At 40.8% G+C, this 221,426-nt stretch overlaps 8 protein-coding genes across 12 annotated transcripts; 2 read left to right on the top strand and 6 right to left on the bottom strand.

Annotated features, from left to right (window-relative positions):
- Nucleotides 1–12,684: 12,684 nt before the first annotated feature.
- Nucleotides 12,685–14,090, bottom strand: mid1ip1l (MID1 interacting protein 1, like). The gene is made up of 2 exons (XM_054792730.1): nt 13,926–14,090; nt 12,685–13,778 (listed from the first exon to the last, which is right to left on the bottom strand). The coding sequence occupies exon 2, from the start codon at nt 13,693–13,695 to the stop codon at nt 13,201–13,203; it is 495 nt and encodes a 164-aa protein (XP_054648705.1). The 5' UTR covers nt 13,696–13,778; nt 13,926–14,090; the 3' UTR covers nt 12,685–13,200.
- A 1,876-nt stretch (nt 14,091–15,966) lies between these two features.
- tspan7 (tetraspanin 7) lies at nt 15,967–28,829 on the bottom strand. 2 transcript variants are annotated; one of them, XM_054792728.1, is made up of 8 exons: nt 28,604–28,829; nt 25,699–25,887; nt 25,554–25,628; nt 25,365–25,460; nt 20,391–20,546; nt 19,145–19,228; nt 16,572–16,658; nt 15,967–16,502 (listed from the first exon to the last, which is right to left on the bottom strand). In XM_054792728.1, exons 1-7 carry the CDS (start codon nt 28,688–28,690, stop codon nt 16,590–16,592), a joined length of 756 nt encoding a protein of 251 aa, XP_054648703.1. In that variant the 5' UTR covers nt 28,691–28,829; the 3' UTR covers nt 15,967–16,502; nt 16,572–16,589. The 2 variants fall into 2 exon arrangements, with proteins under 2 accessions (XP_054648703.1, XP_054648704.1); XM_054792729.1 differs by having other exon boundaries at nt 15,967–16,476.
- A 502-nt stretch (nt 28,830–29,331) lies between these two features.
- On the top strand, nt 29,332–39,343 carry srpx2 (sushi-repeat containing protein X-linked 2). Of its 2 annotated transcripts, none has more exons than XM_054791292.1 (10): nt 29,332–29,719; nt 31,890–31,964; nt 32,685–32,876; nt 32,942–33,118; nt 33,317–33,440; nt 33,516–33,637; nt 34,820–34,999; nt 36,635–36,768; nt 36,844–36,965; nt 37,292–39,343. In XM_054791292.1, exons 1-10 carry the CDS (start codon nt 29,668–29,670, stop codon nt 37,470–37,472), a joined length of 1,359 nt encoding a protein of 452 aa, XP_054647267.1. In that variant the 5' UTR covers nt 29,332–29,667; the 3' UTR covers nt 37,473–39,343. The 2 variants fall into 2 exon arrangements, with proteins under 2 accessions (XP_054647267.1, XP_054647266.1); XM_054791291.1 differs by having other exon boundaries at nt 29,333–29,719; nt 31,887–31,964.
- Nucleotides 37,079–56,568, bottom strand: sytl4 (synaptotagmin-like 4). The gene is made up of 19 exons (XM_054791290.1): nt 56,437–56,568; nt 55,194–55,365; nt 54,117–54,332; nt 51,136–51,245; nt 50,596–50,977; nt 50,344–50,517; nt 50,115–50,229; nt 49,950–50,040; nt 49,740–49,849; nt 47,629–47,719; nt 47,462–47,556; nt 47,313–47,390; nt 46,964–47,142; nt 42,328–42,430; nt 41,770–41,931; nt 40,776–40,881; nt 40,595–40,706; nt 40,312–40,520; nt 37,079–38,442 (listed from the first exon to the last, which is right to left on the bottom strand). Exons 2-19 carry the CDS (start codon nt 55,310–55,312, stop codon nt 38,294–38,296), a joined length of 2,601 nt encoding a protein of 866 aa, XP_054647265.1. The 5' UTR covers nt 55,313–55,365; nt 56,437–56,568; the 3' UTR covers nt 37,079–38,293.
- A 143-nt stretch (nt 56,569–56,711) lies between these two features.
- On the bottom strand, nt 56,712–60,882 carry trmt12 (tRNA methyltransferase 12 homolog). The gene is made up of 7 exons (XM_054791295.1): nt 60,695–60,882; nt 60,410–60,560; nt 60,137–60,335; nt 59,909–60,059; nt 59,358–59,467; nt 58,641–58,798; nt 56,712–58,541 (listed from the first exon to the last, which is right to left on the bottom strand). Exons 1-7 carry the CDS (start codon nt 60,745–60,747, stop codon nt 58,176–58,178), a joined length of 1,188 nt encoding a protein of 395 aa, XP_054647270.1. The 5' UTR covers nt 60,748–60,882; the 3' UTR covers nt 56,712–58,175.
- A 9,200-nt stretch (nt 60,883–70,082) lies between these two features.
- Nucleotides 70,083–112,284, top strand: zdhhc9 (zinc finger DHHC-type palmitoyltransferase 9). 2 transcript variants are annotated; one of them, XM_054791297.1, is made up of 9 exons: nt 70,083–70,791; nt 88,902–89,062; nt 91,467–91,625; nt 93,650–93,787; nt 94,073–94,121; nt 95,062–95,164; nt 99,620–99,723; nt 99,800–99,920; nt 104,245–112,284. In XM_054791297.1, exons 1-9 carry the CDS (start codon nt 70,628–70,630, stop codon nt 104,428–104,430), a joined length of 1,185 nt encoding a protein of 394 aa, XP_054647272.1. In that variant the 5' UTR covers nt 70,083–70,627; the 3' UTR covers nt 104,431–112,284. The 2 variants fall into 2 exon arrangements, with proteins under 2 accessions (XP_054647272.1, XP_054647273.1); XM_054791298.1 differs by having other exon boundaries at nt 104,167–104,314.
- Nucleotides 108,497–118,230, bottom strand: sash3 (SAM and SH3 domain containing 3). Of its 2 annotated transcripts, none has more exons than XM_054791293.1 (8): nt 118,103–118,230; nt 114,995–115,090; nt 113,849–113,977; nt 113,354–113,501; nt 113,127–113,278; nt 112,749–112,961; nt 112,520–112,664; nt 108,497–111,402 (listed from the first exon to the last, which is right to left on the bottom strand). In XM_054791293.1, the coding sequence occupies exons 1-8, from the start codon at nt 118,157–118,159 to the stop codon at nt 111,095–111,097; spliced, it is 1,248 nt and encodes a 415-aa protein (XP_054647268.1). In that variant the 5' UTR covers nt 118,160–118,230; the 3' UTR covers nt 108,497–111,094. The 2 variants fall into 2 exon arrangements, with proteins under 2 accessions (XP_054647268.1, XP_054647269.1); XM_054791294.1 differs by lacking the exon at nt 118,103–118,230 and adding an exon at nt 114,070–114,726 and having other exon boundaries at nt 114,995–115,092.
- Nucleotides 118,231–123,343: 5,113 nt separating this feature from the next.
- xpnpep2 (X-prolyl aminopeptidase (aminopeptidase P) 2, membrane-bound) lies at nt 123,344–143,892 on the bottom strand. The gene is made up of 21 exons (XM_054792797.1): nt 143,759–143,892; nt 143,467–143,528; nt 142,493–142,603; nt 142,356–142,419; nt 141,949–142,053; nt 140,357–140,443; nt 140,049–140,195; nt 137,958–138,059; nt 137,783–137,864; nt 137,500–137,701; nt 137,042–137,131; nt 136,841–136,950; nt 136,673–136,750; nt 127,030–127,101; nt 126,892–126,952; nt 126,745–126,814; nt 124,620–124,724; nt 124,424–124,483; nt 124,252–124,328; nt 124,090–124,179; nt 123,344–123,750 (listed from the first exon to the last, which is right to left on the bottom strand). The coding sequence occupies exons 1-21, from the start codon at nt 143,808–143,810 to the stop codon at nt 123,553–123,555; spliced, it is 2,025 nt and encodes a 674-aa protein (XP_054648772.1). The 5' UTR covers nt 143,811–143,892; the 3' UTR covers nt 123,344–123,552.
- Nucleotides 143,893–221,426: the final 77,534 nt, after the last annotated feature.

Here is a 221,426-nt window from a genome sequence, read left to right as displayed (position 1 = left end):
TATTTTTTTTAAAAATCATGATAACAATGACTAGATAAAATAGATACTGAGATATTCATTTATTTTATTTATTTATTTATTCATTTTATATAAATATATATATACTGCTCAAAACAATTAAAGGAACACTTCAAAAACACATCAGATCTAAACTGGGGGGAAAATGATCTTGAATATCTTTCCTGATAATAAGTGGGTGATGTATTAGTAACAAAATGATGCCACATAATTTGATAGAAATGAAAATGATCACCCTATAGAGGGGGGAAATCAAAGAAAAATGAAAATGAAAAAATTATGCGGCAGACTGGTCCATTTTGCCAAAATGTCATTGTAGCAACTCAAAATGATTCTCAGTAGTTTGTGTGGCCCCCACGTGCTTGTACGCATGCCTGACAACGTCGGGGCATGCTCCTAATGAGACTACGGATGGTGTCCTGGGGGATCTCCTCTCCAGATCTGGACCAGGGCATCAATGAGCTCCTGGACAGTCTGAGGAGCAACCTGGCGGCGCCGGATGGACCTAAACATAATGTCCCAGAGGTGTTCTATTGGGTTTAGGTCAGGTGAACGTGGGGGCCAGTCAATGGTATCAATTCCTTCATCCTCCAGGAACTACCTGCATACACTAGCCACATGAGGTCGGGCATTGTCGTGGACCAGGAGGAACCCAGGTCCCACTGCACCAGCGTAGGTTCTGACAATGGGTCCAAGGATTTCATCCCGATACCTAATAGCAGTCAGGGTGCCGTTATCTAACCTGTAGAGGTCTGTATGTCCTTCCAGGGATATGCCTCCCCAGACCATCACTGACCCACCACCAAACCGGTCATGCTGAATGATGTTGCAGGCAGCATAACGTTCTCCACGGCATCTCCAGACCCTTTCACGTCTGTCGCATGTGCTCAGGTTGAACTTGCTCTCATCAGTGAAGAGCACAGAGCACCAGTGGTGTAGTTTCCAATTCTGGTGGTCTATGGCAAATGCCAATCGAGCTCTACGGTGCTGGGCAGTGAGCACAGGGGCCCACTACAGGACGTCGGGCCCTAAGGCCACCCTCATGGAGCCTGTTTCTGATTGTTTGGTCAGAAACATTCACACCAGTGGCCTGCTGGAGGTCATTTTGTAGGGCTCTGGCAGTGCTCATCCTGTTCCTCCTTGCACAAAGGAGCAGATACCGATCCTGCTGAGGGTTGACGGACCTTCTACGGCCCTGTCCAGCTCTCCTGGAGTAACTACCTGTCTCCTGGAATCTCTTCCATGTGCCCAGGTACCGCAGTGATGCCCTGGTCCAGATCTAGGAGGAGATCCCCCAGGACACCATCCGTAGTCTCATTAGGAGCATGCCCCGACGTTGTCAGGCATGCGTACAAGCACGTGGGGGCCACACAAACTACTGAGAATCATTTTGAGTTGCTACAATGACATTTTAGCAAAATGGACCAGTGTGCTGCATCATTTTTTCACTTTCATTTTTGGGGTGTCTTTGATTTCCCCCCTCTATAGGGTGATCGTTTTCATTTCTATCAAATTATGTGGCATCATTTTGTTACTAATACATCACCCACTTATTATCAGGAAAGATATTCAAGATCATTTTTCCCCCAGTTTAGATCTGATCAGATATGATGAAAATAAATGCGTTTTTTTCTTTATTTTTCTCAAGGTGCTGCACCTCCCCCTGAACACATCACACGTAGAAGAGTGCTGCGTGGTTCGTTTACAAAATTCTGCAGTTAAATCCCTGCTCTCCATTAAATATAAACCAACAAATTAAATATCATAATAATTGATTGTCACTGATTGTCATCAATGACTAAATAACTAAATGGTGTATTTTTATCATACATCTTTTAATTACCATTGAAGAAAAATCATCTTAATATTAACACTTTTACATGTCACAGGGCGACCAGTCCAGGGTCTACCCCGCCTGTTGCCCGAAGTCAGCTGGGATAGGCTCCAGCATGCCCCCGCCACCCTAATGAGGAGAAGCGCTATAGAAAATGGATGGATGGATTTATTTGAAGTAACAATTTTGTGTAAAACTCCTACAAAAAATTCAATGCCTTTAGACATCTTAGTATGTCGGAAATAAATATTTTTTCTTTATTTTTCTCAAGCTGGGCGTCGTCCCATCGCCCCCTTGGACACCCTCCACAAGGTACGTTTGTTAAGCATTTATTAAATGTCATCCAATAAGACTGCATGAGCCACTGAGGAACATACTGTTGTTACGAGATGTCGTTTTATCAACAAAACCATCTGGTCGTGTTTTCTATGAAAAATGGACTAAATGTCTGAGCGTGTCTTGAAGACGGTCTTCATTTGCAGTGAAAATGCGCGCGTCTTGCAGAGCGCCGAGTTCACAGAGGACATGTGTCAAGCGACTCGCTTATGTAACAGTCCGCTCTGGAGTGAAAAAAAGGAAAAAAGAAAAAAGAAAAAGAAGGGGAAGTCCTGTTTTCTTCAAGCTTGTCTTTCTGGCATCACAAAGCACCCTGCTGACCAGAATGTTAACGCAGCGAGAGCAAACGCTTCATCAATGAAATGAAAAGAGCCTTGAAAGCTTTCAAAGACGGCAAAGAGCTTCTTTGTTTGCTTTGACTTAACTCGCTTTGATGAATCCAACACGTCAGCCTCGTCACGATCGACCTCTTTTGGTCGTTTATGCAATGTCGGCATATCTAATGGTGTGGAATCTGACGTGCTTTTTGACACCTGACGCAAATCAAGCAGCGTCCGCGCTGAGAGCTACAAGGCGCGTTGACCTCGTCCAAGCAACCGCCCGCATACACACTGATTGACTCACTTGTTCGATGCAGTAAAACAAGGGTGTCAAAAGCGCCGCCTGGGGGCCATTTTCCTCCTCCAGCCTCTGTTGAAATAGCTGAGCATATATTGACCTACACCCCCCTGGTAAAACCTCAACGGTTATGAAAAAATAACAAATGATGGAAATTTGACCCATTTATGTTGTTCTCGCTTTTGTCGTCCAAATGAGTCACCGTCTTCTTATTACTAAAAAGCGCCCGCTTTGCGCTATTGTTAACGTCCTCGTTATTGCTAAGCAGCATGTTTGTGCAACCGCTTATGTCGACGTCAAACAGCCACTGATTAAGTGTCACACAGCTTAACCCAGGGGTGCCCAAACTCTTTCCAGCGAGGGCCACATAGTGAAAGTGAAAGGATGCAAGGGCCACGTGGATATAAACCAACACAGAGATATGCTTAGAGGCTGTATGACGCTCAAGAAAAAACTGCATTTCACCTTCGTAATGTTGGTGAAATGCGACTAAAAATGACGTGTAATACGAGTTTATTCTTGTAAAAAATTGCGGCTTTTGTTCTTCATTCGTTTATGACTTTTTTCTTAATATTTTGACTTGGTTGTCGTAACATTACAGCTGTTTTATTTCCATTTCAACAAGAATGTATTTTTTTCTGTATTTCAACAGTGTGACCAAAATGATATTTTTCCACATTTTACAAGTTTATTCTCATGAGAATTTTTTTTTTTTTCCTCTTTAATATTTTGATATTTCTGCTGTGGATTTTTTGCAAATATTTCAACTTTCTTTCTAATATTTGGACTTTATTCCCATGTTATACATTTTCCCCCCACCTAAGTTTCCAAAAATTACAGCAAATTAGAATCACCATTACAACTCTTCTCTTAATATTTGGACTTTTGATTGATTTTCTCATTTTTGCTGCTGTTGTTTTTTTTTTAGTTTCCTTGTTAAATTCCATTTTTAGACTGTGCTGCAATCTTCCTCTTTAATGACAGAGCACAGCGCTGTCACCAAACATTTTGCTCTTATTTTTCAATATAATTTCAAAACCGTTTAAATTGTAATAACAAAGCAGCCCAAAAATAGATAAGAGTATAAAATATCATATGAAAACAGAAGAATTTAAATTAAAAAAAATACACAAATGGAAGAAAACCACAACAACAACAAACTGCTGTAGGTCCAAAAATCCTTCATTATCACCCCTTCGTCCTTATTGTTTCCATTTCGGTTATGTCGACATCCCAAAGACATGATGTACCACCTTCCTGTTTTGCCATGAGTTATTTCTTAAATTCAAATTGTGTTTCTCACCTCAGTAGCCCAAAATGAAGCCAAAGAAGGTTAAAGAAGGTGAGAAACACTATTGAAATCAAGAAGTCATTCATGGCAAAACTTCCTGTTTTGATGACGTTGAAGAGGAAGGCGTTGATATCGCTGCCACTTGGCGTCCTTGGCAACAGTCACTTCTTCAGTGAAGGTAAAAGTGACCTTCAATGTTCATTTGAGAATTGTTTTATTCCTGAAACGACAAAAACTGTTTTGTTTGAACATTTTTGGCGAGTCAACCGCTGATGACATCATAGACGGGCGACATAGCTGACTTCCGGTTCCGGTTGCCATTCTGTCGGCAAGCTAAGAATGCTAACAGGACTTTTGTGATAAAAATACATGAAGAACAGAGTTGGACGCACGCAGTACATGACATATTGTACGCTAACAGGAAAATGTATGCAAACCGAGGCACAATTTTCGACGCTAACCAGGGCGGACGCTAACCGAGCTTGCATTGTATATAATAAACATCTGAGGGTCCATCAGTATAACATTATATAACATGAGCATGCCATTCATTCCCATGATGAGTGCATGTTACTATAATGTACTCATATCTAACGCACAACTAAAGCTGCCACACCTGTAACTTAGCCAACGTTATAGAATTTAGAGGGGACAAGAGGCTAAAATTATGTGAGCTGTGGGTGGCAACTCATTTTTTTCTTCTTTGATGATGAAGGCGGCACATAGACTACATGTGAGAAAAAGATGTAGCTGGGAACCCCCCCCCACCCCCAGATTAAAAGACAACCGTGAGCCAGCAAACTAATGTCTACATGTTGGGGTGGATTGTAAACGCTTGGTAACAGCTCCTTGGACAAACAGGCCTTGGCATTCATACACATACACACACACACACACACACACACACACACACACACACACACACACACACACACACACACAGCCATTCTATTGTTTGCCGCTGGTGCTGCAGATTAGATTATAAAGAGTGTGCAGCTGCGATGGAGGCGGCCATTGTACTATGGTGAACTTTGTGATCTTGCACACTTTTGTCAACGTGCGTGCGTACATGCGTGTGCGTGTGTGTGTGAGTGAAGAGTGCACGCTGCAGCAAAGTGTGTGCTTCCATGACCGTCTCTTTGTCAGGCTGGACTCCACGCCCATACTTCAGCTCTTGCATAAGCACATGCATTCTTTCCTCATGTGGCATCCAGAGGAGATCCACGGAGGGTCGGGTGACATGCTCTGGGACCTCATGCTAACAACACATCACAACAACACAAAAAGACCTCCTGCTACAACCCATCCTTGAGTCATTCTTTTTTTTTTGTATTTTATTAATCATAGCTCGATAATAACACTCATGCATATAAACATACCATAACGGAAAAATACGAAAGCTAATTTACAAATACATGCTAGTAGAGCATTTGTAACCCAAACAAAAGCAGAAATGCTCAAGAGTGAGCAGGGTGGTGCCTCCTTCGACTCAAGTGTGGTTGGGGAACTCCTTCACAGACGAGGACACAATGTTCCAGCACGCACAGCTGCTGGGAGCTACGAGTTTAGCATCGCTGTATGTGAGGGAACATCCTAAATAACCACGGGATGGACACGCGCCGCATCTGATGGTGTTCATTTCTACACAAACACAACCAGTAGAGTATCATTAGCAATGTTGCTGCAAAAATCACACATTCTGCCTTCAAATTTGGATTGATCGTAAGAACATCGTTGCAAGTTATGATCGTAAATCCATCGGTGAAAATAAAGTAGGAATTGGAAAAACCGCTAGAAATGTCAAAGAAATGAATGGATCGGACTGCTCGAAACGTGACAGCTTAGCATCGTCACTAAGCAAATTATCAAAGGATGTCGAGAGCGATTTGGATGTTTTTTGTTAAAAAAAATCAGTTTTATACATTTACAGACAACACTTTGTGTCAGCTTTGTGAAATAGGTGACACATATTATAATTAGTGTTATTACTACCAACATTGCTGCTTTTTCTCTTTACATTTCACATTTTTGCAAATTTTTTTTTGCTGTTTAAGTTAAAAATGAACAGCTTGGACACCGCTGGTGTACATGTGCATCTAGCGGCTGTAACAAAGGATGGCAATGATGCTTTGATGTGATCTCACGCCGTCATTTACACACCGTGCTATTGTTTTGTACCAAAAAACACCAACCAAGGAAGGAAAATGTTTGTTTTTTTAATAAAAGATCTCTGACTGTCAGTGCACATGAAAAGTGCTTTTGTCTGTAAAATGGTTTTAATATGTTCCATGTTTTACGTTGTGCTGCTGCCACTTGGCCCAGGTTGCCATCAAAGCAAAGCATCTTCCAAGGGCATGAGCGGGACTGTGATGAATTGTCCATACGTCACTGACCATTTGTCTCATGATTATAAAACTTTTGAGTATATCTGCATCAACCTTTTGGTGTCTGCTTGCAGTGGAGTCAGCGGTGGATACAGCAGGTGAAGCCGCACATCAGCCTTGGAAGAGGTCTACCTTGGTTATCTTTGTGCAGACAGAAATTACAACTCTTTACTACCCCCGGTGTGCCAAATCGTGAGAACCGAGTCGTGGTTGATTGAGGTCACGGAGGACGCACACAACTTTAATGACATCAGCACAGCTTGTCATTACGTCCGCCGCACAAGGCGGTGTATTGTGTGGCGAGGAGTGCACAATGATGCGTTCTTCCTCACCGTGCGATGAGACCATTTCAGAGCGCGTCGTACGGCACACTGCTGCACAAGGGAGCTGCTGCAGCTACCTATGGACTAGCTTCAAAGTCATCTCGACTGCTCTCCATGTGTTTGGATATTAAAAAACACACAGGGTGTGTTTACTGAAGGCGCAGATAAGAGCACTGAAGGTGTGCCAGCACTGCACAAAACACCAAGATATCACGCTGCATGTGCAATACCATTACCATGCTCACTCCTGCAGCAGCTTGGCCTGGCTTGACTCCTCAAGCCTTCACGCCCGATAGGACTCTGCCCGTCACGTAGCCGCAGCAGTGTAGTTAGCAGCTCTGCATGAGGCTCGAGGGGCGCAGTGTCCCACCAGCACCAACAGTTGGTGGAGGTGACGGTTTCCAAATGACTCTAAGGATATTGCTAACTCTGCGTTATGGCCAAGGGCTCGCATTCTTTCTGATGCATATCTTACATGAACTGTAGAACAACAGCATGGGTTAGTGTGGATAAACAAACTCTGTATTTCCATGTTATGCGTCTATCGGACTTCCTGTTCCTGTCAACTCTCCTTGTCCTTTCTCTGCTGTGTGGGGCGGAGTTGTTTTTTAAAAAACTGGCCCCAGGGGCAGTCCTGAACTCTGCTTAGCAGGAATTGGCCGGGAAAACACAACCAGGAAAAACAAGCCATGCTGTTGATCGATTGGAAAATGCTTGGCAGGCAGACGGTTAAAGCTAAACTGAGCTGTGAAATTGTAAATAATAATTAGAGCCCAAACACTGCGCGACAGCGGTGTGAAGGCCCTCTTGAAACTGCTGTGTTCATCGTTATCGTTTTTGTACAAAAACGGTCTAAAATATTTCATATTCAAAACCCACTCAGTCGCGCCACGTTTTAATTAGCCCCAGCCACCAGTTTCACGGATCATCCCGAAATTTGGTGAATAAGTCCATCATGAAGGGACACACAAGTACCCGAGTTCCAAAACAAACATCTCTGAATATCTGAAGCAGCCATTTCAGGCGAAAACCAGAGGTCGTACTTTGACAAACTCATCTTAGGGACTTCGACCAAATGAAAATCACAGATACTCGACAGTTGGGCGATGATACATTGCGAACCAATTTATCATGGCAACAAACTTTGATGGCCAATCGGAGGATTCACCTCAAGGTCAGATATTCATCAGAATTCATTCGTTATTTCCATCGATATGATGAAGAAGACATCTTGAAGCTACAGTATGTGTAAGGTCGCTTCATAGATTTGTCATAGATTTGCCACAAAATGGCATCAGGAAATGACCATTTTAAGCGAATAAATACATTTCCTGCAAACTGGGGACACTGGCTAGCGTGCCCACCGGCTCATGTGAACCCCGAGTTTGTGTGGGGGGTGCGAGGGCCTGTTCCACGCTGTTTGCAGCAAATCCTCTTTCTTTGAAATGAATACATTTTTACTTGAAAACGCAAATCAGGCAGTGAGAGAGACGACTGTAATTATCCTCGTATGTGGCCTAGCTAAGTTGCTTGCACTATTTTTAATATTCAGTCTTCTTCTACTTCAGTTGGCAACAGTTTCAAATGCACACTACTGCCATCTACAGGAATTAAGAGGAACAGCAGAGGCCCAACAGTACAGCGTGAACACTTCAGCCCTTATCTTTGGCTTTTCATTGCAGGCAATTAACTTGAGCAGTTAACAACAACACTTATCAAATAGTATTTTTTTAATGACTACTGATAGCCCTCGTCAGAAAGAAGCGGGTATCTACCAGACGGGTGACATTTCTGCCAAGTGTGCAATCATGCGGTGCCATGCGGACCACTGGTCACATTGCACTCGGCCCGAAAGACATTGCAACACTGCAGTCCACCAAGAGCGTGCTGCTGCAGAGGAGACATGAGGAAACACATCCCTCCGCTCTGCCTCGCAAATGTTTGCTCTCAGGTTTCCCAAAGACGTGGGCACAGCAGCCTCGTGCACGGAACACCGGCGTCGCTGTACTTCAACTAGGAGGCTTGTCTGTCATGTTCGGGCATGCAAACTGCAAAAAATGGAAACGTCAATGGCGTTTCTACATGGAAAACATCGCTAACGCAACTACAACAACACTCGCTAACAACAACACTGCAGTACAGTGGAGTCACCAATTTGGAACGCCTCAAAAGTGGTACAATTTGGAGTTCAAAATCAAATTTCGGGGAAAGAAAATCATGGAATTCAAACCATAATCATGCTTTCCGTTGATTATTATGTGTTTTTTTACACAAAAGAATGGTACCAGTGAGAAACCAGAAATGGATGTAGCATGTTGGCCACAGAGTCAGGAGATCTGGAAGATCTGAGTTTGCGTCTCTATTTGGGCATCTCTGTGTGGAGTTAGCATGTCCTCCCCGTGCGTGTGTGGGTTTTCTCCGGGTACTCCAGCTTCCTCCCACATTCCAAAACATGCATGTTAGGTTAATAAGCGACTCTAAATTGTCCATTGGTATGAATTTGGCTGTGTACTGTATGGTTGTTTGTCTGCAGTGATGTGGAAAAGTGTTTGCCCCCTTCCTGATTTCTTATTTTTTTGCATGTTTGTCACATTTAAATGTTGCAGATCATCAAACAAATGTAAATATTAGTCAATGACAACACAACTGAACACAAAATGCAGTTTTTAAATGACACATTTTATTATTAAAGGAGAAAAAAAATCCAAACCTACATGGTCCTGTGTGAAAAAGTGATTGTCCCCCCTGTTAAAACATAACTTAACTGAGATTAATTGAGATCTACAGTATCAGTTTGGAAATGGTTACAAAGCCATTTCTAAAGCTTTGGGACTCCAGCAAACCACAGTGAGAGCCATTATCCACAAATGGCAAAAACACGGAACAGGAGTGGCCGGCCAACCAAAATGACCCAAGAGCGCAGCGACAACTCATCCAAGAACATTAATGCTCGTCTCAGTTTTGCCAGAAAACATATTGATGATCTCCAAGACATTTGGGAAAATACTCTGTGGTCTGACAAGACAAAAGTTTAACTTTTTGGAAGTTGCGTGTTCCATTATATCTGGCATAAAAGTAACGCTGCATTTCAAAAAAGAACATCATACCAACAGTGAAATATGGTGGTGGTAGTGTGATGGTCTAGGGCTGTTTTGCTGCTTCGGGAACTGGAAGACTTGCTGTGATAAATGAAACCATGAATTCTGCTGTCTACCAAAAATCCCAAAGGAGAATGTCTGGCCATCTGTTTGTGACCTTAAGCTGAAATCAACTTGGGTTCTGCAGCAGGACAATGATCCAAAACACACCAGCAAGTCCACCTCTGAATGACTGAAGAAAAACAAAATGAAGACTTTGGAGTGGCCTCGTCAAAGTCCTGACCTGAATCCTATTGAGATGCTGTGTAAAAAGTGCTTCATGCTGGAAAACCATCCAATGTGACTGAATTACAACAATTCTGCAAAGATGAGCGGGCCAAAATTCCTCCACAGCGCTTTAAGAGACTCATTGCAAGTTATCGCAAACGCTTGATTGCAGTTGTTGCTGCAAAAGGGTGGCCCAACCAGTTATTAGGTTCAGGGGGCTTTTTCACTTTTTCACACAGTGCCATGTAGGTTTGGATTTTTTTCTCCCTTAATAATAAAAACTTTCATTTAAAAACTGCATTTTGTGTTCAGCTGTGTTGTCATTGACTAATATTTAAATTTGTTTGATGATCTGACACATTTAAATGTGACAAACATGCACAAAATAAGACATCGGGAAGGTGGCAAACACTTTTTCACACCGCTGTATATGTGCCCTGCGATTGGCTGGCAACCAGTCCAGGGTGTACCCTGCCTCTTGCCCAAAGTCAGTTGGGATAGGCTCCAGCATACCCCCGCGACCCTAGTGAGGACACAGCATAGAAAATGAATGAATGAAAAAAAATGAAGGGTTAACTTATGAAGAATGTTCAAATGTTGCTTGCATTGCCTGCACAGTTAATGAAGCTGTTATGATGGCCACAGCTTGAGCCTGGAACTTTATTATTTCGTGTTTCTATGCAAACATTGGTTTTGGAACTTGGAAGTCAACCAGCATCATGGAATGGATTTTGTTTGACTTTGGAGGCGCCACTGTCACCATGAAGTCAGTGAACAGAATTGCTAGGATTATTTTTTCCTGATAATATCCACTTATTGCGAGGCAGAATTTGTAAGGGCGGCCCCGAAAGCCAATGAAAAAATCTGCCACTTATGTCCACTCGGCTGCTTGAATGACAAACTGTGGTTTATCAATTTTGTTTATACAGTTACTTCACTGCTCTGTATTAAATATAAAATACATACATGCCCTTAATATAGGCTGGGGAATATAGCATTTGTTTGCTATGCCTGTTATCGCAACCATACAGTATATTGTAGTCATAAATATGGAATTAACCATCAAATATTGTTGTATTTGTGTTAACCTACTTAATTTATTATGCAAAAGACTACAAAAGCCTGCGTCTGTGCATGTTCTCCGCCTGGGCCAGCTGTCACTAGTATGCTTGACCCAGTTTACCCCAAAAAGGGGGCTTGGCTGAACGACAGCCATTTGGCCAATTGTGTGCTCCAGAAAAGAGAAATAACGCAGTTTGCCTTTGATTAGGGGGTCAGCGAGGACGCAGACTGTTTGTCCCCACTTCTTGGATGCCCTTCATGGGACTACCATCACATTGGGCCAGCGTGAGCCAATTGGTTACTCTCTGTGAAGCTGTTGCTAAGGGCAGGGGTCGTGAATGATGGCGAGAAGAAGCATCGCGTCCCTTTAATGTCTCATCTTTTCATTACGCAGCACGTAGGCACATTGTGACCGGGTGATTGACAGCCTTCCAAAAGTGTCTTTTGGCGGTTTTAAAGGTCGCCTCCACATTGACGCTATTTATAATCCTGTTTGATTGCCGATCCGAATTAAAGGCACTATCTTAACATGTGATGTCAGGGCACTTGACTCTTTATGACCAACTGTTGGATGAAGGCAGGGAAATAGTTTATTTATTAATGTTTGACTTGGCACTTAAAGTACATACAGTATTCCACACAGCCAAAAGAGCACTTTTGCATAAACAAATATAGACAATGGTTTTGAAGGTGATGCAAGACTTTTGAAAGGGGAATGAACATTAGCCAAGAGTCAACTTAAATGGTGTTACGTTTGTAGTTTGCAGCAACTAAGCAGCGTTTAACTTAAAATGAAGTCTGCCTAGCAACAAGTGGCAGTGGTAACATGACCTGAAAATAATCTGAGCCGCTCTTTGATCTACTGCAAGTTCTTGAGAATCATTTTTGTCTTTGCAATTAATGTTAACCATTAACAGATTTTGCATTGATCTGGTTTGCGCTGGTCTACCTAATGCAGAGGCCGCAAGGCAACCAGCCATAGCAGTGCGTAGCTTAAATGTGCTTAATGAAAACCAAGTCGCAACAAGTGGCCATAAAAAAATATTAAAAAAAAAAAAAGTCCCTCAAAGAATAAATCAAAATTCAAAACTTTTAAAAAGCAAAGTCACCCAGTATGACTGCAAGGATCCTTATTTAGCAGAGTAGCATTGCCAAGTAGATATTTTAACTTTATACATCTTGCCGTGAGCTGGTTTGTACTGGTGTACCTAATGAAAAGGCTGCAAGTGCCCATTTCAAGGCAACCATCCAGAGCAATGTTTAACTTAAGTGTGCTAAATTAGGAGACACTTTTCTCCTGTCAGTAAATCCCCAGTAAATCCCCGATCAGCCTCCTCCCAAAGCAGCTATACCTGCCCCACATAACGTAACCCCATAAGGACTTTACACAACTACATTATAGCGCATGCAGAGCAGTTTGCGCTACTCAGTAAAGAAAAGTCAAAAGCCCAAGTAGAGTTTCTTCATTTATTTGCACAATATAAAATTAACATTTTAGGACAAACAAAATGAGCCCTAAGACCTTGATGAAGCAGTTAGACAATGGGATGCAAATGAACAGGAAAATGAGTCAAGGCACGCCATGTTAACAGTAATGGTACGTCAAGAGAGCCCTTTAAGCTCAGCATTAAAACAGCCTTTTAAGTTAAACCACAAGAAAGGAGGGACAGAATAACCAGCATTCAAATTCTCCTACAGTCAAACCTTTTATTCACGCTCAACAAACCCATGGTGAAATTTGCAATGGACAAAGCAGAGAGCTGTGCTTTATCTGGACAGTTAAACCTCAACCAAGCACTGAAGTGTCCTGCTCAGCCAGGGCGCTGTGCTGCAGGTGTCACTGGTTACGGAGGACAGGGAGGCTGAAGTGTTAGGAAAACACAAGGGGGGGGGTCGTTCCCATGACATCCCATAAAGTCCCAGGGGAGTTAGAGAGGAGGGAAAAAAATATATGTATATATAGTGGTTTCTATCTCATGAAGTTTCCCCCTCCAATTTCTCGCTTGTATCTATTGGTGAGGTGGTCCGCTTGCATGGTGAGCTTGGACAAAACCCCAAAGAGTCCTCGAAGGTGGAAGTGAAACTGGTGCTCCAGGTCCACATTGTCATCCAGGGGCAACTCCCTGGTGACAGGCTGCTGCTCTTCCTGCTTCACCGCCATCTCCAGGAAGCTGGTGCCACTGCTCATCTCCCGCTTGAGCAGACCCCACTCCATGTCGTTCTTGATGGACTTGAGGAGGAGGTAATGCTCGTACATGTCCCTCTGCTGCTTGTTACACGGTGGGTCTTCCTCATTGTTGTTGGTCTCTACCTGGCTGGCTGCCTGCTCCTCCAGGGGCATGTCTCGCAGCAGGCTGGGCACCATGATGGTCTCGTCCATGTTGTTTGCAGCCGCGATGAAGCGGTGCATGACGTTGATGAGGGAGTGCTTGTTGGTGGCTGAGTCGCTGCTGATCTGCATCATGGCTGAAGGCTTTCGGTTTGGCTTGGGTTACAGTGTGGCTGGCTGGCGGGCGGGTGGCGTTTAGGCTTGAGAGGCTTTGAGATCTGCAAAAACGGATGTACATGATATGGATAAAAAAAAAAAAAGGTCCACAGAAGCATGGCCTACTCATAAGCACCAAACTGCGTTTCATCGTGCATGACCTTGACTTCCTACATCAAAGAATAATGTGCTTCCAAAAACAAACTTACCTGATTTTACTTGGTAATATGGTGGAATGTTTCCGGATGTTTCGGTGGATTAAATCCAAGTGGGTTTTAAAATAAATAGGGGATCCGTTAACCACCGCCGCCGTGAAGGAAAGTAAGAATTTCCTCGCCTGGCAGGCAGCCTGGATCCGGCTTTTATATCACACAGCCGGCAGGGTTTGCAGTGCGGAAACCCCCAAAACCCCGCCCATCCACCCGTTTACGGTGAGTCAATTGGCCAGTGAGGGGGATGAGGGCGAGTCTTGAGAGCGTCTGATCCAGTTTGAGCCAATCACGATTCACTTGCCTATCAAAGCGCAATTAGCCGTTGGATTCTTTACTCTTGTCAATGCCTTTTTAACAAAAGCACATCAGGCAACATCACAGTGAACATACAATTTGTAATACTACTAAGACAATGCGGCTTTTTTGTCAAGTCTGCATACAGAGCATCGTTGTGTCTTTTGAACCTGACGACTCACGTCGATTTGTTAGACATTAGCGCCACCCGGCGTTTGCTTGGTCAAACAAACAACATAATGTTTAAAGCGTAGTCTCTTTAACGTAAGTATCCATTTGTTACGGTCGCTCAAGTTACTCTTGAATTAAAAAACACTCACCAGGAAATGCTCGTCAAATTGTTTGTCTTGCTTCAGTGTTGCGTTCATTGGCCAGCCGGCAATGCTGCGTTCAAGGCAAGCACAGGTGACTTTAACAACGTCAATGAAACGTGAGGTGGAGCCACAACACCATCAACGTCATTTGTTTCACCTGGTAATAACATTGCCTCCTTTGCACTAGCACTTTCATACACTGTATACCTGTATTGAAAAGAGTTTCATCTTTAAAAAACAATGGTAATGGTTTAGTTTAATTTGGAGAAAGCAGAGGTTATTCAATACGACCACTTCTCCAACTCAGTCATTACTTCCTGTGTTGAACCATTTTCCAAGGAGGAAAGAATAAATACGTGTAATAAACAACTTAATCAGTAATGAAAGAAAAATGAATACAGGAGTGATAACGACACATTGTCTCAGTTTTTGTCATTGTAATCCCGTAGACGTTTCATACTCCTGGAAACATTTTCATTGTAAACATTGTTTTTGTCCTCTCAGATCATTTTTAAGAGTATTGATACTTTTACTGGCCTTAATAAAAACGCATGTTTTGACGTCACTATTTCCACCTACTTTGATTGCAAAGTTGGCAGCCTGTTTTTCTATTGAGGTAACATCCATTTAATTGATTTCACGCATCTGTTCTCAACCCATTTGGTTTAATAAGGACCCCAGTCCGGATCACATCATTCAAGGGCTTTGCTCAAACTCAAACAGCCACTCTACCCTTCATTCCAGACATTTTTCTTCTAACCTGGCACTTGACGTAGCACTGTTTTCTCCTTCTTGAGTAAAAGTATTGAGTGTGGTGATGTCCTCCTTCAGCTGTTTGACGATATTCTGGCGATTTTTTTATTCTACGGTTTCTTCGTTTGTCTTTGTTATTCAGATATCGCCTTCCTGATCTGATATCTCCTTTTTTGCCCCCCTACTTTACTCTGAATTCTCTCTCCGTTGGTCTGTGATATTTCATAAACTTCCTGCGTTGTTGTAACCATCTCCTGCTGTGATCCCCATGCTCCCTCATCCATCATCTGGAACATCTTTTGTTTCCTGGGACTCGTCTGTGTCCCATGACTCTGTTGCTAGGTAACTGCTTTGATTTGCTCGGTAGTGTCAGTTGGCTTGGCTCGCTAGCCTCAAACACTTTCCCCCCCTCAACAAATAAGTACCTCATGCCGGACGATATTCAAGCAGAGGTTATCAGCAAAGAATCCCGTAATTGTAGTCAGGAAAAGCAACAATGTAGTCCAAAACTCCGATAACAATGCAGCGCTCGCACTTCAACAGGAAGTGACGGAATGCTCTTTCTTTTGGCTAGTTGCAGTAATTCGGTGCCGCTTGTACATGACTTATGTCACAAATAAATTGTTAATACATTTGGTGTATTTTTTTAAACTGCATTAAATAATATCAGTTGAATATTTGAGTGAATTCACATTTATTTTCCTCCATTATTTCACAAAGGCAAAGCAATTAAACACGGATGACTTTGATATGATGTCGTGGGTTATTGCCATTGGCACTTTATGTACGCTGGCAGCTTAATATCCCTCACAAATGACCACACACATTCCCTTGTCAGCTCATCGTATTCTTACTTAGGCACATTTTATCAACATTACAAAACAAGGCAACTGCATTATTCAAAGACAATAAATGTCAACACAGTGAGAGGTACTTTAGCAAGATCTACATAATGAACGTTAGATGTGATATTCATTCTTATCTAAGTAAACAAGAAACAAAATGAAATGCTTGGGGTCCCTTATTGACGGGGAAAACTACCTTTTCCTCTTTATACTCCCTTTACAAAATTCCCTTCTGCTCCTCAGCTGTGATCCTCAGCCGTGGGCCGTGTGAGTGGGTAAAAAGGCAGCATGTTTGGTGTGTCACTCTAAAAAGGTTTAAAATCCCAGGAGGGTCAGTCGTGTCTGTTGGGAGCAGCACGGCAAGTCACCTTTGAAAGACAAAGCTTTATTTTTTTTTAATCGCTCGCTAACACGATGCATTGAAGCACCTTACTTACAGGCGGCCGCGTCCGCACTTAGACCATCTCGTACTGGTTGTTTGTGATGTATCGAGACAAGCAGCAGGCCAGGAATATTCCAATGAGCTGAGTGGAGAAATAAACATAATGATATTGATCGTTATTCATCGTAAATGTGCCTCATTGATTTCTCATACAAAAAAATTGATTCTTTAATTTTGCCTTGTTCACAGTTCAGTAGTTGAGTGACTATGTAACCGAACTTTTTTTTTTTTTCTGTTGCTCCCTTCCTGTGCGTCTCTTCTTACCCCTTTTCCACCCTGACTGGTTCGGAGCTGGTCCAGAGTAGGTTTGGTTTTCCATTACCATGGTTCCTTCCACAGGGGTGCTGAACTGGTGCCGTATTTTTTGGTTCATTTTTTGGTTTGAATAAGGAAGTGGAGAAGGTGTTACCGCAAGTAGTTACCCGTCTGTTACCTCCTTTTCAACTTAACTGACTTATTTTTTGTAAATATGAGATCCAGAGTAGACTTTAATTTAGTCAGCAAGTGCTGGAATTTTACCGTCCTACTACACAAATGTCTGAAAATATTTTTCTACCACCGACCACAACGGCAATCAAACAATGCAGTGAATGATGTGGAGGATTATTAAAATTGAAATTCGTTTGCACATTAATTCATATAAGGGATGTCCGATATTGGCTTTTTTGGCGAATGAACATATGAACTCTCAATGTCAGATTGCGATATCAACCGATACCGATATGTGTAACAGGACTGGACTTAATGTATTATTATTACTATATATTGTTATTTATTATGTATTATTGCACAACAAATTTGATGTGATTTGTATTTATTGATTTATTCTATCTATCCATCTATCTATCTATCTATCTATCTATCCATCCATCCATCCATCCATCCATCCATCCATCTATCCGATATAGTCCAACTCTCAATTTTACTTGCCATGAAGGGACATCCGGCATCAGTGTGATTCCCTGTCTACCCATTGATATCGAGGCGGCAGAGCCAGGGCCAAGATGAAAGTCAAGCGGCTAGCAAGAAAGTAGAGATTCAAGCCTTCGGTACCTTCTATCATCATGGGAAACGTGAATTCTCTACCGAGCAAGATTGATGAGCTGGCAAGAACGTCTAGACCTTCAGGGAGTGCAGGTTATTTGTGCTTCACTGAATGGCTAACAGCTAGCATCCCAGATTAACGTGGAGCTAGCCGACTTCAGGGCAGTCAGACCGGGCGCCTGTGGAAAGCGCAAAGGATGTGTGCTTGCTTTATGTGAACAAACTGGTGTCATCCTGGCCATGTGAACATTAAAAATGTCCATCTATACAGCATTATTTTTAAATTGGTTTTCATTTTCGGGAAAAGACCCAATACCACATTTTATGCCAATATTGAGCCGATAGTATCGGTGGGCTGATATTATCGGACATCCCTACTTAATATTAAATTACTGTTTATTATGAAGGAGTGTATTTCCACCGCCTACACACTATAAATATAAACATAAGTCACCGTCTAGGTTTGTTCCTTTAATCCACACACATTTTACATTTAGATTGTTTTTTATGGTTATTTCTAGCATACAATCGTGTATTGTATTTTATTTTGGAGAGCAGGAATTGTTTCATCTCCGTGACAAAGCTTTGTTTAGTCAGTGCTTTATGGTAACGTTCAAGAACAAAAACAGCAGTCTTATATAACAGTTATTCTTTACTTGAATATTAGATAATAGTAATAGTAGAGACCAACATCTTTTAAATGATTGATTCCCTGGTTTCAATCTGACGGAAAATGAATAATCTTCAAAATAAAAGCTCCAGGCAAGTCATTGCTTTTTATCTGGACATTTAACAAAATAAACATTTAAATTGCGTGACTCATGCTGATCTTCCTTTTGTTATTTCCTGATCGGAGGCGTAACCCTTGTGACGTAATGACACGGCTCCTCAGGACAGTGGAAGATGAATCTGGTGTAGAGCTTGTCGTCCAAGGCCAACACAGATTCAACTCCAGTTCTGAACTAAATCTGCATCAGAACCAAAGTAGGCAGCAGAGGAAAAGGGGTATCTGGGCCCATCAAGGAGAACATTCTATTTTTTTTTCCACGCAATTAGAGATCATACTACAGTGTTCTAACGTGCCTGCTAATTTAAAACTCAAATGTCAGGGTTTTTGTACAAAAAAATCATTGTTTTCTATATTGACACGGCAATGTGTGTTTTGAAGATTTGAATTTATTCTGTATAAGGATGTATATTTAATTTTGCTTGTAAAAATACGTCTTTTTAATTCTCCTTTTTTAGGAAAATCAAATGTGAATTTTTTTCATAAAGGATTTTCATTCTAGTTGTGTGTTTTCAATTCCACTGTTACAATAAATAACCCTAAATTGTTTATCTGTGCATATTCATTTCACATGTTTCAAAATTATACAAACATTTACAGAATAAATAGTTGAGAGTGGGCTAATCGTACATGATCCCAAATACAGGTTGGAGGTTCAAATAATTGTGATTTTTATTTCTGCCAAAATAGCCCCGCCTTGCTAAAACCTGTAATCCATGCAAATTATGGAAACATACCTGGAAGAATGCGATTCCAAAGGAGATGCCAGCAATGATCCCCAGGTTGGCCTCCATCACGTTAGTCACTAGCGCAAAGCAGCCCTGCGGGGCACAAAAAATCATCACTGACTGAAAGTTCTTTGCATGTTTTTTCTTAGAATACTAACAAGGTAGACTGTCAATCATATGGAATTTGATCAAATGTTTGCAAAAGCAAGGTAATGTTGTGTTGTCTGTTCTTCTTGAAGTAATGGACACATAATGGAGTTGACTACATGGCAGAGGGCGTACACAAGTCAGGCCCAACGACTGTTGTTTGCTGCCTAAATGAACAACGGAAGAAATCAAAACAGGAAGTACACTTTCTGTTGTGTTTACAATAATGCTAATGCTAAAAAGTATGTAAAAGTAAGTTATAGTAAATCAAAGTTTGGAGCAGGACCATTTTAAACTAGACAATAACAGTGTGTTATAAGTGTTATAACACACTGAAAGTGAAATTATGAAATTAGCCTATACATGTTTGTACGCTGTCGCAATTTGGTGCTTAAACAAGGTGTTTTCATTTTCCAAGTAATTTCTCTGTATTCATCTGAAATGAACGTTAAAAATGTTATTAAAGGAACTTTCTGCAATGAGTTCCCCAGCTGCCTAGAGGGCGCCAACATTCCAATGGGCTGCAAGCATTGCATCCTTCACTTTTCCTGCTTTGACAATGTGCTCTTCCTACTTTGAGTACGTAAGGTACAGGCCGTGTAACACACACGTTGGTTGCAAGTTAATGATAGCGATTTGGCACAGTTCTGCTACTCATGTCCTTGAATGTGCTGCATAGCTTATAACAACATGAATGTACTGTAAATTGTTGGTCACCTTTCTGAGACTGCTTTTGTGTGTGTGTGTGTGTGTGTGTGTGTGTGTGTGTGTGCGTGTGTGTATGCACTACAACATGTATGTGAATACCAGACAGACGTGAGTGACAGCCATGAACGGCAGTTATTTTATTTGGGCCGAAACAATTTTTATGCAGTTTAACTGTTTAACTAATCATGAAAATGTTGACTTTTTTTGTACAATCTGTTCTTTTAAAACACTATTAACAGATTCTAGCCAGTGGTGGTGGTGGTGTTATACTTTTTGGTTGGAAAAAAATGCAATCCTGAGCCAGTTGCATACAGTCCCTTTAAGAAATTCTATAATTGTATCAATATAATCAAAGAAATGTGTACCCCATGTCAAACTAACGACAAAATTCTGAACTCACGGTCGTGTACACTTCATTCTGGGCTTTCTCCAGGTCTTTCAGGGTTTCCGGGGAACAGTTGGTGTTGACTTTGCAGCAGCTGGCAGGGATTCCATTGTCTTTAAAGTAGTCTGTGTCAGCCCAGTCTGTGTAATTTTTCACCCCGCAGCAATGTAACTGAAAAAGACAACACATGCGCGAGAAAAGTCTGTCAAATATAATGGAATTTAATTGAAATGGAAACAATAAAAGGGTTATTAACGAGATCGTAGAACCGCTGACGTACATCAGTAACTTATCATTCCAGACTGGTAAATTTCCTAATAAAATTAAAACAGCTAAAGTAGTACCAATCTTCAGAAACGGAGACATTTACAAACTACCGACCAGTTTCCTTATTACCACAATTTTCTAAAATTATCGAGAAGCTATTCAATAACAGGTTGGAAAAATGGTTTTGGTTTGATTTGGTTTAGTTTATTTGAACATGAAGGTTACAATGGAATACATCTCATGAATCATTCTTTGACAGTTCCACATGTCCAAAAGGAGTAGGAAGAAGCAAAGCTTATTTAATCCTACCCCCCATCCATTCTACATCTAGTACAGTACATGTAGTTCACTTCCTGCATTCCATGTCATGTTTTCTGTGATAGTCAGGATAATACATAATAGATAACGGTAAGACAGCCCCCCCCCCCCCCAAAAAAAATTAAATATATATATACATATACATTAATAATAATAATAACAACAACAACAATAATAATAATAATAACAATAACAATAATTAATAAATAAATAAAGAACTTTTTTATAAACAAAAAAAACAAAAACATAACAAACCTGACAGAACAATCAAGACTCAATACAATACAAGCCTTGTATTTAGCAAACATCAACTGCTTGTATTGTTTTTTGAATTTGCTCATCTCTGTACATTGTTTTAGTTCCTTACTCAATCCGTTCCATAATTTAATTCCACACACGGAAATGCTGTGGGTTTTCAGCGTAGTTCTCGCATATAAATGTTTTAAGTTTAATTTTCCTCTAAGATCATATTTCTCCTCTCTGATTGAGAAATACTGTATGAGGTTTTTGGGTAAGGAGTTGTTATTAACTTTGAACATTATTCTAGCGATTTGAAAGTGTACTAAATCTGCAAATTTTAATATCTGCGATTTTAAAAATAGAGGGTTTGTATGTTCTCTATACTTGGCATTGTGAATGATCCTTACAGATCTTTTTTGCAGTACAGTGAGTGAGTGAAGATTGCTTTTGTAATTATTTCCCCATATCTCCACACAATACATTAGATATGGTAATACTAAGGAACAGTACAGAGTGTGGAGTGATTTTTGGTCAAGAACATATTTTGCTTTATTCAATATAGAGATATTTCTCACCACCTTTTGTTGTATATATTTAATATGAGATTTCCAACTCATTTTTTCATCTATTACAACCCCAAGGAATTTATATTCTTCCACTTTTTCAATATCCACTCCATTAATTTGTATTTGGTCGTACGTATCCTTTCTGCTATTACCGAATAGCATTATTTTAGTTTTACTTAAATTCAGGGATAATCTGTTCCTATCAAACCATGATTTTAATATGACCATTTCATCCTTGACCTTTTTAATGAGTTCTTGTGTGCTTTCACCAAAACAGAAAGCGGTGGTATCATCCGCGAATAATACCAATTTTAAGTCCTTTGTTACTTTCCAAATGTCGTTGATGTACAAATTAAACAGTTTTGGTCCCAGTATGGACCCCTGGGGTACTCCACACGTGGTGTATAAACTCCCAGATGTGTATTCTCCTAGCTTTACAAATTGTTTCCTCTTTGCTAGGTAGCTTTTAACCCAATTCAAAACTAATCCTCTAATTCCGTACCTTTCTAATTTTGAAATTAAGATATTGTGATTAATTGTATCGAAGGCTTTTGTCAGATCCATGAATACAGCTGCTGCGCATCTTCTGTTGTCTATGGCAGTAGTGATTTCCTCCGTGATTTCGATCAGTGCCATAGAAGTTGAAATGTTGGCTCTGTATCCATATTGACTGCTAGCAAATAATTCATTCTTATTAATAAATTTGTCCAACCTATTATTAAATAGCTTCTCCACAATTTTAGAGAATTGTGGTAACAAGGAAACTGGCCGATAATTTGTAAATTGGGGTTTGTCTCCTTTTTTGAAAATTGGAACCACCTTGGCTGTCCTCATTTTGCTAGGAAATATTCCAGTCTGAAATGATAAATTACTGATATATGTTAACGGGTCTGCGATCTCATTGATGACCCTTTTAACTGTTTCCATTTCGATTCCATGACAATCAGTTGATGTTTTTGCCTTAAAATGTTTAACAATGTCAGTGATCTTCTTCTTGGTTACAGCAGTGAGAAACATAGAATTAAGATTCCTATCAATAATATCATTCCCTTCATCAATTGTGTCTTGTTTTGGAATTTCTTCTTCCAGTTTTGGTCCAATATTTACAAAATAATCATTAAACATTTCAACTACCGCGTTCATGTCATTCCTGTAAGTGTTTCCAACCATGAAATAGTGGGGGTAGTCTGCTTTCTTAATCTTATTCTTTATAATACTATTTAAGATGCCCCAAGTTGCTCTCATGTTATTTTTGTTCTTATCAAGTACATGACAATAATATTCCCTCTTACACGCTCTCAAGATAGTTGTCAACTTGTTTTTGTAAGTCTTATACTTTTGTTCTGCTTCTTTAGTCTGTTGAATGATGAATGTCCTGTATAATGTGTTCTTCTTCTTACAGGCGTTTTTTAGTCCTTTTGTCATCCATGGCTGCTGTTTTTTCTTTTGCTTCTTGGACTTTTCTTGCCAGGGACAGTTCTTATCGTAGAGCTCCATATAAGTACCAAGGAAGCTGTCATATGCTTCATCCACATCTGTTGCACTGTAGACACTCTCCCAAATTTGTTCTTCTGGATCTTTCCTGAAGGCCCGGATGCTGTCCTCTGTACGCAATCTTTGAAAAGTCTTTTTTGCCTCCACCTGTCTTTTCTTATAATGTTCATTGTAAATAGTGAACACTGGAAGATGATCACTGATATCACTAATTAGCAGGCCACTGATGGTGTTGTTATCAAAGCCATTGGTGAATATACAGTATTATCGATGAGGGTGGCACAGTGGTCTGTTATTCTGCTTGGTCTAATAATTTTAGGATATAAACTCAAACTATACATTGTATCTATGAAGTCGTCTATTTCCTTGCACTTGTGTGAGTTCAAAAGGTCAATATTGAAGTCTCCACATATAAAAATAGTTTTTTGACCTATGTCTGTAAACGTTGTCTTAATCCAATCCTCAAATATTGCAATCTTTGACTTTGGAGTTCTATACACACAACTTATTAACACATTTTTGCTTTTTTCTTTACAGATTTCAATTGTTATGTGTCAATAAGAACGAATTACTTACGGACAGCCAATGCGGATACAGAGGTAACATTTCAACCTCCATGGCAATGATCAAAACAACACTATAGACCACAGAAAGTGTGTAGCTGCAGTATTTATGGATCTGACAATTAATCACAACATCCTAATTACAAAATTGGAAAGGTACGGAATCAGAGGGTTGGTTTTGAATTGGGTCAAAAGCTACCTAGCTAACAGGAAGCAATATGTGAAGCTAGGAGAATACACATCTGCAAGTTTAAATATTATGTGCGGAGTACCCCAGGGGTCAATACTGGGACCAAAACTGTTCGACTTATAAATTAATGACATCTGTAAAGTGACAAAAGACTTAAAGTTAGTATTATTTGTGGATGATACGACTGCTTTTTGTTCTGGGGAAAGCACACAAGAGTTAATTAAAAACGTCACAGATGAAATGGTCATATTAAAAAGCTGGTTTGATAAAAATAGATTATCGTTGAACCTAAGTCAAACTAAAATAATGTTATTTGGTAATAGCAGAAAGGACTGCACACACAAATACAAGTTGACGGTGTGGACATTGAAAGGATGAATGAAAATAAATTTTTAGGGATCATAATAGATGAAAAGATGAGCTGTAAATTTCACATTAAAAATATACAACATAAAGTGGCGAGAAATACTTCAATATTGAATAAAGTAAAATTTGTCCTTGACCAAAAATCACTCCATACTCTTTACTGTTCTCTGGTATTACCATATCTAACTTACTGTATGGAGATATGGAGTAATAACTAAAAAAAGCAATCTTCACTCGCTAAATGTACTACAAAAAAGATCAGTGAGGATAATCCATAATGCCGCGTATAGAGAACATACAAATCCTTTATTTCTAAAATCACAAATATTAAAATTTGCTGATTTAGTCAATTTTCACACAGCTAAAATAATGTGTAAAGCAAACAATAACCTGTTACCCAAAAATGTCATACAATACTTTCTACAAGAGAGCAAATATGATCTAAGGAAAAAACTCAACTTAAAACATTTATATGCGAGAACAACGCTAAAAACCCACAGCGGAACGGATTGAGTAAGGAATTCAACAACTGCACTAAGATGAGCGATTTCAAGAAACAATACAAGCAGCTGATGTTTGCAAAATACAAGGAAGAAGAGTCTTGAACTTGTTATGTTATATTTATTTGAATTTATTATTATATTGATTATTATATATGATTACTATTTATTATGATTGTCGAAAAACCTTGACAATTATATTACCACTTTGTCACTTGTGCTAAAAAAATCACATATGAAATACAGGAAGTGAATAAATGTACAGCAACAGATGTGAAACGGAATGGGGGATAGGATAAAATAAGCTTTGCTTCTTCCTACTCCTTTTGGACATGTAGAACTGTGAATTGTGAATGTGATGCATTCCATTGTAACTTGTATGCATATTCAAATAAAATTAAACCATTACCATTACGGTATGCTTCATGCAACAATCACATTGTATACTATCCATGCACAAACACATAAGCAAACTTCCCACTTACAGTCCTCTGGATGATGTCCACTGCGGTTCTGCTGCTTTCGGTGCCGTTGTAGGACTTCACTGCATTTTTGTACGCGCTGCCTAATTTAGCTTTTATCTGCAAAAGTTAAAACCACACTGATGATGACCTAGTAATCCGCTTCATTTCAATTTAAAAGACACACATCATGTTCTGGTACCAATAAGTCACCTCGTGCCTGAAGATGAAGCCTGATATACCGGCCACAAGCTCTGCCAAGAACACCACGGTCAGGAACATGGCATACTGTTGGAGGGAAGAAAAAAAACATTCATACAGAATTCAGCATAAAAGTATTGGCTGGACTTTCACTGACCAGTTTGAGCATCCACGGGCTGCCGCGGCATGTAGCAAAGCAACCAAACAGGCCGAAAATGATGATGGCCGCACCGGTGCCGATGAGGACGTATGGCGCGTTGGTGGTCTCGTCGGTAGCCAGCGAGATGTACGCCTCCAAATTGACCTTCCCCCACACACCCACTGCCAGCAGGATCATGCCCGTGAACTGAGGAAGAGCAACCAAGGTGATGATGACATACATACTTAAATTAATACACATTATGTGGACAAAGGTATAGACACACACCTACAAATTAATCAATAGGGTTTGTGCTGAAGACATTTTGGACAACGCTATGCTTCAACAAACCTGTCATACACCAAGCATCATCTTTCCCTCTAACAGCCCACACAAGTGACTTCCCTAATGGGTTTTTTACACTAATGGCTCCAGAAGCCATAAAAAAGTACAGATAAAAGCACTGAACTGTCAGCTGCAGATTGCATGGTACCAAAATAAACAACAGCAACAACAACAACTTGGGGGTATACAGCAAAGCGAGTTTAGTGGGTTAGCGAGGTGTGTTGAGGGTAAAGGCGGGCTTGCCTGCACAACAAAAGTGTATTTTGAAGCGGCCATATCACCATGGTAACATAGGCTACACTTATAACCTGGTCAGCCGAGGGAATACGCTACTTTTACTCACTTTTTGAGATGTGCATCAGGAATAAAATGCGATATTTAACATTAACTCGGCCAATGTTAGCAAACGTGTATGTCACAGCAGTTCTTGCATGAGAACTCAGCCCGTTAGTCTTCTTATATTACAATATTTGTTGGAGGAATAAGCACTCTTGAGGCATCAATCAACAGCATTCTAAAAACAACAAAGTCACAAAGGAGGGGCCACATGGTGGCCGAGAGGTTGTGTTGTCCACACAGTCAGGAGATTGGGAAGATCTGGGTTCAAATCTCCGCTTGGGCGACTCTAAATTGTCCATAGGTAGGAATGTGAGTATGAGTGGCTGTTTGACTATATGTGCCCTGCATATATATACACCGTATGTGCAGAGACATACCACCTCTGGTATGCTGGGACAGGAATACCCTCCTTGCATACCCTCGCGACCCTAATGAGGATAAGCCATGGCAAGTTATAAAGGAAAAAGGTCTCCACAAAACACGTCAACACTGCCACCTAGTGGTCCCAACGAGGCACAGCATTTTATCATTTAGAGCAGTAAAACATGAAAACAATTTCGACACATTTCAAAGACTCCAATTTATTTATTTTTTTAAATGGATGAGTGATGAGTTAATATGTCAAAGTTGTGCAATGTTGAGTGTTGATAAATGAAAAGACTAGTAGGGTATCGGTAGTATAATAATCAGTGTTAAATTGTGCATTTACACGCTCAGCATTATTCTGCCTTGCTGAGCGTGACAGTGTTGCTTTTGGCAGTAATAATTACTTGCTCATCTTGTGTAAAATACACGGGATGAGACCGCTTCGCTTTTGAGTGAAAGTACAGTAGAATAATATGACGTCAACGCCCGTTTCTATAGGAACACGCACTGAGCACAAAGCCAAGAACCGGACTCGATAAATCAAGTTGATAACCACCGTTGCAGTACCATTTAACTTTGTTTGGGGAACTCAGGTTTTGTTGAGCAGCATCTCGAGCACAAATCCCGGGTTTGTTGAGCCACTTTCACAGCGTACCGCCCACATCTTTTGTGGTGCTGCTTTCAAAGAAGTACCCAAATATTATTATCAAGATCCATTGTTAACAGTTGTATTGTTATTTAATTACAAGTAAAACAGTCAAGATTATTACCTGAAGCCATCAACTTTGTTTTCTTGTGCTTAACCAGCAGTTACAGCTATCAGCATACAGATACTACAATGACCAGTGGTTTTCAAAGTGCAGCACGTGAACCGTCTTTCAGAGAGTACAACTGATTAACAATCAATCAAGTTAATAATCAATCAAGTCATAAGTTAGCCTAGCAGGTTAGGAGTAAAAAAATCATGATTTTTCCCAAGCTAATGCGCCTTGCAGCCATTTTCCTTGTTATTCTTTATTTCTTCATTTTGAAATATTCTAACTTAACTGCTTCTGATGACATTAGAAATCTTAAATAATTTTACTGTTGGACTAATTTGAGAAAGTATACATTTTTAATTTGAGAAAAAAGAAAATATTTCTTAAATACAAGAAAAAAAATAGGTCTGGTATTTTTACATGATTTGTTCTTAAAAGGCGGCGGCACCCATGAGCCTCAGTCTGGAGATCGGGGTTCAAATCTCGTGTGCGGTTTGCATGTTCTCCCCAGGCATGTGTGTTTCCGCCCACATTCTAAAAACATGCATGTTATGTTAAATGGTGACTCTAAATGGGCCTTCAGTGTGAATGGCTGTACGTTATATGTGCCCTGTGTTTCTACCGACATCTCCTGCCCGAAGTCGGCTGGGATAGATTCCAGCTCACCCGTGACCCAAATGAGGTTAGATGTTTACTGAATTTGTGTATTGGGTTATTCTTCTGTGACAAAAGTGAAAAATTAACTTGAGAGAAGTGTATAGATAAAGGACTATACCATGATCATAAAATTATCATACCTGATACGGTATACTCAAGTGTTTATTCCCCTCTACCTAAATAAAACAAAAAGTAAACAAATGTTTTTCCACACTTGGTGACATCATCAAGTGCTTGCTTTTAAGGACTCTTTCTTGATCAACAAACCTCGGCAGCAAAGTTTTGAAACGTCACTAAAGTTTGTTTAAAAAGACCAATATTTTACCACAAATGTTTCCTTGTTTAGTTTATTGGTTGTTAGCAGTATTGTTAGCCGCTTTGTAGCCCATTGTTGCCGCTAGCTAGCTTCTTGAGCCCCCCCCCCTTCTCTCCACATCATCGACATGGCCGCAGCTCACCCAGAAAATGAGGCTGTAGGAGATGAGGAAAGTCTTCAGGCAGGTGATCACTGGCTTCGTCTGAAGCCGTCGAGAAGGAGGCGACATTGTTGGTCGGTTACCGTTTAGGCTGGGAAAAAAGTCCAGAACAGTCTCACTAAAAGAGGCGAAGAAAAAGTTCCGAGAGGAAATAATAAATCCCGCAGAAAGCTCAGAGTGGGGGAAGTGACGTAACTGGCCCAGATTCACTTTTTTCCCGAGGGAATCAACTGCTCTGACATCAGCGTCAAGTTACCCGCCATGTTTAAAGAGTTCGTTGTCTGGTATTGTTTTCAAAATAAAGCACTACACTTACGACAAATTGAGCTTAAAAAGAATACCTTCATTTCTGTATAAACAGATTCACTTTGAAATCTAAAATTATTGAAAGAAGTCAACAATTTATCTCAACTAACACATTTTCCCATTAATTTTGAAGTTAAGCGATGTTGAAGACAGTCCAATTTCCTGTTAGGTGCTAGCTATCTGTGAACTTTGAAACGTGATGCTACTTGTTTGTTTTTCTCCCAATTTTATTGTAAAATACGTCTATAATAACCAACCTTGCTATGATATGATATTACATTTTGCTGTAGCCCGTCAGATAAACAACAGTTGACACGCTATCAAAACAACATATAGCTCATCTCTACAAGTTAAGTTCCTCAGCAAATTACTGTACTAAATTGACAATTTACTTAAACATTAAACAACAAAATAACAGTTTATCGACTTACCGCTCTATTGGCAAAGGTTCAAGAGGTGTAGCGTCATAAAAAAAATCCCCCATGAGAGCGCCCTCCAGCGGTCATACGCTCGCCCCACATCTCCGAGACACCTCGGCGCGGAGCTGCAGAGACAAGACCAAAAGCTCCCCTTTCCCATGAGAGACAAGGGATTGGGACTTTTTAAAAGTACTTGAAGTGGCATTTGGAAAAGTTTTCTGGACTGTGTGTTCTTTTTAGAGTTTGACGTGGGAAGTCAACGCGAACCTGCGCAGAACTTTCTCTTCCTCGCAGCAGCAGCGCCATCCTTTGTGGACTATTATGAGCCGTAGGAGCCTGGTGGTCTTTTTGTCCATGTGGTTATACCTCACAGGTGAGTAAGTGAACCTCTCTGGATGATAAAATGAGGGGGATTGCCCATGTACACTACCAGTCAAAAGTTTGCACACACTTTCTCATTCAATGGCATGAGGAAGTGTGTCCAAACTTTTGACTGGTAGTGTATGCAGATAACAGCCAGATGTATATTCACTTATTAGAAAGGGATCATGGTCCATTTATGCAACACAAACATGAATCATTCTTGTGGCTGCAATTGTTAGGCACCTTCATAACATCTGCATCAGATACAAATGTGGTCAATGTTTAAAGAGACAACACTCAACTGCAAAGGATTGTGCTGACCAAGCGTTTTGATTCCAGTTAATTACACTGAGGAAGTGTCCCTTTGTGTCCAGTGTGCTAAGCCTTCATTTAGGCCCCCAGATCTCAGACTGACCCTGCTTTGTTGTCTTGTGAATGTTTTTACATTTTCCATTTCAAACAAAACCTTGGTATTCAAGTGCTAAAGTGCAAATATCTACAGTATCTCACAAAGGCGAGTACACCTGTCACATCTCAGCAGGCATTTTATTATCTACTCAAGGGATAATACTATAGAAAGTACATTTGGATGTACTTTAGTTAGTGTACAGCAGTATAGATAACACTATCCATGCTTAATATGAGTCCACAAACAGCCATTATTGTATAAATAGCTGGCAACACAAGTGAGTCGCAAGACAAATATGTGGTGGCGGCGTCGTCATCGTCTGGAGCTGCACGTGAGCTCCCATCACTGGGGAGCTGCGGTTCAGAGGAGACATGAATTCCAACGTGTTCTGTGACATTGTGAAGCAAAGCATGGTTCCAGTGTTGCTTTCTAACATGATAAGGAGCCCAAACACACCTCCAAGTGCCTTGCTGACGAGGCCAAGAATGTATCCTCTAGACCGCAACCCAATTGAGCCACTGTGGGAGATCCTCAAGGAGAGTGGAGGAGTGCAAGGTATCTAACATCCACCAGCTCCACCTGTGATTTGCTCATGGAGAAGAGGAAGAGGATCCCAGTAACAACCTGTGCAGGTCTGGTGAATGCCCAAGAGGAGTAAGGCAGTACCAAATCACAATGCTGCTCACACTGAATATTGACACCAAGGACACAATTTGGACATGTTCACTGTGAGATCTATCCACTTGTGTTGCCAGTTATTTAGACAATAATAGCTGTGTGTTGTGGTAGTAAACCTATCCTGCCATGCAAGCTGTACACTGACTACTTTCTATAGTATTGTCCCTAAGTAGATGTAATAAAAATGCTGTACAGTAAAAACGCTGGAACCTACAGTGTGCAGTGTTTTCTTATGCCATCATTACTCCTACAGGAAGTGCAAATGGATACAAATTCTTAGTTGTGCCGCCCCTTTGTAGTTTTAACACAACTTTTTCTACAAAATGTTGGGAGTGTGTCTGGAAAAGTTGGTCTATTTTATCCAGAAAGATGTATTTGTGCTTAGGGATTCTGATATTTGCCTCAGCTGTAAACATGATGTTGTTGTTAGCGTTAAAACAAGGGAAAGGTAATGAAAATGGTAATGGTTTAACTTATTTCTAGTATGCATACAGTTTACATTGAATGCTTCATGTTACAATTCACAATTCCACATGTCCGAAAAGGAGTAGGAAGAAGCAGAGCTTATTTAATCCTCCCCGCTCCCTGTATCACATCAATAGTTTATACATACAGTATGTTCACTTCTGTGATCAACATGTTCTAATTCACTACTTACATTATTCCTCCATTCCATCAAAGCAGTTACTATAATTATTACTGTTATTATGTTTTAAACAAAAGCAAACAGACAAAAAAGTTCTTTCTTTTTCCTCTGCTGTTGTCGGGATACACTTCCAGGTCTTCCTGTGCTGCCGTCTCCCTGCTGAGAATGTCTCTGGTACTATAAAACAAATCTGCTTGCATCCACATGTGTCCGCATGGGAAAACGTTTTTCTTTGCTGCTCTTGTTTTTAAAAGCTGTTCCTTTCGAGCGCATCTCTGATTGCAAATACACGTGTGTGTGGAGGCTGGAATGTTGTTGTTGTGTGGCCAAGCATCGTATCGACCAGCAGCTCCATAAAATGACACTTGAACATATACCACACTGGCTCTTCTAGGTTTTATCATTGGTGGCTCTTTCCATGTTTTTTTTTTTTTATTGTTCCAGCAGTGAGTGGGACCACAGACTATGACGGCTACAGCGACTTAGCAGAGGAGGAGGACACTACTCACCTAGACTACGACAGTATGTATGGAAAATGATGCATACGCACTCACGCCTTTATGGGTCCGTGTTCTGTCTCGTCTTTGTGTTCACATGAAAGATATACTGTAGATGAGACTTACAGATTATTTCACTATCCTCGTAAATCACAATAAACCGGAAAACAATACAATACAGTAATACAATATAGAACCACACAGTATAACATTTTGTAATAAATATTATTAACATGATGTACAGTATTTGTGAAACATAAAAAACTATGCAGGATTGATATAGTCATGTGTTTTCCAAAACAACTGCCTCCTTTCTAATAATTGCTTCATAATCTCTGCAACTGAGTAGACATTTTGTGTGGGCCATGCAATTAGTTAGATATGAAGCACCAGGAAATAACAGTTTCATGTCTAGAAATGCCATTAAATAAATCATGTCATCAAATATAGATGGTAAAATAAATGTAATGATTTCAAGTCGTTTTTCACAATTTAATCAATTCATGTGAAATTTAAATTGTAAGTATTTAATGTCATATTTGATTTTTGGCACAAAATACCCTGTAGCTGTAACATAATACATGTTTTATACACACTTTGTTAAATGTACTTGGCAAAACAGATGACCACACACACACACACACACACACACACACACACACACACACACACACACACACACACACCAACGTGTCTTCTTAGTGTTGAGTAGTATCACATATGGCTGCTTTTTATTTACCACCAGACCTACACTGGTGTCACTCTCCTCGTCTGACCAATGGGGAGGCGACCTGCCACTCCCCCCGAGGCCGAGCTTACCGGACCACTCAAGGCACCCGCTGCAACATGCGCTGCGACCGAGGGTACCGACTGATAGGCAGCAGCTCCATCCAATGCATGGCCAACCGTCGCTGGTCTGGGACGTCCTTCTGTCGCAGTGAGTGGTAGATAATGGTTGAGCATCACAGCATCAGGATCATCACCAGCTTGGTGTTTTGGCAGAGATGCGTTGCCACGTGTTGCCCCTCATCCCGCATGGCAGGTACACCTGCACTCAAGGCTTTGTGGTGGACTCCAGATGCGACTTCACCTGCTACCCCGGTCACCGCATAGAGGGGGAGCACTCGCGCACCTGTCAGCATGGGGGGACTTGGAGCGGGGCGCAGCCGGTTTGTTCAGGTGCTGTCCAAAAGAGACATTAAAATCTCAGAGTGGCTGTGAGTGATCACATTGAATTGAATGTGTTAACTTCAAGCTGACCTTCACTCTGTCCATCTGCTTTGCATTTTGTGTTTTTTTTTCTCTCTCAAAAGGCTTCAGTTTCACAAAAGTAAACATATTTTCTTTTCCTGCTGCGGGGCCGCAAACTGATTTCAGACACGGAACCTCCAAAAATCAAGTGTCCGCGATCCAGAATCAAGTTTGCAGATCCTGGAAAACTGACTGCCAAGGTGAGCTGGGACGCCCCGGTGGCCACGGACACAGCTGATAAAGTACTCGAGTATGTCTCCATTTTACTTTACACCCCTTTTTATGTAGTAAAAATGGATCGTTGACATGGTGTGTCTCCTTGTAGTGTGATTTTAGTGGGGCAGCAGCCAGGCACTGACTTCAACGAGGGAGCAAACGTCATCCGCTACAAAGTGTATGACCAAGCCAGAAACAGAGCTGCCTGCAAGTTTATTATCCGGGTTGAGGGTGAGGATGAAAGACACTTTAAGCACCTTAAATTTAAAGGCGACATATGAATTTTTTGGGCAGATTAAAACAGCTCCTCGGTGTCTTAATAATGTGTTTGTGCTTCTCTTTGGTCAAAATACCCCAAGGATAAAGAATTACGGCACACTTAAAACCCCCCTCCAAACAGTCCTGTTCAGAGCAGCTGGTTTTGGGAGGCATTGCTCACTTGACCAAAGCCTGAAGCCCAAACAGGAAGAGCTAACAATCTTTGCTCTAATGTCCTCTGTGACTGAAAGGTGCAGTAATGATGTGTGACAATCTGTGCATCCAACAAAACTGCAGCCCTGCTTGGCGTTTGGCTTTGAAATGATTGTGGGTCCGCATAGTGGCTTGCGAGAAAAAAAAGTCAATTCCTGGGCGAGTGTGGACACATTTTCTGAAATAGGCATGTCCCCTTTTATAACAAATATACACTAAGTCCCCAACTATCGAACACAATTGGTTCCAGACGACCGTTCTTATGTTGAATCGTTCTTAAGTAGGGGAAAAGGTAATATTATCTATGATATAGGTACTACATGTACGTGTATACATATACAGTATATGCGTATGTATGTAAATATGAGTTTGGATGCAGTAGTAATATTAAACGAGGATAATTAATGAAAAAAACAATAATAAAAATGATATAATAATACGTAATGATAAATGTTATTTACTTTTGAAAAGGAGTCGCCGAGCATACGTTGTTGTGGTGGAGGAGGAGTTATTGAAAAAAAGGACAAGTCGTCGTCATCGTTAGACTCTTCTAAAAGAGGTAGTGTTCTGTGGGTGGTGTAGAATTAAGCAGGCCTATTAACTCTTCATAAACTTTAATCACACGCTCTGTCCAGGTTGTACAATTTAGCTTTCCATTTAGCTTTACACTGTATCTCCCCAGCGTCTAACTCTTCCTGTGTTGGTCTCATTAGCTCTAAGGCTGCATTAGCAGTGTCACAGTGCCCTCTACTGGTCAAGCATGTACAGTAGCAGTATAAATACTGATTGAGCGACTGACTACAAGGCAAAATAAAATCAAATATAGACCAGTCGGCTTGTGTTTGTATCCACGAGTGTTCGCTAGTCGGGTGTTCGTAAGTTGGGGACCGAGTGTACATGTCGTTCCATAGTTAAAAGCACCACCATGTTCCTTTCTTCCAGTGAGGAGATGCCCCACCCTGCTCCCGCCTTTGCATGGCTCCCTGGCCTGCTCCTCCGACATTACTAACTATGGAGCCACATGCGAGTACCACTGCGATGCCGGTTACGAGCGGAGGGGCGTGTCCAGTCGAGTGTGCCAGTTTGACCGCAGCTGGAGTGACGACGCCGCGGAGTGTATTCGTGAGTATAAAGTCCAAACCTTGTTTCAATGAGATTGTCCGCTTGAACAATTCATCACCATCCCTATTTTCACCCGGGTGAGTGTTGGCGTTGCACGGGTGTGTGGACGGCTGCAACTAACAATTATTTTCATAGATTCATTGCAGCTTGATGTTTCAATTTATCAAGTAATCAGTTACGCCTTAGACCAGGGGTGTCCAAGGTGTCTTGGACTGTCCTTGTTCTCCTTTTTTGTTGGCCCGCGCCACATTCTAAAACTATAATTTAACGAAAGGACGAAAAAAAAAATGGAAAAATCAGTAATTTTAGAAGAATAAAGTAAAAATACTAAGAGAAAAAGGTTGTAATTGAATGAGAATTGTAATTTTATGTGAATAATGTCATATTATGAGGAAAAATTATGTCATTTTAGTAGCATAAGGTGGAAATATTGAGAAAAATTTCATTTTGTTTTTTTTCTTTAAGCACAAACAAGTTGTTGCTGCTAAGGGTGGCCCAACCAGTTATTAGGTTTTTGGGGACAATCACTTTTTCACACAGGGCCATGTCGGTTTGGATATTTTTCTCCCTTTAATAATACAAAGTTTCATTTAAAAACTGGATTTTGTGTTCAGTTGTGTTGTCATTGACTAATATTTACATTTGTTTTGACGATCTGAAACATTGAATTGTGACAAACATGCAAAAAAATAAAAAATCAGGAAGGCGGCCAACACTTTTTCACACCACTCTGTAACGTCTAAGCATATGTAACATGGGTTGGTTTACAAAATATCAAAGTGGCCCTTCCGTTCTTGGATTTATCACTATGTGGCCCTCGGTGGAAAAAGTATGGGTACCCCTGCCCTAGATGGACCAAATCAGTATAAGTCAAACACAGTCAGAGGTTCGGTCCGCAACATATCATAAAAGACGCAATAATGTTGATCACTGTTTTCCAGCGTAAAAGGTGATGTGTGTGAATGTCTTTGTTTTGCCTAAAATGCAAAGATAATAGGTCTATTGTCATGGATAATTAAGGAATTTAAAAAATATTTGCAAAGCTGAAATCAGTCATTTTTATCTGTCTTCGTAATGAAATAAAGATTAATCTGATACCAAACTAGTTGTGTCATTAATTGGAGAATCGAATAATCATCGATTCACCGTTGCAGCTCTCGTATGTTGCAAGTATGTGCACAACGTCTGTAAATAGAGCGACATCACAGAAGCAGGACAGCGTGCAATCCGATCAGATTGCAGATTTTAAACATTTGCAGATTGCAGAAATTAAACAAACAACAGGAGTTAGAAATGTCTTTCAAATACATCCCTCCTTTGCTGGAAGCCACAGCAACTGTAACTACATTTATATAACATACAGTCCATCCAAAAAAATGTATGCATATAACACATATGCATGGTCTTACAGCTATGCAGCAAGTGCGAATTTGACAAATTGCACTGCATTATTGAGAAGAACTAAAAATAAAATGACATGAATAAAAACTTCATTCTGGAGATTCATTCTAACTAACTTAAGTAAAAGGTCTCATTTAACCAATCACCAAAGAGCAGCATGTCTTCTCTCAAAGAGACGCCTTGCATTGAAATGATGGCGAGGCTTGATTTGATCCTTGTGGTTTTCGAGTGTAGCCATGGAGATCAAGTCCGACGTGAAAACGGCGTCAGCTCTACTGGCTCAGTTCTTCCAAAAGAGGCGGCTTCTCATCTTGTCGGCGCCCAACGCGACCGACCCGGACTACGAGCTGCAGAATGCCATGATACAAGTGAGGAGAACACAAATATTTTATGATGATATTGTTGAAAATGTAACAGGGGACCATAAAATGTGTCCTTAACAGAAAACAGACTGTGGATTGGAACTGCGACACGTGACGCTCATCGAGCTGCTGGGCTCGCCGCCTCATGAGACGGGCCGCATCAAGGAAAACAATCTGACCTCGCAAGTTGTGGATGAGTTGAGGTAGAGTTGGGGATTCTTCCATTTTATTGTTGGATTGTAGAAAAAAGGTTCACATGGACTATTTTCTGTTAAAGAGGCATTAGGGTTTTACTTTATAAGCAAATAAAATCCACATGAATGTTCAGAGTACAAACACACAGAAATACAAGACACTTATTCATCTCTGTGAAAGAAAATATATAGGATTTTCCACCACATAGTGCAATTTGTGTGAGGGGCCCAGCTCACTTTTCCACACTGGAAAATGTCTCCACTCCCGTTTTCCCAGAGCTGAGTCAGTGCAAGAATGATTTCATTAGATTTTTTATGATTTTCTCCCCCTGCAGGCAAACATTCAGAATCTCCAGGTCTTACTTCAGCATGGTGCTGGTGGACAAGCTGGGGCTAGATCGAGAGCGCTTCATTATCCCGATGGCGTCGGAGGAGCTCTTCTCCTACATTGACAGCTTTGAGCTGGATGAGGAAGAGCGAGAGAGTCTGGAGCGCCACAGAGACCTCTGTGACTAATTAAAAGGACAGTGATGATCTCATCAGGTCATATGAGGAGGAAAAGGTGGGCAGAACAAGCCAGGATGGACGCAGGTCAGGAGGAACATGACAGGAACTTGTGTAGTTTATGCTAGTAAAGTGCTTTCTGTATCATCAGTTGAGAGGCCGCAATACAAAGTAGAGAACCATCTTATCAGTAATACACTTGTTTTTTTTTTTCTTTTATTCAAATGAAAAATAAAAAGTAAAACTGCCAAATGTAGAGTGGTCAGATGACTTAAGGGCTCTCAAGCTGCTGAAATAATCAATAATGTTCTGTGTTTTGTCAATATTTATTGGCTGAACAGGATCACCAAGGCAACTTTGAGACACACAAGTTAAAATGTAATCTGAATCAGCAAAACATGTTTATAAACAAATTCTGTGTAATATTGGCAAAAATCAGCGATGGCTATATAAAAGATGGAAATAAACACAATTTACTTTGTGTATTATGACATAGCAAATTGAACTCAGCTGTACATGATTAGAGCTATTTCTGTGCTGTGGGCTTGTGAACTGCAGAAATTAAAAACAAAATAAGTGTCAGTGTTCCGAAAATCCAGAGTTGAGTATTTCTTTGGTACATTTTCATCAGAAACGTGACAACATGTGACGTTTGACAACCCCAGTGTCTCCTTACAGCCAATCAGCTGTGTGTACTGTCATGTCACGGGAAAGTCACATTTCTGGTCCCATCATGTTGCAAAAAATAAATGTATAAAACACAATAAAATTGTTTCAGATGCGAATACTTGACCCCCTTGAAAGATCCAGATGGATGTTCAAGAGGGGCGTCCTCATTTTGTCTTCTTTTTCCTCATAGTGGCACGCAAGGGGAGACTGCCCTCTGCCCAGGAGTCGGGGTACTGCATCATCTTCTGCCACAGACTAACTTCTTCTCCAACTGAATCCATCTCCACTTCATCGTTTCCCATTTTTATAGTGCCTGAAGTTCAGACAAGGGCACAGATGGTTAAATTGGGAAGCAAAATAAATTTTACTGCCACACAAAAGGTTGTAAATGACTGTTTGAGCTCTTCCTTCGAGGAAGATTGATTCTCACATTTGGTGCTCATAACAGGCTCTAGAAGCACATATTGCTCTTATATCATCATCTTTAAAAAGTAGTTTTGCATAATAGGTTACCTTTAATGAGTGGCCGCGAGGCCTTCTCTGCTGACCCAAACACTACCAGAAGCACTGACTTACATTTACAACATAAATTCTAGTATTTGTGCGATGACTGTTCATTTTATTCCCAACAGTCTACTATTTTCATTTAGTAGCGTGTCTCTTGGCTGCCCTGCTTCCAGTGCGTGTGTGTATGTCATGTGTTGCCATGTCTAATACGCCCAGGGCCTTCAGAATCTGTACTGCTGGCACAAGTCACAACACTATTAGCATAGGGGCTGTTCCTTAACCAATCAGATTTCAGATTTGCCTCACAGCAGACGTACAGTAAAGTCACCTTTTTTGTCCTCTGTCTGAAAGTCACACTCTGTGTTATGCAGTGCGCTTCAATGCTTCATCACATGAACAATGCAATGCTTAATTGATCCTGTTCTGACAGACAGTATGAACCAATACGTGAGTTTCGAGACGATAAAGGGTTATCTGTGTTTATTACTTTAGTAATCATGGTATTAACCCCCAATTCTGGAATGCCACACACTGTTGTATTGCATTTTTGTATATTATTGATGGTTTGTGTAATTGTGACGTGATAGTGGTGGGTACTAGTAGGTGGATTATGTTGCTTTCAATCCCCACTGAAGTCTCAGGGACAAAATTCACCACCCGCCACTGCCTTTAATATATTTGTCCATCATGAAGTGCCGCCCTGAAGTCAAGTGACAAAATCCTCTAATGCAGGGGAGTCCAATCTTTTTACACTGAGGGCCACATAGTGAAAAATGAAAGGATGCAAGGACTACTTTAATATTTGGTAATAAATATGCTAATAGGTTAGATATATTTCAAGAAAAAAACTATATCTTAGCTTTGTGTTATAGATGAAAAGGCCCATTATTAGTATAAACGTCACTTTTTTCTCTTTTTTGGTGTTATTTTATTTTGCAAATATTTCAACTTTCTTCATAAAGAATCTTCATAAATGTTCTTCTCGTAATACGGACTTTATTCCCATAATATTAGAATAAAGGGTGTAACGATTCATTTGAATAACAATTCGATTCATATGACGATTCATGGTTGCCGATACGATTCAAGGACGATATTGGTTCATTTCGAATGATATGTTCCGAAACGATTCAGTAACTTTAAATCGACTGAGTAACTTTTTAGGCAAAAGTTAAACCAGTCTGACTGTGAAATAAATACCTGGATACTGGACAGTGCAGGCGAGGTTTCCTAGATTCCTGTTGTTTTTTGTAAGGGAATCTGATATAAATGAATAAATTTGATACCTCATTCACTTCTCTACCCCGAGTATTAAAGAAGTTAGAGCAAATTTCGTACCGGGAAATAGTGCCTGTGGCTCCCATTCCTTTAAGACTGAGTCAAGACAAAACTGTGATCGACTCACTGACCTTGGCAAGTAGTTTGAAAGTTTGAAAGGCTTAAAGTTGGACTTAACTTTCGAAGCACTCCTATGATCTGATGTGGTGTAACGCTCACATAAAATTACTGCTGATTTTTAAGTTGTTTTTTTTTTTTTCCAGTTTTCTTGATAATTATATTTGTAGAATGTGCTGAGGGCCAATAAAAAAAACAGCCGCGGGCCAAATGGCACTTTGGACACACCTGCTCCAATGGGTATATATTTAAACATTATTTCAACGACTCTGTGTTTCACCTTTGCCAGAGCTGAGGCGTACTCCTCCAAGGAATTCATTGCTAAACATGGGCTCTCTGTCCCACACGGTCAGTTCCAGACACATGTTCTTCAGCTGCCCCAGCGCTAGCTCCTTGTATACAAATGTGTGGCCATAGTGAGGATTCAGGTTCTTCTTCACCACTGGCGTCTTTCTCTTGGTGGTCTTTGACTTGGAAGGGAACAAGTACCTGTAGCAGCACCGTAAAAAAAAAAAAAAGTGAAACATGGAAGCTCTCACAGGAGTCTTAAGCTTCTGGCTCACCCTTTTACAAAGCTATCGGATGTGCCGCCTCCTCCTTTCATGGCCATCAAGTTCCTTGCCTCTTTAATTAGGATATGCAGCTCTCCATCTTCCACAGCCACTGGCTTTTTGCCTAAAGGGGAGACAGAAATGTATCAACGCAAACATTGCCAAGCATTCAAATCAGTCTTCATAGCCTTACCTTTGCTTTTTTGTGTTACTGGGGCTTTAGGTGTGAAGTACTTCAAGGAGACCACTAACTCTCCTTTGAATTCAGTGAAGGCTGAGGCTGGTACACAGCAAGGAGCCTTCAAGTGAAAGAAAGCATTACCTGTATATTAGAAAATCTAATTATTGCAGTAATTTTCTATACCATAAAAGCTGAGTTCAATATTCATCCAAGTATCGATAACCATAGAACCGGTGGTGGAACTTGCGAAGTAGTGGTGCATAATAACCCTCCATCTGCAAGTTTAACCCACCTTTTACTAAAGTGGTTGAATTATTTTTGCACTTGTATGACAGTTAGGAATGTTTTTTTTTTTTTTTTTTTTTAAGTGCACGGCAGCCTTCAGCAAGCCTATCATTCCACTTCTTTATACACCACCCCCCTTCACACATAATCAAAAAACTGAATAGTTTTATCGTACAGCGGTTAACTTCTTGTTAGACTTGTAAAATTCTAAGATGCTACTTAAACTATTGTATGTATGCTGAATAAAGGTTTTACATTTGACTCTGGAATCAATTATCCATCCATCCATTTTCTATGCTGGAGCCTATCCCAGCTGACTTCGGGCGAGAGGCGGGGTACACCTTGGACTGGTCGCCAGCCAATCGCAGGGCACATATAGACAACAACCATTTACACTCACATTAATACCTATGGACAATTTAGAGTCTCCAGTTGTCAATTACCTGTATATTAACCCAAATGTCTGATGATGCAGAATATAAGACAACGACTCTGTTGTGGACGACCACGTGTCGGTTTGCATGTATAAATGTCTGGACCCCCAAATATAAGAAGACCTGTCTTTTTTAGACTTTCTCTTGGGGAAAAAATATTGTCTTATATTCTAATAATAATTACATTTCTGCTGTTTTCCATGTCATCGCTCTCACAATTCGTCATATATAAGCCAAACTATTAAAATAATGAGGATGACTTTAAGTCCCCATTCCTTAATGTGTACCCTAGTCATGAGCGCCATGCATTCCTCATGCGAGGACTCCAGGTCGAAGCAGTCCAGAGCGATCTCCACCTCTCCCAGGAAAGGGTTGCGGCTGAAGCGGCCGTGATGCCACACAGATATCAGCATGGACCGAGTGAGCAGCTGAGAACGGCGAATCGAGTACTAGTCAAGAAGATGGAGAGGAGAAAATTATAAGATTGAATGTATTTATACTGAACTTGACAGATGTTTATAACTTTAAGGATGTGGTGCTCAGTGGCAATCAATAACACGAGTCAACATTATCCATCATGAGAACTGTCGAGTGATACAGTATATCCGGCCAATGTCCTTCTCAGCAGTTTTGTTAAGTTGCCTCATTTAACCCGACTCTCCACTGGAAGCCGGGACCAGAGTCAACATTGACAAGAGCTACTGTAATCAGTAAAGTCAACAGCAATCCTAAAAAGCTCTCTGTAGGTGTGGTGATTGCTTGCAGCAGGCAAGCGGCCATGTTGCCAGACAGCTAGAAGTGTCATTAGCAGAAAACAGCAGGAAGTATTGGTCTTAAAGAGTTACTTTGAATGTTTCTTTGTAGACGGGGTCGCAGGTATGTCTCTTGATGGTAGTCTTCCTTTTGCTCATGCGAGATTTGTCGGGGAGGAGGTAACATTTGACGTAGCTGAATAACAACAAATAAAACACTATGAGAAATTTGTCGACATTCAATTTCCTGTGCGGCACAATCATTCATCTTTAGGACTTTGTTGTGAATACACAGAAAGTACAGGGGCAGCTTATCTGCACACTATGCTATGCTAACATAGCTAGAGAATGTTTGCATAGAGCAGGTGTGTCCAAAGTGTGGCCCAAGGGTAATTGCAGTCCATTGCTAGCTATTTTTTATTGGCCATCTGCAGATTCTAAGCATAAAAAGATTTAGGGTCATACATTTCTCGATTAAGATTAAGTTAGATATCAGTTATCAAGGCCAAAGGAGGCTATAACAACTTTTTTTGGTTATTATATGTAAAAAGGACTATTTAGTTGTTTTTAGTTCTCTATTGCTCTCTTGTATTACCAGATATAAATTATTGTGTGGAGATATGGGGAAATAACTATAAAAGTACACTTCACTCGCTAAATGTACTTCAAAAAAGGTTAGTTAGGATAATCCATAATGCCGCTTTAGAGAAAATACAAACCCTTTATTCCTAAAATCACAATTATTTAAATTTGCTGATCTGGTAAACTTTCAAAACAGCTAAAATTATGCATAAAACAAACAATAACCTGCTATTCAAAAATGTTCTCAACAAGAGAAGAGAAATATGACCTCAGGGAAAAATGTAACTTAGAATATTTCTATGCACGAACAACAATAAAAACATTCACCATATTAGTATGTGTAATCAAATTATGGAATGGATTGAGTAAAGAACTCAAACAATGCACTAAAATGAGCAATTTCAAGGAACAGTACAAGCAGTTGATGTTTACCAAATCCAAGGAAGAAGAGTCCTGAACCACTGTCTACATGTAATGCTATGTCTTACCACTACTACACTTAATAACTCTTACTCTTCTGAAGATTTCTTGAAGTATTACATTGTTGGTAGAAGTATATATATATATATATATATATATATATATATATATATATATATATATATATATATATATATATATATATATATATATATATATATACACACATATACACACACATATACACACACACATACCTGTATATACACACACACACACACATACATATATATATATATATATATATATACATACACACACACACACACACACACACACACACATTTTTCACATATACATATACAGTCAAACTTGTCTATAGCGGCCACTAGAGGGAGTCTGCGAAAGTGGCCGCTATAGACAGGTGGCCTCTATGGACAGGTTGGCGTCCAGTTTGAATGTTGACCAGTAGAGGAATAAAAGAAAAAAAAAAAGGGGGGGAGGGGAAATAATAATAATGTTGACCAGTAGAGGGCACTGCGGACTGCGGATAAAAGTTGTACAGCACTACTAGGCTTGTTATTATCATGGTTCATGGTTTTAATCCTGAACATGCATGAGTAGCACAACAGTAGCACATCACATAGTACAGCACAATTCACAATTTTGCATGTCCAAAAAGGAGTAGGAAGAAGCAAAGCTTATTTAATCCTACCCCTCATCAGTTTCACATCAGTTGCAATACATTTATTCACCTCTTATTCTTCCAAGTGTACTTTGTAGGTCTACATGACAGTGTAGTGCAATCATAGCCAAGGTTTTTACTTACTAAAAGGAAGCTAGAGGCTTAATAATAACTGATAGAATATATCCACGACCCACAGAACAAAGCTGTGCTAGTAATGTCTTACGCTTGTTTTTAATATTTTACATTTTATACGGCAGAGTGTCATTACAGCTTTAGTTCATCAGGAAGTGACGGGAAGTGACGGTGGGCGTCCCGAGCAGGAGAGCTAGGCTCAGTGCTAGCTGTGAGTTTCGAGAGAGTTGGGAAGTGTGTTTATGTTGGCGTGGATGTAAAGTCCTGCAGTGTTCTCCGCTGTTAATAAAGCCATTAAAGTGCATCGGCGACGTGAGTCTCTCCTTCCCCACAACAAGCGGCATTACAGTATTGACCAGCGCACACCAGGAAATGAACGGTGTCATTTCTTACAGGCATTGGCTGGACAGCTATGTAGTGGGGCTTGTTTAATCTTTGCCTTGTGAGCAAGCAGAAAGGAGAGACGATGCTGAGAGATGTGTGTGTGTTCTGAGCTGCTGTCTGGTTGCCACGTTCAATAAATAAAGTTGGCAGAAGCAACAGGAGAAGTTTCCTTCTTTGCTTCGGAGCTGAATAACACTGACAAGTTAACAGACTAGTAGCGAACGGAAAAGAAGACGGCTTTTTTTGTGTCGAATACAGAAGATGAGGACTTTGATGGATTTGTGGATGAGGATTGATCAAAAATAACGTGAGTACATTCTAAAATACTTCAATTAAGTACAACCGAACTCATTTTTGCTCCCGCTGCCGCATGCATGCTAGCGTATGTTTTTTTTTTTTTATTGTAGCGTCGCTGGGAGCACGACCTGTTCCCAGCCTACTTTGCGGTAATGTTTTGGTGCAAATGCTTTTTTATGAGGAACAACTGACAGTTTGTGTGGATCTTGTGAATGATTGTGACTGAGCTAGCACACACGACGGCTTCATTGATTGAAAAACGAAACTTTTTCGTGCATGAAGCTTCTACTTGAGTTGGTAATTTCGCCGCTATATGCAGTCAGATATTGACTAAGGGAGGTTGGACAGGTGACTACTATACACAGGGTCTATAACATGTAAATTTGCTGTGGGGGATTTTTCAGTGGCCGCTATAGGCAGGTGGCCGTTCTATAAAGGTGACCGCTAAGACAGGTTTGACTGTTCATATATACACATACATACATACATACATACATACATACACACACACACACACACACATATATATACATATACATACATACATATATACACTGCTCAAAAAAATTAGAGAAACACTTCGAAAACACATCAGATCTAAACTGGGGGAAAAATGATCTTGAATATCTTTCCTGATAATAAGTGGGTGATGTATTCGAAACAAAATGATGCCACATAATTTGACAGAAATGAAAATGATCACCCTATAGAGGGGGGAAATCAAAGACACCCCAAAAATGAAAGTGAAAAAATGATGCAACACACTGGTCCATTTTGCTAAAATGTCATTGTAGGAACTCAAAATGATTCTCAGTAGTTTGTGTGGCCCCCACGTGCTTGTACGCATGCCTGACAACGTCGGGGCATGCTCCTAATGAGACTACGGATGGTGTCCTGGGGGATTTCCTCCCAGATCTGGACCAGGGCATCACTGCGGTACCTGGACGCATGGAGGAGATTCCAGGAGACAGGTAGTTACTCCAGGAGAGCTGGACAGGGCTGTGGAAGGTCCTTCAATCCTCAGCAGGATCGGTATCTGCTCCTTTGCACAAGGAGGAACAGGATGAGCACTGCCAGAGCCCTACAAAATGACCTCCAGCAGGCCACTGGTGTGAATGTTTCTGACCAAACAATCAGAAACAGGCTCCATGAGGGTGGCCTGAGGGCCCGACGTCCTGTAGTGGGCCCTGTGGTCACTGCCCAGCACTGTAGAGCTCGACTGGCATTTGCCATAGACCACCAGAATTGGCAACTACACCACTGGTGCCCTGTGCTCTTCACTGATGAGAGCAAGTTCAACCTGAGCACATGCGACAGACGTGAAAGGGTCTGGAGATGCCGTGGAGAACGTTATGCCACCTGCAACATCATTCAGCATGACCGGTTTGGTGGTGGGTCAGTGATGGTCTGGGGAGGCATATCCCTGGAAGGACGTACAAACCTCTACAGGTTAGATAACGGCACCCTGACTGCTATTAGGTATCGGGATAAAATCCTTGGACCCATTGTCAGAACCTATGCTGGTGCAGTGGGACCTGGATTCCTGCTGGTCCACGACAATGCCCAACCTCATGTGGCTAGTGTATGCAGGTAGTTCCTGGAGGATGAAGGAACTGATACCATTGACTGGCCCCCACGTTCACCTGACCTAAACCCAATAGAACACCTCTGGGACATTATGTTTAGGTCCATCCGGCGCCTCCAGGTTGCTCCTCAGACTGTCCAGGAGCTCATTGATGCTCTGGTCCAGATCTGGGAAGAGATCCCTCAGGACACAATCCGTAGTCTCATTAGGAGCATGCCCCGACGTTGTCAGGCATGCGTACAAGCACGTGGGGGCCACACAAACTACTGAGAATCATTTTGAGTTGCTACAATGACATTTTGGCAAAATGGACCAGTGTGCTGCATCATTTTTTCACTTTCATTTTTGGGGTGTCTTTGATTTCCCACTCTATAGGGTGATCGTTTTCATTTCTATCAAATTATGTGGCATCATTTTGTTACTAATACATCACCCACTTATTATCAGGAAAAATATTCAAGATCATTTTTACCCCAGTTTAGATCTGATGTGTTTTCGAAGTGTTCCTTTAATTTTTTTGAGCAGTATCTATATATACATATACATACATTTTGAGCAATATACACACACACACACACGCACACACACACACACACACACACATTGATCATTGCACTTGTACAAGAACATGTAATATTTACGGGTTGGAAAGCTGCCGCAGGGTATCTCCATAGGCCAGCCCATGGCATTCCTTAATGAAGACCTGGAGGCTATGGCTGGATTCGTTATAGATTATAGAGAAGACCACCTCCCCTCTCACCTCAACGCTGTCATGGTCTCCCGACTCACTGTAAATGCTCATCAGGCTCCCGTGTGTGCTCTGCAAAACATGTTTAAGTTTTGTAAGGAAATTCCTGTTCTCGCTCTAAGTTAGACACCAAATATTGACTGGCAAGTCGGATTTGGACAGACATGCCCTCGAGACATCAGCTCCCACAAAATCAATCATCAAAAATGAAAATAGATCATAACGTAAATCAAAAAATTTACCTGTGAGCTTGCAGAACTGGAAGCCATTGTCCTCCTGTGGAAGTTAACCAAGCTGTCAATATCCTCCTCTTCATCTTCCTGTCAAATTACAATAATTACTGACAGGACACAAATGTAGCGACAATAAGGAGTTCAATGTTTCAACTCACATGCATATCTAAAGCTGGTACAGAATGGCTCCTGTTTCCAATTGGTACCTCCAATGTGTCCTGTGTGTCACGAAGATCCAGCGTGGATAGGTGTTCTGTCATAAACATATTGAGCATCAGGCATATCTTTTCTTAGATAGAAATGTTCCGAATAATTAGATACTTACCAGGAGGATTTTGAACGCGTCTGACACTCCTTTTGAAGATTTGCTCAACATCCAACACAGGGCTTGGAGAGACCTGCTTTATGTCTGGCATCTATAGTCATATAAGTTATAATGGTGAAAGAGGAGTTGGAGAGAGCCAATACAGAGATATAACCCTGTCTACTTGACAACACCTTACAGTGTTTAGCTTCTCAGTGACATAAAAGTCAAGACAGTCACTTTTCATTTCGTACTTAATGCGGACCTGTTATGCTTTTCCTCTTTTCTGAATCAAAATGTTGTTACAATGTTGGATTCTTGTGTTAAACGTGTCAGATAATGAGGTTTGCGCATTTGGAAGTGAGAGCTGAAAGCAGTTTTGGATGGCTCTGCACGCTGTGTTTTACAGTGTTTTTTTTTTTTGTTTGTTTTTTTTAAACACAGACTTCCACTGACATCAAAGCAACACGGACTTCCTTATATGGGCATGCCCAGGCACAAGCTATAGGCCTCATGAGATTAAAAGGTGACAAGATTTGTCGTTCAGAAAAAAAAATTCTTGTGGGGTCTGGGACAATAAGTTAATTAATCACACAATAAATTAATTTTGAATGATAATTTTGCCGGCCTTAATATATTGCCATGTCCATGCATGTCTGCTTTCCTCGTCTCTCGCCTCCAAACAGGCAGGAAGAGGGTTTAGTCTGGGCCCTATTCTTCTATGTGCTTAAACGAGAAAAGACTGAAGCAATTTTGCCCCTGTGTGCTTCTGAGGCTGCAACAAGTCCAGCGCCCAGGGAATGTGAAACATTATACTGCACTTGAGGTATGGGCTGTACTAATCTACCGTATATCCATTCAAACTGCAAATGTCACCAAGTGTTTTTCCATTTTCTTTTCTTCTTTCCATCTTTCTGGATAATATTATAAACGCACAACATTTTTTTTGTGTTTGCATTCCATTCATCTGAAATGTATACCTCATTATCTATATTTGATCAGTAATGATTATCAATTAGCCAGTTATCCAATTGCTTCAAATGCTAGGGACAGTGAATGTGCATCCGCAGAGCCTTCCTTCCTCAGGCCCAAAAGGAAAGGAGGTGGTCGAAGTGATCACTCAACATGCTTTGACAACCCACACATCACCATGACGACACACACGAGCAAATGCATAGGTAAGAAGGCTACGCAGCAGAGTACAATGGAGCCAAATATTCTTCTTGGTGAAATGCACATATATATTGAACCTGTTACATTCTCCTTCAATGGATAAGGCCTTTTCAAATTAAAAGTGTGCTCTATCGTTTTCACGGATTTCAATGACATACACAAGTGTTAGGAAAACTCCATGTTCCATGGTTTTCAGACAGCCCCCCAAAAACGACATCATGGCAAAGTCCACCTCCTTAGTCAATGAATCACATTAAGCCCGCCTTCATTCACAACTTGCGAGCACAGGTCTGCTTTACGCGTGGTGGGCGTGTCAGGAGTCTGGAGGGGACAATACTAATAAGGGAAACGTGCATAACTCCATAGGTTACAATGCAATGGTTTCAGCACCTGTTCAGCATATGTTTGTTCCATAGAGTAACGGCATGAATGGAGTGAGCCCTTTAGTCAGTCATACAGTCTTTGTCTCAGTGGGTAGAGGTGGCGCTGCTAGCATACAGAGTGCAGAATAATGTAACGTAGTAGAAATTAAATTAGTAGATTGCAATATATTGCCATATTTTTTATTGTACTTTTCTTAAAAGTAACGTTAAAATGTTGTGTATCAACTTGTCTTGTGAACTGAGAGTCTCAAGACAACCCTACTTATTTATTTGGTAGGTTAATACAAATGTTGAACAAATCGCTAGTTTCTTTAGTTTTTAGCACAAATGCATGGGTCTCTGTTTTGGTCATTTCTTGCCGTGTTGCTGAAATGTTACTATGTCGCAACCAATTAGCGACTAGCAGGGTTTCTTATCACCCATGTACTATTGGCTTGGCATTCTTAAAAACCCAGCTGATCTGGTTTTGCCAGTGAAAAGCATCAACAGTGTAAAGCTGTGTGAAATAGAGTTGGTGTCCTGCAGTGAAAAAGGGGTAAAAGTTGCCACATGAGAATACGTTACTCTTCTACTTACTTGTGTCTCTTCAACTTGTACAGAATGACTATTGATGTCCTCTTGGACCTCACATGAGTCAGGTTGGTCACAATCATCATCCAGCCCCGAAATGAGACGTTCTGTAATGACTATTCACAACATTCAAGGTTGTCATTAGTATTACAACCAAAGTTTCTTTGTTTTGTTTTTGTTTGTGGGAAAACATTAACAGGACAATAAGAGGCTTACTGGGAGGAGTTTGAACACATCTGACGCTCTTCTTAAAGAGTTTTCCAACATCCAACTCTGGTCCTGGACAGATTCCCCTTATTTCTGGGACCTATAAGAACACCTACAGGTAAATGATGATCAAAAATTATTATACAGCGAGATAGAAACTATTTGACAACGTACGGTGCTAGCTTCCGAGCTTGAGCTATGAATGCTGACAGCATCTGGGATGACTTGGCGTGTGAGACTGGAATCACTGGATCCTGCTGGGCTGGACAGATGGGGGGTAGTTTCTCTCCTGACAAAATAAGTAGAGCAGTGTGAAGTACATTCAAATATATGGCATAATCTAGTCCTTCCAGTCATTTTTCAAGTTAATATTCCAACATCAGCATATCGCCAGTAAGTTTACCTGGACAGTTCAGGGGTGACATGTCTAGACTCCGTGCCTGTTTTGCTGCTGCTCAGGCTGGTGTTTTCTGCAGACTCTGTGTCACTGTGCGACGACAGCTTTAACGTGTCTTCATATGCTTTTATTTCTAAAGATGTCACTGAAGTAGCTGACTCAGAATTTGCACTAGGAGTACTATGAGACAAAAAAAAATAAATCTTTAGAAAATAGAAATATAATAAACAAAAAAACATGACAAAAATAATGTTGCACCGTTGCACCGATGTTGCACTGCTAGTGGTTTGGACTCTCTGTCTGGGGATGGGGACTGGCACTGGGACTGGGACTGGGACTGAGACTGGGACTGGGACTGGGACTGCGTCTGTGACTGGGTCTGTGACTGGGTCTAGGACTGGGTTCAGGACTGGGTCGGGGACCGGGTCTGGGACTCGGTCAGGAACCGGGTAAGGGAATGGGTCTAGGTCCGGGTCAGGGACCAGGTCTAGGACCGGGTCGGGGAGTGGGATGAAGGCAGGGGTGGGAGTGGTGGCGCGGGAGGCGGGTGTGGGGCTGTGGACGGGAACAGGAACCGATGGAGCTTGGCTCAACTCTTCACTTTTCAGCAGAACGTCTCCCATTGTCACATACTTCTTTGCTTTTAAGAAAAAAAAAAAACAGTCAAGAACATAATGTGGTGAGGTATTTTCTCCTTTTATTGTGTAACTACGACAATATTCCAGTCACTCTTGGCATGCTGTGCTGTTTACATTCCTTGTCAAACAGGCGATACCCACTTCCTCCTCCCATACTCACACACAGGCCTCTTTCTCAGGGTGCGTCTCACGAGCTCGTGTCCGGGCGAAGTAGAGAATCGGTTTACCCTCAGATTGTAAAACCAGTCTCCTGTACTCTTCCTTAGGTCCCTAAGAAGACATTGCAGAGGCCTACATCATCTATATACATGTACACTTATTGCAAGAATAATTTGTACAAGGGTCATCAGTCTATCAAATCTTCTGCCAGCTTTAAATCATGGAATTGCTAGGGAGGTTTATTTCAAATGTGGCAATTATAGTAAATGCTCAAATTAACGACACTATTCCATTAACTGCAGTCTCTCCTATAGTCTCTAATTAGCGCTAGGTGAAAAAACATTAACAGTTTTTTATTACTGCCACGAGCATCATTAAGGATAAGGATCATACTGTAATGTCTACACGAACGTTGTAAAAATGACGAGAAGGTGGTCGACCAACAATTTGTTTTTTGCAAATACAGGCTACTGTCGGCCAAACCAAGCCAAAACAACATCAGCAAACTCAACTGTCCTGCCTCAGCGCGCAGCCAATCTCCTCCCGCACCAACACACACAGGGTCAGGACTCAGCCTGTCACGTTCACAGACAATCAGAACTCACAAGACTCTTTAACACGACACATCACTGCCAGGCCTGGTTGTTCAAAACCATTATTTTAACCACTGGTTAACCCCTAACTACCGGTTAAATTCTTAACCCACCGTTAGCTAACTGACCGTTAAATAGGCATTGTTCAAAACACGGTTAGTCACTTTGTTAGTTAAAGGCACCGTCAAAGTTAACCGTGTGGTCGACATCACTCGTCAGCGCCAATGTATCCCACAATTCCTCATTTTGTTGACTTCTTCTTTAGCAAAAAAAATGGATAGCAAAACGATTTCACAAATAAAAAAAAATAAATTAAACAAAAAGATTTGAGTTAAATATATTATTAATTAAAGTAAGCAATATTTAAGCAATATTTTACAGCTTTATAGCAAAATGAACCTCGGGCCCAACGCCAGATACCGGAACTACTTAACCAGCCTTCAAAGTAAGAGCCCAGACGCGCTTAACTTAAAAATGTTCAAATGGTATTCTGCAACAAATGAAGCTCAACGTTTTACAAATTAAAAAAAGTGACCAATTTATGAACGACACAATTAAATAAAAATGTTGGTTAAAATATTTTGCTCAGCACAAGCTGTTATAGTGTGGAAAAATAAGGAAGGTCGGCTCGCCTTGAAAGTAAGAGTCTTAGGGTTCAAAGTAATATTGGTGCCGAGATGATAATACGTATAATAGCTATTCATGTCAAGTTAAAGTTAAAGTTAAAGTTAAAGTTAAAGATAAAGTTAAAGATAAAGGTCAGTTAAGGTAAACGTTTGGTTCAACAGGGCCAGGTTGTTTAAAACTTGGTTGTTGTTTTAACCACTCGTTAAGTAGACTTAACCAACCGTTAACTTTAACGGCACAGTTATCTCGTTGTCCAAAACTCGGTTAACTTGAACCGGCTGTTAACTTAACATTAAAGTTAACCGACTTAAGGACCACGGTTAACATTTTAACAGTGTGGTAACTGTCAAGATAGAGTTTGCGGCTAACACTGCCTTCATGATGCCATACTGGCATGTCTCCTTACGTGCATTGCTGATGTCTGGGTCATGCATTACTTCACACTTTACTGTACATTGCAGCTTTTCAGCACAGGACAAAATATTTATATTTGCAAGACAGAAAAACAGGCTTTTAACTGCCTTGATTTTAAAAAGGAAACTATTTTATTGAACCGTGTTGAGCTTGCAAATTCTATCTTTGTCATGTTTAAGAACAACTATTTTGATGGAATAATTGTACATAGAGCTATTTGAGGCTTTATCGGCGTCACAAGATTGTCTTTTTATGAACTTGCAATTTGAGGCGATAGTTATATTATTTTTAAAGCTTTCCAGAGGAATTGTAAGTATAGCGTGTCTGATACTGAACAGTCTTGCCTTTGCAATGTATTGAAAGCTGTGTTCTGTACACTTGTGTAACAATAACAAATAAAACATACATTTGATAAATATCGCTCGTGTTGTTTATACGTGAATATCTATTATACGTATTATCATCTTTGCATCAATATTAGGTTGAACCCTAAGACTCTTACTTTGAAGGCGAGCTGACTTTCTGTATTTTTCCAAACAGCTTGTGCTGAGCAAAATATTTTTAACCAAAAACATTTTTATTTAATTGTGTCGTTCAAAAATTGCTAGTTTGTTTTAATTTGTAAACCGTTTAGTTTCATTTGTTGCAGAATACAATTTGAAATTTTTTAGGTTAAGTGTGTCTGGGCTCTTACTTTGAAGGCTGGTTAAGTAGTTCCAGTATCCGGCGTAGGGCCCGAGGTTCATTTTGGTGTAAACCTGGAAACTATGTTAAATATTGCTTACTTTAATTAATAATATATTTAGCTAAAAATATTTTTGTTGAATTTCTTTTTTTAATTTGTTAAATCGTTTCGCTATAAATTTTCCCGCTAAACCAGAAGTCAACAAAATGAGGACTTGTGGGATATATTGGCACTGACCAGTGACGTCAACCGGTTAACTTTGACGGTGCTGTTAACTAACGGCGAGACTAACCATGTTTTGAACAACAGCCCGTTAGCTAACGGCGGGTTAACCAGTGGTTAAAATAACCAAATTTTGAACGGGCCCAGGTCGTTACAGTATCCTTGAGCATGTTAAAAGATCTGCTCCTATGAAAGCAACAGTAATAACTAAGCAAAGAAGTGTTTTTTTTGTTCTCTCTTCTTTTAATTACTTTCATTTAATAATTGTATTTATTGTTTGTATTACTGTATTGTGTGTACTTCATGTGAACAGTGTAAGTGACACTAAAACTCACAATGCAGCGTAGGAATGGAACCTAACGTCCTGTCCTATGGTTTCCGTAAATAATAGTTCTGGCTATAAGTAGAGCATTTACATACATTTTTGACCATTTCTCTTACGATTCTTTGGCGCACACACTGCACAACCATGCTCCATTGAGGACGCTGGCTCTGCATTTGCTGCATACAAGGTGATGGCACTGCTGGCACTGAATGTTGTTTAAGGCCAGTGCACTCAAAGGCGTCTGGCATCGGCCACAACTCTTCTGACTATATCTCCCGCTGCCACGCTTGGCTCCTTTCCTCTTAATTTCCAGCAACTCTGCCTTCAGTTTCCTGTGACCAAAAGGAAAAGACATGCAGTCAAGATGAAAGTAAGCTGGAGGGGAACGCCAGCCATTACCAGGAAATGCCTTGATGAAAAGAAAATGATGAAAATCTGTGCAGGAATATACAGTGCAGCTTTTTGAAACAGTATGAAAGTGTTATATAATGGATTTGAATCAGACTCAGAAAGGCAACACGGTTGGTATTAACATGCCTGTTCAGGAAAAGGTCAATATGTCACATTCCTGTAGAATGGAAACAAGTCTGGGTCATGAATGTCCCATACCTTCCTGATAAAAACATTGTCTATTGCGCCACAAAATATTTGTATTACGACCAGCATATAAAAAGAATTGTGTTCTTCAACAAGGCTTTCAGCTCCCACAATGACCCAGATGCAATTAAAATGCTGTAATCATAAAATGCTAAGCCTAAAATGACTTCCATACCTTTGTACTCGACATGGTTCTACTTGCTGTTGATGGTTTTCCTACCGGCAAAAAACTATTTCTAGTATCTGGTAGCTTTTTAAGATAGACAGCAAACATACAGTAAATAAACCTTCTAATATTAGCTTATCTTGTTGCTCCGGATACTAATATTGCACTCCAGAGTCTCAATTTTGCTACATTGAATGTTTTCTTGCCTCTCCTCTTAGATAAAACATGACAAGTACCATAAACACAGGAGACCCTCGTTCTCCTCCATTGTTGTAGTTTGTAGCTTGTCCAGTTCTGACTGATGCACTCAGTGCGGTGTGTTTTTGCAGTTACCGGGGACAATACAGCGCTGTTATCAAGTGTCAAGTAGAGCCAAGTCAGTACTGTGCATGGGAAAACAGAGCATAAGGGTTATAATCAAACATCTTACCGAATGCGCTGCTCCTCAGCTTTCCTCAGTTCCTCATCCCGTCGCAGCACCTGCAGGATCAAATCCCGCTCGGTGTCAGAGAGGAAGCCCAGGTCGATATTGTCAGCTGGCTCGGGCATTTTACCAGTGTTGGTGCTCAGTCAAAAATAAGAAAGCGTTATATCCAGTCAGCCTGATGGCAAAATAAAAGAATGTAAGACCAACGGTAGAAATGTTTGTTCTTTCATTGAGTTAAAACATGTAGAAATGATAATGCAATCACACACTTTTTAGCATTCAGCATTTTTTTTGCTGAGTTACATGAATGCGCAATTCAGCAATCCACACAATAATTGCTTTTAACAATCAAAACGACAACGCCTCTGACAATTAGAGGCGTCCGGGTTCAGGATGCGCCGGTATAACATTCTGGCCTAACTTGTTTGAAATGACAAATGAGTAAGAGCAAACCAGCATATCAGCAGGGTTTAAAATAGCACTGGGAAAGAACCCTAGTTTGGAATAGGGCAGGCCAAAACAACATGAACTTGACTTTTCCTTCTAGGACCCCACCCTCTAAAAATACAGAGAGTCGCTGGGTGGAGTTAAGTAGCTTTGCCATTTAAAGCCAATATCAACAAGCTTTTAGGTTGAAATATTATGCCTTATTTTATTTGCCATAAAAAGGGGAGCGCACACAATGGCTTCCCTTTAAATCGCTTTTCGGTTCACTACATGTGTAAGGGCTGGTAGAAAATTTCCTTGTTTTTAGGCTTGCATAGAAAGGTAAAGTGAAGAAGAGTTAGAAAAAAAATACCTGCAAGGCAACCTTAAGAAAAAATACGCATGCGCAGCTCGCATAAGTTGTCCCACAGAGTGAACAAACCCAAATTGTTTTTATTCCAAAACAACAGGTTTTAAAATGAAAATATCATAACTTATGGTTAGTTAAAATCCAGACAGTAATATTACTAATTAGGTTAAAATGTTTAAATTAAATGTTAGGTTCGATGCTAACGTAGCACGCTACCAAGATAGAGCTTAATTCAGGTTATTTATTGACATAGATATTGAAAAGCACGAATATTAAACTGTCATTTGCATACGTAAAATATTTTTTCATAGTTAACATTTTACAAGAAAGATGGTCACATTCGAGAAATTAGATTCACCTGTTGTGAAACGTTTACGTCACCGCTATGAAAGCTGGCGTGTTATTGTCCAAAGAAGATTGAAGAAAAGACGATAATGTAAAAACGGTTACCTTGCCCTTTTTTCTTCTTTAATGTTCCCTCGGTACTGCAAACGAAAGTATGGACATTCTCCTCGCTTTCCTCCACCTCCACTGAAGGGGGAAAAAAAACTAGTTCCAAGTGAACAAACCGGAAGTTTGAATAGTTAAAGGACTCCAGAGCCTCTTGTGTATGCTTTACAATTTACAATGCACGTGCATCCCATTGTCAACAGGACGTAAAGCACAATATAATAACATGTAAAAGAAATAAGAGCAATATGCGCGTCACAATTGATTATTTAGGAGTGTTTTTAATTTGTGCAAACGTCATTGCAAAAACACATTTACTTAAATGTCTTTACCTGGCCCGATACATGTCCGTAGTGACACTGAATGCATGTCCCACTTATTTAGTTCCACTTGTCAATAGATTAAAAATGAAATTCACAGAAGGTATTTTGCTGCAAGCAAATTTAACCAAAAAAGATAGATTGGTAATATAATAAGAAAATATATTTAAGAAAACATCCATCCATGAAAAAGACCACATGTAGACATAAATCTGTTATAAAAAATACAGGGCATTTCCTTAAAAGGCAGAGGTTAGTCTATAAAAAAGTGCATGGTCGTAGACAAGCACAATGTATCCCTGCGTGTATACGGCAGTTTTTTATGATACTGGCATGTATCATTAATGTTAACAATGTCAGTCCTTAAACGCCATTGAAACAGAAGTGATCAAAATCAAGGACGCTAGATGGATAACACTGTCTACAGTATGTAACAGAGTGTACACCATGGAGCAGAAAGTCCGCCATGATGGTAAGCAAGACAGCTGGGCGGGGATAGGCGCACAACAGTGTACAATGTATTCACTAGTGCTGAGCTGAGTGTAAAAGTTGTGGGCAGTGCATACACTTTGATGATATAAATTAATGTTTACTGAACATGAAAAATACATAGTGGTGTGATTTCCTGATTTCTTATTTTTTTGCATGTTTCACACTTAAATGTTTCAGATCATCAAAGTAATTTAAATATTAGTTTTTTTTTAATTTTTATGATTAAGGGAGAAAAAAATTCAAACCTACATGGCCCAAAAGTCATGCGAGAGAGGAATCATCATCATCTGAGAATCATCATAGATTTACTCTATTGACCTGCAAGTGTGGTAGGACCACACTTGGCATAATTACCATTCTAGTAGCCGATTAATTACCATTCCATTAAGTTGATACAAAAATTCTGGTTCTTTTTTTCATGACCATAAGGCACAACAAAAATTTTATATAAAAGTACTTACATTATACGGATAATTAACTCCAAGTATTTACACAATGCAACATTTATTTAGGTAATGGGATTGTTAATATATTTGATAGACTATAACCTAACTCATTATAATCACTGACTTGTCATTAATTCAGCTAATCACCCAGAGAAACAAAGTAGCTTTAGGATATATTGTGTGGGACTACACTTTGAATTTTGCCACTGTCCTGTTTATTTACAACTACCAGGGTTATAAATCTACAACATTTTTATTACACATACCTTTCTTTGTCTTTGGGAAACTTGAAAAATGACATATCTGGTCTTTTGGATGATCTATTTAGCACAATTAATGGCTGAACAGTGTGCCGAGGATGTCTTCACAATGCAATGTTTCTGGATTCTGCTTACCATCATGGTGGCCAAACCCATGCAGGGCTTATGACTGAAGTGGAAGTCATACAAGTATAACCAGTCTTTCTATCTCACGTCTTTGGTCAAGATGGTCTGCACTCCAAGTCCAGCACGACATGGTGAACATGAGGCGCATATGACTTCACATGCTCAATATGTTGGATGGTCGTTCTCCATTCTGTACAAGTGAGTTCTTTCAAAAGAGAGCCAATGCAGTTTGCAGCATCAGCAGCCCAGGCCCGCCACACCTCTCTGTCAGCACGCTTCCCGTGTGCACCGTGGCCCGTGTCATCCGTTATTTGTCCGGCCGATGGCGATTTAACGTTTTGATGAATGTGTAAAATACCACCAGTTGTTTTCTTCAGCAAGCGACAGGCGACCGGCCAGCCGTCTTCTGAGCTGGGTATGAGGCCAAGGTTGACCCTGTCGGCAACACTGCACAGCTGCACCTGAGGTAAAAAAAAACACTTTGTTGATTAGCTTGAAAATACCCAAAGTTCCCATATGTAGGTATGCAGAAGCTGTAAGAAGAAAGAAGCTCATATTACTTGTCGATTGTCCCCTGGGTGAACTGTGCAGCGGTCATGGACTCCATTGATCGCAAGATTCTTATGTAGCGCTTCGACGGCATTCGGGTTCCACTCGCAGGCGTGCACATGTGCTGCGCCGGCATGTACCAGATATGGAAGTGTAAAGTATCCTATACCTGAGATGACAACACAAACAGTCATTTACACTACACACAAAAAGGTAGCGATATTCGGCTTTCGGGTGAAATTTCCCGGTGAACCTAAAATGCACTATAACCTTTTAGAGGTGAACTTAATTGGACCTTATTTTGTCCTTCTCTATACTTACTATACGATTTTTTAGGCATACAATATGCCTTTCTATGACTCATGCAGTCTCTCTGTATCTTTGTTGCAACCTGCTGACGACACCCTCAGCTCAGTGGTCACTTACCTCTGAGAACATCCTGTTTTAAGTATCGTACTGTTGGTGAGGTACTGTTGATCAACAGTTAGGTGTACATAATGTCAAGATGACACTGTTTAAATACCAATTCTAACTGAATCAAGACATTTATTGGTTGATTCATGGATCACACACCATTGTGAATTTAAAATTAAGTTCACCTGTATAAGTTATAGTGCATTTTAGCTTCATCCTGAAATTTCATCCCAATATGCCTAACTTTTTGTAGTTTTGTAGTGTATATGACATTTTGTTACCAAATCATATGTAAATAATTAGATGTTTCTTACCTGCATATAAATCAACTACGGTTTCACCCCTGCAGTCGAATCCAGCAACCCGCAGCTTCTCTGTTATATTTCCAGCTGAAAACATGCATTTGGTGACATCAAACTCATACCTGCAATAAGTTAAAAAAAAAAAGTTACCTGGCTGTGAGATACAGAGAAAATACACAATACAAGAGCTCTATCAAAACTTCTGACTTTAAAATGGCCTCATGCTTTGTTGGGGTAAACAATATGTTTATTTCCATACAGTAAATGCTCTAATTATTAGGTATTTATTTAAACCTGTAACATGAATGACTTACACACACCACACACACTTTAAAGCGCATGCACATGTAGCTAAAGTTGGTGGATGCTGACCACCTATCATACTTCAAATATAGCGACTGAGGTATTTTACTTTCATTAAATAATTGCATTACATACGCCACCATACACCACATCCAACGAGTGACTATAGAAGATTCCGTGGCAAATTGAATAGAGATATTAATTGGAGCATTTACGGTATAAATAAGTTGATCCTCAATGTGACTGTCAATGACACTCACGTGATGCCATTGTCAACATGTTTAACACAGCTGTGCTCTCCCAAGAGCATTGTCACTTTAGGAGACCTGAACCTGTCGCTGCATATTCGGCTCATCCTTGCCAGGCGATTAGCCCCCATGCCTTTGGCTACTGCATGCCAGAGCTGGTGGTCTAAAACAAGCAGAAAAGCAACACTTTCTAGTTGGTTTCTAAGTTGGTGCTTATTTAAATCAAAACTTTGAACTTACCCATTTTTTTCCATGGAGGGGCAGAGAAACAGTTGTCCCCAAGTAGGACTAAATCTCCATGTTGCTGAAAGCTGCGAGGCAGATCACTCCTCAGCTCCTCTGTCCATTTTTCTCCATGGCCTTCTACCAACTTCTGGAGGACTTCCTCTAGCTTCTTACCTCTCCCCTTGCCTTTCTCCTTCTTTTTTAGCAGAGAAGGCTATAGAAGATGTAAGGACGGGTTACTACAAAGGTGTACAATTTAATTGGTCGTATTAAATGAGCTCTCATTACCTGACACCAAACTAGTTCACAGTTCCTGCCTGGAGATGTCACATCCAGCTGTGGTAAACATGATGGAACAACTGGCAGAAGGACAGTCCCAGTTGGCTCTTTTACTACAACTAAACCTCGGTCCAGGAATGTTCGGGACTGCAGTTGTTGTCTGTGTATTGGCAGACAGAAAACTGCATTAACATTAGGACAAAATGAGTCCATACATACTTCACCTCCATGTTTTGTTTAGCCATGTTAACATGCTAATAACTTAGCTTCAAGACGTTCTCTTGTGGAGCTTACCTGAAATCCTGTGCATCACACTGATGCACACGGAGGCAAGGCACCCCTTCCATTTAACCCAAAAATTAAATATAATTACTGTTTAAAAACTAGTCATGTATTACTAACATGTGAGTATTTAAACGTTTGTAATGACAGTAAATGTAACCGGAACGAAAGTCGAACATTAAGGTTTTTCTAGTAGGAGACAAAGAAGGACGGACCGTATGTCACACTAATATTTGTAAGTGCAATAAATCCACTCTTTACTTTAAGGATCAACGTACGTATGAATAATCTATATTTCTGCTTTAATCGTTTCAGAGAGAACCAACTTTCGATAAATGCTGAAAGAAAGAATTCAGTCGTAGTTTGGACCTGGGTGCTGGAGCTCGGTGTTGCCGGTAGAGGACGCAATTCAACAGTATCTTGAGGAGGTCAGTAGTATTGTACGCTTCGTTTTACAAGACTTGAGTCTATTTTTTTTTATACAAACTGAAACTGAAATATCAAATATTTACATATAATAATATATATTTAATTTACCCATTTGTGTCGTTTGGTGCATTGTGAAGGGATACAGTCTATTGAGCTTGTAGCTTTGTTGTTGCTCTTTAATGCTGGATTGATTTCTGTGCTATTTGTTCAAATTGTAAAGGGATTACCTTGCGTAGTAGAGTCATGGGGCCTTGGAATACATATGTACATTTTTTGGCATTAATGAGTCGACTAACTTTAGGAAAACTGCATCCTATACACCATAAATGCACTATAATGAGAAGACAGTACTTACTAGTACTTTTTTCTGTCTGGAGCACACTCTTGAGAGAGCCGATGTACCTCTCCATCCTCTCTCTTATGCATTCAGCAAGCAGAAAGCTTTATTGGCTGCATGACTGAGCTAAGCCAACACTGAACTTTAGTAGAATCAGTTTTAAAAACACTCAGCAGCTGTTATAGTAAATAGTGCCTTGCATGTAGTAAATAAAAGTACAAAAATACTGACTTAAGTAGTCTTTACAGCCACACTGCAGCAATACACCTGAAACATACGTAACAAACATAATTTATGAATATTTGTTTGCAGGATGACCGCTCTGACCATACTGCAGATGGACAAGCTGCATAATCATGAGCACCATTACATTAGGCACACTTGCATAATCTAATGAGATCTATAATACCTGAACTGTTTCCTTTATGCCGATAATAATGTAATCTTTATGATACTGTACGTTAACATACTGTATGCAAGGGTGAGATTCAATTGATTTAAATGGACATTACAGTATCTATAACCGGCCACACCAGTAGACACAACTTGACTATCTAAGATGATCCGATGCAAGAATGGTATCAAAAAGGTTTGGCTCAGTCTGTTTGAGCCCCCCGCTGCAGACAAAAGAAAGTGCAATGTTTTCAGAGATGCTAGTTTGCTTCCGGACAGCTAACGATGTGTCCTTGAGCAAGGCTTAGGTAAGGTTAGAGTTAGTGTTAGGGTTGGGGTTGAGGTTAGGGAAGGGGGAAGGTTTTAGGATCAGGGTTTGAGTGTTTTAAGGTAGGTTTACGGTTAAGGTAAGGTTAGTTAGGGCAGGGGTGTCAAACTCATGCCATGGAGGGCCGAGACACTGCAGGTCTTCTTTGCAGCCGGTCACTAAAGCAGGTGATTTTAATGATAAATACCTCCTTCAACTTGAGGGAAAGGGCTCATCAATTAAATCACATGCTGGAGAAACCTAGTTGGAGAGAAAACCTGCAAAAAAAAAAAATAAAACCTGGAGAGAAGCCCTCCATTGACACATGTGGTTTAGGGGTTCCGGTTTAGAGTTAATATTAGGGTTAGTGTGGTGTTCTGTGTGCTGTGTTGCTGCCCCCTGCTGTGCTCTTGTTGCAGTACACCATTCACACCACCCTGACGAGCTGAGTGGCAACACCTGTGGATGATTGGCAGCAGGATTATATCAGGCTCAAGCATTCTACACGGGCTGCCAGATCGTTGCCAGTCCTCCACGATTCAGGCTCTTGTGAACTCATTAACTGTTGCCTATTCTAGCTGTACCTGCTATTCTGTTTCCTGCCCGGCTTACTCCGGCAGCGTAAGGACATTGCTAGTTTTCTCCTGCTTGACTAGTTCAGCAGCGTTTTGTGTTTCCTGGCCCTACCCCTTTTTGGTAGCTCCTTTATTTCTCGTTGTTTTTCCCGTGTGTCATCCGGGTCACCTTTTGTTGTACTTTTTCCTTTCCTGGTTTGGAATTAAAACTCTTCTCCAAACCCCAAACGTCGACTCCCGCGTCTTGGGATCCACCCGCGGCACGCACCGTTCCCTAACAGAACGATCTGGCCATAGCATGGATCCCGCGGAGTTCGACCACTTCCGCTCTGCCCTCTCGCACCAGGGAGCCCTCGTGGGCGAACACTCTCGCTCCCTGAGCGAGATAATGGAAGCGCTCGCCGCCATGTCCACTAACCTCCAGACGTTGGACAAACGTATGGAGCAAGTGCTCGCAGTCAGCGGCGCCGGGAGTGCTAACCCCGCCCACGGCGCAAACTCAGCCAGCGAGGTCCAGCCTGAACGCCCCCCTTCCGCCTCAAGCAGAGAGCCAAGCATTCCACCCCCTCCACGCTTTACCGGTAACGAGGCCTCGTGTGAGCAATTCATTCATCAGTGCTCATTAGTATTCGACCAGCAGCCCCACACATACGGCTCAGACCCCTCTAAGGTGGCCTTCATGATGAGCTTGCTGATTGACAAAGCCGCGGCGTGGGCTATCGCACTGAGTAAGTCCAACCCAGCGGTACGCTCCTCCTTACCCCTGTTTGTGGCCGAGTTGCGGAGAGTTTTTGAACACCCCGTAGGGGACCGCGAGGCTGGGAGCCGCCTCTTGGACCTTCGACAGAGGAACCAATCTGTGGCGGCGTTCTCTGTTGAGTTCCGCGTCCTAGCGGCGGAGAGTGGGTTCAACGATGCCGCCCTCCGCGCGGTATTCCGCAAAGCGCTGCAGGTCCGGGTCATGGATGAGATCGCGGTCCGAGATGATACCACCACCCTCGACCAGCTGATCGAGCTCGCGATCCGCCTGGATGAACGACTCAGGGAACGGGACCGCGCCCACCGAGAACGAGCTAGCCACGGGGGAGCCCCTGCACCTGGACCACGCCAAGCTCGGACCCCGCTCCACGAGGGACGCACCCAGGGCTCCACGGACTCGGGCTGGGATACGTCTTGCGCCGATGAGCCCATGCAACTTGGGGGACGGCGCCTCTCTGCGGCGGAACGCGTCCGCCGGCGGCGTCTGCACCTCTGTCTCTACTGCGCCGGGTCGGACCACCAACTGTCTAAATGTCCAGACAGGCCCAAACGACGACCTGGCTCGCCATCGGGGTCGGAAAGCCCCGAGCGACCGATATCACTGCAGGATCGACCCGCTGGGAGGGATCGATCCAAGACTTCTTCCTGTGAGTATGCGGGCGGGAGCTCGTCCAATAAGACGTCGCTCTCGACCCAACGACGTATTCAATTGGCTGGAATCATCACAGGGCTGGGGAGACGAGTTTCTGCGGTCGCACTCATAGATTCTGGGGCCGACGATAACTTTTTGGACGCTGAGTTCGTTAAGGAGCATGGGTTAGCCACTATTAGATTGCCTCACCCTAAAGAAGTGCACTCTCTTGATGGCAAATTATTAGCCATAACCACCCATCAGACCGAATCGTTAGCGTTACAACTTTCCGGCAACCACCACGAGACTATTAGGTTTTACGTCATTCCCTCGCAATCAGCCCCGGTAGTTTTAGGTCTGCCCTGGTTACGCCTCCATAACCCTACGTTTAACTGGAAGTCGGGTAGATTGGTTAGCTGGGGGAGGGATTGCTATGCTCGCTGCTTGCGCTCTGCTGTGCCCAAGGGTCCTCCACCCAAGGGACACACCGAGAGGATAAACCTGTCGGGGGTTCCCCGCGTTTACCACGATCTCGCGGCCGTTTTTAGCAAGAATGCCACACTTAGCCTGCCTCCTCACCGGCCATATGATTGCGCCATAAAACTGCTCCCTGACGCGCCGCTCCCCAGCGCAAAATTATACAACATATCCAGACCGGAGCAGGAGGCACTCCGCGATTATATTTCGTCATCTCTCGCAGCAGGTCTCATTCGACCTTCGTCTTCTCCGCTGGGCTCTGGGTTCTTTTTTGTGTCCAAGAAGGACGGCTCTCTCCGTCCATGCATAGATTACCGGGGCTTAAACGAGATAACAGTTAAAAATAAATACCCGCTCCCCCTTATGGACTCCGCGTTTTCCTCCTTACACTCGGCCAGTATTTTTACTAAACTGGACCTACGTAGCGCATACCACCTGGTACGCATCCGAGAGGGAGACGAGTGGAAGACGGCTTTTAACACACCCATGGGGCATTATGAATACCTGGTCATGCCGTTCGGACTGACTAACGCCCCAGCGGTGTTCCAATCTCTCGTAAACGACGTGCTGCGTGATATGATTGGCCAATATTGTTTCGTATATCTGGATGATATATTAATTTTTTCTAACTCTTTGCAGGAACACGTTCTACACGTGAGACAAGTCCTCCAGCGGCTCCTGGAGAATAAACTTTTTGTTAAGTCTGAAAAGTGCGAGTTCCACTCCGCCTCGGTTACCTTTCTAGGCTACATAGTGGAGAAAGGCCAGCTGCGAGCCGACCCCGCCAAGGTGCAGGCGGTGGTCGACTGGCCTCCTCCCACATCAAGAAAGCACTTGCAGAGGTTCCTAGGCTTTGCCAATTTTTACCGCAGGTTCATTCGGGATTTCAGCATTAAAGCGGAACCTCTAACAAGGCTGACATCTGCTAAGTGTCCTTTTATTTGGACGCCGGAGGCGGAGAGGGCTTTCAGTAAACTCAAGAAGCTGTTCACGACAGCACCAGTACTCACACATCCTAACCCGTCATTGCAGTTTTTAGTAGAGGTGGACGCGTCTGATACAGGGGTGGGCGCTGTTCTCTCCCAGAGGTCCCCGGTCGACCAGAGGCTGCACCCATGCGCATTCTTCTCACGTCGCCTCACACCTTCCGAGAGGAATTACGACGTGGGGAATCGGGAGCTGCTGGCCATCGTGCTTGCCCTGCGGGAGTGGAGACATTGGCTGGAGGGTGCTACCCAACCATTCCTAGTCATCACGGATCACAAGAACCTCTCATACATTCGTTCTGCTCAAAGATTGAACTCTCGCCAAGCGCGCTGGTCCCTATTTCTTACCCGTTTTGAATTTTCTATCACCTACAGACCCGGCTCACGCAGCACCAAACCCGACGCCCTGTCCCGGATCCACAGCGCCACGGAGGAGAACAAGGATCCGGAGGCCATCGTGCCCGAGGCCAAGGTGCTGGGGGCGGTCCGGTGGGAGGTGGAGAAGCGAGTCACTATGGCCCTGAAGGACACTGACATCCCGGCGGGTTGCCCCAGGGACAGACTGTATGTTCCTCCCAACCTCAGATCAGAGGTCCTGCAGTGGGCTCACTCGGCCAAGGTCTCATGCCACCCGGGCGTTCGCCGCACCCTGTTCCTGGTGTTGCAGCGCTTCTGGTGGCCCTCCGTGACGACAAACACCAAGGAATTTGTGGCGGCCTGCTCTGTCTGCGCCCGGAACAAGTCTTCACACCGCCCTCCCGCGGGGTTACTCCACCCTCTTCCGGTTCCACCCAGGCCCTGGTCCCACATCGCCTTAGACTTCGTCACTGGACTACCTTCTTCTCGTGGTAACACGGTAATACTGAACGTGGTAGATCGTTTTTCTAAAATGACTCATTTTATTGCACTACAGAAGCTACCCTCTGCACTGGAGACCGCACGCCTACTCATCAGACACATTTTTCGCATCCATGGAATCCCTATGGACATTGTATCGGACCGGGGACCCCAATTCACATCCCAAGTGTGGAAAGCCTTTTGCCAGGCCTTGAGCGCCAAGGCCAGCCTCTCGTCGGGATATCATCCACAATCTAACGGCCAGACAGAGCGGGCCAACCAAGACCTGGGGGCAGCCCTCCGCTGCGTGTGTCACCGACACCCCTCCTCCTGGGCAGCACACCTCCCATGGGTCGAGTACGCCCATAACTCCCTCGTCAGCACAGCCACAGGAATGTCTCCCTTCAAGGCTGCCTATGGGTACCAGCCCCCCTTGTTTCCCTCACAGGAGGCGGAGATCGCCATTCCCACCGTAGACGCACACCTCAAGCGAGCCCACCGGGTCTGGCGGGACACCCGTGCTGCCCTTTGCCGCACGGCGGACCGCAACAAGAAACTGGCGGACCGCCACCGCATCCCAGCACCCACGTTCCAACCCGGACAGGAGGTTTGGCTCTCCTCCCGGGACCTGCCACTGGCGGGGACTCGCAAGAAAATGGCGCCAAGGTTCGTGGGACCCTACAAGGTGGAGGCGATCATCAACAGATCTGCAGTCAGGCTCAAGCTACCGCCCTCACTCAAAATACACCCAGTCTTCCATGTTTCTTGCCTTAAACCCGTCAGCTCCAGCCCATTGTGCCCTCCAGCCGAGGCTCCACCTCTCCCTCGCATCATCGATGGTCAGCCAGCTTATACGGTGAGAGCCATATTGGACGTGAGAAAGAGGGGGAGGGGGGTGCAGTACCTGGTGGACTGGGAGGGTTATGGGCCTGAGGAGCGCTCGTGGGTCGCCCGCTCCTGTATCCTCGACCCACAACTCCTCCGTGACTTCCACTCGTCTCACCCTACCAAGCCAGGTATGTCGTCAGGTGACGCCTTATAGAGGGGGGGGATACTGTGGTGTTCTGTGTGCTGTGTTGCTGCCCCCTGCTGTGCTCTTGTTGCAGTACACCATTCACACCACCCTGACGAGCTGAGTGGCAACACCTGTGGATGATTGGCAGCAGGATTATATCAGGCTCAAGCATTCTACACGGGCTGCCAGATCGTTGCCAGTCCTCCACGATTCAGGCTCTTGTGAACTCATTAACTGTTGCCTATTCTAGCTGTACCTGCTATTCTGTTTCCTGCCCGGCTTACTCCGGCAGCGTAAGGACATTGCTAGTTTTCTCCTGCTTGACTAGTTCAGCAGCGTTTTGTGTTTCCTGGCCCTACCCCTTTTTGGTAGCTCCTTTATTTCTCGTTGTTTTTCCCGTGTGTCATCCGGGTCACCTTTTGTTGTACTTTTTCCTTTCCTGGTTTGGAATTAAAACTCTTCTCCAAACCCCAAACGTCGACTCCCGCGTCTTGGGATCCACCCGCGGCACGCACCGTTCCCTAACAGTTAGCATGGGGTTATGGTTAGGGTTTCAGTTTAGGGTAGTTATGGTTAGGTAGAAGGTTGGGCTCAGAGGAAGGGCTTAGGATCAGGGTTTGGGTTTTAACGTCATGAGAACCAACATCCTCTGCAGTGGACATTTGTGTTTTGCATGACAGGGCTGTTTTTTTCTGAAATTTGTAACTCTAACAAAAGAAATACACCATAAACAAGTTTTCAGGAGTCAGTACTGTGGTGAAGTTAATTTCACATTGGACGTTGGATATTCGGTTCTGTAGCTACAGCAGTACTTTCCTCTCACTGAGCTCGGACTGCTGCGTCATGGTGTAAGGATTTCGCACGGGAAGTGCCGCTCTGACCGCTGGTTGCTTATAATAGGTACTGCACAAACACTACTAAACATGTCGAAACAGCGGCAAAAGCCTTGGAAACTCCTCTGTTACTGAACGTGAATGGAAGCTAGCGGGGTTTGCTTAGTTTAGCTAGTGCAGCTGTGTGTGCGTGTGCGCGACTCAGGCTGGACAAGTATACAGTATTTTCACCGTGTTGTGTTTTACTGCTTTAATGTAAGGACCATTTTACAATGCCCGTTGACGACGTGCAGGTTCTGAAAAAAAAAATAAAAATAAATGTAAGGACCATTTTACAATGCCCGTTGACGACATGCAGGTTTTGAAAAAAAAAAAAAAAAAAATGTAAGGACCATTTTACAATGCCCGCTGACGACGTGCAGGTTCCGAGTGAAAAAAGATGGGAGGCACATTTATTCTTGCACTCTCATATCAATTGTCAATTGCCATTCTCAACACACACAACACATTCCGGCCTACAAAGTAAGAGCGCTCTCTGTCACATTTGTCTAACTGTGTAAACAAAATAAGGGTGTCATTAGAATATCTTATATTAATAACACAATTGGCATTACATCTGTGTCGACATCTTCCTTAATCACAAGCACGGCCATTACAGTTTGTTGAAGTTTTTGTAGCAATATGTGCTGAGGCTGACATCCCATTAGAAAAATTAGCTAAGCTACATCCATTTCTCGATTACTGGACAAAATGGGCCATCAATAAATGTAAAGATTTTTGCATTTTATTCACTAACCCAAATAGCACACACTTTATGCTGGTGAAATCAGTGGAAAAGGTAAAAAAAAATGAATTCTAAAAAATGAAAACGAAAAAAACAGAATTTGGGAAAAAACGGATTTCATAGGGCCCTAAGAGAGTTTGTTAAAAAAAATTTCATTTATTCAAAATCACACCACAAATCAATCTATTACCATGTCAAATGATTAGTCCTACCCTGAATGTATTTTGCACGCCCATTTTTTGCAATTTTATCTTTTATTGGATTAGGGACGTGACTCACAGAGGTTTGTTACAAAAGCCAAACAATATTGTTGGTCATGCCCTGTAATAAAAAAGTAAATTCAGCAATACTTTGGTTGCATTATTTTTAATGCTTTGAAGAGCTATTTTCATAACGATATTCTATTCCACAAATTCACGTTTGTAACAAAAGCTTCTAATTGTTACAAAAACAAACAAAAAATATCATTATCGGATCAGCAAGACTATAAAAAAAATCGGATCGGATCGGAAGCCAAAAAATGTGGATCCGGACATCCCTGGTTTGTAATATTTACATTTTCTAATATCTATATTAATTGGGGCCGGCATGGCTCAAGGGGCAGAGTGGTTGGCTCCCAAACTGAAGGTTTCGAGTTCGACCCTCTGTCCTCCCGTGATTGTGTTGAAGTGTCCTTGGGCAAGATACTGAACGCCCGATTGCTCCTAATGCTGCGTCATCACTAGGTAAATGTGCTAGCAGTGGCAAAGTGCTTTGAGTGCCTTGGAGGCAGAAAAGCGCTACACAGGTGAAAGACCATTTACAGTAGCTGCATAAGAGGGCCAAAATATCTGTCAGTATAATCACATACCTAAAAAATAAATGAATGTTTATTATTTAATTATATAATATAATGAAATAAATGAATCAAAACTGAACATTATCTCTGCAAAATCATGGTGATGTTATTATTAGATGGCGATGGTGTGCCTAATGTTGTGTCCCATCCTGTGTCCTTTGTTCCATGTTGCTGTCTTTACCTGTCCTGGCCCTTTAAGAGGAGATACTTCAATCTAGGCGTGTTTCCTGCTGCCATTGACTAAAATGGAGCTGGCATCTTGCGGGGTGGAGAAGTACACTAAACAGCTTTACGTCTCCTTCATCAAATCATTTCACGTCGTTAATATTTTTAATAAGAAGATTGATTGAACGTTCACAGCTGATTGGCTTCTGGTTTCATTCATAACATGCTACTCGCTGCTTCTCATGCGTGGACTTGAATGTCAGCCGGGTCAAGGTTTGCTCCGACACGGGTGGATTCTTCGCTTTTTTTAAATGTATATGTTAGGAAAACATCTACAGCAGCAAGCTTTTGGATGCAATCCTTCCAACAGGGCGTAAAGGAGCCAGCGTGGGAGCGTCGTCGTGGGAATGAGCTGCCGCAGAAAACGACCGCAAAGTGGATCATGATGATGTGACTGCGCCTCTTTTTTGGGAAAATGCAGAAATGTGTCACGCTGTTTAGTGCATAATCTGCAGGATTTAAACACGAAAAAACAAGAATATCTGAAGTGCGTGATCATCAAGTCAAAAAAGAGCCGTCATGTCAGCGGTGATGATAACCAGGAAGGTGCGGAAATGGGAGAAGCTGCCGGGCAAGAACACTTTCTGCTGCGATGGACGGGTGATGATGGCCCGACAGAAGGGAGTATTTTACCTCACCCTCTTCCTCATCATTGGAACCTGCACCCTCTTCTTCGCCTTTGAGTAAGTCTCCTCCACCTCCTCCACATCACTTACCATTGTTTGCATGATAAATGCTGTAACATTCCCAAACCATCCACAATATCCCCATCAATGTTAATATTCGATGAGTGCAAGTTTAATGTTTAAATAAGCAGACTACATGTCGAATTCAACAATCGTGTTCATGAACTCTCGCAAAGTCGAGTTAAAATGATTTTCAGCACATTATACATTCTCTTTAAACCCTAAAAGCAATTCATGAGCTTCACTTAGACACCCGAAATACATTATTAATTAGCACTGATTGCTGTGTTTTGTCATGTTAAGCTCCTTGCTGTGTGTTTGACTATTGTGTGATGTGATTGTCAGTCTTATTTATGTTGTCCTGTCCACCAACCAGCCTCTTACTGTAGGTTTATGTTTGACCACACTCTACAGTATAAAGCATTTAATATTTAATAACGTTTCTTATACAGTAGTGTGAGACAGAAAGTCTGGGCTATAGTTTCAATGTTTTCAGTCAGCGGCTCCCACAAGACGGTGGATTGTTCCACAAATATGGCCGACAGGGTGTGACGTGGGAATGCCACAATTTTGTCAAATTGTTTTTGAACAGAAGTACAAAGTGTCAACTGGATTATTGGATTCGACAATTTTGGCCGACTGGGTCAGACGCCATATTGGAGTCCTAAAGGAAGCGCAAGCTTGTAAATAGATGCTTGGATACCACAAATATGGCCAACTGGTAGCCCCAAGCCATTGTCAGATTGTTGTGGAAAAGAAGAGCAAAATGTCAACCAGATTCTCACATTCCACAAATATGGCCCACTGAGTCAGTTGCCATATTGGAACCCTAAACCCAGTCAGTGCAAGCTTCCAAATTGATTCTTGGATATTACGTATTTGGACGACTGGGAACCCCAACGTCACGTTGTTTTTTTTTTAACCAAAGCGCAAAGTGTCAACTGGATTCTAAAATTCCACAAATATGGCCGATCGAGTTATGGGAACCTTAAATGTGGTTGTTTGTTGAAAGGCAGAGCAAGCTTGCAAATAGATTCTTGTATACTTGTATTATATACTGTACTTGTATACCTGTATATTTGTATTATATCGGACTGAGAACCTCAAACTCTCGGTCAGGTTGTTTTGGATTTGGGTCATTCTCCTGAAATGGGTACCAAAAAACGTGACATAGCAAACAAAAATTAAAGGTGTTATTTTCTAACCAATTTGCATATTAAAATAAAATACAGTATCACTTGTTCTGTTTCAGTTTATGAAGAAAAACTTGTAAGAAACTATCACGTTTTGGTATACAGTCAAACTTGTCTATAGCGATCACTAGAGGGAGTCTGCAAAAGTGGCCACTATGGACAGGTGGCCTCTATAGAGGGCACTGTGGGACTGCGGATAAAAGTTGTACAGCACTACTAGGCTTATTATCCACAGAACAAAGCTGTGCTAGTAATGTCTTACGCTTGTTTTTAATATTTTACTTTTTATACGGCAGAGAGTCATTACAGCTTTAGTTCATCAGGAAGTGACGGTGGGCGTCCCGAGCAGGAGAGCTAGGCTCAGTGCTAGCTGTGAGTTTCGAGAGAGTTGGGAAGTGTGTTTATGTTGGCGTGGATGTAAAGTCCTGCAGTGTTCTCCGCTGTTAATAAAGCGATTAAAGTGCATCGGCGACGTGAGTCTCTCCTTCCCCACAACAATCGGCATTACAGTATTGACCAGTGGACATTGTTTCACACCAGGAAATAAACGGTGTCACTTGTTACAGGCATTGCCTGGATAGCTATGTAGTGGGGCTTGTTTAACCTTTGCCTTGTGGGCAAGCAGGAAGGAGAGACGATGCTGAGAGATGTGTGTGTGTTCTGAACTGCTGTCAGGTGGCCGCGTTCAAGAAATAAAAGTGGCAGAAGCAACAGGAGAAGTTACCTTCTTTGCTTCGGAGCTGAATAACACTGACAAGTTAACAGACTAGTAGCGAACGGAAAAGAAGACGGCTTTTTTTGTGTTGAATACAGAAGATGAGGACTTTGATGGCTTTGTGGATGAGGATTGATCAAAAATAACGTGAGTACATTCTAAAATACTTCAATTAAGTACAACCAAACTCAGTTTTGCTCCCGCTACCGCATGCATGCTTGCGTATGTTTTTTTTTTATTGTAGCGTCGCTGGGAGCACGTCCTGTTCCCAGCCTACTTTGCGGTAATGTTGTGGTGCAAATGCTCTTAAAGTTACATGTTTGACCAGGAAATAGCAAGCTCAAAAGAAGACGGCTTTTTTATGTGGAACAACTGACAGTTTGTGTGGATCTTGTGAATGATTGTGACTGAGCTAGGACTCAGTAATTAAAGTCTACACACGACGGCTTCATTGATTGAAAAACGAAACTTTTTTCGTGCATGAAGCTTCTACTTGAGTCGGTAATTTGGCCGCTATATGCGGTCAGATATTGACCAAGGGAGACAAAATGGGTGGCCGCTGGCCGCATTAGACAGGTGACTGCTACACACAGGGTCTATAACATGTAAATTTGCTGCGGGGGATTTTTCAGTGGCCGCTATAGGCAGGTGGCCGTTCTATAAAGGTGGCCGCTAAGACAGGTTTGACTGTATTTCATGGGAGCAGGGCACTCTTTGCTGAAATCTCAATTGTAACATTTACATTAAAAATATACTCTAATTTATTTACCTTTTTTTTTATAAATACTTCATTTGCACATTGTATGAGTAAATAAAGGAGTTTTAAGTCAAATGTTTTGAAAAAACAAATTTGGTAATTTTTACATGTGCGTGTCAAATTTAGCTTTTCTGTTCATACACATAAACAGCAATGGAAAAATGATATTGTCCACTTTATTTATTAAAATCGTGATGGTGACGTTTTTTTCTGTGAAGTCTTTTTTCACAGTTTACCATTTTTGGTGTTGTTGGGCTGTCCAGGACGTGACGTAATGGCGGCGTATATTTCATGTAACACAGAGCGAGTGGATGGACCCCGCTTCAAACTCCGTGCGAGACTCAACAATGTTTTCTACAAAGCATTGTTAGTTAGCACAAGAGCAACACACTTCACCTTCCCCGTAAAAATGACGTGAAACAGTAGTTTCCCAAATTGTGTATTGATTAGAAAAAATAGATAAGTAGAAAACCAGATCGTAACATACAGTATATCATGAACGCTATGCCATATTTCGGATTTTGAATTTGTGTCACTTTCGTTGCGTTTCCTGGCGGGGCACTGCCCATCTCATTCTGATCTGCACTTTAATGGTCTCCTGCCTTCTCCTTTTGGAGTATAGACAGAATGAGCTGTTGTGTGCAGATTAGTAGTCACTAGTCAGACAACGGTGCCCTCTCTAGCCTGGGCAGGGCTCTGCACAGACTAATGGCTGGAGAGTTATTGGCATGCTGTGTTCATATTACATCCCAGAATAATTATCTCTGATGGGGGGTTTGATATTACAGGGCTCCAGACTAACTTTTTTTCACTAGGAGCAGAGTGGCCCACTTAAAATTTTATGCGCGCAAGCAGAAAATTTAGGGTCGCACACCGAAACAGACTGGCAAAGTAAATATTCACATTTCCTCTCATTCTCGCGGTATCACTGAGAAATACTCAAACAATAAATGACAACTGTCTTCTCTATCCACCCTGTTTCTGTCGTGGCGTCATATACATTTTAACTCCAGTACCGCCCTCTTTCATTCTTCTTTGGCGTTTGTCTCCTTTCTTCCTCTTTAGGAGTTGTCAATAGCTCATTTGCGTGTTGCGTGAAGTGTGGAGCACAAGTTTGTCAGCAACAAAAAATATTCAATAATAATGAAATAAAATCGGCAAATTAACTGATAAGGTTGCCAACTTCTGGAAAAATAAATAAGGGACACCTTGTTGGCACAGCCAACCAACCTGACTGTATGTTTTTTTTGCCTTTAATTGTGTAAAACAAATGTTAATACTAATACACGGGAAGTTAATCATTCAATAAGAAATATTTTTAGTTAAAATAACACATTTAACAGAATAAAATAATTTAAATATCTTTCTTATAAAAGTCTGTCCTGCTTAATATAAAATCGTATAAATTCAGTGTCCATGTTTGTGATGGTGCGGTTGTATCCAACTTCCAGCACGATTAAAACTACTTTGACAAAAAGAAAGTAGAGGTGAGCTATTTGTGTTTTATGTGACTGCCAACATTTCTATTTACAAGGCACAACTCCACTCAGTGTGTTCATTGCCTTTATGCTATTTTGTGCTCATTTGTCTTTAGATACAGGCATCATGTCCGAATTGAACTGTTATAATAAATAGAGAGTTGAAGCAAATATTCCTTGGTGAGCTACTCAACTGATCAGACGGTGAGCTACTCTTAGCTCAGGAGCTACCTGTTAAGATCCCGTGATAGTGTTGCTGTTTTAAAGCCTCACACTAGGTGTTTATATTGAACTAAACACACAACTAGTGTTTTGAGGACAATAGATCATTCTTATAAAGGTGGCAAGAGAGCAAGGTTGTTAAGTGACACTATAAAAATGTAAGTTAGCATGTACCACACTAATGTGACAGCCATTGTAGTATCCCTGTGGGAAAAAAACAAGCTTAGAACGAACTGTATTGCTTGTTTGTTTTAAACACAAAATGTCACTGTCAGTGTACTGGGGACTGGGTGGATAACTATAGCTAGCTAGCTGCTGCCAGAAAGACAGTGGAGCCAGGCAAAATGTGTAAACAGAGATGATAGAATAGCCAAACTTAAATACAAATCAAACGTGACCGATCACACACACTGGCATTGATAGGCTTAGACTATGAGAAGCTGTCGTCAATTGGCTACACATTTCACAGGCTATTTTTCATTCTCATGGTAATAAGGGAAGTCCCTGGTCAACTCAAAACAGAACACGTAATTTTATCTGGTTGCACATGTGCGAATAGATGAAAAATTAATCTGCAATGTCTCAAAATGTGACCATTTAGTTACAGTCTGGAGACCTGCATTAAAACTGAGACCCAAGGTGCTGTATTTTAAAAAGTCATCAGTACACAGCATGTCAAAATGTTTGTCAAAACACCCTGAGAGTTGATCTGGATTGAACAGAATGTAAATGTGATTGTTCAAGTTACTCTTCTCAGTGACAGAGTTCGTAGATGTAGAATCACCATATTGTGTGCAAAGTGAAGACAAACCCTGAGCTCCACTGGGCCACAGTAGAACAGAGCCGGCAGTGTCCTCCTGACGTAGGCCGGCTTTGATCCTGAATTTTTTTTGTCAGCAGCTGTGGGCCCCCTTCTCGTAAGGGGGGGCCATCTGTCTTTTAGTTGGGTGTTAGATTGTGGAAACAGGAGGCCGAGTCCACACAAGTGAAATGGAGCTATTTGTAACAAACAAGAAAAGCGAGAAGGTGCGTCCAAGCTTGTTTGCTGAGCGGAATCGATTTCTCGTGGGCTTAAACTGTTAGTCTGAAACCCTGTTCATCCATTTTCTTTAAAGGGTTACTTTTGCTGCATTTCAGATGACTCAAAGAGAAATTTACAACCGCAGACTGAGAAGAATAGAAATAAGAAGTTTGTACTTGTGAAATGGGGCCAAAATTGTTAGCATGACAGCATTTTGGAAACTTACAATAGGGAAATATAGAAATGGAAGTCTTTGAAAATGACCCAGATGGAATTCTTGCCGAAATGTTAAACTGTAGTGTATAAAAAAATGGTAAAACACATACTGTATATAGTTGATTTAGGGTAACCCAACTTCCAATGTGTATGTGTGTATTTTTATTTTTATTAACAAAGTGACATCTGCAGGTCTCTCCTCAATCTGCATCTCCCCTGAGCCAACAAGCCAAATAGTTGTGGTTTGCTCATGAAGCCGACGCAACAAAAGTAGGGGTGTAGGGGTGCCCAAAGTGCGGGTCAGGGGCCATCTGCGGCCCGTGGCTTATTTGTCATTGCATCACTGTAAAAACTAAATAAAAAGAAAGAAACAGGAAAAATTAGAAAAATTCTGCAAAAGACACAATGAGAAAAAGCTGAAATGTTGAACATAACATAACACAAAGCATATAGTGTGTGCGTGTGTGTGTGTGTGTGTGTGTGTGTATATATATGGTCTCAAAAAGGTTGGTGACCATTGGTCTAAGTTGTATTTGCAGGTCTATGTGAATGGGGATCATTTACTAACATTGTCGTCTCCATTAAACATAAAAAAAACACGAAAAAAAAACATTTTTGGCATATTTAAGTGCTTATTGTCTCATAAACATACCCTAAAGTTTCATTTATTGGTTATACTTGATTTCATCATTTAATGCAGCATTTTTTTGCCTCAAAATTAGCTTGTAAAATGTAAAAAAAAAATTGAATAAAATAAATGAATTGAGGTTGCTGGAAAAGATTAGGTTTGTTGTTAGGACTATTTCTAGTCTTACAGTTGTTGTTGTTTTTGCTCATCTCCACTGAATCTCGGCTCATCTCCATTAAATTAAATATTTTTTTCATCTTTATTGTGCCAACATATCCTGACATTTCAGAGTTTATTGGTTCTAGTCACCATTGTGACTGTGGCAGCGTTTTGTGCATTAAAATTAGCATGTAAAGAGGTCACCTCATAAAGTTACTCTGCAAAATATGTAGAAAGCTAATCAAGACTGTGAAAACGTGCAGTTTTACACAAACAAAGCTGTTACTACCTTTCACGGTATTTAGCCATTGTTCATTGTTTACCTTCAACTTTTTACTTCATCGTAATCACCAAGTTGGATATTTCCTACTTTCCAGCGGCTTTAAATGCAGCACTTTTGGTTTAAAGCGCTTTATTGTTCACTTGATCTGGCGGTGCATTCGTGTGTGTAGCATGTTCATTGTCACATATGGAGTTTGGCGTAAGAAAGAGGGAGCATGAGGATAGCGTGTCATGTCTGTCCACCCCAGGATACTGAGCCACAAAGCCGGAGGAGCATATGTGAGGACGCTCATCCTTCCTGCCTTATATGTGTGCATGCTGCCAGGCGGAAGCTCTCGGTGTAGTCCAGCTGTCCACTGAGGGTGTGTTGCAAAAGGAGCAGCAGGATGGGAGTCTGCAGAGAGGCTGCGGCTCTTGTAACCGACACCAGAGCCTCCCTCAGCATCCAGCCCCACCCTGTCTCTCTGTCAGCCAATTGGAAAACAGCAGCTGGACTCAGCTGATTTAGCAGTATCTTTGATTTATGCCCCCTTCGGAGTACATGCTCCATTAAAGTAACAGATATCTACTGGCTTTGTCACTGGCTTTCTATGGAGGTTTCATTTTTATTTTTTCAGTCTGATTTTTTTTGTCACTTTGTATTGATTTTTTTTCCCCTTAAAGGATGCCAAACAAATCCACGTAGCTCAAATTAAATCACCCAGTTCATCAATATTCTTCATTTCACTCAGCGAATATTGTATGATGCAACAACTCAAATCCTATATTTAATCCTAGAAAAACAGACCTATGACCCGAGCCTCCCATGTTTCATAGCTCTTTATGGTATTTAAATGTTGCATAACTGGCAAGACGGATTTAAACTAGGGAGGGCGAACAGATTGTATGCTCTGCTTTTCATACTCTGGATTAGGTTTTCAAAGAGTTTTGAAGGACGTCTATCTGAGCAGATAGTAGCCAGATAGCTGAGTAGAGCTGGCGGTTGCCTCAATTTGTTCATTTTTTTGGCACTACTTTTACACCTGAAAGACTTTGCAGGAAGTCTGATAAAACTGGTGTTATCATTTTAACCAAAGGTATTTCTGCAATGTTTGGATGTTTTCAAAAAGCCATGACTCTTGTGTGCTCACGGGCCACTTCACTAGACACACCTGCGTTCAAAATTCAACCTTCACAAATATAGTAAACGGCAGTTTTAACTGAAAATGTTTTTTTTTTATTATGTTTGTAGTTTTCTGAAGTGTTTCTATTATATTGTCCCCCTGATGTAGCTAAATAACCAACATATTAGACGCAAAGCTTGGTATGATGTAGTTTAGCTACATCACTGTCATCTACAAGCACAATAAGAAATATTTGTTAAATCTCAGTGCCAGTCACAACTGCACGTTATTGTTTTTGGTACAGTATAAGATGTACAGATTCATATTTTGTCTGATTTAACCTTTATTTAACCAGATAAAAACCCATTGAGATCAGGATCTCTTTTACAAGGGTGACCTGGCCAAGAGGTCAGCAGCACACGTCACAAGTGATAAAATATACAAATCTAAAAGATTACATACAATGTATATTAACACACATACTTTGTAAAGTGCAAGTGATTAGTAATAAAATCCATAAAAAAGCTATTTAAAACAAAGGCACTGTTCTGTGGTCTCACGCTCTTTGTCCAACAGCAAGGACCGAAAGGCTCCAAAAGGAATGAGTTCCGAGAGCTTTAGTTCAGCCTGTGAAAGATTCCACGCTGTGGGGGCTGCAAAACAGAACGCTTTCTTCCCCAGTTCAGTTCTCACACGGGGAACAGAGAGATGGAGGATGTCACACGATCGCAGGGCATACTGACTTTTAGATCTCTGGAGTAAGTACTTAAGTATGTTGGGACTAAGCCAAGCAGAGCCTTGTAAATCAGGATCAGCCAGTGTGTATACCTATGCGCACTTAAAGAGGGCAGTCCTGATTTTACATATAAGTCACAATGATGTGTAAGGCGACCATCACCAGTGACAGACACTGTTTAAAGATTGGAGACACTTGAGAGGAGCCCCCATATACAGCACATCTCTGTAGTCAATCAGAGGGAGAAATGTAGCTGAGACAAGCAGTTTCCTGGCTCCAAGCGAAAAACAAGTTCTATTTCTATAAAAGAATCCGAGTTTCACCCTGAGTTTAGAAATTAATTTTGTAATATGTGCCTTAAAGGAAAGCTCATGGTCAAGAAGGAACCCCAAATACTTATAATTACAAACCAGCTTGATGGTGTTACCCTGAAGCGTTACAACGGTTGGCATGTTTATTGGTAACACACTGGAATTTGAAAAGACCATGAGCTTGTTTTTTTCTGTATTTAAAACCAATTTCAGGGTCCTCAGACGAGACTGAACAACATTAAAAGCAGCTTGTAAAAAGTCAAAAGCCTGAGTTAGTGAGGGTGAACAGCAATAAATAATGGCATCATCGGCATAAAAATGATAAAATGCGTTTGACACATCAGTACACAGACTGTTGATATATAATGAAAATAAAATGGGACCCAGAACTGATCCTTGGGGCACCCCTTTCAACAAATCCAGAGTAGTGGAGGTGGATCCTGCCGCCTGCACACACGGAGTTCTGTTGGTTAAATAATCAGAAAACCATTCGGTGGCCAATTTTGAAATACCACTGCTGTGTAAGATTTCAACCAAGAGTCCGTGGTCTACTGTGTTAAAGGCTTTGGATAAATCTATAAAAAGAGCTACACAATGATTCTTACTGTCCAGAGCCTCTATAAAATCATTTAAAACTTTAAGACCGGCGGTAACAGTGCTGTGCTGTTTTCTAAAACCAGATTGAAACAATGATAAAATATTATTTGACACTAAGAAGTCTGTTAATTGATCACTGACGATCCTTTCAAATACTTTCGCTAATACACATAATTTAGAAATTGGTCTATAATTATTTAAAATAGAAGGATCGCCTCCTTTTAACAGGGGAAGAACGAATGCAGACTTCCAAACTTTGGGTATTTTATTGCTGATAAAACTCAGATTAAAAATATGCGCTAGAGGCTCGGCAATAAAATCAGCAGCCAAATTTAAGAAAAAAGGATCAACATTATCAGGTCCAGCAGCTTTTTTTGTGTCCAGTCTCCTCACAGCACTCTGAACCTCAGAGGCATTCACAGCAGTGCACTCAAAAAGACAGGTCATACCACCACTAACTGATGTTGGGACCAGGGGTGAGTTCACATAGGCTGGATCAGCTTTCGACAGCTCGGGATGTAAGGACTCAAACAAGGAGCCAGCAGAAATAAAATGATCATTAAAACAATTTAAGATGGCTTTCTTATCAGACACGGGTCCTGAATCAGAAATCAGTAAAGTTGGCAGGTCAGTAGTCCTTTCATGGTTAGTTGATTTTATGACCTGCCAAAATTTTTTGGGATCTTTTAGATATTTTGTTGATTCAGTCAAATAAAAATCAGATTTAGCTTTTTTGATTAAAAAAGTACATTTGTTTCGAAGTTGCCGAAAACTGAACCAATCTGCCTCTGATTTAGTTTTTCGAGCCCTTGCCCAGGCAGTGTCCCTATCCTTAAGGAGGTTTCCTAAATCAGATGAAAATCAGGGATTTTTTCGTCCCTTCACCCTGAATTTTCGGATGGGAGCATGCCTATTTATGATGCGACTGAACTCATCGTAAAAATAATTCAAGGCCAGCTCAGCATCGTTAAATAAGGAGATTCTGCTCCATTTAAATGCGGCCAAGTCATGCCGAAAAGCTTGCACACAAAAATGTTTATAATCTCGTTTCAAGAGAAAGTGTGGCTTAGATTTGGGGATTTTAGTATTTCTTGTTGCTGCAATGGCACAGTGATCACTGAGATCATTTGCAAATACACCTATACTTGTGTACTTATGGGGGGTGTTTGTTAAAATCAGATCAATTAAAGATGATTTCAAATTGATTTTTAGTGTTTGGGCGGGTTGGAGAATTTACAAGTTGAGTCAGATTTAGAGTGTCACAAAACGATTTAAGGTTGTCTGATGATGTGGTTAACCAGTCGAGATTTAAATCTCCGACCAAAAGCAGCTCACTGACGTTTAACCCAGCTACAAATGATTCGAGTGAGGATAGAGCGTCAGGAGATGCAGAGGGCGGCCTATAGCACCCTATGATAGTGAGAGTCTGTCCAAGTGCAAAATTCAACCTCAGGGCAAGGACTTCGAATTGTTTAGTTATAGAGAGGGAGGATAGCAGGGTAACGTTATATTTATTTTTTAATATAAATAGCTACACCACCACCTTTCCTTGGGCGATCGCATCGAAAGACATTATACCCACTAATTGCAATATCTTTGTCCGTTATTGATTTAGTGAGCCAAGACTCTGACAAGAAAAGGATATCTGTGTTTGTCGATCGGACCCAAATTTTGACAAGATCCAGTTTAGGGACCAGACTTCTTACATTTAAGTGTAATAGACCAAGGCCGGATCGAGCCTTAAATTCATCGGGAGTGCTAATGTTATTCAGGCCTGGCCCTGGATTTGGCTGGACATTGCCTGAGAGCAAGAGTAAAAGCAAAATAAGATAAGAAGATTTTTTCCTAGTAATACATGATGCCACAATGATATTATTTGGCCTCACAAGCATAAGAGGTGTATCTTCAGTGAGGGTAAAACAGGTTTTTAAGACAAAAGAGCACCATAAACAGAGCTGATTAAAATCATTTTGAAGTAATCCATGAGATAGTAATAGTGACAGATTCGGCAAATTAAAAAGAGCCAATGACCCAGTGTCTGTGACAGAACTTGGCAGCCACAGTGGTGGACGAGGCACCTGGTCAGGTACACCACCACAACTGTGAAACACTAATCCAGGGGAAAGCACGAAAGACAGCAACAGAAACAGTGTCAGTGTCATTGTTATTGAATGAGATGAGTATATTTAGCCAGCAGCCGGCCCTCCAATTCGCCGATCGGAGCTAACGCACAAGCCAATGTCCGCACCCAAGCCGTGGCCTATCTCCTGGGACCGAGGAGGCTAGTTCGCCACTGAGCGCTAACGAGCTGGTTGTTCGTCCGGCCAGTAGTTGTAACTTCCGTAGTCCGATGCTAGCTACGAACATGATGAGGTTATATGCAATATGATCCATATTTTCAAACTTAAAATTGTCTTAATATCCACACAGTACCAGAAACATTCTATAAAGGTGGCGAAGTTTGTCTTCATTGTTGGAGTAAAGCAAAGTTGTCTGAGGTTTCGGCCCCTGCAAAGCTTCTCTCTCATAAGATATTTAGCAAGGTGCATTTGCAAAGGGACAGTAGAGCTTGCTCTTTTTTTTTTTTTTTTACTTGTATTTTATTTCTGACTGTGCCCTATAAAAGAAACCTGGCAGTCAGAGTCTACAGATGTTTATATGACGGTGTTGTTTCATAGGGCCTCCACTGTAGCAGTGCCAGCACAGCCTGTTGCATTATTCATGACGCCTGCAAGTTAGTTTGCAACTGTGAAGTATTAAAAAGGTAGTTCAACATCAAGCTATGAAGTATATAAGTCACTGTGACATGACAGTGCAGTCAGTGGGTTAATCTGGGTTCAGTTTGTATCCTTCTTTTAGAGGCTTCTGTGTTTTGTTTTGTTTTGTTTGGAACAAGAATCCAGTAGGTCAAAGTCTGGTCGACACACCCAAAGACACGCACGCACACGCACACGCACGCACACACACACACACATACAAACACAAACACGTGTCAGAGTGGGAGCATAGGTAGAGATAGTACGTCATTTATGTCTTTTATGGCTTTCATTTCATCGACTATGCAATAACCACCTGATTGCAATGTTTACATTGTCATAATAAACTTCAAAGCTCAAAACAGTTGAAAAATAATTGCTGGTAGGCCAATTTTGACAATTGTTACTTCATTTTAAAATCAACAGTTAGAAATAAAGTGGAAACCATTTATGTCAATCCCGTTTATGTTGACTACCCATCTAAGTCCCCCCAGTCCACTGTGTTCTCAGTACTAAGTAAGTGCTCACTTAAATCTGTGTCAGCACACATGGTTGACATAAAATTTGAGACCCAAGCGAATAATTTTGATGAAAAATCGCTTCGTTTATGTCTACGTGTTGTAGTATCGTTTACTTCCTCATTATCGCTTGCATGCTTTTGCAAAAGCGGATTTGTTGTTAAAATCAATAATAACAAACAAAGAAGGGTCAGCAGGAAAGGAACTGCCGCTTACCTTCAAAGCTTCGGCATAGAAGACGAAGACTTCTCATTTGTTCTTTCATCCTCCTTTCCGCAAAAAAATGCGGATAAAAAAAAAAATTATGTTTAGTACAAATGGAGGGAAACAATGAATACATAGGTTGAAAAAAATCTTTATGTGCAAGCAATGGCTATTTTTGGTTATGTCTACAACTGCTTATGGATGTTGACTTAAACAGGTTCCACTGTATTAGCTGTGTATGTGTAACATGCCCTGTTTCGCACCGCCCGCACCGGAGCTCGAACACAGGGCCTTTGCAATGGGAGGCGAGAGCGCTGACCACACGGCCAAAAGCCCGGACTGTCGACTGCGTGTTCAGCGCAGCTCTTAAGGCAGAGGGAGTGAGGTTTACCAACGTACACTTGCACAGCCTCACAGGCTGGCATTCGTTACACAGGTATTGATCTAAACACCAGATTGTAGGCCTGTGTTTTGCTTTTTCATGTTTTTTTTGTGGCTTTTTTGTGATGTGAGACCTGAGCAGTGTTCAGCTAGCATGGTAATGGTAACAGTTTAGTTTATTTCGATCATGCTTCACATTGAAGTACATCACATATTTACAGTTGCACAATTCAAAATGTTCAAAAAACAGTAGGAACAAGCAGAACTTATTTAATCCTTCGCCTTCTCCACCTCTTAGCAATTACTGATATTTTGTACAGTTCTGTGTTTAACGTACCAGGTTATCAAGCGTTGACAAGACTTTCACATGTTCAGCGTCGTCGCTTGCGATAGAGTTGAGATCTTCAACACAACTCACCTTCCCATTACTCCTTTGTCATTAAAGTTAAGTGTTTTGTTGTTTTCATATATCAGAATTTTACTTCCTTGTACACTTGAATGACAGGTGAAATTGCCTTTACAGTAAATAGGAGATATAGGGTTTGACCCTGAAACGTACTAGTTGTATTAGGGGTGTAACGATTCATTCACTACAATGATTCATCGATTTATGTTCCTATGATTTAACTACACTGATCTGGGTTCTCAAGTTTCCATTCAGGCATTTACATATACATATTGATCTAATATCGTTTAAAAGGTAATCAATCAATCAGTTGATACATACTATGAAATAAAGCATTGGATTTAAGAACAGCAGGCTTTATATGGATGTGTGTGGTATTTTTTTAGCACTTTTAAGACGTTAAACGTTACTCGATTCAGTCTGCCTGTCTGTGACGTTGTCGTCTTCCGGGTATGTGGTGGTCATGGGAGTTGTAGTGGACCTGTGAAACACAGTTGCTTCGCTTCTTCTTTTACGCTGAACCGTACGTCAGCGTCACCGCCATATTGGATGTGGCAAGAGTCGAAGCGGAAAAGATGCCTCATTCATGCGCTGCATGGAAGCGTACGACTTAGCAATTACCTTTGATAGTATTGATAGTCATATGATTAGATGATTGCACAATTCCACTTGTACGAAGTACCTCTGTATAAGTGGCAAGTAAAGGCTGATTCTGATTCTGATTTGGCCCACAGACTGCATGATCTGGCCATTATAACATCGTTTTGAGAGTATAATTTGCAGATGTTGTGGAAAACACTGTATTCCCGCACACAGTTCATTTGTTGTCATCTCCCACTCCCACTATTTTAGGACATACTCCATGCACATACATATGCACATACATGAAACATGTCAGTTGTGAACGTGTATCACTGACACACACGCATACACAGGCACACAGAGTGCTGGCAGAACAAATGTGGAGTGATGAGATTAGCATGAGTTATAATATGTTAATCTGTCCCGTACAGGTGAGGAACACCTAATCGAAGATAACGTACCACATTCATTTGCTGAGGAATTTGCATAATGTCCCTCACTTTGGGTTCAAAGTGCAGGTTTGGATTGCACTATTTAAAGTATATAATTAATCATGGCACCGTCTCTTCATCCTGATTTTGTATTGCATTTTTAACAAATTTTTTGTACTCGCTGATAATTTATTCTTAAGTATGTCAGCATTATTTATCATTTATACCGGATTCCCTTTCAAAAAACAACAGGAATCTAGGAAACTACACCTTCACTGACCAGTATCCAGGTATTTATTTCACAGTCACACTGGGTGAATTTTTGGCTGAAAAGTTGCTGAAACTATTTAAAGTTACTGAATCGGTTCGGATTGAATCGTTCTCAACAAACCAATATCACCAACGGTGTAAGAAGGAGAGGTTCCGCAGGTCCTTCATACCGACCGCTGTCAGGCTCTACAACACCTACATCACTTGAACCATGTTGTAGTCACTATGTATTCTTTACTTGCGTATCTTGCTTTCTGCTGTAACAAGTGAATTTCCCTGCTGTGGGATAAATAAAGTACAATACAATACAATATTGTCCTTGAATAGTATCGGCAACCACAAATTGTGATATGAATTGAATCGTTATTAAAATGACCCCTTTTTTGTATTATTTCCTAGGGGGAAAAAGTGTTGTTTGACCTTAGAGATTCCACTGTATGTAAAAAAAAAAAAGACTTCTCACAAGTAAATAATAAAAGTAATGATTTGTTATTAAAGCCTTGTAATCTCTCATGGACTTTGATACATATGCATAATGCAGTTCTTACAAGAGATCCATACAAACAGTCACAGTATGGCAATAAGATCAATAAGCCTTGCAGATGAAATCACCCCCTTACATACAAACTAGAGGGGATTTGTTTAAGGTGTTGCCTCAATCTGTGACCAGGGGGCTGAACAGGAAGGAAGGAAGGAAGGAAGGAAAGGAAGTGCAGGCCTGATGAGAATGGATGATATAGCATGTGACTCAAATACGAGGATTACGCATCCCAGCAAATGGCCTTGAACGCTCTTACCTCTTGTTTTCTATATTGTGGGAAAAAGCAGCAGTGCTAGAAAACTGATCAGACCAGTTTTGCGGGTGTGTGCGTGCGCTCAGGTATTTGTTAATCAGCACACAGCGACATCACTGGTGGACTTTGATTTTTGGTTATGTTATGCTGACAGTCAGCTTTGTTAGATAATGCTCAATTTTGACTGGCACTGTGTGAAAATGGAATCATTTTGTCTTCATGGTTGTGGTTTTTAGAAAGATGTCTCACTGTGACCTTGAGACAGAAAACCTTTATCACGTGACGCACAGATATTGTACATAAATGCACACAATGTTTGAGATGATAGTAATGGCCATAGAGGTTTGTTATTAAGGCTCCACTGTGCTGTGATGCATTATATTTAATAAAATGAGATGACAAGGTTTGGTTTGTGCTAAAAGAAGTGGTTTTGCAGCAAAAAGGCGGTACATATGGAAAATTTGGATCACTACACTGAAGGAAGTGGCGAATCTGGAAATACCGAAATAGGCTGGATCTAGGGAGGTTGAATTTAATTGATAAGTCTTCAAAGCTCGCAAAGGTGCTATTTATATACACGTCTTTAAAGCTGCAAATACCCTGTCCCCGCCAGCGAAAAAATTCACACAAACATTCCTTCTACTAACAAGCATTTCATTCACAATATGTCAATATCTGTGAGATTCCACGTTTAACACTAGATTCGTTTGTTATTGGCCCGTTCCGCTATTCCATCCGCAATTCTGTTAATGTGGAAATTATAGCGTCTGCAATTAAAAAAAAATAAATAAAAAAGACAAATAGCTATTTTTTGGGGACTTATTTATTTATTTATTTATTAACTTATTTAACTTTTTCCAAAAGTTCAGACCATGAACCGAGAACAATGCAAAACAGTTAATTTAATGGCAAAGTTGCTGAGAGCACTGCCAACATTTAAATTGCACTTTATTCACAAAGCACATCTCCACTCAGTGTGCTCATTTTTCATGAAATGCAGGTGTCATGTTTGAATAGAACACGTGAGTGATCACACACGCTGGCATAGATAGGCTTAGCATGTGACAAGTTGTCAATTGACTACACATTTCACCCGCTATTGTTCATTCTCCCGATAATAAGAAACGAAGTGAAAATCAGACGTGTTGTGTATCTGGTCACTGGTCATGTGCCGGCAAGGCAGACTGGCAATTCCGGTGCATGTTTTATCAAAATAAAGCGCAATGAAACATTTTAATATATTATATTTTAAATCGTTTTCAAACTAATTGTGTCAATGTGTGTATAAATAATAAGCTATATATATCATATATTACTTAAAATTGTTTTCAAGTAAAAAAAAAAAATAATAATTTTTAAGGTGCGCCGGCTTTTATTATGTAGTGGCGCACCGCCACGATCAATTACATGTTACTCTAAGTCAGTTGTTAGAGGCTCCACCCCTTGCTGTGTCCTTATATGGGATGAGCTGTATAGAACATAGACAAGAATGGTGTGTAGGTCTCCCATTTGGCAGCAATCAAGCAGACCCTGTGACAATTCTGTTTTTTGTCCTGCCAAAGAGTGTAGTTTAGCTTTTCAGCCTATAAAATTGCGGTTTTATTTCACCTTTTAATACTCTTGAGTCGAGGTAGTTGCTAGACATTCATTTGTGCGGCCGTTAAGTCTTCTCATATTCTTCTCCCCACAGGTCGTGACTGGGGTGCACATAAACAAGCCCTCAGTTATTTGTTGGCAAAAAACAGGTGAATTTGTACAGGGTGTGGCACCATAGCTTGAAAGCATAAATACTCTCTTTGTGCTTTTAGCTACATGGGGGGTAGATGACACTGTTTGTTTTCTTGTCTTAATACTTTCAATTGCAGTTATTACAGTAGATCGCCGCCCGTTTGCTTTTCGGCCTTCACTCCCCCGCATATTTGCGGATTTTGTTTTTGTTGTTTTAAATGGGGGGGGGGAGGGGGGAGTGAAGAGTGCTGCAGCTATGAATGTAGCAGAGGGTGCTGACTCCAAAGTCAATTAATTTGTCTGTATGTGGCATGTGGAATTAGTTTGGACACCCCTGGTTTAGGGTATCAAAAATAGGGCTTTTTCTGGGTGCATCCATTACACGTGGATTTCAGCACTAGTGGGGATGTGCTGTACACTTTATGACCCCGCCAAGGTGATTTATGCTAATATATCTCCAGTCCTCCAGAAGGCGAGGGCAGGTTGGCATGATGTTGATTATTCCGAGTCATGACTTTATGCTCTTGTGGTTTACGACCTCATGCACAGAACAGCAGTAGTCATGATGTTGTTGTGTCAGGCCTTTTCTGGAAAGACTCTTCTTTTCATTTTTCCCCAGATGTCCATACCTGGCTGTCCACCTGTCTCCTGCCATCCCGGTCTTTGCCGTTGTGCTCTTTCTGTTTGTCATGGCCATGTTGCTGAGGACCAGCTTCAGTGACCCTGGGGTCCTTCCTCGCGCGCTCCCAGAGGAGGCCACCTTCATCGAGATGGAAATAGGTGAGTTGATACACTTATTTCCATTTTGCAATGCTTATTTAATTTGAATTTGTCTTATTTTCCACAAACAGTTTTTATTTATGAAACACATTCAGTGGCATCACAGTAACAGAAGCATAATGTGGTCATTCATTCCTCGAGATGTGACCTGACAGTTTGAGGGAAAAGCTGCTGCATATATCAGTATCGGTTGATATATGTATCAGAAATAAAGTTCCAGACCATATCGGATATCTGTAAGAAAGTCAATATCGAGTATCTCTAGAATAAAACTGCCTGATGTAACACATTGACCGCTCCAATAACACTGACTGTCTCTCTTTAATTACCATTGTCTACTTGCGACACAGGAAGCTAACAAGCTATATAGCCAAGGTAAAATTTGTCGGGGTTGGTAGGTCTGCATTACTATCACTCTCAAATGTAGACGAAAGTTCCCACCGCAACACTGAAAAGTCCTATATAAAGTCTCCCCAGAAGAATGAAAGCCATATTTTCTTCATGTTCTGTATGTCCCAATACTTTTGCCCATTTCATGTAGGCGGAAGTGCTTTTATTAATACTTGAGTGTATAGGATGTGCAAACGATGAGGCTGGCTTAATCAGATTTATCTCTTTACATTGCTAACTGTGGATGCACAAAGCGGCTCATTACGTCGTATTGCTTCATTATCCAAGTCAAACTGTTCGGTCCATAATGACAACAAATGCTCTCCAAACAAACCAAATCCCCCATCTTTCTGTGCCATGCAATCTTCAATTTCTCATTCCCATCTCCTTTGCTTGCTCTTTATAAGGAGTTGTAAACTGCATGTGCAGTATTTCTGCAACAGCCATTATTGCCTCCTCCCTGCCTGCCTGCCTGCTTGCTTGCACTGCTCAGTCTTTGTCTGCGGCCAAGATTCACAGCGTCCTTTTTAGCCAAAGCGGGCCACGGGTGGAGACTCGTGACAGAGGATGGCTGTTAAAGCGAGATGCTGAAGGCACTCAGTCCCCTTGAGGAGGGGTGGTTGGGTGGCAGCTGGCAGCTACCCTCATCTCAGTGCCATGACTCATTCAGCTCATCATGACAAAAAGGTCCTTGCGGTTTAATTATTCTCATGATGAGCCTGCTAGAGCAGAAGGTCCTGCATCGAAGCCATTTTGACAGGGGACATTATCACATGTGATCAGAGCAGCTATCAAGTAGTCTGATCTGCATTCTTTCATGGGAAATACAGCACTGGTTCTCAAATGGGGGTGCCTCAAGGTACTCCAGGAGGACATTTAAAAAAATATATGCATACAGGTCGGGGAACATAAGTATTTCATCCCTTGCTGATTTTGTAAGATTACCCCCTCCATAAAGATATGAACAGTAGAACAGTAATCTTTAATGGTACGTTTATTGCAACTGTGAGAACAGAATGTAAAAACAAAAAAAAGAAAATCCAGAAAAACAATATGAAATAAAGTTAATAAATTCATTTGTATTTCCATTTAATAACATGTCTTTACTACAACTTCAAAAGAGGGCACTTTAAATTGACAGTTATTTAATGCATACAGCACTTTTTTTCCTAATCATAATAAAGTTATTTATGTATTTTTATTTTCAAAGGTTTCAAACAAGAATGCTAGATTGTTTTGTTTTTTTGAACGGTATTAAATGAAATAGCGATGCTAGATTGCTGTGGGTTTTTTTTTCAACCATAAATGTTGTTCTCGGGTTAGGGGGTACTTGGCTGCAGAAATAATCCAAAGCGGGGGTACTCAGGAAAAATGCAGAGAACCACTGAAGTAAAAAATCCCATGTAAATATTGTGCTCACCACACCTTTTTTTACCCTGCACACTCCAATGCCATGGATTGATTTTTGTCCTGTCCAAATAGCAACATCCTTCAAACATAATACTTTACTGTACGTGCAATATATACGAATGACTAAAACTTAAACATTGCTTTTCATATTTTCCTGAACATTGTGGAGAATCTGCTTCTTGCTGCAGATAAAGCGTCTGCAGTGGTGTGGTGCTTTGTCCCTGCAGCATGTAAGCGAGTGGCCCCCAGGGAGGAGGGCTAATATGAGGAATATCATCCTCTCGGAATATATAATAACGGCGCTAGCAGACTTGAGCTCTGCAGCCTGAGGGAGTGGCATCACTGCCTGTGAGTCATTTTGTGTATGCCCTGTTATGTTCCTAGTTTGTAACATAAACGAGATATAATTGCCCAGTAGTGAGTATTGCATGACTTTAACTGCTTTAGGAGTGGAGGATAACAAAGGTAACAAAGATGGAAAACCAAGATGGCCATAACATTAGGTAGCCTGTACCTAGTGCATAATCTTCAACACAAGAGTTGTATAAAAAGAAAAGTACCGTATGCTTTTTTTTCAACTAACTAGCGTTTTTGTTTTGTGCAGAGGCCGCCAACGGCAATGTCCCCAGCGGTCAGCGACCGCCGCCTCGCATCCGCAACGTTCAGATCAACAACCAAATCGTCAAACTCAAGTACTGCTACACGTGCAAGATCTTCCGGCCGCCTCGAGCGTCCCACTGCAGCATCTGCGACAACTGTGTTGGTGAGCAGACAGAAGTGGCATTGAAGTGTGGCTCTATTTTTAGGGTTTTGACGAAATAGACAGGGTACTAAGTCATTGTTTTAAGTGTCGTAAAAATAGCCTGTGCTGAGCTCATCTTATTTTTTTGACTTTCATTGTGGCAACATTGTTAGAAGAACATTGGCTTATAAATAGGCTACAGTAGATAGATGATGACTAACTGACCCACACCTGTATACATTATGCAAATTAGAGCTTTTTTTTTTTCTTTTTTTTTTAATCATGACAGCCTTTCTTTAGCTTTGTTTTCCATACACATAATAGTCAACAGTGTTGGGTAAATGACTTTATAGTTACTAGTTACTTTCCCAAAACAGTAATTGAATTAGTAACTGAATTACTCCTTCATACAGGTGATTAGTTACTAGGAAAAGTAATTATTGCATTTTTTTTTTTTTTTTAATGTTTGAAAACTTTCAAATGTCTGGCCTGTGCCGTTGAGAGCTTACCATATCAGTGTGTAATGGAACAACCTGCTTATGTTTTGTGCTGATGTTCGGAGTTCCGACGTACTTGAATACACTTTGTGTGTGATTTGCGGCGAGTGAGGAAGTGTTGTGTGGGTGTGGAGAAGATGCAGAGATGGTGTGCAAGTTGGAGATAAACGGTGTTGGAACTGAGCACTACTGTTGATGTGTTTAAGGTCAGGGGAAAAAAAAAAAAGAGCGTCACACATTGTGATGTTTAAAATAGTAATTACCTGTTACTAGAAACCAATAATGGCGTTAGGAAGGTTATTTTTAACTCCCAACATTGGTCAACAATGGTGGCTTTTTAATCCCCATTATCCCCAATGTCAACATTCATGTTTTAATGTATTTATTTGTTACCCATAAGGGAGTGACATAACCTTATATTAAATATAAGAATGTATAATAGTTGAAAAGTTTAACTTTGGTACAGAACTTTTTTTTTCTATAGGGACTAATGGAAATACTGAAGATTTGTTCTGGAGTCAACCTGTTGCTATGATAAATAAATTGAACTGTTACATGTTAACTTCATCAGTTGTCATACAAGTGCAAAAATAAGTTAACCACTGTTAATATTAGCACATAAAAACAATAAAACAGTTTCTGTCAGCTTTGGTGACAAGTACATAACGCTTGACAGTAAGTTATGTTGCAGATGCTCTTAGGGTATGTAATTTGTAAAGAACTGTCACACAAGTGTAAAAAGAAGATAGCCACTTGTAATAATAGTGTAAAAACTACAAAAAAAAATCTTAATTTTTGTTTTTGACAATGTGACAATGCATATGGTACCTTTCACTTAATTTCCATTGTACTGTACATTTTTCTTCTTCTCTTCTCGTGTTGTTTTTAAATATTCTGTGTAAACGGCAAAGAAAAAGCAAAACAGACACGCTGATTTTTTTAATGTTCAGCATGGTGGTGGTTTGAACTCATTTGTCATTTTTTTCCTGAATAATTTGGCTTATTTTGAATCATACAACCTCGGGGACATTTGGTTTCAGAGATTCCTTTGTGTTCTTGAAAACAAAAGTACCTTCCAAATCACTTTGGCCCATTGCCACCTCGACATTATATGCAAATGTGTGCATAATAATAGAAGGGGTGCAGCATGGACTCTTCCTTGGCCCTCCATCAAGTTTCGGTGTTGCATAAAAGCCTTCTTGGCAGAGCAATAAACGGCCACTCCATCCGTGATGTAAGCTCATTTTGGATGTTGCCATCCTCTGAAACCTGAAGCTTATCCCCAAACAAACTGCAGCCCTGCTACTTCTCTTCTTGCAACAATAATCTGACCACCATTTTTGCCTTTTTATATTATTGTTTTGAAAGCTCACCCAGGAGACTACTGCTGCAGAGAAACATGTAACTCAAATGTTTATATTTGTTGTCCATTTGCTGTACCCTTTCCTGGCTATGACAATAAGAGGGGAGGAAAAGGTCAACATCATATTTACCGAGCTTATTTGTACACATTTTCACCATTTTGGTTCACCTTTTTTGTCCCTTCAGATCGTTTTGACCACCACTGTCCATGGGTGGGCAACTGCGTGGGCAAGAGGAACTACCGCTACTTCTACTTGTTCACGCTGTCCCTCTCACTGCTCACCATTTACATCTTCACCTTTGATATCGTCCATGTGGTCATGCGTGAGTATCCCGACTGGACTGGAGTGGAGTGGAGTCGTGTCAGTCAGATGTTAAAAGAATGTGACGAGACCAGAAGGGCAAGTTAACTAACCATCAAACGCCTGCACACGTGCTACACAACAGATTGGACTTATTCAGGCAATAGTCCGGGGGCATGACATGATGTGCATGTGATAAATATCCTTCTGTATCTTTTTTTAACCCTGTGTAGGTGACTTTAGGACACGTGTTTTTTAGCTTTATATTGGTGTATTTCAATAGCTCTTTGTTTTGGTCTATTCACAGGCTCAGTGGATGATGGCTTTTTGAATACACTGAAGGAAACACCTGGAACATATCCTTTTTAGACCTACTATACAGACCGAAAAACCTGCTGTGAGCAACTATATTTGAGTGATGTTTGTCCTAGTTTCCCCAGAATTAAAATAAACTAAAACAAAAGAAAATTGATTCACCAAATTAAACAGTGGCTCAGTAATTTGTTGGATTTCTTCAAATTGAAAAAAAGAATAATAATAAAAATATAAAGAATGATAAAGAAAATCTAATTGGTCACAAGCTGTACAGTATATGTCAAAAGTTTGGAGACACATTTTCCTTGATTAAAATGTAAAAGTGTCTCCAAACTTTTGACTGGTACAACACATGTTTAGTTGAGCAATGTCCAGTTGGAAAATGTGTACTAAAAATAAAAGCAATACAAATACAATAATACAAAAAATTAAGAAAATTTAATTAAAATATTAGTTGAAAAGATTTGTTTTTTTTTTTTTTTTTTTTTTACAAAAGTAGACATGCTACTGCTAACATACTAATTAAATGTTAGCATTTTCAATTAAATAACTGATTATGACAAGGCTAATAAATTGTTCATGCCAACAACTACATCTTAGGTAGTGCATTGTTTTTTCTTAAACGTTTATAACCAATCGACTATTTCATTATTTGTGGATGCTAGCTCTGGGTGCTAATTGAACTAGCGCCCACTGTTGCCCACTCCTCAGTAAGAAAAGCATCTATTGGCTGACCTAGAAGTTGCTAGATGATGTCATCGGCTAATTTGCCAAGTTGGCAACACTGCTAGCGTCTAGTGAATGTTTGTTTTGCTGTTGGATAATTATTTTGCCATCCAAAACACATTTAACATATTCTGTATTTTAAAGTAGTCATTTCATTATTATTATTATTATTATTATTATTATTTTTAGGATATTTTTATTTGTATTTCTAGTGTTTTTAGTGTCTGCTACTGTTTCCTTAACTATAAATCTCACTGTGCTGGAGGTGCTGGTGTGTTTCTTCACCCTGTGGTCAGTGGTGGGCCTGACGGGCTTCCATACGTACCTGATCTCGCTTAACCAGACCACCAATGAGGATGTAAGTCCTACAAACTCAATGAATATTTTGTGTATATAGTGCTATTGTTCTTCCTGATTCCTACGAGTCGGGTGTGTTCATACTGTCCTTGACTACACATTCACAGTATGTGGTTCTTCGAAATGTAAATAAAAGGCGCAAACAAAGCACACGCGCAGTTACACATTTTCAGAGCTCCGTTCCTCATACGGTCCTTAAAATTCACACACACATTTAACCCTAACAACAACAAAAAATGCTGTCAAAATATCACATTAATATTTTTTTCCCACTTTAAAACTACTTCAACCTGCAATAAATATAAAATATTTATTATATAATGTTTTTTTTTTAACCTTTTAAAGACCAGTGTGTTTACACAACACCACTCTTGTGGAGGAAAAGTACATTTCAAATAGTATTTTATTATTATTATTATTATTATTATTAGGGACGCTCAGGGTTTTATGCTGCCCGTTCTGATACTGAGCATACATGAGTGATATCGGCTGATACTGATCACATGGATTAAGCGTACATTTTTCAAATTATTTATGATGACTGCTATTGGCCAGGGGTACCACCAGACAATTCCAAGGGCCCCTGGCAAATAGGGAATTATTAACAAATAAATGCTTTGGCAGATTGTCTTTTTTTTTTGCCTTTATTTGTGTGAAATGATTTTTGTACTATTTTGTAATATTTGACACAAACCTGAATGTAATTTCATGCATGTTTTGGAGTAATACGAATACATGCGAAATTAACTGTTCAACAATTATTTTTTAGCTCAAGATAACAAAATCAGCTGAATAAAATAATACAAATAAATATCTTCATTAAATAGAAATACTGTATAGCCTTTAACTTGAAAACGGATAAATTCAGTGCCCAGGGGTTGCCAGCTTTCATCACTATTAGAACCTACTACTATTTGTGTTTTATTTATAACTGGCAACATTTAAATTGGACACTACCTTATTTACCGAGCACATCTCCACTCCAACAGTGTGGCCATCGTCTTTGTGGTCATTTGTCATTATATAAAGGCATTAAGTCTGAATTCAACAGTTCTAATAAAACATTACATCGAGTTGAAGCCAATATTCTTTGACCCTTTGGTGAGCTACCCAATATCAGCTGGTGAGGGAGGAGAGCCCTGTCGTAGTTTCACCATCATGGGGCTGGACACACTGTTTATGTTCAATTAAACAACCACACACAAATAGTGTTTTGAGGACAAGACACAATTAGTGTAATGACAACAGCATAGTAAAGTTGTTCAGTGACACAAAATAAATAAATTAAAAATGGCATTTTCAGTGGTTTTAAATGAGACATTTTTTGCCTTTAGGAACAAAGGTGTTTCTTGTGTAGTGTTGCCATTTTCGGCAAATTGAAGGACCAGAGGTGACAATGAAAAAATGTTTTAAAAATGAATATCCTCTGGCAAATTTCACAAAAATAGAGATTTTTATTATTATCATTTTTTTTTAGTCCTTAGTATGTAATCTCTGTATCAAGATATTTTCATCATCGTTGACAAAATATCACGCTGACATAGCGTCGGTAGTTATTTCCACCTGTAATTAAGTCTAGTGCAGCTGTCAAAAGTGTTGGTTCGCATGGCTGGTAGGCTGAACATTGACAGGCTGTAAACGATTTATAAGACGACAGCGCTTGTTACCATGACAACGGCACTGCCTTCTTCACAACTGCAGGACAGGGGTTTGGTAAAGTGTGTGGCTGTGGCAGGCAATCAAATTCAACAGTATGCTTCAGAATAGAAGTGTAAAGTGTAATGTTTACACATTATTTGATTCTGGATATACAGAGAGCATATTGAAATGCATTCACATATCTCCAATGAAATTGTAAAATACACTTTGAACAGCTCTTTTTTGAGGATTAAATTTGCCCCATACTCAACAGTTCATCAGCACTGAGACCGAGAATGTCGTTACAAGAGCAACGTGTCCAGTCAAGTCAGCTGAGTCATGTGACAAATTGACTGTAAAGCACTTTGAAAAGCTAAAAACAGCCTGAAGCAAGGAGCTGGAGTCGCCAGGAGGCCAGACAGGATCTGCTGCCATAAACATCAACGGCAAGAGCGTCTCCTCCTCCTCTTAAAAGGATGTTAGAATCGAGCTGTCGTGACTGATTTCTGGTGTTTAGGGGAAGCTTTTGAGAAGAAAATGTGGAGATGTATTGATGGATTGAGTAAGGGAGGGACTTAAAGATCAATACGGCAAAGTATTGCATCTTTGTGATGCATTATTGATACACTTAAGTCAAATAGTGCTATTTTTCTTCAATACACAGGCTGTCAAAAATGACGTCTTATGCCATTAGGATTTTTTTTTTTTTTTTTTTTAACGGGTCAGCACATCTTGATCCTCAAGACGCTTTTCAAATAGGGTAATACCAAAAAAAGAAATATACAAATATTTTACATATAATTTAAACACAATGTGTTCATTTGTTTTCTTTTGTCAGCTACATTTAAGCTATATTTTTAACAAATATTAAAATAAATAATCATATAATGTTATTAAAAATATTTAGCAAAAGGAAAGGGCTAGACTGTGAGGAAAAAAAACAAAACAAAAAATTTAAAATCTAATAAATTAATAAAAATATGAACAAATACTCTATATAAATATATAAAAAATATATAAAATAAATATATATATATATAAAACTCAATGTTATGGGAACACATTTGTAAAATAGTTGTTAAATATTAATATGTTAAATATTTGTACGTTTTATATTTTTAAGAAAAAAATTTAGTTACAAAAATAGTTACAATAATAAACTGTTAAATATGCCAACATTATTTTGGTAAATACCATAATATTATTTGATTAATAAAATCTAGTTAATAAATATGGTTCATACACATGGATCTTTTCAGATTCCTTTCAGTGATCTCGAGTTACACTAACATCATTCACATGTATTATAGTTTTTCTCCTTGCAATGAAAAAAAGCACATTCACGTCATCTGTGTGTCATCATACTATTGCTATCATGGACAAAGTATACAGTAATTCTTGCAAGCTCTGTGAATGTCTCTCCTATGAATAAGTCACTACTGACACACAAGGCGGCTGCTGTATGAGATGGCGCTTGAATGAGTGTCTAACCTACAGTAAGTTATTTTGCTGCTGGCCCACTTCTGACAAAGAACAGGCTGGCCAAGGTTCTCGATGGCTGTAGAGCAAGAGTGTGCTCCTATTTTTTTTCCTGCTTTGTTTAATTCATAGCCTGCTTTGAAAAAATGTTCTACCGGAATGACTGTCCTCATTTTTTTTCTCCAATTTAATGAGTAATGAAGCTGTGTAATGTGCACCTTACAGTGTGAGATATTGCTCCCGGAGCGGAATCAATGGCTGTCGGCCCAGCTGTTTTTCCATAGCTGTGATTGGCCTAATAATAGATGCATCCATACCTGCAGGGGATGGGACACCTGGCAAAATATCTACTGCGGTAGTAACAGGGGAGTGAGTGAGTTTTTTTTTTTTTTTGTACAAACTGCTCAGCCAGCCTTAGTACAGCTGTTGAGTTCATTCTGAGTACAGCAAATGCAACACGCATAGGTTTCACAACAGTAGTGTGGTTGTGCATGCATGCAGAGGTAGATAAAGATGCTGACCACTCAGCTACTGATGTCCTGTGGAGTTAATTGAAATTACATCAAGGGGTTGCCTATGGCTACAGCTGTTAATACCAATGTTGTTTGACCCGGTGCTAATTAGACACCCTGCGGTTTTGCTTTTTTAGACCACCTGCCAGGCAACTTTAGGAGACTAGGCTGTTAATTGAATAGAGATGTTAATAATACAACACATACGTTGAGGATACATTTATGAAAAGATAGCCTCTTGTTGCATACGGCACAAGTGTCACAACTGTCTCACTGGCCAATAAAAAAATAGCACGTGCAAGCCACGCCCACTTAGGCTGGTTAAAAGGGGTGTGAAAGTTTATACTGGCAGGTTAGTCAATTTTGCATACTCTGTATTAAAGGCAAATTATTAAAAGCTTCTCCCAGTATACTCTCAAATGAATAACGATTTTTGCTCTTGTATTGGATGGCTTTAAATAATGGAGGTGTACCAATGTTGTGGCTGAGTGGATCTATACTTTAATTCTTGCTGTTTCTGGAAAGATCTTTACAACTCTTTTTTTTTCTGATTTTCTCAATGAATCAGTAGATTGGCTTGAACATTTATTTGTAGCCTTTTTGGCACATAGCAGTATCCTTCCTTTAAAGCAGGAATCATTACATCCTTGACAAGATCCTTTTTAGTAGGTCAAAGCATAGCCTGTGGGAACAACATCTAAAAATAGAGCTATGCTTTTGAATAAGGTATAAGGCCGGGGGAAATTGTTTTCAAAGGAACGTTGGGCTCTGTAGCAGATGTCGATGAATGTTTTGGACTTTGTCTTATTTTTTTACTTTTTTGACAGATCAAAGGGTCTTGGTCGGGGAAAAACCGAGTACAGAACCCATACAGTCACAAGAACATCATTAAAAACTGCTGCGAGGTGCTGTGTGGGCCCACGTACCCTAGGTAAAGACCTGTTATGATGTATTAAATGTAAATGCATTAAAAGATCAGACTAACTGATGGCTGTGTCTTTCTCTAGCGTCTTGGACAGAAGGGGTCTGATGCAAGAGGATTCGCCAGTTGCAGCATCGTCTGCTGTAGCCTCCCCTTCCTCTTCCTTCTCCTTCTCGAACAGCAGCAACCCGGCACCACAAACCACGGTAACACAAGCAGCACACACAAACACATTACCTTCCCCCACATTCACATCACCCAATCTGTCTAAAGTGAAGAAGAGAGACTGCAACATAACGTCTAAACCAAAGGCAAGGGAAAAGGGAAGGACTAGAAAAAGATAAAAACCATCCAATGGCTAATGAGCCAGTGGAGCCATTTGGGGCCCAGTTGTATTTGAAGCTGTTGCTGCTTTGAATGCTACGATGCAGAAAGGCCTGTCAGATTTTGTACACAAAAATAGTAGAAAAAAAATGTGTGTGTGTTTTTGTAAAAAATATATAACGCTGAATTTCCTGAAGAGCTAAGATATTGTAGTTTGTAAGACTTACGTGCATTAAAGTAAGAAAAAGCAGTGAAAAATTTAAAAAAAAATAAGACTTTGTAATGTAACATACTGTAGATCAGTGGTTCCCAAACTTGTTCCAAACTTGTTACCCCCTACTCTACTTTTGATCTTAATTAACTCGAAATATTGAACAGAATTAATCGGTTAATTCATTTTATAGTAATTCTAAATATGTGTACTTTGCTTAGTCACATTTTGACATGAGCAGTGATAAATACTTAGGCAAGTAACCATCCTACATGTCTTCATCTTCCGTTTGAATTGGTTGAATTTGAGCTTCACTTTTTTTTGTCCCCTCACGATGGCCATTGTTGAAGTCTGCATATTCATTTAGTACCAATTGAAGGGGAACGTTTAACAATCACGACAAAGCAGTATCCGAAGTACAAAAATACCAATGATAAATCCTAATTTTCGGGGTGGAATCCACACTCACAGTGACAGCTTTTCACCTCTGCGCTGTGCGGGGATTTGAACACCAATATAAATGAAATCTTGAAGATTAAAACCCTCTTAATGAACTTACTTACTTATTTGTTCATATAATGCACACAGAGCAATCAACAAGTTCATGCGCTGTCTCCTTTCTGCTCCGTGCTCCTTGTGCCATGAGGCATTCAGGCGCACTCGGAATTGTTTTTCATTTTTATTCACATACCCCCTATGGCAATTGGTGTACCCCTTGGGCTGCGTTTAGCCCACTTTGGGAACCTAAGTTCCAGATGTATGGAATGTACATGCACTATGTGCAGTATTAGGAAACTTGTATTTTATTATAGGAGAACTACAGTGCTATCATTCGGTCCAAAATGTGACTTGGTTAGATTTTTTTTTTTTTTTCCTCAGCAAGTTCTGATACGACGTCATTCTCATAATATCAAACAACTGTTTTCGTCATTTTTTTGTCATCAAAATAGGATTTTATTCTCATAATATTTATATGCTGCTTTCCGTAATTTTTATTTTTATTCAGACTTGCCGCACAGTGGCCGAGTGGTTAGCATGTTGTGAGATCGGGAAGATCCGGGTTCGAATCGCCGCTTGGGTATCTCTGTGTGGAGTTTGCATGTTCCCCCCGTGCGTGTGTGGGTTTTCTCCGGGTACTCCGGTTTCCTCCCACATTCCAAAAACATGCATGTTAGGTTAATTGGCGACTCTAAATTGTCCATAGGTATGAATGTGAGTGTGAATGGTTTGTTGTCTATATGTGCCCTGTGATTGGCTGGAGACCACTCCAGGGTGTACCTCGCCTCGCACCCGAAGTCAGCGGTGATAGGCTCCAGCATACCCGTGACCCTAATAAGATATGCGGCATAAAAATGGATGGATGAATATTTCAGACTTATTAACTTAAATGTTTAGTTATTTTATTGTATAGCATTTGATTAATAAATTTTGTTATCATTTATTATTTTAAGTTTTTAGTTTAGTTATGCAGAAGAGAATGTTATAGTAAACTATTAGACAAGAATAAAAATAACCTTAGAGCAACATATTGCATCTTAAACAGTATTATCAGGAATGGATCTAAGAAAGCTGATTACCCTCAATATTTTAAACATGGAAATGTAAAAATATGGGGGTAAAATGGGGATATGAGATGAGTGAGGTAGTAGAGATGTGCAATAAATACTTCGTAAACATTGGACCTAATTTAGATAAAAAGAATCCCAAGTAACTTGTCAGCGGAAGAAGGGAATGTAAGTAAAGACAGGAATCCCAACTCCATGTTCCTCACCAGTGTGACAAAAAAGAAATAATAATATCAATTGACTGTAACGGTATCGACATGGGAATGATACAAAAGGTCACTACAGAGATCGCGGAACCACTGATGTTAGTAACTTATCATTTCAGACTGGTATATTTCCAAATAAAATGAAAATAATTAAAGTCGTACCAGTTTTCAAAACAGGGGACAAACATCTATTCACAAACTACGACCAGTTTCTCTATTGCCACCATTTTCTAAAATCACAGAAAAGCTATTCAGCAACAGATTTAGATAGATTTATAAATAAGAATGAATTGTTGACGGATAGCCAATATGATTACAGAGCTAACATTTCAACTTGCATGGCGCTGATCGAAATAACTGAGGAAATGACGAATGCTATAGACCGTAGAGAGTGCACAGCTGCAATATTTATTGATTTAGCAAAAGCATTTGATACAATTAATCACAATATCTTAATTAACAAACTAGAAAGGGATGGAATCAGAGGAGTAGTCTTGAACTGGTTAAAAAGCTGCTTGGCAAACAGAAAGCAATATGTGGAGCTAAGAGAATATGCATCTACATGCTTACATATCTCACGTGGCATACTCCAAGGGTCAATACCGGGGCCAAAACTGTTTAACTTTTACATAAATGACATCTGTAACGTCACAAAAGACCTAGAGCTAGTATTTGCAGACGACACAACCGCATTCTGTTCTGAAGATAGCACACAAAGGCTAATAAAAATGATCACAGATGAAATGACTATACTAAAAAGATGGTTTGATAAAAATAGATTATCCCTGAACCCAAGTAAAACTAAAATACTGCTATTGGGTAATAGCAGAAAAGATACTTGTGTGCAAATCCAAATAGATGGCGTGGACATTGACAAAGTGAATGAAAATAACTTTCTAGGCATTTTATAATAGATGACAAAATGAGTTGGAAATCTCACATTAAAAATATACAACACAGAGTGGCAAGAAACACTTCTGTACTCCATAAGGCAAAATTTGTTCTGGACCAAAAATCACTCCATACTCCTTATTGTTCTCTAGTATTACCACATCTAACTTATTGTGCGGAGCTATGGGCAAATAACTACAAAAGCAGACTTCACTCACTAACTGTACTACAAAAAAGATCAAGTAGGGTCATCCATAAGGCCGCTCATGGAGAACAATGCAACAATGCAATACAAACCCCCCATTCCTAAAATCACAACTACTAAAATGTGTCGATCTGGTAAACTTTCAAACAGCTAAAATTCTGCATAAAGCAAAAAATAACAAGCTACCCAGAAACGTAATACGATTCTTTTCATCAAGAGAGAGGAAATATGATCTTAGGAAAAAATTTGACTTGAAACACTTACGTGTATGGAACAGGTTGAGTGAAGAACTCAAACAATGCACTAAAATGACCCAATTCAAAAGGCACTAAAGGCAGTTGATATTTAGAATATATAAGGAAGAAGAATGATGAACTGTATTATTAGTATGTGAAATGTATTAGTAATTGTGACATGTATTAGCTATTGGATGTGAAACAAAGAGGGGGTAGGATTGAACAAGCTCTGCTTCTTCCTGCTCCTTTTGGACATTTGGAATTGTGAAATGAGAGCTTTACTACTGTGAAAGAATGTGAGGAAAAAAGAACGTTCAAATCAATCAATCAATAGTTTTTCCTTTGAGATTTTTCCCTCATTTTTAAAAAATATATGTTTTTGTATTTTTAAATTATTTTGTATTTTTTTTAAACATTTATTTCAGAAAAATCCGGCTTATGTTTGTAATTATACATTTCTTCATAATTTTCAGTTTGTTAAATAAAATGTTTCTCTTTAGTTGTATTTTATTGTGTTTAATATTAAATTGTATTTTATTATTATGTTTTATATTTTATTTTTTTCCCAGTGTGGCCCTTGTGCTCCTTTATGATTATGATCATTTAAATAACCTCAATAAATGATCATACATTTGGTTTTGTGCTCCACAAATGAAGTTTCTCACCTGACACTCACCTGCCCGGGTTGTGTTGTCGTTGCCCGACAAGTATTTTATACTCCATACAGTGTTTGCACTGATTATGTAATTATTTGCCAGTATCATGTTTTGCTGGGTTCTGTGTGAAATGCAAACTGCCGGCTCGTCTGCTCCAGGAATTGTTGGGGATCTCTGCCTGAAAGCAGCTCAAGAGCACTGCAACAAAGAGGCTGACTCGTGTCCTCTGCCTACAGAAAACCACGGCGCCGCTCATCCCGAATGAGCACACGCCTGACGACGCCAAGTCCGGCATCGCTGCCTCGGCAGAGTCCAACTCCTCCTCCCCTGCAGAGGACCGCCCTCCTTCAACCGGCGCCCCGCCTTTGGCTTCCCCCGAGACAGACGCCGAGACCTCCGTAGCCAAAGACAAAAGCCACTAGCTGCACCCATGGCGTTGCGGCCGTCCTCTTGAGTCCTGTACGGTCAGGAACTTTAATAATCCAAGCTCAGTTACTCTCCTCCTCCTCCGCGCTCCTGCTTGAGTGACACATCCTCCTCAGGGAGAGGGGTGATTTCACGGAACGTCAGCATCTTCCCGAATACTTGACAATACTCATCGAGGGAAGACTGCTAGCACAGGGGTGGGTGGGGGTGGGGGGAGATGGGCTGGGAAGTGCGCATGACAAACCCACAGTTGTTATTTAAAACATTAAATGTGTGTGACCGCTATACTCCAAGTGGCCCGGCAAGGACGATGTTGCTTCTCCACACGTGTAAATCCTCATTCAAGTACGGTCTGTGCACACATTACATGCCCTATGCAAATCAAGAAGGCTGGGTGTAAATACCTGTAGATGTCCTGCGCACGCACGCACACACACACACACACACACACACACGTAGCTGACATATTCTACAGGCTCCATACAGTGTAAAATCTACCTTGTATTCTGGTAATTGCTGCATTCAGTACTGTTACTAGCAATGGCGACGCCAGTCCTTCCATTTTTATATACATTGATGTTCATGGGTATATATTATTATTATTATTATTATTATTATTATTATTATTATTATTATTATTAACACGTGACGCTTTATGCACATGAAATATCATCTCCAGGTGCATCACGCCCTTACGTTATGTGTGTGTGTGTGAGACCAAATCCTGACTTTTGATGTTCTTGGACGCTAGTAGCAACCGTGCCTTACATTGGACCCAACAGACGTCAGCAAGCAGACACGCCCAAACAGTATTAAATAACGTTAATGCTGTCAAATGAGATTGAGGGTTTGCTCACACTTGTCGCGTTTGGTTCAGTTCGAAGGAACTCTGGGGCATTTCTTGTGCTAGTGCGGTTCGTTTGGTCAAATGTGAACGTGATGATCCAGTTGCAAGTGGACTCTGGTGCGGTTCGGTTCAGTTGAGCTCCACTGTGAACGCTACACAGACTAAAAACACGGGCCAGTGTTAAAATGACAGCAAAAAGCATGCAGAAATGACAAATATGGAAGAGAAAATGTGGTGGAAGTGCTGTCTCTACTCTGCTCTCTCCCTGTGTGTGTGTGTGTGTGTGTGTGTGTGTGACAACGGCGCTCTTTGAAAGCATATTTTGAAAGCTTTCTGTGAAATCTAAGCTGGTAAGAACAAATGTAAAAGTAACTGACGTGGATTGTCACAAAAGCAGCCCAATCAAGTCTTTACTTTATGCGTAGGCTCGTTGCTGCGCCGCTAATACCAATGTGAGCGCGAAGCCAACTGCACCAAAGTGCACATAAAGTACCAAACCGCAAGTGTGAACACAGTTAAAAGTCAAAATGATGAAATTCTGGGTTTATTTTCTATTTTTTCAAAGTGTGAGGCAGGCCAACCCTTGGAGGCGGAGCAAGTTGAGATAAATCAGGAAAAACATCTTTTTCAAACCTGCTAAGCTAACGTGAGTTATGTCTAAAGGCATAAAGGCATTGATTCCTGGTTCCTACAGTAAGTCTCGGGTAAGAACAAAACTCCACAAAATATATGCACCAGAAAATGTGTTTTCAGGGAGGCCCCAACAGTATGGTATGCCCCACTTCGAAAACATATTAAAATTGATTTATTTTCATGCTGAAAGTCAGATGTGAAGATTGAGACCCATGTCCTGTCATTGGTAGACGATTGTTAGCTTAGCTAAGCATCAATCATTTTGGTGGTAAACAACAAGAAGGCTCAAAGGCGCCACGGTGGAGCCACGAAGGATGCTCGTCAACTTTGCATTTGGATTCCCGATTTCCAAATTGTGGTATGTGTACCACTGTACACCAGAGATTTTTATAGGAAATCACTATATACATGAAATATATACTGTATGAAGTAACGATTCGCTCCAAATGAATTCAAATTAAAATGTCCTTTGCTGAAATAGTAACTCAAACCTGCGAGTACAAGCCGAAAAATGTTCAGGTGGCACATGTGTAAACACGTTTGACAAACACTACTGTATAAAATTAATAATAATAATGGAAATAATTCTTTCCGCGGTCAAACTGCCATCATAAAAAGCTTATTTAGTAAAAATGCAGTTTTTAATGTTTTTTTCAACAACTGTCACACAAGTGGAAACATAAGTTAACCACTTAACTTTAATGGCTAAGGTGATTTCCGTTGTCTTCTTACTTGTGTATAAAAAAAAACGTAACCACTGTCAAAAGTAAAAATGATAAAAACAAGCCATGAGTCTTATTGTTTTGAATGCTTTTTCTGTGTACTTGTGCGTACCTTGTAGGCAATATCCTCCTTCGTCATGCTCCTTTTGAATAAATGTCACCAAAAAGCCAAAGATAATGCACAACACAAACGGGCACAGCTAACTTTTCGGTGCTCACTGAACTGAGGTCTTGTGAGGATGTTTCATGTGACCATAGAGTGGAATTTTTATTCAAAATCCCAATTCCATGACCTCAAGTGACCCTACGTTGAACTTGAAAGGATGCAGCAGGTGGCGGTAGTTCACGTTTGTCAAGTACGAGCCGCGCTTGCACCTGGATCTGGCCCCTGAAATGAATTTGACAGCTTTAAAATCATGTTTAAATATCCTTTACATTACTTTTTTTTTAGGACGCTAGCTCGTTTACTTCGCATCTGTACTTTTAGTTAACTAATTAGAGTCGGCCATGTTTGTTTGGCTGTAAAAGCCACCAGAAGCGGGCATTCTTCCAAACAGTTAGCCTGCCCAAAATGCATTGTTTGTGCATGTATCTCAATCTTCCGCAACTCCCAACTAGAAAACAATCAAAATGAGGTATTTTTTTGGAGTGTATTATTGTTTTTTCATCTTGGAATCCGTGTGTAAAATCTTCCACAAAGGGATCAACTGTTCGCTTTGACGTCACTGAGTAAAGAGCAAAAAAACAAGTAAAGCCATGGTTGAATTGTACATATATTTACAAGTAGACATGATGCTTGGTACTAAAGCAGGCAAAAGCAGCAAGGTTGACTCTCTATGTGTATCTCGAGTGCTGCCTAGAACCCAAATCATCAATCTTGACTGCAGGAAATAAAAATCGAGAGATTGAAAGTGGGAGTCGCATGAGGGCAAATGCGATAAAGCTTATTTTTAGTGTTAGTTTGTGATTGTGCACTGTTTGTGTTTGTATGCAGGAAAGAAGTGTTTGTGGATTATACACATGTAGACATGGTGACTTATCTGGTCAAGCCTATTACCAATTAGCATTGTTGGTTATTTAACACAGCCAAGCAATATGTGCAGAAGGAAATTGGGGATTTTGGCAGCTGGACTGTGGACCCTCTTAAAGAACCTTTTCTTGTTTTATTTCAACATATTTAGAGAGGAGAGGCAAACAAACATCGTACAAAAGGCTGAATGTATGTGAACCTCTGAAAAAGGTGACAATTTCTAACAGTATGGTTTTTATTTTATGTGATAAAAATGCCACGATCAGATCTGAATGCTCTGATATACAGTAGATACTTTATATATATATATATATATAAAGACATTATGTATACAAATGCAGTAGTATTCCATTTATTTATGTTCACTTTGTTGGGTATTAACACTGTGATTCTGCTACGTGTTTTCCTTCCAGTTACTCTACACTTCTTTTACATGATCAATACGTCTGGTAAATAAACCATATTGTCTTATTATTCATGGTTTCTATCTAACACATTTGATTTATTTTTTAACTGAATATTTACAGATTTTTTTTGGAGTAAGGCCATTTAACTTTGCATCAATTGATTATTGTAAGTATAGGGAATCCAATAAATTATATAATTTATTTTAATTTATTACTAATGAACCATATTATTAAGTAACTGCACATTTGCAAATAATATATTCAGATTTTTAAGAATATATTTTATTTGTAATACATATTTGGAGCAAATCTCAAAGTACAATTAAAAAAAAAACAAACTCTAACAAGTAATAGCAAGAGAAATACAGTAAAACCAAAATTTGGGAAAATATATTCGTCTTTTACTTCTACTTCAAATTAATCTTGTTTTTTTTTTTTAAACAAGTAATAAACTCCTAAATGTTATGCTGGATTTAACTATACATAGTGTCCAAAATCCATGGTTATTTAGGCTAATATTTACAGTTAAATTTACCAGCCATAAAATATTTAACAGTACCACCAAGCATGACCAGTATTACTTAGAATAAAAATACAATATGTGTGTGAGATGCTGCAGTAAATGTGTGTATTAACCAAATCCACACAATTTTATTACAACGCACTTTTTTAACTTTTACATTTGTGTTTAACAATTATTCAACATTTTTTGGTTGAACAAAAACAGTGTGAGACAAGGTGACAAAAATGTATCTGATTGTTTTTTAGGAATTTCAGTTGATGCCTTTAACAGTCTTTGAGATCCGTAACTGTCAGATCTTGTATGGTGGTGTGGAAAAGTGATTTCCTCCTTCCTGATTTCTTATTTTTTAGCATGTTTCAGCATTTTAGCATCACATTTAAATATTTGTTAACAACAACACAACTAAACACAAAATTCTGTTTTTAAATGAAACATTTTATTATTAAGGGAGAAAAAAAAAATCCAAACCTACATGGCTCTGGGTGAAAAAGTGCCCCCACCCCCCCAGTTAAACATAACTGAGATTAATTGAGCTCTATCAGTCTGGAAAAGGTTAAAAAGCCATTTCTAAAGCTTTGGGACTCCAGCAAAACACAGTGAGAGCCATTATCCACAAATGGTGAGAACATGGAAGAGCAGTGAACTTTCCCAGGAGTGGCCGGCCAACCAAAATTAACCCAAGAGCGCAGCGAGGACCCATTCAAGAGGTCACAAAAGACCCCACAACAACATCCAAAGAACTTCAGGCCTCACTTGCCTCAGTTAAAGTCAGTGTTCATGACTCCACTATAAGAAAGACACTGGGCAAAAACGGCCTGCATGGCAGAGTTCCAAGACGACAACCACTGCTGAAAAAAAATAACATCAGGCTCGTCTCTCAGAAAACTATATTGATGATCTCCAAGACCTTTGGGAAAATACTCTGTGGTCTGATGAGGCAAAAGTTGAACTTTTTGGAAGGAGTGTGTCCCATTACATCTGGCATAAAAGTAACGCCGCATTTCAGAAAAAGAACATCATACCAACAGTGAAATATGGTGGTGGTAGTGTGATGGTCTGGGTATGTATTGCTGCTTCAGTACCTGGAAGACTTGCTGTGATAAATGGAACCATGAATTCTGCTGTTTACCAAAAAAATCCTGAAGGAGAATGTCCAACCATCTGTTGGTGACCTCAAGCTGAAACCAACTTGGGTTCTGCAGCAGGACAATGAACCAAAACACACCAGCAAGTCCACCTCTGAATGACTGAAGAAAAACAAAATAAAGACTTTGGAGTGGCCTAGTCAAAGTCCTGACCTGAATCCTATTGAGATGCTGTGGCATGACCTTAAAAAGGCGCTTCATGATTTTTTTTTTCTCTCTTAATAATACAAAGTTTTATTTCAAAACTGCATTTTGTGTTCAGTTGTGTTGTCATTGACTAATATTTTAAATTTCTTTGATGATGTGAAACATTTAAGTGAGACAAACGTGCAAAAAAATAAGAAATCAGAAACAGGGCAAACACTACTTCACACCACTGTACAGTATGTACCATATTCCGGAAAAGTCCATCCGTAACAAGTTAATAGTTTTATAGCAAACAGCATTAAGCAGTTTAATGTCTGCAACAGAACAGCAGAGTTTGTCTTGCTGTTAACAAACCGCATGGATCACGTCTAGCTCTTAAAAGTTAGTCTGGGCTCTTTAAAAGGGGACCTATTATACTTTTCCTCTTTTCTGACCTATAAATGTTGTATTCTCGTGTTAACGATGCCAACGCATCAGATAATGAGGTGAGCTCTGAAAGCTGTTTTGGACGGCTCTACAAGCTTGTGTTTTACAGAGTTGTTTTTTTTTTTTTTTTAAACCTAGTTCCATTGACGTCAATGCAACCCGGACATCCTTATATGCTCAGCACCCCCGCTCTGCTTCGTTCTGTTCACGGTGTTAACGCCTCGAGCAATGGTTCCCAGGAAACGTATGCTCAGGTGTTGCCTAAAGAGGCATTCCCGGCCAACAAGACAAAAATATGCTCATCTGTCAACGGCACTTCACACGGGACTGTTTTGTGAACATGGGACAATACAAGCTGGACTATCCACCAAACTGTTGCTGAAGTCCGACGCCTTTCCAACGTTATCTGGTCGTGTTGAAGAGTCAGAAGAGCAAGCTGGAAGTAACAATTTATCAGTGTCATAGCTGTGTTTATGTTGTGTAAGTAATCGGACAAAAGGGCTTCGGCAGCTGGCCGGATGTCCTCGGGAGCGCTCTGGAGTGTGACCAATCACAGCGGAGTGGGCTCGGCGGGAGGTGTACCTGGAGGAGGGCATGGGGTGGAGTAAATTACACAGACCATTTGGGTGGGAGGCAGGAACCCAAGGAAACACTGCAGGAAGACGTGCAGAGTCTGGAAGATCTAGAAAGCGGGTTATCTGTGTGGGTTATCGTGTGTAGCTGCTCGACAGGAGTCCAGAACTCAATACAAAGGCCTGAAATGAGTAAAATAGGTCCCCTTTAAGAACCATCTTGCACGCTAAGTTCTTGCAGATGTTGCTGTACATCATCCAGTGCTTCTGATGGCTTCTTCTCCTTGTTGGTCTCTGCCTTCTCTTCCTGGAGCTCCCCTTCTGTCTGCTTATTGTTCTCTGTCTCTTCACCCTGGAGCTCCTCCTCTGGTTTTGTCTCCTCGTGTCCATCCTCCAGGTGCTCAGAACTCTCAAAACATCCGGAGTCCCTTGGCTCCCGGGCGTCCACCATAGATCTGTCCTCGTCCTCCTCCTTTTCTTCTCCTTCTTGTCCCTCCGGGCTGCATTCATCCTCGGCTAACAAAGCAATTACAGTTTTTTTAAATACAAGATGTCTAAAGCACATTTATTATCTCTAAACATGTCATTATGTTCTTTATATTCTGCAAAAATGACAACGAAATGATTTGTTTGTTTGTGTACAAAAGGATTAATTGGGCATGAATACTTGGACTCATTTATTCTTAGAATATTACGACTCAGCTTATTTTTGGAACATTGCAATTTTCTTGTAATATACCTTTTTTCCACAAAAATACATTTTTATTCTTATTATATTATGACTTTATTATTGTAATAGTACAGTTTTTTTTCATTTAAAAAGTCCATATTTGTTTTTATTTTGTGATTTTACTCCCCAATTTATTTTCCTGTTATTACTACTTAATTCTTGTACCTTTTAACATGTTTGTTCTCCCCACATATTTATTCTTGTTATATCAGATTTTATTCTCATTATATTGAAATCAATTTCTGGTAAGACGTTATTACATGTTATGTAGCATTTCAGCTTTTTTCAGGCAATGTTACGACTTTCTTTTTTTCAACTTTAATATTCTTATCATTTTCCCCCTTTCCCCAACATTTGTATGCTTGTTATATTCAGATTGTATTTGATTAGTATTACCATATTTGTCTTTTAACATTATGGCTTTTTTTCTTACTAACCCTTTCCCTAATATTAAGACTTTAATGCATTTTTATTCCTGTTAAATGTATGACTTTATTCTTATACTATTGAAGCTTTTTTTGTTAATATTATGACTTATATTATGAAAAACAAAACATTTATGTATTTTGTTATATTGGGATTTTTGTACTCTTATAACGCTTATTTTCTTGCAATATTACAATTTTTTTCTTGGAAGGTTAAAACTTTTTTCTGCAGCCTGACCCTTTTACATCATCTCTTAATATTACCGCTTTATTCTCTTCATTTTACGATTTTTTTCCTCAGTTCAGCTCTAATGTTCTGGAATAAAGCTTATTCATTTTTACTCGTGCATGTGTGTGTGCAAACAAGCTGACACACTGAAAGCCTTGAAGGAGGTATTTTAAAAAAAATACACGACTGGCAGTTCAACCGCGTAACATTATGTACTGTATATGAAAATATATCTGAAAGTAAACCCACATTCTCTGAGCAAGTCGGTGGCACTCAGGATCTTGGAGCGTTGATCTGGGTCCGTGATGTTCAGCTCATTGAGGTGAGATTCTCGCAGGCCAGCAAAGTCTTCCAGGTTCTGGAAGCCATGCATGGACAGCAAGGAAGTCAGTTCCTGCAAGAGGAGAGGCTGTCATTAGAAATGCTGCTGCTGATTGGGCGCTGTATAGTCACCAATATTAATTAGCAGGCGTCTTACTGTAAGACCAATGCTATCCAGCACTTCATCGAGGGTTGTCGGTTTGGACTTGGTTCTGCTGGTCTTGTTGTCACAACGCCTGCGTCTGGCAGGGGGACTCTCGTCGGGCAGGAGGTTGACGTAGATGAACTTAAACGAGCCCACCTTGTTATTGAGTTTCCCTGTCCAGGTGCCGACAGGAGGTTTCTCAATGATGTGGATGATGTCGCCTTTCTGCAGGAGGCGGGATGCACCACCATGATTGTTGTACACAGATTGAACCTTTTTTCCTAGCCCTAACCCCTAATTTTACACGATACCAAGCCCAGGTGTGAACATCAGCCCTAATGCTAACCACTAAACCCAAGCCTGGACCTTGAACATTGTTGTAAGACTTACTTGAAGTTTCAGGGACTCCACGTCGTAAGGACTGGGTGTGAAGTCAGTGTGCACCAGAGCGCGTCCACAGAAGGGTCCATTGTACGCGTTGTCCTCCAGTCTCATGCTGTCCCTCTGGCAATAACCGCTGTCCAGGCTTTGTCTGTCGCTGTCTTAACATGAATCCAGGAGAGGACGGTCATCTTTGGGCTACGATCCTTGAAGATAACAGAATGATGAGGACTTACTGCTGGAAAAAGGGCAGGTGACCGGACTGGACACTGTGTCCTCTGAGCCTGTGGAGCACATGGATGTCCTCTGGCCTGGATTCACGCCTGCTGGCGGCCAGCTAGGGGAGACGGGGGACATTTCTTCACTGCTTTCCCCCTGGAGAGGCTAAAACATGCAGGGATCCATTTTAATCGAATTATATTTAATTGTATTTAACTTAATTGATTTATCTTTAAAAGTACTTAATTTTATTAAATTTGATAGCTAACTTGCTATTATTAATATTAATATTTAATTTATTTAAAAATATAAAATTTTAAGCAATTGCTATTATTACAAAAGGACTACTGCGCTACTTTAGTGTATGCAGTACATAGCTTTAACCAGCAGATGTCGACATTGCTCAAATAATAACAGCAACACAATTAACATACTTTTGTGTATTTTTCTCCCAATGGCAATGTATTGTACTCTTATATTATTCTAACTAGAGTGCGTAAAATCATATTGACCTCTTCCTCAGCTAATACCCTCTGCACCATCTTGGAGGTTTTGCGTGTCATTGTACGGGAGATGACGTTGCGCCATTTCTTGCCCAGCTTGGTGCCGCATTTGCCTCCATCTGGTACGCCCTCCTCTACCTGTCAAGACATATTTTAAGAACATCTCAATAACAATCCGAACAACTGATTTTCCCGTGTGATGTTGATTTTGATTGCAACTAAAGACGTACATGGGCAAGACGATTTATCTGCACTGACAAATATCCGGAAGGCTCGAGCAAACATTGTGTCGCGCGTGCTCACTGACGTCAACAAAACGTGAAACGTCCTTGTCAGACATGGCGGTTCTCTGCTTGACTGAGCCTTCACCAGAGGACATCCTGTCTGCACTTTACGCTCACATTATCTCAAAAAAAAACCCCAACATCTTTACTGCTACACTTTATGGCATTTCCGATCACAGTTGGGGGAGTCGTTAATCTGGCTCTTTAAAAACACGCCGATACCATTTCAGCACGTGGAATTGGGAAGTTTTGTGCTTCTGCAATATTCCGAATTCACCTTTGTGAGCCTTCACGTGCAAGGATAGAGCGTGTGGACACACTAGTAGTTCCACTTTTTAAAAACAATTCTTGCTCTGTTTTAAATACAAACAAACACGCATCAAATAAAATGTTATTCATATATTGTTATTATATAATAATTTTTTAATAATAAATTATAATGCTCAGGTTTGCAGAAACAAAATAAAATTAAATTAAATTAAAATTAATTAAACTGTATTAGATACACCCGCTCAAGCTTATGAAAGCCACACACAAAAATAACCAAAATATCCAAATAAAGGAAAAAGAAAGTTAAATAAAATGAAATAGTTTCAGGTCCACCTGCACAAGATGGGAGACAGATGAAAAAGGAATTATTATAAATAAAATGCATAAATTCAAATAAATACGTTAAATTGGGTGTACTGTATCTGCACAAGCTAATAAAGTCCTGACAAGAACTGAGTAAAAAAAAAAGTTTGCAATTAAACGAAATGGAATAAAGTCACTGTTGTTGACCGTCACTCAAAAGTGGTGCATGTCTGGCAAAGCGAGTGCAAACAGTGCTTCTTCCCACAAGGTGTTACTGGTGATTGACAGGTCAACTCACAGTCTCGTCCAGCGCAAAGTCCTTCTCTGGGCCGACAGGTGACGTCACCTTCGGCTTCATGAAGTCCTTGAAGCTGCTCGACCTCTGCAAGGTGAGCTGAAAACACACACAAGCAACCTGCTGGATGAACTTCAAGGTGAACTTCAAGGGCACACATCTCTAAACGTGTGAAGAAATTGTGATCGGACTTGTTTTCACTTGACGGGGCTGCTCGTTTCTGGGAAACGTGACTGCTGAACGTCAACAATTTTCATTCACATCACACAGTTTTTTCATAAATGGAATATTTTTGTAGTTACAGTGTAGAAAACTCTCCAAATACAATATTTACCATTATTAGAGCCTTGTAGACATGAAATAGCACCCCTATAGTCACCTTTACACTCCTATTATTCTTTCTTTACGCCACATCGCTAACGCGCAGGCTACGGGATCACTGCAGAGACACAAGAGAGCTGTGGCTTTAAACATTAGCAATCTAATGAAGCAACTCTTTAGCCTCCCAGTTATCCTACTCGCAAGAAGTTAGGGATATTTCGCATACATTTCAGGATGAACCTAAAATGTATAACCTTTACAGGTCAACTTAATTTGAGTTTCTATAATTTTGAATGCACATGTCCAAAATGAGGATAGGAGGCATAGAAAATAGATGGATGGTTGTCCAAAATGTCCAATACTTTTACATATACATTTTGTGAGGAGTATATTTACTGTATTCTAAACTTAAGAAAGGATGTAAAACGGAGTGGGGAAGAAGGACAAAGAAGCCAAAAACCTACCACTTCCACACGGAATGAGAGGAGAACTTCTTTTCACTCTATCATGCCAGGGCTGACCCCATGCAGTGTGATGCTAATCTAATGTCATGTCACAATAATGGAACATTACTGACACACGAGTGGCCAGAATACTACGCATGCCTTTTGTCTTTCAGTATTTTTGACTAATAATAGTATAGTCAACACACAAAACAGCCAGCATTTATTAATTAAGTCAATTTTGAAAAAACCTGATAGAGTGAGAGCGATAATCAAACTGCCAGATTGCATAGGACGACTGAACCAGTGAGTTCATTAGCTTGCTAAACTGCACAAACATCACATTTTTATATTTTCCACAAACCGTGTCAGGCGAAAGGTTTTTCATTATCATTAATGAGTCACTTTGCTAGGTACTTGAGCTAGTCAGTGCGTTAGCTAGCTAATGAAAGGTTTTTCATTATCATTAATGAGTAACTTTGCTAACTACTTGAGCTAGTCAGTGCGTTAGCTAGCTAATGAAAGGTTTTTCATTATCATTAATGAGTAACTTTGCTAGCTACTTGAGCTAGTCAGTGTGTTAGCTAGCTAGCTAGCAGGATTGCGCACAAATCACCATCCGACACAAGACAAAAGGTTAGTTAGTTTTCTTTTTTAAAATCACGGCTTAAAAAAAAAACAAACTTATTTTTTCTTTGATATTTCTTTTTTTTTTCCTGTCCTGTCTAGTCAATAGAGGTTAGTTAGGTTTTGATGGTTGTTAGTCATTTCATTCAGTAAGTTAGCTAGTTACTGTAGCTACTTAGCCCGGCACTAAGTCAGCTAGCATGATTAAACAAAAATCACTCACAAATAACCGTTTTCTCCAAATTTTGTTTTAAAAATGTTTTAATTGCTTAGTTACTTCATAGATATGTTAGTTTGCTGGTTAGTTAATCAGCTACTTAGCTTGCGTGCAAGACTTCAACAAATACCACATAAGCAGGTGAGAGCTTATGTTTTGGTTGCTGTCAGTTAGTTAGTTAATAGATACATTGGTTTGCTAGCTATTTAGCTTGCTTGCAAGACTTTACTAATATCACATAACCAGGTGGAGGTTAAGTTTTATTTGCTGTTAGTTTGTTGATTAGCTAACAAGCTGCCAAAAGTCAGACCACCAAATTCCACATATTTTGTGATGCGAGAAGTCGTTGTGTTTTCAATTAGTCATTTAGCGGGTGAGCTAGTCAACCAGGTTAAGCCGTCAGTTGGTTAGCTTGCTTGCTCGATAGCAGGACTGTGCACATGACTATTTTATGGTTGCTTGGGTAATTGTTAAGTTACTCATTTAGTCATTTAGTTAGTTAGATAGCGAGCAGGGTTAAAATCTGACAGTAGCAGTTCTGGCCGTCACAAATGGAGCTGTGGCGCCCACTTTGTAAAACAGATTACTGCCACCTACTGGACTGGAGTGGAGCAGTATTGCACGATGGGTCAGGATTTTTCAGTCAGTCAGATATTTTTTTTGTCTGGTTTGGCCTTGTTGGAGGTCTGTGCTCTACTAAAAATCATTCTTGCTATCTCTGGCAAAATTGTGTCACGTTGTTGAAGGCGTAAACACTTTTTTTTCCGACTCAAACTACTTCTGCAACCATGATTCACCGTGCCGGAATAGAGGAACTTCACTGTTTCTGGTAAGAAAAGCCTTCATGTGTATTGTGTGTGCAGCTTAACCACAAACCTGCTGCTCGAACATAAGCAGACTTCCTGTGTCAAAATGAGGTTAAAAACAACGCAGGCCCCTTTACAGTTAAAGCTATGGCGAACGAAATGCATTTCGGAGATGCCTTTAAAGAAAGTAACACTCAGTTTTACAAGTCAAAACTAAATAAAGGACATGAAAAGAATCAACTAAATTAACACAAAATCGGAATTAAATTCAATGAATATACGTGATTAAAAAATCCCTTAAATTGAATGCTCATTTTATCAATAAAATTAAAAATGAACAAAAACAAAACGCACTTTGTAATGCACATTATTTCTGGCCTGGACTGGAGTGGATTATTAGAGCAAAATTACATGACATTACAAATAAAAATCATAAATATATTTTTAAAAACTTACATTGAATTAACAACTAAAAAATGCCTTAAAATGAATGCTCGTTTTTAGAAAAATAAATGAAAAAAATAATAAAATGAACAAAAAAACCAAGCTTGCACCTGCTTTGTAATGCACATGACGGCCCCTTGCAGGACTGGACTGAACTGGCAGCGCAAACAAACGTTTGATCTAAACCAACACAAGCAGACCTGCTCTGGCTTTTGCATGCATTTTTAACATTGGGCAAAAAGGCGCTACTCACCTTCTTCTTCTGCACCTGCTCCTTCTCTGAGGCGTTCGAAGGCCTTCGCCTCAGCATGTCTTCTTCGCTGGTCCACAGATCACAACAAAAACAGAGAATGTGTCTGTCCGTGTTGAGTCAGACAGAAGAAAGATGATGCAGAGGTGCACTCCCCCCGCCACTGAACCAAAAGCTGAGGGGAAGTCACATGACCACACAGGAGTAGAAGATGCAAACCTACTTTCTGGCTTCTTCACATGCACATTTTAACATGCACCATCGGCTTTTTAACGAGTTTATGCTCCACAAACACAAAAAAACAGCACAAAAGCTTTAAGGGTTCTTCAATACTGCATGTGTGCAGAGGCCTTGTTGCAACATCTGTTCCTATTGAGTGTGAATCACGCAACTCTTTTTAGCTGTTGCTCATCTTTGCCCTCCTTTGTGCTTTTTCAGCTACTTTTTCTCAGCTGTGACTGTTTGTCAGCATGTCTGAACTGAACGAAGGTGCTTTTATGTGAACAAAAACACAACAGGGCACCAACTACACAACCCCCAACTAACGAACACAATTGGTTCCAGACGACCGTTCTTATGGTGAATCGTTCGTAAGTAGGGGAAAAGGTAATATTACCAATGATATAGGTACTACATGTACGTGTATACATATACAGTATATGTGTATGTATGTAAATATGAGTTTGGATGCAGTAGTAATATTAAACGAGGATAATTAATGAAAAAAACAATAATAAAAATGATATAATAATACGTAATGATAAATGTTATTGTTCAAGATTCAAGAGATTCAAGAGAGTTTTATTGTCATGTGCATGGTAAAACAGCAGTTATACCATGCAATGAAAATCTTATTCTGTTCATTCTCCCAAGAAAAGAAAGAAAACAAATGAAAGAATAAGAACATAAGAAACATAAACACATAAACATATATACCAATAAATTAAGCAACAACAACAGACGAGACATTAATACAGTAAATAATACAAATAAATAAATAAATAAAGTGCTATGAGTGTGTGCGTGTGTTGCGTGCGGCGTGTGCGAGTGCTTCGTTGAGGAGCCTGATGGCCTGTGGGTAAAAACTGTTTGCCAGCCTTGTGGTCCTGGACTTCAAACTCCTGTAGCGTCTGCCTGACGGTAGGAGTGTGAATAATGAGTGTTGTGGATGTGTGCTGTCCTTGATGAGGTTGTGTGTTCTTCGTAGGACTCTAGATTTATAAATGTCTTGCAGTGTGGGGAGGGCTGCCCCAACAATGTTCTGTGAGGTCTTGATCACCCGCTGGAGTGCCTTCCTATCACGTGTTGTACAGTTACCGTACCAAACAGTGATGGAGGCGGTAAGGACACTTTCGATAGTGCATCTGTAGAAGCAACTCAGGATTTTGGTGGGCATGCCAAATTTCCTCAGTCTTCTCAGGAAGTACAGTCTCCTTTGGGACTTCTTCAGAATTTGTTGGGTGTTGTGAGACCAGGTGAGGTCCTCGCTGATGTGTGTGCCAAGGAACTTGAAGGTTTTCACCCTCTCCACCTCAGTCTCATCAATAAACAGGGGTCTATGCAGCTCCTTTTCCCTTGTTCTTGGGTCGATGATCATCTCTTTAGTCTTATCTGTATTGAGAAGGAGATTGTTATCACGACACCAAGCTATGAGGTCCGCCACCTCTCTTCTGTATGATGTTTCAACACCACCAGTGATCAGTCCGATGACTGTAGTGTCATCTGCAAATTTAATGATGCTGGTGTTGTTCTGGGAGGCCACGCAATCGTAGGTGAAGAGCGTGTAGAGGAGTGGACTCAGCACACACCCCTGTGGGGTCCCAGTGCTCACAATTCTTGAGCTGGATGTGCGGTTGTGGACTCTGACTGACTGGGGCCTGCCTGTGAGAAAGTTAAACACCCAGTTACAGAGGGAGGGAGACAGGCCAAGTGTGAGGAGCTTATCTGTGAGTTTGTGGGGGCTGACTGTATTGAATGCAGAGCTATAGTCTATAAATAGCATTCTGACGTATGTGTCCTGGCCCTGTAGGTGAGAAAGGGCTGTGTGGATGGCAGTGTTGACTGCATCATCCGTGGACCGGTTCTGGCGATATGCAAACTGTAGAGGGTCCACGGTTGCCGCCGGGATGCTCTTTTTGATGTGGGTCATGACTAATCTTTCAAAGCACTTCATCACAATAGGAGTGAGTGCTATAGGGCGATAGTCATTCAAGCAGGTCACGTTGCTCTTCTTGGGTACGGGCACTATGGTGGTGGACTTAAAGCAGGTCGGTACAGATGCTTGTGCAAGCGACAGGTTAAATATGTCAGCAAGCACATCAGCTAGCTCTGATGAGCAAACCCGAAGTGCACGTCCTGAGATGTTGTCTGGCCCTGCTGCTTTTCGTGGGTTTGTTTTGTTTAGAACCCTGCGCACATCAGCTGATGTCACCATGAGAGGTGAGTCCTGTGTGCTCCCCAGGTTCAGCCACCCTCTCTGCTCATCAGGAGTTTGGGTATCAAAGCGGGCATAGAACTCATTCAACTCATCAGGAAGTGTGGTTTGGCTGGACGTGGCTACGCTACTCTGCTGTCGATAGTCTGTGATGTGCTGGAGCCCCGCCCACATGCGCCGAGGGTCTGAGGTGGAATAGTAGCCCTCCAGCTTCTGTCTGTACTGCCTCTTGGCCTCCCGTATGGACCTCCTCAGGTCATATCTGGCCTTTTTGTAGTCATCAGCGGTGCCCATGACAAATGCAGTCGAACGAGCACGTAGCTTAGCCCTTACATCACAGTTCATCCACTGTTTTTGGTTAGGGTATTTTCTGTAATACTTGGTGGTGGTAACAGTCTCTATACATGTGCTAATGTAGCCAGTAACAGCAGAAGCATATTCATCCAAGTCAACAGTACAATCTTCCCTCCCCGCTGCAGTTTTAAACACATCCCAGTTTGTGCAGCCAAAGCAGTCCTGAAGTACTTGATCAGTTTCTTCATTCCACACTTTAACTGCTGTACTTACAGGGGGAGCTTTTTTAAGAAGTTGTCTGTATGTTGGATAAAGGAATATAGAGATGTGGTCGGCCTTTCCAAAGTGGGGTCTTGGAACAGCCTTCAAAGCACCTTTCATGTTGCAGTAGACTTGGTCCAGGATGTTATTTTCCCTTGTGGGAAAGCTCACATGCTGGTAATATTTGGGGAGGACAGTCTTGAGGTTACAGTGGTTGAAATCGCCAGATATAATAAATACAGCGTCTGGGTGTTTGGTCTCGTGTTTATCAATGATGTCATGCAGGAGGCCTAGTGCATTAGCAGTGTTAGCTCGTGGTGGGATGTAAACAGCTGAGTTTACAGTTACACCACCCACAGAACAGTTCTGTGGGTGGTGTAGAATTAAGCAGGCCTATTAACTCTTCATAAACTTTAATCACACGCTCTGTCCGGGTTGTACAACTTAGCTTTCCATTTAGCTTTACACTGTATCTCCCCAGCTTCTAACTCTTCCTGTGTTGGTCTCATTAGCTCTAAGGCTGCATTAGCAGTGTCACAGTGCCCTCTACTGGTCAAGCATGTACAGTAGCAGTATAAATACTGATTGAGCGACTACAAGGCAAAATAAAATCAAATATAGACCAGTCGGCTTGTGTTGGTATCCGTGAATGTTCGCTAGTCGGGTGTTCGTAAGTTGGGGACCTAGCGTACTTAGGTTTCCGAGTGTCCAAACATTTTCCCAACACGGCCCGGTATGTCCATCATTCCCAGTTTATTGCCATTTGCCCATTTGCAAGGCTGTTTTTATTGTCATGGATGGATTATTTCTGATGGGGAAACGTTGACCAATCAAGTGACTAGAATGTTAGATTGGATTGTGTTGGTCTTTAGAAGAACAAGACGGACTCTATCATCTGGTAGGCGACATTCCCGTATCAAGTGTGCAGAAAACACCCAAATGTGAAACACATTATGAGTAAAACCAGAGAGGGAAGAACAGCACAAGTCAAGCTTATTTTTTTGGCCTGGCATCATAACCACATGAAAAGAAAGAAGGCCTATTTTTGCTTCCTGTCAAGTCGGTGTTCACACGTTTGCACGGAAACAACCGAAACAACAAAAAATAATTCTCACTGTCATGTCACCAACGTTGGCCGCAACATTAAGCCACGTTCAATCCTTCGGAAAGGTAGAAATTGTAATAACGAATCCAATTGCTTGTTTATCATTTTGTGTTTAATCAACATTGCCTTGAGAGAAATAATGCAACATAGTGCTGTTCCGTGGTTGACTACGGACTATTAGTAAAAAAAGCAAATGTTATGTATTCCTTTGCCCACTACATGAAGCATTTTCAAGCATAAAAATGGTTAAATGAACTAAAATACAAATACAAGGCATTAAGAAGACGCATTCCCAAACTGTGAATGTATTTTACTACATCGGTCACGACGGGTCAGGAATTGTTTGGTGAGACGAGGACCAGACTTGATTGCCGGAACAAAAGGCTTTTATTGCAGGTCTAAATGATCTTACAGGCCCGCTAACAATAACATGATAATCGTGATAATAGTAATCGCAACAATAACATGGGCTACTCTTGTGGCCGTAACCCACCACAAGCTAAAACTCAACTCTGAACCGCTGAAGTCACGTCCTGCATGAGCATGAGTCTTATTTATGTCTTAAATGCTTGCTTGTCTCTGATTATATCTTCTATATTGGGTCGTACGTGTGTAAAGGTTATTTCATGTTACAGGGATGTAAATGTATTTAGAGGTCATAAACAGGTATTCCATACAGTAACTATGAAAACACTTAATTCACACTCAGTCAAAAGTGCTGCGCCCTTATTCAAACTGTCCGCTTAGGAAGACAGAACACAGATTGACAATCAATTTCACCTCATGTGTTGAGCAAATGGAATCGACAACAGGTGGTGTCTTTTTCCACTTCAATTTTGAGCGTGACTCCAAACCCAGACCTCCATGGGTTAATAAATTTGATTTCCTTTGATCATTTTTGTGTGATTTTGTTGCCAGCACATTCAACTATATAAAGACAAAAGTATTTAATAAGAATATTTCATTAATTTAGATCTAGGATGTGTTATTTTAGTGTTCCCTTTATTTATATATTTTTTTTCAGCAGTGTGTATTTATAAATAAGGAATCCTACTTTGCAGAAATTCACTTATCACGGTCGAGTCTGGAACCAATTAACCATGATAAATGAGGGATTACTGTACAATATAATGAGTAGTATTATAAATGTGGATACAAATCAGACACTTCAATGCATTTTTTAATAGTTAATTTGTGTTTAAAAGTTAGCTTTAAACAAGTCAGTACATGAAATAAGTTATGCTGCTTTGATGACATAAATATGTAGTTTCCAAACAGATCTCTCCCTGATGTAGCCTGATTGTTGTCCATGTGGACTGCATAGCTGTAATGGTAGCCAATGGCATCAAGATGAGCTTCTCAGACTACATTGAAGATCAAAGCTACGGCTAAAGTGACAAGAGTCAGTGAAGATGAGGGCACAGATGAAGATCCAGACTCTGTGAAGGGTTCTGTATGTCTGAGCATCCATTGGCTCTCTTCGTGGAGGCCCTGCCGGTCCAGCTCGGGACCAAGGAGCCTCCGAATAGTCTCATAGTACTTGTTTAGCCACTGGAGCTGCAGAGAAAGAGGAGGGAATTGTCATTATCTTTTTGAATATAAAGGAATCCTAATGGGTGGTGTTCCACAGAGAGGCCTACTCGAACCACTTTGACTCTTTTTCTGGTTGTTCTTTTTAAAACAAATTATGACAAAAAAGACAAACGTAAAAGGAGAGCTAAGAGGAAGGCACTGCTTTGAGCAGGAAAATGAAACTTGAGTAGGATGTCACACACGACTACCTGTTGTTTACATTTTGAAACAGGAAGCTGATAGGCTCGCTGCAGCTTCTCTGGCAAATTATAAAAAAAAAATGACCATCAATCATCTATGTGTATATCATTTATTTCTAATTACCTGGGCTGAGCTTAGAAGAGAGGTATCAATCAACTTCCTGTCATAAGGAACCAAGGACACGGTGTCAAAGGTCAAGTAGTTGTGGCCGTACTGCAGGAGAAATGTCAGCACTGATTAGCAGACGCAGCATCTTTAGCAATAAATAACTAAATGATCAATAACCTTTGTGTGGGCGGGCACGACCACGGCAACATCTTCAATGCGGATGCCAAAGTCGTTCTCCTTGTAATAGCCAGGTTCTGTGAAAATGCATCATGCTACCGAGTATTAATATAAGAAATGGAATATAAGAAATATAAGAAATGATTGAAGAACAATAAAAACCAAGTCTCACCAATGGATGTGAACATGCCTTCTCTAAAGGGAATGTTGTTGCCCTGAAAACCAACCGGCCCTGGAAAAGAAAAGAAATTAAACACAAAAAACAGTTCCAAGTAAGATTAATCTTTACCTTCGTTTTTCAAGGCCATTTCAATAGATTGGAAATACTGTATAAAATGGAATGAAAAGGACAAAAAAAGGGCTTGTACACTCATGAACTCCGAAATAATTCCCGACGCCATGCCCTGTCCCGTGGCCGTAGTTTAGGCCCACTTCCCACAATGCTCTGCGGCCCAGCATCTCCATGTTTACACCTGAGGACAGACGAGAGGAATCTGTAAACAGGAGATTATAGAACAGGAGAGCCGACTCGCCCCTCCACTTCCGTATGATGCCCTGGGCGGGTTTGGCCGCCATGATAGGGAGCAGAATCCAGAAAAACATGTCCTGGCACACTGAATAGACAGACGGTCCAAAAGACCAGATTTGTCATTTTTCAAGTTCCCCAAAAACAAAGACAGGTACTGTATGTGTGATAAAATGTTGTAGATTTATAACATTGGACAAGAAGTGTTTATTGTATGGGACAATAAATCTTTAAGCTAATTTGTTTCTCTGCGTGATTAGTTGAATTATTGACAAGTCAGTGATGATGATGATTTAGGCTACAGTCTATCAAATGTATTAACAATGCCATTACTCATATAAATGTTGTATTGTTTAAATACTTCCAGTTAAATATCCATACAATATAAGTACTTTTAAATCAAATTTCTGTTGTTCCTTATGGACATAAAAAAATAACTAATATGGATTAGTGGGATGGTAATGAATGATGCTATGTGTGGTCCTACCCACACTTGCAGGTTATTTTGTTATATTGTTTAATTATATACATAGTGAATAATATATAATAATAACAGTGTTGCTTGTTAAGCCAGGAAGGAAAGGGAGGAAAAATATAGTTTTTATACATTTATATTTATTATTTATTTATTTTTATCAGGTGTAGGTAGGTAGCCCTGAATAAAAGGAAAAAGTTTCTTTCATACTGCTGCTCGAGTTTTTGACATCTACATGTAGGTCATAATTCTGCAGTATAATGGATTTTTACACATTGATTTTATATATATATATATATATATATATATATATATATATATATATACACACACATACATAGTATACTGTATACTCATTGTGTTCACTAAATAACATTCACCCATTTTATGAACGTGCACACACAGCATATAACTATTTTATACTCAGCTGAGAGCTAGTGAATACACTGTATTTTACTGTCCGCCGAGCTCCGCCCACCTCTCTTGCTCCCTATCATGGCGGACTTTCATCTCTATGCCGTATTTCATTGTGTTCCTGTTCTTAAAGGGGACCTATTATACTAATTTTCGGGCAGCTACACACGATAACCCACACAGAAAGCTTTCTAGATCTTCCAGAACCTGCACCTCTTCCTGCAGTGTTTCCTTGGGTTTCCTGCTCCCGCCCAAACGGTCTGTGTAATTTACACTTCCTCCAGGTACGCCTCCTGCAAACTACCCTGTGATTGGTCACACACCCTCCGCTCGCTGTATGTCCACTCTATAATGCTACACAGACAACCGCTTTTGTCCGATTACTTACACAACATAAACACAGTTAGGACACTGATAAATTGTTACTTACAGCTTGCTCTTCTAACTCTTCAACCTGACCATGTAATGTTGGAAAGGCGTCGGACTTCAGCAACAGTTTGGCGGATAGTCCAGCTTCGTATTGGCCCATGTTCACAAAACAGTCCCGTGTGAAGTGCCGTTTGACAGATGAGCATATTTTTCTCTTGCTGGCCGGGAATCAGCAACTCCAACCACTTCTGCCTGATGCTTGCCTCTTTTGGCACAACCGAACAAACATTCCTGAGAGCAACACCCGCTAACATGGTGAGCGGAGCAGAGCGAAGCGGCCGGGGGTGGGAGGTTGCAGGCCTGCAACTTGTGCCTCGGCATGCCCATATAACGTTGACGTTGACCTCAGTGGCACTCGGTGTTTAAAAAAAACTCTGTGAAACACATGTGCTGAGCCATCCAAAACTGCTTTCAGGACTCACTTCCAAATGCGCAAACCTCATTATCTGATGCTTTGGCATCGTTTAACACGAGAATACAACATTGTAACAACATTTATAGGTCAGAAAAGAGGAAAAGCATAATAGGTCCCCTTTAATTCTACAATCATTGCTGTAAATGGCCTGTTGGAAACACAACAAGCCAACATTGCCCCCTAGTGGTGACTGTAGATTTTAGCGTTGCATCATTTATGACTGAATGTCCATACCTCTTGTTCCTGAAGGAAATATGGTTCTGGATATTTCAATATTGCCCACAAGTACTCTCGTGAAGGCCTCCTGGTTAATCAAACGTAAAATGATGGTCTGGGTCTCTGGATAGCACAAACATGTCAAAAATTGTGGTTTTGTGTTACCTTTTGCATAGCAGTGGGCGTCCCCCAGTGGACCGTCCTCGTGATGTCAGTGGTCCCGTCTCTGAAGGTGTGAAGACAAGTGACAGCAGTGATCTAAATGTAAGAGATGTAGGTGGTCCTAAGTGGGTTCTTACTCACAGATATTGGCCACCAGAGTCCACCAGGTACATCTCATCTACTGTCAACTTCCTGTTTGTTTCCCCTGTGGGGCTGCAGCATACAAAAACAATAAGACAATAAGACAATTCCGAAACAGCAGCTGTGTTAGTATGCAAGTCATTTGCTACGACTCTGTTACTGCACAAGTTTGTGTCATTTATCCCTCTTAGAGAGCACTTCTTAACACAGAAGTGCTGCTTTTGTTATGATCTTATATGTTTAAAAATACACGCTGTATATACTAGCGCATCTCAGTGCATTGAAATGGAATTAATTGAATACTTTTGAAAACTCATTTATTTCAGTTGAAAGTATATATACAGTTGCTTTCAATTTCATGAATTTAGTTTTTATGTGTATATAATATATTTATATACAGTATATGTGTGCATTTCCTTCAGGAGAAAGTGACGTCTAAACCAGACAGTCCCACCTGGAACTTCCCCGTCACTACAATGCATTCCCTGTTGGATACATTTTGGATACAGTTCTGGATACATTTCTGTTGTTTGTTAGACATGTTTTATATTATGCCCGCTGATTGTGTTGAAAGCTTTTGGCTTGCTCACATTTCTAAAAGACATCATTTACCTCATCAGATGTTCATCAAACTTTGTGGGACAAATGTTTCAATACTGCCCCGCATATGGAAATAAAAAGTCAAAAACCCACAAGACGTTCGACTGTGGAAAAGCGTGCCAAGGTGGCAGAAAGTCAGTCCACATTTCCTCTGCTAATATGTTCCATATTAGCCAGCCAAGTGCTCATGGCAGCTAATGCAGTGCTAATTCCTAACTGGCACGCTAACAAGGCAGCTAATGTGGTACCTGTTGCAGCTATCACTGCCAGTAAAACATATCATACTCCTTGTCATTACCCAATCTGTACCGGAAATGCAAACGGTTCTGCTCATGTGCAGAACGCGTCTACATTCGGTCGGCCTATTTTTCAGCAACCACGTTAGGCATGTGTAATCTACACCATCTAAACGTTTTTGAGATTTGGGAAATTACAACGCAATTGAGCTTGTTTCTCTTATATCACATCTAGGGTGCAAGTGAATAAATTATAAGCCCTCTTTTCTTGGTTTCATAAATTTTTTAAAGTTTTTTTGCCACTGGAAAAATACAGAAAAGCATTTGCTATTAAGATGTTTGGATGGATGGTATTTCTCCATTTAGAAAAAAAAGATATCGGTATCGGAAATTGAGAGTTGGACGTTATCGGCATATTGGTTATCGGCAAAAAAGCCAATATCGGACATCCCTATTCAAGATTCAAGATTCAAGAGTTTTATTGTCATATGCACAGCAATGCAGGTAGTTATACTATGCAATGAAATTCTCTCTCTCTATTATACAGTAAATGAATGATATATGTAAAGTGATGAAAGACCTAAAGCTAGTAATATTTGCAGATGATACTACTGCTTTTTGTTGTGGGGAAAGCACACAAGAGCTAATGAAAACAGCCACAGAGGAAATGACTATACTAAAAAGATTATCCTTAAACCTAAGTCAAACTAAAATAATGCTATTTGGTAATAGCAGAAAGGATACGAAGACGCCAAAACAAATCGACGGTGTGAATATTGAAAGGGTGAATGAAAATACATTTCTGGGGATCATAATTGATGAAAACATAAACTGGAAGTCTCATATTAAAAATATACAACATACTGTAAGGTGGCGAGAAATACTTCAATATTGGGTAAAGCAAAATTTGTCCTTGATCAAAAATCACTCCATACTGTACTGGTATTACCTGGTATTATGTGGGGTAATAACTATAAAAGTCATCTTAGTTCGCTAAATGTCCTGAAAAGAAGATCAGTGAAGATAATCCTTAACGCCGCATATTTAAACTGATTATTATTTAGTCACTATTATGCTAATTATGTGATTATTATTTATTATGATTGAAGAAAAACCTTGACAATTATATTACTACATTGTTACATTACCTTAGCATTTTCCATTGTATCATTTTCTCATGTATCCACTGGTAAAGACTACATTGGAAGACAGGAAGTGAATACATGTATTGCAATTGATGTAGAATAGACGAGGGGTAGGATTAAATAAGCTTTGCTTCTTCCTACTCCTTTTTTTTTTTTTTTTTTTTTTTTTCCCCCCTGTCCTGTCCAGCCTTTAAAGCAGATAGAATTGTATACCTAAATGCCGTCAAGTGCTCAACAGATTTACTCTGCCAGAGAGAAGTGTGATATACACTTCCCCTGTCATACAAAATTTATTCGACCTTGATGCTTGTTATAAAGCAAATTTGGAGCGACCGGACCGGAGCAGGAGGGGACAGAGAAGAAGAGAAAAGGAAACGGGGGGGGGGGGGACAAAAACAAAAAAAAGAGAGACAAGAGACAAGGACAACAGCAGCAACAACAACAATTGTGACAGAACAACAGAAACATACAGAACGACATCAGCAAATAAATGTCCGTGACAACTATAAAGACGAACAAGGATAATGTCACGCTTTGCAGTGACACCACTCTGGTGCTGCAGGTGAGCTACCTATTGGTCTCTGTTTGTTTTGGATTTGGGTTCTCAGGTGTTTCTCATTGCAGGGCCACCTTGATGGGTGAAGCTACTGAACGAGCCACAGGTGTTCCTAATCAGAGCTGCCTCTTTATATTCACACCTGTGGCAGCAGGAAGGCGTCGTTTGATTGACCTTCATGGACTCACGCCACAAGCCATCGTCATCTTCCCAGACGCATTCTTGCTGCCCGTCTTCATCCTTGACCTTACACGGTAGATACAGTATATACTGTCTTTTTTCTATTGCCTTCCTGCCAGTTCGGTAGCTTCTCCCTGTTAGCCCTCCCGTTTGGAGTTTGGCAGTCTTTATGTTCGGTTCCCCTCCTTCGTGGTGCTATTTTGTTACTGTTTGCCCTGCACCATAGATTTTTGTTGTTATCCCTTTTTTTTCCTTCTTTTTGTTGTGGTGAACGAACAATTAAAGGACTTCCTTTTTGACACCACCCTGCCTGTCTGCCTTTTTGGGTCCAACCAAGTTCACGGCGTGACAGAATCAAACGACCACACTGATGGACCCTGCAGAGCAGGAAAAGATTTTTTTGGCACTCAAGGCTCATGGCCAGACTATTAGCCGCCATGAGCAAGTCCTAGAAGACATGTCGACCCTCCTTAAAGACATTCATGTCCGGACACTTGCCCAGGCCACCTCCTCTGAAGACCAGCCCTTACATGCTGTCCCAGTCACACCCTCCTTCATGCTGCCCAGTTCCTCCGTCCGGGAACCCAGCATGCCCCACCCGGCAAGGTTTGGAGGTGATTTTGGTCAGTGCGGGTTGTTCGTGCACCAGTGCTCCCTCATATTTGCACAACAACCAAGCACGTACGCCACAGACTCCGCAAGGGTAGCATACATGCTTAGCCTCCTTTCGGGGCGCGCTGCCAGTTGGGCGTTGGCCATCTGTGAAAAGAAAACAGAGCTACGTGACAACTTACCCCTGTTTGTGACAGAGATGAAGAAAGTATTCGACCACCCGATGCGAGAGCGAGAGGCTGGCATGCGCCTTCTCTCCATCCGCCAGGGCAACTCCTCTGTCGCGGACCACTCTGTCATGTTCCGCATTCTCGCGGCCGAGAGCGACTGGGACGAGAAGGCACTACGCTGCAGCTACCTAGGAAGCCTCAGCTCCCGCCTTCAGGACGAGCTTGCAGCACGGGACGAGACAAGATCATTGGAGGAGCTGATCGCTTTGTCTCTTCGGTTGGATGGTCGGCTGCGGGAACGCTCATTCCAACGCCGAATGGAGACCCCCACCTTTCCACAACGGGCATCACCATCAACCCTTCCGGATCCCCTCCTTCCTCCTTCGGATGTCAGTGGACCGTCTTCGGGGGATTCCAGCGGAATCGAGCCCATGCAGCTGGGAGCCAATCGCCTGTCATCGACCGAGAGGAGCCGGCGGCTGCGCCTCCATTTGTGCCTCTACTGTGGGGAGGCGGATCACTCGCTCGCTGGTTGTCCGGTTCGCCCTGGAGGGCGCCGATCGCCTTCCTCCAGCGAGAGACCTTCAAAGGGCTCAACTGTGGTCGGACGTCTCCAGATCGAAGGTACGCTGTCATGGGGGCGAGAAGCATTATCCATAAAGGCTCTTGTTGACTCAGGAGCAGACGATAATTTTATTGACTGTGAGTTAGTAAAGCATTATAACATTCCTACTGTGTTGTTACCGTCTGCTAAGACTGTGCGCTCACTTGATGGTGGCCATCTTGCTAGCATTACTAGCCAGACTATTCCCTGTACTCTTCTCCTTGCGGGTAACCATCGGGAGACCATTAGTTTTTTGATAATCCCATCACGTTCAGCTCCGGTGGTCCTTGGCCTCACATGGCTTAAACAGCACAGCCCCACAATTGATTGGGCTATACTTAAAGTTACCAATTGGAGTAATCTTTGTCACAGTCACTGTTTGCGCTCTGCTGCTACACCCGCTTCTCACGCCAATCGTCCTCCACCGGCTCCTCCTGACCTCACTTTAGTGCCCAAGGAATATCACTCACTCCACAAAGTTTTTTGTAAGGATCGTGCTATGTCTCTTCCTCCTCACCGGCCTTATGATTGCTCCATTGAGTTGTTGCCAGGTGCACCTCTTCCCTCTAGTCGTCTTTATAACATCTCTCAACCTGAACAGAAGGCACTCGAGGATTATATTTCCTCTTCTCTCGCGGCAGGTCACATACGTCCATCGTCTTCTCCTCTGGCGGCTGGGTTCTTCTTCGTTAAAAAGAAGGATGGCTCGTTGCGACCCTGCATAGATTTTCGCGCCCTTAACCATATTACTGTCCGGAACAAGTACCCACTTCCCCTCCTTGATTCAGCCTTTACTCCTCTCCACAGTGCAGTCATCTTCTCTAAGCTAGATTTGAGGAATGCCTATCACTTAGTACGTATTCGCCAGGGTGACGAGTGGAAGACGGCCTTCAACACCCCACTGGGGCACTTTGAGTACTGCGTCATGCCATTTGGCCTAACTAACGCCCCTGCCGTCTTCCAGAGTCTCATCAACGATGTGCTAAGGGACATGATTGGGCGCTTTGTTTTTGTATATCTTGACGATATCCTTATTTTTTCCCCCTCTGTTTCTACTCACCATCAACACGTTCGCTCGGTGCTCCAAAGATTATTAGCCAACCGTCTGTTTGTCAAGGCCGAAAAATGTTTATTCCATTCCTCCTCCGTGCCGTTCTTGGGGTTTATTGTGGAGAAGGGCCAACTCAGACCCGATCCCGCCAAAGTTGAGGCGGTGGTCGAATGGCCGACTCCGACATCTAAAAAGCTTGTGCAGAGGTTTCTGGGGTTCGCCAACTTTTATAGGCGCTTTATACAGAACTTCAGCAAGGTCGCAGAGCCTTTAAATAAGCTAACATCTTCTAAGGTTCCCTTTGTCTGGACCCCAGCGGCTGACACTGCTTTTAGGCGTTTAAAGTCGTGTTTTACATCTGCTCCTGTGTTGGTTCACCCTGACCCGTCTCTCCCTTTCTTTGTCGAGGTGGATGCGTCTGATACAGGGGTTGGGGCCGTACTCTCCCAGCGCTCTAGCTCGGACCAAAAGTTGCACCCCTGCGCCTTCTACTCCAGACGCCTTAATTCTGCGGAGCGCAATTATGACATTGGTAACAGAGCTCCTGGCGGTCGTCCTCGCCTTGCAGGAGTGGAGGCACTGGCTCGAGGGGGCGGCTCATCCATTCATCATCTTTACAGACCACCGGAACCTTTCTTATATTCGTGCTGCACAACGCCTCAACCCTCGTCAGGCACGTTGGGCCCTCTTCCTCACTAGATTTCATTTCGTCCTCACTTACCGTCCTGGATCTCTCAATGGGAAGCCCGATGCCCTCTCTAGGGTGTTCGCCCCTCCGGTGGAAGTTTCTCCCCCTGAGACCATTTTACCTAAAGACCGGATTCTCGGAGCGCTCCAATGGGAGGTGGAGAGGCGAGTGGCAGAGGTCAACAAGGACACACCCCCTCCTGTCGGATGTCCACCTGATCGACTCTTTGTTCCTCGCAACCTCCGATCTGAAGTCCTCATATGGGCTCACTCCTCTAAGCTCGCCTGTCATCCCGGAGCCAGACGGACGGCGTTTCTCCTGTCACAGCGCTTCTGGTGGCCGTCCCTGCATGCTGACACCAGGAGTTTCGTAGCCGCGTGTTCAGTATGCGCGAGGAACAAGTCATCCAATCAAGCAGCGGCAGGCTTGGTGCAGCCACTCCCCATCCCCTCCCGTCCGTGGTCACACATAGCCATGGACTTTGTCACCGGACTACCTGCTTCCAGGGGCTTCACTACAGTCCTTACCTTCGTCGACAGGTTCTCTAAGTCAGCCCACTTCATCCCACTCCGCAAGCTACCCTCCTCCTTCGAAACAGCTAAACTTCTGGTCCAGCATGTGGTACGCATCCATGGTATCCCGCTCGATGTGGTGTCAGACAGAGGCCCGCAGTTTGCTGCTGCTACCTGGAAGGCTTTTTGCAAGACCCTTGGAGCAACTGTGAGTCTTTCGTCGGGGTACCATCCTCAATCAAACGGACAGACTGAAAGGGCCAACCAGGACTTGGAAGCAGCCTTGCGGTGTGTGTGCCACCAGCATCCCACTTCCTGGTCCCGCTATCTGCCTTGGGTGGAATATGCCCACAATACGTTGGTATGCTCTTCGACGGGTCTCTCCCCATTCCACGTAGCCCACGGCTTCCAGCCTCCCCTATTCCCCTCCCAGGAGAAAGAATCATCTGTGGCTTCTGTGGCCACCCTGTTGCGCCGGGTCCACCGGGTGTGGCGAGACACCCGGGCTGCACTTATGCGCACCGCCAAACGGAACCAGAGGTTGGCGGACCGACATCGCAAGCCTGCTCCCGAATACAAGCCTGGCCAGAAGGTTTGGTTGTCTTCACGGGACCTTTCGTTGGCCGGAGAATCCAAAAAGATGGCACCCAGATTCATTGGACCCTTTGAGGTCATCCGTATGGTTAACCCTGTGTCAGCCAGACTGAAGCTTCCGCCATCTCTCAAGAGGTACCCGGTGTTCCACGTGTCCCTCATGAAGCCTGTCTCCTCCTGCGAGCTCAGCCCTCCAGCAGTGCCTCCTCCTCCTCCTCGGTTGGTGGATGGCCATCCTGCATTTACGGTCAAATCTATTGTGGATGCCAGGAAGCGGGGCAGGGGCGTACAGTATCTTATCGACTGGGAGGGATACGGCCCAGAGGAACGTTCGTGGGTCTCTCGTTCTCTTATTCTTGACGTCTCCCTTCTTGCCGACTTTTATCAGCAATTCCCCGACAAACCAGGTAACCCTTCGAGGGGTGCCACTTAATTGGGAGGGGGGAATACTGTCACGCTTTGCAGTGACACCACTCTGGTGCTGCAGGTGAGCTACCTATTGGTCTCTGTTTGTTTTGGATTTGGGTTCTCAGGTGTTTCTCATTGCAGGGCCACCTTGATGGGTGAAGCTACTGAACGAGCCACAGGTGTTCCTAATCAGAGCTGCCTCTTTATATTCACACCTGTGGCAGCAGGAAGGCGTCGTTTGATTGACCTTCATGGACTCACGCCACAAGCCATCGTCATCTTCCCAGACGCATTCTTGCTGCCCGTCTTCATCCTTGACCTTACACGGTAGATACAGTATATACTGTCTTTTTTCTATTGCCTTCCTGCCAGTTCGGTAGCTTCTCCCTGTTAGCCCTCCCGTTTGGAGTTTGGCAGTCTTTATGTTCGGTTCCCCTCCTTCGTGGTGCTATTTTGTTACTGTTTGCCCTGCACCATAGATTTTTGTTGTTATCCCTTTTTTTTCCTTCTTTTTGTTGTGGTGAACGAACAATTAAAGGACTTCCTTTTTGACACCACCCTGCCTGTCTGCCTTTTTGGGTCCAACCAAGTTCACGGCGTGACAGATAAAGGACAAATCAATATCAACAACCACAATGACAAAGCTGTCAATGACAATCAGACATAATAGCAGTCATGAAATGATGAACTATGACAGTGATCACAATGACAATAGTGCATTGAAACAGTCGCACACAATAGCAGTCATGAAATGATGAATTATGATAGTGATCACCATGATAATACCGCATTGAAACAGTCACACATAACTGTAGTAATGAAATGATTATCCATGATAGTGAATAGAATCAAAGTTACTGTAATGCACATCATTGTAAAAAAAAAAAATATACATATACACACACATATACATACATACACATACATACATATATATATACATATATATACATATATATATATATATATATATATATATATATACACATATATACCGCACATACACACATATATATATATATAGTCATACTGCTGATATCACCGTCGCTGTAATAAAACCAACAACATAATAACACCCTGGTTAACTCAGTGAGTAATGTGGGGAAGTACGTCTGTACTGTGAGTGTGCATATGTACAGGTATCTCTGTATGTAAGGAAGACTTCATATATATAAAGGTGCAGGAATGTGTGGGCGTGTGATTGTCACTGAGAGTGCATGAAAGGAAAGGGGCCGCCTTCCACCTCCCAGAGAGCCCCGCCCCAAATAGCAAGGCCGGGCCCCGGCCGCCAGAAGGCCACCAGGCCCATAGGGGCAGGCAGCACAAAGATCAGTGCCCCAAGAGCCAGCCCAGAGAGCCCCCCCCCCGGGAAGACCAGTAAGGGGCCGAAGAGAGGTAATCCCAGCCAAGGACAGGGCGCCAGCGGGCCGGAGGACTGCCAACCCCTGAGACCAGCGAGAGATCACACCCCACAAAGGCAGACGGGTACCGGGGGCCACAAACCGGCAGGCCCAGAGACGCCTCCACAGCCGGAAAGAAGCTTCTTCCTACTCCTTTTGGACATGTGGAACTCGGAATTGAACTATGTGATGTATTCCACTGTACCTTGTATGCATGTTCAAATAACATTAAACTATTACCATGACCATATTTTATACAGATTAAAAAATGTAATGTATTTGCTTTGAAACTGTAAAAATAATAAAATTACTAATAAAAGTATTGTATCATATTATTAAAACACTTATTTTTAATTTAGTAATTCAAATTTTGATTTACGGTACTTTTAAAAAAATGATTTCTTTTGACACTGTCAGAGACGTACTAATTTAACAATAGTTCTATAAAAATGGTCAATGAATTAAATTGACATGATAAAATTAATACAAGTAGTTTCAAACATCATTAAAATATATATTTTTTCAACTCATGACAATTTAAATCTAGATAATTTTTAAGAGAAAACAGGTTCATTACATATGAATACTTTATACTTTAATACTAATACTAATACTAATACTTTATACTATAATATACTATTAAGGTTATATATTATAAATATTTCTTATAAAATAATAATACTGCTCATGACAAACAGTGTCACCAAAATATTAGAACTACTTAAATAGTAAAGGCAATACTAAAAATATTGTTTGATTAGTTGAAACTCAACATTTTAATGGCAGAAAATGATATTGCAGGACTTAATATGCTGTACATCCAAACAACAATGATATCAAATATTGCCGCTACTTAGAGCTACTTCCAAACAGAGCGTTACGTTTACCTGTAATGTGCCAGTGCAGCGTTTGGTCCACTTGCAGAGATTGTCTCAAAGCTTGGACCCCTGTTATCTTTCTGTTTGCTGTAACAAATTAGGTTTCTCCTTAACATAATGTATAAGTCAAATGAACGTTTTTATGGTTCGATTCCAGTGATATTTACTCAGGCTCACCTGCGACAGTGATTGACGTAGGCAGAGGCGCTCAGTTCGGTCTCCTTCCCTGCTGGCACCGCCTTCTCCAACCACATGAGCAGCTGGATGACAGCCACGGCATCTCTCACCTGGACACACACGCACAATCGCACACTGAGCCGCACTAGAAGCTAAATAAGTCACGCATTTGTGTGTTTCGACATACAACATGCAACATACGTGAGCATCCCTCAAGATGCGCTGCTCAGTCTCATCTTTCACAGCTTTGGTGGTCAACACAGGAGAATAGGAGCTGCTCATTAGTTTGTCCTGCATTATTCAAGTCAGTAAGAAAAAAAAGGCATCTACTTAAACAAACGAATGCTGTTTCCGAAGCAAGTCTCACATGAAAAAAAAAACAATATGGAAAAAAAGTTTCATCAGTGGTTTGGACTTGTCCCTGATTATTATCTTCTGTTTCATAAAGTCATTCTTGGATGAGTTTGATGTGGAAGCAGCCCATCAAACACCTCACTGAAGCAACACAAACAAGGTTATGTCCATCAGGAGGTTCCTTACGGCCACAGGTGTTAATGCCAATGTTTTTCCACCTGGTGCTAATTAGAGACACTGGCGGTGAACTGAGTGGAGGCGTTGATTGGCGCATTTACGGTATACAAAATATAAAGGACATTTACCTCAGGTTTGATGACCTCATAAAGTGCGTAGTTTGTGTACTCAGTGCCGATCCACACTTTGACCCCTGGCCGGCCCACATGCTTCTTCAGGTCATCCAAGATGGAGTCGTAGCTTTTGAGCTGGACGCAGAGTGACCCACTGCACGAGGCGTTCAGGTACACCCTCAGCTCCTCTGTCAGTCTGTCTGCGTGTAAAAAGAGCCTGGTAGACATATTGTCAGTAAAGGTGTTAGAGGTGGGGGGAAAGTCAAATGATAATTTGATCGTGACATGTACAAATTACCAGATCTCATCCAGGGTCAGCAGCGTGTATGAGTAGAAGAATGGGTTGTATGGGATGTCGTTGCCACGCATATTAAACAGCCCTGATAAATAAACACTTGTCAGGTAGTAAAGTCTTCCTGCACCACCGTACCCTATAAATCAACAACGTGAAGTAGATCTGCAAAGTCACTTACAGGCGGTTTCATCCAGCGCTGACAGCAGAAGAGCAGTGGGCTCGTAAGGATTCTCCTTCATCTGACTCCGGATTTGCTCCACTTTCATCTGCCAGGGCCTTTCTGTGGACACACCGTGTATTAATCAGCAATTAATCTCTCAATTTTTCTTAAAAAAAAATAACAGAAAAAAACAAGACCAACAAAAAGCACCTCTTGCTGCTAAGCAGAGCACACAGAGCTCAAGCACATCTGCTCTGTAGACCAATGAAAAAAATGGCCAATTAAAGCCACATAAAAGCAATAAGGAATATTATAACACAAGATAAGTTATACACCTTAATTCCACTTAAATTAAAGATAAAACGAACAAAAGTAATGAGGCGCCACAGTTGTTTAAGCGTCCTTCTATACAGAACACTCAGCAAAACAATAAATAGAGTTGGGGGGCGATTTACGTGTGACGCACTAGCAAAAAAAAAAAAAAAAGTCAAGTTTTGGTGATCTTTCATAAAAAGGCGCAGAAAAATAGTATTTTGGAGCTACTAAAGAATCAAACCCACTCCTCTCTCGGAATCCTTATGGTACCGTCCGACACGCCATTCGTCACCTTCACTGAACTCTATAACCGGAATGACCCCGATTGCTTGCTGCGCATTGGAGGCCTGAAGCCACCGGAAGTATAGAAGTCGCCATGTTGTTTCACCCAAAACAAGAAAGCTGAACAAATAAGAGGAGTTCTGCTATTAATTGCACAAATCGTGATACTCGTGAAAACTGCGACAAGTGACTTACATTTCACAGGTAGGTAAATGCTTATAAATAATAAAAATAGTTTAAAAAATAGATACTTTAAATCTGTAAGCATCTTTTCATCTAAGTAGTTGTAAATGAGCCCTTATTCTCCTTTAGATTTCCACACTGCAATGCTCAACTTCTAAAGCAATGGGTAGCAAATATGCGGAGAGACAGGTGGATTCCTGCAGCCAGATAGCAACTCTGTTGTCGCCATTTCACCGAGGAGAACTTCGACAGGACCGGCCAGACTGTTAGATTACGACAAAATGCAGTTCCAACAATATTTGACTTTCCTGATCATCTTCTAAAGGTATGCGTTGCATTTAACTTTGATACTACGGAGATCCTTATCATAACAAATACCTTGTGAACACTGAAATTGAGTTGTTATGCATTGTAATTTCACACCATAGAGGTAGGAAAAAAAACTTAAACTGGAGAGAAATTTTGAGATTTGGGTCTAGTAAATTTACTCTGTTTCAATTGAATTTTTGTTTTTATACCGAAACATAATAAATGTAGTGAATGAAGATACACGTATGTGTATGCGTGTGTGCTTTTTTGGGTGAAGCAAAATGGCCGACCAACGGCTTCATGCAGTCAGCAGGGACGCCCCTTCCAATAGTATAGAGTTCAGTGGTCACCTTCCATGAACCGGAAGTAGCCTGCTAGCTAAAAACATTTACGAATGAATACAAATATGACAGTTTTTTAAACTTCTGTTAACAGCTCGTATTTGTTGGATATATTGCACTCTACTGGATGAGTTTGTATTGATAATATATGGTATTAAAGTCTTTACAAATAAATTTAATGCAAGTTAATGACAGTAAATACTGTCCACAGGATTAGAACCAAGGAAAAACAGCTCCATCTGGTGGTTACCGACGTCAATGCACTTAGAATCGCCATTGAGATGTGTCCACACAAAGACATTATGTTTCAGCGACATTTCCTCCTATCTGTAAATTAACTAAAAATTAACTCATGCATTCATATCTCAGCAATGGCATCATATTTGGAGACAGCATCCTTCTCCAGACATGTTACGTCAAATGCACTCAAAAGCACTAACCATGAGATTTATGATGCTGTCCATTTGTTCCATGTGTTCACAATCTGACCCTAAAGCCTAACGAGACAACTTCCTTCCTTGTCTATTCCCTAAAGTTAGCATTAGATCTCTCCACCATAAAAAACATTATGTTTTATGGTTTTATGGTTGCCTGTTTAAGTTTGCAGGTATTTATCAGCAGCCAGATGACACATGTGCATGGAAGAGATGATGATTATTATTAAAAGGTAAAAACCCACGTATGACTCTATCCGGCAGGCGGATGAGGCTGTCAGGCGGGATGGAAGGTCTCTCCTCCTTCCACACTTGGTCCACCAGGTTGCCAGGCATCGACTTGAGGCTTCGATTGCTGGACTCCAGACTCATGCTGTAGTCTTCCTGCGTTTCTAATGGAGTAAATTGCAGATGATTACATGCGCTGAGGTCAATCAATCATAAGGGAACTGTCTGGCTGTGTGGCGTCTGCGGCCTCCGTCGATATATTCTCTGTCTATCAGGGCTGCTGTGATGATAATGTGGACTGACAGGAGCAATGATGGAGACTTACTGATGGAGAAGAGGAAGGGATCGAAGCCGATTTGGCCTCCATGTGGTACCTCTGAGATGAGCCACTCTGATATACTGCTTATGGACACTGTGGAACAATGCAAATAATAGACATGAACATGATCAAATAATACATTATTACTGATACTGAACATTTAGACCTTAAAACAATTGATTTACAGATTGTGGCAATTACAGTTTATGCTCATGATACTGTAAAATGATTAAAAGTGCTTTTCCCATAGTAATAAAGAAGAAAAACAGTGGCAGACATTTTCCCGGGGAAAGAAATTAGGATTAAAATCATCCAACCTTGAGAATAAGTGTGGTTCTGGCTTTATAACAGAACAATATTTCCTACAACAGAAATTGCGGCCTTTGGATTGCTACAAATCAATAATAATCAAGTGCCACAATAATAATAATAATAATAATAATAATAATAATAATAATAACATAAAATATTAAAAATAAAAGTAAGACAATATATACAAGAGAACAGCATTGCTAATAATAACTGCACAAATAATTGTGCTGACAGTGTCCATGCGGCTACACAAACACACACTGCAAATACGATAAATATAACGACCTTTGGCTTCTTTTACTTCCTTCCATTTTGGGTGTCATTAAAATCTGTAAATGGTTGCTGTCCGATGAAAAGGAAATCCCTTTCATTTTGTTCTTTCAGTCCGACATCTAATCAAACAAATATATTTATTGTTGATTTTTGAAAAGTCGCACGGTGGTCTAGTGGTTAGCATGTTGGCCACACAGTAACAGTCTGGAGATCGGGTAGACGTGGGTTCGATTCTCCCTTCGGCATTTCTGTGTGGAGTTTGCATGTTCTCCCTGTGTGTGTGTGTGTGTGTGTGTGTGGGGGGGGGGGTTTTCTCCAGTTACTCTGGTTTCCTCCCACATTCCAAAAACATGCATGTTAGGTTAATTGGTGACTCTAAATTGTCCATAGGTATGAATGCTTGTTTGTCTTTATGTGCCCTGTGATTGGCTGGTGACCGGTCCAGGGTGTACCCCGCCTGAAGTCAGCTGGGATAGGCTCCAGCCTGCCCCCGCACCTCTAATGAGGAGAAGCGGCATAGAAAATGGATGGATGATTTTTGAATGACATTTTTTAATAGAATTTCCGTTGAATAGACACAAAACTGAAAGTCATAATAAAAGATGATGTAACTGGGCCTAAGTCCCCCAAAACAAATATAGTATATAATATAAAAATAATACCTACATAGAAAAAATATAGGGAGGACTATAGGGCTCGCATCACAGCCTATCATAGCAAAACCACAAATCCCACATGCAACTATGCCCCATAGTGGTTGAGAGAAAAACAAATAGGGACTTCATATCAAACATTTGCAATACATTAAGGCAAAAGCTGTATATTCTGTTATTTAATTGCAGTTGCAGTGAAAGTGGGAGGAATACTTGCTAAAGAAGGATTGGATATGTCAAACTTCCCAGCAGGCTTGAATGCCACAAAAGGTGTCCAACTTTAGTGTGTTTTCTATCTAACGCACAGATGCAGTATTAATCCTGTCAAATGAGTGACAGTGACATTGCGATCAGGCCCACCGTCTTTTTGCAGCACCCAGTTACAGTCCATCTGTCTCTCGGCTTGAACCCAGTAGCGGCTGTCCGTCCACAGCGCCGCTTTGATAGGCGTGACCACGGCAGTGCCTTGCAGGAGGATAGAGAGAGTTAGGAAACAGCAATGAATTAGAGTGAATGCCGTGGTCCCGCTAATCTTGGCTCATGTGTGCGAGCCGAGGTTGAAAGGAACGGCAATCTACTAAATGCGAGGCTGGACGGCCATCTTTTATCTCACTATTCCACTGAAGCCGTGGAATGATTAATCGCCTGTAAATCTTCATTTTTGATTTACTGTGGGGGAGGCAGTTTAAGTGAGGATGAAAGTAGCTCAGACGTGGGGTGTTGAGTCACTGAGGAGGAGGGGAAGATGTGGAGGAGTACGAGCGTACCTGCAGAGCCTGTGAAGCCCGTCATGAAGGCCATCCTGGCGTCACGTGGCGCTATGTATTCACTCTGACACAGACAAGCACTGTTTAGCATCACGCACACGCGCTAATAATTGACATGTAATTGACAGGTGAGCTACCATGTGGGCGTCGGTGGCGGGGATAATGTAGGCGGAGATGTTGGACGAAAGCATCCCTTCGCGTAACTCCTGCAGACGGAGGCTGGTGTTCACTGCTGTGCTGGGAAGGTACTGACACACACGCACGCGCACGCACACGCACACACACACGCACACGCACACAGACACATTGACAGTGAAGGACAAATTTAATAAGATGAAGAAGTGCTGAATCATCCCTTTCTATATCTCCCATTGTAATCATTAACTGTGTGCAGGAACGCCATCTATTGCTCCACCTTTCATAGTAGCAACAGCAGCAAATACTTTCACGAGTTTTACTTCAACAACAGAAGGCAGGAATTCAGTTTTTTTAAACACATAAAATGTATCAAATACAAATATTTACTTGAAATGATACAGCTATCTTTCTGATCTTTACTTTTATAGAAGTAAAAGGCAGAAATTGACTTGTGCTGCCACGCACATACGTGAGCATCAACCAATGCTTTTTCAACATTATTAGTTATTATAACATTATTATTATTATAACATTACCAATTAGAAAAAATATAATGACTGATTTTGAAAACTAAAATAAAATATTTATTCCTTTAAATTAAATTATCTACAAACATTTTATTCTCAGCTATAAATTTATGGGATATTATTTTTTTTCTTAATTTACTATTTAAAGAATATTGGAGTTTTGCAAAGACAAAAGTGCATCACTAACAGGTCTTGCTACTGAAACATAAATAATTACAAAATAATTTAGCTTTATGTATTTCATTAATAAAACAGTTGACATACAATTCTTTCCCTGAGCTTTATTTGAAATTTAAAGCATAAATTAAGTTTGGCATCCAAGAAATACACCCAAAAAATCATGAAAACGATTTAAAATAACATGTATTGTTATATGTATGTAAATAAAATCAAATAAAAAACAAAAGCTGTGCAATATGGAGTTGGAGGATGCATGCAAAGCTCACCGGTGGTGACAGCGAGCAGTTCCTCTCAGTAGCTTCAAAGAACGCAGCGGCGCTGACGTTTCCTGAAATGAGAAGACAACTTAAAAAGTGACAAGAAGGCCTGTTGTCATATCAGCACTTTTGCATTGTGATCGGAATCGAGTTGATGACTACTTGGGTAGGAACACTGTCAAGATTTAAATCATCACTTATATCAGAGACTGGAAGCAAAGTGTTCTTTTCCCACACGGTAGCTTAACAACAGCTGCTACTGTATTGTTGAGGACAAAAAGGAACTTTTTTTTTTTTTTACCTGGAGTTCCGGCCGCCAGAAGCAGAGCCATCATCCAGCAGTAGGCGAGCATCTTGGCGCTCCAACAGACACAAAGTGGGCCGGGCTGCGCTGGAGCAGGTGCAGCGCTGAGTGTGCAGTCTCTGTGGGTGTGTGGTGACAAGTCAAAGTATTGTACGTGGCTTTCCTCCCCCTATCTCTCTCTCTCTCTCTCTCTCCTTATCTCTCCTTTCCCCTCCTCCCCTGGTCTCCTCTCCCAGTTGTCCTCCTCTGACCGCAATCATCTGATATTTGAGCATACTAACTCACAGGGACTTACTGTGCCATCAGGCAAACACAGGCAATTGCCTGGGGCCCCGAAATTTCCATGGGCCCCCCAAATGTCTCATAAAAACTGATTATTGATTTTTTCTTCAATTTAAAGTACTTACTACTGTTTTGGTCTTAAATCACATGCTTAAAACAACATTAACATGCGTAATCTATCATAATAACCCCTCCCTTGTCAATGGACTATACTGTCACTGCACATGTGCAGATTGATTCTGGAAGATGGGAGCAAAGCAAATGTGTCGGCGCCCTGAGGAGCTGAGAAGAGGAGAAGGTGAGGTCAACCTTTTTCACCGTCACAACAAACGGAGACACAAGGACAGCAAGCATCGCCAACTGAGGAGAATGCAGTAGATGCCGCTGAGAGTGACGCTTTTCATCACAAAGATTAAAGCGGTAAACTCTATTAAATATCGCTCAGTTCTTGGTGTTGCAGAAAGTAGTTCCAGTTAGTTGATGGGGTCCTTTAAGTAAAGCGTTTTATTTGTCAAAACAATATGCGTTCAAAAGAGTAAAACGTTTGCATCACAAAACCGTTTCCACAAAAAAGTCAAGACCTCACAATCGCTGGGCGTTATTTTCTCTCCCTGCGTATCACTGCGCGCTGCTGCCTGCGTACGTGTTCCACAGTGTTTACATGCCCGGATGACGACTGCTGCGTTAACTCTCTCGAGTAGGAGCGTTAACGTGAGAGCTTTTGTGGCATAGTCACAGAAGAAAATAGCTACAAAAGTGATGCGGACAAAAACGTGTCGGATTCGCCCTTCTGTATGTATTTCATCGTTTTCCTGTCACGAACATTGCTTTTAGACTTTTAGACTTTGACTTCTTGCCATATTCGCTAGAAGTGGGAATGAAAGTGGCCGAGATGAAACAGCTTCGTGTGTGTAGTGCTCACTGCAGCGTGGACGATTACGTTCCAACAAGAGAGGAAGAAACACGTTTTGAAGAGTTCTGCTGTTCCAGCACCCCAGATAAGAACTAGCCATGCTAGCTAATTAGATGCCGCCTATTACCACTTTGTTTAGAAGCTAAAGGTTATTAAACTTGGAACAGGCTGTCAAGAATCAGCTAGTAACGTTGTGTGCAGCAAATCAGCCGCTAAATACTGTAACATAACATTATAGGAGGACTTAATATTATTATTATGAGAAGTGTCTCCACGTTTCCGTGAGTATGCTTGCAGTCACAACATATGGTCAATGGTCTTTCACTTGTATAGCGCTTTCCACCTTATTTCCACCTTCAAGGCACTCAAAGCGCTTGGTCAGGGAGCAGCTCAGAGAGACACACAGGAAGGGAGCGCCAGAATCTCAGCACAGCAAAAAAAGTGACAATATCGGTTACATATTCACCGATATTGATCATAACTGGCTCTTATAGTCCAGTGTCATTTGGTATAGTCCAGTCCAGTGTCATTTGGAAATGAGTCAAAATAACATGGAAAAGAGTGAATATAGGTATTACCCACAGCCCAGAGCTGTGGGTAAACTTCAGCACACTCTGCCCCTCCTCTCGCTCTCGGCCTGTTCTGACGAAGTTTGGCGTCAGTATATTGCTGTTCATATAGGAATCCCTTCAGCTCAGAGAGACACACAGGAAGGGAGCGCCAGAATCTCCGCACAGCAAAAAAAGTGACAATATCGGTTACATATTTACCGATATTGATCATAATTGGCTCTTATAGTCCAGTGTCATTTGGTATAGTCCAGTCCAGTGTCATTTGGAAATGAGTCAAAATAACATGGAAAAGAGTGAATATAGGTATTACCCACAGCCCAGAGCTGTGGGTAAACTTCAGCACACTCTGCCCCTCCTCTCGCTCTCGGCCTGTTCTGACGAAGTTTGGCGTCAGTTTATTGCTGTTCATATAGGAATCCCTTTGACTTTGTGCTCAAAGGAATGTCGCCACGACTTGTTTCTTAGTCAGACATGTGTGCTTTCACTACCCCAGCAGTAAAAATTGTGAAACGGGTGATGGAAATGTGTGCGACAGTTGACAGCTGAGAGAAAATAACGCAGAGGGATTGTGAGGTCTGACTTTCTCGTGGAAAACGGTTTTGTGATGGAAAAGAGAAGCAAAACGCTTTCCTTACGCTAAGTGACGCCACCAACTAGCCGGAACTGCTTTCCTAAACACCGGAATCCTACCAGAACTCGGCTCACGGGACGAAGTGGGGGCTAGCCACTGCTGATGCGGATGTCATAATTTCAAAAGCAGGAAAAAAGTGGCCTACATTACATGCTCACATTTTTTAAAAATGTAACTCCCCCCCCCCAAAAAAACGACCCCAATGACTAGATTTGCCTTGGGTCCTGTTGGAGATGAAATTCTCCGCAACCCAATAAAGGCCGCTAGGACCACTTAAATAAATTTAAGTTAAATAAATTTGTCATCTCCATGTTAAATCAAATTTCACCTCCCCTTACGTGTTCCTTAATCTCCAATTACGAGAAGGAAAGAAGACTCACACTCCAATTGAAGTTTTACAAAATGTATGAAGAAGAATTCAGACAGGATCATTTTACATTCTTCGGATATCCGGGCTAACTCTCTCTCCTCATGTCCTCCTGCGGCTTCCTGACCAGATCACTAAGTCTGCTGATTATGTGAATGCACTTTAACTTCGTTCCCTTTTGTATCAACACAAAAGCCTCACAATCCGTGAGACGTGTCACCCGGAAGAGTCTGCAGCTGTGGAATGGGCAGATTACGCATTTCCCAGCATGCTTTACTGTAGTTAAAATGATCACTTTTGACTGTTTTATGCCTCTTTAAAGTGTTATTTTGTACAGATTGTAATAGATAATAGATAAAGTGTTGCCGTTTTTTATTCGTGTACTGTTAAATTATTTTGACTTTTGGTCTGAATCTGGCACCCTTATTAAGAATGGTTGTGAATTTTGTGCTATATACAAACGTATATATAGGTTCCACATTTAAAGTAAAAATTCCAGAGTAGTAGTTTATACTGGAGGACTCGCTGGAAGCACTTTGTTTCATAAGGTTCACAAGGCGGGCCAACTCAATGCTATTTACCAAACAGTTGAAATTCCAGGGCGGGCCCGATTTGGCCTGAGTTTGGCTTAACTTGGATATTCTTTAGAGTAGTCCGTACACAGCTTGCATAGAAGTATAGATTTACTCCACTGAAAAGGAGTCGGCACACAACCATTATTGTCTAAACAGCTGGCAACACAAGTATAGCAATGTGAGGGGGGTACTCACTTTGAGACCCATGTGACGCTTTAACAGATTCCACATCTTGACTTTCATGAGATCATACTGTATGTGCTGTTAGCATACAGGATGCAGCTTTCATGAGATCATACTGTATGTGATGTTAGCATACAGGATGCAGCTTTCATGAGATCATACTGTATGTGCTGTTAGCATACAGGATGCAGCTTTCATGAGAACATACTGTATGTGATGTTAGCATACAGGATGCAGCTTTCATGAGATCATACTGTATGTGCTGTTAGCATACAGGATGCAGCTTTCATGAGAACATACTGTATGTGATGTTAGCATACAGGATGCAGCTTTCATGAGAACATACTGTATGTGATGTTAGCATACAGGATGCAGCTTTCATGAGAACATACTGTATGTGATGTTAGCATACAGGATGCAGCTTTCATGAGATCATACTGTATGTGCTGTTAGCATACAGGATGCAGCTTTCATGAGAACATACTGTATGTGATGTTAGCATACAGGATGCAGCTTTCATGAGAAGATACTGTATGTGATGTTAGCATACAGGATGCAGCTTACATGAGATCATACTGTATGTGCTGTTAGCATACAGGATGCAGCTTTCATGAGAACATACTGTATGTGATGTTAGCATACAGGATGCAGCTTTCATGAGATCATACTGTATGTGATGTTAGCATACAGGATGCAGCTTTCATGAGAACATACTGTATGTGATGTTAGCATACAGGATGCAGCTTTCATGAGAACATACTGTATGTGATGTTAGCATACAGGATGCAGCTTTCATGAGAACATACTGTATGTGATGTTAGCATACAGGATGCAGCTTTCATGAGATCATACTGTATGTGCTGTTAGCATACAGGATGCAGCTTTCATGAGAACATACTGTATGTGATGTTAGCATACAGGATGCAGCTTTCATGAGAAGATACTGTATGTGATGTTAGCATACAGGATGCAGCTTACATGAGATCATACTGTATGTGCTGTTAGCATACAGGATGCAGCTTTCATGAGAACATACTGTATGTGATGTTAGCATACAGGATGCAGCTTTCATGAGATCATACTGTATGTGATGTTAGCATACAGGATGCAGCTTTCATGAGAACATACTGTATGTGATGTTAGCATACAGGATGCAGCTTTCATGAGATCATACTGTATGTGCTGTTAGCATACAGGATGCAGCTTTCATGAGATCATACTGTATGTGCTGTTAGCATACAGGATGCAGCTTTCATGAGATCATACTGTATGTGCTGTTAGCATACAGGATGCAGCTTTCATGAGATCATACTGTATGTGCTGTTAGCATACAGGATGCAGCTTTCATGAGATCATACTGTATGTGATGTTAGCATACAGGATGCAGCCCATTCTGCCATATGTTGTAGCAAGCTTGTATAACTCCGTGTTGCCGTAAGTTACTAAAAAGTCATGACAGCCAATATATTACAATATATTCATTCATTCAAGCCCAAAATATTCATCATGTTATCATTGATACCGGTAGTAGTAGTTATTTATTTAAAAATATGTATAATTAAATAAATATATAACGTATATTTTCCCTATTAATAAATAATACATAATAAGTGTTGTGGTTCTACAAAATTAAAAAAATTGCAAAAGAAAGTATTTACATAGATAAAAAGAGTACCTCATTTACGGTATATAGTCAGGATGGAATTTACCTACAGTATAATGGCAAAAATAAATAAATCAATTCTCTCTCTTTCCCAATACCAGCTCCTTTACATCCCTGGCCCTTACCACCAGCACAAGAAAAAACACAAAATCCATCAATTAACCAAATAAACACCCCATTCTGCCACCATCAGAACGTGGAACAAGGTAGAACAATATAACAAACTATCAAAGTCCCAGAAACAATAAACATGTACTGAAACATGTACTGAATTACTTTGTAAAACCGCCACAGAAATGACGCCTGATAAGGTGCATAGTTTTGACTGCTTGTGCTTATGTTGGTACCAAAAATGAGTGTTATGGATGTTGATGTGATAGGCAGCAACATCAAGGTTAACTGGATGGAAACTGGTGTGGATGTGCGTGGACCAGCGGCCGATGACAGCACGAATAGTAAAGTGAAACTCTCACCATCACCTTTATTAACTGCCCAGGCAGTGACGTGCGGTGAGGTGAAGCTGGTGAGACTCCTTTGGCGTTTTCTTTGTGTGTTAATACAGTTTGCTCATGAAGAGGATGATTGCGTTTTGGTTAAAAATGTTGTCTCACATACTTCTTGCATGACATTTCTATGTATTTTCTTGTCCGTATAGAAAGAATAATGTTCTTACTATGGCTGTCAAATGATTACATCTTTAAGATTAATCACAGTTTTAAAATCAATTAATCATGATTAATCGCCATGAGCAACTATGTGCGAAATATATCCATTTTTACTGTATTTAATGAACAGAAAGATAAACGACAGGACATGATTATATATATTTGTATGTATTAACAGCTCCAAATGAACTGAATATGGCAATCAAGCTAAAAGCTACCACACAAGTCTAAAAATCTATTTGCCTGACACTCTAGTCTCTTTAATAGTAGCAGAACATTTGAATCACACTTGTTATTATGAGCAATTAGGGGTTGCATTCGAAAACAGCGTAAATTGACTTGTTTTCAGTGTATTTTCCAGCACACATAAATGTAGCAAATTGTACATCCAGATTAAGAGTTACGAAGTGAGTCATAAGAATATCCACTTCATGTTTTTCTTTATCTTCCTCTTTATTTACACACACACACACGCATTATAAAGACGTTTTTTGATGTTCGGAGCGTCCCTGAATGCATCTCGCGTTCTTGTAATGAGAATGAGGAAGTGTTCTTCCCAGCTTGAACGACCAGAGACGTGGGTGAGTTGGAGATACGTGCAGTAATTGGGGTTGGAATTGTATTGCTGTTGGTGTGTTCAGGTTAGAATGAAGATATAAAAGACCGTCAGACACTGTGTGGAGACGCTCCACTGTCATTCGGTCTGGCGTCATAATAGAGAGGCTTGCTTTGGTGCTCGTGCGCTAATTCCACAATTTCTTTTAACAGTAATTAATGAAATTAATTAGTTACCGCGTAAACTCGTTATTTTTGACAGCCCTACTTGTAACCTAACCCCAGAGAATAGAGTAGACCCACATTAGCATACATTATTATTAACATGTCAGACTGCTAGGAATTTCTGGTCATGAATAAACATAAATAAATAGTGAAATTTATTGTTATATTTTGACTGCGGTTATGGTTAAAGGTTTAGATTATTTTAAACTGCAAATTATTTTTTAAAAGTACATCACACAATTCAACATGCCTGCAAAGGAGTAGGAAGAAGCAGAGCTCAGGGTAAAGGCGCCGTTCACACTTCGGAATGTTGCGCTGGGCATAAACCAAAAAAAGCAACAGGTAATGCAATTCATTATTGAGTGCATAAACCTGATTTACAGGTAAACCTGATTTTTGCATTTCATTTAACTATAAAAGTGAATGTAAAACTAGGAATTCATCCAAGATTACAAATAGTATATGATATCTCCGAATATAGACCATTTGTTTTTCCAATGTTTCAGTTGTGTTAAAATTGGAGGCCACAAGCGTCTGCCCTGTATGACCTTATAGCACCGCAAGGGGTCACTGTTTCCAAACTAATCAACCACCTCCAGCCATCACCAAACACATCGAGCTTCCAAAACAAGCCACACAATCAGCTGGACTCTGAGCCCTAATGTCTGACTGCGCGCGTGTGTGTGTGTGTGTGTGTGTGTGTGTGTGTGTGTATGCAAGAGAGAGAGGGAGAAAAAGGCATCGTCACACACTGTGCAGCTTCGGTGAAGAGGCACAGAGTTACAGATCAATATTGATAAACGGTAGCCCCGGCAACGGGCGAGAGTGCATGAGTCAGAGCTCAGCCAGTCAAGAGGGGAAGGCAGGGCCGTGGAACCATGATGGAGGCTCTCTGAACACCCCCAAGAAAACAAGCACATTGTCCCTGTCTCTGAGAAGTAGACAATTATTTTGAATAGGGAGTGTTATGAGTAAAAATAAGGATAAAGTTCATGAAGGGGCACTGTGAGTTAATTAATAGCAGATATGCACTGGTATCAAGGCCTTGGTGACCTCAGTGATAGTGCAAAGACTCTCTTTTGAATAAACAACAAGGGGTCACTCACTGCCAAACATCAACGTCAGTTTGTGAGAAGCTGATAAGAATCATAGATAAGAACCACCTAGTGGCTTCATCCACCACTTTCTACCTGCATAGTGAGACACCATGAAAAAAGGAAGGGAGGCCATTAATGGAATTAGTTCAATCATCTCATGTGAACAGTTGGATGGAGAAAGAGATAAAAAGGTCAACTGCCATGAATCTAATATCAAGGCAAATTTGGGGTAGTGGGGGGATTAGCTTTGATGCTGGCGGCGGGTCACATGTGCATATGTGGGGGGTGATGGCGGAGTAGATAGTGACAAACGCTGGGATAACTGGAACACTCACTTAAGATGCTTTGTCGTACAATACGTATTTATGAATTAGACTTTAGGCCAGTACTAATATTTTTCTTGGTCAGGTCACACTTGTTGCTAGGCAGAATTTATAAGAGGAAAAAATGTATACACCCCATAGTCCCATCAAAACATTGACACAGGCTTTCAGGGAACCTATCCTGTTACCTTGGCAACATGCCCTGCCTCACACAGCAGAGCAAGGACAGGGCCAACATAGACTTAGGAACATAGACAAAAAGAAATGAGCAAATTACAATAAAGATGACAATTTTAAACAAGTAAAAAATATAGGTTATAAAACAAGTTCATCCGTCCAAATTAATTGGAATTTGTCTGTATTAAATATAAAACACTACTTTATTTTTGTTCCGGATGTCAAATTCGCCACTACCGGGTATGCTGCTACACAGTAACATGTGTCACTTGTTGCTAGGCAGAATTTCTTCACGGCCCAGTCAAAAATATGCACCTATACTGTTACCTTGACAACATGCGGTGCTTCATAAAGCAGAGAAAGGACAGGGAGAGTTGGCAGGAACACAACATAATCTACTCAATAAATAATAATAAAAATAAATAAATACAAATTATTTTAATTACTCTGTATTAAATATAAAATACATTAGAATCTATTAAATCTTTGCCTGTGAATTCGCCACTGCTTTGTACGCTCCTGCACACAAAAACAGATGTATGTGCATAGAGTATCAGCATGCATTCACACACTCTGACACAAATTGCTTACTGGGCGTAGCTCCAATCAGCAGGATTAATGCAGCCTGTATCACATTTTACTGTAAAACACAGCGTAGGGCCTCTTGGGAACAAAACAGCCGGAGTCTGCAATCCCTCAAAGTCTGCATTCAATAATTGACTCAACTTTCAGGCTGGTAAAAACAAAAAAAAAAATCTCAAAACCTTGCAGTAAAGTTGGTCCTCAAGAAGATCATCTGCTGCAAGTATTGAGTGAAGAAATATGTCAGTCTTCAGGAAAGAAAGCAAGGGAAAAGTGTTTAAATTGGCTAAAATGGTATTCGTAACCACAGAGCCGTCATGACCAAAGACTTCATTATAGCCCAAATGCGGAAATAAAATAATCTGTAACAAGTTTCCAGGATTTTGTACAATTTTTATACTGCACTTTAGGAGCAAAATCATTTTGTGTGCTATTTTTTTCTTATTACTTTTTGTACTACTGTATAATGACATGCCCAAATCCGTAACAACGCTGAAAGTATGGTTCAATACTGTGCTTACTAGCAAGATATAATGTTTTTGGTTCAGGATGTCTGCCATGTATGTTCTGTGGACTCACTATTTTTTGTGCTTTTAAAAAAAGTGTTTACGTTTTGTTGTACTATACGTTAGGATTTGGAGGTTGCCATTTAAAACAGGTATAAAGTAAATACAAATTACTACTCTTGTAGTACCCTCATCCCTAAGCACTTCTTAAATGACCTCACGGCTACCCATCCCCCTTCTGACACCAGAATACTGCAGAGTAACACACTATTGGAGCCCCAAACTAGAGAGGTAAAAAAAATTCTACACTGTCCCACATAGGTGTCTCATGTTCAGTTTTCCCGGGATCCCTCGTATTGGGCACATTGCAAATGGACTCATGGCATCCCACTTCTACCACCATGTGTCATATAAGGCACATGTGTCCACAACCTTTTGGGACCCACGGCCCGGCTCGTGTTCCCACAAATCTCTGCGGATCGGGGGGCGGTGGGGGTCGTATAGCGAAGTAATTTATCTCATTTAGTATGTATTGTGTAAAACTAAGACAGGAGCAACATCAAATTAAAAGCACAAAGTGAATACAGATCCACCATCCGCTACTATAAGCTTGGTGTTTGTTTTTCAGAGAGAAGATTATAGCGCCGCTGCTTGATGTGTGTGCTAACTGGCAGTGTGCTAGCATGAATTAGCTTGAAGCTGTGCACACAACAAATATACACATTAGCACTCGATAACGTCATCAGACTTTACCTTTATGCGTTCCCCAGGGTATCAGCATTTGGGAGCAAATATGAAGTGAAAGAAAAACGATAAAAATACAATATAGTTGACAATCTGGTTTCCTCGGGCCCAGTTCGCCCCGCCGACGGACCGGTACTGCGCCCCGGCCCGGTGGTTGGGGACCCCTGATATGAGGCTAAAACATCCCACATATGTCCATATCAAGTGTCTATCACACAGAAGTCACCAGTACAACTTTCAATCTGTGCACAGCAAAAATGCCTGTAAGAATACCACTTCTGACACCACTTTGAGCAGGAAAATGGTTTTGACACCTCCAACCAATGAAAAAAATTGTCTTTTTTAGGGTGCTTTTTTAACAGTCTACCAACTAAGTAAACTTGAGAAATGATGGTGGTCATTGCAGCAGGTGGTCGTGTTGGTGTCATGTTTGGCCCGTAGCCCAATGATGTGCACAGTGTGACTCCTGGCTGTGAAGTGACACTATTGTTCCAACACTGCTGTGATCTGGACATTCACCATGCAGGGTTGCGCCTCCCCGCGTGTGTTTTTTCTTCTGCCAAATTCCAAACAGCTGAGGGAATCACCCGGCTTGAGGTATCAGTGAAGAGCATGGTAGGTGACGAAGCTTGGAGGTCTGATAACGTGAGTGTAGGACACGTCAAAGTCAAGCAGAGCAGTTCTGTGCGAGTCAGACGACTGATCCTCCCTTTATCAAAGTTATCAATGTGTTTGTCTCCGGTTGGGATGAAAGAAGAAACGCAGCTTTGTGACTGTGTGAGCACATGCAGACAGTGTGTGTGTATGTGTGTGCGATCTTGCACTCAGTGTGTCTGATAACATCTTTAAGACAAAGATGACACAAATAACAACACTTATCTAGTCATCAGGCTTAAAAATGTTTTTTGCTTTTTTTCTGATCACTCATAAGGAAAAGGGTCATACGAGGGTAAAAAAAAAAAGTTATATAAGATATAAATGCAAGAACATTTCCTTGAATGACGAACAACCAGAGTGAGAAGGGATGATCATTTCAATTTCAGAATTTTGACATCTATAATGGTCCTAAAAGTGTAAAAAGAAGTTAACCACTGTTAATGCAAGTGTTACACAAGCATAAAAACGTCATCCACTGTTAATATTAAGACAAAAGCAAGAAAACACTTCTGCTTCCCTTCAGTGATGAATGACGAGGACCTAATGCAACCGTGATTTGAATTGCAGACTTGACGACATGTACAAGTGTCATACATGTGTCAAACGTGTCAACTGTCTTTGTAGGGTCCCTGACATGATTCAACAACTTTGCTTAAATATGTTATCTATTGTTTATAATTGTGTTCTACATTGTTAGATTTTTGTAAGCAAACAGTAAATTCGCAAAACTTACATTTATAGTTCAGCCATGACGAGCAGTTTCGTTTTTTACGGAAGTGACGTTATCGGGATGACACCTCTCAGCTAAAGTAGAGTAAACAAACGTTTCTCAAGATAGATGGTCGACTTGGTTCACTATAATTTCCATCAAAGTAATGGTCATGCCAAAATGTTGTGTTGCTGCTGATGTTCACAGTATCTGGTACTGTCATTTGTTTTCTTTTCCAAAAGCGGAAGGTTTAAGACAAAAATGGACAGTGCAGAAAACGAGAGATTTATTTTTTCCTGCAGTGATCATTTCACTGATGACTGCTTTGAAGGAACACCTTTACAAGATTTGGCTTGAAAGTACAGTATAAACGCATTGGGAAAAAAAATGCCGCTGGAGTAGTACCGTAGAGGTAGATCAGGTCGTTTGTAAGAAGATGACACGTTAAAAGTCTCATCAAACTATGTACACAGGAAAAAACCAAGACAAGAAGGACTACTAGTCAAAGTTGTCACAGAACAGAGTGAAAGTCATGTCCTGTTTACATATTGTATTTCCAACACTATTCCACCATTGCAACAAGGCTGTAAAGCATTATACGTCGTTATATAAACATCTTTTCATAGTGATATGTTGACGGTGAAAATATGAAACAAATCAGGCTATAAAGACCCCTTTATGCTCATTAATAAGCCAATTTAAAACAATAATTGAAGGATAAGCAACTCCAGAGTAATTTCCACTTCCCATTCTGTGTTTTGAAGACACCCAATCTTAAATCCAATTTAAGTCTAACTTAAGTCCATGCTCTGCAAGTTCTCTATTTCACGTCCAAATGTTTCTCCCTCCTTTTGTCCTCGAAAACTATTGACACATCACTGAAATCTTCACTATAATCACTGTAAACATCCTCTGTCACGTACACCGCTATGTTTGTGTCTTTGAGCGATAGTACTCTGATCGCATCACTTCTGGATGAGACTGAAGAGCTAAATCGTCACGCCTGGTGCCATGAACTATAAATGCAATTTTTGCGAATTTACCGTTCACTTTCAAAAATTGAACAATGTAGAACATAATTCCAAACAATATATAACGTATTTAAGCAAAGTTGATAAATCATGTCAGGGACCCGAAGGCATAATGCAGACATTTTAAGATTTTAAACCATCAATCTTGAAGGATGTGATTGTTTGAAATAATAATACTTAACTGGTCACTCTACAAATAACCAAAACTCAGATGAGCTCAGTTTTCAAACAATGCATTGGTTTCCCTTCATGGCCAAAAGCGGGAGCAGCATGGCGCACAGGAAGTTGTTGACTTGAGGGACCTAAAGCAAACACCCAAATAAGGAGGTCAGTAAACAGGAAGCACATACACACACACAAAGGAAGACACCTGTTTGAAAAGCGTGTTGCCTTCAGGGACCCTCCGGCTCATACTGTGTTGTTTCCTATTGATTCACAGGCTTTCCTCATTGACGGACATCCTGTGTGAATCTGACATTGTCTCAGCTTGTTTGTGCGGTGATATCTATAATTGGTATCATTAATTACACAGTGGAATTTGCTCCATTTGAATAAGGAAGCTTATGTGGAATGCTTTGTGTTCACTGACCTTCACGGCCAACCCCACTGGCTGCACAGAAACCTTGCAGACACACAAACACGCATACTTCTGGACCGACATGGCTCCAATCCTGCAGCTTGATTAGTCCAAGGAATTCTTCTATTTCTTGCGAGTAATGAATATGTTTAAGGCAAAGTGATATCATGTAGGGAAAAGAAATCATGCAAAAATCCCCACAAGCACCTGGTGTCTGCCAGATTAATCAGCAAACAACTTCTGCTGGGTAGTCCAGGTACACCCTGGACTGGTCGCCAGCCAATCGCACGACACATATACACAAACCACCATTCACACTCACATGCATGTTTTTGGAATATAGGAGGAAACCGGAGTACGACACGCACGCACGCATAAACTCCTCACAGAGATGCCCAGTGGAGATTCGAACCCAGAGCTTCTCCTGATTGGGTGGCCAACATGCTAACCACCGTGCGGCCTGGCTGTGACAATAATAAATAAATGAATTAGTCACACAATGAATGAAAATGAATTTGACAGTTTTGCCGGCCTCACGCATACACACTTCCATGTGTATGCGTGTCTGTTTTCCTCAGCCCCTGGCTCCAAACAGGCAGGAAGAGAGTTCCCTCTGTGCATTGGTTTCATCTCCTTGGTGCATTTGTCCCATAGAACAATGGCATGAACAGAGTGAGCCCTTTTGTCAGTCATACAGTCTCCTTGTCTCAGTGGGTGGAGGTGGGGCCACTAGCAGGGGTGTATTTAGTCATTTGAGGCTAGCTATTGGGGCCCTCCACATCCTTGTACTGCACTGACAGATGTTTTTTTTTTCTTTATCAGACCCCACAAATGGCTCTGCGTTATATTTGTCTCTCTCCATTCTTGTGTATGTGACGAAGACCCTCACAGTTACTTTTACCTGTGGTCAATGTGTGTGTAATGAATAAACTATATACAGTATGTAATGTATCTTTGTAGCATGTACTGTATCTATTCATACAATATATTACTTGACATTGTTTTCAAGAGAAAAAAAACGCCTCATTTTTGTTGTGGCGGTGCGCCATGAACAATTACATGTAGCGGAAACCCTGGATATGATACGTAATGATACTTTTATTATTGTGGTGGTAGAACTGCACTTTGTCTCCTCATTGCGCTTCATAACAGGGACAAAATATTGTATTAGAAAGCTCATAACAGTGGTAAATTACACAATGTTTCATTTGCCAGCTGTATTACTCCATCGCTTGGTCACATGTCGTCTACACGGGAGATTTAACCGCCGATTTGTCATAAACTTCCCTTTCTATCAGTACAACTGTGTGCGAGCCTCTTAAGCGTACTGTCACGGTTCAAGCCCTCCTTGAACTCTGCTGACCTCTGAGAAAAAGCTGCTACTGGCGAGTGTTTAGTTACCAAACTGATTGAATTGTTCAAAAAGTGAAGAAGACGGTTGCAGTACTGGGTAAAATAATTTGGAGGTGTTTTGGTTAGATTCTGACTCCAGGTTCAGCTTTTGTGCGTTCTTCAGGGCTTCATAAGAAGCTTGAGTGGATTAGTGCCTAACTTGACCTCTCGACCTTTCAATGCAAGCCAGTACCCAAGCTTAGAGGGTTTTTTAAAAAAAAAAAGGTGGTCACCAACAACCTTGCAGGAGCACATTCCTCTTTCCCTCCGACACTTGTAAAGCGCTCCACCTCATGACAAAAGGAGCAGTGCATGTCAAAGGCGAGCAGTCAAGTTGGGCCATAACACCCTGGCGGTTAAGCAGAGAAACCAGCAGAGGAGACGTTAAATCTATGAGCTGCTTTCACAACGCAGCTAAGAGTCAAAGTGCTGCCACTTCTCATTTTTCTTTGCTCAGTCCTGCCCTCCGTCATGGGACAATGAAGGAAACCTCACCCGGAAAGAAATTATGACATTATTTTAGCTCAAAACCAATAAAAACACTTTTTCGTTTATATGACAACTAGCTTTTATTTGTCTCAAAGTGGATATGCCATAAATCAGAGGATGTGGGGGCCACTATGATAGTTTACATTTTGTAAACCCACCCATGTTATATATACTTAAGAAACAACAGCCTTCATGACAACGCGTATTATATTAACAAGAAGCGTTTCTCCTTACTTGCACTTTTTGGTACATTTTTCCATTGAAAAATGTGTTTTTTTCCCCCCAAACATTTCAACTATATTCTTGTGAATCATTTTTCTCATAAAGTTATGACTTGATTCCAAACAATTTTGATTTCATTCTCATAATATTTTTTTTCTTTTATTCTTTGTTTTGTTTCTCATGACTTAAAAAAACCTTTTTTCTATACCTTGTTTTCCTTTTTTGTACCTCTTACAACTGTATTGTTGTTTTTCCAGAAAGATGAATAGAACGTTATTCTCCTGATATCGACTATCATCGTTAAATTACCGCTATTTTCTTCCATTTTTGCAGTTGTTTTGGTTTTCTAGTTTTCTTGTTTAATTGCGCACGTATTTTAAAAATGTGCCGAGGGCCATTAAAATACAGCTTTGGGCCGCACTTTGGACACCCCTGCCGTAAATGACAAATGGAAGCAGGAGGTTGCCTACAGCCACAGCAGTTCGTACTGATTTTGTAATTATAGACCCCGGTGGTTATTTGGTTTGGTAGACCATGTACCCGGCGACTGAACTCCCGGTGGTGCAATGCTTCTGTCTTTCATTGCAGAAGGCATGGGTTAGATTCCCAACTAGGATTGCGTCTGGCAGGACGTCCGGTGTAAAAACCATTCATACGATTGACTCACCAAGGCAATCCCTGACAAAGAGAGGCTGAAAGTGGAAAAACACCCCACAAGGAATCGGAATATTTACCATACTTAAAAACAATACGTATTCTTTCCATGTAAACGCCATAAGTCAGGGGTGTCCAGGACGTAGCTCAGTGTCCATTTGCAGCCTTCAGTCAATTACGTAACTAGGGGTGTCTTAGAAAAGTCGGGGTGGGGGTGTCCATGGCTGCTGCGGAGCTTACTTAACATTTGTACAAAGAATGTCTTTGTTTTTTGTTATAAATAGCCTATTTGGTAGAACATTAGCCCAATTTGTGTTAATGAAGAAATGAAAATGACGTGTGTGTTTCATAGAAGACCTATACTTCCACGCATAAAATAAAAAAATCATCCGCTTCAGTGGCTCAACCCAGAGGAGCTGAGGTGAGCGCTCGCTTTGAATGCGAGGAAGAATTTGAATGCAAGAAACGAGGCTGCTAACAGAGTTTTGGAAAGTTGTTTTTCAAGCCATGTTGTTCCTGTTCTATGTGTACTTTTCTGACGTGTACCGACAGTGACTGTTTTGGTTCCGTTCGCCTTGCTTTCTGTGTCACTAAATGAATAAGGTACTGTTGTTGCACACCTAGCACTAAGTGGAAAAGGTTTGGACGTCTTGCTGTAAATGGTTAGAATTGTTAGTGTAGCATCCAGTTACGTGTGCATATAAACGTCCACAAAGGATATTAAAAATAATCATTTGGGATAAGAGCTGGGAGGAAAAAACAGATGACATCGCCAACTAGTGGCCTGGCATATCACAACGTTTTTACTTGTTTTAGAAGCTCCACGTGGGATCGTTTTGACTGTGCAAGAGAAACATGTTTTTAACTAGGTCGTAAAGTGAAACCTTTTCAAATCTTTATGCATCTTCAGAAAAAGAAACTCATATCTGGCAGATGTTTAAAAAAAAAAAAAAAACACCATAAAAAAAGCACTGTTAAATGCTAAATCATGTCACTTCAAAATGAAAATGATGGGATTTATGGGAAATTCCGCGTCGCACAACAGCTTCAGGCTCAAGTTTTAATACGTCCTTTAGGGGAAATGGTAGAACCTAAAGCTTCTAAGATTCTTCTGAAGGGGATGGAAAATGGATCCAAAGACATGTCATGTCATCCAGTCTGCCTGTTAACTACACATACGCTATTTCTTAGGACATTCATTTTTATCTTTCAGTGTGCCCTTATCTGCTATTTAGTGTAGATTTAAACAGCCCGCATCTGCCAAGCGCTGACAGGCTAAGCATATTATTGGACGTAATGTTGAAAAGAAACAAAGAGGGGACTGTATTGTCTCATGCTATGCTGAAATGATGCTGGACTGCATGCGTAGCATGTTTTTATAATGAAACATGATGGATTGGTTGCAGAGGCGATTCTCTACAGTATTTACATGTGTGTTTTGCAACGTCCGTAATGGTAAGACAATACTTGAATTTAAAACGCTTCAAGTAATGTAATGTTTTTGTTTTTTACTACTAACACTCATGGGAGGTTTAGCTGAAAACATTTGGTTATACTCAACTTTTTTATTATTATTTAAATGAGAATTACTGGAAATAAATCTGGTGATTTTAACCTCTATTGTGTTGTCAACTACATTCACAACCTGCAAAATTTACCAAATAATATATTATTACCTCTGCAGGAGGAGGTTATGTTTTTGCCAGCATTTATTTATTTGTTAGTTTTTTTTGTGTTAAAAAAACATGGAAAGTTCAAATGGATTTGGATGACATTTTCAGGAATTGTCGGAAATGGGATACGGAAGAACTGATGACATTTTGGAGGTGAATCAGATCAACGTCTGGATCCAGGAATTTTTTAAAAGGATTCTTTAACATTGCGAGATAGGACCATTTTTGGCATTTGTGCATGTAACGCCACAAAAAATGGTCAGAGGACTTGGGAAAAAAAATACAGGACAAGTTTCCAATAGGTTGTACAAAATATAAAAGACTGATCCAAAAAATGTAGGATTATTATTTTGTTGTGAATCACAATATGGGGGGAACTATGGCGCTTGGCGGAAGTCTGTACTCTCCGAGTGCTTCTCTCGTATCACCTCTATGTAGGGATGCTGCGATTGATCGGCCACCGATCATTATCGACCGATTTCCATGGAAAAGTACGTATAAATGCCTTGCAATACCTGTAGCATGTACCACTGCAGCATTCAGCCTGTAGAGACCCTCGTGTGCAGTGTGGTGTCCAGCTCTCATGTCTTGGCTTGTGTCCCCCTCCTCCTTTCTTTCACACTGCGCAGGCAAACCCAAACAAACATGTCTGCTGTGTGGAACTTACGCCATGCCATTTGTAAAAGTGATGTAAAGTTTGCATCCTGCAACACATGCCACAAAATATATCTGACGGGATAGCATGTTAAATAGCTTTAACTTACGGCATTTGAAGAACAAACGGCGTATGGCGAGTTTGAGACTCTTGGTGCAGCATCAGTCAAATGGCAGCCAACGCAGCCAAAACGCTGGGGAACACATCACATAAACTTGGGTTTGACTTCAGAAAACATGCAAAGTTAAGTTTCAAATCCAAAAGTTGTCAGATCTCTTTGAGTTAACAAGAATTATAAATTTGACTTAACTAAAACGGTCTGTAGTGTTTTCGTGTACTCTCACATCGAAAGTCTCAAATGTCGAAAGTTTCCCGCGTGTCGTTCTATTGAAAAGTAAGTCAAATATGTTTTTGTCTAAATGAAGGTGATTCTGTGGTTCATTTTGCAGATCACATAGCCAATAGAAAGGGTGCAGCCCGAAATTCTGGGCCCAATGGAAAAAAAACCATCACATTATTTTATTTTAGGTAATTATTTTTTCATAATTACTTATTTTTTGAAGCCCTGACGGAATTGTCCTAACTTTCCCCCCAATACGGTCGTATTGTGATAATATTATAATTATCATATTATACTAATTATATTAGTGGTCATAACATTAAGTAGACTGAAGAAAAAATACTATTTTAATGTATTTTTTTACATACATAAAGACATTATTTAACATTAACTGAAGACATAATTACAAATAAAACATTAGAAATAATAATACGATTTGCAAATAAATTAATGCATTATTAATACTACTACTAGTACTACTACTACTAATAATAGTGGATTGATTATATATATTCTACAATATACCCAAAGAGCTTCAGAGTGAAGTGAACCCATTATTCATTCACTCCTCAGTCACACCCTGGGGTAGTAAGCCACATCTGTTGTCCTGGGGTAGATTGACAGAAACATGGCGGCCAATTCGCACCAGTGGCCTCTCCAACCAACATCAATAAATGTTTAGCCTTATTAGGTTGGTTGACATTTTGTTTTCATATTTAGGTACATTTAGGTATGGGTTTATCCCAAAAACATATGCATATTTTCAAAATATAAATAAACAAACAATAAATGTATGAGTAATTATGAATATATCATTAAAGGAAATGCATTAATACACAATTTTACAAAGAAAGAAAATAATAAAAATAGACACATTTTTACAGCATCAGTACTATGTTTTAATGACTGGGTCTATTGATGATTTTAGGTGAAGTCAGGTAAAAAATGTGTGCAGGTGTTCTAATGCTTGAACTTCTTTACGGCATGTGTCAGAAAAAAACTTTTAACGGCTTACCGGAGGATTTCATCATACATGTCATTGCAAGTGGCTGACCTCCATCACTGCTCATTCATTGTGGTCCCTCACGGCCCGGCAGAACAAAAAGTGGCATTCATAAATCCATCACAAGAGTGTAACAGCGGGGAGCGTGACGACACGCTGAGCTGCTGCAGACCATCACGGGGAATTTCTTGACTGTATACGTAACCTTTGGGCAACATACTTCACACTCATGTTATGACAACACAAGCTCTGGACTTACACTTAAACGAGATTCATTTGTCTCGAAAAAGGGGACAAAGTGCTTTATTTCAGTGGCAGTAAAAAGTGCTCCCAAGATGGGTCTTATGGTTGTGCTTGGACCAGTAAGAAGATGAAGTGGTTCCAGATACTCTATACAGTATCAGGTGTCTGTGGAGCTGATATTGGATGTGGCTAATTCATCAGCTCTACTTTTTAAATACACGTTAAGGAGGTGCTGAGACACATGCTGATAGGCTCCATCATTTATCAATAACACTTTAACAAAGTTTAATATTCGACTTTTCAAGATAAGTGACTCTAAATTGTGAAATGTTGTTTGTCTGTGTGCTCTGTGATAGACTGGCGACCTGTCCAGGGTCTCTCGCTCAAAGTCAGCTGGGAAAGTCTGGTTGGAGTTTTCCAAAAGGAACAAAAACATGCACTTGTGGGTGGACAAAAGGCCAAAATGCATTGAAAAAGAGCATTTTTAATATATCCATAGCGGTCATATGTCCGTACATATGACCTTAAGGCTTGGCTTGGCTAAAGATGGACTCTTACAAAGTCTTCACCCTGTTTTTAGAATTCCAAAGGCCTAAAGTCCAAAATGCATAGAAATACAGCAGTTTCCCACTAAAAAACATGAACCCGTAGAATGCTACTTTTTAACACTCTAAACCAGGGGTGCTCACACTTTTTCAGACTGCGAGCTACTTTTAAAATGACCAAGTCCCAAAGATCTACCTCCTACTATGAAGATAGAAAATATATATATTTATAAATATGAGTATTTATGTACATTGAACATAAATATCAGGGGTGCACGCATTTTTTCAGCATGCAAGTTACAAGTTGACATGATCTATCTCTTACTGTAAAGCATACAACATACTTATATCAAATCTAACCGGTAAACTCTGAAACTTCGATACTAAATATTAATGATTAGTATTTCACATTCACAGTTTCAAAGTTGACAGGTAATCAAAGTAGTTAATATAATTCTGTAATTCACAATTCAATTCCATATGGCAATAAAGACATAAATAAAAACATAATTCCTCAATAGTTGTGTACATAAACTGAGTACCGCTAATACAGAATGTCACTGAAAATAGCTACGTTGTGTTCATTAGACACACAAGTTCATGTATTATTATTTGCTATCAAACATTACAAATGTACAAGAAATGAAAATGATTATGCAAAAGACAACGCAGCCGAAGTCAAGGCGGTGTACTGTATGAAAAAGATTTCAGCACTGGGCACATTTTCCAATTAATCATAAAATAATTTTAAGAACTTTAAGAAGCAGAAGTGCAGAAAACACTCTATAGTGAACTCCACTCTACAGTGGAGTTCAGAACGCGCAGCAAAGCCGTCAAACAATTTACTTTCTCGCTACATAACTAGCCGCTACAATTGAACAGATAACGTTTGTTACAGATATAGACATCTTACGGCTGACTTAGTTTATTCGGAAGCGGAATAATAAAGATGAATGTTGCATCTCCGTGTTCTTCATCTTTGCCAAGAGTGAATCAGGGGACCTAAAAGGGGACCTATTATACTAATTTTCAGGCCTTTATATTGAGTTCTGGCGTCCTATAGAGCAGCTACACACGATAACCCGCACAGAAAGCTTTCCAGATCTTCCAGACCCTGCACCTCTTCCTTCAGTGTTTCCTTGGGTTTCCTGTCTCCCGCCCAAACGGCCTGTGTAATTTACTCCACCCGCCGAGCCCACTCCGCTGTGATTGGTCACACTCCCAAGCGCTCCCGAGGACTTCCGAACGGCTGCCGAACCTCTTTTGTCCGATTACTTACACAACATAAACACAGCTATGACACTGATAAATTGTTATTTCCAGCGTGCTCTTCTGACTCTTCAACACAAACAAGGAACGTTGTAAAGGCGTCGGACTTCAGCAACAGTTTGGCGGATAGTCCAGCTTGTATTGGCCCACATTCACAAAACAGTCCCGTGTGAAGTGCCGTTGACAGATATTTTGACATATTTTTCTCTTGCTGGCCGGGAATCAGCATCTCCAACCACTTCTGCCTGATGCTTGCCTCTTTAGGCACACCCGAACAAACATTTCCTTGGAGCCATGCCTCGACGTGTTAACACCGTGAACAGAGAGAAGCAGAGCAGGGGTGCTTTGATGTCAATGGAACTCGGTGTTAAAAAAAAAAATTAATAGGGCATGCAGAGCCGTCCAAAACCGCTTTCAGGTCTCACTTCCAAATGTGCAAACCTCATTATCTGACGCGTTGGCATCGATTAAGACGAGAATACAATATTGTCAGAAAAGAGGAAAAGCATAACAGGTCCCCTTTATGTCAGCTGACTGATGTCATATGACATCTACAAAGTAACGTTTACGTGATCGACCCAAACTACCGGTAGCTCGCGATCAACGTAATGGGCACCCCTGCTCTAAGCCCTATAATATGCCTCACACGCGCATTAAAAGCATTTTAAAGTGTAATTCCAGTAACAACTTCACATATTCACATATGATCACATATTAACTTGTGTTCAACTCGCTGCAAGTTTTGAGGATCCACTGTCCTGTATATCCAAAGCAGAGCTTTGAAAAGAACATGCTTTTGTGACCATGTCATCTTCAAACCGAAGGGAATGCCAGGTTTTGGCAGGTCAGGTCTGCTGCTGCTTCTAAATACCAATCCTTTGACCTTCACCCCAACACTCAAAGCAAACAACACAATCAAGTATATGAAGTCTACAGGTGCTCAATATCAGCATTTTAAACAAAACAATAGCCACATTCTTGGCTGCCATAATGGATGTGGATGCGCCGCTCGGGTTGTCGACCGTTTCCTCAACACACGATAGGCTGCCGTCAAGGCCCGCATATTTTCCACATCCGACATCACCCACAGAGAATCCGATGGCTTTCAGGCGGCAGGTGCGAGGCAGGAGCGGCGGACTTTCCAAGGATGTAAAGTGAATGGGAGACTCGTGAATGTCCTTCCCTTTTAGCGCGGCAAACAAAAGGAGTGGAATGCAGGAAGATGACTGTCATGCTGCAGATGGGGGAGATACGCTCCTCTGAATAGGACCTGATCACCACTCAGAGACAGTTCACTGAGGCTTTTACAGCCTGGGTGAGAAATAAATACAAGTGCAAACCACAGGATGAGAAACCCTCGACAGAATTCTACCAGGCAATATCGAAGCCATCTGGTGGTTACATTTCTAAAATTGGACATCGTGAGTGAAGCAAAACCTCATTTGAGTCCGTGAAAAGGCTTCTGGGAAGGATGGATTTTGTGCAGAAATTGCTCAAAGCTCCGGAGAACAAAAGGGCGCTTATCGCATCAAAAGGTATTAAGAGTCACAGCGAGCGCTGAGGACATTTTAAATATTGCCATGGTGACTGCTGGAGATGGGCAGGAGAGCTGAAATTGCATATAATTGCTGTGTCTCTCAGCTCGAGACGCTTCTGGGAGAACAAACGAGGCTCAAAAACAACAGAAGAAGACACTGGAACTAGAAACACATTAGCATGCGTCAAATGAAGATCCTCTATTCCTTAATAAGAAACAAGATGAATGTCTTTACCCATACAACCATTTTCATACCTGCAGTGTGTCACATTTAGCATTTTTATTCATTTTATTTATTGTATAAGCCACACCCACTAAATTTAGAGCGAAAAAAAGATTTGTACATATATAAGCCGCACTGGACTATAAGCCGCAGGTGTCCATGTCATAAAATATGATATTTAGTGCACAGGAATACGTTACACAGAATTTTTTTTTTTACTTTTAATCAAATTTTTTTTTTCCAAACAGTGCGTGCCAAACAGTGGTGCAGCACGGCTGTTTAAACAGTACAGAACAGTACACAGCTAGTTAAACAGTGCCAAATAGTGCATGTAACGTAGATAACACTAGCCTACCAGAAAAATCATTAATCGCTGTTCTCTTGGGAACTAAAACCACGAAAGTCTTCCTCTTCTGTGTCAGAATTGAACAGCGTCATGATTCCTTCGTCACACACGTCGTCGGTCTCTCTCGCTCTCTTTCCAAACCCGTTGATGATAGCGTTTTTTTCTGCTCCACGCTGTGAGGATCCACCGACAGACTTGTGCAAAAGTTGCACAGTCCTTTCTCTGACAGCCAAATCTATCGCATCATATCTATTTCTTTGTGTGTTTTCTAGGATGGAAGATTGTGACTACCGGGTGGCCGCTGCGCATGTGCACAACGCGTTTACATTCTGGTACAGTAGGTGGCAGTATGCAGCTAAATGTTGGTTGTGACCCGCAATAAACAAAAAGAAGAAGAAGAACGCGTCTACATCCGGTTGCCTATTTTTCTGCAGTTAGTGGTAGATGGATAGATAGCAACTTTATTCACCTCCAAGAGAACAACACTGCATTTTATCTTTTGTTTTATATGGTTTAGTGTATCTGTATTTCCATTTATTGATGTATAGTATACGTGAGCGGATATGACGTGTACGTGTGGCGTAAGTGTTACGTCGGGTCACTTGGGGAATTGCTGGATATTACACACTATTTCTGCTGGAGGAGTCACTCTGGACTTCATAAGAACCAAGGTATAATGGGACCAGGGACACTATGGTCCGCCTTTGAGTCATCACAGTGCACGGAGCCAAATGTTTGCAGGCTACAGCAAAAATCAAGAAATTGGCCTCACTGTTCCAATACTTTTGGAGGGTATTTTACTGTGCGGTATGGAGGGAAAACGGTATGGAGAGAAACACCAACCTCGTGTCTGGTCGCCATGGCCACTGGACTGGCCTCAGCTGGCTTGTCAAAGTGTCTTAATGGGGCCAGTTGATGGATGACTCCATTACTGTACCGCCACGTGCTGTGTCACCCTCCAGCTGCACGCAACATTCCGTCTGGTGATGACGATGGCTGTTACTGCAAGGAGATAAATACAGTTAAACACAAACAAACAAAGGCATATCTCCTGCAGAAGGACTTCCTGGCCGTCAGCGCTTGATTGCAGCGAGAGAGATGAAGTTGACAGCGGGGAGTGACAAACACACTTCCTGTAAGAGGCCTGTGCCGTGACGCTCTACAGTGAGGATGCAGTTGTCATTTGATTTATTGGTGCAGGCGCTCCATGGAAAAAAAATTAAATCATCTAAGGTCAAACAAGAAAAACGAAAAAAGTGTGACCAACATAAAAACGTTTGCAATCATAAGATAAGGCAGCGGTGTCAATGTCCCGCCCATGACTTCTTTTTTATAGGCCCGCGGCAAATAAATAAATTATTGTTTTTTTGTTTGTTTTGTAGAAATAATGCTTAATGATAGGAAAGAAGTTGAAATGCTAAGACTGGTCAGTATTTATTTTGACAACTATAAGAGAAAGATGAGGTTTAGGCTGCTCCGTCTTTTAAGTCCTAAACTGCTGAGCAGATATTGACATATCTTCGCATGTTTGTCTTGGTGGACATCCCTGATCTAATGCAACATTGTATAAAATTATTTTATTAGTGATGAAATGAATATTGTATTAATATTAATTTAATACATGCATTCATATTAATCATCCTATCGTACATCAATAAATAGGTACATTTTAATATATTATTTGAATAAATTAAATGTAAATTTAAATATAATTTACAAAAAATATATTTACTATTCGAATTGTAATTAGAATTGTTTCCTTAATAATACTATTATTATAAATTCATAATTAATAGTGACGAGATTAAAAAATGTTATGTTATGGAAGTGCTTGAAATTCAGGAAAATGCTAAATTGTAAAAAGTCTTCATATGAATAAAAAGTCAGCAATCTTATTAGTAACTGATACATCGCAATAAAATATTAATGCCTTAAATAATATAAGACAAATAGTCCATTATGGTGAAATGTTTGTCTTGATTTTGCTGTAACAAGTGAATTTTCCCGCTGTGGGATAAATAAAGTACATACATACATACATACATACATACATACATACATAATAGGGCTGCACGGTGGATGAGTGGTTAGCATGTTGGCCACACAGTCAGGAGATCGGGAAGACCTAGGTTTGAGTACTCTGGTATCCTCCCACATTCCAAAAGCATGCATGTTAGGTTCATTGGTGACTCTAAGTTGTCCATAGGTATGAATGTGAGTGTGAATGCTTGTTTATATGTTTATATGTGCCCTGCGATTGGCGACCAGTCCAGGGTGTACACCGCCTCTCGCCCGAAGTCAGCTGGGATAGGCTCCAGGTTAAGGGGCATAAAAAATGGATGGATGGATGGATTTTATAATAAGACATCATCAATACTGATAATGGTGCATCATGACAAATGAATAAAGTAAATAAAACAAATTGTGAAACAGTCACAGGAATCTTAAAAAAAGTCTTTACTGTTTTCTTGTTTTGACCTAAAGAGCACATCAAATGTGCAGTACGATTGGTTGGGAATTGGTTGGTTCAGAAGTTGACATTTAGATGCATGAACTGAAATGACAGGTAAGGAACATAGATGCACCTTTTTACCCTGGAAAATGTGCAAACAATTATATTGATGTGTAATTATTATTCATACTGGGTATATTTCTTCAGATTACTACTGTAATGTTACTACTGTGCTCAATGATACTTCGAGGAGGAACTGGGGATCAAACCTGTGAAACCCTAATAAGACTGCATAATAAGCTTATTGCCAGTGTCGGTATGTGTCAATCTCTCTGCTTGAAGAAGAAAAAAGCAGCACAAGATGAGGGTCTAATAAAAACCAGATGTTGGTGTCTGTGAGGTGTCACTTTGTTGAAGGCTCCTGCACCCTCCTTTGGCCTCAGGGCAGGCCTGAGAGGGCCACGCTGCCGCTCAAGATCATTTGTTCCCCGAAGTGAAAATCATGTTGACCTCCACGAAGCATAAGATCAAAGTGTGTGTGGATGCAAAACAAGGAGTGCGCTCTCACGGATCAATACAGCCTCTGAAATCGGGCGAGGAAAAATTTATCACTTTTCAATGAATCTTTCAAAGACAAAAAGTCCCAAGTTTTTAATCTTATTTCTGATCAAAGAAGTCATGTTTTTTTTTTCTTTGGACAAAAAAACGGTGCGAACAAACATTATTCAACTTCCCAAACAGAAAAAAATGAGGCGTGAACAAACAAATGTGAGTCAGGAGACTCATGCATCACACCTCTCTGCTGCACGCTGACGCCTAAAACAACACGTTTCATTCATTCCCTTACACTTATTTAACAACGTAAGCATGTAAATTAAGATGGAAATACATGGGAAACCATGAACCCGCATTGTCTTTGCTTTTGTTAAAGCAGAAGAAGTAAGGAATAACAATTCTCAAAAGAATTCTTTGCTATGGGACTCCACCAAAACGTGTACAGCAGAAGCCACTATGCTATGCTGAGATATGCTATGTTAGGTTATGTCACGTCTAGGCATGGGTTTCAAGGTAGGCCACAGTCACGGTATACCTAAAGTCACGGTTTCAAAACCACTAAAATTGTCTATCATACCATTCCTACGATATGAAAGAAAGTGGGCACGACGTGTAAATACTTTGTCATGTCCTGTGTTATTACTCGCAGTCGGAACTGGGCTTGGATGTGTTGAAACCACAGGCGTTAGCTTCTTTGTTAGTCGTTTTGTTGGTGTAAAGGAGACAGGAGTAAAGGATAAGTGGTTTAAACAGTTTACTCTCCGCTGAGCAACAAGCAACAACCACTTAACAACGTCTCAGTTGCTAACAACAATCACATGACCCGGAAACAGACGTTTGTGGACTAGTGTGACCTGCCAATATGAAACAATAATGTAGCATTACGAGTTAAAAAAATAAATAAATATTGTATGTTGTGAACTTCTTGAGCCACTTGATTGCATTTATGTGCATTTTGCTTATGTACAGTATATATTTTTTTTTACTGAGAAAATATCTCCTCCCTGAGCACTTGAGCGTGGTGGTGGTGGTGGAGGAGTGTGCGTGTCCGAGCAGCTGAGTTTTCAGGGGCTTTTATTTGTCACCCATGACAAACAGGTCTAGGGGAGGGACCAGACAAAGAGTGGCTCAAGAAACTCCTATAAAGAGAAAAAACATTGGACAGAGTTTTTCCTCGCCCGGACGCGCGTCGCCGAGGCCCCCCTCCGGAGCCAGGCCTGGAGGTGGGGCACGATGGCGAGCGTCTGATGGCTGGGCCTACATCCATGGGGCCCTTCTGGGCACAGCCAAAAGGGTTCCCTCTCCAAAGAGCTCACCACTCATGGGAGGGGCCAAAAGGGTCGAGTGCCAAGTGAGCTGGGTGAAAGCGGGGACCTTGGCGGTCCGATCCTCGGCTGCAGAAACTGGCTCTTGGCATGTTGAATGTCACCTCTCAGGTGTGGAAGGAGCCTGAGCTGGTGCTCGAGGTGGAGAAGTTCTGGCTAGGTATAGTCGGACTCACCTCGACACACAGCAAAGGCTCTGGAACCACTCAAGAGGCGACGGGCAGGGGTGGAAGTTCTTGTTGCGCCCCGGCTCGAGGCCTGTACGTTGGAGTTTAATCCGGTGAACGACAGGGTAGTTTCCCTCCGCCTTCGGGTGGGGGTACGGATCCTGACTGTTGTTTGTGCTTATGCGTAAAACAGCAGTTCAGAATACCCGCTCTTTTTGGAGTACCTAGCCAACAGAGCTGCCAGCCAGCTGTTTTTTCGTGGGATTCCCTTGTTCTCCTGGGGGACGTCAACGCTCACATTGGAGGTGACAGTGAGACCTGGAGAGGCGTGATTAGGTGGAACGGCCCCCCAGCCAGATGAAGTGGTAGGGCATCTGGTCAGGATGCCTCCCTGGGGAGGAGTTCAGGGCACGTCCGACCGGTAAGAGGCCTCGGGGAAGACCTTGGACACGTTGGAGAGACTATGTCTCTCAACTGGCCTGGGAACGCCTCAACATCTGCAGAGAGGAGCTGGATGAAGTGGCCGGGGAGGGAGCAGTCTAGGCTTCCTTGCTTAGGCTGCGACCCCACAACCTCGGATAAGCGGTAGAAGATGGATGGTTATGGTCAGGGGTCGGCAACCGTTACTATAAAAAGAGCCATTTTGCCTCCTCTTCCACTAAAGAAAAATAGTCTGCAGCCACAAACATCTATCCATCCATCCAACCATTTTCTATTCCGCTTATCCTCACTAGGGTAGCAGGGGTATGCAGGAGCCTGTCCAGCTTACGAGAGGCGGGGTACACCCTGGACTGGTCGCCAGCCAATGGCAGGGCACATATAGACAAACAACCATTCGCACTCACATTCATACCTATGGACAATTTAGAGTCGTCAATTAACCTAACATGCATGTTTTTGGAATGTGGGAGGAAACCGGAGTACCTGGAAAAATCTAAGAAGAACCCAAGAGGAGATTCGAACCCACATCCAATATGACGGCGACGTTGACGTAAGGCTCAGCGCTCAATGCTGCGTCTGCGTATATGATTTTGACAACAGCGCTTCCTGTTTCCCAGCATGCTTTGCTGTACTGTAAGTTACACGCTTAGGGCTCATCAGCATTATTCGTTGGTAGTGTCTTGTCTGTTGTTATCTACCTACAGTATTACGTTGCAATTTCGCAACGTTGGTGGGAAAAGCTCTATATCGGCTTTCAATAGGGAAAAAATTATACTGATGTAGGCTGATATCAAATTTTTATGCCAATATCGGGCCGATAATATCAGACAACCCTAATATAGATAAATAAATATATATAAACAAGAATGCTATATTATTATATATATAATTATATGGATAAATAAAGTATAAATGCAGTTATACTGTAATTATAACACATTATATGCATTATATTATATTAAAAAATGTGATACGTATGGTCATTAAAATGTTTAAAATACATGCAAAAAAGAATGTAAATGAATATTTAATATTTGAGTGCTGTAGAGGGGTTAATGAAAAAGTTCAGACGTATCCAGGTGATTGTTTGGCCTTATAGTGGAGGTAAATGATGTGGTCAAGTTTGTACCAACACTGCACACAGCTCTGAATGATAAAGTTAGTGCCAATGCTAGAAATAACAAACACAATACTGGTCCAACAATATTATAAGACACACAAATACGTGGACTTGTGGTCGACCTGGCAATTACAAAACATGACTTTACCTCTTAAAAGGCCAAATTAGCAGAATTTGTAGCTATATGACAGTCCAGTGTCATTTTCAGTGGAATGTATTTTTGTGCGGGCTAGGGAAGGAAATGCACAATCGTGACAATCGGCTTAAGTCGCAGCCGTGGAATGTGTCACGTTTACACTCGCTGACGTGAGGATGTTTCAGCCGAGAAACTGAGCCCCACTAAACCTCGGCTGAACCCCAACTGAGCTGCCGGGCACCTGTTTTTTCCTCCTTCTCACACAAGACTCAAATCTTCACCTCTTCTTATCGCACTTCCATGGATCTTCTGTCCTGGATTATTCCCATCGTGTGCGGTGGCTGGCGGGTGCCAGCAGGCCACAGATGGGAGTCGAGGCCTGTGATGGCTTCCATATGTCACACCAGCTCTTGAGAGTGCGTGCTCTTTTTTTCAAATGTTTTTCTTTCAATCTCTCATCTGTTTCTCTGTTTTTGCTCTTTAAACTGGTCGGAAGGAGGGGGTGGGACGGGGGGGAGGGGGTGTGTGTGAGCGCCCCCGAGGTTGGGGCGGGTCAACGTGATGTCGATTAATAGCGCCACATTTGACGCCCACACCTTTACTTTGAACGATTGTCGGAGGTTAAAGACACAAAGACACATTTTACAGGCAAAAATCTGACAGGAGATAATTTGTACTTTTTCTAGCGGCCTCTATGTTTACCGGGGGCTCGGAATTGGACCTACGGTGGGATTTCCCACCATAACTCCTTCCTAAATTGACCATCACGAGAAAATTACCTCGTCAAACATTTGTCTTTGTACACTTTCAGGCAGAAATCCTGCATAAAAGTCCCAAGCAATACTAACAGCAAAGCAAAGCAGGATATTTTTGTACATATTTTTGGGTGTATGGATTACAGTCAAACCTCGGTTTTCACACCTCAGTTTTCGTGTGACATTTTCGCCAAGAACTGACTCGGTTTTTGTACACTGTTTCCGTTTTTGTACACTAAACAAAGTAGTCCGTTTGCCCTGCACTGTATTGTTTTTGCTGACTCATCCTCTGCTTCTGTGCATTTCTTATTGAGTGCGACGGCTAAATAACCCGCCATCGCGCCAAAGAAGAGTGCCAGCAATGTGATGAAGGTGAGAAACTACTGAATCTGATCTTGTTAGGATGTACGGAAAGTCCACATCAATAAGATGCATACATTTGTCATTGATAATTATTTCACACTGTTTTCTGTGTGTTAAAACTGTAGTTATTCTCTATAAAATGCATTTTTTATTAATGTTTTTGTGTGTCTGGAATGGATTTATTTATTATTATTTCCTATGGGAAAAATTGCACCGTTTTTGTACGTTTCTGTTTTCATTGAATCCTTTTGAACAAATTAATGACAAAAACTGAGGTTCCACGAAACATCATTTTGCCTTTTACACAGAACCTAGCACAGCAGGAAATGACCTCAGCATTGGAACACCCTTGTTTCGTCAGTTTCTTGTTCATTTGAATGCCTGATACAACTAAAGGTACCTTTGTTTGGACAAATATAACAATGACAACAAAAATAGCGCATAAGAGTTCAATGTTTTGGCCGTACAATGCTATAGCTATTCATGTAAGAACTTACTAAGTGATTTTGGTGATTATCAAGAAAACCATGGAATTTGCTAAATATCAGCTCTTAAATTCAACTCTTATGAGCTGGATTTGTTATCATCATTATATTTGTCCAAACTAATGTACCTTTAGTTGCACCAGGCATTAAAACGGATCAATAAACTGAAGAAACAAAGGCGGTCTAATCATTTTTCCCATGACTGTATTTGTCATTGTCTGGTGTGATGTAAAAAAAATACTGATTTCAACACAACAGGACAGGAAAAGTGAGTGTCGGGCAAGGTTGGGCATCGAGTCTCGAGCATCGGTGGCCACTGGGACATTCGGGTTCTGCCGGGATCATTCAAATGTTTATTTTTATATATTTTTTCGATTCATAGTTTCGATGTCCTGTCCGCTGTGAACAAGAATGAAGAAGGAGCCGGCGAGCACCAGCGGCTACAAAGTTTGCTTTAACATCAGAAAAAGGAACAGTCGGCTCAGTTGCAATATTTGCAACACAATGATATCATGCAAAGTCGGACTTCCTCTGAAGCAGTAAGAATTACGGAAGTCAAACAATAAATGACGTCTGTCTCATGCCAATGCAACCGAGGGTTTCAGGATGCGGGGTTTCAGTTTTCGAGGCTCACGGTGTGATCATCAGTCGAGCGGCAGATAACGCAGCCAAAAAGCTGGACAACACTCGCCCGTATGTGCGTGGCAGTCAGAAGGCTCAGCAAAAACCCCCAAAAATAACTGAATCCATTGGACGAGATGACCAGCCTTTCTCAGCGGTGGAAGACACCGGGTTCGCCGACTGCGCTCTCTGTGCTTTGCACTATATCCTGTTTACTTGTGCTAACAAAACAGGGGTGTCATTAAAAATAGCTTAGACCGATATTGATACAGAGAAGTATACTAGTGCTAATATGGTAGCTCAACACTCACAGCTCATAGACCAACTCTTTAGTTGTTCGATATTCTACACCCGGGTTGGTTCATGTTTAAGTGCCTGCAGCATCACACACTCACTAACACATCGACAACAGCAAATGTGGAAATGTTTTTTCGTGAGCATGAAAATAGATCTGTGACAAATTCATAGTAAAGTTGATATCAATACAAATTCATGGGGAATATAAATACTACTAATAATATAACCAACATTGTAATATGTATGCCGGGCCAATAGTTGATGATGTCATTTATAGAGTTCGTGTTTCTGAGGATGTACGATTTGAACTTCAAAATGTTTTGGGAGGGAAACCTCTAAAGGTGCACGAAACTTGAGGTGACAGCATATCTCACTCAACTTAGTTTAGTGTTTTGTTTCGCTTTTTCTTTGCATTTATGTGGTTTACACCAAGTTTGCAACCTCCACTTCCCATCACGCTTGTACTTTTGTACTTTATCGGCTTGCCGCTGAACTGAAATATTTCAGCAAAGGGACGTTTCGTTTGAATTCAATGACAGCACGTTTGGTTAATTATTTAATAATACACGTTTCTCTATTGAACTTTTATTTTTATTTAATAAAAAAAGATCTCTGGTGTTCCTGAGTACCACGAGATGCAGTCTGTGTACCCCCAGTGGTACTCATGCCACAGTAGAAGTTTAAGTTTAAGATTAAATTGACACGTTACTGTTTTTAAATATGTATAAAGATTAACAGTGACGACTTTACGCTTTCATGACTTAAGAATGTTGAAATACTAAAGATATTGTCGGTACAATCATAAAGATGTTATGATGGCCACAGTTTTACACTGGAACAGATTATTTCCACTTCTGTTATTTCCTATGTGAAAAATTCAGATTGACCAGCATCCTGACATGATTTGTCCAATCTTAGAGGTGTTACAGTATTTGAAATACCCTTTGTCGTCATATTTGGGTCTGAACGTGATGTACTGTAAGTACTTCTTTACCGTGGGTCACGTGTGCACACGTGTAAATGCACACTTTGTTATAAAAAAACACTGCTGTGGTCTGCCATTGTTGTTTTGGTTGTTTGGTGTCTGCGTCTGTCAGGCTACATAAACTGTGTTAAGGCAAGTAGGATTCAATATTAATAAACAGAATATTTTCATAATTACAGCATAGAAAAACTATTTATGACTTTGTAAATATGGGTTTCAACATTATTAGAGCCCTGTAGACATGAAATAACACCCAAATAGTCACTTTTACACTCTTACTATTCTTTGTTTACACCACAATGCGTAGGTTACGGCATCACTGCAGGTACATAACATACGGCTACTGCTAGCATAGCAAGCTACCAAGCTAACGAGCTTGCCTCTCCAATTTACTTATTCTAAACTTAAAGAGTTTCAAGCAGAGTGGGGAAGAAGGACAAAGAAGACAAAAACTTACCACTGCCACACAGAATGAGTGGACAACCTTTTTTCCCCCACTCGATCTCAGCCATGGCATGTCGGCTCAGCTCTGCTAGCTCAGTAGCCAGTCTCCATGCAGTGTGAAAGGTCATGTAATCTAAGGCAGTGGCCCCCAACGTTGTTTGACCCACAGACCAGCTTGTGTTTCCACAAATCTCCCGTGGACCGGTGGTGGGATGGGGCGGAGGGAAGGGGGGTAGTGTGTCGTACATTAGAGAGATCAAATTTATGTTATTTATTATGTATTGTGTAAAAACTAAGACATGAATAACATCAAAATAAAAGCACAAAATGACTGCTGACCCACCATCCACCAGTTCCAGCCTGGAGTTTTTCCAGAGAGATTATGACATCGCTGTTTGACGTGTGTGGTAAAAGGCAGTGTGCTAGCATGAATTAACTTGAGACAAATGTGCACATTAGCACTCAATAAGTCATCAAAACTTACCTTTATGCATTCCCACATAGTATCAGCATTTGACACCAAATATGCGGTGAAAGAAAAATGGTAAAAATACAGTAGTAGTCTATCTGTGCGGCATGAGAGAAAGTTAGCACACGCACAATGGACATGCGTCAAGTGAGACGGATGTAACAGAGAGAATCCGGCCACTTTTCAAAATAAAACATAAACAAAATAAAAGATAATGGAAATTATTTTTTTTTTCTGTGCGGCCCGGTACCAAATGACCCACAGCCCGGTATCGGGCCACGGCCCGGGGGTTGGGTACATCATGTCTCATAACATTACTGATACCTAATGACCAGAATACTGCAGATAACTTGTCTTTCAAAATTTGCATTGCGCAATAATAGGCCATAGTCAACCACGAAACAGCAATTTATTAATTAATTAATTATTTTCAAAAAAATCAGCAAGGGAGCGATATTCAAACCGCAATATAGCGAGGGACGACTGCACATGGACGGCTTTAATCAAGTTGCAGGTGAAAACAGGGTACTGTCAACACGTCTCCAAGCAGACCCCCAGCATGACACGACTCCGTCGGTAAACACCAAACTAAACGGGAAGCTGCAAATCTCACTTTGAAACTACAACACCGGCTGTTTTCCCCTCATTTTTGAGTGACACACGAGAACGCTAATATTCCCTGTCTGATTGTAATCCCTGCGGTCGACCTCATTAGCCAGGCATCCACACTGAACCCTGGCTCAGTCGGGTCCAGGAGCTCAGCTGTCACTCAACACCTTCTTTTTTTTTTCCAAACAAAAAGGGGCATCGGGGAGAAATAATCCTGATCCTTCGTTCTCTCTACTGCTTGTTTATGGATTTGGGCAAACATGGAAACATGCACGCTAGAGCTTGTTGTCTAAATGTTGTCTGACATGAAAAAACAACAACTTTGACATGAGGAGAAAAAAAAGAAAAGGAAAGGAAAGCATCAAAATGTGCTTATCAGGACACTTGGACAGCATCTTCAGCACAATGTTCCAGAATTGGAAATATACAAGACACACTTTTTAAATGGGAATATTTATTTATATTGACAAGTAAATATCAATAAACTCAATCAAAAATGTAAAATATTGCATGTAAATATTTGTTTGTCACCATGTTTTCACGCTGATTAAAGAATTTCCAATAGTTAACATAATGTGTAAAAAAAAAATACTATTAGTTGAATTACTTGGTGTTGCTATTATTATTTTATTTTATACATCTATCTCTTTTATTTTATTAACATTTAGCACTTTATTTCAGTCATATTATTACTTTAATTTTTTTCTGGTCTCATTTATTTATTTTTTCATCTATTTTTACACATTTATTTGCACTCATTTAGTTTATTTATTTTACTCAAGCTTTTGTTGAATTTATTATTACTTTTATTTGCTGCTCACATTGATAATTCTTTTTTTTATGCATTTTTGTACATTTATTTGTATTTTATTGATGCTTGAGCTTTTTTTTCCCCAATGGTATTACGGCATTTATTCTTTGCTGATGTCACCTATTTTATTTTTGAATTTATATATATTTATTTTTATTCATGTATTTAATTTACTTACAGTACACAAGTTTTTTTTTAAATGCATTATTACATTTTTTTTTTTTGCTATTTTCTTTATTTTAGTTTTGTATTTCGGTTTCTATATTTTTCATGTACTTATTTTATTTAGCTTTTGTTAATTATTAATTATTATTATTATTTATTTAAATGTTCCAATTTATATTGGTATGCATTTTAATTATGTTTTAAAAACATTTTGTTAATGACTGTCCAAGTGTGACATTCAAGAACACCAGGACAATTCTCGAAATGCTTTTGATTGGTTAAAAAAACCCTGCCCTTACAGGCTATAGCGCCACCTGTTGTTTTTTCATGCACTTGACAGCCTATAAATGTGTTTTAATGAAGAAAGAGACGTTTGTCTTAATGAGGAGTGGGGGAAATATGTGTTTAAAAATGTCTCCAGGATGTATACAGCATATGAACACAGCTCACACAAAGCACTGCATTGTTTACAAAGCACACATGGAACACACACAGCTACAGTTCGGTTTACGTACACCAAGAATGCAACAAAGCCTCCACTTTCCCTACGAAAAGACTTAGCTGAATTCCTCAAGGTTCAGATGCTGGCCAAAGGTCGGATGGACGTTTTCGGTAATAACCACGCGCTGTCTTCTTCGTTGTTTTACTCGCCAGCTCAAGCCTAAACGAGGCCTTCTGGTTACGGCGCAGGGAGAGCAAAAACAAGCTATAAATGACACTACAGGCAGTCTGCCGCTTGGAAGCACACAGAGCTGCCAAGGTGATTTACGGCACGCTGGCTTTTCCTCAGGGTGACAGCAGAGACAGAGAGGAAGGGTGATTCGGGCCTTTGTGGGGTCCTCTCATAAAAAAAAAAAAAAAAAAAAAAAAGGTTGAGTGATGAGACCCCACTGATCTTATAACATTCCCTCGTTGTTTGGGTAACAAAGCCAAACAGAAAATGATATGCCGTGCACAGTTAACACGCCAGTGTCACCAAACACTGACGCCACTCTCCATCCTGCACATCCTTGAGGAAGCTTGGGAAATTCCCACAGGCAGACATATTTAAGTTAGAATGCAAACAAATAAAAGTCAATTGCATTTATAAAGCAACAAAATGCAGTAATTTGACCTTAAAATAACAGATTTATCTCGTAATAAAGGAGAATGGTGGACATGTCATCGCCATGGTGACCACCTACATTGGACAGCACCAACATGGTGTATTGGCGGTAACGTCCGAGCTCTGGATTGGAAGTTTGTTGTCCAAAATTGAGCCTCGATGCTGGGAATTAGTCATCTTAAAAGTCGTTAAAAGTCAACGCAGCTAACTCTAACTAACTGACTGCACATGTCCAACGTAATAGATGCCATATATCACAAACAACGTAACTTCAAGGAGTGGGACAGGAGGACACGTTTGCAAAACTAGCATAGCTATGCGAGCTACCATGCTAATATTACGCTCACATTTTAACAACAATGTCATGCTAGGGTAGGATATTCGCTAAAGAAAAATGACCAAATGTACATCTCCCATGTCTGTAGCTGACGGATGCAGTTGGCAGGGGTTTATTTTAAGATGTGTAGTGAAGCCTGTATTTTCTTTCTTTCTTTTTGTAGTGTGCGTATACACGGGACGGGCTCATCTAGCTTGCGGCGTGTCAGAGGTAGTATATGTCAGGTCCATGAGGAGGAAAGTTTTTCCTTCATGACTTCATTAAAAATAAAATAATATAATATAAAAATAATAATATAATAAAAATAACTTCAAAAGCGAGCACTGGAGTGCCTCTTCGCTCAAATGTGGAGCAAACACTTGCGGGAGATGATTGATTTTTCTCATGACAGCATTAAAAAATCCATTTTGCATAACATGCAAACTAACACTCCATGCAGTCCAACATGGCGTCCATCATCCCTCATGCCTCTGCATTCAAGTCAACTCCCACCTGGGAAACAGATGGCGGTGACTAACGCTGTCACCCACCCTGAACACTGACATCCCGGGGCGGGGCCTGGTGTCCGCCAAGCACCCTGCTAGTTCACAGCACTTCCAACCCCCTCCTCCAACACAATTCATCCCAGCCAAAGCCATCAACAGATTAGGAGACACACATGAGTGAAACTGACTGAGCCTCTTTATCCAACAAGTCCATTTGCTCTCGGTGGATGTTTTGGGTTGGGAACAATAGGACAGCTGACGGGGGAGACGGCCTCCCTCACCCCATGAGAGCTGGAAGTAAAGGGAGGCTCCTTTATTCACCGTCTGGAATGAAACAATTAGACAATTAACCAGTTAAGAGGGATCAATCGGCTGTTGGATTAGGACCAATTGGAAATGCTGATTGACTTTAGATTAGGTAAAGATTACAAGGTGAACATAACGTATTAATACTAATTGACACAACCCAGGAACCTTGCATTGAAATTTTCTACGGAATATACTGTATAGTCCTTTAAATGTTGACTACCACGTTATATCATGCTACACACTGATTCCAATAACAATGCTATTAGTTAGCTTATCACATCAACCAACGGTAGAGCAGAGTTTTACCTGCGGTACCAGCAGCACTTCAAAGGTTTCATGAATATAGTGGAACCTCTGCCGTTCACGTGGAAAAAACAACAAAACACTCTTAACTTTACGGAGAAAGGTGAATCACGTTGCACTTTTTAGCACTTTGTTTGTCCTACAAGTGTAAAAGGAAGTTAACCACTGTTAAATGTAGACAATAAGTTTCTTGACAAAGAGGCAGCACAAAGGTGGGCCACGTTGCAGGCTTTAACATACTTGAAGTGTGAAAAGACGCTAACCACTGTTGTGAGTACAACTTAAAGGCAAAAAAAAAACAGTTAAAACTAAAGTCTGTGTATATTCACAGTGCACCTGCAAAGGTTGAATCGATGCCGCAAACCTAAACTCATCCAAAGCTTAGGTCACAACCGGTCGTAGGGGCTCCTACGGCTGGTCTACGTGCAAAAAAACCCCGCAAGAAACGCACAGTTGCCACGCGTGTGACTTGCTGATTTGCCGTAAACCGGCCAGCCGCAGAGGTTTTTTGTCATGTCCAAAAACGACACAGGCGTTTATGTTTTTTTCAGGTTTCGAGACAAACTTACGCACGCCGTATGTCTTTGTGCGTCGTCCGTACGGCCGGTGTGTGTCTTTTGTGCGTTTTGCTAGTGTCAGGTTTGTCATAGGTTGCTCCATGTGTGTCAAGATCGTACTCCTCCATGGTCACCACAACTATGTTCTCCACGAACATTTAAAAAAAAATGCAGTGATTTGGGGAACGCCAAAAATCGCACGGCCAAAAAATGGTCCGTCTGGTTGAGTCCTTCGCGTAAACAGAGAATGTCCACCTAACACCCAAGTTCCCAAATGTGGCACGCATCCCCCCAGGGAACACCAATTGTCATACGGGGTACGTGAATAAAAATGAAAAACAATTAACGCCTACTGTTCACAACTGCGAGTGCGCCTGAACGCCTCACAGCGCAGAGCGCACAGTCAGAGCAGAAAGAAGGAAGCAGACAGAGCGTGACGTTCTTCATTGCTCTGTGTGAGTTATATGACCAAATAGGTAAGTTTGATGATTATGTTGTGCATTATTCATTTCATCTTGAAGATTCATATTGGTGTTCCATTGGGAAAACCTGTCCATGTATGTGTGTGTCAGGCTGAGAGAGTGGCGATTCCCCCGAAAACGAGGCTTTATCGCTGCTTGTATGTATTCTTGTACTTTGGATACTGCTTTATCATGCTTGTTAATCTTCCCCTTTCAATTTGGTATCAAATTAATATGCAGACTTAAATCATATAGCGACTGCGAGTGGACACTAGTGGAGCTCAAGTTCAGCCCATTGAAAGGAAGGATCCCAAACGAGTACTTATCTATTTATCAGTGCTCATGTGAAACTTTGATTCAAATGTAACCATGCAAAATACACACATTACTTATTTAATATAAAATGAATTAACCAGCTAATCATGTTCAATATTTCAAGTTAATGGAGATTAAAAACGCTTTATGGGGGGGGTACACGGCTTCAAGTCAAATGTCTGAAGGGGGACGCGACGGTGAAAAGTTTGGGAACGACTGTGCTAACATATCTACCCCAAAGATTGAGGAAAAGGCTTCCTGAGACGTCATCTGTACTTCTGTGAAGAAGGTGTCGGTCGTTTCACTCCTCATCCGAAGAGCTTCGTCAGCGAACTAATAAGTGCTGGTAGCCTAGGCCTTAAATACAGTAAGAGTGGGCGGAATTGGTGTGCCAACACCCTCCTCCTATTGGTTCCTTACACTAAGCCTGGGCGGAGTAGTGGTATAATCCTATCCTGCTATTAACACCTCCGATAAAAGGGAAGTGTCGCTCCCTGAGTTGGGTATGAACGACTCTGATACTGGCTCGTTAGCATCTATTGTTCTGGCTCGGCTGAGCTTAAAAATGTAGACCTGAAGAAGCCTTTTGGATAAATGGTGAGATGTCACACTTGAACAACAAGTAGAGATGAATATGGTGAGCTGGGAGTCTTACTGCTATGACATAACGACATCACGTCTGTTGCAAAAAAGCCAACGAAAAAGCTTTCAACTGATGCTTTGATATTCATTGCATTGGCGTTTTTTGCTGCATAGCAGACATGTGGTTCAAAGTCAGGAGTTTTAGTGCAATTTGATTTCACATTGGAGTCAGCGCTTCCACTGTACTTGGAGATGAGTTCTGTAGAGGAGGTGGTACGCCCTCTACCCCTTCCCGCCAAACAAGGACTTAAATGAGGCATGTCACACACTTCTGTGACGGCACCAGCCAGAATGTCTGCGCTTGTTCCTGTGAAAAGATGTTTTTCAATATACAGCATCTCTTCCTGCGCTTGTAATCTGACAGGCAGGAAGTCACGTGACACAGTGTCACAAACACCCTGACTATTCCCCCAGTTTTATTCTGCATGCGTTGAATGCATCTTATGCTGACCCGGATCTCATTTTTGTGCGAGAGGAAACAATCACTTTGACTCCTCATGACGCAAAGCTACTTGTTAAACCCCAAGAAGTAAAGCGCTTTATTTAAGTTGGAGCAGGGCTGCTAATCCGTTGTTATACAGGAAATCTCACGCAGTGAAAATGGCCCTTTATGTTAGCGGGATGCTTGCAAGATAAATACCTTACAGTTAACATGCAACCTCGTATGACCAGCTAATGCTCCTGCTCGTAGTCCTTCCATGGCCCATTTAATCCAGTGCACTTGAATTGCCGCATTTTTACACGAAAAAATATCACTCACCAATCAGAGTAATTGCTAAAGCTACAACAATAAGAAGCATGTTGCAATAAGTCAGAAGTAGGAGCGTACTTGGAGAGCTCATATCTCCACTGGGGCCAGTGAAATAAAAAATGGAAAGAAAGAAAACAGCCGCAAAATGTAATAGCCTCTTCACTGGCTGGACTTCCCTCTCACGCCGCCAAAACCAGCCTTTTTTCATCAAAGTAGGCAGTTCAGTTGTTGAAAGAAGTGTCCTAAGTATTGATTAGTATTTGGAGTCATGGCAGAGAATTTGAATCTTGATGAAAATCTATCTACAACATTTTGAGTTATGTCAGTGTCTGGATTCAGGATTAAATCCAGATCATGATCACAACTCTTACCAATTGGTTCATGGGTCATCTCAACATACACGTGAAAATAAAAACAAATCATTTTAATCCATTAACACACATTTTTGAGTGACGTCCATGTTACAAAAGTGGCATCCAGATTCTGGGTCTGAAAACATTAAAACATTTTTGAATAAAGCCTGAGTTACAAAATCCTATCTATATCCTGATCCTTAGTTCAAATTTCATGGCTTCGCTCGATATTAATAAATAAATCATGCTGTTTCGTGATTAAATATGCCTATTTAAGCATATTGTATGTTTTTTGTCTAAATTGAACATTTTCAAGCATAAAAATGGCTAAATGAACTAAAATACAAATATAAGGCATTCAGAAGCTGCGTTCAAAGACGTGATGCTATTTCGTCTTCTACACCTGTCACTAGGTGTCAGTAATGTTCCGGTAAGCATCCTGTAAGCCCACAAGCATCACACTTGATCATCAGAACAACAGGTTCTTATTGCAGGTTTGAATTACAACAGAAACAACATCATCCATCCATCCATCCATCTTCTATGCTGCTTCTCCTCATTAGGGTCGCGGGGGTATGCTGGAGCCTATCCCAGCTGACTTCGGGTGACCCTGGAGCCAATCGCAGGGCACATATAGACAAACAACCATTGACACTCACATTCATACCTATGGACAATTTAGAGTCTCCAATTAACCTAACATGCATGTTTTTGGAATGTGGGAGGAAACCCACGCACACACGGGGAGAACATGCAAACTCCACACAGAGATGCCCAACGGAGCTTTGAACCCAGATCTTCCCGATCTCCTGACTGTGACTGTGTGGCAACATACTAACCACTATACAGCCCGAAAAAACATAATAATAATCATAATAATAACATGAGCTATTTTTGCGGCCGCAATACACTACAAGCTAAAACTCAACTTATTTATGTCTTAAATGGCTTATTTCCTCTGCTTATGTCTGTATAAGTGTAAGTATAGGGGTGTTATTTCATGTCTAGAAGGTTCTAACAATGTTAAAACCCGTATTTAGAAGGTCGTAAACAGATTTTCTGTGCTCCAATTACGAAAATATTTGATTTATAAATAAGGAATCCTACTTTGTGGAAATTCACTAATCACGGTCGGGTCTGCAAACAATTAACCGTGATAAACAAGGGATTATTGTATGTTGAAAGTTCTGATCTGAATCCAGATCAGGATTATTACTAACTGTTACCAATTTGTCTGTGAATTTTATGAGCGCTAAACACCAACTCCTTTCACACCCTTTGACACCTTTTAGTTCGTGTTACAGTCCGTGTTACAAAATTGTTTTGTATTCAGATTCTGGATTGGAATCCAGTTGATGATCAGAAGGTTATCAACTTGTTCAATGCTGCACACCATATTTCAGCAAAATCCACGGACAACTTTTATGTTTCTTCCACATTTGGAAGTGTTTGAAATTGTGTCGACGTTACAAATTTGATCTATACGAAGATTCTGTATCTAGACGAAGGATCAAATCCAGATCCCAATCAGAACTTTATCAATCTGTCCATGACTAACACCAAGGCTCCAGACCAAATTTGAGTGATGCTGGTAAAAAACAACAAACACAGAAAGGACCTCATTGGTTGGAGGTAAACAGCAGTCATCAGCAGTGTGCATAAATCTTGCGTGTATATGTTAGCATGATGGTCACACCACTGATTCATATTCATGGCTGCCACTTTCACTTTTCACTTGATGTTTGAACCTTGTCAGGCTCTCGCTCGGCGGAGTCACCCCCAATGACATTGCACTTTCCTCTGGACCTGGGCTGGAGTCCCTGCAGTGTCTAATGTCTCCGCGTGTAAACTGTCGTGCCACACATCACCTCGGAACCATCAGTGGACCACCAAAGGTGACCTTGGCAGCAAGGAAAATGAAAAACTGAGAAAATGCCGGTTGGATGATCGCACTGAAAGTCCTTGTTATCCATCCTCATCCGTCTGGAAGAGCTTTGCAACGAGAAGGATGGCTGGCGATGACCTCCATGTGTCAGCCTCTGCATTCAAGATCTAGATGTTGCAATATAGAGGCAACTCTTCCAGTGCAACAGCGCATCCAAATTTATGTGCAAATGGCAGCCAAGACAAAAAGATAAATAGATCAGTCCTAACAGAGCAGAAAAAAAACCCTGTCCAAATGTATCTTTCACAGGAACTGTAAAGCGCTCTGCAGCGCAACCTAAGCTTGTCGGGGAAGACGCATGTTCTGCAAGATGACAAATGATTCATCAAAGTGTCACCACATCTGTTGAGAGTGAACAAGTCAAATACACAGTCAAATACTTTGTCTGCTCGTAGATTGGACATGAAATAGTAGAAGGACAAACAAAGGACGGGCTAAATAAACTCAAAAGACAGAGACAGCAAAGCTCCATTGTTGTTGCAAATCTAAACAGTAATGAGACATTTATATATTTTATTACTTATCCTATTGGGCCATAGCTTGTGTCCCAAGATGTAAATAGTCACAATCGAAGCATTACACCCTGCCCTTGAAACCAAACGGCACAGTCCTGTCGTCTTACATCATACTCCAGGAACCAGGAAGTAGCATGCCACCTAACAAAACGTTATAAAAGCAAACACTCAGCGCTCAATATGTTTTTTAAATATTTTTCTTTTGTCCAACCCACGATAGAGTAGCTGCCTTAGAAACAAGCAATGGTACAGTCCTGCTATTGTTCATACACACACAGGTAGTATGCTAACAAACTGTCGCGAATACAGCCTCAACATTTTTTAGCACTTATAAAATAAAGTTAGATGTTTTCTCTTATTGCGGCCTGACTCATGATAAATAGTTACCCTGGAAACAAACAATGGTACAGCCCTGTCGTCTTATGTTATTGTTCATCAACCAAGTAGCATACTAACAAACAAGCAGTCACAAATACATCAACATTTTTCTTTTTCTTTTATTTGTTTTACTTTTGTTAGCTGTTTTCTCTTACTGCGGTCTGACTCATGGTAGAATAGTTGTTCTAGAAAGCTAAAAAAAAAATACAGTCCCGTTATGTTATGTTATTGTTCATACACCAGAAAGTAGCATGCTAACAAATAAACAGTCATGAATACAGCGTCAACATTTTTTAGCACTTAAAAAAAAAAAACTTATATCTTTTGTTATTGTGGTTAGACTCATGATACATAGTTGCCCTGGAAACAAACACCGGTATGGTCCTGTCGTCTTATATTATCGTTCATCAACCAGAAAGTAGCACGCTAGCAAACAAACAGTCACAAATACATCCTCAAACTTTTTAAACTGTTTTTAAAAAAAACTTTTGTCAACAAACTTAAAAAATGGTATGGTCCTATGATGTTGCATGACCCTCCATGAACCAGGGGCCCATATTACATAGATACAGATTAACAAACGCGTCACTCTTACATTTTTACACACTGCTCACTGCAATATATTTATTTCTCGACCATTTCTTTTGAAGGCTTTGCAGTTTGAGCCATAACAGAAGCGTTTCCCTTACCCCATAACAAAATGGTATGTTCTGTTGTCTTATGTTATTCATGAACTAGAAAGTGTCCACACCAATTATTTTTTTTGGTTATTTCTTGTCAGACAGTAGTGTTCATGCCTATGGATTCATGATAGATTCATACTCCTGAAACAAAATTGACATTACCGCATTGTGGAGTATTGCGTGAACCAGGAAGTCACCTGTTTGACAAACAAATATGGCCCACTGCACAGTAAACACCTCCAGCAGGAACCTTCCCGTTGGCTTCTGCAGTGTGAGGTGATGACCAAAGCAGCTGCCCCGTGTGGAAGTGGAAGCACTCCCAGCCTCCCTCTCCCAATCTTGTTTAATGTGTCTGCTCGTAGGGAACACCGTCATCTTGCTCCAATGTCACCACATGAGGCACATTTGCAGTCTTATCCGTCTTCCCTCTCCTGAGAGCTCTCAAGCTCCTCGCCTTGGGAAAAAAACGATTTCCCGTCAAAACAGCGAAGGAGAGGAAATAAGTTATGAACTGCAAGTGCTCACAAGCGACACGGGGAAACATGATGGTGTTCTTTTACAACAAGCAGCCGAACACTTGAAGCTGAAGATAAAAGTTTTTAACGAGCTTTCATCTCATGGTCTTCAACGCGGTTATTTCAACTGCAGCTCCACCACGTTGGCACGAGTTGTTTCATAGTTTTCACTTTCTTGGTCTCAATGACCTGTGAAATTTAGAATGATCATCCTTTCTATGTGAGGTCATGCTAGACACATTAGGGAGTTCATTCGGGGCAGTGCCTTTTACCAAAAAGCAGGGCCAAAAGACCAAAAGAGGGCCACAATGGAAAGAGCTAAATTGTGAAAACACTTGTAAAGTTCCAAAATACATTATGCAAATAAGTGCATGGCTCAGATCAAGGGTACCCTTTGCCGTCTTCAACTTCACTTGAGTAGTATTTGAAATAGTTGTTCTAACAATGTGTACTATCCCTATCACTCTGACGTTTATAGAGTGAGGAAGCTTACCAAACCATAAATTAAGCCTGTTCATGTTTTTATTTTGGGCCGCACGGTGGTCTAGTGGTTAGCACGTTGGCCAATACAGGAACAGCCTGGAGATTGGGAAGACCTGGGTTCGATTCTCCCCTGGGCATTTCTGTGTGGAGTTTGCATGTTCTCTGTATGCGTGGGTTTTCTCCGGGCACTCCGGCTTCCTCCCACAGGTGAGGTTAATTGGTGACTCTAAATTGTCCATAGGTATGAATGTGAGTGTGAATGCTTGTTTGTTTATATGTGCCCTGCGATTGGCTGGCGACCAGTCCAGGGTGTACCCCGCCTGTCGCCCGAAGTCAGCTGGGATAGGCTCCAGCATGCCCCCGCGACCCTAATGAGGATGAAGCGGTATAGAAAATGGATGGATGGATGTTTTTATTTTGCGCTAGCACGGCCATGTTGTAAAAAAGTGTCTATATTTGGACATTGAAATGTTACATGTAAAGCATGTCTACTTTTGTTGTGAAATTAATATTTTCTCTGATAACTTTGTCATGATTTCTACTTAGAATTAAAGAATGTTGGTTTCTAATGTGTTTTATTCAAATATTCTCAGTGTAAAAAAAAAATAACTGTCGTGTAATCATTAGTGAAAAGTACATCACCTTCGTGTCCGCCTGCCAATGAAAATTTTGAAGAACATAATTCCATGGAAAAACAAACCCCATGATGATTAAAATGGTATATATTCATGGAATAATTACTCAACTCTGCAACTAAAGTGATTTTTTGTGTATAAAAGAGTAAAATAAGATTATTTGAACAAAAGTCTAACACACCTAAATTTCGTGTCCGGCCAGTTATGTACGTACACTTCGAGCTTCACAGCGTAAATTGAGTATTGCTTGTAAATATTGAATTTGAAAATAAAAAGTGCCTTCTTGGGCCAAACAAAACTTGTGTCCTTCCGCCAGTTATTCGCCAAATACGCGTTCAGCAAGGGAATGTTTCACCGTGTCCGCCATTTTGTGTTAGCGTAATGTACAGTCATGACCTCGGCAGCATCAAGCAGCATCATTCAATTCGACGAGCAATCAGTGGTTTAACAACCATTGTCAAGCCTAAGGTAAGATTTTTTCATTTTTATATATACTGGAGAAGATCTTCATGCAATTTTTTTCTTCGGGTGAGTTACAAATTTTGTGTTTATCGAGCAGTGGAACTCGTTTTGACAGCCTTTTTTTTTACCTCTCGTAGGTCACACGAAGTGGGCAAAATTATTAATCATTACTAGTCGGATTTTACTTACTTTTATCCGTCGTATTATATGTCGTTGACATTTATCCAAAACAAATAAATTCTAGCGTGTTCGTTGATAAATTGCTCCGTATTTAACCCGGAAGCGATCGGCGTGTCCCTCACGGGAGGTCAAAGATCGCCTTATAATTTTAGGTCTTTAGCATGATAATTCAAGAACCACTCACTCAGTGCATTTCACTGAATCCTGGCTCATGTTGCCACAGTGCTGCAATGATTAGCTTATATTGTGGAGTTGATAGGTCAAAGTTTATGACATTACAGTCTTAAGAACGGCTGATGGGATTTGTCGTCTTTGTAGTGATACAACAATGGCGTGGTAAGGACTGAAGGTCAATTTTTCTTTGTCATATTTTCAGAGCTTTAACTCAAGATGTAGATTTGTCACTTGTTTTTATTTACTTTATGATACTCTCTCAAATACAAGTTACTTTTCTCACAAAAGTCAAATCTATGCAGAGATAACAGCATAAAGTCGACACCGAGTTAAGTGCATTTCATTTAAGAAAGAGTGAACTTCGGAGGGTTGCTATGGGAAATGGAAGATGTCTCCAGCTCTGGTATGTTGGGTGTGTGTTTTGCAATGTTTGAAGTTTGTGTTGATAACATTACCAAGGTCTACCCACGAGTTTGAAATTTTATCCAAAATGTAACACTTGGGTACCCTTGATCTGAGCCATGCACATACAGTATATAAATATAAAGAATATAACCATAATGTTTCAAAAAAAATTATAACAAAATCATAATATGAAAAAAAACGTGTTTATACTAATAAGAAAAAATTATACAAATAAACACCCCGTAAAGTGTTAAAAATAAAATAAACAGAATGAAATACAAATAAGTACATAAAAGGTAAAGTTTATTCTCTATGTTTTTTGTACAATAATAATTTATAAATTAATAATTAATTATTATTAATAACAATTTATTTTATACAATAATAATAATTTACTTGTATCATAATTCTGGTTAAAAATAGTACAATTTTCTTTCTTCATTTTTACAATTTTTTCTAACAAAATTATGACTTTAATCTCGTAATATTTAAATTTTATTGTCATTGCAAAATTGTTTCTCCCATCTTCCTAGTTGAGACTATGAGACTTTGTCTGTGTCCCGGCCGACTTTCCCTGTCTGTTATCTGTTTTGTAGAGCAGCAAAGCCCTGCAGCTCAAGTTGCCATAAACACACCACAGTCTGGTGTATGTTGTTTTTTTGAAAACGAAAAACTGGACATTCAAATTCTGCATAGCAACAGGCCATTTCACAGCAAATTGACAACTGGTTGTTGATTATATAAAAAGCTAGTTTCTAAGTTATGGTTTTGGTACAATGTGGCATTCTGTCAAAGCGGTTCTGTCCATGCAAGTTGCCAGTATTCCACCACAGTCGCTACTTTTGTCCCCCATTAAAAATGTCTTTTTATTCCAATATCATCCCTTTCAATTTCACGTATCCTTCTAATTTGCCACTCACAGTTTGCCGCCAGTCAACTGGGACAGGCTCAGTAATTGGAGGCTGAGCAGTGACAGCTCCAAAGGATGCTCTGGGGAGGCTTCCTCTCAAACTCCAGTCATTAGCAGCACTTGTTGATAACCTTGCATCCTTGCGTTACTTTAATAGTAAACATCTTTCCCTAGCTGAGCTTTTCAGGTGCATTTCATTGGGTTTGCTTGTTTTAAATGACCCGTCATTCCTTTCCCACGGCGCAGCCTTGTTGTTTAAATTGGGTCAAGGTTGCGTATGTAGTCCACTCATTGTCTTTTCCCAGTCTGTCAAGAACATAATGAAGGCTTAACTTGCACACATGACACATATTTGTCCAACTGAGCACAAACTGTGTTGATTTGAAACAATAATGCATCCAGAGCCACATCAACAGTGCGGCTCTGGTGTTTGACACAGAAAACACTGCACAGATTCAGTGTTGAGGGGTAAAACAGATGAAAGGACTTTAAACAGCCTGTCAAACATTTATATAGCGCCACCTCTTGAGATCTTGAGTCCAACTTGTAGAAAATTAACTCTGAAATGAGATCCCACTGGTGCAGGTAGGACTGTGATGAGAGGGAGGAGGCTGAGGGGGTTGTGAGCATATAATAAAAGAGCGTGACAAGCAGACTGGTCCATGAATCATGGCTGCTTGACATCATTGTGTGATGAAGAACCTCCGAAGTTCTCACACACACAGTGCTGATGGAACACAGAGGCCTTGGAAGGACACCAGCTTCATGCATTACAATGTTGCACAGGTATGCATTATACATGCAGAAATGTATACACGCATCACATTGAGGGTCATGCGAGGGCTCCAGTCTCCCAATTAAAACAATAAAAGCTGCTTGTTAACTGTGTGTTGTTATTTTGCAGGGTTGACTTCAACATGGCACAGAGGCCACATAGGAGAATCCTTGAAATACTGGTGCAGAACGGATTATAGGGGAATGTAGGATCTGTTTATGGTCACTTTAGGTCAGGAGAGTCCAAACTTTTCCCACCGAGGGCCGCATGCGGTAAAATCAAAGAATACACGGGCCACTTTGATGTTTTACACTTTGTAAACCAAGCCATTACGGCTTTATGCTTGTAAAACAATTTTTTTCCTGTTAATATTATGACTTTATTGTAATATTTTGTAAAATGACTGCACTTTCATACACTTCTGTTTTTGTTTTTGTTAGTTTTCTTGTTTAATTGTATTTTTAAAATGTGTCGATGGGTCGATAAAAACACAGCCGCGGGTCGTAAATGGCCCCCGAGCCGCACTTTGGACACCCCTGCTTTAGGTTGTTACAGTCCGCTTGAATTGGGGCCAAATTTCTGCAGACTGAGATGAGATTTAAAAAAAAAAAAAAAACTAGATTGTGTGGCAGTGGGCAACCCACTACAGCCACCCACAGGACTGGATGGGAACAGTAAGAGACTGCAGTTAGGTTAACCTATTTTGCGTGTGTAGTGAAGCCTGAGTATCATTAATAAGCACTTTGCTAATTATCAACTTCATTTCTAATCGGGCCTTATTATCAACAAGCAGTGATCATCAAGCGAGATAAAAAAATAATCACATTTAGGGCTCAGTTATACGGTTTCTCGTTGTCCCCCATGTATGAAACACCCTGAGGCCAAACAAAATGGAGGCTTGACAAGTTTGGTGTGGGCCATCTGGGTGCCATTTAGTCCAGTCCCAGAAGTCACGGCTGCTTAATTCCAAAAGTGTCATTATGTGCGGCCATTTAAAAGCTTCAGATTTCATTAGGCACAGGAAGAACCACATTACCCAGTGGATTAATGTCAAGTTTGCCGCAGGATTGGATGGCATTTATGTGACTGCTCTGACCCGCTTGTTTAAATACACCCTAACTCATTAAGCTCAATGCAGAGCAGGATCAGCCCTTAAACAGCTCATGAATTATGGACATTTTCCTTCCAAGACACCCCTCAAAAAGTCCATAAAATCTCCTGCAGCCGATGAATGATTCAGTCCTTTGTGGATTGTGAACCTCCATGTGAGGGGCGTTATCTTCTTCAAAGGCGGCATTGCATCATCACGTCTGTTTCATAGCAACTTGTGCTGCACTATGGTCATGTGGGCTGCTTGTGTTGGACCTTACATGAACATGCCAGGAACTGCCCTGCCAACAAAGCTCACATATGAGCTCATCGAGAGAAAAGACTAAAAAAACAACAAAACAAAACTAGGATTCATCGACCACAAGCAAAAGCAGGCTTTGCGACACATCTGAACATATACAGTACAGGCCCGCCAACTATCCATCAGTCAGCTACAGTCATGGGGGCTGGAAGTTTGATTTCATGTTTCCTTTCATGAATAGGCTAACCTAGCATGATGTTGCTGTTAAAATGCACTGTAGCTCATATACTGTAGCTATGCTAGTGTTGCTGGCGTTTGTTTCCTCCTGTATGGCTTCTATAACGTTGCAGCGTTACAGTGTACAGTAGAGTCCCGCTTTCTGTGGGTGTTGCGGTCCGGGACAACCAGCGAATGGTGAAAATGTGTGAGCAGTTGATACGCCCACAAAAGTGTTTATTTTTGACACATGCTCTTACCCCCCCACACCCCAAATCACTAATAAATGATAATGGAAGATGATCGATGATTGTTGGAAGCTAATGCTTCTGTAGCCAAACAAATTATCGTCTCTCAGCACACAACTACGATGTGTTCGAATAAAGTGTGAAATCTCAACGCTTGGCGAAAAACACAAATGTAAAAAAATTGCGGGCTTTTTAAACAGCGGTCTTATTTTGAAGGCCGCAAGTGTGTTGTGTGTGTTGAGAATGTCACGTTTACAAGCTACTGTGTACTGCAAATCACGGTGGAAATTAGGTACTGACTCGAAGCTACCAGCAGTAATGTATAGGATCCTATGATTTCTGCGCTGACGGAATCGCACAATTGGCCAATAAAAACGGAATTTAATGTTAAACGCGGATATTGACATCATGTGAATGAAATGCTGTCATCGTGAGGAGAAAGAACCTCATTCCAAACACTAAACTGTCCCATCCCGAACTAAACATGTTGAAATGGCGACCTAAAACACCGGCAGAAGTTGACAGAACCTCCTCTTACAGAGTGTGAATGGAAGCTAGCGGGGCTAGCTTACTTACGCATGCTAGTGTGGTTGTGTGTGTGCGACTCGGGCTGGATGAGTATATTTCCACCACGTTGTCTTTTGCCGCGTAGCGTTTTACAATGCCCGATGACGACGTGGAGGATCTGAGTGAAAAAAGACGAGAAGCAACCGGTTCGTCTTAAGCGTAAACAGACATTCTCAACACACACAGAACACACTTCCAGCCTTCAAAATAAGAGCGCCGTTTTCCCCATGTCATAAAAAATATATGCATACATATGCAGTTGGAATTGCATCGATGACTACATCTTCCTTACTTACTCACAAAAGCACGGGCATTTACAATTTGCTGAAGATTTTGTAGCAACATGTGCAGATGTTGACGTCCCATTAGAAAAGGTAGCCAGGCTCCATCCATTTCTCAATTACTGGGCAAAATTGTCCGTTGATGTCTTGCATCAATAAACGTAAGGATTTTTGCATTTAATTAATGGACATTTTATTCACTAAACCAAAAAGCACACACTCGATGCTGGTAAAATAAGTGTAAAATGTAAAAAACGGAATTCTAAGAAATTCAAATTGAAAAAACAGAATTTGGAAAAAAATAAAACTGAATTTCTGAAAAATAAAATGGATTTCATAGGGCCCTAAATGTAAGTCAGGCACATCGGTGACTATGTAGCCAAAGCTGCGTGGAGTTATATTGTAATATATTGTGGTTGCGGCAATCTTACTGCAATCGCAACTACCAACTGCTGCTGGAGTTCGCCTGTATGGAGCCTTGCTAGCAATGCACGGTTGGCTGTGGTGCCTAACCCCGCCGTCGCACGTATTTACTATCGGTATTGTAGTGTTTTTTTGATACTGGCTCTCATGGTGTTTGCTGAAAAAAAATCTGTCCGGCCCACTGAAGGCCCAGGTACCACATGCACCACCCGCCACTGGTGTGAAAACACTCATACAGCCTGAGTCACACACACACAGCCTGGCTCCCAGTAGATTCCATTTTTATGGGCAATTCTGCGATCCCGTGTGCGATTCTGTTAACGTAGAAATCATACGGCCCCATGTGGGCATCCACTGTAGTGTAGATATAAGAAGTGGATAAAGTGCACAATAGCGCTTCTTGGAGACACACACACTGTCGCAGACAGGTGTGGACAAACACAGCTCATTAGCATTAAAGCTCCAGGCACACAAAATGGCATGTTACCAGTATGACTTACTAAAAGTACTTTTAAACCCTCTAAATTCTAGCATCAAGACAGCAAGTTGAACAACACACTTTGAATACACCATTGTGGGACCGCTGAGAGGCATTTAAAATTGGTGAAAATGTATATACTGTAACATGGAACCGGATGGATGGATGGAACCAGATGCATGAGGCACATTTGTAACACAAATGACATTCACATTGTGAATTGATTGAGAGGTAGCTTTGAGGTATTTTATTGTTTTTTTTTTTCATATATACAGCAGGGGTTAGAATTACTTTGTAAAACGTGACGAGATTTCTCATTTAGAGAAAAGCTGTATCATGAGAAAAGGGCAAGGCACGTCTGAATGCTGTAAAAACCTCTCCATAATGCAACCCAGCCCCTGACCAACATCGCCAAGAAGGCAAAGCTTGGACACACTCGCCTTCCTGGCAAAACACACATGGCTGTCCAAAATGTGGTGCAGTGGCCTTCTGTGTAATGTATATAAATACATATAAATATATTGTATGTATATGTTGTTTTTTTTATTCTAAATTGTTTTTTTTATTATAACTATCATGATGTGAATTGACAAAACCAACTAGACAAGAGAAAAACAGTGAGCTGTATTACTATTATTATTATTATTATTATTATTATTATTATTATTATTATTATTATCCATCCATTTTCTATACCACTTCTCCTCATTAGGGTCGCGGGGGTATGCTGGAGCCTATATTATTATTATTATTATTATTATTACTATTATTATTATTATTATTATTATTATTATATTATATCAGTGGTTTATTATATATTAAAAGTGGTTTATTTGGTCTCAAAAAATGTTGACAATTATATATTTGAGCGTCAGTTTGTGGGACAAGAATAATGTCAAAATGCACCTGCATTATGTTTTGACTCAGTTAAATACAATTTTGTTTGTCCAGTCATATTTTTTCATAGTACTTTTCTTAAAATTCATGTTAAAATTCCGTCTTGTCTTGTGGACCCAGTCCTGTGCATCCTCTCATCTCGTGTGGTTAGGTGTCTCGAGACACCTCTAATATACAGTGATTAACTTATTTTTCGTCTTTTATGTTAACAATGTTAAAATGTTACCAAAAACATTACTTTTACAGTTTGACTCTGGAGCAGCTTATTTCTATTTTTTCCTTATGGAAAAATCTAATCTGAGTGTTCAACCGTCAACTCTATTTGCTAATAGTAATAATAGTAATTGGAATGTAAAGGACCATTTTCCATCTTGGTAAAAAAGCTGTCCCTTTTCCTGGAAAGCCTCTCAGCGAGTCTTTCACAGCTGGAAGCAAAATATGAAACAGGGAAGCTTAAACATAATTATACTTTTGATTGACTCAATTGCCCTGGGTGTGCAATTTTCCCAAAAGCAAATCTATTCATTCACAAACTGCCAACCACTGGCCACCCTTGGCTTTGACCGAAGATGAGCCACCGTGCCTTAACCTCCTCCTTTGAATGTGCAACCGTCACTTTAAGACCAGGGGACCTCACACTGCTGCCAGTTCGGAAATAACTTCAATTGAAGTCACATGATTAATTCTACACTTCTAAACATGTACAGACAACACATACTGTTTCTTTACAAGGTTAACTTCAGCACACTCAACATGTGCATGATCTTCGTCACTGATGACTGGTCACTGATATGCTCCAAATGCGTTGCTTCATGCCAGAGTTAGAGCCGTGTTGATTTGGATGACATCTAGACAAAGACGTCTGAGGTCGCTGGGGTTAAAGGTCATACTTGTCATGTTTTTTGTCAGCTCCAGACCAGTGACAATCAACACTGTTATCTGGGAGGGACTTTTTTGCTTTGCTTTGTAACAGCTCAACACAATTTAGTAGCGTTTTAGTGGAAGCCTGCTACGGTGGCCGACGCAGCGACGTCCAAATGCACCAGACAAATGATACAAAACCAAAAACATACACTATTTTAGAGCACAGAGCATCCGGTAGATGCCACGATTGCATGTGTTTCCATGCTAACATGCAGACAGGATTATAGATGTCTCAGAGTTAAAGCAAACAAGAGAGGATTTGCACGTCTCGGTGAACAGATAATCAGGACACCAAATGTTAAATGTGCACGTTAAGCACTTTATGCTGGTGTAATGGTAATGGTAATGGTTTCATTGTATGTGAACATGCATACAAGTTACAATGAATACATCACATAATACTATTCCCAGTTCCACATGTCCAAAAGGAGTAGGAAGAAGCAAAGCTTATTTAATCCTACCCCCCATCCATTCCATATCTAATGCAGTACATTTATTCACTTCCTGTATTCCATATGGGATTTTTAAAATCGTGATGATGTAATGATTCAGATTTTTTTAAAATAATAAATAGAAATCATATATAATAATCAGTGTAATTACAAATAAAAAATTGAGACAAACATCACAAACAAGGTCAAGACTCTTCTTCCTTGTATTTTGCAAACATCAGCTGCTTGTATTGTTTCTTGAAATCGCTCATCTTAGTGCAGTTGTTGAATTCCTTACTCAATCCGTTCCATAATTTGATTCCACATACTGAAATGCTGTGTTTTTTTAGCGTTTTTCTCGCATATAAGTTTATCAAGTTTAGTTTGCCTGACATCATATTTCTCCTATCTTGGAAAAAAGTATTGCATGACATTTTTGGGTAATAGGTTATTGTTAGCTTTATGCATTATTTTTGAGGTTTGAAAATGTACTAAATCAGTGAATTTCAATATTTGTGATTTTAAAAATAAGGGCTTTGTATGTTCAGTAAAGAGTGTGGAGTGGTCATTGCAAAAATAGTCCACAAGTGTGATTTTGGATCAAGAACATTTGAATCAACCAATTTTGCTTTATTCAATATTGAAGTATTTCTCGCCACTTAATGTTGTATATTTTTGATGGGAGATTTCCAGCTCATTTTTTCATCTGTTATGATCCCCAGAAATGTATTGTCGTTCATCCTTTCAATGTCCGCTCCGTCTATTTGTATTTGGTATTTCTGCTATTACCAAATAGCAATATTTTCGTTTTACTTAAGTTCAAGGATAATCTGTTTTTATCAAACCGTCTTTTTAATATGGCCATTTCATCCTTTTGACTTTTTTAATTAGCTCTTGTGTGCTTTCCCCAGAACAAAAGGCAGTGGTATCATCCACAAATAATACTAACTTGAAGTCTTTTGCCACTTTACAGATGTCAATGATATACAAGTTGAATAGTTTTGGTCCCAGTATTGACCCTTGGGGTACTCCACACGTGATATATAAACTTGCAGATGTGTATCCTTTTAGCTTTAGATATTGCTTCCTGTTAGCTAGGTAGCTTTTGACCCAATTCAAAACTAACCCTCTGTTTCCGTACCATTCAAATGTCAATACCGTTCTCTCAACCCCCCCACAGTAGTTGGCATACGTTACACACTGCACACCGTACTTATTTTTGTTGTATTCTGTTCTAACAGGTAAAATTGAAAGAGTCACACTTTTAAAAGTTTCTAAGCCTTTTGAAAGTAAAGGTTACGGAGCCCTGGTTTAGCCGAATCACCACCTAATTTGGTACACACCTGAGGGGACTGACAAAGCACACGGGTGTAAAATTTAAGCAAGGTTGGTTAAAAAACATGGCCACCATCCAGCAAACTGTTACGGGACTTAGCAACTAATCGTCCATAAGTCATTGACGATTCATTAAATGAGTCGAAAACTCAGAGGATATCTGTATCACATGTGTGCTAGCACGTCTTCCATTGCATTTTGACCACAACTCATAGGGGGGTGACAAAATTACCACATGGCGTCCACACAACTCTACAATGGTACGATTTGGGAAGCAACAGGGCCTTCAACTATGAGCAAACACATTTCTCAACAAATATCTTGTGTGTACATTTGATCTGTTTTTAGTAAAAAAGTTATTTATTAGAAAAAAATAGTTAAACAAATAAAATACCTTGATTGCTGGCTTACATTATATGTGTGTGTGTGTGTGTGTGTGTGTGTGCGTTTGTAGATAAAACTGCAGTGAAACCCAATTCCAAAGCGGGAAAAGAGGCTGGTTACTGAGGAGGTCAAACGTCCTCTGCGGAGACGTGACTACTTCATAGTCATCCATTCATCAAGCAGCATGTCAAGTACAAAGGACGCCATATCCTTCTCTGTCTCCGTTTGCCTTTTTGTTCGACTTTTTTCGGCCCCCTTTTAAACTCTACACACACTCGGTCGGCTATAACGGTCTTTTAATGCCAGCACAATAAAGAGATAAGCACATTTCCTTATTCAAGACAGCTTTGATGATGCAATCCCTAAATGTCCCGCTGTTTGTTGAGTAATATGAGGAATTTGTTCTTTTAAAATGTCTAATTGAGGCAGGTGAGCTATGGTCTGCTTGTCGTAAAGGAGCTACACAGTCCACATAATGTGTCATGAATGAAGTGGCGTCCATAAGACAGCAGCCGGAGACGCAGACACTGGATGCTGCTTTTAAACTGGATAGGCCGAGAAGGCGGGAATAATAATCAACCTTGATTGCGCGTATAAGGGGGGAAATGTCGGAATGCAGGATTGCAAGTTAGCAAAGAGATTTCATAATAAGAAAGGTGACAGGATAACAAAGACAAGTTTTACTGCCAGATAGGAGACAAAAGAACAAAAGAAGCCACTTTGTTCTTGGGGAAGTTTTTTTTTCTTTCCTCTCTTTCTGCACTCGCTTGCTGAAAGCATTCATCACGACAGTTATTTTCCATTCATTCTATGTCACAGCAGACAGACCAGACGATGAGACTAATGTGCACTGAAAGACCTCTTACTATCCGATCATAACACAAACAATACATCAACCTCTTCATGAAGCACAGTCAACATACAGCAGCAGGCTGGTGTTGGTATTTACTATTTACTATGATAGTGAGGTCCATTAACGAGACAAAAAAAAAATTATTAATAGATTACAAAGTGGTCATTGCAAAAATAGTCCACAAGTGTAGAAGTTGGTATTATTAAAAAAAAAACATAACATTAGGTGGGAAAACGCAAATAAAACCATAATATTATAGGAACAAATATGAATTCATGAGAATAAAATCATAAAATAAAGATAAGGAATGTAATATGATCACAAAAAAATGTTTTACAACAATAAAGCCAGTGTATTATAATATTATTTAAAACATTTTTGAGAATGAAACCTGAATATCAGAGGAATGAAATTTATTTTTTAAGATAAAATTGTAATATTATGAGAAAGAAAGCAAAATTTTTTATGACAAAACCAATAAAGCCTCTTATTTTTTGCAGTTTTATGAGAATAAAGAATATCAGGACAGAAAAAAAAGAGCAAAAAGTTGTAATGTTATGATTTTTTTTAAAATGAGAATAAAGTCCTAATTTCAGATGGGAAACATAATTTATAACAATATGGGAAAAAACACCGAAGCTGGAATATTGTGTGAATAATAGTCCTAAAAAAAAAATGTTTTTTTATTTAAAGTTCTAATATTGTGAGAAACAAAATTTAATTTAACTAAAATCTTGAGAAATTTGTCCCAATATTAAGAGAAAAAAAAATCACCATTACATAAAGAAGTTATTGATAATACATTTAAAATATTTCCAGTATATTCCAGCTTCCCCTCCCCCATAAAAATATATCTTTACTCTTGTAATGTTGTCACTTTTTTCTTAAAAAAATATCACTATTGTTGCGATATCAGGATTTTAGTTTTGTAATTTTACTTTTAAATGTGGCCCCTAAAACGCTTCTGTAAAATAGATTCCCCTCTTTTCGATGGTATCAATACATATCACGTTTTAAAGTTATTATGATAAATACAGCTAAAACTTTGCGAACCCGCTGTAGTAACCACTCTGACCTCTAGTGGCCATAGTGGTTACTACTGTATGTCATTTAATGAGTGTCATTAAATGACTATCAAAGGCTATCAAACGTATGCTTAGTAATGCTAACATGTAGCCACTTAGCTTTGTGACGAAAGGGTAAGGGTGGAAACATATGACATGACAAATGGAGAGGTGTATTTTTAAAAATATCCGTGCTTATGTGGACATATCCTATGCACTTATTAAGTACATATAAGTACATAGCCCAGGGGTGTCCAAACGTTTTCCACCGAGGGCCGCATACTAAAAAGTCAAAATGCGAGGGCCACTTTCATATTTGTATGCTTTTAATTAAAAAATATTTTGTAAAAAGTTACAAAAGATACCGTAGAATTCAAGACAAAGCTTTGTTTTATTTGTTAACAGTGTCAACTTACATTTTACAATTTTTTACAGTTAAAAAAAAAAAATAATACAGTAATAATATTTCTACCACGTGCCACGGCCCAACAGAAAAACAAGCCGCAGGTCGCCAGTGGCCCCCAGACTGCACTTTGAGTTTTTGAATAATTTGCATTTTGTCATGTTCTGTGTTGTCGCTTTGCTGCCGCCTTTCTGCTGTCTCTTGCAGTGCGGCTGGTCTGACAAGGGCGGAGCCACCGCTGCACACCTGCAAGCAGTTAACTTCCTGGCCTTCTTAAACATGGCAAAAGGACCTTCTTGTTGCCAGATTGTACCTCAAACTTGACTATTTCCCTTGCTTGTGTAGTAGCTTTCTGGTTTTTAGCTGTACTATACTGTGAGTGTCTGTTCCCCGCTTGGCTTCTCCAGCGGCGCCTTGTTTTGTGCTTCAGCTAACATGCTTACCTACCTTAGTTTTTCCCTATATCTTTGTTTTTTCCTGCCAGCTTTTTGTGTTTGTGCTTTTTTGAGCTGCTGAGCCCTGGTTTTGTGTTTGGACTCTGATTATTACCCTCCTATTTTTATTGTATGTTTTTTTTTGCTCCGTTGTGAGAACTGTTTTTGTATTAAAAATATTTTTTGTCATACATCGGACTGTGTATTCTCTGTATTCTGGGATCCAACACCGGCTCACGCCGTTTCATTACACATTTACATTGTTCCTCAAAACATGCAACTTATCAATGTTGTGCCCTGCCAGTGCCACTGCTACTACTACTATTGTTACTACTATTACTACTACAGCAACAACTATGGTGCAAAACATCAGCTCAGCTAAGTAGCTCCAAGCCAAGCCCCTCTGTTGTTGCGGTACCTACCAGCACACTTGGCACACCTTCTCCCGTGGAAGGGGAGTAATGCCGTCAACTGATTCAGCCTCAAAGAAGCATCTCCACGCATTTAGTGTCCTTTTTACACTTATTTTACCCCCACAGAGTGTGTGCTTTCTGTGTCAGTGAATGAACAGGTTAAGGAAAACATTATCGCAATGCAGTTCCAATTGCAAGCAGCACGCACAACACGTTGTAAACACACTCATAGTTGCACTAACGCGCTCTGCTAACCACAGTTCCACACCTCAAAAACAGCCATACTTGCAAGAAGCCCAAATTATATTAAAATGAGACTACTTCTCTTCTTCAACTTCTTTTCTGCCAATGAGGTAAGCAAAATTTGCTTGGCTGGAATTCTGATAACTACAACATTTTCTTGTGACTTTTAAGAATATAATGAGTCCTAAAATAAGCAAGTTGTTGTTAATCACATAGCTAGATTTAAGTAAAATATTCTTATTACAAGCTAAGAAGTAAGACAAATGCTCGTATAAGATTCCTAAATTTAGTTAAAATGTGCTTTTATCGAGCCGTGAACTTTAACTTTCAGTGGATCGGTTCGCAGCCGAGTGTGAAGCGGCCGGGATGAGAATCAGCACCTCCAAGTCCAAGTCCATGGTTCTCGCCCGGAAAAGGGTGAAGTGCCATCTGCGGGTCGGGGATGAGATCCTGCCCCAAGTGGAGGAGTTTAGGTACCTTGGGGTCTTGTTCACAAGTGAGGGAAGGATGGAAAGCGTGACCGACAAGCGAATTGGTGCAACGTCTGCAGTGATGCGGACTCTACATGTTGTGGTCTGTTGTGGTGAAGAGAGAGCTAAGCCGAAAGGCAAAGCTCTCAATTTATAGGGTAGGGTGAGAAGCACTGTCATCCGGGAGAGACTTGGAGTAGAACCGCTACTCGTCCGCATTGAGAGGAGCCAGATGAGGTGGCTTGGGCATCTTGTCAGGATGCGTCCCGGACGCCTCCCTGGGGAGGTGTTCAGGGCAAGTAGAATGCCAAGTAGAAGACCCAGGACACGTTGGAGAGACTATGTCTCCCAACTGGCCTGGGAACGCCTCGGGAGCCGCCGGGAGGAGCTGGACGAAGTGGCCGGGGAGAGGAAAATCTGGGCCTCCCTTAGGCTGCTGACCCCGCGATCCGATCTCGGATAAGCGGTAGAAGATGGATGGACGGATGTGCTTTTACGAGGCTAGATTTAAGCAAAAATATTTTTAGAATTCTAGATGGCATCTTGGTAGCATTATTCTTAGATTTTCTATAGACTTATTGTTGGAATGTGGAAGGAAGCCAGAGTACAGAGAGACTACCCACAGGTATCTGAACCCAGGTTAGCTGATTGTGGGGCCAACATGCTATCCACTCGGCCACCGTGCAGCTAAGACCTTGTGTTGTCGACGTGTTAGTTATGTTGGTTACTTCTTCACCGGTCCTAGCTTTGTGATTGTATCTAAAATTCACTTCATTTAGGAAAACCTACTGTCATAAACACTATGAGAATTCTTTTTTGCCATGATTTGCATGTAAATTCACCAGTTTGTGGATTTACAAACCAGATAAAAAGAGTAATATTTTCTTGAATCAAGTTTCATAATTTTACACATTTACACAGATTTTGTAGATTAAATATGATAAATCTTGGTACGCTCTTTGAAATTTACTGTGCAGCCTTCACATTGGAATTGGCCATCTATACTTTCTTAATATAAAATTATTTTTCTCAAGTGAAAATTGCTAGACAAGATATTTTTTTCTTTTTAGGAACAAAATTAATGGTTCCTTTAAATTGGGACTATTTTACTTTATTGAAATGTACTTCTTGCAGTGCACTCACGCTAGCTGACAAGTAAGAGATGACTTAGTTACTTTGTTACCAAGTTACTTTTCCGACTGAGCCGGCATTTCAGGTGGTCGCTGCAGGGAGGGGTGGGTTCCTGTTTGAGGAAATACCACCATGAATGAGCAGTCCGCTGGGAAAATATTTCCACACACAAACATTCCTTCTCACTATGACAGCATTTCGTTCACATTATGTTAATTTCCGCAAGATTCCACGTTTAGCAGTAGATTCCGTTAACGCGGCGTCGGACGTAGCACTCACCTGCAATCTTGCGTCTCCTGGGTTCTGTCGTTTCTGGTTACCCTCAGCAATTTTTATTCTGTAACCGCTTTCTTTGTGAAGGAACTGCCTTGTTCAAGAGAGTATCTCCACCCAGTGTTTAAACTAAAAGTACATAACAGTTAAATACATATTATATGCGGGCCATAGACCATTATATTTTTAGACTTTGACACGGGGCAGTTGAAAATGGATCGGCCTGCGGGCCATGGTTTGGAAACCCCTGGCATGATAAACAATGTTGCCATTAAAAGACTTAAGAGTTTATATTCTTATGCTATGATTTAAAAGACTTTTGTCTTCCTTGTGACAGTTTCAAATGAAGGCGGAAGGGCTTGGAGAGGACGTAGTGAAAGGTTCAACGAGCTCCTTCGCTGCAGAGTCTCTTTCAAAGACATGTCTCTCTTTCAGACTCCATCATGTCCCTCCTCATAAAAACATTTGCTTATCTCTCATCTGTCACGTCACATCTCTCCGTCTCCCCACCCTTTACATAAGTTGGCTAGTCCAGGCCCTGGCACGCTCGGCCCCTGAGCTTCGGAGACTGCGTCCACAAAAAGCAAATCAGCCGTTTCCAAACCGATCCAGCGTCTGATAAGAGCGACAATATTTGAGAGAAAGAAACGGCGTAGTTAGCCACTTTGGAGACAACGCCTCCTCCTCCATTTAGCTTGTTTTGACTGCAGCTTGATGCCGTGTTACAATAAGAAGGAGAAATGCAGCCTGCTGGGAAACAATTACCTGGGCACTCATGTAAAGCACGAGGGTGCTTGTTTTGTTGGATGCTGGCACGCCGCCACTAGATCCATACCAATGCATGGTGGGGTTAAAGGTCAGCTTTAAGACGGTTGCCGACAATTGAAGAGGCATTCAACGGTAGCAGCTGCTATCACCTGGCACCTGAACACACACCCTCATGAGATCCTCTTGTCTGATTAGACAGATTCAGTGGCTAAAGCCCCTTATTTGTTGTTGTATAATAATGTGCTTTGACACGCTCATGAGGGTCCGCAGCAGACAATTCTGCACATGCTCAGAAACGTACATTCGTGGCCGGGAGACTGTATTTGCTTAACTGCAGAGGGGACCGGGTCTTTATTATGGGAGAGCCTAATTTTATGAGTAAAATCATGAGAAATAATGAATAATTATACAAGTTATATCTTGTAATACCCAACAACCCCTCAAAAAACGACCTTATTCCCGTAATATTCACACATTTTTCCTCCAAAAAAAAAAAGGACTTTTCTCTATGTACAGTCGTCCCTCGTTTGTCGCTGTTAATTTGTTCAAGACGCAGGTTAGCATGTTGGCCACACAGTCAGGAGATCGGGAAGACCTGGGTTTGAATCTCCGCTTGGGCATCTCTGTGTGGAGTTTGCATGTTCTCCCCGTGCGTGCGTGGGTTTTCCCCGGTTTCCTCCCACATTCCAAAAACCTGCATGTTAGGTTAACTGGCAACCCTAAATTGTCCATAGGTATGAATGTGAGTGTGAATGGTTGTTTGTCTATATGTGCCCTGTGATTGGCTGGTGACCTGGACTGGTCCAGGGTGTACCCCGCCTCTCGCCCAAAGTCAGCTGGGATAGGTTCCAGCATACCCCCGCGACCCTAATTAGGATAAGTGGCAGAAAAAGGATGAATGGGAAAAAAAACAAAAAGAAAATGGATGGATGGACGCAACTGTGAATTTCTGTAAAGTAGGATTCAGTATTAATAAATGGAATATTTTCACAGTTAGAGCATAGAAAACCTGTTCATGGCTTTCTAAATACCATTTTTTTTTTATCATTATTAGAGCCCTGTAGACATGAAATAACACCCCTATAGTCACCTTATTCTTTGTTTTCTCCACATTGCACAACACTGCACAGGCTACAGGATCAACGCAGGGACATAAAAATGGCCGCCACTCACAGCATTTAGCAAGCTACTGAGCTAACTAGTTAGCCTCCAATTTATTTGTTCGAAACTTAAAGAGTGGGAAAGAAGGACGAAGCAAAAGCCAAAAACTTACCACTCAGACATGGAATGAGAGGACAACTTTTTCTCACTCTATCATGTTGGACATGCCATGGCGGACTCCATGCACTGTTAAGGTGATGTAATCTAAAGTAATGTCTCATCAATATATGATTACTGATTCCTAGTAACCAAAATACTCCATATGACTTGTCTTTCAATATTTTTTGACTAATAATAGGCCATTGCTGGGTTTCAACCATGTCACCTAGAGGCCGTTGAGCAAACGGAGGGCAAGCATAAGGTACAGCCACATACACACTCAGTAAATTTGTGCAATATATTGGCGATTAACGGGAATACCGGTGCATGCCGTTGAAATAATTTGCTCCAATTGTGTGAGAGTGGACATGGTGTGATGCATGAAGAAACAATATAGTTGAAAACAAGATGACGGAAAAGCAGTGAAAGCTTATCTCATCGTAGACATAATGAAAATACTGCTTTTAACATGTCAGTTTGCATTCTTGCACCCAAAAAAGTATGCATGAATACATTGTTGTATATGTCCTTCATCCTTCCGCTGCATTGTTTGAGCCCCATAACCAATTTTCAGCCAGACTTTACGCACTATTTACGGGCTGCTAGAAGGTCGACCTAGCCAGCAAGCAAGGTCACTAGAATTGAATAGAACTGTCAACCCACCACAAATGAATGCAACAGAGTGAAGTATGCCACGTCACTGCGCAATAAGTACCCGGAACGCAGGACTACGTCATTTCCTCCTTTAGCTAATTTTTACGACGGCGCCTCTGCGACGTCATGTGCTGTGGTAGTTATTATTTTTTAAATGTATGAACATGTCAATAACCATACTTTCATTCATCCATCCATTTTCTATACCGCTTCTCCTCATTAGGGTCGCGAGGGCATGCTGGAGCCTATCCCAGCTGACTTCGGCTGACAGGCGGGGTACACCCTGGACTGGTCGCCAGCCAATCACAGGGCACATATAGACAAACAAGCATTCACACTCACATTCATACCTATGGACAATTTAGAGCACCCAATTAACCTAACATGCATGTTTTTGGAATGTGGGAGGAAACTGGAGTACCCGGAGAAAACCCACACACACACGGGGAGAACATGCAAACTCCACACAAGGGAGAATCGAACCCATGTATCAACCCATGTCTGTTGACACATAAACAGGTAGGTAAATCTAGGTAACAGCTCCGGTGAGGAAACTAGTAATATCAATAACAACAATGAACCAGCAGTGCACATTCGACAGCGCTGGCCTTTTATCCGCCACAAATGTTAGCTGCGCGGCCACCAGACACGAAGCGGCTGCTTCTTCCTCGCCAAATAAGAGCGCAGGACAGGGGACGCTCGCTCCTGTCCTGCAGAACGTCACAAATTTCCATCTTTGATTTTTTTTTAAAAACGATTTTAAAAGCAGGTAATAAAAAATTTAGTGAACGAGCCCAAGGATATACAGTATGTACAGGATACGCGTGAAGCAGTCATGAATGGGTGTGTGCGTGGACAATTGAGTGCGGAGGAGGTGCGAAGATCATCGTAAACTAACAATACCATCGCTCCTTTCTTATTGAATGGGCTTCTAATCTCTAATTAGTCTGCAATTAAGTGATATTTTAGATGTTTTATTCAGGTGTTTTGGCTATTTTACAATCTACTCATGGCTTTGCAAAGTGGGAAGATTACTGTTTTGTCCGTCATTGAATCTTTTCAGGGCGGCATTGCAAAGTAAGAAGACGGCTTTTTTATGTCGAACTAGGACTCAGTAATTAAAGTCTACACACGACGGCTCATTGCTTAAAAAACAAAACTTTTTCGTGCATGAAGCTTCTCCTTGAGTCGGCATTTTGGCCGCTATATGCGGTCAGATATTGACAAAGGGATACAAAATGACAGGTTTTACAACAATTAGACAGGTGACCGCTACTATATACACAGGGTCTATAACACGGAAATTTTCCTCGGGGGTGGGGGGAATTTTTTTCTTCAGTGGCCGCTATAGGCAGGTGGCCGTTCTATACAGGTGGCCGCTAAGACAGGTTTGACTGTATACAGTGGTGTGAAAGTGTTTGCCTACTTCCTGATTTCTTTTTTTTTTGCTTGTTTGTCACATTTAAATGTTTCAGATCGTCAAACAAATTTAAATATTAGTCAAAGACAACACAACTGAACACAAAAAGTAGTTTTTAAATGAAACATTTTAATATTAAGGGAGAAAAATAAATCCAAACCTACATGGCCCTGTGTGAAAAAGTGATTGCCCCCTGTTAAAACATAATTTAACTGAGATTAATTGAGATCTATCAGTCTGGAAAAGGTTATAAAGCCATTTCTAAAGCTTTGGGACTCCAGCAAATCACAGTGAGAGCCATTATCTACAAATGGCAAAAACATGGAACAGTGGTGAACAGTGGTGCCCAGAAAGACACTGGGCAAAAGCGGCCTGGATAGCAGAGTCCCAAGACGAAAACCACTGCTGAAAAAAAAAGAACATTAAGCCTCGTCTGTCTGATGAGACAAAAGTTGAACTTTTTGGAAGGTGTGTGTCCCATTACATCTGGCGTAAAAGTAACGCCGCATTTCAGAAAAAGAACATCACACCAACAGTAAAATATTGTGGTGGTAGTGTGACGGACTGGGGCTGTTTTGCTGCTTCAGTACCTGGAAGACTTTTGATAAATGGAACCATGAATTCTGCTGTCTACTGAAAAATCCTGAAGGAGAATGTTCGGCCATCTGTTTGTGACCTCAAGCTGAAACAAACTTGAGTTCTGCAGCAGGACAATGAGTCAAAACACACCAGCAAGTCCACCTCTGAAGAAAAAACAAATGAAGATTTTGGAGTGGCCTAGTCAAAGTCCTGACCTGAATCCTATTGAGATGCTGTGGCATGACCTTAAAAAGGCGGTTCATGCTAGAAAACCCTCCAATGTGGCTGAATTACAACAATTCTGCAAAGATGAGTGGGCCATAATTCCTCCACAGCGCTGTAAGAGACTCATTGCAAGTTATCACAAACGTTTAATTGCAGTTGTTACTGCTAAGGGTGGCTCAAACAGTTATTAGGTTTAGGGGGTAATCACTTTTTCACACAGGGCCATGTAGGTTTGGATTTTGTTTCTCACTTAATAATAAAAAGTTTCATTTAAAAACAGCATTTTGTGTTCAGTTGCGTTGTCATTGACTAATATTTAAATTAATTTGATGATCTGACACTTAAGTGTGACAAACATGAAAAAAAATAAACCAAGAATATATATATATATGTATACTGCTCAAAAAAATTAGAGGAACACTTCAAAAACACATCAAATCTAAACTGGGGGGAAAATGATCTTGAATATTTTTCCTGATAATAAGTGGGTGATGTATTAGTAACAAAATGATGCCACATAATTTGATAGAAATGAAAATGATCACCCTATAGAGGGGGAAATCAAAGACACCCCAAAAATGAAAGTGAAAAAATGATGCAGCACACTGGTCCATTTTGCTAAAATGTCATTGTAGCAACTCAAAATGATTCTCAGTAGTTTGTGTGGCCCCCACGTGCTGGTACGCATGCCTGACAACGTCGGGGCATGCTCCTAATGAGACTACGGATGGTGTCCTGGGGGATCTCCTCCCAGATCTGGACCAGGGCATCAATGAGCTCCTCGACAGTCTGAGGAGCAACCTGGCGGTGCCGGATGGACCGAAACATAATGTCCCAGAGGTGTTCTATTGGGTTTAGGTCAGGTGAACGTGGGGGCCAGTCAATGGTATCAATTCCTTCCTCCTCCAGGAACTACCTGCATACACTAGCCACATGAGGTCGAGCATGTCGTGGACCAGGAGGAACCCAGGTCCTACTGCACCAGAGTAGGTTCTGACAATGCTAAGGATTAAGGATTTCATCCCGATACCTAATAGCAGTTAGGGTGTCAGTCCATTATCTAACCTGTAGAGGTTTGTGCATCTCAGGTTGAACTTGCTGTCATCAGTGAAGAGCACAGGGCACCATTCGTGTAGTTGCCAATTCTGGTGGTCTATGGCAAATGCCAATCGAGCTCTACGGTGCTGGGCAGTGACCACAGGGCCCACTACAGGACGCCGGGCCCTCAGGCCACCCTCATGGAGCCTGTTTCTGATTGTTTGGTCAGAAACATTCACACCAGTGGCCTGCTGGAGGTCATTTTGTAGGGCTCTGGCAGTGCTCATCCTGTTCCTCCTTGCACAAAGGAGCAGATATCAATCCTGCTGAGGGTTGAAGGACCTTCTACGGCCCTGTCCAGCTCTCCTGGAGTAACTACCTGTCTCCTGGAATCTCTTCCATGTGTCCAGGTACCGCAGTGATGCCCTGGTCCAGATCAGGGAGGAGATCCCCCAAGTGGTGATCTATTCCATTTGCTCAACACATTGTGAAATTGATTGTCAATCTGTGTTGCTTCCAAAGTGGACAGTTTGAATAAGGGCGCAGCAGTGTTCACTGAGTGTGAATTGCGTGTTCCCCTTTTTTTTTTTTTTGAGCAGTGTATATAAATATTATTATACAATTACATGGACAATTAACTGGAAGTATTTATGCAATGCAACATTTATTTCACACCCAGAAAAACAAATTAGCTTGAAGCTCTATATACAGTACTGTATACACTTTGTGAGTCTTGTCCACTGTCCCGTTTATTTAGAACAACCAGTGTTATAAATCTACAACATTTTTATCACACACACCTGTCCTTGTTTTTGGGGAACTTGAAAAATGACAAATCCGTTCTTTTGGACCGCCTATTGGGACCCAGAGCAATTCATGGCTGAGCAGTGTGGCGAGGACATGTTTACAATGCAGTGTTTCTGGATTCTGCTCACCATCATGGTGGCCACACCTGCGCAGGACACTCTACTAAGTGGATGCCGCGTTGACAGACCTATTCGGTTCTAGTGTCCTTGCTAGCAAGCCTCACTTCCAAGCACTTTGTGGAGCATTGGATATTCTTCCAGGTGGTTACATTTGAACATTTTCAAGTTCCAAAAATGGTTTAACTTTGATTTTAGTATAAATTGTGCTTCTGGTTGCTCACTGTAAACTGGAGCTCTTGTACATTTCTTAAATTATGATTTAAAAAATGATTATTGCAGCTTGATTCAAATATAAAATGACTTATAGTACCAGTCAAAAATATGAAGACATTTTTGCATGCTATTATACTTTTCGGAATACTATGTAACAATACAAACAAACATATGTTGACATGTTCCCCTCCATCGTCTCTTCTTGTTAGATGTATGCTGAAAAGTTATGTAAAAAGTCTAAAAGTCCAATAAAAGACAAACTAGATGTTGCGCATGTATGTACAGTACATGGCCGTATTGAGACAAACGTATCCTGCAGATGCAACATCACACAATACAAACCTGCTCCAAGACTTGAACCACCTGACAGACATGATTCATAAAAGTGCTGCTTGTCTTGTCACTAACAACTTGCTCTTCCGAAGACTGATGGACAACATTGGACTCATACTGAAGATAACTGTCCAAAAAGAATATAAGTCTATAAGATGATTTTTTGGCAAGCTCAAGATGCAAAATACATTATTTGGGATTATTTGACATTCAAACCATAGAGAAATGAAAAAAGGGGAGGAAGATGATCGATGTTAAGGATTTGTGCCGGTCCTGCATTTATGACTGAGGGTATGATGAACCATAGCTGCTTTCCTAACAACTCTGTATAACCCGTACAGTTACACCTGAGGACTTTTGACAGAAAGGAAATCAAATACTCTTCAGTGGTCAGTCGAGGTAGCTGATAGAGAAGATGACGTTTTCCTTGCCGCCATCATTAATGTGGTGCTCAGTTGGTTTTCTTCAAAGTTCTCACATTATACTATTTTGCAAAAAACTTTTCAACTTTTTAAAATTAAAACTCAGAAGTCCATAACAGTGTATAGGAAGTGCGTTGTCCAAAATCTACCCTTGATGCTGGAATTTACACAGTTTAATAGTGCTTTTAGTAAGTCATCCTGGGAACGCCCTGTTTTTGTGTCTGTAGCTTTAACTTAGCTGTAATGCAGCTTTAATGCAAACATCATGCTAGTTTAGCCTATTTGATGAGGAAAAACAAAATGATCAAATTTGCAGCTCTCATGTCTATAACTGACGCACAGTTGGCAGGGCTTTATTTTAAGATGTGTAGTGAAGCCTGTTTGCCTGTGTGAATTGGTGGGTGTATACACAAGGCGGGCTCATCTAGCTAGGGGCGGATCAGAGTGGTATCAAGGTGATATCATGTCCACGAGAAGGCAGGTTTTTCCTTCATGACATCATGAAAAGCCACAACTTCAAAAGCGAGCTTTTGATCACCTCTTTTCTCTAAAGTGGAGCAACATTTGGTGCTCATAAACTGAGGAGGTCCATACGAGAGGCCAAAAGGCAGTACAGAGAGAAGCTGGAGGGCTACTATTCCACGTCAGACCCTCGGCGCATGTGGGCGGGGCTTCAGCACATCACGGAGTATCGACAGTGAAGTAGCGTAGCCACGTCCAGCCAAACCACACTTCCAGATGAGTTGAATGAGTTTTACGCACGCTTTGACACCCAAACTCCTGATGAGCAGAGAGGGTGGCTGGACTTGGGGAGCACACAGGACTCACCTCTCATGGTGACATCAGCTGATGTGCGCAGGGTTCTGAACAAAACAAACCCTCGAAAAGCAGCAGGCCCAGACAACATCTCAGGACGTGCACTTCGGGTTTGCTCATCAGAGCTAGCTGATGTGCTTGCTGACATATTTAACCTGTCGCTTGCACAAGCATCTGTACCGACCTGCTTTAAGTCCACCACCATAGTCCCCGTACCCAAGAAGAGCAACGTGACCTGCTTGAATGACTATCGCCCTATAGCACTCACTCCTATTGTTATGAAGTGCTTTGAAAGAATAGTCATGACCCACATCAAAAAGAGCATCCCGGCCACTGTGGACCCTCTACAGTTTGCAAACCGCCAGAACCGGTCCACTGATGATGCAGTCAACACTGCCATCCACACAGCCCTTTCTCACCTACAAGGCCAGAACACATACGTCAGAATGCTATTTATTGACTATAGCTCTGCTTTTAATACAGTCAGCCCCCACAAACTCACAGATAAGCTCCTCACACTTGGCCTGTCACCCTCCCTCTGTAACTGGGTGTTTAACTTTCTAACAGGCAGGCCCCAGTCAGTCAGAGTCCACAATCGCACATCCAGCCCAAGAATTGTGAGCACTGGGACCCCACAGGGGTGTGTGCTGAGTCCGCTCCTCTACACGCTCTTCACCTACGATTGCGTGGCCTCCCAGAACAACACCAGCATCATTAAATTTGCGGATGACACTACAGTCATCGGCCTGATCACTGGTGGTGTTGAAACATCATACAGAAGAGAGGTGGCAGACCTCATAGCTTGGTGTCGTGATAACAATCTCCTTCTCAACACAGATAAGACTAAAGAGATGATGATCGACCCAAGACAAGGGAAAAGGAGCCGCATAGACCCCTGTTTATTGATGAGACTGAGTTGGAGAGGGTGAAAACCTTCAAGTTCCTTGGAACACACATCAGCAAGGACCTCAGCTGGTCTCACAACACCCGACAAATTATGAAGAAGTCCCAAAGGAGACTGTACTTCCTGAGAAGACTGAGGAAATTTGGCATGTCCACCACAATCCTGAGTTGCTTCTACAGATGCACTATCGAAACTGTCCTTACAGCCTCCATCACTGTTTGGTACGGTAACTGTACAATACGAGATAGGAAGGCACTCCAGCGGGTGATGAAGACCTCACAGAACATTGTTGGGGCAGCCCTCCCCTCACTGCAAGACATTTATAAAACTAGAGTCCTACGCAGAACACATAACCTCATCAAGGACGGCACACATCCACAACACTCATTATTCACACTCCTACCGTCAGGCAGACGCTACAGGACTTTGAAGTACAGGACCACAAGGCTGGCGAACAGCTTTTACCCACAGGCCATCAGGCTTCTCAACGAAGCACTCAAACACGCCGCACGCAACACAAGCACACACTCATAGCACTTTATTATTTCTTTATTTATTTGTATTAATGTCTCCTTTGTTGTTGTTGCTTAATTTATTGGTATTTATGTTTCTGGTGTTCTTATTCATTTTCTTGAATTTTTCTTTCTTTTTTGGGAGAATAAACAGAACAAGAATTTCATTGCATAGCAGAACTACCTGTTTTACTGTGCATATGACAATAAAACTCTTGAATCTTGAAACAGGCTCTAGGGACACATATTACTGTTTGAACATTGTTCAAAGTCACTTTTAGGGAGGAACCTTTAATACTGTTTGTTCTAGGCCTGTTCCATATGAAAAGTACTTGAGGGAATTTGTGTTGTAAATTGCTGCAACTTAAATAACATTAACTCGACTTCTCTTCATTGCTAATCTCTCAAAAGAAGCAATTATCCACCCAATGCCATCGTAACACTGTTTTCCATGCTAATTAACAATGTGCTGCAACCGACATTTGGACAACATCCACCTTCCGCTGATCAATCAATCAGCCAAACAACAATAAAAGCAAACATCCGAGCACTTCATTAGCATTTCCGGAATGAGCGTCTTAATATAGAAGTGGCAAACAAACAGGAAAACTCAATTATTTTATCATTCGGAGATTCCATTTGGCTGAATGAAGAGGCCACCTGTTCACAAATCCTGCGAAAAAGAGGAAGATGCATCGTGTGTTATCTGAGGAATGTCTGCCTGCTACGGAGAACCAGGAAAGGTCATCACGGCAGACGTACACGACATTCCACCATGTATGCTTCCTGTAAACAGCCAAGTGTTTCCTGCGTGGAGACAGATGTTGGCCCTATGGCTGACTTACGACCTCAAACCGCGTCCTGTCCTTAATGCTGCGTTGATTCAAATTGTTACTGTTTTGTTGGTTGAGTAATTTATGGGAACACTACATTTTGCATCGGACTTGGATATTGTCACTTGAATGGAAACACTCTACATCCATTTTGAGACACATGAAGAATATTTTTTAGTATGCGGTCATGTGAAAAATTTGGATACCCCACGGTGTAGCTAACTCTTCTACTCAACCGTTGCGCACAAAGGGATAAGAATTTGTGAAGACATGCACCCCTACTGTGTTTCCTGTGATATTATTATTCTGACAAATACTCCACAGGGTGGCACTGTTATTAAACCACAACGTTTGACCCCCATAAGGTGGCATGGTGGCCTAGTGGTTAGGATGTTGGCCACACAGTCAGGAGACTGGGTTTGAATCTCCGTTGGGCATCTCTTTGTGGAGTTAACATGTTCTCCCCCTGCGTGCGGGAGTTTTCTCCGGGTTTCCTCCCACATTCCAAAAACATGAATGTTAGGTTAATTGTCCATAGGCATGAACGTGAACGTGAATGATTGTTTGTCTATATGTGCCCTGCGATTGGCTGGCGACCAGTCCAGAGTGTGCCCCGCCTCTCGCCCGAAGTCAGCTGGGATAGGCTCCAGCATACCTGCGACCCTAGTGAGGAGAAGCGGCATAGAAGATGGATGGTTGAAATTTGTCACACGGCTCCATGTGCACTAACAAACACCCGCTGTAACTTCCGGGTGTTTAACCAAATCATGACAACATTTGGTACACTACAAACACTAGAGGTGTTTGTCAAATGTGAACAAGATTGATTGAAAAAAATGTCCATCTCATTGCATCTCATTAAAACATAAACATTGTTCTTGAAGAAAGCCAAACACCAAACCCTTTGATATAAACAATCCGAACTCGAAACATAGCTCTTCTTTTACACTGGGGTGTCCAAAATGTGCGGTCTTAACGTATCTATATGGCTTGGTTGTACCCTAATCGGAAAATATAAAATACCAAAATGTCCCCCAAATCCTTAGATTTTTCAGTATGCGGCCCTCGGCAGAAAAAGTTTGGACGCCCCTATTTTCCACATTGTTCAAGTTTCCAATCAGAGCCCCCTCGCCACACAACGCGTCTGCCACTGGATGTGCACGAGCAGTCTTCCCCTATGCTTAGATGCTCTGGTCGTGGCAAACGTCCACCGACACACGGCGAGAGAACGCCATCTGCTGCAGTTTCATTACAGGCTTTGCTCCGAGGCTAAGACAATTAAAGCTAATAGAGTGCAAATGTCTGAGCCGGTGTTGCCAACTTTACAATGTCGCTCATATTCCCGTCCATGTCCATACGACTTTTTAATGACGGCTAAATCCACAGTCGTAAATTGGCAAGTAGGGGGGTTACAACACCTGGATTGGGCGCAATGCCTGTTTTAATGCCCCATTCAAGCACATTACTGTTCATTTGAAATATCTCTCAGGGCTCTTTTCTCGCTTTGAAATCCTTCCTGGATTAAATTTGGAATTACTCGTAACTACTAAGTGGGCTGATAATGGCGCCGCAATCTCCCATTAGGTGGAATTGAGGAGGATTTCTGTCAGTGATCACTGAGTACATTTGTCTCCTAAAAGCAATCAAGCAAATTATCTGCCAGCAAAAAAAAAAAAAAAGGAAGAAGCTGGGATAAGCATCTTTAGCCCCCACTGAGGAGAGAGGCCTGCTTTGCACGAGGCATTCAAGTGCTGCGTGTAAAAATGGAAGGTGCTCCTGTTGTTGGATGTCAATTGGGTGGCACAGACACGGTTGCCCTCCAGGACCAGGGGCCCTTTAAGGGGACAATGGTGGGGCTGTTGTGAGGCAGGAGATGGAGAGTTGAGGGTCAAAGGGCCCCTCTTCTCAGGTCTACGCCACTAAAGTGACAACACATAGGAGTCTCGCTGAGGGAAGGGGGTTTAGGGACCCAAAGGCGGTCCATCCATCATGTGTCACTGCATGCCTTTGGGGACTTTGGTTTAAGACCCCAAAGTGAACAGACGCCAATGGAAGCACTCACTGGGCCACTAGATTAGGTACATCAAAAATTACAACCACAATAATAAAGAAAGTGTTATAGTGTTACATTTGATCAGTTTTAGAAAGATTAAGATTCTGTTGAACGGTTCTATTGACGCTCATTCCAGGGCCAACTTTCAAGTACCTGCAGTCACTGGTTCTGTTTCATAACACACCTAATACATAGAAGAGATCCGTGTTGACAATTATCGAGTAAGGGTGCGCATGTAAGTGTTTCTTGTATCACATATTTGGTAATTAAATACGAGCCATGAAAAAAAGGTGAATAATCCACCGAGTAGGCTTGCGGCAGCCAGCTCCACCTCCGTAACGCTGTGCAATGCATGTCTGAAAGCTGTAAAATTCCTTCCACGATGCAACTCAGCCCCTGACCAACAGAGCCTTGCTGCACCACACCTTCCAGGAAAACACGCATGTGTGTCAAAGTGTGGCGCAGGGGTCATTTGCTTGGAACGTGGCTTATTGCAGACATAAAACAAACAAAAACCCAGGAAAAGTAGAAAACAGAGTAAAAAGACAAGAAAAAGCTAAAATGGTAACATTAATAACTAATAAACACACTAGGATTTGTCTTTAAATATGTACTGTATATGTATATATTGTTTTTTTATTATAAATTGTGTTTTTTTTTAATTATAAGTATCAAAGGACAGCTGGACAGCTCTGATGTGAACAGACAAAGACAGTAATAATAATAATAATACAGTGAGCTGTATTATTATTATTATTATTATTTATTATTATTTTACAGTATATTATCCCAACAGTGGTTTATTTCTTCTCAAAAAATGTCTTTGAGTGTCAGTTTGTGGGACGATAAACATTTCAGAAAAAGGACTGCATTGTTTTGTGACTCCGTTGAATAAAAAACTTGTGTTTGTCCAGTTTATTCACTTTTCTTAAGATTAATATTAAAAAAGTTTTATGTCGTTCTTGAGGACCCAATCTCGTGCGTTGTTTCATCTCGTGAGTTGGGTGTCTCGTGACACCCCTACTAGCATCTTCCAAAGCATGTTGACGACAAATGTCATTGACAGTCAACATTTTTCTGTTATTGAGGGAACAAGATGAACAAACCCTGTGGCGTAATCAAGAAAAGCTCCAAACATTCTTCACGTTTTCAACCCAAAATCCTGCCAAACAGAAAGCAGCATTCGCCTTGATGTTGCTTCATGGCTCGACACGATAAGGAAGTTCTCACAATTCAATTCTATAATAATAAAAAAAAAGATTTCCTGTTTATTGTGTGATAAACAAATGAAAAGATAAGTTATGTTATAGCCGTGTTGGGCGGGGACGCTCTTATCGGCTTTATTGTATGAAGAATATAACCAATGGGCATGAGCGATGTGGGGCGGGGGGAATCAGACTGAGGCTGACAAGTTTCTTCCTGAGGTAAGTGTGATGGACTTGTGTGAGGTAAGTGTGATGTGGTCGACTTCAAACGTGATTTAAGCCATACGCTGAAAGAATGGAGCGTAGAGAGACACAAAAGCAGGAAGCTCATCTTCCCCCTCGCCTTTTTTCATGCGGAGAACCACCGTGTTTTAATTTATCATTCATTATTTTATCATTTAATAGGGTATTAAATGTCATGTATTATATATTATCCATTACTGAGTGTCTGTTAGTTTTATATATAATATAGTCTGTATTTAGTTTTTCATTATGCAATGTTTCTATGAGGTGTTAATCCTGTATTTTTTCAATTTTATTATTAAATACGGGTATTATTTATCATGTCATGTCCTGTACTTATTAATAAGTAAACAATGTTTGGCAGTTTATACTGATTTATTTATGCATTATCACCAAATAAGCTATCTAAAAACTATAAATTTTACTCCTACACGTTCTTTATTATTTTTTCCCGAAAATCTAAATTGTAATATGTGAACTTATTAAACCACAGGTGTCCAAAGTGCAGCCCAGGGGCCATATTTGGCCTGTAGCTTATTTTGTTTTATTGTCCCATGGCCTATTCTAAAAATATTATTATTTATGAGCTATATAATACAATTATTAATGAGCTATATTATTTGATATTACACTCATTTGCTTTGCCACCTATATATGCTATTGATGTTTTGTTCAAATGGCTTAGCATATATTGACCTACAATGGATTGCTTTCAAAATGTACAAAATGCGTCAAAGTACGCCCCCAAAATACATTAAAGTGAAAAAACGATCATTGATTTGTTGACATTGACATTTGTTAACATGTTGACTTGACTTGTGAACATGTGATGTACTGCAATTAGCATGTTTGAAATAAAGTAAACCGTTAACCATTCCATTATGTAAGCTCTGCTTCTTCCTACTCCTTTTCAGACATGTTAAACTGTAAACATGTGAT

Source organism: Dunckerocampus dactyliophorus, chromosome 11 (genome assembly GCF_027744805.1).
Source record: "Dunckerocampus dactyliophorus isolate RoL2022-P2 chromosome 11, RoL_Ddac_1.1, whole genome shotgun sequence".
Classification (NCBI taxonomy): Eukaryota; Metazoa; Chordata; class Actinopteri; order Syngnathiformes; family Syngnathidae; genus Dunckerocampus; species Dunckerocampus dactyliophorus.
The sequence above is the reverse complement of the archived record's forward strand: the minus strand, read 5'-3'. Positions and strand labels throughout refer to the sequence as shown.

Bases quoted from the DNA above. Each gene is read 5' to 3' on its own strand.
- srpx2 (XM_054791291.1), top strand. From the start codon at position 29,668: ATGAGCCGTAGGAGCCTGGTGGTCTTTTTGTCCATGTGGTTATACCTC. The intron at 32,877-32,941 runs GTGAGTGGTAGA...GTGTTTTGGCAG, and splicing joins TGGGACGTCCTTCTGTCGCA to AGATGCGTTGCCACGTGTTG. The intron at 33,119-33,316 runs GTGCTGTCCAAA...AACTGATTTCAG, and splicing joins GGCGCAGCCGGTTTGTTCAG to ACACGGAACCTCCAAAAATC.
- xpnpep2 (XM_054792797.1), bottom strand. From the start codon at position 143,810: ATGCTCGCCTACTGCTGGATGATGGCTCTGCTTCTGGCGGCCGGAACT. The intron at 142,420-142,492 runs GTAGCTCACCTG...TGTCTGTGTCAG, and splicing joins CCGCCACCGACGCCCACATG to AGTGAATACATAGCGCCACG. The intron at 137,865-137,957 runs GTAAGTGACTTT...TTTATTTATCAG, and splicing joins AGCGCTGGATGAAACCGCCT to GGCTGTTTAATATGCGTGGC.
- tspan7 (XM_054792728.1), bottom strand. From the start codon at position 28,690: ATGTCGCCTCCTTCTCGACGGCTTCAGACGAAGCCAGTGATCACCTGC. The intron at 25,888-28,603 runs GTGAGCTGCGGC...GCTCTTCCTCAG, and splicing joins CCTACAGCCTCATTTTCTGG to TTCACGGGCATGATCCTGCT. The intron at 25,629-25,698 runs GTCAGTGAAAGT...TCCCTCCAACAG, and splicing joins GCCCGTGGATGCTCAAACTG to TATGCCATGTTCCTGACCGT.
- sash3 (XM_054791293.1), bottom strand. From the start codon at position 118,159: ATGCTGAGGCGAAGGCCTTCGAACGCCTCAGAGAAGGAGCAGGTGCAG. The intron at 113,978-114,994 runs GTGAGTTGACCT...ATGTCTTGACAG, and splicing joins ACTTTGCGCTGGACGAGACT to GTAGAGGAGGGCGTACCAGA. The intron at 111,403-112,519 runs GTGGGTTTACTT...TTGCTTTGTTAG, and splicing joins CACCGACTTGCTCAGAGAAT to CCGAGGATGAATGCAGCCCG.
- zdhhc9 (XM_054791297.1), top strand. From the start codon at position 70,628: ATGTCAGCGGTGATGATAACCAGGAAGGTGCGGAAATGGGAGAAGCTG. The intron at 89,063-91,466 runs GTGAGTTGATAC...TGTTTTGTGCAG, and splicing joins CTTCATCGAGATGGAAATAG to AGGCCGCCAACGGCAATGTC. The intron at 94,122-95,061 runs ATATCCTTTTTA...TATAAATCTCAC, and splicing joins CTGAAGGAAACACCTGGAAC to TGTGCTGGAGGTGCTGGTGT.
- sytl4 (XM_054791290.1), bottom strand. From the start codon at position 55,312: ATGCCCGAGCCAGCTGACAATATCGACCTGGGCTTCCTCTCTGACACC. The intron at 42,431-46,963 runs GTAAATATTACA...GTTGTTATTCAG, and splicing joins CTGCGGCAGCTTTCCAACCC to CTACGTCAAATGTTACCTCC. The intron at 38,443-40,311 runs GTGAAACACAGA...TCTGAACTTCAG, and splicing joins ACGCCTCAGCTCTGGCAAAG to GCACTATAAAAATGGGAAAC.
- mid1ip1l (XM_054792730.1), bottom strand. From the start codon at position 13,695: ATGATGCAGATCAGCAGCGACTCAGCCACCAACAAGCACTCCCTCATC.
- trmt12 (XM_054791295.1), bottom strand. From the start codon at position 60,747: ATGGAAGGGGTGCCTTGCCTCCGTGTGCATCAGTGTGATGCACAGGAT. The intron at 60,561-60,694 runs GTAAGCTCCACA...GCCAATACACAG, and splicing joins TGTGATGCACAGGATTTCAG to ACAACAACTGCAGTCCCGAA. The intron at 60,060-60,136 runs GTAAGTTCAAAG...TGCTTGTTTTAG, and splicing joins CCCTCCATGGAAAAAAATGG to ACCACCAGCTCTGGCATGCA.